The sequence below is a fragment of the Aulostomus chinensis genome, chromosome 22 (assembly GCF_037954235.1).
Source record: "Aulostomus chinensis isolate RoL2024-O1b breed Wild chromosome 22, RoL_Achi_v1.0, whole genome shotgun sequence".
Lineage (NCBI taxonomy): Eukaryota > Metazoa > Chordata > Actinopteri > Syngnathiformes > Aulostomidae > Aulostomus > Aulostomus chinensis.
Window position 1 is genome coordinate 9537033 of NC_141341.1, and position 286138 is coordinate 9823170.

Consider the following 286138-nt stretch of genomic DNA (forward strand, 5'->3'; position numbering starts at 1 on the left):
TCACTCTTCATTTAAAATTTTTTTTTTACTCGAACTATTTTTCAACACGAAGACTACTAGAATGGTGTATACAATTTATTCCATAAATATAATTAAGCAATACCAGACTATAAATGCTTCCCATTTCCAGTGAACAACTTAAATACTGACAGGAATCCTTACAAGTATTGAACTGAGCAGTTTTCAAAGTTTCTATTTTATTTCTTTGATAATTTCACGTTAGCGTTCTACTTTTGGGATTGTCAAGCAGTTTTTGTAACGTTAAGAATAGAAACCATTACCTGCAAAGTACCAATAAGTGCTAAAACTCCTAAGTAGTTGTGGTGAATTATAAAGAAATGCGGTAAAGTAGTAGTTTAAGATAGCATAAGAGAAATTGTCTCTTTGTGTTGTGAAAAAAATAAAAATAATTTCGTTCAAAGTAACAGTTGCATGTTAGTAAAATATAGTGAGAAGAACAAGTTTGGTATATGTGAGGTGACCTACAGGCAGGGTTAGTGTGAAAAGATTTAGTGTAACGAGTTAAGCAGCTTCTCTTCAATCATATTAAAACAAACACACACACACACACAAAAAAAAAAATCAAATATAAGAGGAAGTGCTGGAGTTAATCATGGCGCTGCTGATCTCCAGGAGTCTGTTAGGTAACTAAAGAATTAAACCGAAATCCTAAAGCGTCCCAGTCAGATGGTTTTACTGGTGCCAAACATGTCCTGGCAGAGACGCTCCTGTTACATGCTTTTGTTGACTGGATGTTCTGAAAAGTGAACCGAGAGACGAACGCAAGCGAACCTGCAGCGACAAACTGTCAACTGTTGGGAATAAGACATCATGTTGTATGTAGAACCACATAAGAAACAAATATAGATCATTAAAAGACATTCGCATCCCAAAAAATGATGAAAATGTCTTTTCCTTGTTTATTTACTTAATATTTATATATTATTACAAAATAAAAAAAATATGAAACAAAAAAAAGCTAACAAGTCTGCAATGATTTGAGAAGGAAAAGGAGAAAGCGAACAAACGGGGACTACAGTACTTGTTTTTTATATATATGTACAAGACAAGTTTATCCATTTACATTTTTTTTTTTAAAATGCACAGTACAAAAAGAAAAATAAATCACTGACAAAAAAAAAAAACCCATAGTACAATTCTGTCCATCATTATTCAATGCTGCAGGTTTCCTTATTAATGTAAGAGGGGGCAGGTGGTGGCAGGGAGGAGAGGTGGGCCGGCGGGGGGAGGGGAGGAGGGGCCTTGAAAACATATCAAACACACTGGAAGGCAGATTGGGTGTGTATTAGCCTCGAATCATTCTCTGCGTCGCTCGCTGAATAGGTGGGACCTTGATGCAACATAATTATAACTCATGGGAGCAATGACTGTACAGGTATTTTCTTTTTTTTTTTTTACATTATGAAAAATCTGTGCTAGGCAAAAAACAAAGCACAGTACACAACCACGGCCCCCGTGTGTACAAACATGCACGCAATCACATGACAAACACACTTTCCTCGCAGTCCAAGCCAGTGAGCTCACTTATATGTCTTTATATATAATATATCTATATTTAGTAAAAAATAAACTTCACAACTCTACCCTTTTAGAGAATTGTTTCTTCAAAACTTAAAAATGACATTAAAATGAAAAGATTTAACAGCAAATTGAGCAAATTAATATTTTGGTGTGGAAGTTCCCACTGAAATTAAGGAGTGTGGAATCGAGGGTGAGACATACAAAACCAGCCTTCCCCCCCTCCCACCCCCCCCCCCCCTCGGGTATTACTTCATTTCTCCCCATTAGCAAGAAAAAAAAAAAAGGAGAGGGGGGAAGAGAGACAACAACAACAACAGAAAGACCGTACAGGAAACGTTCATTTTTTTTTTTTTTTTTTAGAAAACAGTTCTATGTTACATAAAAGTGGAAGAAAAGGGGGTGGGTTGGTGGGGATCAACACAATACAAATTCCCAACACTCAATATGTCACCTCTTGATGGTGTATTTCTATAAGCATTTAGCTCCTCCTGACCTCCTGTCTCTAAGCCCCGCCCCTCCCACCCATTCATGCATGGTTACAGTGCTCGTTCTCTCGGCACAGCACCTCCCCTGACCGCGGTCAGAGCTGCAGGAGTGCTGGGCCAAGAGACTGGGGAGGGACTCTGCAGGAGCAAGAGGGACTGTATATGTGGAGACTGGTTGCGGAGGGAGTGCCGAGCCCCCTCTAAGCTTCTGTCAACGATGCGGGGCCCCCGACGGATGTTAGTTTGCCCCCCAGTTGTAGCTGTTGTATGCCGACTTGTTGATCTGAGATTTCTGTTGAATGGAGGCGTTCTGGCTGCGCTGTCCAGTGCCGCTCTGTGGAGAGAGGAGGGGTCCCGCTCTTTAAAACACTCAACAGCTCAGCGACACGTCGGGGCTAAACGCTCAATGATCTATCTGCTTTTCTGACGCTTGCCCGTTATTTCATGCACACACTGAATTACTGTAGACGAACTAAAAAGAGATCATGCAGACTTAACCCGACTTAGACAAAAGTCTGATTTAGCCGCTGACATGTAAACAGCACTTTCTAACTACCTAAACCTGAGCAAGGTCACAGTTGGAGGGAGCAATAATCAGATTAAGACACCTCCGCCTCTACCTGTCCATCCTGCTGCAGGTGGTGGTGCAAAATTTGAGAGTGGGGTTGTTGGTGCGGAGCCAGGATGTGCATGAAGGGTGCCGGGGCGTAGCCAGCAGCAGCCGGGGGGTTGATGGGTCCTCCGCTCCCCAGAGCCGAGGGAAGGCTGAAGGAAGCTGTTGGTGTGGCAGCGTGAAAACCCTGCTTCTCAAACGACTGCAGGAAGGAGGAGAGAGCAGGTTTGATCGATCCAAACCGGATTCAGCGAGTCACACAGCGACTCAACAACTCTGCTCAGCTACTCTAATTTCCTGTTGTGCTTTTCAGCAGTGGAGCAGTCCTCTCCTTGTTTCTGTCCTCATTCATTTATTTTTTTGTTTTGTCGTACATTTGAAAAAAAATTCTGCACACCAAATGGTCTCTAGGATCCAGATCTAGTTCATGTTGGTCCTTACAGATTCTGATTACTGACCCAAGCACACCAGACAGGGGTTGAAGTGAACCAGGGTTCAACTACAACCAGCCAGATTCTGGGGTTGTGAAAGCTCCCTTAGAATCTGTTAAAGACTTGTCAGAGACTTTAGTAAACTGCGACATTAAATCTGATGAGAAATGGACTTTTAAATGTTGATGCAAATGTTCCGTCTCTGCATATCAAGAACAGATGACTCTGTAACGTTCTGTACTCACCTGCGTCTTTGTGTAAACAGACCCAGAAATATCCGGGACCCCCGTGTTGCTTGATGTCACAGAAACTCCTGCAGAGACAAAAGAACCAGGAGGCCAAGTTAACCCCCAAAACTGAACTAAGCGAACTTGTAATCGGGACAACAAGGTATCAAGACCAACCACATGATTGTATATGAAGTCTTCAATGTACAGCAAGAGGAAGTCAAATATCTACAACACGGAACAACCGTCCTTTGATTCAAAGTACCGTAGTCAGAGAAATCAATCTGATCAGTTACAAGAGGGAAATGTCTGCTCATCTATGACGGCCTGCGTTCATAGATGCTTTCACCGCCATTTCCCATCAGTGAGGACATGAAGAGAAAGAGATGGAGGAATGAGATGAGGAGAGATGAGATGAGGAGAGATGGGGGGGGGGGGGGGGGGGGTCCAAGTGGCATTGTAGCAGCGCGTCAGTTCCAGTCAGCTACAGTAGTTTCAGTCTGACTGTATCTGGTCTTTGCTGCCGTGGTTGCTCTGGCACACGCCAAACCCCTACATCACCATGGAGATGCAGAGCAGGGGAAACTGGTGAGCACAAGATCAACACTTCAGATTTCATTACTTGTGGCATTTTCATGACAAAAAAATGCATCTAACCCACTACCCAGCGTCACAGCGCATGAAAAAGTGCAGAGAAGCCGATATAAACATCCTGCTTCCCGTAGCAGGCAGCAATTCTCCTCGGCTCCCATAGCATCCCCACTTCCTCTCACCGTCTTTCTTTAATGTCACAACTGGGTTGGTCACAATAACCAATTAAAACGTGTGCGCAATTGATCATGCCCTCCCCACGAGTCTGGACTGAGCTTGTAGACAGAGCGCTCCCAGTAGCCAGAGGAGGGCAGCAATACACCTTGGCTGCATCTAGTCTGCCAGAAATACAAAGAATCAGCGAAGAAGAAGCAGCTCTGTGGTTTTATTCAACAATGAGAGAAAGGCATGAACAAAGTAGTTCGGCCCGGTTATCACGTCCTGTGTGACGGTGACCTTGATGCAGAGATCTTCACATATCCTAATAGCCAAAGAGACCCAGAAATGTACTACCCTGACCCAGAGGAGGCCCATCCAGTGTTCTAAAACTGAGACCCGTACCCAATCAGAACCGCAAAATGAAGGACCAGGACCCGTCCGCGGCCCAGGTATTATATGGTGTGGCAGACCCTAACCTGAACCGTTGCGACAGCTATTTGCTACATTGCCATGATTCACAGAATCCTCCTGGTTCTGTTATTTTCCAACACCAAGGCAGATCCACGATGTCTTCAATCTTAAAAGTCCTCTATCTGTCCCGGTGACAGATGACAAGTGCGACCCCTTTTGAATCAGCTGTCTAACATAACACAATACAGCTTAAATTGCTGTTCTGAGATAGAAATATGATCTGCAATCCCAACCGTTTGCATTAGGAACACGCACATACACACACGCGCACACAGAGTCAATCAAAGCCGGGTCTTTTTCAGTCCAGAGCAGTCTACTTGCATATTACACATTACCACCTGCATGACAACCAGACCCAACCTGTTTCTGACGGAATCTTTGAATAGTAGAGTAAAGACCAGACCCCTCAGGTCATCAGGGACAGGTCTACTCAGCGTCCCCAGGGTCAGAACCAAGCAGGGTGAAGCTGCTTTCAGCTTCTGTGGTCCACACCTGTGGAACAAACTCCCTGAACATCTGAGGGGGGCACAAACTGTCAGCTCATTTAAATCAGGGCTGAAAACACTGCCGTTTACTGCAGCCTTCTTATAGTATTGATTTGGGATTGATCTGGGTGATTTGGTATTGATGGATTGATTTAATATTGATTTGTCTGCTGTCGAATTGATTTTTGAATGTTTTAATTCATGTTTTCGATTTTAAACTGATTCTAACTTTCCATTTCTCATTCACTCTGTAAAGCACTATGAATTGCCCTGTGTATGAATGGTGCTATACAAATAAATTTGCCTTTGCCTTTAAAGACCTGCCTGATCTGGGGTCTTCTGGTCCGGGGGGACCCTGTGAGGACCGCGACCTAGATGCTCTGTAGGTAACATTGACATTTTTTGATGTCAAACAGCACAATGAGACATGAGCTGATGTGTTCGATGAGTTACCAGCCATGATGACTTGGTGATTTTAGATGTGAGTCAACAAGAGGCCGTTGATGTGCTGATGTCAGCAGTGTCACCAAACAGCTGACGTGCGTTTGGGTGAACTGGTCCCACACTGCTGGATGGGTTTCAGTCTTTTAGCTCTAGCTGCTAACTCACAGCAGTTAGCATGGTGTGTATCCAAATGAACCCACAGACCAACATGTGAAACTAGTCAAAAACATTGTCTGTGGTTAAAGTTCAACCACTGGTGTTGCTGATTTCACCTAGACATGCATCGATGGCAATTTGTTTGACCGGCCAAATTTAAGGTCATTCTAGTTTTCTTGTTCAATAAATATAATCTGATTGAAAACAAACAAATTTAAAAACACATCAATATTACAATGCATCCAATATTTACATTAAATAATGTCCATTATAATTACAAAAAACCCCCACCAGGTTACAAACCTTCACCTAAAACTGAGGAAGTGTTTGTAACTTTTCTGATACCAGCGAACGCAGCACCCTTTGCTGGCTAATTTCGCACGTTCAGCAGGGTGATGATGTTGCTCGAACTTTGTAGTTGCCCACAATGAAACTCCCTCCCAGTGAAGGCGTGATGCCCACAGTTGAGGGAACAACATGCGATGTGATGGCTGCTGTAAAGGAAGCATGTGATCTCCTGGGAAGCCAGTTAGTAAAGTCGTGTACAAATTGTCATGGAAATGCCGCAACAACACAGGACTCCAATGATTATCAGAGCAGATATGCTACTGATCAGACCTTCACCAGGCAAATGGGACTGTATTACGGTACCAGCTGTAAAAGCTCCTCAAACACTCCATTCATGCAGGATTCTACAGCACGCCATTATTGTGATCAAGTGCAGTAAAAATTCGGTTGCCTGTTCTGTCCTGTTCCAACCTAAGCCACACAGAAAGATCCAGAGACCACAACTACCAGCAATGACAACATGAGTGAAGAGCAAGCAACACAGAGGGAAAGTGGGACAGCATCAACCACAGCAACTCATCCCATTTATGGCAGTCAAAACGCTTCTGTGCGCCATATTTTTGACCCGAGCACTGACCATTACCCAGCATAAGCATCTTGAGTATAAAAACCAGATTGTACACTGATGAGTTGTTCTGGAAGAGAACAGGGATCAGACAAGATGGCAGACAAGGCTGGAAGGGTATGCAAGCTGCACTGGACTGTCTACAAGCACATATAGTGTGACGGATCTACGCGGCACGACGGATCAGCAATGAGGCAAAGGATTGAGAGCAAAGAAGGGGTAGAAGGATGGTTGGTGACACAAGGAGGAAGACGGGAGGGACAGGTTTTTTTCTTTTTCTTTTTGGTTGTTTTAATTTGGCATGTGGCGGCACTCACCGACTCCAGGCCCGGTGACAGAGCTGGCTGGCTTGTTTTGTGCAGAAGCGGCAGCGGCCACGGCAGTGCCGTATCCGCCCTTACAGAAATCCCCACTCCCTGAAGCCTGGCCCACATCCTCATAGCCTGCAACAGTCAGACACACAGCCGCAGCCCACAGCGTTAGACACACCAGGCAGGGGGGCAGACCTGCCTCAGACAGTATTTGCAAACCACCAATGGCGTTTCTCTATCAGTGTACCGCACAGACAGGCTTTACTGAACTCTGACAACACAGTTGGTGTCAGGTCGTGTAGAATACATTTTGATGTCATCAGCTGAACTTCAACACCATATGCATTGTCCAATGCAGCAAAGCCTTCCCATCCGGTACAACCAGCAGCTAAGAATAAACACCATCCGCCATTTGCAAGTACTATTTGACCCAAGTCTGAGGGGAGGAGGTGGGGGAAGTGAGGGAGCAGGCAGGGTGTGTGTGGGAGGGGAAGTTGGAAAGTGAGCTTGAGTTGGGTGACGGCAGAAAGCAGCAGATGATGCAGCTAAAAACAAATAAGGTGTTCTCCCACGTGATGTGTACAAGGTGAAACATTTAAAGGGGACCTGATATGCATTCGCAGATCCATCCTTTATAGTCATAAAAATAACTTTCAATGTCAGATACTCCTGAGCTCAACACTCAAGACGCCCAAGACAAACTGGGATGCTGCTCCTCAACAGGCTTCAGGAAGTTGGTAAATCTGAATAAATTGATGGAAAGGGGCTTCAGAGAAGCAGACTAAAACACTGTTTCAGATGGAGGGTGAACTGCAATCAAGCACTCTACCATAAGGAAGTCCCAAAATTAAACCAGAGCATAAAAGGTCCCCTTTAAGAATGAAAATATAAACAGCATCAAAAAGAAAAAAAGAGTGACAAGTACATAAGAGAATGTAACTGAGAAAAATTAAAAATTGCTGAAAAAGAATCAGCACAAGGGGAATTCTTATTGGGAAATGTGGGAAGATGATGTGTTGGTGACGTGTGCAGGTGATGGGGGTGGGATGGTGAAACCCTGGGGCAACCTCCACTAACTGAAATGAGCGAAGCAAGCCATGGAAGACAGCGCAAGACTGACACGCTAACCCCGCTGTTACTGAAACTGCTTTAGTCAGATGCCACAGTTCAAGCCCCTCGATCCCAACCTGTTTCAAAGGTGGTCCCATATATTGTATCATGAAGAAAGCCATCGGATAAAAGCAACGTTGCTATTTAAAATACAGCTGAAATGTTGAGGCATGTTCCCCTGCATGTGCACACAAGCAGTGACAATAGTGTACAAGATGCATATTCTGACACGCGTGCACACACACACACGCGCGCACACACACACACACACCTGCTCATTTTTATTCATGCTCTTGGCCAATTTGCAATATAATGTAAGCATTTAGGTTGACAGTTCAACAGAGAATCAGCAGGTGAGAATGTTTCCTGAACCATTAAAGAACGGCCTTGACACACGAGTCCCATTTGTGTTTGCGTATGCTGCAGAGCTCCAATTTCAGATTCAATCCACACTGATGAGAAATCAAAGGGCTTTTTCTGAGAATCAGCAGCTGTTGGTATGCAGGTATATGGAGCAAGACCTACGTGAACCCTTGAAACAATGCTCTCGCGATATCTCTTACTGCCTCACCAGTGCTGTATCCATGGGAACCATAGCCACTAGCCTGCTGGAAGGGTGTGGCTGATGCATTCACGCCGACATTCACACCGTGCTGCTTTGACGAGGTAGGAGCCACCTGGAGGAAAACACAATAAAGAGTCAGGGGATATTCAAGTTTCAATATGAAAATGCTGGCTGATAAGGTTTAAATGGGAGCCTGAGGACACTCACTGGAAACACAGCAGGTCCGTACTGGAAAGTATTGGGCAGGCCTGGCATGCCAGTGTAGTATGGGAGGCTAGTGTAGCTGTACCCAGGAGGCAGCGCGGGGTTGAGGAAGGGCTGCTGAGTGGAGTGATGCGTCTGGGTCTGGTTCTGTTGCGTCTGAGCTAATGTGGTGGCGGGAGCTGGGGACGATGCATCTCCTCGACCGAATTTTGATAGGTCGCCTGCAAATACACAACACGTCAAAGCCCAGGGATCACAAGCAGTGATGACAAACTAGTTGCTGTCGTTTGTCTTCATGCACTCATATAGGTCCAAATTTAATTCATATATCATATATAGAGCATAATTTAAAGTTATTAAAAAGGTTGAAGTGTGTATTCATGGTGAACTTGAACTTCTCATCAATCTTATTACTGAGATGCAATTGTGTGCAGGAAAGTGTTTTTGAAGAACATTGTGATGTCACATTGAAGTTGACCTTTGACTTGAAGAGAACAATGTTTTGTGACATCACAGTGGCCTTGACCTTTGACCAAGAAAATCTAAATCAATTCATAAGGCAAGTTTTTGGTTTACCACAAGACCAACAAACTGTCTTTATTCTGTGAAAAGTGACATAATCCAACAGCGATGAGACACTGATGTCAGTCAATGTGAAAAACATCTTGAAAGACGAAAACAATTTTATAATCTGAGCACAACTTGTGAACATTTGTACCTTGTTTCTTTCTTTTCTTTTTTTTTGGGGGGGGACATTTCATCCTGAAATTGTGTTCATGGGTATGAAACGTGTAAAACCCGGAACATGAACATATCAACAGGTCTACCATCAGAAAACAATCCAGTGGCAGGATGTTGACAGGTTTCCAGGAACAATCTCGTCATTACCAAAGATGATGCCTTGTATTATATTAATATTAATACAGGATCACATCCCACACATGAATAAATGGCAGTATTCTTAGTCAATACCACGCCAGAGCGGCACTTATAAATGAGGATTAGATTCCTACAGGCATGTGGCCAATAGTACCCTGATTATTGAGGCCAATCTTTAAACACAGATAGCTGCACTGTCATCTGGCATGGCTCAGTTTCTTACAACAGCAATAAAATTCCTCCAGTAAATAAAGATTATCGTAAAAATTTTCCCCACAACACACGATCTCCTCAAGGAAACTGTGGGCACATAAAGCTCTTTCAACACACACACAGACACACACAGCTCAATATTTTCGTGCAAAGACAGACTTATTTATTCGCAGGATGCCTCACCGGAATATGGGTTGTTTGTCAGGCTGCCCTCCCTTCCAGTTAGTGCCGTTGTGGGAGTTGCAAAGGGGATGCTGTAATAATCCTGGGAACAGGCAAATCCAGAAAAACAATTTATAGCACATATAAAACGAAAATACTACTTCTGCAAAAACACCCTCATAGTTGGAGGAGCTGAGGCGTGTTGACAAATCACAACTCACCAGCGGTATTCTTGTCTGCAGCATCTGGAGGTCATCGTAGCCGTACACCTGAGGCTGACACAAACCCGAAGTTCTGTTAGACAACATGCTTAAGCACATATGAAAGCACGGATTGTATTAAAACTGCACTAACTTACAGGGTAGGCGTGCAGTAGTCCAGGGGCCATAATGTAGGGGTTGGGCAGTAGAGGGGGCACTCCAGGTGGCAGGTTTGGAGGTGCTTTCCCTGAAGGTGCAAAACCATGTAGAATGTAAAGAAACAAAACAAAACAAAAAAAACACACCGATTTGAAAACTGCATGCTTCAATATCTTAAACTTTTTGCAGAACTAATTTACCAACATGAGTGTCAGCATGCTGATTGGAAAATGGGTACAGGATGTTGAGTGAAACAACAATTACATAACCCCACTCATTATGTGGTGAAATTCCACTGTAATTCACACTGTATTGGCCAAACAAGAGTAACAACCAGGATCAATGAACGTTACTTTTAAATAATAGCTAGATTTAAATATATAGCAACTTTCAAGAAGGCCATGGACACTTTACAAATCAACAAACAGCAATTAGTAATCACCGCTGACCATGATTTTAAATGATCTTTGGAAAGACATTTAAAAACACGAATCATGCTGTTAGTCAGTGTCAGGATATGGACATTGAAAGTATTAAAGCACCGGCGTGAGGGTGACAGGGAACGATCAATATTTCTAATTTCCAACAATGTATAAGGAGATTGTTTATCACATGAATGGAATTTGGTTGACGTGTATGTTCTTATCCTACAATGGGTGAAGAGACTCGCTCTGCTGGATGAGGATCTCCATTTTAACCTCACTTGTTTAACTGACTGTGACATTGCCAACACACAAGCACACAAGAAGGTTGTCTTGCCGAAGAAGTCAGCGTGGCAATTAGAGTTTAATAACGCGGCATGCTTTTCTGCTCTGTTGCTTCGATAAGTAGTTTAAAAACAGAACTACAACAGGGCCATAAAGTACAACTTCAGTCATTAAAAAACACATCTTGCTATGCAACCCTAAAAAAATCGTGTGACGATGTTGCTGACGCATCAAATTGGCAGGGAGGTTTGGCAGATCCAACACGTGCTTCTAATTTCTCCCTAAACTGCATCAATTAATTACACAACTGCATGATACCCATGGCGGGGGGACAGGAGAAGAAAGCAAATCAAATGTGTGTGTGTGTGTGTGTACAGAGAGAAGGAAGAGAGAACGGTAAGTCAGAGTGATAGAAGCCTCACCAGTGACCAGGGAAGCAATGAGCTGCTAACAAATAAGAGGAGTCAAAATCAAATCAAAAGATTTGATTTGATAGATTTTGATTCCAAAGTGGAAATCCATCTAAACGTGTTTTAATTCAAACCACTGCAGTTCTGCTTTTTTTTTTCCTTTTTTTTTTCTCCCTTTCACCTGCTACCACTTGCAAATATTAATGGAAAAATAAGACACTCCCAAAGACAAAGCAGCTGCTTGATAACACAACAATAGCTGCAGGAGAATTTCAGAAATGACTAATTTGTGGTGCGTGATTTAGGCGGCTCCATGCCTGATGTTAAAGAGGAGTGAAGATCAAACATGTTCTTGCTTCTGTCTAACCTGAGGATGCTGCAGAGCTGCGAGTAGATAAGGAAGTAGCTGTGGAAGGAATGGTCGAAGCTGTGGTTGAGACTGAAACAGTGGCGGCTGGTGCACCTGGGGCACCCATGGAGGCAGCGTTTAGGCCCATGGCCAGACTGCTGACGGGGCCGAGGCCAGAGGGGGCTGAAACTGTGGCAGACCCCACGGCGGAGGCCTGGGGCGCCCCCAAGGACACCTGTGCTGCAGCGGCCGTGGAAGAAGAAGAAGGGACTGATGAAGATGCCACAGCTGATACAGAGGAAGGGAAGGAGGAAGAGTGCAGGCTCGAGTCACCGTCTACGCCAGGGTGCTGCAGAGATGGAAAGAAGAGAGAAAGATATGGTTAGTGCTAATGAGATTACATTTCCATTAGACTAAATAAACCTCTCTTCTGTCCATCTGCCATCACAGGAAACATCTTCAAACCCACTCAAAGACACTGAGGAGATTCTTTCCCCTGCAAACGCATGCACAAGTCACGAGTTTTATCTGATTGAAAACGACAAACATTTAGTTTGCTCACCGATAGGAATTTGGCAATTCGTTGACACATCAACTGAATTTTGACATGCTTTTTATGACAGTAAAAGTAGTTGTTGGCAATCTAGTCAGGTATGATCCTGGATCCAACAAAACAACAACACCTCCAGTGCAGCGATTTTGCCTTCAAATTCAAAAGACCAACAGTTGTTTATTCGGTTCTGGCTTTGAGATTCTTATTCTGAAATTCATGATCACATTTCTTGTTTGTGTTCTGTGCTGTATGTAACTCACCTGATCCTTCTCCTGATTTTACAGCTATAGCTCAGCTGTAGGACCCAATAGCAGGATTGACAAACTTGGACATCACTGATTTTTGGGTTTTGTGTGAAAAAGACTGACAACTGGATAAATGCCTCTAACAGGTCAACTAGCAAAATCTGGTATCATTAAAATTCCCCTTGTTGAACAGTCTTAGGAATGCTACAGAAAAGCACACATATAAAGAACTCACCAGTAAGCTTGAGTTGGATGTCCGGACTGAAGATGGGGCAAGGCTATTCTGTTGTGATGGGAGGGAGCTGTTGAAAGACAGATAGGGGAAAGGCTCTTTTCTTTAGTCACATCTCATTTAAAGGTCATTTTATTTTCTACTTTCTTAAATGTGTGTATGTATAAATCATCTCACTTGTTATGTTGGGGAGGTGGGATGGTGCTGGGCGGCAGGTCCTCACTGTGTCCTAGAGCGCTAAGGGATGCCTGATTGGATGTTGTCAACAAAGTGGCGGGACCTGAGCCACTGTCTGTCAAAGTGCCCAAACTAGTGACTGCTGCCGGCGTGATGGAATCAGAAGCGGGTTTGCCTGATACTGCAGAGCCTGCTGCAGCTGAGAGAAATGCAACATTTCAGTGTGGATGTGAAACAAGTCTCAACACTGCTTGGAAGAATTTAAAAGAGCTGTGTCAGACACTTACCTTCCACAGCTTGCGTTGCCTGTACTGAACTGAAGCCATTCTGTAAAACCAACAATGAAGGTGAGCTCACAGGTTTCTATGGCAACAGTCCATTGACAAGTTGAAGGGTGTAGGCTACTTGGAAACAGTTACCAAGAACCTTGTTGGATGTACATAACATTTTTGCCCCCACGTCAGATTTGGAGGCCGGAGTGCATTTCAATAACCAAACCCTAACAGAACAAGCAAGCTGGAAGAATGAGGGGAATACAAAACCTGTGTGTAGTCAAATTACACTTGAGATACGCGTGTCTAATTCAATACATGAGAAGTGGATCCTGACAGTTTCACATTCAGTAGTACAACATACGTAGCACTGGTACTGAATTTCCCTCTGGGATCAATAAAGTATGTATGTCTGTATGTATGTATGTCTCTCTCTCTCTCTCTCTCTCTCTCAGCCTGTTCTGTGAATCCATATTTCATTTGACTTTGATTGATGTGTATAAGCTTCTGCAATCAAGCTTTTTTGCAGTTTCACATTCACGCTTAGTGGCTTCTGTGTTAAAGTATCACATTCAGCTACCGGTCCACATAAAAAAACATAACAACAAATCAGGTTAAACTCTTCTAAGCTCTAAACCAACATTTAGACCTATTTAGACAGGAGTGATCCCATCACCAACAACAACTGCAAGTTTAAGTCTGAATTATTTTTGTTGGATGCTTATTGAAAATGTCTTATCATGCTCTTTTTTCGTGTAAATCTATTTAGCTCACCAACCAATCCATCTCTCTCTCCCTGCAATCAACTTAAACATCAAACTTGATGCCATTTCCTGAGTTATGTTACTGATCTGAATGAATGGATGTTATTTTGCATGATTTGACAAGAAAGGCAAATGTACTATTAGTACTGAAAATGCTACCTTGGCTAGTGATTAAATCCATCCATCCATTTTCTATACAGTTTATCCGTTAAGGGTTGCGGGTAGCAATTAAATGTTGTCTGGCTCTGACCTTCGGTAAATATATTTAATCTTTATAAATAAAGGTTTGGGTATCTTGAAGCTTACCTTGGGCTGCATGTCCTTCTGAGGGGAGGAGGAGACCGAGGGGGGGTAGCGCCGCGTCTGAGACGCTCTCTGATCGTACAGGTCCATCTGGCTGGAGTTGGAAAGAGCTGGAGTTGACTCACTGCAGATTGTGACGGTATCAACAAGACCAAGTTACAGAACTTTATAGTTGGTTCCTCAAGTTTGACCGATGAAAAACACGTTAAAAGAACCACTACAACAGGCAGCTGGTAAATATAGAAACACATTCGGGAACACCATCGGTTCCATTAGTACCAACCTGCTGGGGCTTGTGTAAAGACTGTTCTGAACCTGGTTGACTGGTGTCGTGGTGGAGGGGGCGGACTCATACTCTGGTAGCACTGGTTCTGACCCAAACTGCAGAGCTCCAAACTGAAGATTTAGGCCTGAGATGTCTGTTGAGCCCGGCATCTCCACCGCCATTGCTGGAATCTGTGGTAGATTAGGAGCCATTTAAGACGAAGCCAGAACTGAGTTTGTTCAAACTCAAATGATCCAGGAAACACCGATTTGAATACACTGACACAATTTAACATCACATTCGTTTAAAAATAACGTTCCAGCCAATAAATGATAAAAAAAAAATCAGTAGCATGACCTAATGGAGCTGCAACTCAACACCTCTTCCTTTCCAAGAGGTTTGAGGAAAATTTAGAGATGAACATTCTGTGAGTCTGAGGATTTTAAAGGACAGATGTGCACATTTGTGAGTTATACACACTGTACATCCACCATGTTAATTTACCTTTGTTGTGATGGAGGTTCTCTTCTTCTGCTGTTTGAGTTTATGTTGCTGCAAAGGCAGTGGACTGGAACCCTGGGCATCCGAGGAACTTGGGGAAACTTGCTGACCTAAAGATGGGACTGCCACCATTTTGGGAAGAGAAGAAGCAGGTGGTGGCACCGCATGGGGTAAGGCTGATGTTTGTTGGGGCAAGGGAGAAGCTGAAGAGACAGAGGATGAAGGAGGCAGGCCTTTGTCCTGCAGGAAAACATCCAACATGGACGACGTTGAGGTAGCAGCCTGGTAGGGCTGCCGCTTCGTAAAGGGTGCATGGACTGCAGACTCTGGTTGAGTCTTCATATCTGTACGACAGCAGAGTAAAAGAGACCATCGTCACGTAAAGTTTAAGTTAATTAGCAAATGTTACAAGTTGACTTGTTTTTTCGTTTAGGAAAAACAAAACCCAATTGAGACAATGAAGAACAGGGAAAGATGGGGCCATTTTTAGTAATGACCTTCAAGGAGGTTCTGTCTTCATTCTCCTTTATCTGCCTGTCAGCAGGATTAAGCAAAAACTACTGGGCCAATTTTTTTTGAGACTTCAGGGCGTTGAAGAATGAGTCGAGGAAGAACAATTACGTTGTGGGGCATATCTGGAGATTTTCATTAATTTTTCAAAAAAATATCACACAGACCTTGGCGGGAGTAAGTGGACTTCTTGCTAAAGGGGAGCTATTATGCTTTTTTTGTCATTTGCGACTTGGAAATGTTGCTATAATGTCAATATCATGTTTAACAACAACAAAGTGTCACATAATGAGGTCCATGCAGTTTGAAGCTAGCCCTGCACACTGTTTCAGCGGGCTTTGCATGCTGTGAGTTACTAGCTCCCCCCCATTTTCTCAGTGTCTAGGGTGTTTATTTAGGGTCAGTAATAAGACAACAAAAGGTTGTCAGTAAGTTCTCTGTTTTGTCTGAACTCCTGCACTGGCAACAAGAGGAGGTGGTGTGCGACAGTGCTCCCCAGCCTATCGGAAATCCGTGGTAATGGTGACCAATCACAGCAGAGTGGGCTTGGGTGGGAGGCGTCCATGGAAGGGGGGTAAAGGGGAGTGATAAATTACACTGACTGTTTTTGCTGGATGCAGAAAATACCAGGAATAGAGACCACGAGAGGAGCAACACACCCAAAGATTTCTCTGTGGTCAATACTGTTTAGCTGTTCTATAAGAGTCCAAAATCAATAAAAGACCCGAAAATGAGTATAATAGCTGATAAATTCCAGTGATAAATTGATCCATCTTACCATATTGTCCCAGAGAGGTGGCACTGGTGTCCCATGATGAAGGGCTTGTGTTGGGAGGTCCAGTCTGGGAGTGTTGAGCAGCCAGCTGAGCCAGTGCCTGGGCTGTTTTATACTGCTCCAGGAACTGGGAGCCAGTGGTCCCCGTGCTACCTCCTTTAGGCTCCCCAACATCCCCAAAACCCTTGCTCAGCATGCTGACCTATAATAGTAGAACATCATAATGGTTACCACAGTGCTGAGACTATACTTAGAATATAATAGCTTTAACTGTACAACATCAAGGGCTCATCATATAAAAGGTGTGAGATCATTCCTAGCAGGCAATGAAAGGCAGCATTCATGAATTAACTTTCTCTCACCATGTTGTGCTGAGTGTAAGGGGTGCTAGAGGATGTTTGGGAGAGTGGCACCCCTTGTTTGGAGTTGCTGAAAACCAGTGACTGGGACAAGGAAGGGGGCTGGGCAGCCTCCATGGGGGGGTTATCTGTCTCTGAGGAGGAGGATGGGGGAGTCTTCCCAAGGAGCACCGCAAGGTCAATCCTACAGAGCAGACACAGAAGTGGTTATGATAAGACAGCATTCACCTACCAGAGATATTGTGCAGTTTCATAAGAATGATGAAATGAAAAACACTTTGTGGGTTAAACCTTTTCAGCTTTTTATCCTTTAAAACTCAAAGTTGTGTTATTTTATCTTGGCACCCTGCAGCAAGAACCAGATTTAGTGGTTATGTTTATATGAATAAACATGTATGCCAGGCTGATCTACATTTTTTAACGTTGCTACCTACATTAGTGGATTGACAGTTATGGCTACAGTTGAACAAGAAAACAAGACTAGTATAATCCCTCTCTACTCCACTATTTAGTAGGGAGGAAAATTCAAGGTAATAAGTGACCCACCTCTGTCCTTTGGTGATGGTAACATTCTCCTGAGGCAGTGGGATGGATGCCACACTGGAAGCTGTGAATATCTTGGTCTCTGTTAGCTGCAGGGAAAGAGAACGTAGAAAATAGGAGGTTAGTTACATGGATATAATGGTAACAACTGAAAGGGATTCAGTCTCCCACAAACAAAATGGTTTCATGATGACAAAGTTAAACCTAGAAATACTCACATCCTCATTCCAGTCCTCAGTGCCCCACTCCTCTGTGGCAGTCCTCCAAGCTCCTACGCGTCAAAGAGAAGTCAGTTCAATACCATCATGATGGACGAAGCAGAGGTTAAAAAAGAAAGAGGACAGCATAAACACAAGAGTGGAGAGTTGTGGATGGACTTACCAGGAGCAGAATCAAACTTGGGTGGGTAATTTGTTCCCTCTCCTGCTGAGTATTCCAACCCTAGAAACAATGAGGTGAGGAGATCATGAAAGACCATGAGCAAACCTGAGCCAGCAGGGCCCACAGACATCTGGACACCATGATAGGGGAGGATACAGTTATGTCTGGGACTCGGATGTTGGTACACAGTGAGCAATAAAGCCATATGAAAAGAGGAGCACCTTCCCGGGGAAGCCTCTTTAAAGATGCTGAACATTATATTTATTTATTCATTTAGATGGTAAACAGATGTGTTATTGACCAGATTTCCTTATACTCAGTGGTAATAACTTACTCGCTCCTTCCTCCAGCTCCACGTTTCCTGTGTTGTTCCAGGTGCTGCCTCCTCCATAGTTCTCTTCAGTCTGGGCTGGCTCAGCATAGTCAGCAGGGTTGAATGTTCTAGGAAGAGCAGTGAGCCAACATGAGCTGAGAGCTGATGCTTTGAATTGTCTGTTTCCAAACTGCTGAAGCAATCATAACTAGTGTAAAGTCATCATCAAATTCCAACCTCCTACAAAAACCTACACAATGACCATGTGAAAAATATCTTGTTTGCAACTGTGTTTTATACATAACTTGAGTTTGTCACATGCAGAATTTATTATTTGCACACCAAAAAAAAAAGAGAGTAAATACCTTTCAATTTTCAAAAATATGATTCAAAATGGGCCTATTAAACAGTTCCTTCACACAATTTACAGAATTTGTGTGCCATGTAATCTGTCTGGATATGACATGACCTACACCAGGATATGAAATTCTGGTCATATCGCACAGTTCTATCAGAACCCCAGGAAATGTTGTAATCATAAAAGGCTTTTTAACTTCATATAAATGCTTCAAAGCAGAAAACAGGAAGAGCAAAGATATGTGACTGAAGTGAAGTCATTACAGGCTACCAGAGTTTGCACAGTGAAAGACATGCAAATAAGGCATACGCATCTAAATACTCTTGTTTATCCTCAACACATTTCATTGATCTCAAACTATCCACGTATGCTGACAAAATTACAGCTTGTGCAACGTAGCAACCTGATGCTGTACAGCACTCTCTTTTCAAAACCAAGCCAAGCAGCTGTCATTATTTGTCTCAGATTCTTCCTGTGCAAATCTTAATGACTTGTGTGAACGGATTTAAAATCAAATTTCAGAAAGGTCACGTCAATTCCATTTTCTTTTTATAGCACAAGGAGTATTACTTTGTTCTCTTAGTGTCTGCTGCTAAAACACTCTGTTGCGCACGGACCTCTCCTGCATAAACCATGATCTCTCTCTCTCACACACACACACACACACACACACACACACACACACACACACACACACACACACACACACACACACACACACACACACACACACACACACACACACACACACACACACAAAGTTGCGCACTCACCTCTCACCTTCTGCAATATCATTTCTGGGCCCCTTATCAATCTGGCTTTAGAGGAAACATAATGGCAACAATTCCAAAAAGCACAGTCAGTGAAAGTAAAGGATAAAACTTGTTTTAAATACCAGAGTCCACAGTAGCAATTCAAGCAAAATGTCTTTGCCTGGGCCATGCTGCTGCTACTTTTCAAAACACTACACCTGTCAGTCACTCTATAATGCTGGCCAAGTCAGAATGCTTTTAGTCATGATGGATTACACAAGCCAAGAAACCCAACAGATCAGATGTGGAGCCCACACAAGCAAACATGATGGAGGTTAAGCAAGAGTAGTAATCCTTTTCAATGGTCTCTTCTGGGCCTTTCATGATAATTGGGTTAACATATCATATAGGGTTTGGACATGCCATCAATACATTCTACTGACCTTGATATTGTTCATTGTGTTTACACATATATTGTTTACATCAGAAGGAATAACATTTCATTCAGTTGTGCTGCTTTTGTCTTGTCTGCTCTCTGTGTCTGAGTCTTTGTCATGAGACCTTCAAGCAGCTACACACAAACACAAACACACACACACGCCCCCACACCCACACTTAAAGATAGCTGAGGCTACAAGGAGGACAACTGCATAATTCTAAACATAGTTTGGACAAATACATTGAAATAACTTGTTTTTAAAGCCTCATTCCATTGGTCCCGTGTGGGAACATTTCAGCTTTTGGCCAAATGAGAGAGGAGAGCTGGTTTTCAGACCTGGCAAAAAACAAAACAAAACAAAAAAACGCAGTTGGAGATGAACCCAACTGATGATTGGCTGTGAAGGGTGCCTCTACTGGACAGTGACAGCACGAAACTGTGAATGCTCACAGTTTCATATGCTATACAGCCAAAAACTCAGCATGCAGCATATTTGTGACAGGCAGTACGAATTGCTGAAGAAAATATAAATCTCCCAAACCGGCACTCCTGCCATGAACAACAATGAGACTGTGAAGGAGATTAAACATCTCCTTTCACTCTGCCACTGAAGACATGTAATCAATCTCTAAAATGACACCGAACATGAGCTTGACCAAGGTTACATAACTGCTGACTCGATTCTGCAATTAAAGTCTGCAGAACCATACGGCTGACACTTGGAAAAGCTTTTCATTCTACTCAATCATTTTCATTTACGATTTTTCCCCCCAATCGTACATCTGCATGTTCTGAAGACTTAAAAGTGCACTGCTCTTTGAGAGGTGTACTTGCATTATAATGATTTTACATTTACAAATCTGTGGCATAAAACTGCCTCAAAATAACAATAACAACACTCATGGCAATTTAGAACAAATTATCATGCAGCTAAAGTAGTTCTCTTGACAGGCCTGGCACCTTTTGTCATACAGCTATTATGGAACAGACATTCAACCAAACTGTCAACGCTACCGCAAATACTTTTTCCACTACAGGAAAATCGCCATCTTTATTTCTTATTTGGTTTCTATTTTTTCAAAGAACTCGGGTGAATTATATCACTGTCTCACTGCACAACCTGTGTGTGACACAGGCAAACATGCTAATAAAGGCTGATTAATGCTGTTACCACAGAATAGATGATGAGTTATCTTTTTGTTTTTTTTATTCTTGCGCGTCACATTTAATGTTCTGAGTGCCATCATGAATCTGGAGGGAAGTGATCGGTACTGTCAAAATAACACCAGAGTGTAGCATCTTGAGCTTGTTTACAATCTTGTGAAGTGTGAAAAGTAAAGAGCAGCAAAGTTTGTGATGCATTTTTAGCTGTAGTCTTTTTTTTCTTCTTCTTCTTTTTAACTGAACGAGGACTCAACGTTGTTAAGAGTTTTGCTGCTTGAACATAGACAGGTTGAATTTGAGACAGATGACAAGAAGAGTATATTGTTGATAGCTGAGCACCCACTGCTCATCATGCGTGTCCAAGGTTGGAAGGCCACAAATAACTGCCGAATTTAACCAGGATTTGTGCTCCCATCAATGCCCATCAATGATCTGAGGCGAGCTGATAAATATCCATGTCTACTGCAGGGTCATCTGACCCATGACTGAATGCTGATTAAAGCTGCAGACACACCAGGGTATAAGTGGGCTTTCTGGCCAGTGGGAATGGGGCTTTATGCTGTGCTACAAGACTAAAAATAGCTGGACCCAAAATCAGTAAAAGTCCAGCTGATTAATCACTTGTATGGTACTAGACTACATCATGCATCAGCAATGTGTTGCTGCCTAGCCAGCCGGGTGTAAAAACACTTCAATGTTACTATAAATTGTAATAAAATGATGCATCTTAACTCAGGCAGAAATGAACAGGACACCCCCTGCTGAGTCACGTCCATTCATTTTTCTTAGGAACAAATTCAGTTTTTAAACAAAGCATGTTGTTGCTTTCCCTAAGATATGCAAGTCAGTATCTGCAACAAAAGCCATGAAAAAACACTTCATGCAATGAGTTTCTTTAGTTTTCACTTTGATTAATTCTCAGCTTCTAACCTCGCGTGTCTGATATTTTACCATTTATCAATAAGAAAGCCACTCAGCCTAGACCTCATTACAGAAACACACATACGCTGAATGAAAAGAATGGCAAGAGTGAAGCGGTCTATAAATGCAGAGATACATCACATCACACCTGCCTGCTCATCATCACTAGGCGGAAATGTGCCATGACATCTGAAGTGCTACTGAGATGCCATTCACTGGCACTAAAATGAGTCAAGAATGTTATCACTGTTCAGAACTTCCTCTGTTAAGAAGCCTACAAGTGAAACTGCTGGTATAAAAGCACCACCTCAGCAACCGCACACGCACGTGTGCGCGCGCGCGCACACACACACACACACACACACACACACACACACTACTGGGAAAACACAAACTGAATACAGCTGTAAACCCAGGACCAGAGAGCAGAGACTATCCTACTGACTGGGACTATCCAGATGTCTGTTAAAATAAGGTGATTCAACACTGCAATCTCTTAAAGAGATATTAGGCCCACACTTTTCCATTGAAATGGCTGACCCATGTCCTCCCTCCTTTGGATTAAGGCTAAACAATAGGCTTGGGTCCTGCTCTCTGGTGACCATGGCAACAGGTAACAGCGGAACAAAAGGCCCTCTGGTTTTAGGCAAGGCAGGTGTTCCCTTACCCCATGCCCTGTGCTGAAAATCTGCCTCCTCGCCGTCCAGATACTCCTGGGGAGACAACGGAAGATGATTTGAGATGCTTAGTTTGAAAATTAATACCAGACAGAGTCAAGAAATACTGGCATCCGTTAGAGTTAAAAAACAAAACCTGATCACCCAGTGCAATCAATATCTTCTACTTAAAGGATTACAGCCACTTACCGACAGTCCCTCTTCCTCTCCCCCGTCCCCTTCGGCCTCGCTCTGCACCTCTTCCGGCTACTCCAGCTTTTCCACCATCCAAGCCATTCTCCTGACCACGAACTGGAATTATGCAGCAAGAGTATGGCATTAGACATGAATGCTGCACTGACCGCTTGCAAAACAACAATTTAAGCTAAAATCTATGAGACAAATTTCAAAAGAAGTGGCATTTTGCATCAGCGACTAAACTCTTGCTGGCTGTCCCTGAGCTGCAGCCACAGAGCAGCTTAGAGGATGAGCGAAATCTGGACAAACAAAACAAATTCCACTATACAATCACGATTATATAGCCTGTTCAGTTGTATAGAGAAGCTAGCTTTGCCTGCACCTCAGGCTCTGGGAAAATGTGCTCTTAGTGCAGTATCCACGCTTATGCAAGTTTTCATATTCTGATTAACCAGACCACGGAAGTCAACCACAGACACACACTGATACCAGAAAGGTAATAATCAGCCTGTGTAAAAATGCAGACAGAGCAGAACTGGGACTCCTTCCAAAAGTAGCACATCCCCTGCCTTGTTCAGCAAATAAAATGTTAATACTTTAAGTGTTACTATACAAAACAGGTATTGAACATCTCGGTGACAATGTGGCGAAATACACACTCACACTCTCGTCCTCTGCTGGCTCCGCGACCCTTGCGCGGAGCTCCACCTCGACGACGTGCCACATCCTTCTCTCCTTTCTCCCTGTTCTCTTTTCCTTCTTCCCCAGTCTCTGCCTGGCTCGTCTCCTTCTGGCCAGAGACACCTTTCTTCTTCCCCACCATCTCCCACGAGTCCTGAGGGGAGAAATTAAAAAAATATATAAATAAATATTACACCTTTAATTGAGGCTCCTGCTGGGGCAGTAGACTTTGCACAGATTAACTTTGTACTGAATGTAACTGACAGCTATTTCATTCATAATGCATTTGTTGAAAGGCTTGTTTTCCCCTTCATGTGCCAGTGAAATATACTGAGGGAGGGGACAGAATGACCAACAAGAAAAGTACCAAAAACCTGTGAAAGAGAACTTCTTTATGACGCTTTTTACATACAATTTCAGAATAGTTGACCAAACGCTGTTAACTGTTAGGACTGTATCGTAGTAGCATAGCACTGATTTCACCAGAATCTGTCCCTCACAGCACTAAGCCCTCACACAAAGCCAATACTCACAGTGTCTGGGCTACCCTCCAGCAACACGTTAATGGCTCTGTTGACATCCCCGTTGCAATCGTGCAGCGCGATCATAGACTCATCCTGGTCCTTGCCTGTGATGTCAATAAGCTGCAAAAGCAGTAATGAGACAGAGGTGACAACTTGTTTGCTAACGCTCTTGATGTCTCATTTGTGTGTGTGTGTGTGTGTGTATGCATGTATGTATGTATATATCTATCTATCTATCTATCTATCTATCTATCTATCTATCTATCTATCTATCTATCTATCTATATATATATATATATAGATAGATAGATATAGATATGAAAGGCTTTTGACTAAGCTATTTCAAAATGCAAAGATAATGTACACTGCTGTTTTAGAAAACGAGTGTAGCGATAATCGATTCTGTGGAATATCAAATTTGATAATAGTGTCTGAGCTACCACGTTACTGGTTAAGCTCCAAAACATCATCGTACTGCTCACAGGGATTCAGAATCCATGCCATTTTATGTCCTATAAGAGTATGGCATAAAATGATCTTTTAAATTCTATTTCTTTTTTACTTGGTCAATAATGGAGGGCAAAGGGTGCTGTTTGTCAAGATAAACAATTCAAATTATAGCCACAGAGGATGGTAAAATAATGATCTGACCAGGTTGCTGCTCAGTAAACAAGCGCATCTGATAGCGTGGCGCTCAAGCAGCGTACTGACAGGTCATCAGTTAGGAAATCCTAAGATTCTTTTGGTAATTCAAGTCAAGCACATTGTAGTGGACTAAGAAGAAACTTGGCTCTGCTCTGATTTCATAACCAAGGAAGAAACTGGAGAGGATTGGGCCTGAAAACAAGGTGACGCCAAACACAGCTCAAGTGTTCCTTTCTTACATCATTAGCATAGCTAGAAAAACACTTCTTTCAGCTTTCTCCTCTACAATCAGATTTTAAGATTCTTTCTTGATACAATCCACCAATATTGGATCTGTCAATTTAGCTTTTAATGCTGTACCACTGTTGTCACTCACCTTAACATACCTTGCTAAAAACATTCACAGGGCTAAACACATTATGATAACTGTATATGCCAGTGTTATAACAGGTTCTGTTTTTTTTTTTGTTTTTTTTTTAAATTTCAGTGAAGCTATACAGAAAAAGCAGAGTGAGGATGAAGAGTTACAAAGAATGCACCTTCTCACCTGTTTGACCTTCTCTTCAAAGTCTGCATCATTGTGGTCTGAAATCATCTGGGCAAGTCGGATCTGCTCCGCGGTCGCCTGTTCCAAGCAGAGTGAAACGTCATCACAACAGAGCATATGATTAGCATGCTGGTAGAAACTGAGCCGGAAATGTAGCCATAAGATGGAAACAGCATGGAAACCCTCAACAGTTATGATACGGTACACAGGTCCTGAGCAGAGCGTAACCACATTAGTCAACACAGGCATGGGAGTTTAACTGGTCACGCTGAAGACCCCAGGACCCCCCCCCCTCCCCCCGCTCTTCCATACCAGGCATGATGAGGAGTTCATGTGTGCTTGCAGACTTGCTTGGTGCGACTTATTGTGATGTTCAAGCCCCACCAAAATAATAAACTGCCATAGCAGAGACGATGGTGAAAATAAACCAGGACCACTACTGCCTACTGAAGCCCCACTAGGCTGGTGAAAAATAACAGGTAGTGTTGTCAAAAATATGGATTTTTCAATACACAGTGAGTAATATTTGAACTGGTTTCAATAATCAGTGTTGATACAACTGGTACCAGCTGCACTTCCTTGCCCTCCTTTCTCTCTGACATTGACTGCGCGCGCACACGCACACACACACACCATTACAGTGCAGTGCCTACATAGCCCCGCTTCTTCTCACTCACAGTGCCTTCTTTCTGTAGTCACTTGTCTCATTCACACCAGCCACCCATTGTTAAGATTCTACGAAATTAACATTCATCAGATCATTTAATCATTTTTAGTGAGCCTGATCTAAAAATTACATTTCTCTTCTTTATTGTCGTCCAATTGCCTTATTGTTATCTTACAGTAAAAACCTTAAAAATACATTTTTAAAGCCACAATTTTGTGATTCCTGTGATGAGTTAAAGAATGCAACTTAAATAATTGAATTTCAAATATCCCTTTTAGTTGTACTTGTCAAAAAGTTTGAAATAGAACACCTGCTCCAACATGTTTGTACTAGTACAATTATTTTGGATAATTTTTAAATCAGCTATCCAACTTGATTCTTCTTTGGCCTTGATTGATGTTTTAGTAATTATTATTCTGAATAATCTATGTTGATTTCGGGAAACACAAAGTTTACAAACTTCCAAAATTACGGCCCTACTGGCAAGCTGAGTTGTCCATTTTTTCTAGATCCCAAGTTCTCTCTTCATCTGCATTTGTTTTACACTTCACACCTCCGTTTCTAGTGTTGCGACTTTCACCGCCTGATGTGAGTCAACCGTAGACGTGACTCATTAGTGGAGCAATGATAAACTGCAGGTCTTATTTGAACCCCAATTACAGACCTGCCCTTAGCCTAACCCAGAATTTTAGTGCCTAAACTGAACCAGACCTGAACCATTGCATTGACAGATCATAAAATCAATTTTAAATGCTGTTGAGAGTTTTTGGGAAGGCCCCGCCCCTGCCCAATCTGTTTATGCTTCAATATCAATACAACCTGCGCTTCCTGTCTGGCTCCCTACACAGACTGTATTGATTGTATGTATTATACTCCTATGTACATACAGACATCATACAAAAAGAAAACCTGATGCAAAGTGTTTAGGTGACAAACAAGGGAAAAATATAATGTACGACAGAGTGCACTGATTGATTCCAAACAGTTTGCTTGGTGGGCTCTACAAAGGCTGATGTCATGCTCCTTTTTTTTTTTTTCTTTTCTCGAAGCCTCCACCTTTGCTTGCTCGGGGTTGCAGCTGAAACATCAGCAGAAAATAATCCACTATTCTTACCACTGTCACCAGATTCTGGTGGATGCATTAAAAAACAACAACAATACAAATTTTGATCTTACTTTTCGACATTTCGCAACTATCTGTCCATCTTTGGTATTTTGACAGATTAACACTTGCTGGTAAGCTTTAGCTGCACTTGGAACTAACAGGACAAGCTCTCATCAACTTTAATCTTTCCTTCATCTGTCTCTTTACTGCTCACACACCTGTAAATCAGAGTAGAGGAGAGGCAAGAGAGCGAGATCATACATGAAAGCAAAGTAGGGACTCACACTGAGCTGGAACGAAACGTGCACATAAATTAGGTAATTGACCTATAATCCCCTGATGCTAAAGCCCAGCGGGACAACTTGCATTACACTGGTAGAAACAGTGGTGCTCTAAGCCAATTAATAAGCATTTATATCTAAACATAACATGTTACAAATGCTCTCAAAATTTGTTGGGAAGGAATGGTATCAGGACATTGACTGGGATTATCAGCCAGTGAGCAAGAGGTCAAAATGCTAAGTCTTTCCAGTGATGTGCTTTCTGGGAGGAAATCAACAGAGAAATGCCTATTTTGGCAAGACCCATCCCTGATGCAAATCATGGAGTATCTGGAATGTATGTCAGGCATGAAAGTGAGGGTACCTGAGGCCTCTGCTTGTGCTGTGTCTGGCTCTGTGTCTGGCCCTGTGTCTGCTCCCAGCTGCCCCGGGCTCGGTTTCCGCCCATGGACGTCATCATTTACAGTATATACAAATAACAGTATTTACAAAGGAATAACACCTGAGGAGAGAATGATAAGAGAGTCATTACACATGGCTGTGAGAAATGCATACCAAATGCATGTATAATACACTTGTTTTGAACTTCCCAAACTGTCTGATAGCTTGGTGCCAAGAGTGCATTGCGCTATGGTGGAAAAACTATCAGAGGTAACAAGACGACACAACCAGCTTTGTTTCTAGGGACGCCTGGAAAACGCTGAAATAGTGATTTTGAATCCAGTTCTAGGGCAATGCCTAATACCTAAGCTAACCGCGGGCGCAACCCGGGAAGCTGGAGTGCTATTGTACAGTGTGTGCTGCCACACACACCGACACATACACACAAGGCTTACAAGTGCGTAATGATTTATTTACTTAATCAAAATAAAGAGTGACGCTTTCTGTATGAACAGTTATGAGGATGCTGGGGAAACCACAAATGGGAAATGACAATGTGCAATCAAAAAGCTTAAAGACGGACCAAAAACAATACAGTCTTGACCATCGAATGAGACAATTTACAAAGCACACGTATAGTCAAAACATCCAACAACACCTCCTCAATAACAGACTACTGACAAGGCTATCGACAGCGACTGCTTAATCTTACATATGTTACGTAAAGCCTCATTCGGACTAACGTTAGCACACAAACAAGCCTACAGCCAGGGCCCGTCGAAAATATCCCATTCCACTAGCCAGCCACATGGCCCAAATGCTAGCCAACTAGCTAGTAATTATGGGGAAAGCGTCCAGCTTTGAGGTCTCGGTGGGCTTCCGCTTCTCATGGCTTCGCCTCATGGCGACAGGGCTAACTTTACAGTCGCTAACGCTAGCTAACCAGCTAACTTAGTAGCGAGTGACTGAGTATGTGGCGCTTAACCATTAGCTGAATTAGCATTATTGCCAATAACTTAATTAGCTAATCAACTACTGTCAAAGGGCAATGCCTCGGTGCTAGGCAATACAAACCAAAAACGCCCATGCCACTCCATTGCCACCGGTTGTCTGCTAACGAGTGCTAACCATGCTAAGTTACCAATCCGACGTCGTTTCTCATAGCAAGGCAACGTTAGCTAGTTAGCTACGTTAGCAACGTAGCAGCTTAAAGAACGAAACTATCACCTCCAACAGCCAAAACCTTTTCAGGCCCCGGCACAATCTGATGACCGAGTTCTCGACATCGAAAACATCGAGGCTAAAGATAGGCCTACAGGCCCCCAAAATGAAAATAAATGACACGATACTGACCAGAAACCCGGCTTAACACTTGAGACTGCTACACCACCGACCGACAAGTGGTCTAGTTATCCACCTTCTAGTCGGATTGAGGACAGAATATAATTCCTGGACCCCTAGTTGATACAACTAACTTGTGAATATAAAACGAACCGACTCGCTCACACAAAAAGCGAGAGACTGAATTTACCTGTTTCTTTTCCACTCTGACACCACGGAGAGCTGTGTCACGTGGTTTACAGGGCGCTTCGAGGAAACTGGACCCACAACATGTGATCGCATACTAATATAGCTTTATTTTATTAACCGAGCGGTGACATGTCACTTCGACTGATGCAAAACACAGATAACAATCGTCACAAGCAGAGAGCTACATGCTACATTACTGGTTCCTGCAATGTACCCTTTAAAACAATATGAAATTATGATATTACCATCAACATTGTGGTTTTTTTTTTACATTCAGAATTTAAAAAAACTAATTGAAAATTGTTCACATTACCGGTGAAAGAGAAGAAACATAAACATGAAGAGAAAGGGAAATAATAATAAAATGGAAATATATAGACTATGTACTGGCTATAACAATATATTACAAAAATAATACACAGCAATGAAACGCATTTATATACAAATCGGAGGACTGTTCAAGCAGCAGTATGTGTATAAACATACAATTTCATATGTGTGTGACTATGTGTGTGGGTGTGTGTAAAAAAGAAAATAGAGAGGATGGTTATGACCTCATAGTAATGATCCTGTCTATGTAGTATTTGAAAATGCCAACTCACTGAATAATTGAGAGATGTTACAGCAACACAGAGGATTACAATTAGGAAACTGGTAAAGTGAAATAATATGGTAAATATATTATACATTATATATACGTGTGTGTGTGTGTGTGTGTGTGTGTGTGTGTGTGTGTGTGTGTGTGTGTGATGCAATACATTTTACTATCTTGGCTTTTTTTTAGGATCAGTGGTGCAGTGGACAAAACAAACCTAATATAAATCCATCATGAGGATTGGAATATTACGTTATCATTTAATCACATAGGGAGACACTTTGTTTATTTTAAGAGGCTGTAATTTGTTGTTCCATGTTGCTTGAGTTCCACTCACTACTGCCCACAAGTATTAATGGAATAAGAATGTAATATTATATAAGATAAAAATCATTCTTCATTAGACGGACATTGCATGTATCGAATCAGCAAAGATGTCAGACATACAGCACAAGTATGTGGTAACACATTTTTGCGGAAGAACACAAGCAATTTAAGCATAAGGACGTGTACAAAAGTTGGAACAGTATAAACAAGGTTAGATACAAAATAGGAACATTATGTACAATGATAAGTGTATTCACAGTCAAATATTGCACAGGTGTAAAATCATAAACATACTCACAGCTGAATAGCTGGTGATGAAAACAGGCAGGCAAGTTAAATCATTACAACCATTTATGTTTCTTTAAACAGCTCTAGCTTTAACTGTCTAACGAAGTGAGTTGAAGCCGAATTATTATTTTTTTAAATGCACAAACTAGAAAAACCAGGATTTTTTTTTTGCGCATTCTTACCGCGTTATTACGGTAATTGAGAGCGTCGCAAAGCAGCTGTCGCACTCACAGCATCAGGCTAGCGTAGTCGGCAGCTATGCGCATTTTCCCATGCATGCACCATGTAGCTTAACTCTGAATATAGAGCAGTAACATTCCCAACATTCCTCAAAGCTACAAAGATTTATTTATTAATTTAATGTTTTTTTTTAATCAGCGCTGAAGTGAGCAGTCCTCATAAGTAGGAAACTGAGGGCTAGCCACTGAGCTAATATAGCATTAGCTAACTAAACAAGGATAAACAATTACATTTGGCTTCATCATGGCAGAGTCGTTATCGGGGGTGAACGTTGTTCTGGTTATGGCCTATGGCAGCTTGGTAAGTAACGCAGACCGGCACTATTATTTACTTTGATTTTAGAGTTATTGAATGATGATATTAAGAGTGCTGTCACGTTTGTTTACGTGCAGGTGTTTGTGCTGCTGTTCATCTTTGTCAAAAGACAAATTATGCGTTTTGCAATGAGATCCCGCCGGGGACCACATGCACCGATTGGTCACAATGCACCCAAGGTGAACAGAATCTTCTCTACTATTATCTTCATTTGAGTTCTCCTATCAGCCTAAATTCCTCTAGTTAAGTTTTTATTTACTTAATTTTCAGGGTTTCAGAGAAGACATCGACTCCCAATTGTCCAAAGTCCATGAGATCCGTTTTGAACCTCGGCTCCTGTCAGAAGAAGACGACAGGCTGAAGCAGTCATCACAAATCAGTCAGACACTTCCTCCTTGTTGCCATCTGAATGTCTTAAAAGAACACATTATAGTATATTATATTATATTATATTATATTATATTATATTATTATCTGTCTGTTTGTTTTACAGGTTGTTATAACTACCTGTATAGAATGAAAGCTCTGGATGCCATCAGGGACTCAGGTGAGACTTCTCAGTTTTGTACCATTTCATCCATCACTTCTCACATTCTTACATTGTGTGATGTAATTTACATTAAGTTCTGAGTTGATGGAGTTTTTGGTTTTTCTTGCTGTGACCTGTTATATATATCTCTTCATCTTCTCTGTGTTCCTTCACCTCAGGAATCCCTCTGCAGGAGATAAGCTGCAGTCCCAGTGCATTTACCGGACGTAACTTCCAGAGTTGGCTGCTCGAGCTGCGTAACTCTCACTCTCTGATCAAAAGCAGCCGCAGTGCCCTCATTGACCGCCTGCTTGAGGGCTACGACAGCGCTCGCCACGGGACTGGGGTGTGTACATGTGTCACTGACAATGGTGGATGATGAAAGGGGATTTAACATTGTAGATGGGTCTTTAGCTATATTAATGTCCATCCACTCTGTTTTAGGTCTTTGGAGAAGCCGAGTTTCTGGACTACCAGCAGGCTCTCAATGAACTAGCTGATGTGTAAGTGGACTTAAAAGTGTAAAATTGTTGGATTGATTGATTCGTTGTTGAAATGAAGCCTCCAAGGATAGAAAATCCATAGCAGAGTTTGCATCCAGCTTTAGAAAAAAACCCATTATGACATAAATTCAGGTGGTAGATGTGGTCAGGCCTTGACTCTAATCAGACGAGTGAAGTTTGGAAAAGATCTGACCATGTGGAGTCCAGTCACAACTGCTTTGAGTTCTCTGGTAAAACTCCAAATGGGCTGCCATGGTAACATTGTATAACAAAAATTAATAGTCTTGACAGTCACCAATCACCAACAATAGAATGGCAATCAAAAAAAGTTGGTAAAATAATTGATTATCATGTATAACCCTCTTCGCTTTCCCGCCACCTACAGTGTGAAGGCCTACTCCAGCTCCACCAGCCTGGACCAACACCACCAGTCGGCAGCCAAGGACCTGACGGGCTCTCCTGTCCGCAGCACTCCCTCCACCATCCAGGTCACCTACCTCCCCTCCACTGGCCAGCGCAGCAAGAGGCCCAAACACTTCCTGGAGCTGAAAAGTTTTAAAGACAACTACAACACACTTGAGAGCACCTTGTGAGAGACTGCGAGCAAAGACAGTTACGCATCCAAAGACTGACCGAGCACTACCAAGACCTTTCCTTAGTGTCTGAAACAAGTTTCCAGTCATTTCAAGGAGTTATTTCCATGTTTATTTTTATATAAACTGTAAAAGTCCAAATATTTTTTCCTCTTCATAGGCCTTTGTTCTTAATGGATTTTGAACTTATTAAGTAATGTGAGGACAAACATGATTGTAGCCCATTTGGCAAGTTTTTCATTGTCATTTTTGTAAATAGAAAAAGTAACGGCCTGTAGTAATTTTTATTTGTACAGAAATGTGTAAATGAATGTGTTTCATTATGTGTTTGTATAGATAGATATTTATATTGAATGTGATATTGTGTGATTTGTATTTAAATTAAGTATGCCCTTGGGGTTTGAGATAAAAACCTTCCAATTCATGTCTACATTTTTGTGCGTTACTCCTCCACTAGGTGGCAGCAGGACGTTGCCGGGAAACGGGAAGGCACAGGCAGAGTTTGGCTTGAAAAACTTGACACTGGTTTTTACTACAATTAAATAAAAACTTTTATTTAACACATTAATGATCAAAAACTGCACTTCAGTTTTTCTATCTACAGTGTTCACATTAAATACTACTAACATTCTTCCTAGATTACAGTGGACGTAGTGCCAAGGAGACAACAGTCTATACACACACTAGACATATGCATTTGTTTAGCTGCTTTCAATTGAAAAATGCATTGAGAGAGCACTTGGCAGCAGGGGTAACAACTGTATTCATGTTCTGAGCTATCTTCTACCTCGACACAATCTAAAAGCTACTTTCAGGGTAATAAAATGTTAAAAAGTCAGAGGTGTAATGTATAAAAGCATGATCACTCTTAATTCATGTTCTACCCACTCCACTGTCAGACTAATAGATTTGATTATATTTCAAAGTTGACACAGCTAAGTGCAGGTCTGCCTTTGGCAATGAGGTGCAAAGCATGGAGGAATTTGACCTCAGAACCTTAATGATTCTGCTTAAATCAGCTGTCTATGACAGTGATTCTCAACCTGGGGGTCAGGGTCCCCACAGAGGTTGTGGGATACTATCTGGGGGAATTTACTGAGTATGTGCTGAATGGAATTGATTTGTAAAGTGGAATAAACTAAACTACAACTAGTTCTTTAACAAGTCCTGTGAAACTAAATTATTTTATTTTAATAAGTTAAAAGGCCCAATGCCCTTTTTCTTACTTATTTCCCCCATTATTGTCTCATTGTGGTCTTTAGTCCAAACAATACACGTTTCCTGTGATGGTGCCATTATTAAAACAAATCCATTTAACACTGAAGCAAAAACTGAAGTTATTTTTCTGTCTGTGGGCAAAAAATTGCAGGGAGGTGGGCAATGGATACCAAATGGACTCTACTGGAGGGGGTCTGAGATAAAGAACCACCGGCCTATGGAGCAGTGCTCCAACATTCAACACAAAATTATCATTTTTGTGTCCAGAAGCCTTTTACAGTAACAACTGAGCAGTTTTGACCTGTTGGACCAGCTCAGATTCTCCCTCCCCCTTACTGCTGCTGCATCTCAGAAGCTGGCTGACAGAGAGCAGCACGAACCGCACGGATTGGCGTCTTTGTAAATCCCTCCTTGTTGGGAGCTGTGCCTCCGTCAGATTCCAGGGCAGTATTCTTTCCTTGTTTAGGTTCAGGTTGTAGACACGCAGGAAGCCAGATAGGGAAGCAGAGGCCTCAGACTATATGTGCTGTGTCACCATGAGGTCTGGTAAAACGCTGCAGACCTACTGCATGCTTTATACACTGCTGATTGATTGAATACATATTTACATCTTTGTCACTCTTGGTTCTTTTCTGGTTGTCACTCAATTCAGGATTTGATTTCGATGACTTTGATGAACGGAAGGGACTTGCTGGTGGATGTTGTTGGTGTGAGTGGTTTACTGTGAGCGAGAGACGACACAAGAGTTAATGTTGTAAACCTTAATGTGACACTTCACCTATAAAGCATGAACATTTTTTGTGACTCCAGAGTGCAGGATGAGCCAGCTAAATATATTTAGCATGAAGCTAATGGTGCCCCATCGCCAAAAACTACAAACAGTAAAACTGCCCAAAAAGGTTCATTGACTCTCAACTCATTAACTCTTAAGCAAATTGTCAGAGATGACCCCCATCTTCTTTCCCCATCCGCATCTTCAGTCATTCAATAACACTTGGATCTGAGCAAAAAACAAATTAACTGACTAGATACTTCAGCACCGGTGTGCTGAACTGGAAGGAGTGCAATTAGTTAGGACTACTGTTAGTCAGGGTTATCATTCGTTTTTAGCTCAAATTAAAGTGATTGTGGATTACTGAACATATGGATGGGTAAGGAAGAAGAGGATTATACGGATATGGCGGATTACGCAATTCAGAGGAAGCAAATGCACTTTTTTGGACAGTTTTGCTGTTGTCTGTAGTTGGAGGCTATGGAGTGTCATTAGCCTAAATCTAAATATATTCGTCGCTGGCTCTTTCTGCATTCTGGAGTCAAAAAAAAAAGTGATGCAGCTGTGGAAAAACATCTTCATGAGCTAAAGAAACCTACCGTACTTGAGTACTCCATACTTTTTGGTCAAGTTGATGCGAGAAGGGGAAGGCTCACCTGTAAATGACTTCTGGTTTGTTTTCATTGGATTTCAGGGGTGGAGGGTCCTGGCCTGCCAGGAAGTACTCCATATGGTCATGCATTTCTTTGTTCTGTGAACAAAATAGTGTTATAGACATTTACAAAGCAAGTAAAACAGCTTTGGAAACGCAAACTTTACATGAGGCTCCTGACCTCAGCTTCCAGGAAAGCCACCTTCTCCTCCAGATCCCTGATGACTCTGTCTCTCTCTTGTAGGATGGTACGGGAGTTCTGCAGCTGTTGGGAAAACAAATAAACAATGTGACACCCTCAAAAGAAAAAGCAGCTCCCTCCCTGACAGGAGCCGATGCTGCATCGCTTACTCATCCCATCTGAGTTTTGTTTCACCACACGTTTCGCTTGGCTCCAAAAATCAATAAAATTTGTATATTCGTCTCCCCTGTATCTAATTTCCTCATCAATGACTTCCTGACACAAGGAGTTTGTGTGTTGATACCTGTTCAATCATGTGTCGCATTTTCCTCTGTTGACATTTTAACATGTCGTCAAGGTGATGAATCTTTTCCTTCAGGATGGCCACCTCCTTCTCCAGCTCAGCACACCTGCAAGCACGCGTGCACACGCACACACACACACATGAGTACACACCAACAACCTCCATGTAACAGACAGAGATAAAACAGACCAGTCTTGGACCTTTGGCTCCTCACCTCTCCTCCTTCTCCTGCTGTCCCTCTCTGTTGGCTTTAAACTGCAGCAGCTCAGCCTCGCCTGCCACCATCTTGTCTTTAAGGAGGCCACTCTCAATCTCCATGCTTCCCAGTAGCCTCTGAAGCTCCTCCATCTGCTGACCTCGTTCCTCTGATTGCTCCTCCGCCTTCTGCAGTCGCTGTGACTGCTCAGCCAGTTGGACACGATACTCATTGGACTCCACCTGCCACAGGAGCCACAGACTGAGTTTTGCTGTGGGTTTTTCTAAGATGTTCAGAAATGTTACAGAATATAAACTAAATAAAATTGTTTTTGGTAAAATTGGCTTGCTGTGCCATCTACACACCTGATGAGACACCTCAGTTTCCCTCGTTAGTGCTAAATCTTTCATAGCTGTGTTGTGATGTTTGTGTTGGAATATTTGCTTATTGTGATTTGATCGTACCCAAACTACAACATTGTGATTTGCCAAGGGCAAGAAATGAAGACAAATCTGATAGTCACAGTCAAATTAGTCACAAAAACATGAAGAGCAGTGGCAGTTAAAAGTGGTTCAATGTCTAGTATTGTGGCACGCTAACTTAGTGAGATCATGTGACAGGAAACTGCTTCTCAGTTATTTTAGAAGCTTCAGATGCAGACAGCATCCTGACATGACCTGACAGATGTGCGGTGGAGCAAAGAACCAGACAGTAGAGGATCACAGGATGAGAGATGAAATCAAAAGATAACAGTGACAGATAATGAGGACGATTAAAGGAAGGAGAGCAGCAGGGGAGTGAGTCATAGCTGAGGACAGGAAACGTGTCATGTTACAGACCTGCAGCCTCTCCCTCTCCTCCTGATGCCTTTTCTCCATCTCCTTCAGCTGCGCATACAGGCGCTTGGTTTCCTCCCTGAGGCTCGCGCTCTCCTCCTGGTCATCCCCCGAGCAGAGAACACAAGCAGACAGAGAGTGACATGCTCAATTAGACCTAATCTGGCATGCTGCTTGAACCTGAGGACAAGGTACAATACAGATAACAGCTGAAATGGGTGAAACAGATAAAAGCAGCCATTTTTGATGTGTTTAAAATGTAGTTTGGTCTGGCCTGAAGCAGTTAACTCAGCAGTCAAACAGTCTGACATTTATTAAATTGCGCAGAGATAATCTTGCATCTTGAGGCTGTAGGTGACTGCCATACCTCACATTAAATGGAGGGCGGTGTAAAATGACCCTTGGTAACCTATATACTGCACAAAACACCACAGACTTCTTCAGTAGATAATAGTACTGTGCTACAGGAGATGTTACTGAGTCTCAAACAATGTATGGGAAAGAGAATATCAAGCTTCATATGTGTGTGTGTGTGTGTGTGTGTGTGTGTGTGTGTGTCCCTACTAGTCAGTGTGTGAGTGAGATCTTGTGTGTATGCTTTGCTTTTTTAATCAGCCTCTGAGAGCCTGGCACCACTTTTTATACAGCAGGCACTTGTCTGGTTTGACTGGGAAACAGCTGGAGGGGTGGATCATTTCCTCTTTTGAAAGTTATGTCAGTAATTTAAATACAAATCTGAATGCATTCAAATTAGATTCGGTTGAAATCGGCCTTGGCAGATACAATGAAGGCGTTTCTGGCAGTTCACTCATGAAATATGACATGACAAAAGCCACGAGTCCCACTCTTATGAAGATGTTAGGGGACGATGAAATGTGATAAGCTTACATGAGACTCTGACTCATTGAAGCCTGTGTTGCCATTGGTGACAGCTGATTGGTTTCTGGGCACGCTGACTCTGTAGCCATTGGCTGGATACTGAGGAAGAGAGAAGTAGCTGGTTAGTGGAGTTAGAGCTCTGTTTATTCCTCCCATTTCTTTCATACTACAGAAATGGTGCGAAGTGCTTAAGAAACTGCAATTTGAGAGTCAAATGAAGATCTGAATCATCCTGACAACACATGGAACAAAACTAGAACACAACGTGGTATGAAATACAAAAACAAATCCACAAATTCACACAAACACATTATAAAGAACAATACTGCATCAACAGAGTCCTTCTAGGCAAGTCTAGCCTCACAGCCATCTTGATAATGTCTCTGGACAGATACTTTCAAGCTAACAAGAGTAGGGAAAGAGACATTCCTTCTCCTTCAATGCTCAGTGGGACACTGGTACAGTTGTCCAGTGATACACAATTTTTAATAAGTTGTTTGAGACAGTTTGAGAGGGAAAGTAGGTTCTCATCTTGTTCTTTCGAAACATTTTTGTGCTGGCATTTCACATTTATTCCAACCGCTCCTTTCTGTCAGCACAACACTGTTGTGATCCTCAGTGGGATCAGTGCAACAACACAACGTTGGCTTGTTTCATACGTGTTCTTTGTGGCATTTTTCTATTCAGGATGTGGAAAGTGGTTTGTCGGCCATTCTACAATGTCCTGGTTTCAGTCATTTTGAACATTTCTCTCTAAATGTGATCAAGAATTTGTCTACTGGCTTTATTGTGCTGTACTAAGGAACCCAGGAAGATCAGTGGTGAGACAATGAAGTCTGTCTTATTGAAACCGAGCAAAATCACATCTAAGGTTATCTCATGACCCTTTACAAATAAAGTCTAGAACTACGGTCGCTAAATTAATTTAGTTTAAAGAGACCACAAACATTCCCAATGAGCAAGTACTTCTGCAACAGTGGTGATAATATTGTTTATGTTGCAGTGTGTTGAATACTGCATCAGGGCAGCAATTACTACACTTGTTATCCAAGATTTTTGCCAATTATTAAAATCTCAGAGGAATGACAATGATCTACTCCAAATCCACGGATTTACTTTAATGTTTTAAACCAGCTCACAGGTTCAACAGACTCAATAAGAAAAACTGCTGTAAATCACGTTTCTGTTGCTTGGTCAAATGATTATTTGTCTCATGGACACAGCACAACAGTAGAACAAGCCTGTTATGGTGTGTGTACCTTCTTGTTGTTGTTGTTGCTGCTACTTTGTCTGGCAGCCATCTGCTCTCTCAGAGTCTTCAGACAGTACCTCACCTGAGAATAACAAACACATCATGCTTTAAAAAAACTCACATGTAAGTTGGAGCGACATCACAAACACACACACGCTAATGTTATGCTGTTGAGTCATTGTCTGAATGTGAAGTTCGAATCCCCTCGTCACAAACTGACCTCTTGAATCTGCGACACCTCGTCTGTCAACATCTTTACGCTCTCTGCTCTCTTTGAACGGGATTCAAGGTAAACCTAATTGACACGCCAACGGTAGCATGTTAGACAACACAGCTCAGCTTGGCATGAAAGGGCTCAACATGCAACTACAGAAGCAAGTGTCACAGAAATAAGCTCACATACCTTGATGACTTCAACTTCCACGTCTGTGGGAGTGATGAATTCAAGTGTTTCTTTCTCTTCTTCTGGTTTCTGTGGCAGCACCACCGCAATGCTGCTCTCCTACAATCAGTAAACAAATGTTAAGCCAACATTCCAGTATGTAAATAAAAAATGTTTCGCTCTCTGATTTTGTACCTTGCGGTGCCACTCTGAGTTGTAGTCTGACTGATCCTGATCTTGTAGAGTGAGTCTAAGCCGCCTGCATCTGTCCTGAAGTGAAAGATGAGAAGATAAGAGCTGCATGAACAAGCAGCAATGACTATTATGAGCAGAACAAGAGTGGAGAGGAAACTCACCACTGAGAAAGAGGGCGGAACACGGGTGGGGCGGTGGGGGCCTGTTTGCCTCAAACTTCCTTTTACTAAAGTTCCTCCTCCATGGAAGCCTAACACTTACACTGCATTGCTTAGCAACCAACAATGAGGGGACATTTCCAACGCATCCAGCCTAGTCTGGTGGTTATGACCAAAACGCAACTCTAAAGTTACTGGAGGAATGAAACCAGTTTACCTAAAATATCATGGCAGGCTGAGTCACTCACCCAGCGTGGTCCCCCTTTCAAAAAAGTTTTGATCGTGTGTCATCTATTGCCATGACAACTTGGGGAAAAGTTTGGGTCAACAATCTTTGCAGAGAAGCAGATGATCTAGTCCACGTTCTAAGCCACGCTCTTTTCTTTTCTTTTCTGACACGTGTAAGAGAGGGAGAGAGAGAGAACAAGAAAGAGATGTATATTTTCTAGTGGAGTAAAGCTCTTACATAAGACTCACTCGTGATGGTAACACTGCATATTTCATTCATGTATTGTCATTTTATTTGAGTTGACACAGTTTTGAAGTATCTGTACTCCACTTGAATACATATATTTTAGGGGACTTTGTACTTTTATTCCACTTCATTTAAAGGGAAATATTGTAGTTTTTACTCCACTACATTTATGTGAAGCCATCAGATTACTTTTAAAAAGGATGATTTTTCAAAGAAAACATTGTAAAACCTGATGAAGATGATTTACATTCAAATCTGAAGCATGACAATTTCCAGTGCACAGAATCAGAGCAGCACTACATTAACATGACATTTAGCAGTCAGTGGTTAGAAGACTGAATGCTCCCAAGCACTGGAATAGACAAATACTATATATAATATATATAGCTTGGGAAGTTAAAAAAAAAAAATTTCAGATTTGCCTCCACATCTAAGGGAACCTTCCCACGCTCCACCCCTCCAGCAAGTTTTATGAACATTAACCTGGGGGGTTTTGCTTAATCCTACTGACAGACCAACACACAAACAGCTCGAAAAAGTAATAACACCTCAGACAAATCAGATAAAAGTAAACTCACTTTGATATCTTTTTTCTCTTTTTTTTAATGAGCACAACTCAACCTTTCCTAGAGGGGAACAAATACGTGAGTTAAACATGTATAGTCCTCCTTGGAACCACCCAGTTTACTAACTGGAGGTTTGGCTCAAGTCAAATAGAACTACTTTTGCTCTGAATGCACAAAGAAAACAAACCATTGAGCCCGCTGACAAATGAAATCCATTCCAACAGGTGTGTTACGTAAGACAGCTGTTAGGGTTCTTCATCTTATCACCAACCTAAATAATGCTTAATCCTTGACGCCATGTGGTGCACAGTTATGACTGTTATATTGTTACCGTTCATACTGGTCAGAATGACAACTCTTGTAAGCAGTTTGTTATGTTTGAGAGGTCGCAGAGGTCATCTGCGTTCTTAGCGTAAAGAATTTATCACTTCTGCCAGGTCAAGTGGTGTCGCCTTCATCAGCCTCATTCACTCCATTGGTGGGCGTTGGCGCTAAATCAGATCAACACAGCATAACTCAAATGCCCCTTTATAAATAATATAAATGAGAAAAATGCTCTGCTGATGTCCGAGCTGTAATAATCTTAAGATCTCGGAAAGTTGTAACATGTTTGTAACAGCTACAAGAAATGAGAGACGCTTGAAAGTTAGGTGTTGTTTTTCCACAGAATATATAAGTAAAATGTTTCCAGCGACATATTGACGGGGATGTAACTACTCTGCTATGACGAAGTCTGGCTTTTCAGTCTGAGGTATTTTTACAGGTTTCACAGACAGGTGTGAACCTTCCGTGCAACATATAATGCAAGAGAAACAGATGCTTTCCCCGGTCTTAAATCATGATCTGTGACATTTTACACTCACACCCCTAATAACAACTGCTTCCATATTCACTGAAGCAAAAAGCAAACTGACCCGTTAAAAAGAAGAAACAGTTCATGACACAAGGAACACGAAGACTCAGTGACAATATTCCAGTTATGCACTTGATAGATGTATTTATTCATACATCTTTAATTGCTACTCGTGAGAATGACTCCTGTGGCTACAGTGGAGGAATGATTAAGAGGCAGTTGCACATTCCCTACATACCACAATCTGTTGTCAAGTGTCGCAATAATAAGTTCAGTATGAGCATAATGTGATGACACCACATGCAAATCTATCACTCATTATCCAGGGAGAACAATCATATCCAGCACCACAATCGGAGTCAAATGTTTTGCAAATGTTCCCATTGGATTTTTTCCCCCCAAGCAAACATTCACCCACGCCTTTCCTGGGAAAAGTTCTTAACTTCATTTTGCTTCAACGCAACAACACAGCAGTGCATCATGTGGATACTCAATAAGTGGCCGTAAATTGAGATCAGTGTAGCTGAGTATTAAACCTCTGTGTAACAAAAAACAAGTGAAGTCTGTTTGTATTTTTCAATTGGTTCAGACATTAAACTTGAGGTCATAATGAAATGAGAAACATGCAGCACAACAGCATAGTTCTATCGTGGCGTTCAGCCTGATTCACTGCTGGTGAAGAAGGCTAAAGAGCTGAAAGAACAGAGAATGATACGATACATGTTCCAGTCTCAACTTTGGTATGATTGCTAAAACCCAGAAATAAGTCAGCATTGTTGACTGCCTGCTTCCCTCTTCTCAAAGTTAGCGAATGAGGGTCAAATACCAAAATAAAGGGTCTGTGTTTAACACAAAATAAAGACAGTTTCTACATTTAAAAAGAGGTCGGTATTTAACGATCTATTTTGAAGTTGTTCCATGTGTAACAAGTGGCTAAACTAAACTACAGAAGTTCTCAAGGACATAAACATGTCATTGCATCAAAAACAGAAGGAACGCAAAGCGAGAAGTGTTGATGTTGAAGTCACGAGTCTGCAGTTTGATTTCTTAATACCATAAGGTTAGCTTCGAATTTATAAAAAGCTTATCTTACTGAACAAAATGTGTTGGTCTCAAACTTCTTTTTTTTTAAACCACAAGAGCTAATTTTCTGCTTCCAAGAGAAAAGCTCATATGCTTTTGGCCTAGGGGAACCCTGGAGATGGTAACTTCCGGGTTGGCCTGTAAACAGACATCATCCCTGCTGCAAACTATTGAGCTTTAATGCTTGAATGCGTTGGTCTATGAAACACCCAGCTCATTGTTTTGAAGTGGAAAAAACCTGTTTGTGTATGCCCCTATGATACATAGAAATAAAAGGCTCTGTGAATGTGTGGAAACAATTCACAGTTTGGAAGTGTGCAAATAGAGGATGTCAACTTTAGTTAACATATTTGGTAAACGACATAAGCAACCAGTTTACATGTGAAAATCAGGCTAAATGTTTTAGCCTGAGTGACAGGTCTTCGTAACTGCAATGTCTGAAACCCATCATGGCTGAGGTGGTGATAGGTGAACCAACATTTCAGCCTTTGATGTGAGGGAGGGACAGCTTGAGGGCTTTTTCTTCCAAAGAAAGTAGGAGGACGGGACAGACACACCCTAAGAGGTGATTACTGTACACAGAGACATATTGTCCTTCCTGCACTGCAACACACGCTATGCCAGTGTTTCTTTGGCACCACCTCCATGCATACATGTGCATATCTTACATTTAGATGATACAAATGTTCAAAAATGCTTTCTTCCACTTAATACACTCCGGTATTCAGTATGTGCACATGAACACACGACTTAAGTATGTCAGGGTCATGAAAGCTTCCTCGTGCTGGTCCAAACAAGAAGAAGACGTCTGAGGGGATCGTTATGAAACACAAAGTTGCTGCATATTTTGCATTGTATGTGATGAAACTATTGGTGGTCCTCAGACATATGATAGTCTCTGTTATTAGGTTATATTCTGAGTAACAGGCACCACAGTGACGTCTATAAATGTGGCACTGTATTTTATGTTTTATTGCTTTAATAATACTTCGCAGCTCAGAGTGCTGTGGTTTGTTGGTATAGAGGTCAACATCACAAAAGCCACTGGCAGTAAATGATTATGGATGAAAGAGAAGTTGATTATAGCACTTTAGAAAAGGTGCTTATTAGGCATTCTTAGCAGCCAAATGGCCTGGGCTTGTGATCCCTCTCCAAGGTGCATTCTTCAGTGGTCCAGGCCCATCCAGCGACCAAATGAGCTACTGCTAATTGTTCTTAATACCTGATATAATTACCCTCTGCTTCGTGTATCAACAAGAAAAACACTGACTTCAGTCAGAAAATGCACGCAACAAGGAATATATAGATATTTTCTTGGTTGTGTGGTGGAGGTTACGCTGTAATTTCATATTATGCCTTATTCTTACAGATTCCTGCTTACTGAATCCTTCGAAATTTGGTTCAAGTTATAGAAATAGTTGTTAGTCAAAGCAAACAAAATAAGACCTTTTTCCTGAGCGACAGAAAGAATGCCTTTTGTATATTTTCCAATACAGAAGAGTGAAAATGTGCTACATGTTTCAATAATAAAAAAATACTAGTTACATAATAAATTTAAATAATGGGGTCATGTTACAAGTTAAGTTGACCTTTGAACTTTTGTGTAGTCTGCCGAGGTATAACATTACATAGTTAAATTTGATTTGATGAATTCAACTCAAAAAAACATAAATTAAGTTATAAAATGAATGTTTAGAAATGTAGTGAACTTTATCTTAAAATCAAATCAAATTAAAACGAATCAAATGCATGTCACGACATTAACATTAAAATTCTTCTTTCCAGTTATAGCTAACCTCAAGTTCACTCAAAGTTAAGTGGCGCCCTGATTTTCCAGCAGACATTGAGTACATATATATATATATATATAATATATATAATATATATATATATATATATATATATATATATGTACTTTGTTTTACATAATAATAAAGTTAATGCTCATTTCAATCGTTTGATTGATTTATTGAAAACAAATTTAAATTAAAAAAGCAGCAGCAGCAGTTGAGGGGTTCTGCTTCATTTGACCATAACGCTTCCTTTCTTAGGAATATTCAGATTGAGACAGATTCTCATGAAGTCAATAAGCTCAAAGGACAAAGCATCAGGTGACAACAACATGTTGCACATAATTCTGTGGAAACCTGGCAGCATACAATACAATATTGAGGAATTGTAATGACAACTGGTATCTGCATTCTATTCTGGTGATCATGGCGGTGCAAATAATCCCTTGACCAAAATGTTTTTACAGTAATTGCTCAAGACATTTAACCACGTTATCAAGTCAGCTGTATCTCAACACCAACACTTAGTTTTCATCAAACAAAAAGTATGGTGGTGGAACCAGCTCTATGATTTGTCGTCTATTATGAGCTGATGAAGCTGCTTAAGTAGAAGGAACAGTGACATAAAAACCACGAGTAAACAACAACAACAATCTGCCAGGTCCGCTCCTACGCTGAATGGTGCAGTGAGCCCTGATCACTGTCTTTCTCTTTTTTAAAGTCTTTACTGTCATTGTACGGACAAATGTCATCCTCTGCATTAAATAAGCCGTCCTCTACGGAGCTCATGGAGGGTCAAACCCAGGACCTTCTTAGCATGAGACAACTGTGCTAACCTTTGAGCCCCACAGCCCCACACGAAAGAGTTACTGAGACATCACATATGAGACCACCACCTCTACGGATGAGTGGGTAAAAAAATTTGAAAAAATTGAACTTCAAAGTAGAGAATAAAAGGAAGAAGGTACAGATAAGATAAGATAGAAGTATGACCAAAACTAGACCAGCTTGAATAATATAGCGGATCAGTGGATCAGATCATGTCTCTTTCCTCTGACTGCCGGGGATTCAAAATAAAAAGTAAATATTACATCAGACCTGCAGCCAATAGGATTTCATCAGTTACAAATACAGTTAGTGTCCAGCATGAGTGGTACTGATTGGAGGTGACCTCACTTTCTCACCTCGCCGTCCAGGCTACCAAAGCATCCTGGTATCAACCAATCAGAAATACACCAAACTCTGGCTATGAAACCACAATTTTGAGATGACATCACAGTCGGATTCCTGAAGAAATCTACAATGACAGAAGAAGCACCTTAGAGCACTGAATAAGCAGAAAATGTGATGTCACTTTTAACACGGTAGCTAAAATGTGACGTGAAGGTTCACACACAGTAGAGCACTATTTGCACTAACACCAGTACACTAATAACTGAGACCCGACAGTGTTCACAGCTAAGTGTGAACTCCATCTATCTTTGACTGCAGACAAAGGAGACATTTTATAACCCAGCGACACGACTACACAGGCTACAGATGATAAGAAAAGTAATTAACACTTAAAACAACATGATACCTTCACTTGCTGACATCAGCCACCTTTTCCCAGGACATCGATACACTCTATGCTTCTGAGTACCACCAGCGTGTGTCATCAGCACAAGAAGTGAATCACTTTTCCAAAGAGCAAACACCACCTGATAAACCGATACAGGTTTACAAAGGTTGCTTACTGTTTGTAAAACAGTTTTGATCCCCGAATAATATATGATTCCCCACAGTTTCAACAAAATTAACCTGTTTCTATTGTTCCTTGTCTGCTGTATGAATTATGCTAATTGTACTTAGACTGGTTTGCCATACCTTAACCAATGATACGGCCATTAAACTGTAATTCAATGAGAAGACTAAACTGCAACTCAAAGCAGCATTAAATGCAAACGCTTGACTTCTATCAACAAAGATTTCACTGATATCTACCTGGGCAGACAAAGCAGACGGGGGGCTGGTCCCGAGGATAATCAGGAGATGCGATCCAGACTGTCTCTGTGTGACTAAGTGCGTGGGAAGCCACGGCTGTCTTGCCTTACATGGCTGGGTGAAGCTCCAGCAGCTGCCCAACCCTTTTCCCTCCAGATTGTTCTCCAGTCAAATGACTACCAGAGCAAGTAGGTCTGTCGCTGTGAGCCTCCCCTGCAGGACACTAATGTTAAATACACAATAGAAAGAACTTAAAGGAACATTTACACCTTTCAGATTATTTTATGTTCACATGGACTGAGACATGAGGGGTGTATCTTCTTAAAGCTTGATACTCAGACTGATTTACTAAATAATTTTTTTCCATGAACACACCTCATTTAAAAAAAAAGGTGGCTAGCAGCTCTGATTAACCACAGCTATCCAAAATATTCACTGTCACTCAAAGTACTATCAGTATTAAAAAATATTTGTCCCTCACGGCATATGTAGTTTTGCTGAGCCTCCGCTTGTAGCTGGAGTGTTCATATCTGTTAACTGGAGAACTGGAGTAGTGCTGCACTGTTGCGTTCAAACATGAGGTGAATGAACATATAGTTCCGCTCTGACATCCTTCACTCTTGATCTCTTTCATGCAACTGTGCATCTGGAACCACTGCAGAAGAGTTTGAGTTAAAATGCAAATGCTAGCAGCTAGCATTACACTGACACCAAGTCACTCGCAGTCCCCCAAGTCTTGTTTTCCTTCTTCTCCTCTAAACTTCCTCTTCTTTTCACCTCTGATGGGATTTCTGGCTGAGGAATTCCAGGCTACCATCTAGTACCTGAAAGCAGTACTTCCACCGTGGTCAACTAAAGTTACAGAAACAGACCAAGAATGGAAGAAGGAAAATTCTCCTTATCATTAGTCAGTTTTTCAAATAAAATTCAAGTTAAAAATCATGGGTGTTGGGGGGGGCTTGGGACACTGGTTAGTGTGTGTTTTTAGTGCTGCTAATGTGTTGCTCTGCCGAGCAAACATAATAGGGTCTTCGCCAGAAGTACCTTCTGGCTCAGGCCCTAATAAATGGTATTTAATGTGCCTTTATGTGTGTAGCAATAGAACTAAGTCAAAATACTGCATTACAAGTTAAAGTACAGTATTAAAAGTACTATTCAACAAACTAGAGAAAGAGATATTTCCCTCTGAAATGTAGATTGGAAATATAAAGTAGCATTCAACTTAAAATACCTCCAAATTATAATACCCTGGAGCATAGCATTTTCATCAGTGTTAGCCCTCACCTTAATATTTTGATATAGCTGAGCTTGACTGGACACATTTGCTGTAATACAGAACTCAGTGTGGACAACAAGTGACCTGCAGATAAAACTGTGCAATAAGGAATGCTTCATTCATCTGCTACAAGGTGACACTGGTTGATCGCGGCACTGTGAGGAATGTGTGGCGTGGGTTATATAAGAGAGATTAATGAAGCAACTTTATATAACAGTCACTTGCCCAGTGAGACTCCGTGTGCAGTGTAAACAGAACTGTGCAAACAAAAGTCGAATGACACCTAGGACAAATATGTTCCACTTTGTGTGTGTGTGTGTGTGTGCAAATCCCCAAAGTTCTGTTTACCACAAAAATATTTTCCATAATTTGTTTTGCAAGACCAGTTACTCATAATAATACCTGCTGAATTTGCCAAGGAATCTGTGCTTTGTCTTTCAGTCCATTAGCAGGATTTGGTAAGGATGTACATGTTGGGCATAGTTTCTTTTTCTCTCAAACAACAGCAGAGATCATTTGTGCAGGTTTGTACTCAGCATCCTGTCATTTCTCAGGTTATGCCTGTATATTTCTCTTTGATTATCCTTGTCTTTTGCATGGTGCAACCATATAGTTTATCATTACTGTGACAGGTAAACCGTATAAGTACAATGCGCGCTTGGAAAAAGCAACCACTGTGAAAATCCAGCTAAGCTACTTTAATAATATCTTTGCACGCACCATTCCTGCACACTGTAAATGTTTTACAAGCAAGTTCTCACGCCATCTGAGAGGGATGAAAAAAGAGGCAGATAAAATCAAAATCAACACATTTCTCAAGACCCTGTAACACTGTTGCAGCAACATCACGACATCTGAAAACAGCCCTGAAGTCTCAGAGAACACAACACTCATACAGTCCTCCAGGGACTGGGAACTCTCCCCATTATGTACAAATCAGTTTCGAGCTCATGAGACGACACCGTGCCGATAACTTTTTTGAGCAATCTAACCTCGATGAATAATGTGTCTTGATTAGAATACCTTTCAAAAACTAGCAGGCACTTGAGTGAGCGCAGTCCCCTGCCAAGGAGATATGACCTCATCAGATGTGGTTCCAGATCAATTCCAAAATCTGTCTGATTCTTCCTCAACCAGAGTTCTAATCACCCAATAGAATTTCTTCAAAATACAAGCACACCTTTTGGAGTTATCCTGCGAGCTGACTAATTAAAAAAAAAAAAAAAAAAGCCTGTGATCACAAACACTGTTTCAATATCACTTGTTGATGCCTTAAGATGCCTTATTGCATCCGAGGTGAGACAAAAAATATCCAGCCAGCCCTCATTTTGCATTATTACTTCATCCAAAGAGGTTCTTATTATGGTGCTATTTATCTTTCTGTCTTTTAGCAGGATCAAGAAAAAACTAAGGGGCTGAATTTCCTGAAACCTGGTGAAATTGCATTCATGAAATGTTACATGTACCTTGACAAAGGCAATATATGTGTAATAGTTTACAACCCCTAACCTACTTGGTCTGCTCCAACATTTGAAGACATTAAAGTCGCCATCAAGAGAGAAGTAATTTCAGTCGAGTTTGTTCCATATCTTCTCAGGCAAACCACAAAAGTAAAACGGTCCCTTGTGTATTTATGGTGATTCCATATGTACAGAATGAAATTATCCTACAATTACAGCATGTGGAGATGCTGCTTGTTATATAAGCGAATTAGTTTTCTTGTTACCTTCTGCTGTGTAAACAGAACTTTAATTGTCACCTGAGTTCTTCCATACATCAGAGTGGTTTTAATGTGCTTACACGGAGCAGAAATACAGTCAAAAGCAGTGGTTACTCTCCCACAGCAGAACTTGTTGAGACATTCCCCAGATAAGTCATTAAAAACAAGCATGCCAAAATTGCCTATATTTATGTTTTATGCCCTCTAGTGGTCATAGTAAAAAAGATGGACCAGAGCAGTAAAAACAAGTGATGTCTATAGCAGAAAGGCAGCACCAAAATGAGGTCGGAGCGGGTCAAACCAACAACCTCCTCTAAAATTCCTCCTAATCAGACCCTAAGCGTAGTGTTGGCACATCATAAAAGGGAGTTTCTGAACTTCCTGTTTAAGATGTTTCCTTGCTCCAACATACCTGATTCATATGGGAGGAAACATCTGCAAAATATATCGTTAAGAATGAGCACGCCTCAAAGGAATTCTGGCTCCGTTTTCAACTTTAAATACCTGTCACTTAACTGAACGCATGCCACCTTTAAATATTACTGGAACTACATTATATTATAGCGCACATCAAACAGACGGCTCACACACATTGTCAAAGAAAATGTTGTTTGTTTGCCCCCAGGGGCAACTTGCATTCAACTGTTCACGCTTATGTAACACAACATGTCTTACTGACCCTCGTTTTGTTAAGAGGTCACACTGATTTCATTTTCCAAAAGAAGAAACATGTCACGCTTGAGGCTGCAACTACTGGTCATTTTTTTGTTATTATTTAATCTTCTGATTATTTGGACCATCGATTAACCTATGAAATGTCAATAAAATTTGGAGAAAAAAAAAAAGTTAATCAAAAATTTCACAGAGGTCAAAGTGGTATTTTTGCCCTGTCGAATCACCAAAAGAATCTACATTTTAAATCATTAAAAAAAAAATCACTTTTTTTTGGATTGCCATGACATTTCTATGCCATTGGGGATACTTTCATGACCACACACACAATGGCAAGCGAAGTGGTTTGACACCCCATGAACATGTACCGAAGTATATCAAGAGGAACCAAGAGATTTTTCTCACTCAATCTTTCAGTCACATATACTCGAATAAAAAGGAATAAGTGAAACAGATTTCCATGAATTTACATTTTCTAGTTTTTTTTTTTAATTTAAAAACAAAACAGAGTAAAAAAAAAAAAATTCCAGTATTACAAATGTTTATTTACATATTCCATGTCTTTTCCATGTCTTGACCAGATGGACTAAAACGATGAACAGAATCTTAGAAATTAAGCTCTTTTGATCGACTGATATATTAGTTGTTGCGGCTCAAGTCACATTAAACTATTATAGATAACTTTTGCTTAAACACGTGCCCTACAGTTACGTCAACGCCATATATCTTTACGTCACTTCACTACACTGTACATCTGCTTTTCCCCCTGTCCCCTTATTGTAATATTAAAGGTTTTATACATACACGAATGTATAATACACTTTTTTGTGCTGAGCAACTTTAAACATTCGCCATAAGACGTATATTGTAGCACAGTCCTGCTAACTAGCTCCTGAATTAGCCACATTTTAACACTAATTTTTAGCCGCTTGTCTACTGTACCGGTTAGTTTAGCAGCACCAGTTAATTAAGCTGGTCTTAATTGCCAAGCTAGCCTCGGTCAAGCTAGTTTTATTCATCACTCACAGTCGTCCTGCTGTCCTGGTCTCCATTTTCCACCGGTGTCACTCCACTGCTCATCTTCTTAGTGAAAAGTTTGAAGGAAGAAGAGAAAAAAAAAAAAGAAGACAAAGAAGGAAAGAAAAGGGAATGAGAAATTAGCCGTGGAGATAGAAATGTTTCCCTTTTGGACAGCCGGTAGAAGGTGAAGCTACATCCTCCTCTCACGAGCAACACAAAGGCAATGAAAGGGGAGACGCTCCCTCCGTCCAGGTGGTGCAGCCTGCAGCTCCTCCACACGCCTGCTGCACCTCCCTGACACGGAATGAGCTCGTAAATAAGAGCACACTTGCGTACTGTGTATGTTTTCCTGTGGTATTTGGCTCCCTCCAGGTTCATTTAAACTTCCCCATTCATGGCTTCGTTCATTCATAACATTTAGATTCATTCAACTTATTTCTACTGAGTTGAGTGTTCTGCTTACCTTCATACGTCAAGTCCTGGGATCGTTCAAATCATGTGTCGATTTTGATGTTTTGCTACTTTCCGTCATTGGTCAAATATGTATTGCATCTAAGTCTTTACACAGCAACAATTTTGACATGCCCTTGGAAGTTAAACTATGGAAGCCCAGGAAGGCCATACTTGTAATTACATTTTAAACGCTGTTATTTTTGCGATATTATTATATCTCATTGTCTTAAGCTCTCATTCAAGTCAATGAGTCACAGTCATTCCTGTGAGCCAGCACTCACACCAGGACCCTGACCAACCTTAATGGAACGGGTCCATTATTAATGATACTAATGAGAGAAACACTGGAGGACGTCTTCTGTGAAAAGCACGTGTTTGTGCCAGCAGCCCAAAAAGCAAACGTCCATGTATAGATCAGATCATTCCTGCCAGTCCAGAATGAATGTGACTGTAAATGCTGCTAATTAAAGACAGTAGGACCAACACAGGGTATGTAGGCTAATTTCTTCTAATGACATACAGGGATGAAGAGCGTGATATCTGACCTGAGAGACCTGGACGCCTCCATCTTGCAGACATTTGGTCTGAGTCCTACTGAACAGTATTTTATCCTCGGCAACCTGCCTGATCTTCTTCCAGAGTGATCCCATAAGCCCCCTCTCTACATCTGCATTTACCTCAATAAATATTATTCACCGTCTTCCCCATTTTCCAGGAATAGATGTGTAAATAACACATCAACATGAACAACCTTCAGTACGATCAGTGTTTCCTCGGTGGCTAATTCTGTGCCAGACCTGCAAATAGGATAGAGTCTGGCTTGATAACAGTCCTGTCACATGTCAGGTGGCTCTCTCACCTCTTACTTTTATCCAAGTAGGTGCACTCGTTTACCTTCAGAGGCGCACGGCTGGCACGTTTTGGGAATGAAGTCGGCTAATAAAGAACCAGAGAAAGTGTGTCCTACTTTCCACATTTGACAACGTTCTCGTGCAGGAACATTGCGATCTTTGCTGAATAATGGATCAAAACAGTGAGCAATAAGACATGCACTATAAAAGACAAAAGTATATGCGCAACATTTGGGAGTACAAACTGTATTTTCCTGTTGTTACTTGCTTCAGAAGTTTCAGAGAGGTGCGGTATGAAATGGAACGATCACAACCAGAACAACGATCACAAGCAGCGCTTCCGCTCTTTGACACGATCTCCTTTTTTGGATTCTTTTTCTAGATATAACTTTAATATCATTTTAAGAGTTCTTTGTTCCATGACTGACAATAGAAAATATGTACATATGTACAAATTTGTACACGTTGCGATTCATTCATTTACAAAGTGTATCTATTTTGTTGGAAGCGACTCTTGGGGTAGATACTGGTAAGAAGAAGAAGAAGAAGAAGAAGAAGAAAAAAGGCACAGTCTCTTTTTGAAAAGCCCTGTCCAAAGTAAACAAGGTTTTATTGATTACTAGATCAAATATTAATAGATCAGTAGTTGCATGTATACGCGAATTGTCAAGTTATCTAAATCAAGGACATTTTATTGCATAGGTGAATCATTCATGTTCATGCCAAGATGAGAGCGAGAAAAACAAACATGAGGGTTTTTTTGGGGGGTGGGGGGGGGGGTTCTAATGTTATCAATGACAATCTCCGGTTTCCTGGGAAGTCTTGAATTACGTCTGTGTAGGACAAAGGTGGTGGTGGTGGTGGTGGTGGTGCAGAGTGACTCGCAAGCAGCTGCTCCGTTGAGAAACGCGCACGTTGCACATTCATTCAAATCTGTCGCTGACTTTCTCAAGGCATTTTCATGTCACAGATACTTTGAGGACAGAAAATTACACGATGCTCTGTAAGGAACATACTCATTTGGCATCGTCACGGTTCTAAAAAGGGATATAATTAGACGTGTCTGGTCTTTTGTAACCATAGCGTTTAGAGCAATTCTTATAGATTTAAAAAAAAATTGAAATAATAAATAAGAGCAAAAAGAAAAGTCTGATCCAGAAAGAAGGGGAGGTGAGCTAAAGAGACAGACATGGAAGTTGGGTGGTGGTGGTGGTGAGGGGGTGTCATGATCACAGCTTGATGTCCTCAGTAATTACAGTAAACCAACAAAGGATTACAGACTCTCCGTCTCTCAGGGGGAAACTCATCCTGAGATTAAAGAAACACACTGAGCTGCAGAGGACGAGAACAGAGATTTGAGACGGAACCAAACGCTTTATTTTCAATTACTTTGCGTCCGAGGATGGTAGCTCTTTCTACACAGTATATATATATAATTCCTCCACAAATATGTCTTACGTGCACTTTCTGTAAAATTATATATATATATATATATATATATATATATATATATATATATATATATAAAATTAATATATAATATATAATATAATTAAGACATATTTGTGGAGGAATTTCCCTCAAGGATACAGATCTTTAACCTCTTAATGGTTGAGATCAACCGAGGCCACTGGGAGGAGTCCTAACGCAAGGCTAAACACATGTGACACGGTGTTGTGACGTGGTGTTTAAATTTAAATATTATGTAAGATCTTCCTTGGTTTACATGCGCCCTGTCAGGAAGAGAACCTTTAGATCTGTGGAGACCAGAATTGCTTTGTTTGCATTGTTCATTCACTTTCTCCTCGATATCAAAGATTCAACTGTCTACAGAAACGGAACCGGCTCACAGAGTTTCTTTCAAAGCATCACCTGACACATCATCTCTGGGATTATTTTGCTCCCGTCGTTTAATAGAATGTGTTGCAGAGTTTAAGTTTCAAGTAATGCATTTTGTCTCTTTTGAAGATGAAGCCTGCGATTTACTCTTTCTGATTTCCAAATACAATTCTGAGTTGTTGTATTTTTGTTTTTTTGAGCTTTTATTGCAGCTGGTGGTTCAAATGCGTAGCATTAAATCTGCTGAATAAGGAGTTGCCCATTCATTCATTCATACTTTATTGTAAACCTCAAACTTTATTGAGGTTTCTCTTACTTGTAAGGATGTCATGACCATATATAGACATGAAAAAGTGTACAACGCTCCTTAAAAGCATCGGAGAACCGAACAGGCTTTTAAAAAAAATTTTATTCTCTTTGTAAATGTGTGAACGTGCCGCAAAATCAACACATTCAGACATGTTCATGTAACCGATTACAGTGATTCATTTTGGGCTGCTCCAGTTTACATACGAGGCCAAGAAGATGTGCAGGATGCTGCATCTGTCTCATCCTGTAGCTGGAACAAACAGTAAATGGCTGATACTCAAAAAGGTGCACAAGCATCTACTGGGACTGGTGGATGAAATGAGGTCAGAGGTCACTGTGACAGGCACCCCGCTAACAGCAATGCAGTATACGAAGTTTCATGTCAACATGTTGAGAAAAACTCAAAAGGCTCGACACCGGTGTAGTTCTAACGGCGGGTCACTCTCCAGCACACAGACAAACAGCGCATGAGGTGAAACAGCTGGTACATTCACAGCAATTTTCTAGGTTCAGGCCTGCCCGTGATCGGCAACTCTCCTGAGGGAACACACACACAAAGCAGCTTGGAATGATGATCCGGCCCCACCCCTGTGATGAGATTATTCACGTGGCTACCAAACCTAATAGAGAGGACGTCCTAACAGAGATGACTATGTTCACTCTATCAGTTTATTCAGTAAACGCATGAACTTATCTGAGGTCAGAGTGGCTTCATGGTTCAAGAATGCACTAGGTTTTGGTGACCTTGAGCAAATCTACTATTCCGGAGGTCACCCAGACCTGGAACCACCTCATAAGGATCATCTCATAAAAAAGAAAATGCATTTCAATAGAATAACAAAACAAGCTTGAACACAGGATGACTTGCATTGCTCCCACAGCCCAGTCAAAAGGAAATTAAACCAAACTTTAAAATGTGTATTGCACTGTAATATTAAAGACAACCAGGGAGAAAAAAATACTATATACCTCTTTTTATTGTACACTCATTTCAAAATGTACTTAAAATATTTGTCAAAATTTGGGGAAGAGCTTCCAAAGCTCAACACCATGTGTTACCAGCCGCTTATTAAAAAATAGCGTTCAAACCGCCGCTTGTAGTTGTCTTAAATACACATTAAGAGGGTCATGATTAAAACATCAAGAATGTCATTAAGCGTTTGTAATCAACATTCAAAACAGCCAGGTATAATAAGGAAAAATGTGGAACGCTTCCAAATCTAAGCTAATGATTCTTCCAATAGGAATGTACAGAAGATGCAAGCACAGGCAAGCATGTGAAATACTATTAAAAAAAACAATACAGCAGCGGTGGCAGCGGCAGCATTTTAACAGAGCACATGCAGCAACAACATTAAGGGACAATTCATTTAAGGCATCTGAGTAAAAACGTGCACACGGACACAAATCAAAACACTATAATTTAGAAATACGCGTGTTCAAAAATGTGTAAGGTGAAGAGGAAACAGTGCTACCGATTGTGTGTGTATCTGATTGTCGCACGTATGTACAGCGAGTACAGTGTAGAACACAGGCGCTGTTTTAAATAACTGTCACATTTAAAGATTAAAAAAAAAAAAGATAAAACATCACATCACTTCCATTATACACACAAACACTTGCTGCTCTGGAAGATGTAACTTATCATGCACAAGCAAACAGATTAAAAACAACAGAACACGACAAAAAAAACAGAGGTTTTGGTTTAAAAGTGGCTTAAAATCTGGCATCGCTGGAATTTAAGTGTTAAATATTTCCCTATAGTATAAGCTCTGAATGTAAACCATGCTACCACAGTAGTAAATTCAGTCCACGCAACGAACATACGATTAAAATCCTTCTTGAACAAGAAATAAATCCTTGTATTTTTATGTAAAGTAACACCTCTTCTCTTCAACATAACAGAGAAACAAAATACCTCTTGACAGACTCAACATGAAAGAAGAAAAGCTATCCTAATCACAGCTGAAGGCTCAAAAATGCAATCTAATTACCAAGACAACCTGTCTCTGTCGGACCGCTGTGCTAAAAATAAAACCAGGAGCAACTGCAAGGCAAGTTTGTAGTGCATGGCAACCGAGTTCCTTGTGTAAGCCAGTCCATGATGCCCTGAGTTCCTTCCTCTGACTAACATTTTTGCGGTTATCTTCTTATCATCTAACAGTTGCTGCTCTGCATGTGGCTCTCGCTCAGGATGGAGGTGATGTGGTGGTCTTCGTCATCTGAGCTCAAAGTGGAAGAGCCCAGAGCTGCTCGATGGGACTGGTGCACCTTCCGCCTGAGAAAATACATCACAAATGAGAGCTCGACGAACACGAGTCCAGCTAAAGTGCCACCTACTAAGAGGAAGTTATACAGTGCTCATAAGGTATTGTTGAGAATGCGGTGAATATTTGAACTTTTTTCCTGTTGTTCCCTCCTTCTTCTTCCCTGTAATGACGCCAAACCAAGGCTGATGCAACACGAGAAGTTAAACCAGCAATCAGATGTTGGTAGGCAACGTAAGAGACCACCAAACTACCTGGGCACCCTAATCACGTCATTTACAATGCCATCGAGAAGTTAAAATATCCTATATCTTTTTGGTGAATGTAAAATTAAGCATGACATATCTGGAGTCCTACTTTAGCTCCGTCTCCAGTGCCGTAACTTTAGCCTGTAGCGCCTCCTGTAGCTCCTGCTGCTCCTCCAGGTCCCTGAGGACCTTCCTGCGTACTCCCTCCAGGCGCTCCACCTCACTCTCGCTCTCGTCCACCTGCCGTTTCAAAGCCTTCACACGCAGAGACAGCTGGAGACGGAAAGGGAGAGGCAAGGGGTTAAAGGGGAGCAAAGGTCACAGGTGAAGATATGGGCTGGGGGTGGGGTGGGGGGCAGAAGCCACACAGGCAGTGGTTTGTGGGGTTTGTACGGGGGCAGGTAGGGTGGGTGTACATGCTTTACAAAGGCAGAGGTGGCAGGGAGGTGATGGGGGGGTTAGGGAGTGTTCTAGTGACCATATGAGGGTGGGTTTGGGTTAGTACGTGTACGAGTTAGATTCAAAGCACTTAGCATCTGTTTCAACAGCAGGTCCAACAGTATCTACAGATAATTACAGCTCATTACAACTGCACAGTGTCAAAGTATTTGATGCTCATGATGAGAAGAGTAAACCTTACCAAGCTTTACCTTCTGCGCTTATTTACTTTCTTCTCAGTGCAGATAAAGCAGTTCTTAACACTCTTATATCTGCATCCTAAATAGCTTGTCACATAGCATTAGCTCAGCTTAGCATAAAGACTAAAAACAGATGGAAACAGAGAGCTTAGCTCACTCGAAAGGAAACCACCTACAGTACCAACTTTCCTCAAAGTAATATGGTTGATGGTTTAAAACAAAGATATAATGGCTTATTTTGTTAGCTTTTTACTGTTGGCACAAGTAGAGGATGGCACTATTTTACATCAGTAAATCCCACCAATAAAACGTCCAAGGCTGTATTTTGGAAGCAATTTGCACAGAAATCCTGATATTTACCTGATCTCTCTGCTCAACATGTTGGGTTCTCTCCTGGTCCAGCGTGGCGTTTAGGTCTTTCAGTTTTCTCTCTGTTCGTCTCTGAGAGGCCTGGATACTAGCCTTCTCCCTGAGGGCAGACAAATTAGAATAGAAAATCCTTACACCACTACCTTTAAAATTTCTGCTTCATCCAAAAGGAGGCAGTGTTTTCAGTGGTATTTTTCGGTCTGGAGGATTATGCAAAAACTAGGAGGCAGTGTTCTACCAAACTCAGTCATAGTCATAACAACTCATAGTTCTAGCAGGTTTGATAATGGGCCTGCAGTCGGTGATGATCCAGAGGAAGAAGAGCTTGATTACATCAATTTACAGAGATTCATTCTCACCTTTCCTCACTGTGCAGCCTCTCCTCCAACTCCTTCACTTTGCTCTCCAGTACAGCCAGTCCTGCCGGGGGCCGATTCTGTCCCTCCATGTCTGCCATACGTGACTTCATCTCCTTCATCTGAAAGGTGATATAGTGACATACTTAGAAAACCACTGATTTTATGGAAATTTTTCTTTATATCTGTGCGTGAATGTGTGTGTCTACCTGTCTCTCAAGCGCGCTCTTATCCATCTCCAGGTCATGTCTAGCCGAACGCTCCTGCATCAGCTCTGAACGAAGCTGGTCCACCTGAGAGGAGAAGGTAGAGAGAGAATTGTGAAAACAAAGGAGGTACATTAAAGCTCTTTTCAGACATATTTCTGTGAAAGTACTCTCAAATTCTTTTATGTAGGTGTTGCTTTTGTTGTAGTACCTGATCTCTGGTACGCGAGATGCGGTCGTTCAAAAGCTCCACGCTGCTCCTCTCCTCATCCAGCTCGATTTCCAGGGACTTTATTTTATCCTGCAAGCGCGCGCGCGCACACACACACACAATCAATGACATACTTAGTTTCTGGTTTATCAAGTGAAAGCTACATGATCCCTCACATGCCAACTCCCTCAGCCCATTTTTATTACCACTGCTGCCCTCTCCCTGGTGACACATAACTGCATTCCTGATTTAGTTCCTAACCATCTTTAGATTCTTCTCTCAGCGACCTTTGACCTTCTCCACCTTTGGGAGCCTCACCTCCAGGCCCCTGATCTCTCGTGCGCGGTCAGTGTGGGAGCTCTTCTCTGATTCCAGTTCACCGTCCAAGTGCTTGAGACGGTTGTTGAGGAGGTCTCTCTCCAACTGAGCGCTGTCTCGCTCCTCGCTGCACACCAGGAGCTCCTTCTTCAAACGGGAAACCTAAAATAAAGCACAGGGCATCTTTATGCATTCGGCTTTTGGGATCTAGATATCTGCCTCCATACTTCTTGACAAAGTTTTCTCTTTTCCTGTAGAGCCCTGCCACACTCAGAAACTTTCTAATAGACTTTCTCGTAATAGAGCCTGGCCTCTCATCCCAAATTTGCAACATCTAAGGTTTGCATTTCAGCAAGCATTTATCACATAGTTATACTTGTTCTGTATCTTTAATTAAAAGAACGCACAGAACAGAGACGCTGAATGTTCGACATTCTTTGCATTTCTCTCATATTCAGTGTGTTTTGCTCACCTCTTCCTGCTGGGCCTTGAGGCTATTCTGGGCCCTCTGAACCTCAGCCAGCCTGTCTTTGTTGTTTCGTTGGGCCTCCAGCAAATCCTTCCTCGAGCGCTCCCTGTACTCGTCCAGTTGTGTTTGGAGGGCAGCCACTGACTGACGTGAGTCTCCCATCATCGTCTCCATCTGACAGTGGAGGAGGTAGAAAGAGGTGAATCACAACATTTGTATTATCTGTAATCCTTAATCTCGCTCTTTAACACACCTCTTTGTTAATCTTCTCGAGCGCTCGGTCCAGCAACCTCTTCTGCTCCTCCAGGTCGCTCTTGCCCCTCCGTAGCGCTTCTCTCTCCAGGTCTCTCTCCTCCAGCCGGCGGGTCAGCTCATCCCTCTCCTTGTTCAGGCGGGTGACTCCTCTCTTTGTCTCCTCCAGCTGAGACTTCAGGGAACGGTTCTCATCCTCCAGGGCTTCCACGGCCTCGTCGGCCTCTGCGCTTCGGGGAGCACTTGAGTGCATCCTCTGGAAAAGGAAAGCAATAGTCTTGCTCGGCTCATATTTACATTCAATGGAAATCAATCACGGCATTTCCTCATGCAGGAAGCAAAGCCTGATGGCTATTTGTAACTCCTTTGTTATGGACACAATAAGAACAAATATCTGCATAAGAATATTTCATGAATTGGGCCCAATGTCTTTTTATGTGGCCAGTGTTAAGACTAGTTCTTTAATCTTTGCTAACAACATTTCAAACTACTGCTATACTCCCTCTTAACAGCCTTTTGCCTACACTCACTTTCCTATGAATACGCCTTTGACGCGATCGTTTACAAAAGTAATAAGATTATGTTTCTCTTACCAGGTTGCTGTCCCTACGCACATGTAGACAATGAGCATCAAAATTATCTTGAAGGGATTATGTTCAGAACGTACATTGGTTGAGTTTTCTAATTTAAAATAAAAACAGCGTGAGTATGTGGGAGGCTTTGTGTGAATCTTGTGCAGTTTTTGTAGCTCTCGTGGGTTTGTTTTTTGTTTTGGTTGTTGTTGTTTTTGTGTGCAGTACCATGCGAGCCAGCCTCTCCCGAAGGCGAGTGTTGGCTTCTTGGAGCTCCAGGTTGGTGCTGTGGTCCACCATCGTCCTTGCTGAGGAACCAGCTGATGCCTGCAGAGAAGCCAGGAGGGAGGGGTTAAGAACTTCATGCTCAGAAATCCTAAATGCAATCATGTCAAGTTTATTGTATATGTTAATTCAATTTCAATCATCAAGACGTGTTTTTTTTTTTTTTTTATTCTAACGCAAGCTAAATCGTTTATTTTCAACAGAATGCAGATGATGCTTCACCTCCTTCACTTTCTCCAATGCCTTTTCCAGCTCGGCCTTGTCTTTCTGTGCCTGCTCCTTCATCCGGCTGATCTCAGACAGAAGCTCGGCCTCCCGCTCTTCACTCGTTTTCTTCAGTGCTTCGAGTGCCTCGCGCGTCTCGTCTAACTCCCCCTTTTGTTTGTCCAGATCAATGCGAGCCTGATTCAGATCACCATGGCAACGCTGAAGCTCCTTGGGATAAGTAATCGGAGATGAATAATGTGTGCGAGTAAAAGGAATGCGCCAGGGTGCATAGAAGTGTGTTAATAGGAGTATGGGGCATGTGTGTGCGTGTGTGTTTGTGTGAGAAAAATGAATGAAAATGATCTAAGCTGCAGCCAACGGAAAACCCACGGCTGCACACACTGACAGATTACACAAAACATACAGTAAAACAGAGATGTCACCCACACAGTAAGCTAAATCTGCCTTCAGACTGACATGTGAATCACCTCTGCTAAGAAACTCTTATCATCAGACGCAGGCGTTTGTCTCTTCGTGGCGAGCAGTGAATCCTGAAAATGCTTCAGCTTGTTCTCGAATTCATCGTTCTCCAGACGAGATTTCAGCAACCTGGAAGAAGCAAGCAGATACACTTTGAAGATTGCTCTATATGCAACATATATGCACACACACACACACACACACACTGCAAGAGGATGAGCGTACATGCACACACTCCAAGATCGCAAAGACAAGCAAGATGCAGAGCACAGGGTGAAGGTACTGCTCTAAGCCATTAGAAAGTCACCGCATGCCTCATTCAGGAAATGATCTTAACGCACAAATTTGTTCTCATTTGAAGAAAGCAGATGTCAGGCGTGAAGGAGTCGGCCTCCTCTCTGTCAGACTGAACGAAGGACAAAAAAAGTCCTAGAAGGTTTAAGAACAGATTTGTGCACAAGAACGTTTATGGAAGGAGGCTCATTGATTTGAAGCTTAACATTAATTTGTGATACACCATTTATTCATTTAAAAGCGATGCTTTCTGGGAGAAATGTGTGTAAATTGATCAAATTGATAAAAAGCATACCAGCAAAAAAATAAACAAACAATAAAAACAACTAATAATAAATAACAAGACTGGTTATGACCAAGCCTGAGGGATGTGATTGGGTTTATTATCAGTGGATTTAAGTTAGTAAGAGCTCACCATTCTAATGATCAAAGCATCATCACAGACATCCACTCTGATATGTATGAGCTTCTCAACTTCATTTCACTTCACTTATTTCAAGGATGAATCTAAAGGCTAAATCTACCCAAACCAAACACGGTGAGATTTAATTTTCTCTCTCACATTTGTCTGCTGAAGTGCTTCCCGTTCCTGCTGAATGAAAAGTCAAGTGTAAGAGTGAAGGCATTCATAAAACCTTGGTATATTTACAGGCGTAAAGCAAAAAAAAGAAAAAAAAAAGTCTTCTTTAGTATCCTCATATGTTACATTTAATACAGAAGCTACGTTTTCGTGTGCAGTTTCGATTCTTTGAACTAAAAAGCAGCGAAAACATCAAATACAAAAGTGTGTTTGATGCTGGACCCAGGCTGGAAAATGATTCAAAGCACTGAACAGAAGCTGTGAGTCCATTTTTATAGAGAGAGTCTTGATGTATCTTCACTTTATCAGACTTCTTGAAAACAAACAGAACATAGTCATGCTTGTGCTCCGTGCCTGAGTGGTGTTTTTTTTTTTTTTAAGGACCCTTTGATGTTAGATACTGAAAAAGATACAGGAAGTAAAACTTATCAAGGCAGCGCCTTTTTAAATCCAAGCATCAAAATGAAGTCATTCAATGATCTGCGTGAAAAGTCTTTATGGTGTACATAGAGCCACATTTGCACTCTTCCAGAACAGGGTCAAATGCTTGGAGTGATGTTTCTTAAAGGAACATGACAACCTTTTGGGAAAGATGCTTATTTGCGATCGTCTCCAGGGCCACACAAGAAAATAGATTCTCTTACATTCTCACAGCTGGAACTACTTTCCTGACTAGGCGCAGTGATTTCAAAAGCCCCAGTACAACATCTTCAAAAAAAACAAAACTGTTGTTGACAACTAGAAGAGCAACTAGCGCTATCAGTCTCGGCCAACTTTGTAAGACCGGCAGACTGATGGCTTTTGACGAGGTATGCTAACACTTCCCATCCAGTGTCATTCATTGTGCTAAGCTAGCTAGCCTGCGTGGGTCTAGCCTTTGTGGGTCTCAGCTCAAGCTTTCCTGGCAAATGAACGTATTTCTCAAAAAGTTTAGCGTGTTCATTTAAGTTCATCTTGATCTATTTCCATGTGGCGAAATAAAAGGCACGATAACAAGATTGTGACTTGCAGACACTGACTCTTCTCTGGTGTCGTGCAGCTCCTGTGAGGTGGCCTCCAGCTGCATCCTCCACTGCTCCCCCTGATCTCTGCGACTGTCCAGCTCCTCCTCCAGGGCCAACATGGTAGTGTTCACCCTCTCCCTCTCCTCTTCAATCTGCTCCTGAGACTGAGACACCGCCACACACAGACACTGTAAGGTTTATATTTAGGAGGTATGGGAAAACACACATTTATTCCTTATCTTCAAATAGGAACCCTTCCCCTCATTATTGTCAAGCAGAGATTCATGCTCAAAAATAATTCCCCGCTAATTCCATCTCTTAAACAAGAAAAGATTCATCGCAAAGAAGAATTCAGCTTTAACTTCTCATAGAGATTCCTCAAAAATATCAGCGGGGATGGAACAGGATGTCACAAACAGTGATCGCACTACTTCAGTCGTCCTCTTGCCAAATAAATCTCCTCATCAGAAGCAGCTGTCAACCTTTCTGCGGCATGCTACATTTCTCCTGACACTGCTGCTACCGTTAGCCAGATCTACATGATCTATTCCTGCATATGTATACTTCAAATGTCATCGTCCTACAGTACTCCAAAAATAGTACACCGCTGCAAACTCTGCAATAGACATTCAACTGGAAAAGTTTTACGTGGCAATCACAAGAAGCCAAATTCTCTTTTCAGCACACAGGGCTCATCCTGACCTTGTGAGACCCCGATGGAATGAAACAGAATGACAGGACAAAGCCTGGGTGTGGATGAGGCGGATGCAACATGAAAGCCCAGTTTAATAATCCCCTTAATAATGCATTCTGGACTCACAACAGCCTGATAGGTGTAAGCTCACTGTTCTCCTCTGTGATGAACCATATCCGGCTCTTTCTATCGTAAAACTTCAGGACTCGACGTAATAAAGACAAAATTAATTCAGCAGATATTCGTCACGATTGCTTCACAGGACAAGAGGTCATACTTTCCTGCACGTCATCTGGATTTTAATTGAACTACTATTTTTAGGTTTTGTGATAAATGTGGCAAAAATTTAAATCAGTAAACTTTTTTGAATTTTGCAACTCTTAGGGATCCCTTGACCTCCAGCTGTGTTTTTTTTTTTTTTGGGGGGGGGGGGGGGGGGAGACCAGGAAAATGAAATCTGAGTTGCTCTCAATCACACAAATATCCACATAAGCATGATAGACAGAATTCGAAGGAGAAAAGACTGAAATGTAATCTTCTACTGGAGTTTTAAGCTTTAATTGGTAGGTAATCACCTTCCAGCGCTTCCTCGCTGGGATAAAAACTACACATCCCAGCACATTTGCCAGTGAAGCAGCATTTAAGGGTGTAAGATGATCTGCTTTGGGGTTTTCGTTTGGACAGTATTTTTGCCTTTACCACTGTGTGAAATTTTAACATTGGTGATGATACGTGCTCATCCAATGGCCTTCTATTCTAGTTTGCTCCGTAATATGCAGGCTCTTCCTTTCACGCTGAAAGAACATTATAGGTCTATTCTTTAATGTCCTTTCACGCTGAAAGGACATTAAAAGAAAGAAATTCTGGGTTTCCCGTGGGCTCTGATGTCAGAAACAAAGTGAGTAAAAGTGACTGACAGTGAGCCGGACTTCTGGGTTATTGGTGGAGTGATGAATCTTTGTCAAGAAAACCATAACTAGAGTTGTGGCTCGGCTTTTGTTTTCCTCCCTCCTCTCTCTCTGTGCTCAGGTGCATCAATTATTGATTATTATCCGTGATAAGAAGTCCCCTTCTTTCTTCTTTGCTCAGGTTAAAGGTGTTTTTGAGTGACTCCCATTGGCATTTAGAATCTGTAATTAAAAGGTAATCTCTTAGAAAAAAAAAATTGATCTGAATTTATGTAAAAGGGTAAAAGCAGAGTTGGACTCAACTAACAAAGAAGCTGATAGCAGTAAAGAGATCCCACATCTCACATCAGTCACCCTGCCAATTCTTATGATATCAAATTAATGAAGGGACAAATTTATTTAAGTTTTTCAATATTCTTGTGGTGTACCATCATCCATAATTGCATAAGACAGTTTTAAAAGTCCCTCAGGTTTTCTTTGTCTCAGCTGCCTGGTTTTTACCCCTTTCATCTTTGTTTTTAATGTTTTAATCAGTTTTTGCTAACAGGCTAAGTCTGAACTCTTAACTACGGAGCTACAGATGAATGCACTGAAAAAAAAAATCTTATTTTTCAGAATATGTTCAAAGAACCTCACACTTGTTAACATCCTGGAACTAGTTCAGCTTAGGTTTTTGGTAGAAATGGACTCATAATTCACTGGCTGGGAAGTTTGGAGTGTCATTATGTGAACAGTAAGAAAACTTGATGGGGTGGTTCACCTGTGTGACCTGCTCCATGGTTCTTCTCAGGTTCTCCATGTCCTCGCTATACTGCTCCCTCAGAGCCTCCATCTCTCTGTCATGGCACTCCACCTCCTCCTTCAGTGCCCCCTTCAAGGCCGTCAGCTCCCGCTCGCGCTGGTGTAGCATTTCTTCCTGCCGCTGACGTAACATGGCCGCTTCAGCCAAGTCTGCCTGCAGAGTCATCAAGTCCTGGGAGAGGAAATTCAGATAAAATCAGAATGACAAGTACAAACGCTGCCATGTTTCATACGGCGTGCGTGTCAGCACCATCTGCAGTGAGTCAGAGTGAGGGGAATTTTCGGAAACTCTCCTCAGCTCTTCCTGAAGCATGGCCAGTTGATCTTCCTGGAGGCGAAGACGAGACTCTGCCCCCACTCTGGCCATACGCTCCTCATCCAGTCTGCACACACAGACACAAACACGCACAATCAATATTGCAACAACAGACTCATTTACAAGCCGATCAATCAAGCACCAGTGACATGATGCTTTGACAACAAAAGCCACAGAAGCAATAACTAGGAGGCTTGTGTTGGATGTTAACTGCAAATCACACACACACACGCACACACATGTGCGTGTGTGTGTGTGTGATTTGTCCTTACTCATGTGTGTGTCCTTACTCATCATGGGCATGCTGAAGTTCTTTCTTAAGTTTACTGAGTCGCTCCTGAAGCTCGTCAAGGCTCCCCTTTTTCTGGTTCCCATCAGATACTCCTTTCTGTGCGCGCACACACACACACACACACACACACACACACACACACACACACACACACACACACAGTGTATGTGAGAGTGATACCAAAGGACAAAGAGTGAGCGCAAACACAGAGCGAGGGGGACAAGATACATTGTGTGTCACTGTCGACCTTGAAATACATGATTTTGTATTATCTTAAAAAGCCCTGCCTTGAATTCCTTGCCCTAGTTTCTGACTGTCAAAAATTGACGGTGTGTATGTGTGTGTGTGTGTGTGTGTGTGGGGGGGGGGGGGTTGGGGAAACTGGTCCTACCAGTGCACTATAAAATCATCAAAACAGATGAGATCTCGGCACGTACACAACTCTTTTCTGACACACTGCAGGGGAGAAGAGTCTGAGCTGAGACTTGTTTGTCGCCCACACCACTCCAGCATTTGTCAAGGCTCCATCTCCCTGAAAAGGAGGTATAAGCTTGCCCATGAAGCCGCTCTTATCTTCCTACACAGTCATTACAGGGACGCACACAGAGAAACAAAAGAGACCGACAATGCGAGGATCACGAGCAGTTCTCCTCCTCAGGGGACCTCACATTTCTGTTACCACTCGTCTTATCAGAGATGGATTACCCAGATACATTTTACAGAGGACTTTTTTTTGGTTTCCTTTTCATTTTTCTTCTTGTCAGCCTGCAGGACAGTTTGCAGATAATGATGTTGTGGGACATTTCAGTTTCTCTCCGTCCTCAAAGAGATAATTAACAGAAGATAACATAATTGAGGCTATGTATCAGCTCTTATATGCACTTGAATTACATCAGTTGTATCCTTATGTAAATTAATCATCTGGAGTAAGAGACACTCTCACCCTGCTAAATACATTTGCATGCTAATATACTGGAGAATTATATAATGCAAAGGAGATAAAAGCCTGGCTGATAATGATAGTCTGATTTGCTCTTGATGAACTGCAGACACTTTCAACCACATGAAGTTGCCTGGGTAACACTTGGACTGAAACAACAATAACCGATAACGCACCAGTCAAAACACACAACAGGCCCTTTGAGAGCCACAGACGTTACAGGTACAGAGGAAATGTCAACTAGGCTCCACAAAGCAAATAATTCTCTGTAATGCAAGTCTAACCACGTTATGTGAATTTGCACAGTGACACAAAGATCCGAGTTCAGATCAATATAGGAAGAAGACCCGGATGCAGGAAGGTTTAAAAACTCTGGAAGCCTGTTTCTGCAAATGAAAGAAATACATTTTGCTTTGATAATGAAAATATTGCATTGAGAAATCAAAAGCGTGAGATTAAAAAGTCAAACTGATGAAATAAATTAAAAAAAGAAAAGTATAGATGTCTAATATACGCCTATTCATGGACGTCCAATAGACGACTATTTCTGGACGTCCAATAGACGTCTAATGGACATCTTTACCTCTGCTCTATGTGCACCTTAGATGGAACATAGGCAGCGAGTATAAGTCCAGCGCCTGCATGTTTAAACCAGTGTTTCCAACTTAGTGATTTTATTGCTATATTTAGCCAGTTTTCAGACCCCTCTAGCGGCGAATTTTCAAAAAAGCAACTAGCAACAAGTCTAGCGACTTTTTGTGGTGTCATTAGAGACTTTGAGACTCTGACGTGAAAAGCACGTATCACCTACTCTTCTCAACGAGTAGCGTGTGCTGCTGTGAGCCTGTCCTCCGTCCCACAGCACTCACAGGTGGCCCAGTCCTCACGCGTCAAAGCAGTCCCTCCCAGATGCAGTCAGAGGAGACACGTGCACTCCTCAGCATCCAGACTGCAAATGAATTGCGCATCGTATTGTGAGCCAAATATTGTGTATCTTATCGTATCGCGAGATCAGTGTATCTCTACGGCCCTATTTGCACCCCCCCCCCCTTTATTGGTGGAAAATGGTATCTTCCTTGATCCAAACAGAAACAGGCTCCAGAGCAAAACCCACTGAGGGATCTAAAATCTGGTGAAACCACCACAAACACACCGGGTAGATGTGGTGGAGGACAGGTGTATATTTACTCATGGTGACGGTGATGACGATACCAATACGGTCTTTGTTTGGATAAGCGTTTTTGTGTACAGCACACATTCGTCTGATCCTGCCCTGGTCTTATAGACAAAAGCAATGTGTTTGTTTGGATGCAGAGGCCTCGAGCAAAGACATCAGAGTAAAACCCCTTCAACCCGCTGCCTGATGCATCTGCGGCTGCCTCAGTAGCTGCACCAAGCCTGAGACCACCAGTCAGCCACATCATTTACTCAGATGAACACTGTGGCTATCTGAGAAACACCAGAGTCTTTGTATCACCGGACCCAGCAGAGAATAATGCATCCCAGCAGGCGAGGTAACCCCCAGCTGGTACATGGTTTCCAGCCCATCTTAATTATTGATGCCTCTCAATAACTGCGCCCTGGACACGCCGGGCCCTCTGCAGCTTTCCTCCGCATTTGCATGGTTGCCAAGAGACAAGGGGTGCAAACAATCGACAAAGCAACCGTGGTCACAAACGCACCAGGGGAGAGTACATAATCAGGTGCATCATGTGGTATAAGGACATCTGTTTGCAGAGTCATGCAAAAGGTTGCAAATTTAATGGAAGTTTTTATTTCTTAATAAGGCGTCACTGATGCTCTCTCATCCCTTCATCACTGCATCTTTTGGTGTGGCAAAGGAAGATCCTTGGAGACCCAGTTAATGAAATAGTAACTCTATATTCTCAGAAGACGAGGGGCTGCAAACCATCTGTTAGCTCTGTTACACCAGCATCACACCGGACAATGCCACTCTCCAGCCCTATGTTTGACCAACAGGCTGAAGCAAATTAAAACAAGTGCATTGTGCATTTCTGACATGTTAATATTTTAGCACTCCTTCATTTATTCTTCTATACAACAGTTATGGAGGATTCTGTGACGTGATAAGCATTTGGATCAAATGGACCGTTGAATTAATTTCAAAAGCCAAATTTACAAATATAAATAAGGAAGCAATACGAGGTGAGAGTAGAACTTTAACACATCCCATCTTGTTGAGAAATGGCAGACAGCTCAGTAGAAGCTAGTAAGATCCTACACGCTGTTCCCAAAACCTTTTGCTTAGCGCTGGGGGTTCCCATCAATGTTTGTTACGGTTCTGTTCTTACTTTAAAGTAACACTCTTCGCGCGTGTGTGAGGATACTTCATATGTGTGTGATCTGGGGCTTGGAATGTTGTTGTACCTTTAAATTGCTGGTTGTCTCGTAGACAAGGTTGACCTTTCTTCTGAGGGATCCCTCCGTCTCACTGGTGCTGATGAGGAAACGGAGAAGAGAGGGTTTGATTGGATTGATTTCATGTTTCCTCAAACAATGACTCCAGCTATTCCCTGTCACGCCTGTCGTTTTAGTTACCCCTCTTTGAGAATGTTGAAAATAGCTTGCTTGACTCCAGCTTCCTCTGAGCCCGTGGCCCCTGTTTTTGGAGTCACGCTCTTCACAGGTAACTCCTGCAAAGACAAAGTCAGGAGAGTCAGGACTAAACAGAGACATGTAAATAGCTCATCAGCTCCACTTGCACTTACAGGCTTTTTTGCTACAACTTGAGGGGTGTCCTTGGCAACAAACTTCCCTGGTGACTTAAAGCTCAGCTTGGGGGCCTCTTGTGCCGTCACCTTGACAACAGGTGCAGCGCTCCGACCAAGGTTACTACTCACTGAGGTGGATGACGTCAATAAGCTGGAGGATGGGGGAAGAGGAGAAGCGTAGGGATTAATCGTAGGAGACGTGGGTGAAGGAAGGGAAACATCAAGCTCTTTTCTGGCGTCGAGGCTTCTTGATCTCCTGCGTTCGTCAAATCGGAGCCGCTGCCTTGCTCCGGTGCGGCCTCGACTCGTATGCGGGGCGCTGCCCGGCGTTCCACTGTTGAACTTGCTGATGAGCTTGTTGATGGGGGCCAGGGAGTTGGTGTCGATCGCTGGGACAGGCGTCTCCTCAGTCGATCCTGGAGGTTCAGGGAACGACTCTGTACTCTGTTTACTCCCACTGGTTCTTCCCAGAGCGCCAGTGAAGCCATTTTGTTTGACCCCTCTGGGCCCTGCACTGCTTAACTTCACAGGTTTCAGCCCAGCTTCATTATACTCTTCCCCGTTGGTCGATCCTGTAGTTTTCTCTGCATCGCTAGCTGCTGTTTTGAGCTGAGGTTCACTTTTAGACCTCTCCACCTGTCCTCTGCCGGTCCTGGCTTCCTCCTCTGCTTGACTTCCTGCTTGACCGTCCCCAGGTGGTCTTTTTAGAGGACTCCTAAAAATCTCCCCATCCTCTTCCTCTGCAGGAGAAACAGGGGAGTGGGATGTACTCACAGAAGCGCCATAGGGGTTAGTGAGTTCTGTAGGCTCTTTGCTTTTAGGGAGACTGTTGTAGGGTGAGGTGGGCCCGGGGCTGGGGGTCGGAGTGTTCAGCTGCACGCCATATGAGTCACCTTTCTCGCCATCTTTCAGGACCACATACGGCTGCCCAGAGATCCCCTGAACCCGTACTGCCACTCCATATTTACTAGAAGGAGGCACGGCATTGTTGTTTGCTCTGGGTTTATCGGTGTTACTGCCGCCTGTGTCATGGAGGTCTTTGATGAAGCGGATCTGAACTCCATAGTCCACAAGCGCCTTCCTGTCGGTGGAGAGAGCGCTCATGTCGACTTCCTGTTTTTGCGCAGGTGGCCTGAACAGAAGAACAGGAGACAGCAGAAATGCAAATCAGGAAAATCACTCACAGGAAATCTGGATGAACAACTTTATCCATTTGGTGCCGTTTCTACGCTTTAACACACACACACACACACACACACACACACACACACACACGCACACACACTACTTTTACCAAAATATTCATTGACTTGACAGGTGGAAGCTGCAACCTCACATCAATGATATATCTTGATAAAGCCGCCATCTTCTCTTGCAGCTCTGCAGGCTAAATCACTTCACAAGCAGAAATGTATTCACATCATGCCAAATATGCCACTAAGACGCCCTTTGTCCAGGTTGAGATCTACTTTTTTGATGCGCATGCTGCCTCTTGCTTCCATAGAAATGATGAAAAACTACTCAGTGGATGCTTTTATGTATTTAAACAGGTGGAAAACACAAAGACCTAGTGTGTAGGTGTGTAGGTGGACATGGCAGCGGTGGATTTATTTCCACTTCTGGTGGCCACAATAGATGAATGAAACATCTCGATTCTTACCTCCTCCAAGACGGCAATATGAGCCTTTTGTTAGTTTATCTGAGGCCGATTTTCACCAAACATTGCGGACGTGTGACGAAGAGGAACCCATTCCATTTCAGAGCAGATCAGTTTAACATTGTAGTGGGTTTGGCTGAGGTTTTTAGTCTCAAAGCTCCTGTACTGTCAGCAAGATTACTAATGGAGGAACGCGCTCTTTAATAAATAGTGAGGTCAGTTATATGAAGCAATTATTCTGTAGCTGTTTCTATTTAAACGGGGCTGCAATAGGGGTTGCAGCGCTATACTGTTTTCAAGATATACAGTTAAACTTGCTACAGAGTGCACCGGCTTAGCTAAAGTATTGAAACATATACAATCAACAGAGAAATTCCACCGAGGTCACGTTTTTTCCCCCCCTAATCTACCCTTATTTTCAAATTGGAAACTACACACACACACAGGAGAAAAAAAAAAGGTTTCCAGTTTCAATCATAATAGAGTGTTTGCTCAACTAGAAAGTCCTCTGTTCGTTTCTTGAGGCGTCACTGTCACTGATAATGATAAAAGATGTAAAACCGGATCCTGCAATACGGAAATCTCACCCTATTGCAACCTTGGCTGCAAGTAAGAATTATTTCTAAATGTAAAAAAAAAAAATTATACAAATATTTGTAGGTATATTTATTTTTTTGGTTGATCGTATTAACCATAAACACTAGTGATTAAGAGGTAGAAATGTGTGTATAATAGCCCAAACAGGATGCTAAATGCGATCAGTGACACGATTAGCAATATTAGAGGCGACGTTCATTTTTACATCATTATTCTCATGTTCACTGAAAAACCCATTCAAATGATAACGGTGTGATTTTCAGGCATATCTGATATCTGTTTTCTTATATATAATCTTATATGTCTGTAGAATACGATATGTAGGAAATCTCTGCAGCACTGCGATATTATATTCAAAATGGTATTTTGACATTAATGAACATTTGGCAGTCATGTGCTTCGTGCGATTTGAAAATTGCAGAAGGCCAGATTGCGATTTCCATTCCGTGCAGATTAATTGTGCAGCCCTAAATGGCAGGAAAATGACCCTAATGAAAAGAAAACATGTATATAAATGGAAAGAACTCTTAAAAATGAAATAAATTTTTTAAAAAAATACTGCCCTGAATGGTGTGTTCACGTTCTTTATGTACTAAAAACTCTAAAATATTAAGTTTGACAATCAGATACAAAAAATAAAAACGCAAGATCTTCTCTCTATTTGTTTTCCCGTTTTTTGCTTGATAAATTACAATGAAAAGTACTAAACGATCCAACTTATTGTTTCAGTTTAAAATTTGAACCCTTAAACGCTCTTAAACGGAGTTGGGTGATGAACACCATGAGATGGTGAATACTCCTCCTATTGTCCAGGCTCTGTGGAGCATTAAACACTAGGGGTTATGTCAGGAATGGGCCTCCCCTCCTCTCTCTCTCTCTCTCTCTCTCTCTCTCTCTCTCTCTCTCTCCCTCTCTCTGTGCCTTTGCCAGGGTCTCCACAGTCACCAGACTTCAGAGTCACTCAGGCGTAGACTGTTTACTTTGAGCCGTGCAGGCACACACATCAGCTCCAGTGTGTGTGTGTGTGTGTGTGTGTGCCCTGGCGCGCGCGCGTGCGTGCGTGCATGTGCGCACTCACGCACGCACGCACGCACGCACGCACACACACACACTCCATCTGGTAGGGTTTTTGGAAATGCTATAACACTTGTCTGCAGTCACATTATTAAATAACATGCAGTTAAGTGTTATTCCTCATGCATATGCTTCCCCATCACACTTCCTCCACGCCCACAGCGCCTCACAGGAATTCAGATGTAACCTACTCCAAACTGACCACTGGTTATAGTGTAACACACGGGCACCGCAGCCAGCAGCGAGGTTAGATTAGTGAATCAAAGTCAGCCTTTGTCTCCCCGAAAAACATTCTTAGGATTCCACTCGTTCCCTTTATACACTCAGCATCGCGCGTGGTTTGCATTTGTATAATAAGGACAGATTAAGGAGAAACTGAGAAGTGGGGCAACATCGACTGTAAAGCCTCCACAAGTTCTGAAAACTGTCCACACATCAGGAACCCAAACGTGAGGGGATCATTTGGAAATTCTCCTCTCACGACATGTAGAACAACTAAGCTGGAACATCAAAACAATGGCGGGTAAAAAGGGACGAGCAAAGAGAGGGTGCTCCCCCCCAGGTGTCAATACCTTCCTATAAGGCTCCACTGACCAGTTGCCGCCTGCCTGCTCGGGTACTACTGGTTCATCTTCTCTCATGCTCACTCTCTTGTCACAAGGAATGGCTGTGTCAACAGAGACAGGAATGTCACCAAACGGGATTATCTGCCATCCTCACCCTTGATCCTCACCCAGGCTCCTCTCACTCTCCTCCTCTGGCTCCGTTCCTGCACCCTGCTCTGCTCTGCCTGCCTCTCACCGTTTACTATCCCCCACAGTTCCTTGTGCCCTTGGGAGACGCATGTTACTTTGGTGTTAGAGCACGGAGTTGAAATGAATAATAATTAGTCAGGTAAACTGCAGGGGTCTTAATTAATACTGTCAGCAATTTTTAGGTCAGTAGGCAAAAACAAACAATGATTCCTTGGATTTTATGATGTGATTGATTATTTTCAGACAGATTCAAACCTATATCCATGATGACAATCATTATAGCTCCTGCTGGCTCACAAAGACAGGCAAAAATATACATCAAATATAATCAATACCAATCAGTTTGAGTTAAAAATATGGATCGTGACAGACTCATATTACATTACATTGAGTTTTTGATCCAGCGTAAACTAAGACGGTGTGGAATATTGATCAGTATTCCGCACCATCATTCCGATATCCGATCTGTAAATAACTTCAGTATCGGCACCGATTCCAATTCTCACGATCCGACATCCCATCAGTTGTGTCAAATTATCACGTTACAGTATGAAACAGATCCTCGACAAAAACAACTGCATTATATAAGAAATATGATGCCACTCACTCACGTGTGTACAAGTCACTGTGTATTTTTCTGTAAAAGGTGAGGCATCATAATACAGACACACTTTCCACTAAAAGTCAATAAATGATCACCCTAGAACATGACTCAGCTACTTGCTATGAAACACCAGCTAAGTCTGGTTGTTTGAGATTTGTACAGTACAAAGAAAAAGCCCCATTAGACAAACTATTCTTGTTGTTGTTGTTGTTGGTGGTGGTGGTGTGTGTGTGTGTGTGTGCGTGTGTGTGTACGTGCCTGCGTGCGTGGGGGGGGGGGGGGTTCCCTTGTGTAAAATAACAACAATATGGTAATAAAGTCCCTCATTAAATGTTTACCCAAACAGCTCAAAGTGAGCTTGAAGTGTGCCCCCGAGCACACATTTTAGGTCAGGGTTATTTCTGGTGCAATTTATTTCAAATATAGCAGAGAAAGAAAGAATAGAGAACAACAGCCTCAGCTGCTCCGGAGTTACCAGCCGTAGACCAACATCTCAGGGACTCCTGGGGGGTCTTCAAGGGCTGGAACTGATCTCCTTGACTCACAAACGAATATAATCCCATCAATAATGTATCCATAGGTGAAACACAGGTACTTCAGGTGGAGGAAGCCATGATAGTGTGCACCTGCCCGCTCTAAGGTTTTATTGCGTCACACCCACCTATCCGGTCAGTCAGTATCGGTGCGCGTCGAAACCAGCGGTCTTATTTACAAGAACCCGCGGGTCCACGAGCGCAAGCGTAAAATAAATAAACAACCGAAGCCGTCGCATCCAATTTGAAGCTTTTGCTTACTATAATAACCTCTCATATCCGCTTTACGCAACGCGTTCGGATCCAATTATAGACAGAAGCTGAGTGCGCACAGACCAGCCGCCTTTGGAAACGCGCATGAAAAGCGACCGACAAAAGACTCACCCCCCGGTGTCTGTCGGTCATTATAGCCGGCAGGGGAAGACAGGTGGCGAATCCAATCACAAAGCCACAGGTGTCCATGTCTGCTACCCAAAAAGCCCGCTCAGCAAAACCGTATTCTCAGACACTTTCTCCACTTTTACACTAAATCCCCCCAGGGTAGATAAACAGCTGGTAGCACCAGGCTTCTTCTCCTACCGCACCTGCACAGTTGATCCGAATCCGGGAACGTCCGTCCTGTTCTCCGAGCTGTGATCCGGTCCTCCTCCTCTTCCTCCTCCCCAGCTGCAGCAGCTCCGCGCAACCTCGAAGGGATGAGATGTTCCTCAATGAAGTGAGGGTATCGGGAAATTCTCCCCTCGCTACCAGTGCAACCTGTTGCCAGCACGTCGGATAGTAATTGTCCCGCCTCAAGAGCATTTTGATTGGTGGGAGGCTCCCCGGGAGAGGGGGGGCGTGGCGTGCCGCGTCCTCGCGTTTATCCTCCAGCTTTTTAACAGGAATCATCTCCTGCACAGCTGACGGACGACGACCGTCCAGCCAGGTTTAACACAGGACTCATACATCCTTCTCCTTGAAAATATTCATGCTTTTCCACGCCTGAGATAGTTTCAAGACAATTAATCAAAAATGTCTGTTTATCCTTGAAAATAAACAGAAAAAAGTCAAAAATTACCAGTTGACCTCAATGAAGCAATATACTTTACTTTTATGGTTCTTGTTAGGAAAATTTACAAGGTTTTCCCCAAATACTTGATTGTATTTATGTTTCAGAAACGTCTTGGGGCTGGAAAACGTTCTTTTCAAATTCCACGACTTCTCCCAACCATATAACGCAATAAATACACCGTGGCTGATCTAACCGTTAAATCCCAATTAACAAATAGAAGGAAAAAAAAATCTCCAGGCATGTTTCGAAGCTCCAAATTTTGACTTTTATGTTGGCTTAGCTTATGCTTAGTTGTTTTTCAAGAGGAAACTCGAGGAAAACGTGCAACATGTTTGCAGATTTTCTTTGTTATATACGGTTTAAGTGTAATCTGATAACCCTTGGTCTAACGAATCATGACGTTTGGGGACAGTTTTTCCCCACTGCTTTTCCTGACATTTCAGAACTGGAAGAAGTTAAAAACAACAACAACAAAAAAACTAAAAACATCTGCAGCACGGTGACAGAGCGCAATTTAGCCTCATTTCCATGTGAATGCATCTCTTTAAGGGAACTACCTAATCTGGATTAACCCCCTTTAATGTCCGGTGTTTAATTTTTCGTAATGTACTCAGTCCTGATCATGACATGTAACATACATCTGTTAAAAACCCATCTAACGTTTACGTCCAAATGTCATTTTTTAAAAAAGGTTTCGCTGTCATGTTGGATTTCAACCTTTGAGTTCAATAAGAAACCATAAATTAAAAAAAAAGAAGTTATGTTGTTCAGCTCAAAATCTAAAAATTTTGGCAAAAAGAAACAATTATTAACAATCTGTTTTAATACACTGATTTAAAAAAAACATTTAAAAAAAAAGAATAAAAACAAGACGTGGACGAGTACAAAAAAAAAAATCTGTCTTTACTTCAGAGTTCAGTACCTTTCCCTTCGCCGCCTGGTGTGAAACTCACGGGTTTCACCAGGAGGCGCCAGAGCAGAGCAAGAGCACAGCACAAATACCAGTACAAAATCAAAAAGGAACAGCTGAGATCAAGATGTAAGAAAGGCAACTCGGACATAGAGGAAAGAAAAATAAGGACAGAGAGAGAAGGAAGAGTAGTTATAAACACCTTATACCGTGACAGATGTGAAAAACGGGTCTTTCTTGCTCTTTAGTTATTTGGTCTACTTCAAGGCCTCTAGCAGCACAGAAGCCAGAGTATAAACATGAACAGATCAGTTACTGCATTGGTTCACATGCAACCCCCCCACTCCCCCCCCCCCTTTTTTTAACAATGAAAAAGGACTATGCACATCTGATATGACATTATGTCACTACTTGTTATGCCAACACCATCCAAAAGCACTGATTTCACGATTCATGTATTTGCAGAGATTTTTTTTTTTTTTTTTTAAAAAGGCTGACTTGAACGTACTGTATAAAAACGTCATTATGTATAGAACCAAGACACAAACGTTCACCTCAGTTTGTTCATTGGTTGCGGCGTGTTCACAGCTGATGGGAGTTCCAGGTACGTTTATTTTTGTTTATATTTACAATTCTTAAATCCTCTGATGTATGGATGAAAACCCAGCCTGGTCCTCCTTTGGATTAATCAGCACTGAGAACAAACAAACAAACAAACAAAAAAAATGAAACAATTACAGGGGTGAAGTGTGTGTGTGTGTGTGTTTGTGTGTGTCTGTGTACAGGTGTGGCTACTGTCAAACAACCTAACAAATTGAATTCTTTTTTTGCCCCCCCCCCCATTGATATTTCTGCTTCACAATACACTTGCTACTGAGACTTTACACAACATTATACTGATGGATTTGTTGCTTATCAAATTTTTTTTCATTTTTCTTTTTGTAATTAAAAAAAGATAAACAAATGAGGGGGAAGTGCTGGAACAAAGCGTTTTGATGACAAATAAAGCTGTGAATTATGACTAAAATCCAAGGCCCTTTAGATTTCCAGGCACTCATTATATATATCTATATAGTTTTTTCATTTTAAAGATATTTCATGTCAGTTTTAAATATGTAGCCATGATTATTTGAGAAGAAATAGACACTTTGACTGATTGAAGCAATACACTTTTAAGGGGAATAACTGAACTTCGTAGTGAATTATTCACCCGCCTAACGTGTGTGTGTGTGTGTGTGTGTGTGTGTGTGTATCTATGTGTATGTGTGCGTATTTAGGGTATCATCACACTCGTATGCATGAGTCAATCACAGTACGTCAGTGCGGGAGCGTCCATGCCAGTTAGTCACAAAGTGTGTGAGGTAGTGTGTTGGTGTCAGTGCTTTGCTGGTTGGCAGGCTAAATGTCTGAGGGACTGTCAGTTAACATTCATCATGATTGGACTCATATTAGAGGGGGATCGTTTGCCTCACTCAAAGTGCTATATATAAGCATGAATGTCAATGAGTGTGTTTCTCTGTGTCGTGGATGAGTAAAGGGCTAGTTGAGAGAAAGTTGGGCAAGTATGACACACGGGTCATTCAGTTCGATCAGAGCAAAGAATGTGTTGCATCTCCACGCTGCTACATTGTCCTCCACTCCTCAACTCTCGTTAGCTGCCACCAGCTGGCCTAATCCCTGGCGCACAAACACTGCCTGGATGTCCTTGGTCTTGATGCAGAAGTCACAGGCCCAAACAGCAGCGCTCTCCCGGGTCAGCAGCCCGTACGCTGGCTCAGTCAGGCCTGTGCAGTCACGGTGGAACCAGCGCTGGCACGATGCCTCGCACAGGATTGCGTCCTGATCATCATGCACCTCTGCCATACAGAGGCCACAAGGAAAGACCATACCAGGGCCTCCAAGCTTTCCAGGGCCAGAACCAGGCCCAGTTGATGGAGCAGAAGGGCCAGGGGGCAGGGGGGATTGGGTGTTGGGGGTGGAGGTGGCGTTAGAGGGGGGATTGGGGTTACTGCCAGGAGTATTACCTCCGTTGTTGTTGGTCATGTTGTTCTGACCTGAATTAGAGGCAGCATTCGACATGGGACCACCAGCACCTGGAGTGTTGTTCTGCTGGTTGTGAGAGGCGGAACCAGGGGCAGAATTTGGCGGGGTGGATTGCTGCTGCTGCTGGGCAGAGTTGGTGGAGTTGGCGGTGTTCGTGTTGCTTGGGGGTTGCAGCTGACTGGGTGGTGGATGCTGGGGTTGGCCTGATCCATTCAGGGGACCAGTTGGAGAGGAGTTGGGGTTAGGCTGTGGCGGTGCTGAGGGAGGCTGACCAGGTGTATTGGCATTGGGCTGCTGGACGTCAGGGTGGCCAGGGAAGTCTCCACCAGACTGTGGAGGGCCAGAGTTGGGAGGAGGACCAGGAGTGGTGTTATTAGGAGGGGGGCCATTAGGATTAAGGTTAAGCTGTTGCTGCTGCTGTTGCTGCTGCTGCTGTTGCTGAGGCCCAGGCGGTGCCCCTCCTCCCCCAAAGTTCTTTCCATCCTCATTGCCTGGTCCTGGCGGACTGGGACCAGGATAGGAGCCATCCTGTGAGGGAGGGAATTGTCCTTGAGGGGGCATACCTGGTAATCCACCCATCATGTTACCTCCAGGGCCACCACCCATCCCACTCATCATGTTCATCCCCTGACCAGGCCCCATGCCTCCCATGGGTGGCATAGGCCCGTGGGGGGGCCCTCTTGGCCCTCCACCACCAGGTAAAGGAGGGCTGTTGAATGGGTGTCCCCCCTGTCCGTGCTGCTGCTGTGGAGGAATACCAAACCGAGGGTGGGGCGGCCCTCCTCCTCCGGGACCTCCCATACCACCTGGAGACAACATGGGATTGAATCCTGACCCGGGGTGCATGGGGGGACTGAAGTTAGGCGGTATATTGAACTGAGAAGGACCACCTGGAGGGAACCCGCCCCCTCCTCCTCCTCCCCCACTGCCACCCCCACCACCTCCTGCAAAGCCAGGCATCCCTCCAAAACCTAGCTGGTGGTGAGGTCCAGCATTAGATGGAGGGCCAAAGGGTGGCCGCCGCCCAGGTTGCCCACCACCTGGTCCACCCGGGCCTCCCATGAAACCCATGCCTCCGCCCATTCTGCCTGCACCTCCATACCCACTTCCTCCTCCTGCACCTGGACTGGGAAGAAATGGAGCACCACCTGGTCCACCTGCCCCACTAGGTCGAGATGGAGGCCCAAAGTCATCATCGAATGGATTGGAGGCCACCAGGTGGTCCACCATGGGGGTGGGAGGGGGTGCAAACTCAGTCAGGTGGGAGAACCCCGCCGCCTGAATTTAAGAGGAACATACACAGAATACATGTTAGTGTCTCCGTTGTTTTAAAGCACTGCAACACACCAAGTGACCACTTAATTCACACAAGTTACCTGTGTTGTGGATTTCCTCGCCTTCTTCTTCTCCGGGCTCTTCATCTGTGAAGCTGAAATAGTCAAATACGAAGGAAAGGGGGAAATATAATATTATCCACAACACAAACAGACATCCATGCCTTCCACCAATCAAATCCAGCATGGCATTTGGATTGGCCAATAACCCTTAGTGACAGAGAGGAGCAGCTTTAGACCTAGGGCCTCTTTTTCCAAGTCCGACAGTTGAGATGGATTCAGTGATGGGACATAGACTGGCATGAGGACAAAATGCTGAACATCCAGGCGCTATCATCAAAGTTATGAAGCCTTGAATCGCATATGACCCAGGCAGACCAAATGACCCAGGCAAAAAAGGGAGAGAGACCGCAAACAGAGGCAGAAGAGGTAAGGTCAATGAGGGAGACAGGAGAAGACGAGGACATGAGAACGAGGAAACGGAGTTGAAGGTACATTGATAGCAAGATAGACATGAGCCCCGTTCACAGATCCACTCTGTGAGAAACAGCCACCACCGGAGACAATCGTGAAGTTTACATGTGGGGGAGGCGAGAAGGGATTTGCTAACAGCACCAGTGCAGCCCATTGCAGCGCAGTAATGGATGATTCCGATCTGATTGGGAGATGGGTGAAATTAATTCCTACCTTTGCTTCGTTTTCCTTGTCCCGCCAGTAGTCTCCCCGATTCGGCAGCCATTAGCTAATATGACTGTCGGTGAAGTGGCATATCACCGTTCATATGCAAGAAAAAAAGTTAAAAATGACGACGTCTTGAAGGCTTTGAGCGGCGTGGGTGGAATCAGCCTTCAGGTCATGTCAAAACGCTGAATTAGTTGTCACCACAGCAGTAACTGACACATAAGTTAGCTAAATTGTGTTATATCGCCGGCCCAGGTCTGCAAACGCTCCTTTCCAGCTGCAAATATTTCGCCGCGGTGTCTGTCACGCTGGGATTTGGTCACCAAATAAGCGTCAGGTAAACTGAGCTGCTTGACGTTACTTAACACAAGTTCGTCTCATTGCAAGGCATTTTTTCTCCTAGCTGAGTTGAACTGGTTGCTTGCTAAGTTACCAATCTTAGCAGCCAATACAAGCAAAAAAAAAAAAAAAGATCCCCCTCCCTCCTTTTTCTGAAATGATCAGTTACAGATGTGAAACGTTAGCTTAGCACTCGAGCAGCAAGCTAACGTAAGCTAGACAGGCTAACTGGCTAGCCACGTTACTTAATGTGGCTAGCTAGCAGCGCTGAGATTTCACCCAAAAGCCGTAACATTTATGATAGGTATTCGAAATTGTGATATATAGTTCTACATTAGATTCTGCAAGTGTGCATTCAGTGTAACGTATCACAGCATTTATGACAAGAAGTAACCGATCACGTCTTGAAAACTGTTGTTTACTATGCTAACATTAGCTTGCTAGCTAACGTTAGCATGCCACTGAAGATAACTAGCCATCTTGCAGACTGTCTTGGAAGCAAACTGTACCCTTTCTCCGTTGCTTGCTCTGCTGTCCTTTAAATTGAAACTCTCGGGTGTGTCATTGCCAGCAAACCGGTCCTCACACGGTGTATGCTTGTTGATCCACCATTCAACTATAATTCATTCAAAAACGCAAATTTTGCCATAATTATCATGGCCTTCTATCGCCACCGGACAAAGAGGGACAAGCTGAAGTATCGCACACGACGGAAGGTTACAACTCGTGGTATAATGGGGGTGTCCACAGGTAGCCTTCATTAATATTAAACGTATTTTTGAAACAGTACAAGTAATTAATCATACTTAATAAATCACACGTAAATAATCCTGATTTTTCAAATCCGAAAAGGAGCACAAATGTCTAGACGAGTGTTTTTACAATAAATGCTGGTAGGTTCTTACCTACCATTAGCACATATGGAGCAGCTCAGAACGGACCACTTTTCAACTATACCCTGTACAATTGCGGCAGAGCTAGTCCTTAATTAGACGCCTAATTAACAACAGTAACACCAGGCTCATGAAAAATACATCAAAAATAACCTTTATTTTCATCAAGATCCGTTTAGGTAGATCTATAAAATAAACACATACAATCACTGGGATACTTACACTTTATCTGCTGCTTCTTCTTTGCTCTGTTAAAGTACTATATTTTATTTCTATATTTTAGGCTTTGATACAGCAAATGCTTCATTATTCTAAAAAAAACAACAACCTAACAGTCGTGTTCTAGTCACTTTTGCCTGCCCAAGCTCACTAAGCTTTAACAGAGATTAGCTGAAATCTATATCCATCTGTCTATCTGTAGATAGATATAGATGTGTGTTTATGTATAGATATCTACATACATATATAGATAGATATAGATGTGTGTTTATGTATAAGATATCTACATTCATATATAGATAGATATAGATGTGTTTATGTATAGATATCCACATACATACATAGATATCTATAGATAGATATAAAGTATAAATTCCTTAAGCTTCCACTTGATGATTTTACATAGCATGCAGCAATACAGCAGATTTATCACATGAAGGAAGTTTAATGATACAGTCATCTTAATAACCAGACAAACAAGAGCGCCATAATGAGCTGCCTGCTTCATCTTACCTTCAGTCGGCCTTCTGGACAGAGTAGCAACCACACATAAAAGCAATAAAAACACCTTATTGGGATAGGAGAGGGTTAATTCTGCTCTTTACTGGACTAACAGAAAGGTAATAAAGGTAAACCTCTGTGTGTGTGTCTTTATTCTCTATAACATCGGACAATAGGAAAATCACACTGCTAAAACAAATGCAACACAATAAGCAGAAGTTTTATTGTTCCATTCTTTATTTGAACAACAGTAGATGTAGCCCAGCCCAGCACACAGAACAGGGGGATTTTTTTCCTGGAGCCCATCCTCTCATGTCTGGAGGTCCATGTTGGTCAGGGATGTCGGTGGAGATGCCATTAGAAGCTTCGTAGCAGGCTGTCCTCATGTCCTCCTGAATCCAGCCTGGGCCTGAGTGGAGAAGTTCTGCATGTCTTTTTACCACTCAACCTCAGGGTCATAATCGGAGTCCTCCTTAGCAGTGGCAGCGAGGGTGTAGATACGGTGCTGTAACCCTGAAGCCAGCTGCTCCACATCGTGAGGAACACCAGATACCAGGAAGACCTTGACCTCCTGGTCCTCTGCGTCCATGGCAGTAATCCTGACTCTCTTGGTGCCGTCCTTGTCCACCTTCATCTGGGGCCAAAGGGTGGTGTTCAACATCCACCCCCACAGGCTGCCATTGGCCCTGATCACCAGGCGGGACTGCTTTGTTCCACCTGTCCCCACCAGGTCATTTAGCCTCAGGGACCCTGGGCCTTTGTCCACCCACGACTGACCTGACTTATTGAAGACAAACAATTTGCACTGCATCTGCAAAATGTTGTCTTCTGATTCCTCTCCAGTTTGAACAGCGACCTCTTCTAGAGTGCTGGACTTCTGGGCCGTTGACTCTGTGAATGCTGTTGCAGACTCCAACAGAGTGGTTGTGGAAGCAGGGGCAGCTGGAACCTCTGTCTCAGCTTCACTGGAGGACTTGGTGAAACTCTGCCAGCTCCCAGATTTCGCCCAACCATCGGAACTGCTTGTTGTCAGCTGGTTGTGTGCAGAGAGGTACTGCACAAAATAGTTGGTGCTCTCTGGAGGCACACTGTCATCCGTTGATTCCTGTGTAGATTTTTCATCCATCTTGACTCTGTCTTCTATATCCTTGCCGAATACAAAAGAGTCATTGGTCTCCGTCTCTTTTCGGCTTCCGTCTGGGTCACCTCTTGAATTACCGTCCTGAGCAGGGGCAGCTGAAACCTCTGTCTCACCTTCACTGGAGGACTTCCAGTTAGTGAGACTCTGCCAGTCGCCAGACGTTGTCCAACCGCAGGAACTGCTTCCATTAAAGTCATTGTTGGCAGAGAGGTACTGCATGCAGTAGTTGCTGCATGGCACGCTGTCATCGGTTGACTCCTCTGTGCTGTGATCATCCTGCTTGGCTCGGTCTTTGATATTCTGACCGAACACAAACGACTGCTTGGTCTCCTCTACGTTTGGAGCTCCATCTTGGTCACCACTAGAGTTATTGTCCTCATGGTCACCATCGGTTTGAGTGGCTGTGCACTCGGTGTTGTCGCAGGAGGAAGTTCGAGGTGCCATCTTGATCACTGAAGAGCGGACAACACTGCAGCCCTGCTCCGTCCGTGTCTGACGGTTGCTTTGGGTGGCTGTGCACTCGGTGTCGTCGCAGGAAGAAGTTCGAGGCGCCATCTTGATCACTGAAGAGAGGACAACACTGCAGCCCTGCTCCGTCCGTGTCTAACGGTTGCTTTGGGTGGCTGTGCGCCAGTGTCGTCGCAGGAAGAATTTCAAGGTGCCATCTTGATCACTGAAGAGAGGACAACACTGCAGCCCTGCTCCGTTCGTGTCTGACGGTTGCTTTGGGTGGCTGTGCGCCAGTGTCATCGCAGGAGGAAGTTCGAGGTGCCATCTTGATCACTGAAGAGCGGACAACACTGCAGCCCTGCTCCGTCCGTGTCTGACGGTTGCTTTGGGTGGCTGTGCGCCGGTGTCGTCGCAGGAAGAAGTTCGAGGTGCCATCTTAATAACTGAAGAGCGGACAACACTGCAGCCCTGCTCCGTCCGTGTCTGACGGTTGCTTTGGGTGGCTGTGCGCCGGTGTCGTCGCAGGAAGAAGTTCGAGGTGCCATCTTAATAACTGAAGAGCGGACAACACTGCAGCCCTGCTCCGTCCGTGTCTGACGGTTGCTTTGGGTGGCTGTGCGCCGGTGTCGTCGCAGGAAGAAGTTCGAGGTGCCATCTTGATCACTGAAGAGCGGACAACACTGCAGCCCTGCTCCGTCCGTGTCTGACGGTTGCTTTGGGTGGCTGTGCGCCGGTGTCGTCGCAGGAAGAATTTCAAGGTGCCATCTTGATCACTGAAGAGCGGACAACACTGCAGCCCTGCTCCGTCCGTGTCTGACGGTTGCTTTGGGTGGCTGTGCGCCCGGTGTCGTCTCAGGAAGAAGTTCGAGGTGCCATCTTGATCACTGAAGGACGGACAACACTGCAGCCCTGCTCCGTCCGTGTCTGACGGTTGCTTTGGATGGCTGTGCGCCCGGTGTCATCGCAGGAAGAAGTTCGAGGTGCCATCTTGATCACTGAAGGACGGACAACACCGCAGACCTGCACCATCCCTGTCTTGACAAGGCCAGAACCCTCACTTGGAGCCTGGCAGACACTTGGAGGCACTGACACACAGTAAGGGAGAGGGTATGAGGAGTGCCTCGCTCTTTTAAGTGGAGGTGTATGAGTGTCCTCATCGGAGTCTTCTGACTCATCCCTCTTCCTTCTCCTGGCCAAAGTCCGATGTTCAGTCTCCTCGTTACACCAGTGATCGCCAGGCTCGGATGACTGGAAGTTACACCAGGGCAGGAATAGTGTGGTCCTCACTCTTTTTGCAGGGGGGTAAAATGTTCCCTCGTCTTCTGAATCCTCAGAATCCTCTCTTGGTCTTTTTCTGACCACAGTTTGAACAAAGGTTCCCCTCTCCATGTTACTGTCACACAGGTTCTGTCTTGGTTTGCAGAAATCCTGTTTTAAATGCTGCTTTGGTGTCTGATGACTTCGTGTGTTCATACTCTGGTGGAGCCGAGTTTCTTTATATGTTTGTAATTCACCCTTTAGATCAAACAGATGGTTAACATGAAACCACAGACATGGTAGACAGAACTCTGACACCAACTGAGCTCAGAACTCAGAATTTTGAGATCAGAGTCAAAGATGGAGGTCAGAACTTTGATGTCAAAGTCAGAGAGGCCCCAGTGTGGACACACACACACACACACACACACACACACACACACACACACACACACACACACACACACACACACACACACACACACACACACACACACAAATTGATGTTCCTCTGACTTTATCTTCTGCATACCAATTATTTAAAAGGCCTCGCTGGAGTAGAAGCAAATGCTAATATTTTCATGTTGTAGGGAACAGAAAGTTGTGATTAGAATCTGATCTATTTTTCCCTTGACCCCTCTTTTTAGTACAGACACCTGAGCATGTGACGCTGGACTGCACTCACGCTGTTCACCAACGTCGTATTTGCTGTTACATCAAAGGTGAGAACAAGCGTAAAAGGTTCAGATTTCACAATAAAGTTTATTTTTTAATTAACAGATGCATGTGAGTGATGCAAGCGAGAACGTTTCTATGCATAGAATCGTTAATAATCCACACATCCTTCATCTGACAGACAAACACAGGTGAGTCCTGGGTGGTAACGCTTCACGTCCACTCAGCAGACATCAGCATGTTACTCGACGCACAGTTAAGACACAGCAGGCAACAGCGGCGAGACGCGTGATTCAAGATGGCACATGGACAGCAAATCAAGAGGCAGGATGTTGGACAACCTGAAGGACCGGCTATCCACATTCCCTTCTTGCTGCAGAAAAAATGACTTCAAAACCAGAGAAGGTTCAGTGGTTGTCATTACTGGGGGTCCAACTGAAGTATGTCAATCATATACTTAGTCCGACTGCTCCTCAAGAGCCTTTTGATGTCAGTCAACTGATGGGAATTGGAGAGAAAAGATTCCCAGGAGCGACTGAATTACTTCAGTTCTGTTGGGCAGTGAAAGATGTCTCAATCACTCAGTACATCTCAGAGAGATGGTTTATTTTTTATTTTTGTTCTGAATTAACAATCAAGCTATGATACCTGATTGGTTCTGCTAACAGAAAAATCCTCTGTATGATGAAATATGTGATGTACTTACTACCTGAGTACTCCTGAGTACTCATGTATGAATCGTCCACATAAAAATGATAGATGCTTTATCACTCCAGCCTGCATCTCCTCAACACGCCAATGATGAAACGGCACAGTCAAGGGGTTTCTAAAACAAGTCTCCAGGAACACGGACAGTCCTTCCAAGTGCAGCTATGACGCAAAGATCCAGGATTCAACAATCATCATCAGTCTGTATTATACAGAAATGTTTCCTTCTACACAGATACATTATTAATATTAATGATAAATATTCATTTCTACAAATATTGGACCATTAAAGACAGTACTTGGTATATGACAGTTTTTTTTTAGTGGGTGAAGTAAAGCAAGATGGAAGCTTTTAACCTGACGCTCTGTCATGAACCAGGATTGTAGCACTGTGTTGCCCTGACATGCGTCTATACAACAGGCTGCCACTCATCTGACGACAGTATAGCAGCTGTTACTGTCTTCTTTGTGTCAGGTTTGGGGGTTGTGGATGGTGTGGGAGACCCAAATGCAGACAATTTTGGGCGGTGCACAAAAGAGGTTTATTGATGATGACGGGGAAACTTGAGACTGGACGACTGGAGACGGGGAGACTTGACGACTGGAGACGGGGAGACTTGTCGACTGGAGACGGGGCGTGAGGCTGGAGACGGGGCATGAGGCTGGAGACTTGACCGGTGACTGACGAACTTATGATAGACCATGAACGTGATTATACAAGACAGACACAGACACAGACACAGACATTTCCTGAAAATAAAAAATCTTCAGAATTTAAAGGAGCACTGCAACCGTTTTTGGAGAAATATCTGCCATCCTTCTCAGAGACAGACAAGGATATCAATAGACCTGTACCCTTTTCACACTGAAAAACGCTTGTCAACGCTGGTTTTTGGACCCACGTTTGCTCGGCATTTCAAGCTTCCAGAAGAACCGGGTCATAACTCCCGCTGTGACATAAACGTGCGACACAGAGAGGTAAACAAACGACAACGTGGACGTCGGCGAGTTGAATGTTAGCGTTGTCATTGCGTGCATTGCAATGTTGTCTCTTTTGCAAAGCATACAAACTCGGTGCAGATTGGAAAATGTCCGAGCGCTAATGCAGTGAAGAAGGATGGAGTTTTTGGTGAGTCTGGAAGGGAGCTGAAGAAGCCACAGGCAAAGTCTGACAGGCAGCAAAGTGAGAAAATCAGGATGCGACAGAAAGGTCGTGTGAAACCTGAGACGACACAGTTTGTCTTTTTCACACTGCAGGCAAACCGAGCCGCAAAACACCCGGGTCGGTTGGCGAGTTGGTCGACATGGGTCGAAATGTCAACACGACCCTTTCAGAGTGCCGAAAAAAATTATCCCGCGTCTTCTGAATCCTCAGACATAGTTTCATATTGTAGGGCACTGGTTCTCAAATGGGGGTACGTGGACGTACTCCAGGGGGTACGTGAACCTTTACAAAAATATACTATATATATTTTTAAAAAAGCAGTCATCCTAATAATAATTAAGTCTTGAGAAATAATTATATTAGAAAAAGTTTGATCAAATACAAATGTATGTTCATACACTGAATTTTATATTCAGTATTCAATTTTAATATCCTTAAAAAAAAATGGACTCTCCCAAAACCAAGTTAGTTTGACCCACTGATCCAGCATCACTCTCCAATAACCTGCCGTTGCCATGATGACGCACTGTAACGATGGAGATGTGGCTTAAAGCGCAGCAGCAATGCGGCGGCAAATGCAGAGAAACTAGTGAAAAAAGAAGGTGAAACCTGAGCTGACGAAGTACCGGAAGTAGGCACCCAAGGCACTGTGTTGTTGTTGGTTTTTTTGCGGGGAGCAACGCTAGCAAATCATTGCTATTAGTTGTTTAACTTGAATAAATCAGACACTGATGGCACACCACTGTACCTCTTTATTTTCTGCCAAAAATGTTTTGCGCGTGTCAGGGGGTACTTGTCCAAAAAATATTTTAAGGGGGGTTCATCACTGAAAAAAGTTTGAGAACCACTGCTTTAACTGATAGCCTACATAGATTTTAATGCATCTTCCTCCCTGCAGTCACTTTTTGGGGGCACATTTGAAACAATTTCCTCTTACTTTCCCACTTATTCGAAAGATATATCTTTTTTAGAGTTCATATTCACAATAAAAGATTTATTTGAAATGATTTAGACAGAAAATACTATTATTGCATAGTTACAGAATAACAAGCTAAATATGAAAATGCTACTTACACATATCACAATTATGCTTGTTCCAGCACATCAAAGTACTGGATTATAGCTCAATGGGATATAATTGTGTTGAGTTAAAACAAGAAACTCCAGCTCATAAAATGGTTATTCTATTATACAATTAAAAGCTTATCACCGCCCACCCGGTCGTGCCTCCCCCCCTCTGAACTTCAAACACCCCTCCCTTTACACTACAGGCGCAGTCAAGAGCGTCATCACGACTGGAGAGACCAACCAAGCCATCCTGGAAATGGGACCACAAATAAGAAGCTTGAAAAACTTTGCCTTCTTTCGGATCTACCCACTCCAACGGCACCTCTTCACCCAGAGGGAATGAGATGTCTGACGCTCTTAGCAAGGGTCCATTTTGCCAAACAGTTTATGAATCTGACAGATGGTAGGAATCAGCTGTTTACTCATCTTTGACTTTTAAAAAGGCATTTATGACATACTTTAATGTGAGGTGTGGAGACCAGTCTTCAAAGGCCTTCTCCTGGAATAAAGCAGCGGAAGTCTTTTGTTAGAGAGGCAGTGATTTCTAAAGGTGCGTCTCTGGGGCCCCGCTGGTGTATGGCGCTGAAAGGTGTCCGAGCAAGCAGAGGACTTTATTGGTTTCCCTCCCAGTTACCATGGCAAGGTGGTTCAAGGAGTTCCCCATCAATCTGAAGAATGGTACCGACAGAATACGCTCAGCTTCCGAATCAGGCTCTCAACCTAGAGCTAATAAAGCCGGACTGGTGGCCAGCATCGGTACCAAAACCACCGTCTCCAAAACGGGGCAACGCAAAAACTCTTCCTCTGACAGCCCAGGCGGCGGCGGAGGAGTTGGATCTCTTCTCCCAGGGAGAAACCGAAAGAACTCGGCCATTGAGCTAAGCAGAAGTGGTTCCCCGAAGGATGGGAAAGTCTGGGACAGCCTCCTGTCTGGGAAAAGTCGCAAGAACTCCAAAGTGGAGTCGGTGTTTGAAGAGCAGCACAAACCTGTGAAAAGCTCCGTGTCTGCCAACGCGTACATCAACCGGTTGATCAGGGTGGACAAACAGGACAAGAGTCCCAACTTTAACAGCGGTAACATCACCAGTTCAGTGGTACCAGGACCAGAAGCAGAGAAACCGGCTCAGTGCAAAACAGAAACAGTGAGTTTGTGTCAGTGGCAAAGTTTTTAAACTTAGAAAATTATTTTTGTTCACTTGTACACAAAATCGTTATGGAAACAGTTTGCTGTGATATTTGATTATAACAGTTGAAGAAAAACACTGTCATGTAAATGAAGTGGTTTTGTTACTTCGAGTCACAATACAGCAGGGCAGGTACATGGTGGAAAGTAACTCAGTACTTTCTGATCTTTATCCGACAGCTAAAATTAAACGAAAACATAACTTTTTTATTGTAAAACTTTTAATAGAATATGATGCTTGAAGTGACTGATTTACCTCAAACAACACTTTAGATACAAATACAACACTACAATACTGCCACTCAGATATAGTAGTATCAATACTGTAGATAATTCGAATATAGCTGCAGCTTCAGCATGAAGAGTGTCATTTTCATACTTTATTTTTGGAATTCATACTAGTATATTTTATGCTGTTCTACTTTTGCACATTCACTCATGAGTTTTACTTTTGATAATCTGAATGTGTCAGTCTATGACAAGTGACTCCTTTTTCCTAGTATTTGTCAAACCACATTTTTACCTGTTTGTGGGATGTAAAATTAAGACTAGCATAGTTTGTGGCACCTCCAGCAAAAGCAACGTGTGGTATCACTGGTAGCAAGAGTATAATCCAAAGCTTGAAAATGGATATTATTGTTTCTGTCTCTCCCTCCTCTTTGTCCCTGCCATCCATTGTTCCCACTCCTCCCTGTATGTCTTTCTATCTCCTCTTCCTCTCCGTTCCTCGTCCTCACACCCACCTTCCCCGCCATGAATACAAAGCTGCGGTCAGACATGGGGCCCTCTGCCGTCCTCTCCTGTCTGTACTGTGGTTCCCCTTCACCTCATCCCCGTCTTTCACTACATTCAGGCCCCCTGGTGAAGGCTATCATGTTTTAAAAAGCATGGTGTCATTTGACACTCCGGCGCAAACCCAGGTCCCCTCCAGCTGGGCTTTGAAACAAAAAAAAAAAAAATGAAGACAGGTAGAGAAGTGAGGGAGGGGGATAGTGGAGGGATGACGAGAAAAAAAGAGATAAAAGAGGAGGAATAAAATGGGAGTTTTATGTTTCAAAAACAGAGCAGAGCTCAGATTTATGTCCGCGGATGCTTCTGAATTTGAGTTATTTTCTTTAACTGTCAGTCATGATTTAACCTCATCATTTCCAAAGGATAAAGAATATAAAGTTATTTCGACATGATGAATGTGTAAGAGTGCTGCGTGTGTCTCGTGGTCTACACTGCGATGAAATCGAGTGTTTTTAAGTTTGTCAAACATCTGCTTCTTCATCCAAACATCACCCAATTCCAAAAAAAAGTCTTTGGCCGCGGATCGCTTCTGGACCTGACCGCAACTTTTCTTTTTTCCCACTTTACAGCCTGCTATTGTCTCCAAGACACAGTGGCTTGTAAAATAAACAAAGAATTATACGACCCTGATAAGATGACATGACAGTCAGGCTCGACTGGTGAGGTGGGAAGAGTTGCTGTTAACAGATTCTTCAGATGAGCTTGAAGGCGTAGAAAAGAAAAACATCAACCCATCTGACTTAATGAAGCATTTCTTGGGTTGAAAAGATTATGAATGAGTTTGTTTTTGTGCCTTTCATAAAATGTTGACTTGAATACAAATTCCTATTCGCCGTGGTCCAAAAAGACAATGAAAAATATGGACTACACAATGCTGTAGAAGCACTAATGAAATATTCTCTTTTTTTCTCGGTCTTTACATGATGTCGAGAGGCATTAACAAAGCCGTGTCCTCCTGTGTTCGCAGGTGATCATCCTGGAGGATTATGCCGACCCCTTCGATGCTCAGAAGACCAGAGAGCAAAGGGAGGCAGAGAGAGTTGGAGAGAACGACGGTTACATGGAGCCTTATGATGCTCAGCAGATGATTACCGGTAAGAACTCATGCTGTGATAGCGTCAGGTTTTATGGTAAAAGCCGTCAACTTCCAGTTAACGCCGGTGACAATCCCCACACCTGCTTTTTACTAAGGTGTGAAAGACGGGATTCACATTTCTGGTATTGCCAAGCTGAACGAGATTTGTTCCCCTAGTGCTCTCTGTACCCCATGGGGTTGCCACAGCAACTGTGCTGCGTTCGGACAATGGGTGCAGTTTCCTGTCCCTGCTTCCTCTTTCCTGTCTCTGTTTCCTGGTACTATTCACCAAAAAGGAAGTTGGACCTCTTTTCTCGGATGCTGCTCTGCGTAACCCCCCTATATGGACCTGCCGAGCCATTTATCAAAACTTCCCAGCTTCCAGGAAGACTGGTGGTCCATCGTCCAATCACATGTTTTCTCTCGACCTTTCATTCCATCATTCCATTGTTTTAACTCTAAGGGTTACACAATAGCCTGCCATGAATGTGAAAATGTTTTATTGTAGCCCTCTCCAGTAGAATTCTACTTCAATCTGTGCTTGTGCCACTTCCAGGCCTCCTCAGAACAGTTTGCAGAGGATGTGATGATGTGACTGAGTCAATGGACAAGGCTTAATCATACTTAGGAAGTAAGCAAGAAGATGATGTCACTGCGACTCACCAGAGGAGGCAGCACTTTTAGCACGAATACTCGATAAATATAAGTCACTGCATTAAAATCTTTAGCAGCAGTGAAACATTGTGTGACTCTGGACTGTAACTCGGTGCATTGCAATGTCCCTGATTTGCATTGGAGTGTTTTCATTGTCATCCACCTTTATTTTCGTATTCACCAATTTAAACATGCTTTGAGCAGCCAACACGATGGAATCAAAGAGCGAGAAAGAGTGAAATCCTGGAATAAGAGTGAATCTCAGACTGTGTAAAAGAACTGCTCTGACCTTTCCAGATCTGAGTAGTGATTTCATTATCTAAAAATAGAAGAATTGCATCACTGTTTCATAATCTCAATAATGTTTTTTTTTTTTGTTGTTGAAAATATTAGATAGTAGTGGATATTTCAGGGGCAGCATGGCTCAGAGGTAGAGTGGCCATCTCGCAACTGAAGGGTTGCTGGTTCGATCCTCACTTCCCCCGGAGACCGTTTCGAAGTATCCTTGAGCAAGATACTGAACACCTAATTGCACCTGAAGCCCCTGCGACGGACTGGTGACCCGCCCAGGGTGAACCCCGCCTCTCGCCCAATGTCAGCTGGGATAGGCTCCAGCCCCCCCGATAGTGGATGTTTCAGTTGCCTTTCAGATGATTTTATTATGATGCTGCGGTCTTGTAAAAAGAAGTTTTCTGCCTCTGGTATTTATCATTTATTAATCTTTTACTCTCTTCTTTCCTGTCTGTAAGAGATCCGACGTCGGGGATCCAAAGATTTGCTGAAAGTGTGTCTAATGATGGAGGGTAGTGAGGTCACAGTGGATGGCGGTCAGTCTACACCTGCACAGATTTACGATGTCCCGTACGAGGGAGGCGGAGAGAGTGACAAGGCAGTCGTCACTCGGCCAGAGCTGGACCTCCGTCCCTCCGTTGAGTATGAGCTTCCCTGGGAGTGGAAGAAGGAGCAGATCGTTAAGACTCTGTCAGGTACATCTCCTCAGCTGTCAGGGATCTTTGGGATATGGTTTAACTTGAAAAATGGTATATTATGTTCAGGCCTTTCACTGAAGAAAAGTTATAAAAGTTCAGTCCGAGTCTGTGCTTTTTAAAATAAATAGAAGTGAAAATACCACTGATTTGAGCCAGCTCTTATTGGCTGTGACTCTGCTGATCAACTCACCATGATGTGCCTCTGCATCGGATCAGTGAGGCGAACATGCGCCTGCATTCACATTTCTACTTTTATATGCTGCACAGACCAGCAGAATACTGAAAAACATCTTGCATGAAACATCAAAGCGCAGTCTTCTTATACTATATTTACTGGAATATTCGGCTCCCAGTTGTTTCTCAACATAAACCCTTATCTTCTCTCGCCACTCTTCATCCCGCAGCACACTTTGACAGCCCCGAACGCCCAGCCAAGGATGAGACGCCTCATCTCACTCTCGCTAGACAGCCGCAACATCAAGCGGCGCAGCATCAACACATGAGGCAGAAAAGTTGGACCCAGAAGATCCTGAGGTCCTCAACTCAGACCCTGGTATCTTCCACCACCGCCGCCGCCTCCACCACCGGGAGCAGCCCTGAGAGTGAGACCCGCTGGGTTGACCCCACTCTGCCCCTGGAGAAACAGAGGTAGGGAGGTGGAAGTAGGTTAAATGTGGAACTGTGGCAAACCAAAAATGATGAAAATAACAGAATCCCTCATACATCTGGAAGTCAGAGGGATTTTTGAATGTTTTCGGTTACGTGCCTGACATAAGGTGTATAGCACAAGTTTAAGGTCATTTAAAGTTTTCCTCTGTGACATTAAAAACATCAGCAAATACCGCACTTGTGGATTTCAAAGCTATGAGTCTTAAATGCTTTAATTGCTAAAAAGTGGCTGAACGAGAGCGCAGAGGTTGTTGTGGCATTAAAATCCAAAAAAAGAAGCTGCAGTGTCGCATAACGATAGTTTTGACCTTTAACATTTTTTTTTACACTTTAAATCATTTAAGTGGAGATTATTTGTCGAACAAAACGTGTGAGTCGTTTGTTAGTTAAGGAGCTTATTGCTATTGTAAATCCGACATAGAAATCCTGCTTGGTTTTGGTGGAGTTAATTCATGCTAACTTCCTGCTGGTCTACAAAAACACATCATCCCTGCTGCACTGTGGGGGGAAATCCAAAGTTATCAGTACGTACACTCACTTTGAATGATTGTTTCTCTCTCTCTCTCTTGCTCTTCTTTCAACATACTCCCTGATTTTTACTACACATGGGGTTGTGTTTAAACTGAGGCTCTGTCCCCCCCCCCCCCCCCCACTCATGTCATAGCTGGTACCATGGCTGTGTGACTCGCCAGGAGGCAGAGTTTCAGCTGCAGTCCTGTAAAGAGGCCAGCTTCCTGGTGAGGAACAGCGAATCAGACAACAGCAAGTACTCCATCGCCCTCAAGTGAGTGTAGTATGAAAGTGCACCTGTCTCGAGTTGATCAAATACTGTAATACAGGACCGATACAGATTGTAAACTATATTTGCTTCTCTTTCAACAGATGAAAGCCAACGATACACGTTTGTACTGCTAACGTCATGTTCTGTTACCTCATTTTGATAATATTACAACATATTAAATCACCTTTACCATCCTGCTGCCTTTTGAACACACACCAGTGCATCAAATATGTATTAATCCACTGCTGAAAATAACCTCCAACAAATGCTAAAATAAATACTGTTTACTCCTGTAAAGTTTGCTGCAGCACCACAGGGCCCCGCTGTCCTCAGACATTATTTAGTCGATCAAAAGAATGAATTTGCGTGGTCATGAATTTTACAAGGGTTTATGTTTTCGGTGGGAGTTGTCTGTGAATAAGCTTGAATGAATGAGATGGTCACAGTTGTTGAGTAACTGAAAGACAAATTACATTTCTTTGGTGCAGTATTACTTTAATGCATTAATCATCTGTTTCTAATGCTAAAAATAAGACTCATGTACAGTGCTAATTAAATCTTTGGCCTGTTCTTTCATGCTAATAAGCTTCTGGTAGGAAAAGTGGAAATAGATCTTTGGCTAGCGGCTAAACTGTTAATTCTCGTCTCTTTTTGTTGTCTCTGTGTGGTAGAACCAGTCAAGGCTGCGTTCACATCATTGTCGCTCAGACCAAAGAAAATGGCTACACCCTGGATCAGAGCAGCTGTGTGTTCCCCAGCATCCCAGAGGTGGTGCACCACTACTGCACCCAGCGGCTGCCTTTCAACGGTGCCGAACACATGACCCTGCTGCACCCAGTGCCTCGCATCCATTAGACCCCCCCCGCCCCCCCCCCCCCCCCCAATCTCCAGCTCACTTGGGTATACTGCATAAAAACAATATTGGGCCGGCATGGACAAAAAGCTTCTGGTCAGTGAAGCTTAACGGGTACTTCGATCGCTACGTCCTTTCCAGTCAGTTTTGTATTTGATGTGTGTATTTGATCATTTTTTATGTCATCATTTGAAAGATTTAGCAGCTCACTTCACGTCTGGAGGCTCTGGGTCTTCCGACTTTGATGTGCAGCTCATGCAAAACATCCAGGCTGCTGTTTTGCATGAGAACATGAGGAGGAGAAGCAATGCAAATGAGACGGCACTTTTATTGAATAAATGTGACTTGGAGTTGCATGGAGACAGAACTCGTATACGTAGATGTGATTTAAAAAAAAAAAATTTAATCAACTGCTGTTTTTGTTACTAAGTGAACTTTACGCTTGAGACCAAAAGTGAAACTCCTGCTGTCTTGGGCCCTCTGGTGGATGTGCTGTTACACTGCACCATGTTGCCAACAAAGAATTTTCTTCTTTTCGTCATAGTTGGCAAAAAAAAAAGAAAAGAAAAGAAAAGAAAAAAGAATACGCATGTAATTCCACCTATAAAGATAAAATATGAACAAAGGGGAGTTATTTTATCTTTATGCCTGCAGCAGATTTCTAATTTACGCTTTTGTCCTTTATTAGTTTCACCCCCCGGACTTAAACTGTGAAGTAGGGAGATGTTTCCACTGTGTTATCTGGACTGTGAAGACTGAGTGATTCATTCTGATGCAATGTGCTGGAAGGGCTAATGGCTTTACAATAGCTTTTCAGGACAAGAGCCGGACGTTACGTTACAATTCTTAATTCCAGCTCAGCAGCTTCATTTACTACAGTCTGTGAGATAAACCTGCAACTTATTACAATTTATCCTAAGGAAGCGGTAAATTAATATCGTCTGTCAAACTTTTATAGGTCTACAATGTGCAAGAACTTAATGACAAATACTGAGCTAATGGAAACCAGCATGTCCACTTTGTCTCTTTGACCTGTCCTGTGGCTGAGAGCTGAATGTCCTCTGGTGCTATGATATGGAGCCAAATTGAGACATGCAAATCATATTATATTCCCTGTGTGTATTCCAAATGTAACTCAAATATCTGAGATGATGCCTGAGCTCTGAACGAGATCCTATGCTGGGAATCTTGCCTGATCTTAGCCTCCAGGCCGATAATCAAGTATAGTATAATTAAGGTTAAATGTGTCTTACGTCTCTGGAGGCCTGCCATCGACGTGTCTCTTCAAGAGTTTAAATGAAGCAAGTTTGTAGTTATTGGCACATCCCTTTAAGTTACTAGAGGGGACACACCTGTTATAATTTGTTGTTTTTTTTGCCTTTTGATTTGTGGAGACCCGTTGTTCAGACGTTGTACAACAGATTATAATAAAAGGTCCTGAATCTCAATGCTGGAGATCCCCTGTGACTTTTCTCTCTGATCCCTATAAATCAACAACACAAACAACAAAATGCGAGGGTGTTTGTGTTGAGGATGTGTGTCCCGGGAGGGGATGATCAAAGCATCCCTGAAGAAGCAGCCTCCTTACAAGATGCTGGAATGACTGAATGAGGACATATTTGAGCATAATGAATCTTTAAATGCGAGTTCGGTAATTTGTCTGCGAGTTAGTTCTCTATTGCTAAAAGTGTGGGGGGGGGGGGGGGGGGGTTGATGGTTATCTCAGGGTAGTGGGGAAAGGTCTGGAGGGGAGATTAGGTTTAAGCCCGGATCAAGTTGGGGACAAACAGCTTACATACCTGCAGTGAGCACCCCAGCTGACTTGAGCAGATCGAAGTTAAATGCAGCACCGAAACAGACAAAGAGTAAGAGTAGTATCATTACACCCATGTCAAGGACACTTAATGTGAGCCATTGACACCATCCCTCTCTCCTTTTCTTACATACTGTTAGCTCCTCTCTTTTACCTTTCTCACCCTGTCTGTGTCATCCGAGGCTGATATCTGTCTCTCACGGAGGACACAGCTCGGACACTTGTTGGTGCTTAAATTCACGAGAGGAAATTTCCTCCCTCCAAAACCAGATAAAACTGCTTTGCGTTTTTTGTGCGTTTGCCCCATTTTGTTTGAGTCAGAGGACTTATGAGACATTTTTCTGTGCCAAATTCTTGTAAATAATATGTATCTTAACTCCTCCTGGCAATGTGGTGCAGCCATGAGGTCTCACCGCGGACTTCTATCAAGATGGATTTCATGAACCTGAGAAAAGCAGGCCTTCTCAACTTCTACCTATTAAAGCGAGAGAGAGAGAGAGAGAGAGAGAGAGAGAGAGAGAGAAGGCTACACCTGGAGAGGAACTAATCATCAGACGTTATATGATATATATGATATGATATATGATAGATGAGACAGAGCTACCTATGCTACCCGAATCCACCTCACTCTCACGCAATGGTTGCCCTTTTCAGGCACCACAGCCTGACGTGATGGCTACCTGACTACCTGATGGATGCTTGATATCTGCTCCATCTGCTCTGCTGGTAACCAAAGTCCTCCCGCTGCTCTTATCAGTTGCTTCTGGCTCGATGCCAGCGACATGCCCCGGCTTTGTGTTGCTCATGTTCTCCTCACACAGGCAGCGCTCGCCCTCTGGTTTGAATTGGCTCAGGTGTGTTTTCAGACACTATTTGAAGAATATCCCCAGGCCATGTTTGTCTCCGTATGGTTGAAAATGTCACATGACCGACAAATAACTTCTTCTGAGCATGAAAGACATCTGTGTCATTGTGGTTTATTAACAAATACACCTCAGCTTACATAGCTCTATACACTGTATATTACAAAAATTGCCCACAAAAAGTGGTAGAACAGGTTCTCCAGCAAGCGGAGGATTACCGGTTCAATTCTCAGCTTCTCTATGATGCTTGCAGCATAGGTGAATCAGAGACTTACGTTGAAGAGAAAAAGAGATGAGAAAAAAGCAAAAACACATAAATGGTTATTGGAAGATGTGCAGAAAGATCATTAAGACATTTGTGAGCCAGAATTGTCAAACCCAGAAAGAAGAATGGACAGACACGAAGCCCACTCATGTACAGAAACACTTGACACACGTGAGAGGACCTGAACATCATAAGTAACACTTATAGTAAACCTAATTCTGTATATATCCATACAACAATGGAATTAAGTAAAAATTTCAGATCCTACAGTAGAATTTAAATATTTCCAGTTGATACTGCGTCATACTTCCGCTCTACTACCTTTATTTATTCAGCAGGAGTGCCCTGATAACATTCACACACACCTGGAAGCTGCTCAGTATGGGCGATGGGTTAAGGGCCTTGCTCAAGGGTACCTCCACGGCATCTTGAAGTTTAAGATTTTGAACAGTAAAACACATGTATGAATCAATCGAAATGATGAGTTTTGGTTTGTGACTCCGACCGGAAGTTGGCTCTCCTTTTAAATGTCTGTGAGCTTTTAGTAACTCCCCCAAAGACACCATTTTATCTCTTGATTTCTTAGACTTTTGAAAAAAGAATTTGAGGCCACAACGTTTACATCTAATGTCATTTCTTTTCATTTTTCTATGGCATCTTTACTTCAATAATAGAGCTAAATACTTCATCCACTACTCCATACTGTTTAGCTATCTGACAGCACTGTGTTCCCCTTTGCCTGGTAAATAATTTGCCTTTTTTTGGCCGATGCACCTGCAGCGAGGAAACTCAGTGTTTGGCTTCGGTGGAGCTGTCACAGACAAATGTTGAACTTATCCATTATTGTCAGAGTGTTTTATTCTATTGTCATCCTCCTTTAGAAAACAGTTGAGTTATTGTTCCTCTGGAATTAGAAACAGGTAACCGAGGCTGATAACTGCCAAACCAGGTTGTTTGTTTGCCTTCAGGGTACAACAGGGTTAACAGACACAGACACCGGATGGAGTTGTTTACCTCTCTGCAGGCAGTACATGTCGAGCTCGAAGATTCAAACCATCCAATCAGAGGAAGCCCGATGGGAACCAAGTGGGTTTCGGAATGAAAGCAGAGAGGTTGACCCCGCCCATGAACACAGTTGACCTGGAGTCAGTTTACTAATATTGCTGAAGGTTCGAAGAATAGTTGGTTTATCTGATCAAGGAAAAGAAGCGGAGACGAGGAATCAGTGATTCAGATGCTCTGCATTTCCTCCTCTGTCATATTCTAAAACTGACGAGTGGCTGTAAAAGCTAAAGAGGTTGAGGAGACATGATTTACTGATTCGTGTTTGTGTGTGTGTGTGAGAGTGAATGAGTGTGTGTGTGTGAGAGAGAGAGAGAGAGAGACATTGAGGGACAGTAAGTGTGCTCACGGTCACAGCAACTTGAACATTCCTCTGTGATTATAGCAGCACTTTCCAAGTTACATTCTTGACTGCTGTACTCCATAAATTGGATTCACTCCCTGCATTTACTGCCTTTCCTCCATTCACAAACACACAAAAAGACACACATATACGCACACAGACACCCTTTATCTCCCCTCTCTCTCTCCCTCTCTTTAGTTGTCTCTCTTTTTGTCCTTCTCTCCTCTCTGTGTCTCTCTTTTGAAGAAGTTTTCCATACGGATCCAAGTCAAACATCTGGGTCAGCTTATATGTAGCCTAGTGGAACAAGACTTGCAGGATACTGTTGGCAGGATGTGAGCTGGAGCAGTTTACTCTGTGGGAATCCCCAATACACACACACACACACACACACACACACACACACACGCACGCACACACACACACACACACACACACACACACACACACACACACACACACAGTGTTTGCTGACATTGTTTCTCTGCTCCGTTCAACTTGATTTCCATGTGCAGCAATTCATGCCTGACATGTCCGTGAATATTTGCGTTGTATGAGGGATTTTTAAAACCAAACAGATGACTCTCGATAGTTGGTTAAATGCCACGTTTAATATTCTGAAGAATGCACGGGCCATTACCAAAAAGAAAAAAAGATTACAAAATAGGTGCAAGAAAGGGGAAAAAAATCACATTCTATTGCTCAACACTGAATACATACATTAATATGATGAACTGTAACTTAATATGTGTTCACAACTTATTCATGTGCAAGAAATGCTCAAACATCCCGCTGTGCATCCTTTAAACTTCCTTCTTTCCAGTGTCATTTTCAGAAGAAGAAGAAAAAATCAAAACTTTGGAACAGTTATGAAGTCACACACTGTTTTATGAAGACAGTGCAAAGAGCTCTGGAAGTGATGTGGCATGAAAACAGTAGTAGAGGGGAAACACTACTCCTGCTGAAGAAATGCCCTGTGTTCTGTGAACCAACCAGAAATCTGCTGGACCGACAAATCCCCCCCCCCCCCAGTCCCCCCTCAGCCCTGCTTTGACATGTGTTGTAGTGTTTAAAAATTGCATAAGACCAAAAAAATCCATTGCAACTCTCCTGATTTACAGTTCTTACCCCCTCCACCTCCTTTTCTTTCTCTTCTCCCCCTTTTCCAACCCCCGCCTCCACCCTCCCACCCCCGTCTCTTGCACTGACTCAATCTTTCTTCTCCGCCGACCCGCCGTCTTTTGGTTTTTCATCTGTTTTGAACTCCAGGAAGAAGTCATTGCAGGCGACCGTTAGGGCACCCATCAGAATGATGAACTCGGTGAAGTCCACCTCCCCGTCGTTGTTGGCGTCCAAGTCGTTCATCACCTTCTCGACTGCTTCATTATCCTTAGAGTTCTGTGAGCAGGGAACAGAGTTAAGAATGTGCTCTCTGTTATGTGTGTGTGGGCATACATCCATGAACAGGCCTGTCTGTACTCGTGAGTATGTGAGTGAGCGCATACCTTCACTTGTGTGTGTCAAGCATGCATACTTGCAAACTACATACATACACACGTACGCGCGTGCACACACACACACACACACACACACACACACACACACACACACACACACACATACTACACACTTTTCCCCCCTTACCCCTAAGTAACTCCCCAGCTCCTCTAGTAACATCTCCTTCAGTTCACCCCTGCTCAGCGTGTACTTGTCTCCTTCCTTCCCCGAATACTTGTGGAAGGTTTTTATGAGCATCTGCATGGCACTCTCCAGGTTGGAACTGGGCTCCTTGGACATGCTGGAAAAGGATAAGGTCAAAAGGTCAGACTCTGCTACAAAATGCCCGCTCCAGCCTTGTCAGCATGTGCGGCCACATAGCAACCAAGGGTGAAGCCACCAAAAAAAGTGATACATGGACAGGTAGACTTGAAGGAGCAGAGAGTAGTATAGTAATTTAAGTATTTGTGTGTGTGTGTGTGTGTGTGTGTGTGTGTGTGTGTGTGTGTGTGTGTGTGTGTGTGTGTGTGTGTGTGTGTGTGTGTGTGAGACCTTACTGGTTTTTACATGTCAGAGGATGTAAAGATGGAAGAAAGCTTTGGAAAAGCTTTCAAACAATCTTACACACATTGTGTCTGGCATCTTGGAGCTCCTGCTGCCGGGCTCGTGCAGAGACTGTGCGCACACAGACACAGATAAGTCAATGAGCTTGAGGGATAAAAAATTTCTCAGTGTGTAAAAATGCAAAACTCTTGTCACCTGAAATGCTGCATATTGAAAAGGAAAAGGTAAAGCAGTGTTCAGAACATTTGATCTGTTTATAATCCATGAGTTATCACCACGCGTGTAACGGTGGCATCAGTGACAAGTGGCTTCTGTCGGTTGATTGTGAACAAGCTCATCATTCAAAATGGAAACCAGAAGTGAAACATAAAACTTGTCTGGTAATCACATTCAGAAACTAAGTGGCTAAGTAACCTGAGGTGGCTGATGAGATGAGGGTAGTCGTTTCCTTCCACCTTCAGAAAGACCTCCAGACTAACACAACTTTTCTATGTAAACATAAACCATATCATATGCCCCCCCCCACACACACACACACGCACACACACACACACACACACACACACACACACACACACACACACACACTAACCCACCGATCTAGCGGAGCATCATTTATTAACTATGTTACAAAAGGGGACGCTGATGTCACCCGCTGGTTATTGCCTCTCATCATGCTGCAGAGCAGTGGACCGGAGAGGCCAGTGGACACCAAAGCAAGCTAAGTTGAAAATGTATAGGGGTCACCTGTCTCAGTGACTGACACAATACAATAGAAGGCCATGGAGACAAAAAATACCATCAGTAACACAATATCAAGTATGCTAATAATGCATACGCCAGCGTATGTAGGATGTAAATGTTAAAAGCAAGATAAAGAGTTCCTTGTCCTGCAGGTTGGGAGTCATATCGCTAGCTGGTATTAGTTGTCGTTCTATCATATATTTGATTTTGCGTTCAACAGTCAAACTTTCCATCCACATTTCACCGCACGGTTGATGTTGCTTTCACCTCAGCAGGAAGTCAAGTGTAACTGTAAGTGCTCAGCTGAGTGTCCTCTATCTAGCGCCCCAATGCTCCAGTTTGACTGCCATTTGCTGCACAGCCGATGAAATACTTCATCTTACTTCACTTGACAAGAAAACCTCCATCAGATACAGAGGAGAAAGTACATGGATGCTGTTGTGTCTTACCTGAGTGATGATGGAGGGCCTCCTTTGTCTGAGAAGAGGTGCAGGGGAAAGAGCCAAGGCAGAGATGGATAGGGAGAGAGTTTGCCAGTGGCTTAAATATCACCAGCCCCCCCCCCCCCCACCACACACACACACACCTCCACCACCCCCTTTCACCCAACTCTATCTTTCCCTTCTCTCTCTCTTTGCGGGTGTTTTCTCTCCCTTCCTCGCTCCTCTTTGCAAGCACAAAAACACGTGTGTGGTCATTTCTACAAGCTATTGTTTTTTTAGACACTTTGTCATTTTAAATTTGAATGCACATGTCTCGATCACTGCCGTTCATCGCTTGGGCCTTTTTCCTCTGTTGCTGCACTTTAACGATATATTTGCACAGCATGATTTTATTTTAAACATGCTATTCAAAAAAACTGCACATGATGGAACTATATACTTTAATAAATTCATACTAGGCTCATTTTGTGATCAAAAAACTATAAAGAAACTCTTAGACCTCCCTTTTACAGATTTTTTTTCGACTAAAACAAGTAAAACTAGTAATAATAATTGAATTGACTAAAATGCTTTTAAAACTTACGACATTTCGCCTAAGACTATACCTAACAATAACCATATTGACCAAAACCTCTAGTGGTTTAGTTGATTAAAAAAAAAAAAGAAAAAAAGATTAAAACTAACAATAATCAACTTACTCGCTGACTAGACTAAAACCTCAAGGGATTTCATCATCTAAAACAAGACAAAAATGAATAACTATCAAATGACCATAAACAATACCGATTTTTGTGAAAAGATTTAAAGTGAATTCAAAGCAGCTGCCCATAAAAACAGAGGAGACATATTAAGGCTCACAACTGGGGTCGATTTTCATTGACTAAATGAATCTGGAGTAAAACAGCATTTATTGATTAAAACTCACAGAAACATTTATTTCTTATTTTTGACTACGGCTGAAATGCTCAAACTATGATATCAACTTCAACCTCATTAAAAGAAAAACAAGATAAGGAAGGGTTAGGATGAAGGATAACTGACACTAAATTCACATTAATATGAAGCCAAAAACAACAACAACAACAACAACAAAAAATAGGTTGGTCACAGTTTTATTCAATATCAGCCATTAGACATGTTACAATGATGAAGCAAAAAACAAAACAAAAAAAACAAAACAAAACAAAAAAAACCCAAAATTATACAGCTGTTACAAAGGAAGTTGAAATACTAACATAGTGGAGTTTGCTGGACATGACAGTGGACTTGAATGGAGTCCAACTGCTAAACACACACACACCCTCTAGCACTTGGCAGGAAACAGTACATCAATGCACAATGATAGAAGTTTGCACAATATCCTGGGAATGGTCCCATAATCACAAACATTTTGACCCAATCAGACTCAAAGGAACAGCCATAGACTTGTATGTACACCAGGAGGACCCTCAACACAAGGTATTGTCTTCATCTGTGTGTCTCACCATGAATGAGACACATTGTGTGGCAATTAAAAAAAAAAAAAGAAAAGAAAAAAAACTGGCTGCAAACACTCCCTGCTGCAAATCTGCTGTGTTTCGTTCCAGCATGTTTGAAATCTACATGGGTTGGGTGGGGCTTACGCTATGGGACGGTAACATTACTGCCAGATTAAACACTTCAGCCTCTTTGAAAGTAGACTCAGCTCTCTGAGTCCACCTGCAATTCCCATTAGGCTGAAATAAAAGGATTTCCAGAGAATCTTTCACTGAGGTACCGTAAGTCCAGGAATCTATTGGTAGTGCAAGACACGTGAATTTAAAACATGTCTGTAAAGTAAATTTACATGTATCCAGTTTCTTTTTTTTTTATGAGAATTGAGATTTAAAAACAAAACAAATCAACACATTAATAAGGAAAACAGCCAAACAGCTATAAAAGTGACTGCAATGTGTTTAAAATGGCACCTGGCTTATTAGGAATAGCAACAAAATTTAAAAAAAACAGTGTGCAGTTTGCCAGTATTTATCAATTCATACACAAGATGCGAGGACACGAGGCCTACAGTATGTACATGTTGAACAGGATGCTCGCTGCAGACGGTGCAAGAGAGTGATATGTTACCAGTTGTTACAAGAAGTACCTTGATAAGAACATTATTTAGATATATAACAAGAATATAAAATTGTAATAATAAAGTCTAAATAGCCCAAAATGTCCACTAAGATTGTTAATCACCATTTGTCATGCAGGAAACAAGTAAGTATAAAGCCTGAGCAGAGTGTGTAAATGAGAGTATTTACGATGGGAGTGTCGCAGTGAGGCAGGGTGACCACATGACTCATCTTTATTTGTCTTGCCCGGTGTGCTGCTAAGCAGTGTGTGTAGTGCCAAGTGCTGCTAAGGTGCACATTAGATAAAGTGCCCGAAATGCGCCTTCAACACTACGCAGCTGGCCGACTACGATGCCGCAGGCTTGCAACACGAGCCATTTTCTCATGGCTGCATTATTGATGATGAGACAATTTACAAATCATTAAATTGTAATTAACAAATTGCATATAACGTGACAAAGAACTTTCAAGTGATCTCCATAGTGGTCCGAACAAGAAAGAGTGTTTAACATAAAAATTCAAGGCCATGTTGAACTTAAATAATGGCCACAATATTGGTAATACAATAATAACTAGAAAATATGTTTGATAGCATGCGGCGTTTGTGTGTATTAACCAGCGGTAAAGAGAGAGATCCATATTGATGGCTCAGTATTCTGCCCTGACGGCGACACCCTCCCCCGACACTACCAGCTTGTCTGATGGGCAGGAGCTCAGGGGCCCGGGATTGCTTTCATGCAATTGTTTGTGTCCCAGGGTGTGTAACCCATCAAACGTCTAATCCGGTAGTCTCCTAATGCTGGGGACTCAGGGATCCAGTTGCAGGTCAAACAGGGTCTTTAAACTGTATAAGGGTGTGACTAACAAACACGCAAGCCTGGGTACCTGTTAGTACCAGCAGATAACAGCAAGCAACAGTTTTAAAACCGGCTTCCACAACAAAAGGTCAAGTTTCTGCTTTTCGTGTGGAGCCCCCTCCTCTTTGCCGGGGGTCGCCACTCAGCAACTCATGCAACCTGACCATTGTAATGTGTGGAAGACACTTAAAAGCTGAATTGTGCCATAAAGTGATATGTCACACAATATATGTGTCCCCTAATATGAGTGTTTTGTCATCTTGTTCTTTTCATTTTATTCTAATCCAGGTGGATTTGGTTGCATGAACTCTCTTTCACCTGCTCCTCTCTTGGCCAGTCGATGGGACTATTTTGGGCTCCCCTTTGACCTCAAGGGTCCTTTGGTGTGGATTCCCTCCTTGACTCTTTTAATTATTTATCCTGGGGCCACACTTGATCCTCCAGTTCCATAACAGCTGATTATGAATGAAGAGAATATACAGTAGGTCCCAGATAAAGTGATAAGGTAATGCATAGCCGCAGCAAAACAATTTGTTTATTGTCATGCTAAATCAGCACCAAATAGTTAAAGTGTAAAAATGTTGATATGTTATTGACAGATTTCCATGCAAGCAATAGTTCAACAACCGTACAAAAGAGTAAACATAACAAAGTATGAAGTAAACTTTAATTAGTAAGCTGATCTAGGCTAGCTGTTTCCCTCCTGTTCCCAGATTTTAAGCTAAGCTAAGCTAACTGGCTACTGGGCGTAGCTTCATATTAATTGGAAACATATGAGCGCAATTTCTCATCTAAGATGTGGCAAGAAAGCGAATAAGCACATTTCCCAAAACTATTCCTTAAAGCCATTAGTACTTAGTAGGGTGGGGCAGCGTGACAAGAACTCATGGAGAAAAGAAAAACAAAAGCTGGGGGGAGGACGGGATACAAGCTAAACGCCTCGTCTCTTCCACTTTGGTCTTGTGTGTCGGCGTGCTGACAGAGGCGAATCATATTTTACTGTAAAGGTTTTCACAGGGATACTGCATGCACACGATAGTGAACTTCTGCATGCTGATCATGATGAGGTAAACGTGCTTTATAGTGGGATGCACATGCTGTCCATATAAACATAGTGGTACAGAGCAACAATTCTACTGTCATGTACACGCACAGGAATGGGGGTTCTTCCGAGCTGTAATGTTGGAACTTCTGCTGATATTTTTGTATTTCATGGTGAAAAAAATGTTTAGTGGCATACCAACTTGTTTTAGCAATGCTATGTTTTGTGTAGTGTTGAATGTAAGCGTTTAGTGTGACTTGAAAGAAGCAATGGATTGTCCCCTATGAGGTGGCCTCCTCCGTCTTCTTCTCCACCTCCCCCTCCTCGACCACCACTTCTGCTGCCATCTCCTCCGTAACTTCTACCACCTTTTCTGTTTCCTCCACCTTCACCTCCTCTTTCACTGCCACCTCCACGGTCGGTCCAACCACCTCTACTGCCGCTGCCGGTTTCTCCTCTTCTTCTTTAGCTGCTTCAGGCTGCGTCTCCCCCTCTGCCTTTTTTTCTGCCTTGACTTCTATCTTCCCACCTGCATTTGCTTCTATTTTGACTTCAGCAGGTGCCTCCACCTTCATGTTGTTATCAGCTTCTGGTTTGGGCTCAGTGTTTGCTTCTGGTTTCTCCTCCTCTTTGGCGCTTTGTGCCACCTGTCCGGAGGCAGCGTTCTGAGCGGGTTCCTGTTTGGAGACGGCACGCTGCTCACTGAGCGAGACTGCCAGGTAACCGACCAGCTTCATGTACTCCTCAAAGCCAACCTTGCCATCCTGGTTGGCGTCCAGCCCCTGGCCCATGTTGTTGACCGCCTCTTTGCTGTCGGTGTCCTGGAGCATGAGACAGTCAAGCATGATGATGAGCAGCCTGTAACCCTAGCTGGACTCTCACTGGTTATATCACCACACATGATTAGTAAATGACCCCTCGACTAGTGGCTCTATTTACATTATAAAGCAGATGAATGTCATTCTATCATATCAGATCACTTTTCCTATTCACCTACTGCATATTATGTAAAGTCCTGGCCTGTGCAAGTGTTGGTAACATTTCAAAGAGGTTCAATTAAGGTTTCCTAACCGACAGGATGTTGCTGAGCTGGCTCTTGACAAGGCTCTGGAACTCTTTCTTTCCTAGACTCTCCCTTCCCTTGGTGGACTTCAGGAAGACCTTCACCATGGTCTGAATGGCTGCCTCCATGACTCCTCTCTCTGGAAAAAGAGAGATGTTATAGAAGGATAGTCGGAGAGATGCATGCTGTAAAAGAGGAATTTCACAAAGCGAAGGGCACATTCAGTGGAAAATGAGACTGAGGACCTCCTCATGTCACCGCAGGACCTTTCGTTTCAGGTGTTGTCGAACTGCAAGAAGGGAGGGATGGTGACGCGAGATAGTGAGATGGAGTCTGATTGAGATGCACAATGGAAGTTCTGATCTTTGATAGGTTATCTGATCTACTGAAGCTGCTGAAGGTGCTGGGCTTCAGATTACCACGAGGTTGACCTACTGCCTGTCTGCTCTTCTATCTCTCACCCTGTCTCTCTTTTTCTTTCGAGCGCTCTCACCAGCCCCTCACTTTTTGTCCCACCCTCTCTTCATTCGCCTTCTACTGTCTCATCAGCTCTCCCCAGCCTTCCTCAAGCCTTCACACAAACGCGCACATACAGAAACCCAACCGCTACACTACTGGAACAATACTTCACTATACAAGTGTAGTTTGCCTTTCACAAAGACATTTTGTGCGTCCAGACTGCTGAAAGGGCCAGCCACGTATATTTAGCTTGAAGCTAATGGTGTCCGACAGCTAAGAAATGTTAAACTGTCAAAAAATGTGCATTTACAAACCCTCAAGCACATCACATTCGTTCAGGGTAGCGCCCGGCACAGCTGGCTGGAGGATTCGGCTGCACCAACTTGCTTGCACTCGTTCAAAGAACAGAAGTGTTGTAGTTTGTTATCAGCTCAAATCAAAGTGTTTGAGCTCTACTGAGTACATAGCTGGATAGAAAAGAGGTGGACTATACAGGACGATGTACTCGAGCATTTCTAAGATGTCATTTTTGAATAGTTTTGCTGTTGTTAGCCGTCAGTCATCAACCGTCAAGCTAAATATACATGGCGGGCTCTGTCTGCACTCTGGAGTCACCAAGAAGTAATGCAGTGAAGTAAAAAAAAACACTACATCAACATTTGAAAGTACATGAAAGGTAATACACACTTTTTGGGAGAATTATTATGTTAATAACCCCTAAATTACAACAAGTAGTATCGGGAGATGTTAAGCAACATGGATATCGTCATACATAACCGAAAGATGTTGCACAAAATGTAAACCATGCATGAAGGTGACACAACCTTGCAGGAATTCCATTCATTGCTGTTAGTGGAGATCACTTAGACAGGAATTTACAGGCCAACGCTGGGCTAGCTTGCCCCAAAGCAGTGAGAGAATGTGTTCAAGGCGAGTCGTACTTGTCTGTCAGTTTCAGTATTCAAAAACACCCTGAAAGACTTTTCAACACGACCCTCTTTCGCCTGTGTCAGCTGAGCGGCCATTTGTAGACAGCAAATTAATATCTCATTCAGTGGAGTGCATGTCACACGCCCAACATAAGCAACGGTCAATTAGGACGCATGGCTGTTAGGCTCATTATAGCGACTGAGAGCGGTGATGCTATAGCATTGGGACATTAACATCTAACATTTCACCAGACGGCTTCGGGAGTTTACTCGCTGACCCACTGATCTCTAACTGTCATTTTGGTGCTCTCACATGAAAGCACACACACACACACACACACACACACACACACACACACACACACACACACGTTAATAAGGAGCATCTGATTGGTATGAAAGAAAAAACTCAGCTCAACTTCTCTTATGAAATGTGTTTTAAGATACTTTTTCTGAGTTTTTTATGATATAAAGGGCATGTCATGCAGGAACTTTAGGGGACTTCTTCCTTGGTGACACACCCTCCTCAGCCTGAACATGCAGGGGCCTCCATAGTTCTCAGGGCGTCCTCTCCAAAAAAACAAAACAAAAAAACAACCAACTACCCAGCAAAAAAACGTCTCCTTCTATTCTTGGGCTGACATTTCTGTCCACTCTCCTATGAATTATTCAGCCAGGAACCTGTCCTAAGGTGGTTGCCTGCCTGGACACAGTCCCAACACGTGCCCAAATTATTTCAGCAAATGAATTCCAGGCTTGCATCACTCATCCCACGTCAGAGCTTCATCTAGTCCCACTCCCAGGGACAAACTAATCCGCGTTATTTGTTTTAAGAGGCCAAAAAACAACTGCACAAATAATTCAAGATACAGGCCTACAACCAGAGGTTTCCCGTTTCCCTCCAGAGCCCAAAGGAGATTGAGTGTTGCGTTTCCAAATGGGCGAATGTGATACGGTATGTGCGCAGAGTAATGACAATACTACCGCTCGTGTGGCATGAAATATTAACAGAGGAACAAGTTGGGTTGCGGCTCAATAGACGCGCAGCGGCTGTCTGTCGTCCAAATCCGGAGATATGTTTGAAAATAGACACACACACACACACACGCACACACATCTCACAGAGCAGCTGAACACCGATTTAAATTATTTAAACAGTTCCATAAACACCCACGCACATATTTGTCACATTGAGGGGCCTCTTTTAATTAGCGCACAAAATGATTTCTTTGCGGAAAAATGCACTTTTACACGCGACTCGTGCGGATGAATCAATTTAAAGCTATGTCACTTCCATGTTAAACAAAGTGTTTTTTTTTTAACTTTTGATCGACAACTTGACAAATGATCTGTATCAAACATCTGTCAATCGTAGAGAGAGAGAGAGAGAGAGAGAGAGAGAGAAAGCGCAAATGGTTAAACGCGACAGATAAAACCGTTAAAGTTCATAAAAGCAAATAAGATTGAAACTATGAACGTCACGCTTTTAGAAAAGTGCAGCTCCGAGGAGGAACGTCAGTCTCATTGATACCGTCAAACCGCCGAGTTTCATGGGACGGCTTCTGCGGGAGTTTATCGAAACGTGGCAAAACGATGAGCAAACACACCGCTTGAACGGAGGAGAAACCTCACAAGAGTCCAGAAAGACGCAGTCAACTCACCGTAAACAGTCTGCGGAACAAGAGACGTGTATAAATGTGCGCAAATGTGAATTTCGTCCCTCTTCTCCGCCTTTCTACGCTGCTTTGAGTTCACAGAACTTGCCAAACTAGTAGGACTGCAAAGTCTCTTCCGTGATTTTGGTTTTTTTTTTTTTTCTTTCCTTAAAACTTTTCCCCCTGACAAGTCAAAGGGCGTGTACCTGGAAGAGTGAGAGGGAGGATTATTGGAAGTGTGGACGAGCGCAGCTGGGAGTCCCAGCTGAGGGGAATGAAAGTATATCAAAACACTTAGACTCGGTTTTTGTTGGAATTATCTTTGGCTCATGTGCCGGCTGATTCGCGTCATGCGTGATTTACGCAGTTTCACGCCAGGCTTGTGTCTGAGCAGCGGCGTGAACAGGGGCGAGGAGAGGAGCGGGGAGGGTGGGCTGTTGCTCCGTCTACATAAGTCTCACTCTTTAAATGATGTCTCACTCATTTAAGTGTGGAGACGGAGATCGTTTGGGTTCTACGGAGAGAAAAAATAATAATAGTTCGTAGACATAGACGGAACTTTTTGTTTTTTTTTGAGGCCACAATAACTTCTTCCCCCCAATGACGCAGAATATAACTTTTTCACTCAATTAATTTGTGACTGCAAATGATATCTTGTTCCGATTTTTACAAAAAAGAATAAATACATCGAGGGACCAAGTCATTTCTTGTGGTCAAAATAGCTGAACTGATGGAAGTTCTAACTTGTGGCCTCAAATTATATATTTATCTCTGTCTATTTCCTCTCCAGGCCTCTGTGGTGTTCTAGGGAGCAGTTGTCACAAACATCTTTGAAGTCCTTCAGCCTGTTGCCAACAACAAAGATGAACTAATGGAACAAATATTACAATTACACATCTGTTTTCCAACAACACATTTATCTGCATTCTTCACAAGAGGAACTGACCGTCAGTGATGGCGATTTCCCTCTAATATTGTTCATTTGAGAGGGAGACAAATCAGTGGAATTACTTCAGGAATGTGCAGCAAGAGGTGAAACGATCTTTTTTCCTTTCTTTTTATGTCCTCCTAAGATGAAATCTCAGTGTCGGTGCTCCTTTCTCCGGAGATGAAAGTGTCCTCAGTCAGATGAGCCGACTGCTGCCAGACTTCTGGATAAACGGGTGCTATTTACTCGTTGTAACTTCTCAAAATCACACTGTCTTTTTTGTTGTTGTTGTTGTTGGAGGATGGAAGATTTATCGTATGAATGAAAAAAAAATTATTTGAAGTTACGGGATAAAGTTGCCACATGACATCACTGCTAATAACAAGAAAGTACTCTCAAAGTGGCCTTTCAAAAAACTTAAAAATAACTTGTATAGAAATAATCTCTATAATAGGAATGGACAACATGCTAATAAGAATCAAAACTACAGAAATAGAGTGAGAGAAGGGACTTTTTAGTCTCCCAGGAGACTCAACCCATGCTACGTAGCGTTGATTGATCTGGTTTGGGGATTATTAGAGGAGGAATTATGTCAGAATACCTGAATTAAGAGAATACTCGAGGACAGGACCAGCATGTGGGAGAATACTCTCAGTCATCCATGTCGCAGTGAGCATTGTGTTGTTTGCAAATGCTTCTTTTTTCGAAGACGCTTTTAAAGACGTTTCCCTTCTCATCCAAAAGGCCTCTTCAGTTCTCACTCGCTGGTGGTGAGTCTCAGGCTTTACTCTCTAGTTCAAGGTGTGTATTTGAACTACATTCATCATGTTACGTCTACATTGGGAAGTATTTCAAGGTGAAGTGTAGTGTCAGAGAGGAAGTGGCACTCGTGGCGCTGGAAGTGGCGAACCCTCACCCTGACTGAACTGAGAGGTGATGTAAATCCTTTTTTTTTTAAAGGGTTTTCAGTTGCGTCTTCAACTGAAATGAACTAAATATACAAGACACTCCTTGCACTGATTTGTTAAAATGGCCCCTAACCAGTATAGTGTATGTGAAACCAGTGTGCACACAGCTTCACTCAAATTGGCGCGCTTGCACATTCAGGCACTAACCCTGCTGATTCAACGGTCCCTTCGTCACTCCTCCCATGCTTCCACCTCGACGTGCGTAATTCGGATCCAAAGGTCACGTTTTCTTATCTGTTGAAAGATATATACTCAGAATAGGTAGGCAGCGCCTTTCCTCTCTCTCACAGAATTAAGAGAGGCCTAGAGGCAATGGAAGGGCTGCTGAGCCAGCCACCACACATAACTCTGTCTAGACGTCAGAGTGAACCCAGAGTGACCATCGTATCTTTCACTATAATACATGAAATTAAACTACAAATAAGCTTGATGTTGGACAAAAAAATCCCTCCCAAAAAAACAATGGGATTTATTTATCGAACAGGTCACACTGGTCAACAGAGTGTGTGTGTGTGTGTGTGTGTGTGTGTGTGTGTGTGCGTGTGTGTGTGTGTGTGTGAGGGAGAGAGAGCTGAAGCTCGATGGAACAAGGTACGGTCTGGATGGTGGAGCTGTGGATGCAGTAATGTATATGGGATTACAGGCCCCTAAATCAAGGCTGTAATACACTCAAATGTGGGTGGCTGGACATCATATAATGTGGTGAATGAATAACAGGAGCCAGAGTGTTGGTGGTTGAGGGCTCAACACAATGAAGCCTTTAATTTCAAGTTCCCTGCATTTCAACAAATGTTTCACTAAAGCGTTACACATGCGGCACTGGTGGAGTGATAGAGGAGCTCACATGTCTTTGGCTTTACAGGCGGACAGCTTAATTGAGTTGATTGGTGTGGCACAATCCTCTCCAAGCCACAGCGGCAGACGCGGCGTTCTTACGGGCCGAAGCCGCCTTGCTTGCTCGCCAGTTTTCCAATCAGCTGCCAGAACTCGGAGAAAGTCAGCTCGCCGTCGTTGTTCTCATCCAGCGAACCCATGAGCTGGTCGATGGCCCCGGGACTGCTGAAACTCTGTGGGTGATGAGAGAGGAGAGACCCTGATCGTGACAAGCTGTCAGTGGGGTGCAACATCATCTACTCTGCATGACTGTCCTGCCCCCTGTTGGCTGATAGTCGAGGTAAACAGATGCTACTCATTTGATTACAATCATTCAAGAGTCCTTCGAACAAAACACCCCCGAAACACCCATCTAAACTTTTCAAAGATTTTTTTTTGGGGGGGGGGGTGTGATATAGTGTATTGATCAAGCAGGTGTATAACAAGATTATCAATCAGTAACATTTTTTGTTAATAATTATCAAAAGCGAAAGAAGATAATTATTAATTAAAATTTAAACAGCAAATAATCATGTCATAATAAAGAATGAACAATAAATAAGTTGGTGGCGTTTCTCATTTTTTTTAAACACAATATATGGATCTCGATTGGTGTTTGATCATATTTTTTGTACTGTATCGATTGACTTTTAAAAGAATATGAAGGTATAGTGATGTCATCTTCTTCAGGCATTCAACTGATTTGAAAATAATCTGATGGATTCCACTTTTTGTACTCAGTCAGTCGATATGTACCTGCGTGTAGCGGTTTTGGCTGTGAAAAGTTTTAGAACACTTAGAAATCCAAGCAGTTCCAGGTAGTCGTCTTAAAAAGTGTTGAGATTATTTCGTTGAAACCCGAAATAAAGTAAATTCAATCCTCAATAGTCATACATTTGTATTTGTTTATATAAAAATACATTTTCCCAACAGTTATACAAGGGATGTTAAAGGATGATCATAGCTTATTCCTACATGTCTCAGCTTTTATTGATGGCTCACTAACCGTCTGAAGTGTTGGAGCAGACTGGTCGTACGCTGCCTATGCGGACCAGATTTGACCGTCCTATCGTGTAGCATCACGACCAGAAAAAGATCATGAATACAGAAAGTAGGACAGATTGTTTCGATAAGGCCCTCAGAGAAACCGCCGATAAAAACAAGATGTCAGGGAGGTCAGGAGTGTTTCAGAAACAAACAGAAAGAGCCGGTAAGACGTCTGGCAGGCACAACACAATCATAATACAGGATCAGCAGCTGAAAAAACAGCAGCTCCAAGCTACTTAACAGCGTTCAAGTCAGCAAGCGTCAGTTTCAGCTGAGACTCGGAGCTGCAGGTTTGACAGGTTGAGTGGCAGCAAGAAAGATGCTGATAACAGTTATCAGTAGGACGGGGATGATCGTCTGGACCGCAGAGGCATGTTCAACCAAGGCCTGACGCTACGTTTGGGCTCTTCTTTTGGACCTGATGTGACATCGGCATCCCTTTAAGAGTTCTTTATTGGTTTTTCTTTAAAAAAAAATCTAATGAACTGCAGGCTAAGAGGATGAGGCAGAGGAATAAAGGTTTTAATGGACAATTCTCTCAAGTATTTCAGAAACCCCTCAGGTTTTAGAAGGTTATTTGAGAAGATTTTGCAAAACGTTGTTGAAATTTCAAAAGATTTGAATGTACACTGTATTAAAGTCAAGCCCAGACCAGGTGGGAGACATGGTTCTCCTAATTTAAAATATGATGGAGTCTGAAAAGGAATTTTTGTCACCATAATGTGTCTGAATAGGAGTTTCAGTATTTCTCAAGAGGCCAAAGAAAGGTTAATAGTATCTAAAAATAATCTTCTGCGATGTACCTTGACGTAGTTGGGCAGCTGAGAGGTCACCAGGTTGTGGAACTCATCTTTGCTGAGGGTGCTGGAGGATCCGTCTTTCCCAGCGAACGTCTTGAACTGGGTGACCAGAGTGAGAATGGCAGCTTCCATGATGGTTCTGAGTCGAGGTTTTACCTGAAATTCAAATTAAGGGACGAATGAAAGAATCTTCTCTTGATCTTGAGGTTGAATCTGAAGTAATGGAAGCGCTGGTCTCGCCTGATGAGATGCTGCGTGGTGCAAGAATCCTCCTCCAATACATATATATATATATATACATATATACACGCCTCATCCCTTCTCACTGATGCAGAGATCAGCGGAAAACACTCCATCTGCCCTCTTCTCCCTTATCCCTTATCTAAAGAGCTGCTCTTATCTCAGCCTGATTTCCACTATAGTCTGCACACACACACACACACACACACACACACACACACACACACACACTACACTGAACACAAACACAAAACTGCTTTTCTGTCCTACAAACTCATCAAAACGACTGAAGGACTTACAGATTGCATCATCGTCAGGCTGCTGTAATCAAGCCACTGCATCATGCATGTCTAAGCAGTAATTAGTTTACACAAAACATGACTGCGATAAAACCACATCCAGTGACGAATAACTTGTGTTTTACAGATGCAAGATTTAAACGTATGTGGAATACCTGGAGAAAGATTAAATTTAGTATAAGCTGGACATTAAAATGATTTGTGTGGGTGTGGAGTATGGAACCACTAACTCCTAGAGAGAGAGAGAGAGAGAGAGAGAGAGAGAGAGAGAGAGAGAGAGAGGTGAAAAAGGATTGCTATATGCATGGTGACCTGCTAGAATTCAAAGAATGACAAGCTCTTGCCTCATAACAACATGCTCTTTTCCGTCATTGTTTAAATTCCACTTCATCCCAACGCCACACGTTAGGTTTGTGTTGTTTAAAAAGAGTGCTAGAGCTGCTCGGAGTTTTCAGTCTGGATGTAAATATTTCAAAGACGTGGTAGTAGATGCCTGTCAGGCCGACATTTCCCGCCGCACAGGAATTCACGCACATTTGGGAATCAACTTTATCAGTGCTGAAATGCTTGCTAGTGTAAGTCTGACGCACTGGAGATACTTTGATTGATATCATTTGATCATTCATCTTATATACTGTTGATAGAGAGCTGAGATCTATGTACAGGTCCAGATTCCATCCCCTAGATCGCACCGGACCATGAACCCAGTGTAATGGATCACCTCAGCAATCCACACATGCAGTTAAAACCTGGAATACATTTAAATGTAATGCACAAATTTATATTTGCTGTTCTTCTGTTTAAGTGTGGTCAACTACCGCTTCATAATGGAACCTTTAACATTGCAAATACAACTAGAGAGCTACTACAGCAGCAAGCGGCAATCAGATCTCAAATATCACTTCCTGTGTCCACCAGGGGGCGCTAGAGAACACGCACTCATTGCATTGTGTTGCCGTACGTCACATGAAAACAACACAGTGTTATTTTGCTGTAAATCTAATGTTTGTAGTGTCAGGCTAACTTCCTGGAACAGCTAGGTGGTGCTGTGACTGAACTTCAGGCTAAGACTCTCATTAAAAAAGGTCTGACCATGTGGAGCCCGGTTCCTACATTTTCCTCCTCTACGGCAAAATCCCAAAATTTCCCACCCGGACGCTCAAACGCCATTCGACGAAAATGCCTTCTCCACGTTGACTGATCCGTCCTTGGAATTAAAGAGTTCCTCTATGGCCCATACTACACTCCTCGACCAAGTAGAGAGATAATAAGGCTTTGTGCATGATGCCGCTGACTGGCAACAAACACCCCCCAGAAACATGACCTCCTTTCTGGCAGTAAAAGCGATAATAATCAATTAGGAAAAAAAAGACGTTTGGTTTCAGAATCATTATTAGATGAGAAGTGAAAAATGATTGATCAGTGCATTTCTTCTCAACTGAAAAATTAAGACACGGCTGGGCTATTTAATGGTGAAAAATTTATTGAACGTAACACTGACTTCCTAAAAGAGGACATAATCAATGAGGAGAGAAATGAGACGTCGAATGATCAATTACATGCACGTCTGAGCCGTAACGATCAGTAAGCACGGAGCCACACTGTTGTCCCACAAAGACAAAAACAGTTCTCAAATATTGACTCAACTCTCATTAAATGATGTCCAGGGCAGATCTGTTCCTTTAGATGAAGCTTTCCTTCAAACCCTTTGGTCTAAAAACTTTCAAAAAATAAAAAGTTCCTCTATATTAACAGCAGAGGAGAACAAAACTTAGTTTGACACTTCACGTGTAAACCCTAGAACATTCATTCTCTGTAAATTAGTGTAAACTTCCTCAGAATCATGCAGGACCAAATGAAATCAAACACCTCTGATCCACTCCAACATATTCTTTAGTCATAAAGGCACATAACGCATTTGCTGGCGAGCTTCATGTATGAAAACCAATAATATCATTCACATTCAGTGAGAATGGCCTGTGACATGTAGTGTACGTGTGTGTGGCTCATTAACAATAAAGAATAAAGTCGCAGTGTCGAGACAGAATAAATTAACATACTTCAAAGCTTCGTTCAACCACGGAAACTTGAGGACCAACAATCACAATCTGTCGCTTTTAACTTCACATCCACCAAAAAACTTCACTTCAAATATGACTAGAATAAAAAAAAAAAGAAAAGAAAAAAAACAAACAGAAAAAAAAACGAAACACAAATTTGTCTCAAAGAAGTACCCATCACTGGAAAGCAGCTTTGCAAATACCGTATGGATGTAACCCTTTGGTTGACTCATCAAGTGATAAACTTAAAAAGAAATGCAGCAGCAACAGATGACTACATGTATGCACATCAGTTTGCAGTAATTACCCAGATAGGAAAAATGAAAAAAACAAAACAAAACCAATAAAAAAAACAAAAAAAAACAAAATCCAAATCAACCCGAAAAAAATGGTTTGGCTGCTTATCTAATTTAGGTGACCAAAAAAAAAAAAAAAAAAAAAAAAAAAAAAATCCCGTTCATTAAACTGTACTTTGCTAACTTTGTCTGGACATCTGGGATGCCCAGTAAACGTGTTGCAGGTCCCTGTGACTACGTTATAAATACTTGTTAAAGGTGTAAGTTGTCTAAAAATGTGATCAAAGTGAAAATCTACTTGGTAAATATTTCAGAAAAGTGCTAAAGTGGTTTAGCAGTCATCGAATCAATTATGGCTATCACGTTGTTCTATTGCTTTTTCTTTAGCAGCACCAACCGACGCCTGGCAAACTGGTTCCGCGCTGTCATCTGACAACTGGGAGTCGGAGGATGAATGGTCTGTGAAATCTAGAAACCAAACGCTTTAGGGTTCTCAAACGAACACAGTGTTTCAAATCTTCCAAAGAGCCGCCAGCGCAAAACTGGTCGGACCTGATCCGATTCTGAGCACTGACAGAAGGGGGATCTGATCTTGTGGGATCCAACAGTTGCACCTGACTTGAGGCAAATGGGATCTGCAAAAAATATTCAAGCATATGTTTGAACCTGCTAGAGGAGGCAAGCTGTTCTCCCACACAGAAAAGTACTGAACTTAAGGTAGAGGTTCAACCCCCCTGGTGCTGCACACCAGAGTTTTGTTTTCTTTGTTTTTTTGATTGTTTGTTTTTTTTGCATTTTCCTTAAAACCCTGTTTTAGCGTGATCTGGATATGACGATGAGCTGCAACATGCACAGAGAAAAAACACAATATAGCCGAGGAAAATCCACACAACACATTATTGAAGGACTTTGCTTTAGGGGACCTGACAGAGGTAGGTAACAACATCTAAGTCCAAAATGACAAGAACAAGTCTAGCTTATAATTACAGACTCAGAGGGACACGTTTATGAGAGACACGAGCACTCTGTACCAGAAGCTTTTTCTACTACAATTACAGCTCTGAAGAGGGGAAGGTAGGCAAGAAATGTCCTATTAAACCACCGCTTGTGCTGCAACCCACTGTTGTATTTTCCCCTCTGGGTCTCTCCTTAGAATGTGGCGGCAAACTTCCACAGGGCCTCTCGCTCAAACTCCTCCATCTCCTCCTCCAGGGAGTCGTCGCCCTTCTGCCCGCCTTCCTCTAAAACGTCTACCATGTCCTCCAGGATGTCTGCCACGTCCTCAGCAAAGTCGCTGAAGAGAACCCTGTCGTGGATAAAAACGCCGTCCTCGAAGAACTCTGCGGTTAGCTTTCGGATCTTGTTCTTGTTCTCAGATGAAGAGCCCTCCAGCTTGCTCAGGTAGCCCTCCAGCAGCTCCTCAAACTCGGACAGCTCCACTGGGTAGAGCCCTTCCTTTGTGGCGCAGTCATCCACAGAGCTGCAGCCCACCTGGGGGCGGATGTTGCGTCTGAGCTTCTGCTCCTGGTCTCTCCAGAAGTCGTTGGTCTGGGGAGGTTTGCGGGACTGATGATGATGATGACGCTGCTGCTGCTGCTGCTGCTGCTGCTGATGATGATGATGGTGGTTGTGGGAATCCTTCCCGGGCCGACTGTGCCATGGTTTCTCCTTCCTCCTCTCTTCCCGGTCCATTCGGCGTTCGTCCTTCTTCCTCTCCCACTCGTCCTGGTGCTTCCTCCATGACTCCTTGTGGGACTTAAACTCCTTCTCTTTTCTCTCTTCTTTATCTCTCCATCCTCCCTCTTTACTCGGCTTCCACCCTTTCTCACCTCTCCAATCCTTCTTATCCTCTTTCTTCCAATGTTCCCTTTCATTGTTTTTGCCCTTGTTCCCTTTCCACTTGGACTCCTGTGGCTTCTTCTTCCCCCACCTCTCAACTTGCTCAGAAAGTTTCTTCTGGATCTCCTCTAAGCTATCCCTGACTCGCTTCCTGTCGCCGCCATCTTTCTTCATCCCTTGCAGCCTCTTCTTGCTCTCATCCAGAAGACCCTTCTGCCTCTGGAGTTCCTCCTTCAATTTGCCACCCTGGTCTGTGGTCTTCTCTAGCTCAGGTCCAGCTGAATTCTGGGTACCATCTTTATCACCAGGCTGAGTGGCTGAGCTTGAGGAGGCTGGGGGCTCTTCCTGATTTGCTGTAAAGGATACATACATGTTTTTGGAATTCACTGTTTGTTTGTTTTTAATTACAGTAAATGTCTATTTGCATTCTCAATAACATGCAAAAGCAGAACTAAACTTGCTGTTTTCATACCTGCGAGCTGGCTGAGTTCAGTCACCCGGGCCCTCAGGCTCTCTAGCTCTGTCTTTAGGTCAGGCAAAGACGACAGCTCCTCCTTGAGCTTTACATTTTCATTTTCCAGCTCTGCTTTTCCTTTCTCGTCACCACTGGCTGCGACTGCGCTCAGTGCTGCGTCAAGTTCTTCTTTCTGTGACTGAAAATGAAGAAACGGTGACCGATTAAACACGCCATCTATATATTCCAGCATATAAGAACATCATGGCAGGGTAAATTAGCATCACTTTGGCTGTATACTGACCTGTAGTTGAGCCTCTAGCTGAGCGATCTGCTGGTTTTCCTGTGTCAGTTTATCCAATAGCTCTTTCATATCCTGTGGATCACTGCTAAGCCAGTCCTGGATTGAAAATTGGCAAATGAGTAATACACATACTTTAGATAATTCCACTTATCTTTAAAGTTTTATTCCTATAATACTGTATAGGCAACACATGTGACACCAAGATAGTGGAGAGAAGTGACAGATGGGAGGAACAGACCTGGCTTTGTTCTCCATCACTCAGCTCCGAGGTGTCAAAGTCACCTGTCAAACCAGGGAACAACACATCTTTCATACGAGAAGAGACTCCCCCTTTATTGACACGTCGCTTCTGCTCCGTCTCACAACAGCATCAGATGCTTCTGTCGTCGAGTGCATTCTTTGAGCTCGTGAATTCGGAGAAATTCTTCCTGTAGCTTTCATCACACGCACACAGGATGTGTGATGCAGCACCCAACACATCCCAACAAAGATGAGGAGCATTACAGTACGAGCCAGAATAAAATGTATGCGATGCAGGAGCGAGGCCAGTTTAAGCGCTTTGACCTGCTACTGTGTGTGTTAGCTTGACAGCACCGAAGTGTTTACTGTCCTCTTAACGTTTCGCAGTGCACCTACCTATTCAGGTCAAGAGGAAGCCTGGTGACACAGCACAGCTCAGTCAACAAACTCTAAAAATAGATATCTATTGGTGGCTGAGGACAGCAAATGGATGATTAATTCCAAATCGGCATGACTACTGCTACTACTACCGTTATACAATAAATGAATGTTGTTTGTCAAAAGTTATCTTTATAATGTTGACAAATTAAATGAGTCTAAATGGCTGTAAACACCAGGAACTACGAAGAAAAACTCGGATTAGTCATAAGGCTTTGTTTATGGTGACGTTGAGCACGTGCCGCGAAGAGGAGGTGAGGATATAATGCCCTTTGTCCTCGGTGAGGTCAAAACAAAATTTCAGAGGCCTTGTCAGTTTAAAAGACAGTTACACAGCTTGTTTCAGGCAAAATTGTATTTCTGGCACTTTGTAGGTGCACAAACAGTGATTTAATTAGAACTCTGACAGCTGGGTGAGGAGAACGAGTGTGCATGATGAACAAGAGGGAGCTTGTGGATTCTGATCGAATGTCAGTGTTTCTATCATTAATCAAAGTGCTCTGAAAGTGATCCCAAAAAAAATCCTTCATCACTGTCTCTGTCCTCATAGCTTGACTTTGACTGACTTTTTAAACCATGTGTCGATAGTTAATATTATAGTTCTCGGTGTGGACGGCGTTTAAAGTTGTCAAATTTCCGATGCAGCAGCTGCAGCCATGTGGAGTTGAGTTGAGGACTCGACTTAAGGTAATACATATAAAAATCCTTTAAAATCCTAACATAATACCAGCAAGGTGTTAGTATAACTGATCAAAAGCAGGTCAGAGATGCAGAAGCGATGCAGCAGGGGTGTGAGAGCAACTCACCTGAGAGGAAGAGAGAACCTAAGAAGAGCAGGACCACAGCTCCCACGATGCATTTGTTCAAGGAGAACCACGGCTTTTCCTCCTTTTTCTCAGCCAGCTTGAACTCCAGCACGTCCTCCTCCTCTTCCTCATCTGAAGTTCTGAGTCTTGGGGCCTCAAAGGAGGGCACGTTCCTCCTCCTGAGTCCATCATCAAAGCTGCTCGAGTCCAAACTACCTGATGGCTCTGAGGGAGGTAAAATTAAAAATATAACAAAGATGAAGAAGAGGACTTGCAGCAGGAAGTCATCACATTTCACGATGTGTTCTTGTGACGGATGATAGTGAAACCACATGTACTCATCGTGGCCTCCAGTCTTTTCCACATATCACTTTGACATCTTTGGCTACAAAAGTGTCAGGAATGGAGTCATTTCCAAAAATCATAATCATCTCCCGGCAAACTGCCAACCACAACTTTTAATTGAATACTTGAAATGAGAAACAGAACAGCGTGTAACCAGTGTTTCAAAAATGCTTTACAAGACGTCTTTACTGCTCATGAAAATGGATGCACTTCCTCACTAAATTATAACAAGAGTCATTTCATGCATGGCAATTTCTCATTTTCTCAGCGGGGCGCTCGCCTGATTGTCATACCGATAAATCGCTTTCCAGCTGCTGGCATGACACAGATAAAGAACATGTTAAGCAATTCCCCCACATGAGAACTCTCATTTTCTGCTTCTGTCAACTACAGCTAACTACAAGTTAACATGAGCCACTTTGCTCCATCTTTCTCATGGCTGTGCTACCAACTGAGCAGAGCAGCTAGACCCTGAACCTCCTGACCCTGATTCATCGCGAAACCTTTAGAATCAGTTCCAAGCAGCATTCTTTAAAACACTGGTGCCATCTAGTGAACCAGCAGACATTTACACAAGTTTTGACCAGCACAACTGTGATCAAGGGTGCGTCTGTCAACAGAAAGTGGCACAGTGACCCGCCAAATGATGTTGATACGGTTGGTTCTAGAAAAAAAACATCTTACTTCCAACTTGGACTCAAGTTTTCAGGTTCTGAACCTCATTATTCTAAGTTGAAATACTCTGAATTGTTTGAAGATTTTTGGGCAAGAACGGAACAGAGCCAGAGCCAAACCATAGAGGAAGCAGTGATAATCTATGAGAGGATTTTATGAACTCATGTGTCAAGATGGGCCCTGCTTTATGTGATCTTGATAATCCACCATGCAGGGGGGCCCTTTGTCAAAGCCTAAACAATAACACAAAGTCATTACTGTGTCATAATCGGGCACACAAAGCTTTATTCAGAGGAAGAACAAAGGTGACACGAGCCCAAAGGTGGCCATGCAGGTCAGCACCGCTCTGACTTCAGCTCAGATACAACCGTTGTAGGACTGTTATTCCCGACAGCTGAGGAAAATATGCGCCCTTCCGATAGTATCTCATTTCTATTAAAAATGTTTGTACATTTGCAAAATCAGTCGTCTTTAGCTTTCTGTTGAATCTTCAAACCTGACTAATGGTTCAACACGAGGATGATGACTTCTGTCAGTGCTTTGGTACAAAGGAGGATGCTTCAACAGTTACTGGGATGAGGATTGAGATGGACCCGCATCTAAATAAACCAAAACCTGAAAAAAATTAATACGATTTGAGCTGACTAACAATACCAGTGAGACGAGTAGTTTATCAACATTAGTAAAAATAAATGATCCCTTAACATGGCTGCCTCTAGTGGCAACAAGGTAATAGAGATATTGGGAGAATGGTGTGATTGTTTTTTTTTTTTCCTCCAACAGAAGCTTAGAGCAGCTCCATTGCCTGACATCTTTTATGTAAGGTGCAATATTCAGGTCCAGTAATCGCATACCTTCCTCTTCTTCTTCCTCCTGGGTCACCATCTCAGACGGGTGCATCTCCTCCTTTTCCACAGCAGACTCCTCCACTGCCTCAGCTGAACCAACAGTCTCTGGTGTTAGAACATCTTCTATCTCCAGGCTTTCAGGGACAAGGTCTGGGGGTTCTGCTCGATCTTCAATGAAGTCCTCTTCAACGTGAGAGGGAGGATGAGCAGCTGTACGGGTCTCTGTGAGGACGGGAACCTCACATTCAGCAGTGAAAACAGGACTCTCCCCTTCAGGGTTAGCAAAGCCAACAACAGCGGGTGCGTCGAGCACTGGTTCTGCAGTGCTGGGGATCTCAGTCATGGATGGAGCAGGACTGGACTCCTCAGACTCAGCTGGGGGGAGTTCGACATCAGGGATATCAAGTGTAGCCCTGTAATCAATGTTGGTCACAAAGGGTATGGCGCCTAGATGCTCGTTGTCACTGGGTGAGCTGGTTACGATATCATGAATGATGGGAGGCTGACTCTCCAGGTCCAGGTCTAGATGTTCAAGGGGGTTAGGTGGGAGAGGACTTATCCGTGCTGGAATGGAGGGGATGGGACCCTCACTGGACTCTGGAGAGGTCTCTTGACAAACCTGGAAAAAGAATTTGTTACAACTCCAACTTATCTTGACTGCAATAAATATTATTCACAATAAAGATAAGTTTGTGAGATGAGATACAAACTACAACAAAGAGAAGATTAAAGACCCAAGAAACACCACAGGCAGTTGGAATAAGCAAGAGCACTGTTGAATGTCTAGTTCGCTTGAACAGAAGCAAACGGCTTTGGTGAAGTGTCTGACTTAAGGTTTGAAGTTAATACTAGAAATACAGCATCTTGGTTGTAAGTGCGCTTTGTGTGTGTGTGTGTGTGTGTGTGTGTGTGTGTGTGTGTGTTACAGTGACATACAACACTGTAGATGTGTGCCTATTTTAAACTTGACTCTATAGTTTTTATTGAACTAACCTGGTGGCCTTCCTCAGATAGGACCGTTTCTATTGGAATGTCACTTGGTTTCAACTCCATACCAGCTCCTGTCATATCAAGCACGACAACATATGCTGCATGTAACATACAATAACACACAACAGCTGCAATTTAACAGGGACTGAACTGTTACATGGATATTTCAAGTCTTGACTGTTAGTACCTGCCACCTCCTCAGACAGACTGGGGACGTCGCCCAGGCTCTCAGTGCCGTCGTCCACGGGCCCCAGATTCTCAACAGCAGCTTCCTATGTAGGAGGTAAGAAGATCCAAAGAGGTCAGACTCCAAACAGGAATTAACACCTAGAGTTAGTGTCACCGACCTTGACATTTACAGTGCACCCAGTGTAGGCCAACAAGCCTACAGCACACAGCTCGAGCAGAGCAACACGACCACAGTTCTAACGCGCCACTTTGTTGTCTCAAGAGGAGGGTATTTATAAAGTTACCCCTCAGATTTCTCCATTGAATTTTCAGGAATACTTGATCATGCTGGGTGGAAATGACTTTGACAACACTAAACTTTTATTCCACCAAATGCTTTACCTGCTGACATGACGCCATTCTGGAACCAATGCTGTGAAGATGTTGTGTTCAAGTGCATAATATTTTCTATGAAGGATGAGCGGTACAACAATCCGTCTTTTTTATACACTACCTAGTGATACCTGGTGCAATTGTATAACCACAAAAAGTCACTATTATGATTTTAAACAGAGTAATGTCATTTTAGTATGAAAACAAAACTGTTTTTGTATTTTCTTAAGCCAGTGTAACTTTGCATATATTACAAATTCCCATTTTAAGAGATATAGTTTGAAAACCATCAGTAATTGGTTCACTTTTTTCTTCCTAACAAGCAAGTACACTCATGAAGCCATTTGTTAACGATATGGCAATCAAAATATTATAATCACAATCTGACTGTTTTTGCAAATAACGCAGCACCAGTACTGAGGATCCCTATTATCTATATGCGCCAAACAAACGGGTAACTGAATCTAGCGATACCTGTAGAGAATTTTCAGGTTATTGCAATAACTAGTTTTCTCAAACAGACGAACAAGGGAAGAAAAACACCTGCAGTTGTCAAAACAAATAACCACCTATAGCTATGAATCATACGCTGCTACGTTCTATGAGCGCACATGGAAAGTGCATAAAACAAAAACACACAATTTGCATTCTAACTGGACCTGACTGGTAAATAATACCTGGGTTTTCTGCAAATATTCAGGTTGCAAGTGTGGACATGCCACCTTTTCCTGGTCCTGAGAGGAAAATAACAACTCTGCACCCATCATCTAGGCCTGTGGTTCCCAACCTGGGGCATCAGAGATCATTTTTGGGTGTTGCCTTATGGTCGTGTGAGATGGGAAACTAGTTAAGTTCTAACTAAGACCTGTTAGACTACGAAGCCAAACTATTTTAGGGGCGCGGCAGAACTAAAAAAAAGAATAAAAAAAGGTCGAGAACCCCTGATTTTGACACACAAGCAGAGTTTCCTGACTCGCTTGGTTCTCTTACCTCAGGGGAGAGGAGGGTCCAACTGTTGGTTGAGGAGCCACTGCTGCCTGTGCTGTTGCTGTTGTCCGACATCGCCCTCCTCAGGATCAACTTGGAACAGCAGGGGTCAGATTTCTAACACCCTGCAGACGACAAGAGACCTGTATGACACGTGTAGTAGCTTATATAGGATCAAGATTCGGACTTCAGCTTTATGAGACGTATAGGGTAAAGGGAGGGTATTATGTGAATGCAAATATCTGTACGAAAGAAAAAAAAACACAAAATCACGAATCGTGTCTAATTTTCCGCAGTATTTTTGATCCTCATTCACTAATTGACAATAACAGAAGTGCAGTGCAGATGCAGGTTGTAGCCTGACAAACAGAAATCAGGATAAAGACCAGACTGTCGTTAATACAGGTTATGTAACGATTTGGTGGCACCCATAGAGCTGCGCAGCTAAACAAAGAATTCAGCCAGTAGGAATAAACATTTCCTGCTTTTATTAATCTCTTTCCAGCCGTCTAGTCCGGCCCATCCATCCTTCCAATCTGCGTGGCAGCTAAATGACCAAAAATGGTCAAACCCCAGAAGCTAGCAGGTCATGATTAGTCACAGAAACGAGCAAACAAAGCTACACACTTACTTGTCCGTACAAGATGGGCGCTTAATGTCTGTCACCCACGTCTGTGAGGCGGAATTAAGATGGCAGGTGTGTTGTGGCAAACACATTCAATGTTCTCTTGTGATGGTAAACAAAGGATGGACGCCTGACTATTCCCACTCTGCCTCTTCCGCGTTCCCACTCACGTCCCGCTGAGCGCGAGAGCCCCCCCACACCTGCTACATTCAACCTGAACGAACAGACACACACACAAAAAGATGTTTATTTACCCCACTTAGATGCTCTCCAATCCGGGGTTGTTTTACTCCCTGCAACGTTTTCCTTTTTCTTTATTTTTTAAGCAAAGAACGACGCTTCCTCTCTTCCAGTGAACTTGGGAACTTTGGGAATTCCAGGCTGCGTCACGCCGGCGAGGACGCCCCTCCAATAGAATTTCAGCAGAAGCTACGCTAGGCCCGCCTCTCGAGCGCGTCTTGACCAATCAGATAGAAGTGTCGTGTCAGGACTGTGACGCACATCTATGCGCGATTGACGCCAGCAGGTGAAAGTGACAGGTGATGGACACGGATCCTGCTCCTGGTTTTAAGAATATAACTTCATGTGTAACCGTACCGAGACGCATGTGTGTACATGTATTTATACAGGAGGGAGACGTGGAGGACCAGCCGCGAGCTGACACGTCTGCGCGTCTATATTTGACTGAGGGGACTTACCAGTGGACAGCCCCTCCACACCAGTTGCTGCTGGGCAGACATGCATTTCATCATCTGGCTCGGGCTGCTTTTATTAAAGTACATTGAAGACAATTCGGTGCCGTTAACTGTGTAAATCTCTTGTCCGTTCAGACCCTTTACTTTGGGGAAATAAATACTGCATTCTAAAAATATATAAATAAAAGCAAAAGATGCATTCCAAATTTAACTTGGCTAAAAAAAAAGGAAAAATATTTTAATATTTCATGTATTATAGGATCACACGATTGGGCTGTTATTATTACTGTTACATTAACACATCAGTTAGAGGTACATTTCATAACACTGCAAGGAAAATTAACCCCAATTCATTATATGAAAATTGTATCCGATGAAGAAATGCAGTTGTGACCAGTAGTGTAAATAGAATTTAAATGGGATTACTTACGTAGAATATGCATATCTTAATATTATACCCTGATAATAAAGTAAAAGTAGCATGTGTACACTTGCAGTACACAGTGATACGTTTTTTAATGCTATCAGTTTACACAAGCCAATAAGAATTTTTTTAAACCCTAATATTTACAGGATTGTGAATCTGTCATCCCACTCAAATTCCTAATATTAAATGAATAAAACTGTTTTGTTATCAGTAACTGAACTTTTTAATGAACATCAAAATAGGAACAAAAATGTAAAAAAGCGGGCATCTTATTCTCTTATATTTCACTTTACTTACTGACCTCAGTGTCAGTAATAAACACAAATAACATATGTCGTCTTACCTTTTGTATATTTGACCAGTCCAACATTACAGCTCTGACTCAAGAAAATACTGTGAGGAGGACCATGTTTGTGTACAGACGTTCTTGTTCTCCCATGAGGATTAAGGCTCAGGATTATGGTAGTGAGTGATTAAGAAATCGAATTCAAATAATGACCTTTCCTTAAACAAAGTTATTGTTGAATTCTAGAATGTTCTGAAGGCATCACATTATTGTTCCTTTTTTGTATTACATCAAACTTGTCACAACAAATAAACACTTGAAATGTACTTCATATTAACATCACCAGAATGTAATCTAGGACGCTGATTATGTAACAACATAAAAGTATGTCATATTTGGATTATGCTGCAAGCAATCTACAGCTCATTACACTGTGTACTTGTAGCAGCCAATCGAGAGGCGCCGTGAGTCCTACGTCTATTGTCGGCGACACTGCAAATGACCAATCGTAAACGTGCTCCACGGTTCGATGAGCCAATGGGAAGAGGAGAGGAGTTTTTGAACGGTGAAAAGCGGGCTCGCAAACATTCGAGAGGGAAACAAAGACAGAGTGGACGTCCCGCTACCTTAGCTCGCTAACTATTGTTTTTATTGACTTTTCCTCACCAGGGTACCGTGGCAACCGTACAAGGTAACTTTTAGGTGTCATGTATCGAGTCACGCAACCGTGGAAGCATTCAGTGAGGCCTTTACATGTTGTAAAGTCAAGTAAATTTAGTTCGTGGCTAACTTGAGCGACGCTAGCCTAGCCGCTTTTGCTAGGCTAAGCTAATAAGTAAGACAAGCTCGCCTGTGTAGCTCGCGTTAATTTGCCTGACTTCTTATTTTAACTAATATTTCAACACTCTTTACCAGGGTCACATCATGTCTCACAAACAGATCTACTACTCGGATAAATATGATGATGATAAATACGAGTACAGGTGTGTATGGGTCATGTTTATTCGGCATATTATCTTAATATAACGAAACATAAGCTGATTTGGTCGGGAAAGCAAGACCATCATATCTGATGTGTTATTGGTAAAACTCGCCTTCTTGTTTACAGACACGTAATGCTACCTAAAGACATTGCAAAACGTGTTCCCAAGACCCATTTGATGTCTGAGACCGAGTGGAGGAACTTGGGGGTCCAGCAGAGCCAAGGATGGGTGCACTACATGATCCACCAGCCAGGTATCTCATCTGAAACAGTGACACTTGTTAGTTACCAAGCTGGTCTGAAAACAGTAAATCTCAAATATATTTGGTTTTATTCTGTTGACTACAAATAGTGTTTTTGACTTTATTGCTTTTGAAAGAAAGTGGATGTAATTGATTCAGTTAATTTTTTTAAGACGTCAGTTTTTACTTGTCCCTATACAAATGTGTTCATTATCTGTGATGTGATATATATATATATATATATATATATATATATATATATATATATATATATATATATATATATATATATATATGAAAGCTAGATTGTCAGTCATATAAATCTCAATTTATATAAATGTGTCATAACAAGAATGATGAGTCATAAATGCAACTGGTTAAGCACGCTCCTGCTCCACAGTTGGACATCTTAATAGTTAGCCATTCTACACCATGAAACTGCAGTTAATTACATACTTTTATCACTCCATTAATCAAAAAAATACTGCCACCTGCCAGAAGAATAAAAAAAAATATGTCCCAATGCCCAGCACGACTCGCGAAAAGATGAACAGCCATTCTTACTTTAGACTATTTAAATGGTGAAGTACTGTTTAGATTTTGAGCAATATGCTTATTCCCCACGAGACATCAGGGGGACAGCCTGTGGCCAAAGAGCTTCTTGTTCCAAAACCCTTAATTTATGAATAGTGAGGGGAAAAAAAGGCATTAAAAAAAAAAATTTAACTGCTAGATGGCATATCCTGGTTCCCTCCATATGTTTGTGCACTTGATGATTAAAGTTTTCGTGCTGTACTTGAGGAATTTCAGCTACAATTTCTGGACTACAAATTAGCTGTGATGTCACAAATCTCGCTCATATGTACATGTTAAACAGAATTGCATAAATAGAGTAAAGTAAGGAATAAGCCTCTAGAGGTCTTAACCTTTTGTCTGGGATTCAGATGATGAAAGCGTTCAAAGTAACACAGCATTTATTGCATCTTTTGGTGTGGGATTCAATGACGTTTCAGGCCACATTCCAACTTTAGTGTCCAGTTTATAAATTCAGCACTGGCTGACCTAAAGGCAAAAGGTGGATGAGTGTACATATTACTGAATGTGCAAACTCTTAATTACTTGGTTGTAAATAGCTGTTTTCCTATATTTGGCTCTGCTCTTTGTTGGCATTAGTAACATCTAACCTCTGAGGGGGATCCAACTCTGACAAAATATCAAGTCCAGCCAGCTCATCCCTCTTGGATCAAATGTCAACACAGTGTTTTAATGTCTGTAATAGTTTGGGATTTGTCTCAGCTGGCTGGAGGCCAGTGCCTTATTTCCTACTTCTTGGCTGGCGGGCTGCCACAGTGCCACTGTAAAAGTGTAAACTAACTGCTGTAGTTTAATCATGGGCAGGCTGAGGCATTTTGGAGAGTTTGGCATCTAACAGGACTGATGTGACATTTACGTGCTGCAGCTGAGCAACTAATTGAGTATTTAGACTGCAAACGGATGTAAGTAGCTGGGCTCTTTTCCCTGATGAGTGTTTGTTTGGTTCTGTTCAGCAAGCTGAGGTACAGGACAAGATTTGCATGTGTGTTAACTAAGGAGAAATAATGTGGGCGGTTCTTGAGCCTGGCTGGTGTTGGATAGCAGGCTGCTGTCTGCATGGAGCAGTGAAGGAGCTTTACTGAACCACAGTTTGATTTTATACAGGGTGTCTCTCCTACACGAATGAAAATCGTGTGAGACCTGGGACACAATCATGAAACCACAGAATTTAGAATATACTGTGTAGCAGGACAGTGTTGTCATATGTTGCATTTGCCCAAAACACGAGATGCCTTTTCACTCATACAGTGATTCAGTGTAACAGTGCTGGAAAGCTGGTGCAGACCAGTGGTAAATGTTTCATGGATTTTTGTGCTCAAGCATCAGTACAACTGTTGTCCATTAATAAATGATGGGATGATGTCAAAGAATCACATGAATGTTAGTATTGCCTACATTTTACTTGAATATGGTCCATCTATGCTTTTTTTTTTTTTTTTCATCTGACAGAGCCCCACATCCTGCTGTTCCGACGCCCCCTGCCGAACCCAAAGTCATAAGGCAGAGATTCTCTGGGTCCTTGGAAGATCACGCTGCTCAAGTGCCACAGAACAAGTCGTCTTAACCTGAGATCTTGCTGTCAGATTACCAGACTTGTGTGGTAGGTGACTTGTAATTTGGGCAGATCACTTTGGACCCGGGAAGGACTATCAGTTATGAACTGTGGTTGAGCGGAGTATATGTTGATGGGAAGGAGAGGGGGGAAAAAATCATCATCCCCTCATGAGGAAAAGACTTCAGTATGAATGAACAGCCCCACGCTGTTTGCCAGAAACCTTCAAATCTGCTTACTGTCCCTTTGACTTAACCGATCTGTCCAGCTGGCTGAACATGCTTGGATATTCCAGCTTTTTAGAACAATTATAAGATATGGGTGAGTGAAACTTGTTCAAACATTGAAGTATTTCTTACAGGGTGCGTTCTGGGTCACGTTCAGGTCAGAACACAAGCCAGATAGAAAAGTTGGATCCTAAATTGAATTGTCTCTGAAACATCAAACGGCAGTTTGAAGTGACATGTTGCTGCTCTGTTTAAATGACTGTAACTTGGCATTTAACAAATTTGTCATGTGCATGAAAAGCTGCATTCTGGTGATCCCTTTTCCATAAGAGCATATTGGCTTAAAAGACAAAGATCACATCGATGGGTCTGATTGTACCAGTGAGCTGCTCAGAATTTATGAATATGTTGCCATTTCTTAAATAAATGTAACCTTTTTAAAGCCTTATTAGTGTGGATGTGTGTTTTGACAGTATTTGGTATTTTCAACTACTGTACGACTACACAGTTTCCACCTGACACATTGGAATGCAACAGAATTGGGCGATAGCAGATGTGGCACTATAATGCTCTTATAGAACAAACCTGGATCGCTTTATCCTGATGTTTGGCCAAGTGCAATGATTTGGGAATCCTGTATTAATATTGCATTAAGGCACTTGTTTCATTAGCTTCTCTCTCCAGATGCACTGTTTCTCTTCATTCTGTCCTTTTTTTTTCTTCACTCTGTCCTTCAGTACCATTAACTGAGCTGCTGTGATGCCCTTTTGAAATTGTGTTGGTCTCCAAACTCGTGCCTTTATGTAAAAGTTTGCATTTGTCCAGCATAAATTATGGAGCTGTAGAGGTATTAAAATCAACACAGAGGCAAACCTGCTGCATATTAGTCTTTAATGAAATCTGAGTTGGATTCCTGTAGACTAGAATGTGATGTGGTTTAGCCTCGTTTGGTCGTGGGCCGGAACACCAGAATATTATTATACATGCTGCTGTAACATTCATATGCTCATTGTAGTGTGATGCTGCAAAATGGAGGCTTTTATTTCATGGTCATTTTACAGCTTCTCAGGCTTCACAAAGTCATGAAAGACCTGGAAAAGTCATGTTTTTGTTTTTTTTGTAAACGGTCATTTCCAGGTATGGAAAAGTTCTTTGATAAAGCCAAGAAATGTCCTGGTTAGTTGCCTCTAATGAGGTAAAGATGAAATCGTTTGTTGTATAAAAGACAAGGCTTTAGTCATTCTGAATGTGTTTCGTGTGTACAGATGTTTGAGAGAATGTAGGTAAAAGTCATGGAAATTTATCAGCAAAATGGGTCTTTTTTTTTTTTTTTTTTTTTAATGAGTCTTTCTCATCACACTGGTCAGTGGCGTGAATGAAATTCCCCAGGTTGCACCATGCCATTTTCTGTACTCCTTTTACTCCTCGCCATGTTTCTGTCTCGACTGTCAATTGTCAAATTATGGCAAAAATGCATCTCTCTGCTTAAGCAATATCTTGCGTAGGAAATGTGGTCGACACATCGGGAGGATCACTTACAGCCCTTCGACCTCCCGCCAGCCTGTTTTTTTATAGATAACGTTTGGAAACAAAATTCCATTAGCTGCCAGACTGCATGGTATGAGGCATCCGCACAAGACAAAGTCATCATTAGACCATCATGAATAAATTCACAAGGTTCAAGCTCCTGCTATACATAAAATATACCATGGGATGTCTGACTTGGACTTTTTTTTTTTTTCCCCCCCTTCCACATTGGAAAAACTAAAATGGTGAATTTAATGAAGTTTTGATGGCTACAGAAAATTCAATCATGCAACAAGGAATGTAAAGCTCCGTGTAACCTCTGCGGTACGTCTTTCTACATCTCTAACCAAACAGTAGAAACATTCATTATATCTGCTGTTTGTAGAAAAATGTCTTTCTCTTGAGGTCGTGGCCTCACTGTATTCACCGCTTCAGCAACACGCGTGTTGGCGATACCACTGCCATGTGCATGATGACCACGAGGAGGAAGGAGGAGTTGGGGCACATCACCTAAAATTCATGGGTCTAACACAGGAGTGGGCAACTATTTTGCCATGGAGGGCCGTGTGTATGCAGGTTTTCCTTCCAGCCAAACACTTTTAACAGGTGATTCCACTGATTAACACACCTTCAGCCACAGAAGAGTGTTAATCAGTGGAATCACCTGTTTAGTGTTTGGCTGGATGGAAAACCTGCATACACGCGGCCCTCCATGGCACATGGTTGCCCACCCCTGGTCTAACAGAATACATAGGAAGTGTACGAGGCTGCACACTCATACATGTGATTGACACCCAGTTTCTTGTTAGCATTTACGGGTAAATGTCTCAGAGTAAACTGTTGGGGGAGTGTGACGAGACTCGTGCACCTGCTCACTGCACCACTCTGGGTTATTGCTGCACGGAGGTAAACAGAAGTCAAAGCGTATTCTGTTTTGTAGCTTTACAAATGAAGTGCTGTCAAATAAACTTTGTCTCTTGATTTATTGGATTCAGTTCAGGCTTTTTGATAAATGTCTGGAATCATTCAAGTATAATTACAGCAACAAGCAAATTGTGTTTAAATTTAGCCTGCATCAGTTGCTTAGAGACCACAGGCCTTGGCGGACAGCTGCACATGTGAAGGCAACAAACCAGGTACAAGAAATACTTTTGATTTGGATGAGTCTCTATGTTACAAAGATTTGGGGATATTAGGTTCTCTGGAGCTTGAAGAATTGTTAGAGCACAGCCAATGTCAATGATATTCCTGAGAAATGAATTGGGGGGGGGGGGGGGGGGTGGCTCTACAATTTCTTCCAAAATAACTGATCTTCCTCAGTCGTGCTCCACCGCTCCAAACATTAGTGACAATCGAACAGTGACTTATCAGTGTAAATACAGAGGCGGGATATCTCTTCATTTACAGCTTCTCCTTCATTGCTCAAGAAATACATCAAGGACTGTGGTGGAGAGCTGTGCCACCGGAGCGACCTTCTAGTGTTCCCGAATGGAGGCTCTAACCACCAGGTTTATTCAAAATAAAGTGTTTTAATCACACCATTTGGCCTGAGGCAGCTGGAGAGCTTTTTGTATGCTGCTTGAGCTGTTAAAGGTTGAACATAAATCTGCTAAAAGCATCAACAGATTTTTGAGGGGGAACAGACGACTTCATCTGAAGAGACGTGTTTTTACCGCTCTTCTCGGACGATTTTTGACACGTCTCGATTCAATTTTTTAAAAAAATTGTCATTTTGTTTTGGATCCTGACCCCTGCTAGGAGAGAGATTTAAAATGTTCTTACATGTGTTGATTGAATGACGCCATCAAACAAAACAGACTTTCTTTGTTGTGAAACGGCACATTGGCATTGCCTAAGGCACAATGCTTCAAAAACCTAAATTGAACCCATTCACAAAACAAGTCCTCAGACAAACCAGGTAGTATTGAGCCAATAACACCGCCTCTGCTCTGAAGTACCACAAGTTTCCCTCAAGTGGACTGTGGAGGGCAGTACAACACAACCACCACGATGGAGGGGACCTGTGTGCATATTTGCTGCCACGAACACAGCTTCTAACCCTATATATTCATATTATTTTCCCTAATAAGCCTGAATCTGCCTCTGCTTCGTGCTCTTCACATTTGTAAACCACCTTCACTGTTTGCCCTTTTTTGTGTAACGTGTTGTGATCCTCCGAGCTAGCACATCTGTCTCCAGGGAGCAAACGGCTCAGACTGCTGTGGCTACACACCCACCGTGGGTAGTAACAACATAACTTGGGGAAACCATGAGTAATGGAGGAAAGAATATGGTCCGTGAATCAGAAAGTTTCAGACAATTTCTGGAAAATGTTGCCGAGGTAATCGTCAGGCCGGTCAGCAAACTGAGTCTCCCGCTGAGATCTAGAGATGTGTGGTGGGCAGAATGAGACATTTGAAGCCTTAAGGTGTTATAAAAAAAAAAAAAAAAAAAAGAAAGCTTTAGCATCTGCCAGGGGATCCATGAATCATGTTGAAAATTGGTTCCTGTGGGAAACTTTAAGGCAAATGATAACCTAAATCTGCTACTGTATTTACAGAATAGCTGGGGGCAGCAAAATGGCCCGATTTATAAAAGCAGGTGACCTTTACTGAAAATCAATTTTCTTAAGTTTATAAATGATAATATTGCTATCCTGATTTGTCATAGATTTATGAAATCCCCATCGTGTTCAGAGAATGATCGGCCCTCAGTGAGAATTGGGGGGGGGGGGGGGGGGGTGTTTGAATGACTGTCCAAGGATTCTTCAAGTAGCTTTTCTTTATTTTTTTCATTTTTTTCAAATATAAAGATGCTCCGTGACATGTCACATGAAAGCTAAGGAAAAGTAGCAAATCCCTACAACAGAAGCTGCAAGATGTCTGGTGCCATTGCATGAAAAATAAATGGAGCAAGTAATTGTTGGAAGTGGAAACATAAATATAATTTTTTCAGCTTTCGTTGAAATATGGACATTTTTGGACGCAAAAATAGTTGTATCACATTCTTGCAACCCACTGGAACTCATCCTGTTACTATAAGTTTAAAATACATACCGATCTGTCAGTTGGACAAAAAAAAAAAAAACGGTTGGAATCTATAGAATAAGGTAGCAACACCACGTCACCGTTGTATGCCTCTGCAATGTTTGCCTGCTCCAGAAATCTTGACCTTTTAATCGCCAAATTCTTTTCAGTTCATCTGAGAGTCTCTGTGGATGTCAGAGGGAGATATGGAGAGATTCCTTCAAGGTGTTCCAGTGACATCACGTTCGGGGCGTTTATATATGGAACTAAATTTGAAAAATGTGGAATAAAACCTAGAATGTGACAGAAATGTGTGAGTATGAACTGGAATATAATTGATAGCCTCGCCATCAAAGTGATAGCCTTCCTGCAATATTCCAATTTTGTTGAACTGCAGATTTACATTTTATTTATTTTTTCTAACAGTTGATCCTTCTTGTTCTTGTTGTGTTCCTCATTTTGTTTCACCGTCTGAATGAATCTGGCCCCTGGTTTGTTTCTGATTTACAAAGTGCAATCTATGTTTCCACTCATCATGTTCCCCTATTAACCTGCTTCTCACTTGGAGAATCAATGATCAGAAGATATACACTTACACTCACAGTAGCAGCTGAGAACTTCAGAATATTTACATCTCATAAAATTGTGCGGTTCTGTCACGCTTCTCGTTACTCCTCGTGACTTGTTTCCATGTACGGATGTCTGGTGACAGTAATTTTATATCAGATATATATGTACCCCCACGGTGATGGAAAGTTTTTTTACTTTGTCAGTTTCGACAGACGTGTGGAATATCTGGAACGCTTGATAGGCTGCTGAAGAGATGGCAAACTCCTGTTATTTAGCTCACTTGTAGCTTGTTAGCTTGTTTTTGCTAGCGCTGTCTCCACAGTATGAAATTTCAGAAGCTGAAAGTTTGTAATGGCTTCTTGAAAAATAGCAGTTGAAATACACTTACAGGTGATTGAAAGATTAGCCAATGTCATCTGTTGCATCTACATGTCTGGAGTATCCTCATGCTACAAAGATAGCTGCATGGCTATCATTGGTGTGTTAGCTTGCTTTAGCTAGCATGCTGACTCCAGTGTATCCAAATTCTGCAGCTAAAATTACATTTTTTTTCTCCAGTCTTCTTATATCAGACTAAAAATGAAGAGGAAAAGATAGAGCTTTGCAAACACTAAGGTTTCCATAGCAAATAAATGGACTTCTAAGTGTTTTAATAGCTTTAAGGTTCCCAAATGTCCAACTATGCAAACGAGCTATATGGAGTTACTGAAACCAGACGGACATATTTGGAAACGAGGTGTTAAAACAGCTCTGAAGTGTTATTAATTTAATTTAGCCAGGTGTATGAATAATTTAGAATCAAATGAAAAGCGGCGATAGGAAAATGTGACAAAAGATTACAGGGGGATGGAAGGTATTAAAAAGTACTTTTAAGAGGAGAGAAGCCAGGTGGGGAAATTTAAGAGTGAAAAGGAGGCAAGTCGCCCGCTAAACCAAACAGGGCACAATGGTGAGTCTTTACAGGAGCTGGTGAGAGAGAGAGAGAGAGAGAGATGAGTTTGGAAGAGAGATATAAAGAAGGTCAGACGGGGAGATGGAAAGTGCTCTGGTGAGAGAGGGTATTTATGAGTCGTCGGCACAGTGGGACGCCGGCTAAAAGGAAGCCGAGTTTAAGAGTGGGAGAGATGAGAGAGCTGCTGCTCAAAATATGGCGGATGGAACAATAGACTGTCCAGAGACTCATATTCTAAAAATGAATTTTAGATCAGCACAAAATAATTTATAAGACAAAGTATACAAAAAAATGGCAATTCAGTCTGAGGTTAATATTCTGTGAAAAAACAAATTGCCTGTGAGAAATTAATCTTTGAATAATACATGTTACAAAATGTATAATTTAGTTGATATGATTACCGATTCAACCCAGACAAGGAGATGGAAACATGACTTTTGGGGAAAAAGGTCAATTCCAGCCAAATTTTTGTGTCAAATTTTGAACAAGAAATCTCCGGAGACACTTTTACCTCCAGGTACAAGGCGTCTTTGATAAGGATGGGCTTTCAAATGAATTACAAGCCACGACAGCGGAAAGATGCTGTTTGTGTTTAAGCAGGATATTTAAGAAAGACGAAGATGAATGACGTCATGCTTGCATATGCCAGTAATGATGGAGAACCTCAACAGTGGTGGAGCTGATAGGTTCATTCAGGTTTTTTTGACTGTGCGGCACCACACACCCTCGCCTGAGGAAGGGCCTGCGGGGGGCTGTCAAGGTCCGGGGTGTGTTCCGTAACCAGTAACCTGAGTCCTAAAGGATCTTCAGTTTTCCTGCTACTTCTGGACGAGTCCGTGAAATCATTTTGATGGTACCCTGCATTTGAAGATTTTCATAATGCTACGTTCATATTCCGCGTAGCCTCCTTGGCAGAGACATTCACGATATGATGGCTTTCACGTTGCAAGTGGTTTGGGCCTTGTTGCAGCCAGTTAGAACCAAGGGTGTAGTCTCTCTCTTCCACTCTTAACATGACCTGTAAATCCCAGTAAGGGAACGCCACTCAGCCATCAATCATCTCCACAAACGCAAGTGAAACCTACTGTGAGGGCTTCCAACCTCAGCTCATCCACTTTCACTGAGCACGCCTCTTGATAAGAAGTCCTCTAATCAAGAGTTCGCCGATCTGGCATTGATCCGGTGTGAGGAGCGACTCTGGCGATGTTTGGATGCGGGCGAGTCGCCTTCTGGTCACTGGACTTGACGTCGTGCTTGTGCAGGAGTTGTTGTAAGTGTTGGCTTATTGAAAAGAATATTGAGATTTTGAGTGAGAGTTTCTCACAGCACACTGAGTCCAACAGTAGAAAAATCAGTAACGTGTGTCGATACGAGCAGCAGGGGTCAAACTTCCTGTCCCCTGTATTGTAAGCACAGTAAAACAGCGTTTCAGGGTGTCTTTAGTTTCCTCTCCATCATCCCCTCCAGAGGTAGCTTGCAGACTGACAGGAGAATCATCGGACGGTATTTTTGGATTACATTCTTAGACCGTATTCAAAGAGAATAAAGCTCGAAATGAAATCAGCCTTAAACGCTGTGTATTTTCAAGAGCTCTGCGAGAGTGGAGGTTATAAATCAATTTTAGGATCGACTGAGTGCTTTATCTTGATTTCCAACCTTGGCAGATCCTTCAGGGGTCTTTTATACATAAGTATATTTCTTGCGCTGGCGAGTCAGCGGTCGAAGCATCTGACTGCTCTTTTTATGTAGAACAAGGCGAATCAGTCTGGGCTGACTCAACCGCTCGCTCGCTATAAATGAGGCATATTTAACTGCACCTGTTGATGGGGACGCTGTGAACAAAATGGTGTGATTGTGTGTATGCATGGCGTATTGATCTGGCTGGAGGAGGGCTTGGGAGGACTTCCTCATGGCCTTGATGTGTGATATGCCGTCTGGACCTGGAGACTGCACTATTGATCAGCACGTCAAGTCTTAAGTAGCCTCTCCATTCAGGCCCCTTGGCGGCAACACACTTCCAAAATGATAGTAATCAATTGTAATGGTTAAATGACCCCACACAACTCAAATGTTATGAATTGCCTGGGCAGTGTGGATTTATCTTTGCGGATTATAGAGCACTGTCTGACATATTGACCACTTGTGAGGCTACTTATCCTCCCCCCGGATAGACACTGTGTCAAACTAGAGCTTAGTGTTTATGAACTATGCCCCCTGTGACTCTGTGATTGTTTACTCCTCCTCCCTCGCTGATGCTAAAGACCCTCTTTGCATGATAGATAGGCAATATATGAGCCACGAACCCCCTTTTCACTCCTCACTGTTGTAATCCAAACGCATTTGAGTGTGATGGTTGTCAAACGGTAGCGGGTAATCAGGCAAAAATGAATAATGCATCACAATATGTCTGGCTATCATCGTGTTGATTGTTGTCAGAATGAGCTAGAGCACTGTCGTTGAAAAGAAAAGACATATTTCTAGCCGTACATCCAGTGGCAAAATTGACATTTTTTTTTGCAACACACACACACACACATACACACACACCAAGTTATAAAAAGCAAGAAGTGTAGTTGTCAGTTTCTCAAGCTCGAGAGGAAAGAAGCAGTCAAGTCATCTATCACTCCACTTTGCCCCAGTAGTGTAGACACATTGACAAACAGTATAAGGCCGACAATTAAGATTGATGCAGGCGGAGAGACACACAGAACGCTGCGGACATAACAAAGCAGACCAAAACGCTGTCTTGTAATGAAAGCTCACACTCACAAACACACACTCGCGGACAACTGGGCTTGAATGATCAAGCGTGGATGTGAAATGTAGGGTGAGAGAGTGCACGTTGAAATGATGGTATCCGTCATCACACACTGAGAAAAAGAAGGAAAAAAAAGGCAAACGATTCGCAACAGTTTCTCCCTTTTGATTCATCGGAATCAGAAGTAAACGGTGGGGCGATTTGAGAGGATCATTACACAGAGAGAGAGGACGGCATTAGAGGGACTTCTCACATCAGCCGGAGTGACACAGACAGAGAGTGAAAAGAGCGAAAGTGTGAGAAACTAATTATAAAAATGACAGCGGCATTTAGCCACAGTTAAACAGCAGAGCTACAAGGTGGCAGGGCTGCAGAAAAGTCTGCTTTATTTACGCCGTAGCCGTTAGCCAGCTTGTGCAATAGTCCAGTGTGGTGCTTTTAGGAATGAAAGTGAATTGAACTCCAGCAGGAAGTCCATGGGGAAGGATCATATGAAGTGGCATGAATGTCCATGGGCATGCATAATACAAATAAAAAATGGAAATCTTCTCTGACAAGAGTGACATTTCGGTGCGGCTACTGCAGTTTTTCAGAGCGTTACATGATGACAAGCCCTCTCCATTGTTATCTGAGCGTTAATGCTTTTAGCCCCATTTTCTGAATTAGCTGTCATCTACCGTGGTCTGCTTCTCAATGCTTCTTTGGAGCTCAAATGACTGAATTAGGCCCTACCTTTAAAGATAATTGCTTAATTGGGGTCTTTTCATATGCTGTCGTTAGCTGAGGACCTGGGAAAAGCTCTGATAACGCTGTAATTATGCAGCTACGGCAGATATTTGTGGCAGAGCTGTGAAGAATAGGCTGACAGGCCATTCTCTCTACGTCCAGTTTCTCTTTCGTGGACGCAGCTCAAATTGCAGGGCCTCTTTCAATAGAAATACACAAGTGTTTTTATGTCAGGACCCATGAGCAGCTTTAGATACGGAATCAAGAGAGGCTGCAGGAGAAATCTTTTTTCCCTGTTTCACTGCCACGGTCTCCTGGTTGAAAGGTGGAGGAACACTGCTACGTCTTCTTCCTTCTGCCTCTTGGATACAAAGTGTCAGATCAAGTCTATTTGTGTAAGATGTTTTGGGAAGGAGCAAAACATACATGACAGCAGCTTTTACCTGAAGCTTTCTCTGAAGGCTTGGCTGTCAATATAAGTTGCCCAGAGAGAGCAGAGGAGAGTGGTTTTTTTTTTTTTGGGGGGGGGGGTACAGTTATGGTCTGAGGTAAATAACAGGAAGAGGTGGTTGAAGGGGGGGGGGGGGCAAGGAGGACTGGGTAGGAAAGGGGAGGAGGGGGGAGATTAGTTTTGCTCCGGTAACGACAGATCATAAAAACACGATGGGGAGAAAGAGGAGATGAAAAAGAGAGAAGGGGGGAGGATTAGTGCCACTTCAGGAATGACAGAACATGGGGGTGTGAGAGAAAGATGAGTGGGATGGGAGATGGGGGGGGGGGAATCCTGGGAGTTAAGTTAGGATTAGTTTTGCTTCAAGGACTGGGGATTGAATGGGGAAAGGGAGTTGTGGGATCTGGGTGGCGTCATGAAAACAAAACCTCTTATCAATCAATTGTTGACAAAGTGAGACCCAGAACAATCTCTCTCTCTCTCTGTGTCTCCACTCTGGGATGTGTCTATCAACTGGATGGCATGGACAGCACACTTGTAGAAGTACTGACGCAGTAGTAAGGAACTGCGGTCACGATTACATTTTTGCCTCGTGACCCTTTAAACCAAAGCCACAACACTTAGTAATGATTTTCAAATGAATCTCAACTTTTCAGAGACGGTGTTGCACGTGAGGACACAAGGTGAACTTTCAGGTGTGCATAAGTTGAATCTCGCAATCTTGGATAATCATATTAAGGCTGAAATTATGATAATACTTATTATATATGATAAATAATTTTAACCCACGGCAGAAGTTGCTGAGCCCTTGTCCCTGTGATTTTTTTTTCCTTTTCTTTTTTTTTCATCTCTGAATGTTTTAAGGACAAAGCAGAATGCGGCAGTGGGCTATGACTATCGCAGGAAGCCAAATAAGTACACATTTTTTGCACCCATTAACCTCCAAAACACACTTACTTTGACGAAAAGATTCCTGCTCCAAGTGTTTAACAACATTAAAAATCACGTCAAAAGGACATTTTGAAAAGACGTCGAAACCAAAGTGCATTTCGCAAAAAAGAAATTAAATTAAGATCAGCAGGAGTAACAATGGTGTTCAGCGCTGCCGCCTTTAGAGTGGATGAGCACTTGTGAGCGACCTTAAGAGCGGCTTCAAATTCATTATGACTTCAATCTTCCAAAACGACAAAGAACGCACTTATTAACCTTTTAACCAAAACCTCCCGGCTACGTACATTAAACACGTATATACATGTGTATAATCAAATATTGTGTTTTTACAGCATGGTTCAGGGTTGCTTCTGCATTGGTACTCAGCCTCCTGTCACTTCCACTGTAATTACAGTATATTAGTCCAAAGCTGGCGTGCAGCATATAAATGGAGTGAGCATCTTCAGCTGCTCCACTTTGGAAAAATTTCTTGTTTCTCCTTTTTTGAATTAGAAATGGCAGATTTGCTTGCGAGATATTTTTCCTTCATCGAGGCCATCGGGGGAGCTTTTAACATCGAAATAGTTCGGAACAGGATGTTTCTTCTTCTCTTCTGATAGTGGATTGGGACGGGGGAAGAATGAACATTTGTATTTTCTGACATTTTCTTCAAAGTCGTATACATGTAAGGGAGGAAAAAGATGACAAGGAAGACTGTTTCTCCCTGGTAATTACACTAATCTGCATAGCAGCCAACAACAACAAAAAAAAGAACCAATAGCCGTGTTTAATGGGAATAAACACCATGGCTGAAACACGTCTTTGACTAATCACATTTCTTGGGTGAATCCTGTGATATAGAAACATGGTCATGATGGATATCCTCTGTTTCTTTTCACCTACATTTACATGTCGGGAAAAGTGAGCGACGTGTTGCCAAACCAGGTGAATGTTTTTGTAAAGCTGCATATATTTCCTCTCTGCTGGGCCCTGACTGAAACGCAGCAGAGAGAAAGCAGGATGGCGGTGGGTAACCAGACTGTCCCATTAACAGGGTTGGCTGTCAGTGTGTGTAGGCAACAGTAGTTTCCAGCGATCGTAGTTAAAAAGGACCAGCACTGACAGATCTGGACATTCTCCTGAAGTGCACATGGGTGAGGTCACAGTGCGCACGGTTAACACTCGTGGAAGAGAATAACAAGTGCAGCGCTTTGTACAGATTGACTTGGAGGACTGTCCCAGTGTGAACATCAAACCTCAACCGTGACAAATAGGCAAAGAGGGCGAGGGATGGAGGGCCGGGCGAGAGTTGTGAAAAGAGGGAAGAACAAGTGAATTGATGGAACGAGGTTGCGAGGGAGGGCGGGGAAGAGAGAGAGCAGATGGAGAGAGGTGACAGTGCAGGGAAAGAGAGAAAGAAAGAGACAGTAAGAGGAGAAGGTTTGTGTTTAATTAGCTGCCCTGGAGAGAGTCTTGGTTGAGCCAAGGAGGAACATGGGATGCTCTCTAATTGGCCCTGCTCGGTGGAGAAGGAGGGAAGGAGGAAGGGAAAGAAAGAGATGAGACAGACACAACAGGGAGAAAGAGAAAACGGGAGGAATGACGAGACGTGTGTTTCCTGGGCTGCACGTCTGTATGAGCAGGCCTGAGTGTCTGGTTCTATCTCTTAATGTCGAGCCTCTGTGTAGGTGGAACTAAGTCTCATGCTACTGGTGAGAATCAAGCTAGTCAGTTGAAGCTGCTGCTGTAAGTCGACGGAGACAAGTCGAGTCATTGCTCAAGTCAAGAAAGTCACAAGTCAAACGGATTTCTGATGTACCTCAGTCCACCGAGTGTCTATTAAATATACAATATGTTTCAAAAAGGAAACGCACAACTGATCTGAAGGCCATGTCGTACCTTGTTGTGGGGGGGGGGGGGGGGGGGGTGTAGAATGGTTTGGGAGAACTTGACTGGCCGGTACAGAACTCTGACCTCAACCCCGCCCAACACCTCTGGGATGAACTGAACAGTTGACTGTGTGCTATCACCCAACGTCAGTGCCTGACCTCTCTTTGGAGGAATTATGAATAATTCTTTGACTGATGAAAGTGAATGTGAAGTATGTAATGCATAAAAAAGCCATCAAAATACATAACTCTCTAAAAATGATACACTCGCGTATCGACGTATTTCACAGTAATGTGTGTGAGTGCACTCTTGCTGTAGAGGGTCAAGGAGAAACTTGGTTGCCATGACACGCAACAACGAGGAGAGAAGAGAAAGCTCAGAGGATATGAATTAGGGAGCAGGAGAGATGGATGAGGGTAGAGGGGGGAGGCAGGAGAGAGACAGAGATGGATGGAGTGAAGAGTCAGGCTGTACAGGGGCAGAGCTACGGAAAGAGACAATTCACAGATGCACAGAAGAGATCTGGGAGTGGCTTTAGAGAAATGACAAGAAGTTTGGGATGGGGGGGATAATGAGGAAAGACAAAGAGGAAAGTGTGTGGGATTGTGTACGAAAGAGAGAGAGGAAGGAGATGGTGGGAAAAAAGGACAGTTTTTGAAGAGAGGAGGAAGACCCCAGCAGAGAGAATAGAGGAAAAAGAAACAAACAGCGCCTTGGCAAAGAGGGAGGGGAGGAGACGGGGCATGGGGGGGGGGGGGGGTGTTGTTGTCCTGCAACAAATCAGGCCGGCTCAGCACGTTCCTCTTCATCCAACCCATTTAAAATGGTGGCATTATTCTAACCATAGCCCCGATCGATACTTGTGACAGCATATTGGTGATCAATCAAAGTGCCAGGACAGAATTGATCATGCTCAGTCAAATGTGACATAAACAAGGCCTTACGATCAATACGATGTTAGTGTATTCAGTCTAAGACAAACACTCTGTATCTCAATTAACTGCTCATTGCACATCTGTATAGTTTGATAAAAAGGCGCATTTATGTATACTTGGACACGTCAGAGCTTTCACTGCTTTTGAACATTCTGAAAAGAGGAATGAACATCAGGCGCTTTACTTTTTGTTTCCCCTGTCATGAAAGAAAACATAAAAATGCTCACGTACAAGTCTAAAACATCGGCATCAGATTCATGACGTGAACGCCATACTGAGGAGACTTAAGTTAATAACACAGCAAATGGCGGCAAAACAATCAGCTAGTGGAGAGCCATGAGAGGTGCCTTAATTATAGGTAGGAGCTAATTATGCTAGATTGGAGTTATGCTTGCTGCACAAATGTCACCGTATAATGAGACAGAGTAGAGTCAGGGTCAGTCCGAGCTGCATTAGGCGATGGAACGCACACCTTGATGCTGAGGTCAGATTCAGACGCAGATTTAAAATCTTCATTACAGCTCTGATAATTGTGCAGCCCTTTGGATATAAATGAGGCTCTACGATCGATACCTCCACATTGGGTTCAGTCTAATGGAGAAAAAAGTGACGGTGATACATGGTTATAACCCTGCTGCCTCACATTAAGGATAACCCCTGCTAACCCCATGTACCCACTACACCTGCAATTAAACGATAATGCCTATGGGAGAGAAAGCGAGTGAGAGAGTGAGAGGGCCGCCGCTCAAAGCACAGATGCTTCTATCATAGCTAAATGATACTCTGCCTGACCTCAGGTATAGCTAGCTGCGGTGCTCTGGGAGCTCTCTGAGCTGTAATGCACCATTATGATATCGAACGGCCGATAGACCCCCACACACACACAAACCTCCAACCCCAATTGGCCTCCACACACACACACACACACACACACACACACACACACACACACACACACACACACACACACACACCTCTAATCCTCCTCCTTCTTCCACCATACCCTTCAATGCTTAGGCATTGAATAAGAGAGCGTTAGCATGATTTCCAGGAGTCGAAACCCCTGAGGAGAAAGCAGAATGGCTAAATTGACTAGACAAATTAGTCCAGTCCGGAAGAACTGGCTCATTAAGGTGTGTGATGAGATAACGAAGCGAGAGCAGACACAAATGTGCAAATAATACACACATGAATGTACCATGCAAGCTACACAAGGAGCAAACACGCACACGCACACACACACACACACACACACACACACACACACACACACACACACACACTTAACTGGTTAATCTCATGTAGATCGTCTTTTACTCAATCAAAATTTATTTATACAGCACATTTCAAACAAAACAAATTTCAAATGAAATTGCTTTTGACATGATTGACAAAAGGTAGGATATTGATAAATGAAATATATTCAATATGAAATAAGAAAAAATTAAAATTTGGTAGTGGGGGGGGGGGGGGCATGGCCCGAAGGTAGAGTGGCCATCTAGCAATCAAAGGGTTGCTGGTTAGATCCGCGCTTCCCATAATGACCATGTCCAAGTATCCTTGAGCAAGATAATGAACCCCTAATGTCTTCTGATGGCCCTGGGACGGACTGGCGACCCGTCCAGGGTGAACCCCGCCTCTCGCCCAATGTCCTCCTCCTTGACCATTAACGGATAAGTTGTATAGAAGATGGATGGATAAAAGTATATCATAAGTAAGTATAGTAAGAAAGTATATTATAATGTTAATAAAACAAAATAACACTTAAATGTCAGTAAAACAAATAAATAAAATAACTAAGAAAACCATAAAAAAGTAAAAAAGCCACCTTAAAAAGATTAGTTTGTAGCTTGTGTTCAATGAACAATGTGTCACTTGTCACATAGTAACAAACCTGACTGCGTGCCACTGCACCTCTGACGGGTTTTACTGTATCACTTAGCTCATTGTTTCTGGTTTTATGTCTCACAGCTGAACTCAGCATAATTTCTAGACACCGTTTGCGCTTGTAGTTTAGGTCTGATGAGTGGGTGCCACCTGTCCACTGCTAAATAGATGAAGTTACTGAGCAGATGGTGAACATAGTGGAGCATTTAGTACCTTGAAAACTCCCCAAAACAAACCAATAGATATTCAATTTCCGTTTGCCCTTGAGGCATTTACCCTTGCAGGTTATCTGAGCATGTTTTCTTATCTGCGGGATTTCTCCACCCTAATGATCTGCATAAATTATAATCTTTGTAAGATTTCTTTAATTCTTTGGGTGAAGTGACACTTTAAGGTGAAGAAAGTGGTGTCGATAATTACTCAGATAGATGCTTGGGGGTATCAAGGATGCCAAAATAGGAAGAATTGCGTGTTTCCTCCTGCCGAAGGCCTCCATCGCTTCATCGCTCCTTCACTCCTCAGGCCATCTCTCCATCACAGAGTGAGAGAGGGGAACAGACAGCATTGCCCCGAAACCAACAGAGCAGTGGAGCGAGCATAGGAGAGAAAGAAGGAAGGCAGAAAACAAAGGCAGTGAGGGTAGAAGAAGCAGAAGCAGGTGTGGAACAGAGCAGGAGAGCATGAGAGAGACACAAACGCCAGAGAAGTTGTCCTCCCCTCCGGTTCTCCTCCATCACCCTGCCTGTGTTTTCTCCATCCTTGTGACTCCCTTCATGGCCCTTTGGCTCCGTGACCCCTGTCCGCTGCCATTTCTCAGCCAGTCCCTGTCACTCTCCTCCCGGTCTCACATGCAACCCACACAGGAGGGTCGTCAGCGGAGCTTGAATCTCACACCACTGAAGACATAGCCGATCCTGTGACGGACTAAATGTGACAGTTGAGCTGCTGACCTTTGGTCCTGAGAGACAGCAGACAGAAACCAGCAGCTGCAGCAGCAGAGTCTGTGCACACATGGGTACATCATACATAGAGAAACAAAACCAAACACTTACACACACATTCTGATGCAACAATGAGTGTGAATGTGTGTGCAAACCTTGTGTAACTGATTAAAATCTAGCAAAAATATCATCTATCTGTGTTTGCAGTGTACCAGCGATGATGTGTTTTAACAGCGCAAACTCTTAACAGGAAAATATGAAGAATATAAGTAAGTGAGGTCAAAATAACCACCTACACAAGTTTATTATCAACTGCACTGAAAGAAGTATGTGTCCGGGAAAGCTAAGCTAATGGAACTGCTGGTAATCGCCACGTACTTCAGACTCAGTTTTTACCTAAATGGTTAACTCTTATGCTAACCCCCCCCCCCCCTTTTTTATATATTTTTTTTAGAAAATAACACAATTTTATGATTAATTGTTGATTTTGTTTTTTTCCTATTGAGCATCATATGAGCAATGTACCGTAGTTGGCACTGTTGAAAACTCGCTTCCCAGAGAGTTTTCTGTAAGATTTAAAAAAGACAAGAGATGGGGTGAGAAAATTTGAAAAAAGTACTTTTTATGCATAGGATTTGTATATTTATATACACTGCAGCCATTTTGAAGAGTCCCTTGGCTGGATTGGAGTTCTAAGATTTTCCTGTCACAGAAGCTATCGATAGAAATCAAGACTTCGGCAGACGTCGCTTCAGTCTCCATTGATTCTCCCTCCTCATCAAGTCACTCTCTTTCCCTCTATTTTGCCACCTTTTATTCTAACTACGCTTTATCTTCGTTGCCTCCATCTTTTCAAACGCTTCACTTCTGAGCGCAATTACGGTCTGGTTCATAATTGGGCTCATTATCGATTCTTTGGTGATGCACAAGTCTCCCTCGCTTTAGTCTTCTTCTCTTCTTCCTTATTTAAATAATAGCCCATGCCTTCTTTCTTCCCTTTGCTTATTTGCTTTCTTCATGCCTCAGAGGGGACCCAGTGCTCTTTTTCTCCCCTGCCTCCGTTCCTCCACCCTCACCACTTTCTTGCAGTGTTTATTGAAGCGGTTTCACAGCCGCTACACCCTGCGCTCACAGTGTAACACCCTTTCCCTCTCCATCACTTACGGACAAACTTTATATTTGTGCCTACATCTCTATGGCTCTGTGCTTCTCTCCAAGTCTTTTTTTCTTTAAAAATTTCCCTCCATTTCTTTATCCTTCCTTCTTCCTCCTGGCGCTCCCTACTTCTTTAGACACTCTGAGATTTAGAATGGCTCTAAAGACTTCACAGCCCCCCTCTGTCCTAGGAGCTTTTTTAGATCTGAGAGGAGCCAGCAGCAGAAAACTGGGCCAGATAGAAGCAGGCACGGGCAGGAGAAAATATATCTTTACACACAGACTGTCTCAGAGACACGCAATTGTTAAATAAAAAGAAGATCTTCCCAGGCAGTTGGTAATTATCAGAAGAGACTGATGGCAAGGCAAGGCAAGGCAATTTTATTTGTATAGCCCGTTTTCACAAACAGTTTGTCTCAAAGGGCCCTCGATGGGCAATTTAATAACCTGGAGAGGGCAGAGACTGTCGGATCCAGCTAATGTTTGAAAAGGCGGCGTTAAGACACTAATCCCATTCATCTCAAGTCCGATATTCATTTTTCTTGTGTTAATAATAGCTGCACAAGGACATGTGAGCACGTCAGTAGCCCTGTCATCTTTTAACTTTTAAAATGAGTTTGTAATGAAATTACATATATAGGCTAGCGTATCTCAAATACCTGCTGAGAATAATAACAATTAAGCCAAAGTTCTCAGAGAAAGTCTCCGCGTGGACACTAAACTCTTTCATCAGAGCTGCTGGACTGATATATGCAGTAGAACAGCATATTGTGAATTCAACTCATCCCCCGCCTCATGACCAGGAGCGTAAATAGAGAGTTCAGGTCGGGCCTGTGGGGGGGAGGGGCCAGAGTGAGAGGGCAGGTTGTCGACTTGCTTCGAAAAAGAACTGATTTCAGTATAATCAACGTCCAATGTTAAGCCTCCACTTTATCATTTGACGATCCAATATTAGTGAATTTATGGGGTGTGTATGGTGGACCGACGAGCTCAGCTGCATCACTGCAGTCACGTCTGACTAACAGAGACAGGAGAGGATGAGAATGTGTATAAAGTTGCCCGCCTGCAGACGACTCCCATCCCGACAGTAGCAGTGCAGCAGCACGTGCCATGTGGGCTAACGCTAATCTAAGATCATGGAAAACCAATTGTGATGGAAGTAAAGTTGAAGTTTTAGTAGGTTTACACAGCTAAAAGTGACTCGCCACCATTTTTGTCTCAGTATTTCAGCGGGTGCCGATAGTCTCTTTGACCTTACAGCGTTCCCAAGACCTTCTTGATGAACTGGAACAGGCCTAATGTGTGCATGTGTGCGCACCTCCTATAGTGACTAACATGCAGGGGACATGTCGTCACGACTTCACGCCACAGTTTATTACAGTTATAGCTACAAAGCACTTCGAGAACAGGTTGCTCTACCTAAGGAACTGTACGTGGATACAGAATATGAACATACATCATCAAAATCAGTTTCTAAATCTCTGATCAATGATCCAAACCATCTCTGCGAGCTGAGAACGCTTTCCTCTCATTACTATATGCGGCCTGAATGAATGTCATCATCATCATTCTCACAAAATAGGATTTCTGGATGAAGTTAAAACATTCTTTTTTTCATCCATTTCACATGAAATTTCTTGAAAAGAACATTGACAACAATAACTACATCCCGCCAATGATCTAGAACAGTCTCCAGAATCCAGGTTCTACAGTTTGATCTAAATCACCTCCAAAAGTTAATTTGGTGCTTTCTTTCCATCTGCCGATTCTTTAAAAAAAAAAATTTTTTTTTTTAGGTATCCTGCCAAGCAAGCAACCAACTGAAACAAATGGAAGCACGGTTCTGTCCAAAGCTAATTAAAACTTTAAATGTCTGTTTAATCCATACATGTTCGGTTTTGGCAACTTTTCTTCATTCCCTTTTGTAGGATTAGTGAAAAACTAGATTAGCTGTTCTCTCTCTTTGTGTAGCCTTCTTCATGTATTTGAGAGCATTACCATTGTTAGCAAGCAAATAAGCACATTTTTCATAATACTGAACTAATGATCCTGTAAAAATAAGCACCAGAGGAGCTTGTACTGCAGAACTGATACCATTTGGTGAAACAAGTCTGTCTCTGCCTCATGCTGCTGCTCATTTTGGCAACAGGACTTCTGGACTTCCTCTCGTGTTTTTTTCAACACTTCAATGAGATCGATTCAAATATTCGATCATACATTCATCTGTGACATCACATTTATGATGGCTGCTCATTACAACAAACCTCTGTGTGCTTCTGTTTCAACACCACCACCCACATCTACCCGCACACGCGCACACACACACACACACACACACACACACACACACACACACACACACACACACACACACACACACACACACACACCTCCACAGCCCATCCCCTACATCATTCACAGCCCCCTTTGACAGCTAGAACACTTTGTAGTTTTGTAGAAATGCTTGTGTTGTGTTCTGCGTTCCCCTCGCTCTCAACACTACTTTCCAGCCCTGCGAGTCTGGGGAACTGCGCCATCGATGACAGTAATATATTCTGGCCCTCCCCACAGGCCTCCATGGACCTGGCTCCCTTCCTCTTCCTTCCCTCCTGGGACCTCCTTGATGTTGTGGGAGCTGAGGCCTGTTGACTGCCTCCCCACCTATCCTTTTAGAATATGTGTCCTCCACTGTTGATTCGGTCTTTCTGCATTTATGAAGGGTTAATATTTTCTATCTGAGAGCTGGAAAACGGCATCAGAAAATCAGCAGCAAGAGACAGGAGATATCATCAAATAAATGCAGATTATGTGCTGTGCAGACAAATAATACCAAGATTACATTTCAGCTCCAAAAATTGGATTATAAGACAATGGCATCGTTTGGATTATGAAATATGGCACAAATTGGATCAGCCTTCTTTTACCAGATGATTAAATTTGTGTTTTGGCAAAAATAAACAACGTTTTTTTTTTCAATATCACCACCTGGATAGAACAATATGAATTGATTGAATGTTAAAGGACAACTTCACAAAAAAAAAGTGTGTTTTGCCTTCCAAGTACTCACACAGATGATAGATTGTCACACCTCTATGACTTCACAGTGAGTCCTGAATTTAGAAAGAGCTGGCCATGAATATTTAGTTTGTAGCTAACGCTGACTGAGGGCTAACAACAGTAAAACTGTCCAAAAAGGTATATTTCATAAACCCTCAATTGCATTGACTGGTATAATCCACATTTTGTCTTTAACAAAGCCATCATTAATCCAACAATTTGAAAACCAAAACTAGAACCATTTCAGTGCTTGTTCACAGCCGTGCCAAACTGGAAGTGTACCCCTGTAGCCACTTGTTAGCAGCCACCATTTTAGAGACCCATAAAAGTTTCTAATGCGGTATTTATTGATGTATTTTATGCTTTAGAACCAAACATTAAGATATCTTAAGTTAATGTTAACCACTGACCTTATATCAACCCATTCACACACACACACACACACACACACACACACACACACACACACACACACACACACACACACACACACAAACACACACACAAAAAAACCCCCCCGCAGACTTTAAGTCAAGGCAATCAGCAACTCATTTATTTCTAGGGTTTAGGACCCATTCTAATGCTTAAGCTTAAGAAAGTAATAACTTTATAACCACTTTTTCTTTTCCAGAAACCTGTCAATACTTCATAGTGTGGACACATCATAAAACATTGTTTTTCAAGATTGATTTCTATTCATTTTAGAAGAACTTCCAGAACTGGTTGTAAATTCAGTGGTACTTTATCCATAGTGGATCTGCACCTTCGGGCTCTGCTCTGTCTGAATGATTATCATGCCTGTGATAACAACTGATAATGGACATTTAATGAGCTGATATCATCTGAAAGGGGCTGGTGTGTGTTTTATCTACAGACCCAGTGACATTGAACGGTTTATAGCTTTAAACTGAGCCGTTACAATAACCTTCCCACCTAATTCTTTGTAATATTCTCCCAGAAATATATATCTCTACGTTCAAGGACTGTTGACACTCTCCCACATCGCTTTCAGCAAAGTCAAGATGGGATCTGGTTGCAGCTGGTTCTGACAGGAGCGACTGGCATTTCATTCAGGCGGGAAGACTTGGAGAAATAATGTGAACCTATTGTTTACAGGTACATGAATTCACCTGTCAATTAAATTTCCCAAATTCTCATTTTATAGAGCCTGGGTCTGTATCAGTCTCCAGTCATCTAACCCGGGTTCTCGCACCTTTTCTGTCAGGACGCAGATTGAGATTCAAATGCGAAGAGGAACTCATGAAAATACCAACAGGCCGCAATAAATTCACACCACAGCAAAAGAAATCTCATTTGTCAGGGTTGTGCTAAGTTCAGTTCACACGCACACGCCAAGAGTGACAACTATTATCAGGTGTTTAACATCACATCTCACTCTTATACTTGTTATCACACAACTCTAATTGTCACTCCTAGAAATACACTGCAGTATTAACATCAGCGTGTCACACATCCTAATAGACAAAACAACCTCTCGTGTTCCGGCTGCTCAGGTGAGACAGAAATATTCTCCAGAACATCTGAAATCATCGCCTATTGTTTTATATTAACCATCGTCATGGTTACATATTTCACTCACAGTTGCGGCACTTTTCATTGAGAGCATTTACCTGTTCTCATGCACATGCAGCATTCCTCTGCGGTGACACACACATTGATATTCACACTCATTAGTGAAGAGCTTGTCAGTGTCAGACACTGACGGTGAGAATGTATCCGCACATGCACAGCGGGGTGAGCCTCGGAGGAAAAACACGACAAAACAAAAACAAAACCACCGAGCTCAATGGAAAATGGAAAAGTAAGTCTACTTCATCCTTTTGACAGCCAGTCATGATGTTGACATGTGTGCTGCGACGTGATCAGCTGCCAGTGAGCGTCTCTGGTTACTGGCTGTAGCGTGTAAGCTCACAGATGGCCTTCGTTTATCCCTGTTTTTCAAAACAAAAGAAAGAAGAAAGAAAGAAAACGTCTTCGTCGAGAAGAGGAGGCAACAGAAGAGTGATGCTTTTTCTCTTCTTTTTTTCTTCTGTTTGGCCTCTGCTGGGTTCAATTATCACATTGAGACTCAGTCACTGTTCCTTCATCACTCACACACACACACACACACACACACACACACACACACACACACACACACACACACACACACACACACACACACACACATCAATGAGCTTATGAAGAAGAATGCATCCATTCATAGACACGGACACAATCACACACCTACAGTGAAACTTTACTCAGCTCTTGGTGTCATGAGTAAATCTGGCAGAGGTGGAACTTGGCAGAACATTTCCTCTGCAGCAAATAACGCTGAGAACTAATTACTTCATCTCTTCCACTCCTCATCCTTCTCCTCTCTGCTTTGTTTTTTTTTGTTTTTTTTTTTACATTTGCGCTCTTGTTCGCCCTCCTTCCTCTCGCCCTCCGCCTCGATCTGTCCCATCTTTGCCAATCTTTCACTTCCTTTCTCCACTTCTCTTCTGCCCCTCTTGGACATCATCTGCTTACCTGCACAGATGGTTCCAGTGACTCCTCCAGTCTTAATTATTCCGTCAATTACTGTGGGGAAAAAGTGCAATTAAACTGGACAGTTATTCTGTGCCTGTGGCTCCATATTTATTAGGGTTACACCTGATTTCAGGGGTTTACGAGTTTCTCAATGACATGCCACTTTTTTTTCTGTCTCCTCTAGGTGTGTGTGTGTGTGTGTGTGTGTGTGTGTGTGTGTGTGTGTGTGTGTGTGTTTGTGGGGGGGGGGGACACATCTTGAGGGAATTAACATAGTTTATTTCCCTAATCTTTTTCTCTGTAGGGATTCCTGCTAATGCATGAAATAGTATTGCGAGCATATGGTGTATAAACAATTCGATAACACACAGCAGTGTATCACATGTCTGTATTGCTTGTTACCGTGCAATCTAGTTGGAAATGTAAGAACTCCCTGTCAGATTTTGTTCATCTGCATTGATCTGTTTTGCTCATCTTGCACTCTCTCTCATTGCCGGCTTCCTAGCAAACCGCAGCGAGTATGTCATGCCACACGCGATGGCGCAATCAAACGCTCATGAGCAACATTGATCCAGTGGGTTTAAAGACATCCTTCGGGTGTCCCTCTGCTCTTCATTACAAGGCCTTAATCCTGACAGCAACAATCCACTCAGAGGGGTAGCATGGAGACAGTTGAATAACCTGCGTATGCGGTTAAAGCCCAAAGTAAACACTGCAGATGCAATGGGTGCAGGATGCTGACAGTTGGAGCTGTGTGTGAGGGCTAAAAAGAGGGAGAGATGGTTACAGTAGGAGTGATAAGTATAGGATGACAAGTGATAGGGCAATCCAGATTAGTTTCCGGGGTGATGACACCCACGGAGTGAGATAGACAGAGATTGTGAGAGAATGGGGAAGATGTGAAGAGGATGCTTGGCTGACGAGGAGTTAAAGCGTTGTGTGAGGAGTCAGAAGAGGAAGTTGAAGAAAATAGCCAATAAAAGGAGATAGAAGTGGGAGGAAGGCGAAGAAAGAGAAGGAATATGAGTGAAAGATTAATAGGGGGAAGACGGAGGTGGAGGATGGTGCTGGAAGAGGGTGAAGGGCCTGTGGCGCCACTCTAAGTCATCCTAACCAATGAGGACCTGGATGCTGAGAGGGCTTGTTCACAGCGGGCAGCTGCTAGCACATCATTCGAAAAGCTCTCTCTCTCTCTCTCGCTCTCTCTTTTTCTCTCTCTCTCTTACACACATACACTTCCCTCTTCTTCTCTGCTTCCTTTCGCTTAGATTGCATTTCACTTATCATTAATTTTTATCTTGTTGATTTTATTGTTAGTTGGTTAGTAGCTCAGTATAAATCTACAGTCTTGGCTTGTAAATGAGACCACAGTGGGAGTAATTTGGAGGGGAGGAGAAAAAGGGTGAATGAAATAAAAAAAAAATCCTCCTTCTCTTTCTCTCCATCTGTAGACTGGCAGTAAATGCACAGGGTTCCTCCCCCTCCTGCTCATTAATGAAAAGACGTGAAGCAAGCTGAGAGTAACACAAGACGATTTGTAATGTATTTCTCTCTGTCTTGAGGGAATTTCACATTTTAGGCTTTTATAAGTTAATGTTGAGGATCATTAAGCTGCTGACGGTAAACAGCATAGAAGAATGTAGCTGGAGAGTGAATGTATCATCAAGCTGACATATTCTCATCAGCGATGGTCTCATCACGATGATTGTCAGGTTGACAGCGATTCACTGTGGTGTCCAAACTATCATTCCATTGAAGTTCAACAGTGACAACAGAAGAAAACGCACCATGCTGATAATTCACAGTTAATGGGAAGCAAGAGGAACAACAGAGGGTCTTATCAGCTGCATGATGTAATGTTTACCAGCTTTTTAATTAATTATGAAAATTAGCCAAAGCAGTAGGCACACTGAGAAGTGAAATCAGATCTTTACGCTTATCGCAGCCCTGCAGCTCTCACAGTGTGCTATTTGAATGACATCTCATACGGAATACACACACACACACACACACACACACACACACACACACACACTCACACACACTCACACACAAACTAATGTATCTTTGCACACGCGTATCCACAGATGCACACTCACTCGCACATGGAAGCTCAAGCAGTTCACAATTTGACAATAATATATGCAAAACAACAACAACAACAACAACAACAACAACACACCAAACAAAGTGTCATTCACTGGAATAACGGTTTCTGAGGTCAGAGTAAAATCACATTTTGCCCTTTGATCCTTGCCTGATGTCAGAATACTCATTAAATTCATCTGCCAAAGGAGAGCGCGCTTGATCTATATTTGTAAGCATCGATCTGGAGGAAAGAGGTGAAGCAAATATGCACAGAGCAACACAAATAAACTATTACTCCACCGTAACTGACATGACATTTCCATGGTGTTAGTTTATTCAAAATACACATTTTCTTTGTGTAGCATCTCTGAACAGCAATCAGTTGCCTCAAGCATTTAATCCTCAAGGAGTTGTTTTTTTCACGATTCACGACAGCTGAGAATAAGTGTGCTGTATTTGAAATGTCTGTGTTTCATTTGTTTATCATTAAGTGTCCTGTAGCAGGGAATCTCCTCACTGTCAGGCTTTGATTACTCATCGCACCTAGTTGGTCCCTTCAGGATGGAAATGGGTAACAGGAGGAATGCAGTCGTCCACCTTGGATGAGAACCTGCCTCATTCCCATCCCAAACCCATCATCTCCAGGCGGATTAGGGAACAGGGTATTTTTGGAAAGGAGAGGGAGAGAGAGAGGGGAGACGCACTGCCAAGTTTTCTCCCTCCGGACTTGTGTGTAGAGAAGTAGTGCAAAAGAGATGCACGGACAAGATGGGAGGCTTTTCTCCCCATGCAATTTTGGATCAAAGCAGGAGAGTCGGGAGGCACGAGGTGTCCGTAGGGAGAGGCAGGATTAGCTGGATTAGCTCAAATGCACCAGGAGTAGAACTGGGCCCTCCTGGACAGAAAGGCTGGAGCTGGCAGCTGGGCCGCTGTGCAGGGGCCAGATGGACGGGGCCCAGCAGAGTCACCGAGGACTGGGTTCAGCATTGAGCCCGCAGCTACAATTTGTGTTTGTTTATCGATGATAGTACGGACAAGCTTCCTGCTGTCAGGTGCAATGAATTCTAGTTTGAGTCCATGAGTATGTCTTTTCTCAGCCGCGGCGCTTTAGAGCGCTACTGGAGTGTTATAAATTAAGTCCTCCAACTGCTGGGTTAAGTTTGTTCTGAGTCTCTGAAGCAAAACATTTTTAGCACGGTCTGGTTTAGTGCTGTCATTAAAATGCTCAGTTAGGAAATGGTTTGGGTTCAAATGAGCATTATTAAGGGAAGCCAACGCTCAGCGCTGGTCACATGACATTAACAGCTGTCACTGCGGTCTGCGGATTGAGAAGAAACACCGGAATGAATGACTGAATTATGGGAGATGGATGTAAGCTTTACGTGAACCAGTATTTGTTGGGTTGTTCAGTCTTGTGATATAGCATTCATGATACACTGGGGGTGCAACTTCGTCTTCTCTAGCACCAGACCCCCCCCCCCCCCCCATCTCCTTCCAATACATTAGATATATTTCTCTCCCTGGTATTTACAGTGCAGATGCTTTGTTGCAGACCCAATCCCCATACGTCTTCTACTGCGGCCTGCGCGCTTGCACACTCCTCAACTTAAGTACTGTATATCTATATGCATGTTGTGTGATATGGTCCCAGCATTCATCTTTCTGTATGTTGCCTCAAGGGTTCCCCGTGGAATAGATTTCCAGCACGGAATCTATCACGGAAATCACTGAAGAGAGAGAAAGGAAGAGAAGAAAATAGAGAGCAGCAAACGGGAAAAAACGAGCCGGGAGGAGATGGGAGGGGAACGACTAAACGACTAAGGTAGAAAGAGAGAAATGTGGAACAGTGAAGAAGGAGGCGGAGAAATTGCATGTTATTAGCCATGCCGGTGTCACGTTATAGCGCAGCAGAGTTTGTACGGCGGTGAGATAACGCTCACCTGAGGCCCAACGCCGCTGCCATCACTCACAAGGGCAGTCATGTGGCGAGACTAATGTTGCTGCGTCCACTGCTTGTGTAGCGGTGGACAAGTTAGCATGTTGGTGAGTGTGTAAATGAATGTAGAGCACTTGAAGGGCCTGAACTACAGAGGAGGCCTCAGCTGGTGTGTAGGGCTGCTCGTCCTGTGATTAATTCTCCAGCCTAGGTGGTGTCCACCGAGTCAAGCATTCACTGTTATTTATCTGCTCCCTGTTTAGTCCCTGGGAGAGCTCCCCTCCTGGTCTCCGGTGACATCGTGGGCTGCATGAGACTGCGGTGTTATTGTTGTTCACTGCTGCCCTATCTGCAGTCTTGTCAGGAAAGACAGAGGGAGCAAAGAAAATAAAGGTGTTGAAGGGGCAAGGTTTGGCTGAGCTTCATGCAGGCTTTCTAAAGAGAAGGCAAAGGAGTCTGCTCTCCTGTTAATAGAAACTGTCAGACATTTGAAAGTAGATTAAAATTTTTCCCTGGCCGTCTGAGTGGCTGGGATGGAAATTCGATGAAACAGTATATCACACGCTCCAGATGTTGTGTCAGAGGTGGCGTATATAGATTTCTTGCAGACATATTATTGAGATTTACTGTTGTAAGTAGGCTGATCTTGCACATAATCCCTCCCGTGCCTTCACGCTGTATTACATGATCTGCATCTCACGTGTACTGAGTGTTTTGAATGTGTGTTGCAGGGAGCCAAAGACACGGGAGATGAGGGCTGTTTGCTACAGCACATTAGAAAAACAGCGAGCCTCAATGATGAAAGAAAGACGACGTGCGCATTTACACACACATGCACGCATGAACGCCTCGTAATCACCACCACTTAGCTAAAAGGGTAATTGTACATAGTTGGGAAGAGGAAGCGCAGTGTTCAAATACTTCACTGTATGTGAAGCACGTACTGATACAGGAAAAATGACCTCTATGTTCCATGTTCAGCCTCACCTCTTTTTTGTCTTTACTCTGCCAACATTATCACCTACCTACTATAGTAAAGGTGGGCTGTAACTGCTTGTGATTTTACACAGTGAGGCTTAGAGCACCCTGGAAGCTGCTCACAGTAAAAGGGAAGGATGTAATCACTCCCCCAGCAGGATAAAACTACAGACCAATCACAGAATTATAGAGCCCTGGGGAGCATGACCTGCTTTTTGCTTGTGTTTAGAGAAAAGCCTTATGAGCGTCTCTCCATTTTTATCCCTCATCTGCAAGATTTTCCTCTAATTTTTTTGAATATTCCGAGCAACCTCCATTTTCCTTTTATTTTGATGCCCAGCCTCACCCACTGTTCTTCCTCTCTCCCTCCTTCTTTACTTTAATAACAAGTCTGATTCTGGTGATGCTGGTAAATGGTGGCCCAGTTTGTCCCGCTCCCCTCCCCTCTGCTCTCTCTAGTGAAATTACCAGTTGGTTACTATAGAGACGTGTTTATAAATGCAGTTTATGACTCCCTTCCTGCCCTTTCTCTCTCTGCATTTACCTCCTCATTTTCCACACCCATCTTCTTTCTAAGATGACATCTTTCTTCGCTTGCTCTCCTGTTTCGGTCTGCCTCGCAACTATCCCTTCCATCCAGTTCTTTTTTCTTTCTCTTTGTTGAAATCTCATTATTTTGTTAATTTCACTGCAGCCGCTGTCAACATGACTTGATATGCAAGTCTCATAGCACTGAATTAACACTTTGGTTACCTCATAAGGATGCAGTAACACAGGGTGTCCATCTTTGTGGGACTTTTCTTGATGATAATGCATTTTTTGTGGGTATAAGCTCTCTTTCTCTCTCTCTCTCTCTCTCTCTCTCTCTCTCTCTCTCCATATATATATATATATATATATATATATATATATATATATATATATATTTATGATTGTTTGTGAGGGCCTTCTACTTTTGTGACTGGAGTGATAATGTAAAGGAAATAAAAGCTGTGGGTTGTCTTCCTGCTCCCTCATGAAAGTCTAATGGAGAGCTGATTCATGCTTGAGTCTATCCAAGAAGACAATGGACATATAGGCGTCCCACTCCAAGCAAAGTGCTGCTGAGGCAACAGTTTTACTCCTACTGGGTTCAGGTGTGGTGGGGAGCTAATGCGCAACAACGGGTTACGCTTCATGTAATTATGTAATAACCAACCTACCCCCACGAGCTCCAGGCAAAACACTTGATTTTTTTTGAGAGAGAGCAGCTTGTTTAGAGACACATTTACTGGTCTTGTTGCAAGAGGGGAAAGTCATCATGTGGATTCAACTCTGCACAGCACAACGAATCTAAACGACATTAAATAAAGCTGACAGGGTAACTACTGATTGACAGCTTGGGTTGAGCAATAGAGACTAGCTGTGCTCAGGTAATTTTCGCAAAGTGCCACTCTCCTCTAAAGGAACAGAAAGGATTCGGATTCCTCCTCCTTCTGCTGTCTGTACGTCCAGCTTAATGCTGCATTCATCCTAGAAATATAACAAGAAGTCAGTGCGGTTCAGTTCTGTGTTGAAGGTGATGCACGATGGGCTCAAGCCTTGTGGAAGTGCGCCATAAGCTGTCAGTTTACAATGTTGTACAACCAATAGCATGTATTGTCTGTGTTGGTGGAAATGATGCTGCAGGATAGAAACAGGGAGGGAGATATGTGGTCTATCATGTACGAGGACGTTTGGGATTTTCTTGCAGGACTTGGTAGCTCGTCTTTTCTGACAGCACAGATAAACTTTTGGTTTGGCGCTTGGAAGTCGGTACTCAAGGGTTCTTTACTTTCTCTGCGGTAACAAAAATGTAAGTTCAAACTTCTCAACTCCCAGGCATGCTGCTAACGTTGGCTGTCATGGACAACTTCAGATACTGTTCATTCCTCAGGCTATTATTATTATTATTATTATTTTAGATATATTTTGTATTTGACCAAGTGTTTCCTCCTTCACTTCCTGAACTGGGCTGTTTAACTCTATTGTTCATGTCAAGGTGTGAAAAGTGAAACCACACTTGACATCGCTTTTGGCTTGACGTTACCTTGAGTGCGTGTTGACCTTGAATGTTTTGCAGTGGCGACATCACAGTATCAACATTTGACCCTGACTGACTTAACATGAAATGTTACTCTGTAGTACAGATGTAAACGTATAAATGGAAAACATGTAAAATTCAATAAAACGTTGTCTCAGCAAGCCAATAACCACGTCACGTCACATTTGCCACAGTAGCTGATCTTTTCTTTTCTCCTTTTTTGTGGTCAGTGCCAAGAAGAAAGATTCAGACTTCTGCTGTGAGGAAACCTTGGTTCAGTTGATCAGAACTTCCTTTTCATATGTTTAAGAATCGATGTCCCGATGCAACACCTGCTGGGGCATCTTTTCATTTCTTATTTATGGATTTGAGTTTTCTGCTCCTGTCTGAACTTGCCTGAGTTTAGCAGCACATTTACTCCAAATCTTTTTCCTCACTTTGTTTACTTCATGTGTCTCTTGGCGCAGTTGTGCAACGCGGTAAATGAAAACGAGTAAATTATTCCTTTCCAAAATCAAACACAACATAACTTGTGGCTGCACAGTAATTTAGTCTAATTAGACACTTGCGGGAAAAAAGTGGGCATTGTCTGCACGTTCTTCTCCTCTCTGGGCTGTAACCTAAAAATGTTCAATTGCTATGTTTTAGTCAGGGAAAACAATTAAAAGTAACGGTTAATCGTTGCAGATCAACTGGACGGACTCAGCTCCCAACCGGTTTACAGCAAGTCTTTACATTACAGATAGAAAACAGTAGAACAAAAACAAAGATACATTTTTACTTACCGCTTGCATCCTGTCACTACACCTTCAACCCTAGAAGCCATATTGTCACGGCACGGGGATGTCTGTCTGCCACCAGGGCTTGTTAGATTATACTGTATGAGACAGCAGGATGCACCACCATGACATCAATGACACGACATGTGTCACCCCTCTGCTGTCTCGCTGCCTTTAGAGTCGCTGTGTGAGGGATCCTCGCTGTGATTCTGCCCTCCTCTCCCTCTGTGGGCGCGATAAGGTGCAGTAATATATAAGAAACGACCTGGTGGCAACTCATCTCATATGATTTGTGTTGGAGCTCATAAAAACTCTCCAAGTGTAACTTTAAAAGAATGAAGTGAAGGGCCGTGTTGATTCGGCTCTGTGTCGCATTGCAGGGATCATAAATGCATTTAGAATCTGGCTGCGATGGCGTTTTTCTGCGAATCTCTTTCAGCGTTAATGACAGCCGTATAATGTTGTCATAAAATATGTAAGTGTCGAATATGTCTTATCCTGCAGCTGCATTGATGACACAGACCCCTACCTGGGTAACTCTCCTTCAGACTGGGAAGAAGTGGCGAGTCGTCTGATTCCCTCGACTTCCACGCCGCAACATCTCTGGAAATAAATAGCACATTTAATTAAAATGAAAATACTCTGCATTTCCGCGTTAATCCTCATTTATTTGCCTTAATTGAGCTTCCATTTGCTTTGCCAGTAGTTGCAGAAGTGTTATAATAAATAAGCCATTGTCTTGATGCCATGAAGCATTTAGTCGAGCAAATCCTAATACACTGTAGCACTTCACCTGCATAATCAGCAGGAAGGAAACTCCTCAATGTCATAAACTTCCACATGAAGCACTCACACACATAACCTCGCATGCACGCACACACACCCTGGCAATTTTTCTACAATAATTACATCCTTTTCATTTTGGAGACCCACCCCAACATTAATTATAACAGTCTAATGCAATCATAGCAAACTGTGTGTTGTATAATGTGCTGTGATAATGTTTCCTCACTCATTTATCTTTTTCTTTGCCAACATTTGGTTGCTTGGACAATTGATCTATTTGTCCCTGTGTTCCACCCTCTCCCTGTTGCTTATTAGTGTCATTTGATGGGGGATATCACTCTGACGGCACCCCTTTCCTTGCTCCATCTTTTCCACCTCATCTTCCAACTGTCCCGTTTTTTTCAATTTTTTTTTTTTAACTCCACCAAATGATGAAAAGCTACAGCTCTCTTTCTGCAGGGCTGGAATAATAATTTTTCCAAAGCAAGGATTTAATTGCAAGTTAAAAGTCCTCCTCTGAATCTTTCACTGCTCTTGAACCCTGCTCCTTTGTCTGTCACCAAGCGAGCATGGAAATAAACTCACGCTCTTTCTCTCTTTCTGTCTGCGTCTCTCTTTCTCATTAGCAAAGTTTTCTCTTCATTACCCTAATGCCACTATTCTGTCTCCTTCTTCTCCCTTTCAGAAAATGTAATTTAGCCTTTGGTTGTTGATGACTGTCCGTGTATTTGCCCGCATGTAAAATCACAAAGTGTGAAATTTCACCCTGGGCATATTTTCACCTCCCTCTTGGCTTCCTTGGACTCCTGTTGGGAGACAATGAATAATTCTGGGAGAGTGGTAAATTCAGTGTGAAAGAGAAGGCTGGGCTAATTTAAAAAAAAAAATCCTATCAATCTTTCACTCTGCCCCCCCGTCAAGTCTCCTCCAAATGTTACTTAATCTACTGTAATACAGCCAGCACAGTACTACACCTCCTGTAATCGAAACAGCATTTACGAGGGGCATCTGATTAGAGTTATTCTAGGGGCGTGGCGGATATATACTTGAGATATATATATATATATATATATATATATATATATATATATATAATCAAGTGGTATGGCCCTTCTCCTTGTGGCCTCAGGCAAAGCATCTGCACACATCTGCAGAGTGCACAGTATCCCCCGTTGCCTCGTTATCTTCTCCAAAGCTGCTTAGTGATTTATTTACCTGCTTACCACATGCCGCTCAGGCAAAAAGGACGAGAGGAATAAAAGGAGAGAAAATGGAGTCAGGGAGGGAGAGGACAGGTAATGAGAGGCAAGGGAGAGGGGAGAGAAAGGAGGCAATGAGCGAGAAAGAGTGTTCAGGTGATGATAACATGCTGACGATAAGAGGTGCAGGTGGAAAGGCACATTCAGTTGTCGTTTACAGAGTGACAGATCCAATGAAGGGCCAGGTGAGAAGAGGCAGGAGAAAATGAAAACAACATGACTGATGTGCAGTAAAACATTCAGCCTTAATTCTAATCAATAAAGATTTGATTCAAAAGAGTGAGGGAGAGAGGGAGAGGAAAAACTAAACGTTAAGGATGCCACTTCACATTAGTCTGGACCAGAGACTGTGTAAAAGAAGTGGACTTCGGTTCCACCTCTTTCCTTAATAGCCACAAGGGGGCGACTCCTTGGTTGAATAAAGAGAAAATGATCTCATTTGTCACTTGATTTATTTGCTCCGTAAACTTTTTAATGAATTTATGGTCTCATTTCAAGTCTTCTTCAATACAGAACAGTCTTCATTTAGTAAATTATGGTCCCATTTGGAGTAAATAGACAATGAAATAGAATGTGGCGATTGATGAGGTGCTGCTACTGAGGAGCAGGAGGCGCTTCATCACAGCACCACCCTCTTATTCTATCCAAATATGGGCAAGTCCAGGTCAAAAAACCACAACGGCAACAAAAAATTCAGAATTCAAGGCTTCAAACCAGGAGTCTACAAACCAGTAGTTTACAGCATGGCAGCCAAAAACCCTCTTTTATATATATATATATATATATTATACTTGTAAATCTATGTTGATTCATAGTCTCAACTTAAACATATCTTCAACTCCAGGTGTATAAAAGTACTTGTAATTCATGCATGCTGAACCAGGATTGGTTCATTATTCATGATGTCACAAATCCTTCTCTCAGATCCGCCTTCTGAAATCAGATTGTTAATGAGAACAATGCAAACAAGTGTGTGTGTGTGAGTGAGAGAGAGAGAGAGAGAGAGAGAGAGAGAGAGAGAGAGAGAGAGATCATCAGCAAACAACCCAGCAACTGTTAATGAGTTCTGAAAGTTGCGTGTAAATATGTGACATCATCTGTCCAACTGAGATGCAGCACCTCAGCTCAGAGGGAAAAACACACAACACAATAATGTCACGAGAAATAGTGCGTTCATGTGGTGTTCATCACTCATTATCAGAAAGCTGATGGTGATGAGCGAGCTTTTAATTCATCGATGCTCCAGGTTATGGTTACACGTCATCTGTCTCCTCTTTCATTCTCCGCATTATTTATCATGACAGGACATACAGTATCTCAGCTATGTCTGCATGTATATTCATACTTACATACCACACATACACACATCATAGCTTAACCCGTTCATTCATTGTGTTCATATGCTATGTTGGCTTTTGTTTACTGTGCACATGTCATAGTTCCATTCATCTTTATTTAGATGCACTTTGATCCTGTTTTCTGATTATGCTAAAAACTGCATCATGTTGGTACAAAAAATGAATGTGATTCGATGAAAATGCAGCATTATGTGAAGATTCCCATTCCGCTTTGGGGATTTAGACATTGTTTTAATTTGGATCCATCAGTTGCAATTGTGAAATAAATATCTGCTCTATTAGTTAATGACAAACATGTAATAATGACCAGTCTGTGTCCTCAACCATTATATCTCTATAACAAGTGGACTGGTTGGCAGCGAGTGCAGGCTTGCCAAGGTCATCCCTGGGATACTCAGAGATATCAGCAGCACTTTTATCCACAGCCAAGACTCACGCTGCTCCCTGGAGCTCTGCCTCTCCTCCCCATTGCCACCCCCTCTGTCCCCTCTGGATCTGCAGGCTTAGCGAACTCAACCGTGTAAGCACATCTCCCCCACCGCTGGAGCCAGCCTCCACCGGGGCCTTCGCTTGCTTTGCCACACAGCACGCACCAGGCATGCTCCGCCAGTTTCACTGGAAGCCAGACAGACGTTCATGGAGAAATCCCCCAGCAGCCACCCTCCTGTGCTCTCAGCCCTTTCCCAAACCAGTGTGGCAGTTTTACCCCAGAGGTTTGGTGCCAGTCATGTCACAGCCAAGCCCCAAACCATCTTGCTGCCACATTCCACTGATTCCAGTATGCTGCAGTTCAGGGAGAAAGGCCGTGTTCAGACTGATCAGGGTTTTCAGAGCTGGAGTGCTAAATGACCCTCTTAATGTCACTGGGGAGAAAAATGGGCAATCTCTCAATTTGGCATGAAGCGGCCCATGGCAGCAAGGCAAGAACTTGATAGAGTGTGGAGGTTTTAGGCGGTAGGAAACCTGGTGACCTTTCCCTGTTTTCTGACGCGCTGACTCGATTGCCCTTTTGAAAATGCTAATTCCAAATCGTTCTCAACAAAACAGGTCCTCCGAGAAGGCCCTCGGCTTGTCGAATAAAAGGGTGGAAGAAGACCACAAGCAGTGTGTGTTCAGAGGGCACGGTGTCAAGACTCAGGGTTAAAGATCTGTGTAATATGAAGCTGGTTGTTTTCTTTGTAGACTGACGCAGACTTTCTGGAAGAAGCTAAATAACTTCAAACACCCAATTAAGTTCATGCACAAAACAAAACTGAATGCTCTCTTGAAATGGAAACATCTGAGGGGCCAATTTCAACTTTTATGGAGATGTATTAAAGAAAGTGTGCAATTTACGATAAAGTCTTGATTCTCATCGCAACACCTGCCAGATCTTCCACGTGGCACATACTTTCTTGCAAAAAATATAAAAACAAATGTAGAGCAACGTAATTATTTGATTCATTTAACAAGCTGCAGAGGTGTGCAAGAGGCGATAGAAAGCATAATTATCTTAATGGAAGACTGAGATGCATGCCCTTTGTAACACAAGCACCTCTTCACAGGCAAATCAATAGCACACTCCGGCTGTGTCCTCAGCCCCGGAGTGATCACCTCCATCTCCGCTATCGAGCCCTGATGATCATAACAAGCTGCTTTGATGCAATTCACATCACCACAAATAATGAGGCATCCTCTATTGAGAGAATGCTATTTTCTTTTCCATCTCTCTCCCTTAGACAAGTTCAACGTTAGCTAAACAAGTTTCACTTCGAACCTCTCCAGGGTTTCGAATCCCGCTCATTACTTCCCTCCCTTTTCCCTCCTGTGGTAAGAGGGGCATGTTCCAAAAGATTAATTAACATTTGGAAAAATTAACCACGTCATGAGTAATTCCATCTGGGAATGTGAATGAGACTTAAATAGAGCAATGCTCAGCACGAGAAAAAAAAAATTTGAAATTTTAAAATGGCGTAAAGTAGGATATATTCTACAAAGATGGCTGCTGCACTTCCGGATAAAAACAGACGTAAAGCCATACAAAGTCCCTGTGGGCTTCTGTAACTCTGAATGAGACTGGTCAGCTGAGTGTCACTGGGCTATGAACAAGTAACACTGATTGTTTGGCTCATTACTCCTCCTCCTCACTGGACTGCTGACTAACAATAGTCCTCGAAGGCATTGCACTTGGCCCTTGTACAAGTGCTTAAAGCAGAATGGACTGTGTGGCTCACTTAAATAGCTCACCAGCTTGTGTCTCTGTGGCTCATGATTTAAATGGAGGCACACAGTCACATGGCTTGGGACTTCTAGTTGAGAAGTGACACTTGAGCGATAGAAACCTGTGACACCTTTAAACAAGATGTTGCATTGGGGTGACTGTGCAGTGAAACCAGTGCAGAGTTGCATTCTGGGAGCGCGATAAAATGCCAACAGTTTGAATTATACATGGATACAAAGGAAGACAATGTATAGTGAGGAATAACGGGAATAATCTGGAATAACTAATCAATAATCTGTTGCCTGAACAGATCTGGTGCTAGTAAACAATTAAATTTACAAGAATATGATTTCAAATAAGCCCCAATTTAAAAACAACAAGAACAACAACAATAAAACTCAAGATTACATTTTTTACTTCAAGACATAAGAAACTGTATCAACACTATCCAGAATGTAAAATGTTGCAGTTCCAGAAATACCAGCCAAAGAGTTACAGGAACATGGTTGCATGTTTTAGGAATATTGAAATAGAAGAGTGAAGAGTTGCCCCTAAAACACGCTACCATACTTTAAGATTGTTATTTTCTGGGAGCAGAAACAAATCTGCTGCTGTTTTAGAGTGATAGGGCATGAGCTGACGCAATAGCCGGATGGTTAGAGGCTTCACGCTGTACAGGTGCAAACGCCCTGAGCAGAGGTTCCTGGCTGCTGGAAACATTTGCAGCACATCATCCTCCTTACCTGCTCAGCCTCGTTCCTGTCTTTCTCCTCTACGGCTGTCAGAAAAACTTGAAATACCCTGAAATGTTGTTTTTTTTTTTTTTTTTAAAGAAGAATGACATGGCATATTTTGAAGAAGGTTATCACCGGATATTTTTTAAAATATTTTTGAGAATGTTATCCCTAGAAAAACTTCCGTCTGAAAAAATTACCAGAACATTTTTTTTTAGAACAAAAAAGAACCTTCTAACTGGGATGGTTGAGTCAGAGGGCTCCTACCACTGGAGAATTCTCATGGAAGCTGCAGCGTTTCTATGCTAATTAGACTAATTAAACAAATCTAGTGCTGGCTAACTTTTAAACCATCATGACGGTTCTAATGGTTCTTGTTCTCATGGTTGCACTGCGGTGCATGCTGATGTTGATGGCAAATCATTAAACCTCAAGATTTTTACCATCAAGATGATAAAAAGGTGCAGAAATGCTTTATTTTAGCTCAGCCATTGACCACAGTACTGTCAAAACACACACACACACACACACACACACACACACACAGAGCACGCGCACAGGCAGTTGGGCAATTATTCAAACAGCTAATTAGGTCAGTCAGCTCCTTCGGCCCTACAGGCGCAGGGCTGTGCAAGATGGTCGGGCCTGACACAGTGACCTCATGACGGCTTTCCTGGGCAACACTAGCTGAGATTGGTCTAAAGCCAAGGAATGAGTGACCCCAGCATCAGTTGGACTCATGATTGAAATCCTGAGCATCAAGAGCAGGCCATCTGGGCCTACTGCCATGTGTGGCTGTGATACTGTCTACTGTCACGAGCGCACACCATCACAAAAAAAGGTCCTTTGGAACCATGGAAAGGATTTTATTTTTCACCCAGCGGAAGATCGCTTGATTGGATTTTGGGAGGTGAACCCAAGATCACTTAAGGACATTTGTGGATTCAGACCTTCGTTACAAGTTGTGTCTGTTTGGTGCTAAAACATTTCACAGCCATCACTGAAAAATCTTGTCGATTTTGATTTCTTCAGGATCTGATGAAAAACATTTAGGGGAAATGTGTAGCTTTTGCTTTTTTTTGACTAATACAGCTTCTGATGCGGGTCCATGCTGTTCCCCATCTGTTGCCAACTGTCCAACAAGCAACTGTATCATCTATATTGAAATAACATTAGCTGGCCTGGGTTTACCATCAATATGTTTGCATCATGTTAGAAAACATCCATTTATTGTGTTAGGCCGACTAAAACTGGACTTTTAAAATACATGTTAGCGCAACCAAAAAGTCAGTCTTTTTAAATTTGGACTAACATGCTTACATAATGCAGTTTTGGATTGATTTACTTGCAACTGATGGATCTAAACTTTAGCCCCAGATTCAGCTGAGGTGCATTACTCTCCTCTGTTCCATAGATCCTGCTGCCGTAGTTGTCCTGGACAATCAGTGCCAAGTTGAGGAGGTATCGTCATGGCGAAAGCAATGCGTTTCCTGACAGACGAGGAGAATTGAAGAGTGTTGCGAAGTTGTTGACCTTTTTTTTTTCTTCAATAAACTGTGAATTTATGTCCACAAAGATGCCCAATGCAGTTTAGATTTGTTTGGTGTGTGGCACAAACGGTCAACCAAACTGAGACAGCAGTAGTCCAATGAAATGGCCTGAACCCACTGTGTCACTGGGTGCATAGTAATTTGATTAAACATAACTTTAGTGCACCGTGGGAGCATAATAATATCTCAGTATTGATGTATTTTCTGCTTAGCCTACCATGTAGATATGAAAATTAAATCCATTTTATGATTATAAAAAATAATAGAGATAAAAAAAATCTCAATATAAATGCGATTATCACACACCGACACCAAGAGGGCAACAGTCAATCAGGACGCTAATAATACTTGAGCCTGCAGTAACTTGGCTGGTGTGAAGTGGAGATTAATAACTAATAACAGGAAAGTAAAAATGATGCGGCATGTTGCTGATGGTATAGAAATAATCAAACTATTAGTTAGCAGCTTAATAATATGCACATATGAAGCCACTTTGTCATCATCCTCCATAATCAGCTTGTGTTCCTATTCCTTCACAATCTTTGAGCCGTCCCCATTCCCATATTTGAGGCCACATAATCCATGTTTTCTTCTTTCTTCCCAGAGAGCACATTCAGGGAAAGGTTGATGTCCATGCCAGGCCTTGCTCCGGTAGTGATTGTGACATTTCTCCTTCTCCCTCAGGGCCCCCGCCCGCCGCCCACCCCCTTCCTCTATACTCCCTCTCATCCAAAATGCTCCAATTCCTCAGGAGCAAAATCCTCTGCTCACAGAGAAAAAGGTCACATGCTCCATTATTTCAAAACAGACTTTTGACCTAACATTTACAGAGGAGGCAAAAAAAAATAAAATATCGGTCGATGTGAAGACAAGGCAGTTTAGTATGGCTGTATATTTTAGGATGAATAGATGAGGTAGCGTGTAAGGTCAGGGTGAACATAAGAGGATTTTCATACCTTAACTGATTTTGATAAACAGAAACCACAAACACGTTGACAGATTTCAACCGATTTTCAGCATTTGAGCTTGATTTATATTGTGGTCTACGCCATGGCCTGATCACATGACCTCTGCTGGAGAAGTCATTTAGTCAGCTTCTGTGTTGGCCTGGTTGTGTCCTGCTGCAATTACACCACCGAGACCCTAGTTGGCGGCGGGGCTTCTATGCAACAATACACTAAACCGCTTTTATCTCCAAAAAAACAAAAAAAAAGATTAAAAGACCACACTCTTGGCGCTCATCCTAAATAGCGTCATGTTGAGTCCAGGGACTTTGGATCTCACAGAAACAATTGGCATTAACTGGTTGTGCTTGTGTGTGCAGTGTTTTGCACATAAAAACAAAAGAAGGATGACATCGTAGGTGAGAAGATAGAATGAACATGGCTTATTTATTGAGCAGCGTGACCGGGAGGTGAGTTGGAAATAAAGATTTAGTGTTAGCGTCGTGCTAGCGGAATGCTACAATCTGCTCTATGCTAAGATCAACTGTTACCCAGTGGCTATTGCAGATTTCTGCACAATATTCCAACACTGTTCCTTTCACATGACAGGATATTAGCAATTCAAGATCAGGAGACGCTGATCCAATCAGGATCCTTTTGATTCATACCACAAATCAGCCAGATTATCCTCCAGGGTGCAGCCAGATTATCATTGAGTCCCTATAACTAGGCTAAGTGGTCACATGTCGATCTGGATGTTCCAGGTGCGTGTACTGTACAAGCTATTATGGCATATTTGCGTGTCATTTCTATGCTAATAATAACTGTTCTCCCTGTGCATTACAGAGCCTGTACATGCAGGATATAGCCAAGCCCTGAGGCTGAGAGGGCAATGACTAACGCTGGCTGACTAACACTGACTCTGATTCACTCTGCCAGTCACTTCTACCTCCATAGCTCTCCACTGGAGCTGTGGGTAAACACAGCAATGAGTTGAAAAGTGAATTCAGGGTATGGCATTAAGTTAGCGACGTGAGGGAAGCTGTGTTTACTGATGATGTCCTTGTTTCATCCAATTACTGATCATTAATGGATTTCAAAGATGCTCCCTCCATTTACCAGCAGACAGCAATGAGAAAGGATCGAGAGGAGAATGAGGCGAGGAGAGAAACATTCCTTTATGAATTCATTCAGATGCTAACCTAATTGCTTCCTCAATCGATGCTCATCTTGTGGTCAGTGGAGGCTGCTGATTTGAGCCAGGTTATTAACTCAGCTGCTTTGTGTTACAAAAAAACTTTCCCTCTGAGCTTCACTAAGAACAAACCCAAAATCACTCCAGCAGATATAGAACAGAGAGCAGTTTGTCTTTAAGCATACGATCAGGTCTGTCTATGAGATTCAAGTGTTGTTTTTGTTTCAGCTCAGTTATCAGTTTAAGCTGGCACTGGACATGGATGCGTATCAACCCGGAGGACCTTTCTGACCAGAGGAAATACGGTAATGTGATTGATGAGTCCAACACACTTAATCAAGTTCTTGAAACTAAACCTAAATCAGCATCAACCAATTCTGTGCCTCAAACTAATTTATTTCTTAATTGTGCCTGGACTGAACCATGTTCTGCGTGAACCCAACTAAATTTTTTTGTTTTTGTCTAAAGTTGTCCAGATATTTATTCTCCCTAAATTAAACCGAAAGTTTTTCTTCTTAAACCACAAGCTGTGTTGATGTTGTTGACACCTAGTTTGCTATTTATGTGGAATCCCATGAGCTCATTTTACAACATTATAGTTTTAATGTCTCATAAGTGCCATGCATGCTTTAAATGCTATAGTTTTGATACAAAGAATCTGGAAGTGAAGATATGAAACGCGACTTTGATTCAGAAATAGGTTTGCAGAAACTTCTGAGCCAGGGTTCTATTCTGGTTCGTCTGCTTTCAAAGACTTCTTTATGATTTATTTTGTGTATAAATGACCATGTGTCTCCTTTACATCTCTTTTTCCATGTAATAGAAGAGGTGAGGCTTCAACATCCTCCATTTTTTATGTGTTGTGAAAGCGTCACCTTGTAGGTCATCCATTGTCGAGACAGCCTTTACTCAAGCAACATTAAATGCAGTTGGACGTCTTTAATTCTTCGAAACCCTCTTGGAATTTTGTTGGTCGGTGCAAACACAAATGTCTTCCAGCGTTGTGTTTTGTCCTCCTGTCTCCTCTGTGCAGGGAAGAAATAATCCTCTTCCCTGTAACGGTCATGCTAATAATTTTCTTCTGCTTTTGTTTGCTCATCAGACGCATGCTGCCCTGCTCTTGTTTTTACTCTCCTCTCCTTAATATTTCATGCAACAGAAAGTGCATCTATTCTTGGCGATGCCCATGCCCTACCATCCCCTGACTGTCAAAACATAATTTTCTATCATTCGACACCCGTCCACCCTCTTAAGCCTTTATGTGCCTCCTTGTCTTCCAAGTAGAGGCCATCGTGTGCATCCAGCTGATCTAAGGTATACTGTACCTTTAGTTTACCCATCTTGCTGCTTTGATTAAGGGTTTACACTGAGCCTAAAGGAAATGTTTGCTCATGAGAGACTTTTGAGTGAGCCTGATGCGTTAGCATTTTGAAACTAATGATAAGAAGTGCTGTAAAGGCCAAAAGCTGTTTTACGTGATAGTTTGAACTGTCGTTTTATTCCAACCCTTTAGCCTGTAGGAAAGCCCCTATCTCAGTGTAAGATGCATTACCTTCAAAAACAACCAAATCAAAGATTCAACCTTTTCTCAAAAGTTGTTGTTACATTTGTTGATCAATTCTTTGAGCTGCTGTCGACCTTCACAAAAGTTGGCAAAAGTTGATAGTGAATTATGGGAAAATGTGTGTATCTTAGCATGTCATGATCTGTCAATGTTTATGGAATTTGGTGAGGCCACTATATCCAGCCGGGAGGACTTGCCCCTGGGATTGTTTTGGAGTTACATCCACTGTCTATCTGTGTTTTTTCACAGAAATAGCAATGCTAGCTCTCTTAAAATATATATAAGAAAAATCATTGATTCACACAAACTAAACTATGATGCACTACTAATTGTTATCCATCGAACTTTCGCTTCCTGTTTTATTTTGAAAGGTCTCTCATCCTTATGTTGGTGTTGAACTTCCTGTGTTTTTCCGCTCTTTTTCATGGCTTCATGTGAATCACCTGCGCCTTGTTTCACTCACCTGCTAGTCATCAGTCCCCCATTTGCCTAAAAGCGCAGTGTTTTTCCGGTTTAGTTGCCAGATTCTCATCATCTCTCAAGTGTGTATTCAAGCTATTTCCACCTCGTATTTGCTTGGCTGGTTTTTGACATTTCTTGGATATATTTTTTAAATTGTTTTTCTTCCCTTCATGGATTTTGCTGTCTTCCCCATGTAGAACCCCCCCACACCCCTCCCCTGAGCTTGTAAGTAAAGATTTTAATGTTATAAACGCTCCTCTGCATCTCAGTTTTGTACAGAAACTCTACATGTGGCGCAAAAAGTACTCACATTTGAAATGAGAACAAGGACCAGAGGTCAATCGGATGTGACTTAATCTACAGTTCATTTCATTCTCTCGACCGAACTGCTTTTTGATCGCCACGTTTCCTGTTCAGCCTCCGTTATAAAAGCATGAAGGATAAACTCAAATCTGGCTATTGTCCTACCTTTCATTCAGAGTCCTTATGCAGTATGAGATACATGGTGAAGCAGTTTTTCCTCCAACATTTTACTTTAACTCCCTCTACTTTAAAACATACCCGTTCTGTCTACTCCCACATTTTAAAACGGGCTTTTTACTTCAGTTTTGAGAGATTTAACAAGAGAAACAGATCAGAGTTTTGTTTAAGGTGGCAGGCAACTTGGTGGTTGGCTGAAGCCAACACTGCAGATGGATCAGGAAATATAATTAGATTTGCTTTATTTTGAAGAGCCTTTGCTACTTTTATTTGAGGAGTTTGGTTGAATCGGTACTACATTTACCCCACTTTTTTTTCGCGGGTATCGGTTCTTCGACTTTGGTATGGAATGTGAGCGCTCCCGTTGTTAGCGTACCGATGCTGCCCTGAGAAACTTGTCCTGTACAACTTTTGAGTTTTGCCAGGAGCATGACAGATTCAGTGACTAAACAAATGCCCTCTCAAAAAAAAAAAAGAGAGAATAAAACCTGGTACTTCACCAACCCTCGTCAGCTGCAAAGAATTCCTTCATCCCATCGTCCTTCATGCTTGGCACAAACGCACACACCCACATTCTTTCCCACAGTTCTGCGGCACTATGCCGCATAATGAAAGTTATTATACTTAATTTGACGTCGTCCTTTCTTTCTTTTTTTTTTTTTTAATCCTTGAGGATTTGACTCTGCATTTTTACATACCTGGTGTGAACATGCAAACTCACACACACCAGAGGAGTGGACAGCCACAACACACACACACACACACTTTAGTATGAACATTTAAAAAGCCTTTCCCTCACTTGCCCTTTGCCCCCAGGGGATCGAACCAGCGCCGTTGGGTACAAGGTTCTCTAAATGTTACATGCACCTAAAGTCTATAACAGTGTCGCTGTACGTTGAATGTTTGTGCGACTTGATGCTTCTGTGTAGGTTTGTACAGTGCTGAGAATATCTTGCTTTCTCACTGATTTATTATTCTTTCATTTTGAGCCACATTGAAATTATTTCATTAAGAAAACATGGCCTCTAATCCATGCCTGTTCATCCCGACCTCTGTTCTATTTAATTTCCATTTGCAACTCTCCATGGATTGTCCTTGCTGCTCCTCCAAGCCTCTGTCCTTTACGACCATTTGCCAAACACATGACCTGCTTCCCCAATGGCTGTCCTCTCATCCGAGCTTTCATTCTCCGGCGTTCCCTTTTCATCACAGACCGACACTGAGAAACATTGTTCTTGATTGCTTGGCAGATGCCATTATCCTGGGCTTATATCTTCACTATCACATTAGCCATTTGCACAGCTGGGTACTTACTGAAGCGAGGCAGGTTAAGCACCACACTCGAGGGGACAAAATGATGGAGGCCCACCTGCAGCTTAGGCCTGGGACTCTCCTCAGCACTGCACATTTAGAAACAAACTGTTGCCCTTTCTTCCATTTAGTTAATACTTTCATGCCCCCCCAACACGCGCGCGTGCGCACACACACACACACACACACACACACACTCAGTTTAGTCTTCTTTAACCTTCTCTACCTTTGTCTTGATTCATGCACTGTCACTTTTTTCTACTGTACCTCCAACCTCGATCTATCTGTGCCCCAAGGCTTCTGCTGTTTCTTCCTCTCTTTCTCACGTACTTTTCTGCCCCTCCCCCCCATCCCTCACTTAATCTCTTGTTCAGGTGTAGTGGATTTAACGCCATAGGGTGTTATATTTTCTCGTCCCTCCAGGTAAATCTCTTTGCGTTTGGACCTGTGGCGACAGAGGGGCCGAGCTGGTGCCTCCAGTTAGCTCTCTGCTAACTTGTGTAAATGTGGCTAAATAAGTGAATCATCTGACCACTCTTTTAGGGTTTCACCCAATATTATCAGACCTAATGGATCAAATCCTGATAGTAAAATGAGTCATTTTGCAAGGTTTTGTGACACCCAGAAGAGTAATCATAGAGTAGGCTGCAGCAGTAGCATTTATGGCCCAGAGCAGGCAAAGGAAGATGAGGGAGGCTGACACATGGGTGGCGGCGCAGAGAGGCAATTTTTACCTTCACACAGAGATGTTTGTCTCTCAGATTTCAGAAGGCTTCTGATGTGTTTTGCCACATACTTTATATTCAAACTTTGACATTTCACCAAATTAACCGATTATTCAAATAAACAGTTGTTTACCGACACCGCCACTGGACTTCAAACTCAATCAAGAGTCATTTTACCCAATTAACATTAAAGCTGAGATAAGTCCAAAATGAGATGTAGGGGAAAAGGAACAGATGGGAGGAGGAAATCAGAGATAGCACAAATAGAAGCCAAGAGGAAGAATAACTAAATCCCTCAGAGGATTAAAGCCACACTTCTTTTTTTTCTGGAGGAATATTGCTCACACAAGGAATTAAGTCAGTTAGGAAATCGATACGTGGTCAACAAAGATATATGAAAGTGTTGAGGCTGATTGATGATAAGTTATTGGAATAATAAACATACCCAGAGCTGTTCTTGAATTAATCAGTCAAGGTAGAACTGTAAGCTTCTGGTTTCTTGTCGGTGTTGTTGTAGCTGCTGCAGAGGCTGCAGGGGGCAATAAGCATACACAAGCAGTGCATCAGATGTAAGAACAAATGTCCTCAATAACTTATGACACTGAGAAGCTTCACTGTTCACTCACACATACACAAAGAACGCATCATAAATATGCATTTGAGGCCTCTGCTGCTTTTCAGCTGGTCCAGGAAACAAATGTCTCTCTCTATATTTTCATCTCACTTTCACTGGCACTGTGTGGTGGGTGCACACAGCAGGAAGCGAGAGATCATCAGTTTATGAGGAAATGGAGGAATATGTTCCTCATATCCAGCAGCACTTTCCTCCTGAGGGCCATGCGACAAACTGATGACAGCCTGAGTGGATAGAGGCAAGTTATCCAGTGGAGCCGCACAGATAGGTGATGGGACAGAGAGTGGAAGAGTTGAGGGCGGGGTGACACGATGGTACTTACTCTTTCATGCACCCCCTTTACTCCAGTCGCCACGGCAACATGCCTGGAGGGCACTCAAGAGAGGCATCATCACTGACAAAAACAACTGAGAGGCAGAGAGCGAGGGAGATCAAACGAGAGCAAACTAGCGTGCATGAATGAAACCTGGGAGAAGAAGAGAGCCGATCTGCAGCTGGCTGCTGCGGCTTCTCCTCCTCGCTGAAAGAAGTGTGAGTTTGACCTTCAGGGACTCGTCGGAGAAGCGTAATGAACATTCATTCATCATCTGAGGTCATTCTGATTAATGTTTGGATTGCTTAGTTTCACCAACAGCTTCTGAGTTTATGGGTGTGAATATCACTGATACACCCCCCCCCCCCCCAAAAAAAGAAGACACTATTATGAGATATGAAATTGGCAAAGTTAATCAAATGCTTAACATTTGGAATTAACTAAGCTATTAATACAGCAGGGCTGCCGGTGGGCTAGATAGAGTGGTTAAACCACCACCAGGAAATTAAACGGGTTAATTAAAGTCTCTAAATTTTCATACACTTGCCCTCGGACTGTATGTTTCACTGTTGGACACACAGTTAATCACCCACCCACACACCCACCCACACACCCACCCACACACGCGCACACACACGCGCACAAACACACGCACACACTTACACAAATGTTACTATGATGCATAGGATAGCCTTTGCCCATATTCTCATCATTCCATATCTTTATACCATGTATTTCTTTACCGAAGAGGGTCTGAAATTTCTAATCTCTCAAAAAAATGAACACCCAGTCAATAAAGTCCAGTACAGCCAGTCAGATAAATCTCACAAATCAGCCGCTTTTGATTTATCGACACGCATTGAGCCTCAGACAGTTATTCTGACAGATTACAGATCACAGTAAAGGAAACTCCTGCTTTACATAAACTAGATAACACTGCGAGGGTGAGCGCTTCTATGTGATTCTCTTCAGACATTTTCTCCCCGGCAACCAAAAAACATTGAGTTTCTGGATCAAAAACACAGTCCACACCATCTCTGGGAGCTCAGTATTTATCTGTTGAATAAAGCCCATCTCTTAAGTGAATTTCATCTACTTATGCTATTTTTTTTTATTCGCCATAATATAAAAAAATGGGTCCTGTACATTATAATCCAGAGTGATGTCTTTTCAACATTTTGCAAGGAATTTGATAGAAATTCATTTGACATGTCTAGGGAAAAATACCGCTGCTTCTACAACTCTGTCCTGGAATGGATGAGAACAGTCTGTAGGATCAGGGGCTTACCTTTTCATTCTGATCGCCTCAAGAAAAACAAATCATCATTGCTCCTTGTACTAGTACTAGTACCTGTATTTCCAGCAAATTGCAATAAAATCTATCTTTTAGTATTTGAGATGTCCTTCTCTACGCTTTGATTGGTTATTGAAGGGTTTTGTGGGAATGAAAATGAATCGTGAATTATATTCCGGCGCTTTTGCGGTCACCATACCCGCCCAGCTGTTGGACAGATGTGTCCCTTAATCAGATAACATGGTCTTACCCTTTGACATGGTGACTGTGCCAGATTAGGTGATTACAGAGTCATGAATTCCTGTTGAACCCTGGCCCATCACGTCTTTCTCAACCCGGGGTCGGGCTACTTGTTCAGGCTGCTATTCTTATTCTGCTATTAAACAGTTTGCCCACCATCATCAAAACACCAAATGGGGGGATATTATTTGGAGGATCATCCCACCAGTACAACTCCTGAGACTTGCTGAATAATGTATACGCCAAGAAGCACCGAAGTTGCAGGAGGCAAAACACATTACTAACACAATTTATTCTGGTTTTCTTGTAATGTGTCATGTCAGCTCCTATTTTTATTTTCTGCCAAGAAGGTTATATCTCTGAGCTGTTTGTCTGTTTGTCAGCGGGATTATGCAGAAAAAAAACCCCTACCTAGCTGATTTTCATGAAACTTGGTGGAGGTTTGGAGACGGCTGAAAGAGGAACCCATCATCATTTGGAACAGATCCAAATCACAGGGTGGATGCACAAATTAGTTTTCACATTCGTTAACATTGCAAAGCAGGGAATTGAATTGATGTAATGTTCCCAGGGTAGAGTGGGTGACATCACATCCTCAGTGGCAGACAGTCTCCTTACCAAAATTCTGTTAAATGCCCTCGCAGTCACAAATTTCTTTACTTTTTTTGTTGTTGTTGCTAGCGTTTGAAAAACTCACTGTCTTTCGCACAATGCAACCTTTTGCTTCATGAACCAACCGAGTGACTCGGTGACTCCAATAAGTGAAACCATGATTTTTCAGGAGGGCGACTTTTGAAAATCACCGTATTTCATTTATTTATGACGCTCCTGATAAATCATTTATTGCATGCACCAGTCTCCTGTCAGTCACCATATAAAAAAGGGAGTTGACTGCGGTCTTGGAGAAACAGGCAAGTTCCTTTTCTCGTGCAGTTAGCCTCACTATGCTGCGGTTTAACCCCTCGTCTACCCGGTTCTGTTGGAGTGGCCAATAACAACCCCTTCCCCATCTCGCCATCTTTCTCCAAACAATCCAGCAAACATTTTGAAAGCAGGCAAACGGAAGCTAGCTTAGCTTCTTGAAGTCAAATCAGCTACTTTGCTCATCCAATGAGGAGTGTGAGTGTTCAATGGAAGAACAGTGTTTTGTTCAAAGTGTGGATGTTCCATCTTTCTCCTTTTTGCTTCTTGAAGCCATGAAAACCCTTCAGGCATCCTTCCGTCTCTGATGGTAACTTGAACTGCTACGAGCAAATCCGTCACCAATGAATCAGCTGTAAATATTCTGATGAATATGGAACATATCATGTCATAGATTTATTTTGATGGGCGCAGATTAGGATTTGGTTAAACCGTCTATGAGCTGTTCAGATTGCTTCTCTGGTGTGTAGCAAACACGTGAACGGCATTTCTGTCAATTTAACTTCTATTTTAACGGCAGTTAATTTTTAAACGTATTGTTTCCTCATGATCTGCTTTGAGCGAAGAGCAGTCTACCGTGTCCATGAACACATCGTGCTGCTCTCACAGCAGTACGAGTACATAAGGTACAATGTGACAAACAGCAGGTGATAATACAGCAGGGCTCTGAAGTAGTGAAGAGATTTTTTTTTAAGGGCAGGGAGAAGAAAACATATATTTTCAGGCCACACAATATAACTTGTTCAGAAATATAAAACAAGTAAACTGAGAGAACAATTCATATCTCAAGGGCACAAATTAATTACATTACGGGAACAAATTACATTTTATGACCTCAAATATTTCTCTTAATCCCCACAAGTCTTTTCCTCTTTACTGCTGCTCCAGGTCTCCTCTAGTTATCCCAAATTATTATTCCTTGGGGGATATCAAATATTCTTCCACTGACATATCTAATAGCAGATGAGGATAGTAAAAGTTGGGTTAATCCTTGAGGAAATCCTAAACCCCGTCTCTGGTGAGCTACATGCGGTATTTTGAATGTGGCTTCTACGTACTCGCATTTCATCCTACTGTAAAACAAATTCACAACCTCACGAACACTCAGTCAAATGAATTTCATCCTATTGGAGTTTTTTGTTCTCCGCATTAATGAGTTTGACTGTGTGTGTCTGTGTGTGGGTGCATGTTGTGAGGGGGCGGGCAGCCGGGGAGAGACGGGCGGACATGTGCGTCGTCAGAGGGCGGGTTTGTGTGCGCAGCGTGTGGCTGCTGCTTGTGCCGCCGTGGAGGAGGAGGAGGAGGAGGATGCGAGGAGCAGGTACACACGTCCAGCTACGGAGCTCGGGGCGGCTTGCGTATCACTTTAACACCGTGTAAAGAACAGTGACCACTGCAGTCAGCTGAATGTGGAAGCCTTTTTTTTTTGCTTTTGCTTTTTTTTTTGTTGCCTTGTTCCTACTAACAGGTCCCTTTTGAATTCAAGATAATTGAAAGTGCGCGGCGGTCACTAAAGAAGAAGTGAAGATGCTCAGATGAGTCCGGTCGCGATGGGATTCCAGTTGAACAACACGTAACCACTCAGAAATCACCAACATTCAACCCGTTGTTAAGGCAACTGGGCACTTGACAAGGCGTGTTACACCGCCGGGATGTTGTGAACGAGACGTCGCCTGGGACAGACGGAAGGACCGGGGACGCAGAAGGAAGAGAGGGGCTCCAGGGCTGGACCAGCACCAGAGGGATTATGGCTCTCGCAACGTTTTCTCTCAGTCTCATCACGTTGGTGCTGACTAACTTGCCCCCTTCGAGAGCCAACAACCGGCATGCGGTGTACTGGAACAGCTCAAACCTCCTGTAAGTAGCAGCCGATGAACTTGTGTTGTTGATGCGCACCTGTGACGAGAACTTGTTTACAAGGCGGTGGGCAGCAGCTTTTTTTTTCTTCTTCTTTTCTTTTCCTGATCTCAAACCTGTGAAAGAGCACAGAAATATCCAGAGCACTATAAGTTATTTTAGCTTCGACCTCTGCTTTCCTTAAACACTTGCATCTTTTTCATCTCTCGACTATGTTCCAGCCTCCAGTTTCCAGTCGTTTCATCAGCTTTAATAATGCATCTGCACAGGCAAACAGTTTCAATCTCTCCAGCCTGCTCGCGGAGTGGTGACTATAAATACTTGATAGCTACCTCACATCTACCGCTGTACAATAATGACTAATTTAAGCAGCTGCTGTGTTTATTATCATTCTACCTGTCCCATATGCAGCACAAATACATAATTCACACAGCTCTAACTAACATAAATCTGCTATGTATGCACTCTCTCACTCTCTTTCTCTCACACACACACACACACACACTCACACATTAGAGTGTATCCTTGGACTTCCCACCACAGTGGGGTTGCTTACTTGAGGTAAGCTTCTTCAAGGCTCTCTCTCTCTCTCTCTCTCTCTCTCTCTCTCTCTCTCTCTCTCTCTCTACCTGTGAGCTATAAAGCCAGCTTGCTGTGGGGCAGAGATCGATGTGGATTCTACTGCCTTTGTCTTCTCATTAGCCAACAGTGAATCCATCTTTCTCACATTCTTTTATCTCCTCTCCTCACACAACCTACCCCCACCCCCCACACACACCTCCTCCTCCTCCTCCTCCTCCTCCTCCTCCTCCTCCGCCCTGCTCTATCTGTGTTCCTCCTCTGTCCATTTGTATTCACCTCAGACGCGGGTCTCTCCTATCGCCTCTCACTATCTCATACTCGCTTATTTTCTTTCCTCTCTTATTTTTCGACTGTGTCTCACCAGCCGGCCTGTCCCTCTCAATTCTCCTTTTTCTGCATCTCATTACCGTCCCCCATCTGCTCCTGGTCCCTCACTCACCTCCCCAGCTCTCAGCTCAGAGTACAAACACTGTGGATGATTAGAATTAGAAATTGTATGAAAGTCTTTTTTTTTTTTTATGTGGCTGTCGGATCATTCAAATATTTGAGGGTCTCCACAAGCCAAACGGCAAGAAAACCACTATTAAAGCTGATGGAAACAGTCAGTTTTTTTTTTTCTTTTTTCAAATTAATGTTCATGTGTGAATGCAGAGTCACAGGCAGAATTTGAGATTTATGACTACAGTTAATCCCATCAGTGTGACATGAATAGAGAAGGGCTACATTAACCGATACTTACTTGCAATCAAGCTCCGTAAAAGTGCACAGATTTTGAAGTGTCACATTCAGTATCATTCCTATCTATCAATTTTAATTAGTCTTTTCCGCAGTGAGGTACTGTGTATGTCTGAAATGATTTTCACAGCATGGATATTGTTGCTCTGTGAAGCCATTCATTACAGTGTTAGCACATTTTGTGGCTTTAAATTGACATTTATATGGTAAAATGACAAATATGTGCTCATGGTAATGAATTCAGTTTGCTGCATGTGTGTATGTGAGAGAGAGAGAGAGAGAGAGAGAGAGAGGGGGAGATGGAGAGAAGCAGGAAGAGAGGGTGAAGAAGTGCAGGTATGTGTGCTTGAATGTACAAAAACCTCTGTTTTCTCCAGAGTGAGATACAAATCTCTAAAATAATGCAAAAATTGACCCAGTTTGCAGGTAGCAGACAAATCCTCAGAGGTTATGGCAAGAATACTGATGGCCATCAAGATTCAAAAGGCCTTAGGCTTTGGGCCACTTTTCCAGCACTCTGTCTACATGTGTATGGACCTGGCTGAAGGCCTCACTTGTTTAATGATGCTGCTCCTTCTCTCATCCAGCTCTGGTTCTACATAGACACAAGCTCAGGAGGGAGCAGTGAGGAATCAAGGCCAGGGAAACCAGAGGCCTTTAGGGCCAAACTCTGTTTGAGGCCTTAATGTTTCACCCTGCAGCACTCAGTGCAGATGGTTACAGCCCAGCTGCAAGAAATAGGATCACTTAGAAGCTGAGCAGTTTGTGCCAGAGTCATGAAAAAGGCTTTTTATGATAACGCTCTGTTAGAAATGTCTTGCTCTGGCGTACTGAAACTCAAAGGGGGATTGTCACACAGTCGATACCCCAGTCCTACTTTGCTGTTTGATTTTTGCTCAAGGTTTCCGAGGTAAACAACATCAGGCGATTTAATATAACATTTTCCTCTGCCTCGGACAATTTGAAACGAGATGTCTCGATTATCATAACCTAAAGAAATAGCTCGGAGTTCTTTGATTACCGCCCAAGTCCGTCACCACCACACTACCCCCCATTAGGAAGACTTGCTCTCAGCTTCTGCTCGCAGCAGTGCGCCTGGCCAACTCGTTACAGATGTCCCTGCTAATGGCTGACTGAGGCAGGAAAAAAAACACACATGCAGGCCATTAAATCATCGCGCATCTGAGGCCATCTGCCAATTAGAGGGGGGAGATGTGGAACATCTTGAGAGCATGCGGGAGCAGCAGTGCACTGCGGTAGCCTCGCCTACCCACAAGCAGCGTTTCATGCTCTTGCCTCCTCCTCCCATCAGGTGTTTGGCCTCACTGGTTAGACAGGCCGCATCTCCATAATTGGGCACCCCGTGTCAGTATGATCAAAACAAGTGCACAGCTTTCATTCAATCTCCCACACCTTCCCTGACCTACAGTGTCACTACTCATGCTTACAGCAGATCACCGGAGCAAAAAGTCTTTGCACACCCATGAGAAGTAAATTGGAAACAGTTTTTAAATATGTGGCATATTTCTTTTTGCCAAATCGACTTTCTCTTCTTCCCTGTTCAGGCAAATGAATGTCTGGTCCTCAGTGAATGACAGCTCTGCATGCTTGATACTAGACATTACGACCCTGAATTGGCCCTGGAAGGTCTGTAAGGCTTCTAAACAACAGGAAAATCCTTGCTCACGATCCTTGCTCACGATCTGGTGTTACAAAAGAAATTATCACCTTGACAAATGGCTTCTTTTAGATTTGGAGGTACAGAAGCCTGGTGATCAGTGTCGAGGAGAGGTGCCATCTTCCTCAACAGGTTCATTAACTGTGTGGGTGTGTGCAGACCCAGCTAGATATGGAGGTGGTTCCCTGCAGGACACGAGAGAACCCTGACACCCTATTGGGAACAGCTTGTATGTATTTATTTAGCTGCAGTGGACAAAGGTAATGTTGCTGAGAAAAGAGGGAGGTAAAATAGTCATGGGTATTACTGACACAAAGAATTGGGCATTATGATGGAGGGATTGCGGCAGAGCAGAAGGAGGAAGCACTGGAACGGTCTTGTGCAGATCCGTCTTTCAGGAGAGAGGTTGATTGAGTTGGGGGTCTTGGACATATAGATCTAGACGCATAGAACATGGCTGCTGTTGTAGCAGCTGGTCCATGCTAATGCAGACACAGGCTGGGTCAATTCTGTGGACTAATGCTCAGAGACAATGACCAGCCATTCACCTTCCCCTGAGCATCCAGGAGACGGATCTGCTACCCGATTAGAGACACGTCCGTCTGCCTGCAGCTCCGTCTGTGGTCCATCCCTGCAATTTTTGCATACAAATGCATCTTATTCACTGGCATTCAGCGTGTTCTTTCATGTTCATTGTACCGCACAAGCTTCTCTAACAGCATTAGACCCTCTGATTGCAGATGCGACACTGATTGAAAAGCGCAAATTGACCATTTATACATTTTTGAATGAAACATCTCACTGAGAGAATGAAGTATTTTCCCCTCCGTCTATCAAAGCTGTTTGTAAACTGTATATATGAATGTTTTATTTTCTCCATCATGCTTCTTTTGTCCTAGGGTTGCACGATATGGAGCTTTCCTCAGCGGATACCAATAACTTGTCATGGCAGATGCAATCAATTAATTTTACATTTTAACAACAAGTATTTTCAAAAGATATTCCTCTTTTCCTTTGCATTAGGACTGTACTCGTCCTGGACTGAAAGTGTGATAGCATTCTATTATTCTTATTTTCATTGCAGAGCCCATGAAACTATGAATAGTGGGAGTTTTTTGGGGGGGGGGGCAGGTGGGGGGACTGTTTCAAATAAACAAGTTTTGCAAAGTCTGGAAAAGATGATGTGTAGTAAGGACATCTCTGCAGCAACTCAATATTTAATTCACAATCAGTATTCAACAAATATTGAACCTTCTTGTGATTTGAAAATTGCGGAAGGCTAAATTGTGTTTTGAGTCAAATTTGGCAGCCCTACTTTGCATTCGATAGATTCCTTTTCATATTAACGTCCTCAGAGCCAACAGGCCGACGTAGCTCTCGGTTGACTATCGAATGACGTTTGTCTGTCATAATACAGTTCTGAGGACATCATCAGCTGCTCTGTGTGTATTGATCATTCCAACTATAGGGTCATGGAGGCACATCTGTCTGATTGATCTGTGTTAGCATATGATGGGGAGACCACTCCGTTTTCACGTCCTACGCAGTTTTGTGTAGTTTCCGTCATTGTATTTGGCTGAGGACTCTGTTGTTGCACGCAGAGAAAAAAACCCAAAGATGCTGTATATCACGTGTGTCGGTGCAGTTCGTAGTCGTTGTAACATCTCCAGATGATGACAATTATAGCGATCACATCACAGTGTGTTGCCCAGTGTATTGCCCATTCAACTACACTCCTGTAGCTTTACACACCTGCTAACAATTCAATCTACTCTAAAAGATTTAGTTCATTCAGTGTTTTACAATGGCTGTACAGATGCTGGATAAGGATCAAATGTCTCAGGTGCAAGTACTTTGTTTGTAAAATCAAAACATAAATCCACCATTCTTTGGAATGGCCGTGTGTGTAAAACCTCTCTTTGTAGTCGTGTATAAAAAGCTGCGATCGCTCACCTTTCAAAAGCATTAACCCTGATTTGGAGTCATTTCTTACCCTGAGATGTAGTGAAAACTCTACCTTGAACCCACAAAGGAATCCTATCATTTACGTTTGCTTTGAAAAAGTGTGATATCATCTGCATACAAAGATATGGGAGGTTCATGACAACTAGCTGGTATACCTGAGATGCCTTTTGAGCTTTTATGGGCATAAGGGCTCAGTCCGTAGAGCTTGGGAACAATGGTTAGATCAATCTCAGGCAGTTTCCAGAAATCCCAAATTAACATGTAGCCCCTTTCTATCCTAGCAAAGGCTTGGTACTTAGCTATGACAAACACAGCTTTATCTCTGGAAGTAAGTTTTCAATAAAATGTATTCAGGATGTATTGAATAGAGATAAAAAGCCTGACCCACCTCTTATAAAATCCTATTAAATTCAGGAGAACCATTTGGTCCCAAGTCTCTTCCACTCTGCACCCCCTGAATGGCCTCTGATGACTCCTCTTTTGTTGGACTGCAGTCTAATTCCTAAATTGTAACCGATTCAAGAATGAATTTTGACTTAGTAAAGACTCATAAATCCCCTGCACTGCTGTCACCATGCCAGCAATTTGCCACATTGTTCTCCTTGATCATAGTATTATTTGAAGCCACATTAGCAACACTGTCTTTAGGTTGCTGGAACAAGACTTGTTTATGTCTGTAATTTGTGGGATGAAAAGGGCTTATATATTATGAGAGCTTAATACAATTAGTTGAACAGAAAGAAAGATAAATTTGCTGAAAGTTTAATGTGGCTTACACCCTTCTAGTTTGATCAAGGAGAAAAATGAATAACACTTGCAACTTGAGAGAAAGCAGTCGGACAGCTAAATGAATAAGATATTGAAACCTGCGATTGGCCTGACCTCAGTTGTCCATCCATCCATTTTCTATACCGCTTATCTGTTAAGGGGGCTGGGGGCCTGGAGCCTATCCCAGCAGACAGTGAGCGAGATACGGGGTTCACCTTGGATGGCTCGCCAGTCCGTCGCAGGGCCATCAGGAGCAATTAGGGGTTCAGTATCTTGCTCAAGGATACTTTGACATGGTCACCTGGGGAAGTGAGGATCGAACCAGCGACCCTTCATTTGCTAGACGGCCACTCTACCTCTGAGCCATGCCGCCTTGACCTCAGTTGTTGATTTAGAAAAGATATCATCCCCTTCACGTCTGATTTTGCCCAAATCCATGCCAAAAGACAACAGATTCCAATCTGCTCACGAGGGAATTAAATAATTATTTTGTACAGTTAACTACTATCTCTCCTTTAAACCTCCATCTCTGTCCTGACCACCATGCTGAAAGGATCTTTAATGGTTTATATGGATCCAAGAGTGGGTGTGGGGATCGATACATTTATATGGTAGGCGAATTTGAACGGACCCTGGTTGAACAAAAATACAACAAGGTTGCTCTCTGGGCAGGGAATCAATCATGGTGCATCATGTCCAAATGCATTTTTAATTTGATTTCACAGTGTCAGTAAATTGCCATGAAGTATTCAGAGCTCAGCACGGGAAGCTCACACATCAAGTATCGCCTTAGAACAGCATGCTTGAGAATTGATTATTACGGACTTGTCAGTCAGTGCACCGGGGTTCTTGCTCTGTGGAGTCCTGATCCATGTCTACATTAAACAAAGTCCTGACATAGCTGCAGCCGACCAACAGAAGACAACTGGGAAAAAAAAAACCACACACACACACACACACAAAACACCGGGCTGAGGATAGATAAAAGCAAAAATGTGCTGTAGTAAGTCTGAGACCTAACCAGTTACTGAAAAAGAAAAAGAGGCATTTGAATAAGTCTGTAAATTGTAAGTTTTCCTCTCCAAGATCAAAAGAACCCAGATCAGAACCACTTGACTGAGTCCAAGGTTAACGTAGAACATTTCACATTTGGTTTTTTTCCAGTTTTTATGGCTCATCTACATACAGTTTCACAACAAGCTGAGTAAAAACACATCTTTTGATTTTAAAGTTGTTATACTGGTGGAAAAAAAAAAATCTCTAAGCTTCTAGTCAAATGTTGGTGGTAATAATGTCAGGCTGAAAGAAAGGAACACAAATATGCAAATGTTCATTCTGGGGTGTTGCTTTAAATTGACTCTACAGTGCAGTGAAAGTGAATAATTCTGAAATTTGATACGCATCAGCCAAAGAGAAATAGTGAAAACTTCTTATTAAGCGTACACATCCAGTCTTCTTCATTATTACAGGGAATTGTCTGGTTCTGTGGACCGTTATAGCCTGCTTTTGCCCTCTGATGGGAGAGCGCCATGGGATCTTTTTAAGAGCTTTACCTGGTGAAAAAGAGTGTTACTTTTTTTGGAGGAGTCCAGAGAAAACCATAGTTAGGCTCCTTCATATGCCATCAAAATCCATTAGCAAGTTACCAAGTTTATAAAACTGCACTTAACTGGCAGCAGGAACCCACAGGAGATAGTCCTGATCCCAGACAGGTAGAACCAATTTCATACTCAATGATTTGAATGCAAATGCCTTCAACAAAGAAGGCTTTCCAGCTTTCACATGGTAGCTCCACAGTCCATCACACTGGGAGTCAGCACAGCAGTGCCCTTTACCCACTGGGAAATTACATTGCTGCAACGATGGAAATGGCTGCCATGTAGGAGAAAGATCAAAGCTTTTGATAGGTGGATGGTCACTGGCTGGAGTTTGATTATTTGGGAAATGGACCTTGTTACGCTACATGGCCCGGAAAATGATATGGCAGCCGCAGTTGGTCAAAATAATTTGTTTTCTTATTGAAGCAGAAGGCCTTGTCTGAGGTACAATTGAGGTGGTGTGCTGCACCAACCGGCGCTCTCCGAGTTATCAGTGTCCCTTCATAAAAAAGGCAGCGAGTGAGGACTCAGGTTTGTGCTCTGTCATATCTTGTTCTCTGTTCATTCCCTTCAGGTCTTGAGCCGTGACAGGTCTTCCCTCTAATGCTCTTGGGTGCTTAACAACAGCGGCGTTACGAGAAGTGGAAACTGTCCTCACAGCTTAGTGGATGATACGGCTCCACTTTTCCTCTCATACAAGGGCAATTGTGAATATGGGCTGCGTGATAATTAGGTATTCTGTTATAATTGAGATTTTTCCTATTGAAGATGTAATTATATGAAGGTCTGAGACCCTTTGGCAGCCGTTGTCTCTGTAATGAGAACATTTGAAGAAAATTGAAATCCCTCTCTAATGCTCTGTGCATCCAGAATGACTAAAAGTAATTTGACCCCTCAGCAGCAGCCGCCACCTCCCGTGGTTTAATGTATCCCTCTTATATTGTTAGAGGGAACATTTAAATCAGTACATCTTCAAGTGAAACTGTTCTATTACAAATATGATAGCAAAATCTTTAGAGCTTGAAATTATTATGTAAGTGGGTTGGACAGGAAGCGACCTACTGGCAAGAAATGAAAGTTATATTCTCGTGAGGAGGCTGCAGGGCTGTGCAGCTTAATTTTACTTTTTACAGATATTTGAATTCTGTTTGGCGAGGAAGGAATTTACCAAAGAATCCTTTTTTTTTTTTTTTGGAGAGAGAGAGCATGTAACTGTGTAAACTGTGTAACGTGCAAACAAAATCCAATTGCACAATTCATAGAAGTGAGGAAGAGGTGCCTCGCTCTTTTCTTTTCTCTGCATGTTTCTGTACCTTCATTATTTAATCAAGTCTCGTGATGGTCGGCATCAAAAATCTATTTGGAATTCCTTTGCCACCTTGATATGTAAATTCACTTATGGATAATACATGAGCTATGGCACATGCATAATCACATCTCTCTACTCACATGCGTTCATTTTTTACTTCCTGGTGCTCTTGCCGTTTGATTTATATGGACGACATGTGACTCATCTTGCACTATTGCCATTATTCATCAATGGGGAGGGGGTGTTCCTTTCCCCTGCCCTATCTCACTCTGGATCAGTCAGTGAGTGGGAGAGAAAGCTCCATGGAACAATATGTTATTTGCATTTGTTGCAGAATGAGGTGCAAGAAGGGGTGTTGCCCTACTTGTAATTACTAAATTAGAAAAATACACACTTGAGCCGTGCAGGAGTCTACCTTTTCACCATGCTCACCTCTGTCACTCCTCTGCTTATGAGTCACACCACAGGAATGTTTGGTTTCTTCAAGCCCAGGTACAATGGCGCTAGTGTCTGTACAGGAATGCATTTCTGAGGTGAAAGAGCATTGACAGATGGGAAATAACATCGAGAGAAATTTGACTGGAATGCATAACTTAAAGGTAACGTCAGCTGACGCCCTGATGGTTGTCTACACACTGGCGGAATAGTGATCTACATCAGCGGGGGTTTTTTTGTTTTTTTTTTGGTTAAATGCCTACGTCAAGGTCTGTGGTTCCCACTAGCTTAAGATATTATAACGTTTTGTTATATGGAATAAAGTACTTTCGTAAATACCATGCTTGTGAATTTTGTGAAAGTATTTTTAAAAGCGGCTGCAAACAAGCAGCTAAACGGGACTACAAACCGTATATTCAAGTCATGTGTCCGAGGCGTAGTTGGTGTGTAACTTTGGCTTTGTACTTCTAAGAATGGAATTTACGCTTCAGAAATCATAACTGGTATTCATTCGAGACGATGGTCATGAGTAAAATGTGTACACCTCCTAAACTTTGATTGCCACAAAGCTTTTTTTTGAGCAATGATCAGAAACCAGTGTGAATACATCCCAGTGCCAACTTCCAGGTGGGCCTACAAATATGTCACCCTTGCAGCACCCTATTGATGTATTTTGGAGGGGAAAAATGGGTAGAAGTGGAGAACATTGAAAGACACACCTCCTCCTATCTTAGCTTGCAAGTTAGCTAACGTGTCTTAGCTTGTGGACACATACGGGTGCTGCTTATGCAACCATGCATCATATATTTTTTTCCTGGGGGGGGATTTTGACCAAGAATGTCAAGGAAAAACAAAGGTTTTTTTTTTGTAGCTTTTAACATGTCTTTGGAAAGGTGAACACTGATCAAAGATTGGATCTAAAAGGGCTAAAAAGGCTTCTTGTTTTTGCTATTGTTTTTTGTTTTTTTGGTAAAAATCATATCATGTACTTTGTATGCACTCTCTGTGTTAGACAATGGTAACAACCACAGCATGGGAATGTGTCTAGACCAATGTAGTGTGTAAAACTGGGAGACGAAGATATGAGCCCAGATCTTCGCCATGCTGTGTGTGGGTGTATAGAATATCAATGTCCTGCTGTGGCCTCACAGTGTGTGTGTGTGTGTGTGTGTGAGATGGCTGCTATTAGGTGGCATTTAAGGTTTTCCTGTGTCATTGTCTCTCTGGGTCATTTGTATGTATGTGTGTGTGGGTGTGCGTGTGTGCTTGTTTGAATGATTGTTTCTGTCTCCTTGTCTTGGGCCTCTCTGTCTTTGTGTTCCCTTTCTGTTGGTTGTGTTTTGCCTCTCAGAGCAACGGCCCTCTCTGTCTTTCTGCCATGTTGTTTGAAGTGTTTTTGCTCAGCCTTCTGTTCCTGCTCCGCTCTCACCTTGTGTGGAGTCAATGGGAAGTCCCAGAAGACCGCTTCGCTCAACCGCATTGCTGTGCGTGGGAGGCGAGTGGGCACTGCAACGCCCAGTTACCTCCCTTTAATTTATCGCTCTATTGCGATTGAGAGTGAATCACAAATATTGTCTCATTATTTAGAAATGCTTTTGCTCACTGCTCATGTCTCTCCAGTACTGTGTGTAGGTAGGTGCAGCTGTTTTTTTTTCCTCCTCCTGCAGTGTTTTTTTTTTTTTTCCACCACAGCATTAAGTATACATACAGTAAGAGATAGATGGTTATGATAAATAGATTTGCTTTTGTAGCACTTGATTCTGTGCCACTTCCCGGGAGGAAGAAATGGGTAGAAAAAGTTAGCACAAAGAAAAAAACTGATGAGGAAGAAAGTATGGTTGGGGGAGGTAACAGAAAAACAGGAGATGGAGGTTGATACGAGGCAGTGCAGAGATGTAACGGCAGAGAGTGGAGCGGAAGAGATGAGGTGGCATAATATTTGTATGTAGAGGGGAGGAAGAGTCTATATGAGGAATATTAATGGCGTGTCAGGAAGTGGAGTATCTTTAAAGACCCCAACCTTTCCTCTGGTGCTCATGCGTAGCTCATCGGAACAGGAAGCTGCAGTACAACCAGGGAAATTGCAAAATAGGCACTGATGGCAAACGTTTCCTCACATATATTCATTACCAGATGTAGTGACAGCAGGAAACAAATTGTAATGGCCTCTAAAACTGAAAATATAATGACCAAGAGAGCTTTACGCCCTCAGTGTCACTTTTTTTTTTTTAAACTTTCTAGTTCAGCAGCATCTAAAAGCATTTGTTTGGCTCTGTAAAACATGTTTTTGGAGATGACTTGTTTGTTCTTCTCTCATTATCAAAATGTGTCCGCCTGGAGGCAGAGATCTGGCCTGCAACACCTGCTCGGCTCACTGATTTAGTTACAGCAAACATTGACTCTATCTATTGCTCTCCTTTACTCTCTTTTCAGCTGGTCTCATTCACTCCGTATCGCTGTCCTCCTCTATCTGCACTCAACACTCACTGATTTTTGAGTTTTTCACCGTGTCAGGAGTCTGAAAATCCTCCCAGCACCTGTCAGTGGTGTAATCTACAGTAAGAAGGAGAGCAGGTGGAGTTGATGGGATGTGTATTTCCTCTGTGCACATACATTTGCGTGAGAGAAGAGGAATCGATGGCAGAGGGAGGACAACGAGAGGGAAGGGATGCTTGTTTAACAAATGACGCAAGGACGGAAAACACCTCGAACGTTTACATAATGTTGTTTTGTTAGTCCGATTAAAATCAGACTCTTAAAACACATATAAACCTGTCACTACGACTGAAATCGGATTAAGGTGAATCTCTTAGTCCGGCGTTCTGCGCGTGTTCGGTGGATCCAGGTTCTGTGGTATTTAAGCTGGGATTCAAAGCGCAAACAGTTAAGTGGGTTACGGACACTAGAGCTGAAACGAGCTACTTCCAGTTAAAGAGCTTCAAGTGATTGACATTACAATCCATGACAAAGCTACGCTGTACTCCGATGCAATTATGGTGTCTAAAGAGACTGTAATCATACATGTCAAAACAAGTCCATTTCATTTTGCCAGATAGGACTCTTAAAACCTTTTATCAAACCTGGTATAACCTACCTCATATGGCTGTTTAAACTGCCCTCGCTGGTTGAGTTCCACCCTTTCCATTCGTCATCATCACATTATTAACTAACATTTAGGAAAATCCAATTTGACATTTGGGAATCAGTTCAGAATCGTATGTGACAACTCATTCTCATGAGAATTGATGTTTTGATCCAATCCCTAAATGACGGAGGGATGCGATGGGAGTACGGTGTTGTGGCAGGAAGAACAAGGGAGCAGGTTGTTATAGAGTTAAACAATGACGTGAAGAGAATATCATACACAGCCTGAGGTTGTTGTTTATGGTGGGAAAAGCAAGTGTGACACACAGCAACTGCAGAAGATGGATTCCCTCTGTGGAAATTGGTCTAATACCAGCAGGTTTATTCCCACGGAGCCTTGAGTGCCGTTAAAAACATTGTGGTTTGTGATTGAAAAAGAGAGAGACTGTAGATAATCAAATTCAAATCTCTGGCTGTTGTATTTTTCATTTGATGTGGAGTCATGTAAATTGGAATATCAAGCTTTCTAGCTTGCATTTCTGTCAACATAAATCCTTTCTAGAGAGAGAGAGAGAGAGAGAGAGAAAGAAGGGTGATTGCGGCGTTGTCACGAGGTTCTAATATCTCTGACAACTTCTGACTTGGCCTTTGCAATTCATAAAACAGGTTGTAATCCCTAATTAGCAGGCTTTAATTTCCCTAACGGGGATGAACTTTTGGTCAAATTAGAGGTTCCATTAAGTTTTGATTCTAACCTCCAGCGCCTGCTGTATAGCGCTAAATTAGTGCCAAGGAAACCATATCTCCAGCTAATGTGCAGCACCACGAAGATAACAGCATTTTCAAAAATGCCAGCGACATTAGTATTCTTGAATCGTGCTCTGTGTGTGTGTGTGTGTGTGTGTGTGTGAGAGAGGTCTCACTTTTTAAATCTATAAGAAATAATTTGCTGTTCGTCAGCAAAAACCTTGCCCCCCGCCCCCTCTCCCCCCCCCACCCACGCACACACACGGCTTCCTCTTCATTTGACAGTTCATCAGCAATCTATCATCATATGTATTATTTATGAGCAGAACTCAGTTAATTCTAAACACACAGCACACGTTTCTTTAGTTATTCAGTTATATTTCTCAGACTGGTGTGTCAGCGCCGTGCTGAACTGAGAGAGGGAGAGGGACACTGCTCACCCAGCTTCGGAAAATGATGCTTTTCTACTTAATGAGGACTTGTTTCCTCCCAGCGATGCCACTTCCACTCGAGCGGAGAGCCAGGGTGTGCTGCTCCTCCAGGCCCTGCTCAGTCCCTTGTATGCAAAAATCCATTTTTTCAATCAACCTTGTGGTTCATTCTGAGGCGTTCGATACAGGTCTGGCCTTCTGCAAGGTAATTTAGCCAGAATTCTTTTGACCTCCATAACCAGGTGGAATGACACTTTTAATCACTAACCTCCACACTGCGCTCACGCCATCTGATGAGATGGAGGGCGGAGCTGGCTGCATGCTCAGAAAAGCTATTAATTCCAGTGTAATGGCACTGATTGATTCATAGTATTGTTATTGTGACAAAAAAAAAAATCCGCAGCGTTACTTGCTGACTGTAAACAGGTATATTTACATCATTACGACGTCAACCCTCACCTGAAGAGCTCACTGATTCAACCAGGAGCTTCTTTAGACAGCCTTCAGTCATCGTATCTTTCGCTGCAGAGAAAAACCCAAATGACAGGAAGAGAATGAGTGCCAAGATGTGCCATATTTAACGTGTAAGATGCAGCTACATCGATTTAGACAGTATGTGTTGGTGAGAAGCCAGAGCTGATTCGTGGAGAAATTGATGCAGAGAGATAGACCTCAGTAACGTTTCATTTTTGGCATTCAAGAAACTGCCGTCGTAGTTACTTTGCCCTGTTTTCTCTCCCTATGAGAGTTTTAGTGCAAAATCCATTGTTCTGCACATAATGGAAGCACTCAGTGTTTTTTTTCTTTTTCAACAGCCTACATGCGTATTGATCAAGTGACCCCAAATGAGTACCGGCAGTTGGTACCAGATGGGAAGTTTAAGACACGCCTCTTTTCATTGCCTCTTATGCTTTGTATGACTAATTTCTAATTATAGCTTGACTCCATTTGGAGAAAGATTTCGAAAAGTTGCCGTGTGTAACACAGTCACAAATTCCACTCTCTTATAGCAGAATAGTCTTTTTCTACAAATTCGAATGGGACATGTAGTTATCAGTCCCTGAAAGAGACACTGCAAACATTTTCAACACTTTACATCAAGGTGCCCTTCAGCAAGGCAGTAAATGTCTAATTACTCCAGCGAGGCAGTTTAATGGCTCGTGGTACAGACCAGGTTTGTGTGTGTGTGTGTGTGTGTGTGTGTGTGTGTAACCTCGTCTACCCTGTGACTCTATACCTCTGCTGTAAAAGGGAGTGTGATCTGTGTAAACTGGCTACAGAAGAGTTAAAAAAAATATTTTCACCCAGCAGTCGATGTGACAGCTCTGAAATTGCAGGGAGGAGTTTCACCTGAATACACTCTCATTCTCTGAGATGCTTTCCTTACATATCCTCACCCACTTCAGCATGCAGTTACAGCAACAGACAACTTCATGCTGAGATGAAGCGTCAGTCTGTGTGCAGTAAGACGCCTGACCTCACACTTCCACACACAAACCCAAATGCCAGATCTTCTGCTTTTCCTCCATAAGCCCTGCGATTTGGATACGACACTGTAAATCCCCTTGAAGATACCACACACACACACACACACACACACACACTCACACACACACACTCACTCACTCACACACGGTTAGCATACGATCGCACTGCACGTCTTGGCAACACTTCACAATACGGGCGCATTAATAAGAGTTAATGCTTAGTTGACAGCCAGTGATGCTTAGTTAACCATTAGTTACCTGTAGTTAAGGGACTGTAATGTTTAGTTAACATTAACCATGCTTAGTTAACAGATAGTAATGCTTACTTAACCATTAATAATGCTATCTAACAGTCAGTAATGCTTAACCATCAGTTGTACTTAGTCAAGTTAGTAATGCTTACTTAACCATTAACAGCGAGTAATGCTTAGTTGACATTTGTCATTTTTAGGTGATGTTAGTACGGCTAGCAATGGTTAATTAAGTGTTATGAAAGCTAAGTTAATCACTAGTTAACTGTTGTGTCATTTTCTAATGTGACCATGTAAAGTTACAGCAAAGATGGATAGAAGAACTGAGGGGCGTGGGTTTTGGTTCTACCTCAAGGATGAATGTTCTGTATTTTACTTACTTTAAGAGTCACAGAGTATTGAAATTGTTAATATTCAATCTTATTTTTGTGTAAAACTAAATATTCAATTACAGTGATTATTGTACCTGTATTGTGATTTATTCTGTTTTAGACCAGATTCCTAACAAAGGAGTAATTATGATATCGTATGAACCATTGAAAGGAAATTGCTAATTCAATTTTCTGTGCTTTCTCTGCCAAATATATATTAATATCATCATAACACATTGATTAAAGTTTTGATTTTCTGAATACAAGTGAGTTTTCAGAGACGTGCTGTTACGGAATGACTAATTAACCAAAAAAGTCTTTGTCCGACCTCAATAACTGAATGTCTATCTCGTCAAGGAGGAAAGGGGCTGCACACACACACAGAAGCAAGGAAAGAAAAGCCAGCCATTCTGATTCCTCACTGTAAAGCCCTGCGGGTGTGGTCCACTCCTCCTGCGCCGGCTATTAGCACAGCCTATCATTGGTATTCATTTCCCGCTCCTAATTCCCCCACAGTATTTTTTCCCCTCTCACTTGACAGAGGACCGTGGGTTAAACGCCGGGGGGAGCGCTCCATCACGACTAGATCTGATCCAATTAAATACAGATTTAATCAGCCCCGCAAGTCTGCGAGTGAATACGCAATGTGATCAGGCTTGAGGTAACTGGAGGCCCAGCAGCGTTGGTTTCCATCCCTGGATTTGGGGGGGGGGGGGGGGGGGGGGGGGGGTTTGCTTCGCGGGTGAGGAGGAACCTTGATCCTATCTGACCTGTCAGTTGAGCAGATCCATATATCTGCAATCATGTTTAGTGTTCAGTTTTAGTAAACGGACAACATGTTCCAGCGGTTCTCCATCGTGTCGCCCTGACCTGCTGATGTAGTGTTGTGAGATGTTGAGGAGGCCACTGAAGCTCCTCTGGAAGATTTTCTGTTGATGCAAACACTCAATTAATAAATGATTTAGCGACTGGATTATTTCTAAGGCAGGCGGGGACAATCTGGAGGAGGTTAATCTGTTGTTACTGGCAGAGAAATGTTGCCTGTCTACCTCTAGCTGGGTGGAGAAACACCTACCTCTGCCAGCTAAGGAAGATTTTCCCTCCTTTCCTCCCAAATGGCTGCAGTCGCTGATTGTTGAAACCTTTTACTCTGCAGAGGAAGCAGTCCTGTCATATGAAGTACAGCTCCCCTGTGCCCCATCAAAGTCCACTGTAACTGCTGTGTCACCTTCAGAGTTCCAAGGCAGGATCGTACATGGGGAGCTGCTGCACAGCTTACTAATGAGAAGCCATTGTGAAACATTTTGTTTTTTTTTAAACTATATCCTGATGTCTGGGGTCATTTCAGTCACGACCTGATACTTAATTACAAATCCTGCTATTTAGCGCGAGGCGGTGGGTGCATGCCTGTCTCTCTACCATGAATAGATCCCTCTCTCCAGTGATGGAAAGAACATCTGTGTGTGTGCTCGTGAGCGTGTGGGTTTGTTATTCACTAGACTTCAAACTTGTGATGAGCACAAATCTGACTTTGGATTTGGAAATGCAGCTGATAATGTGATAATACAGGATATTTTTGTCACCTGAATATTTGTAATCCTATTTGGGAATAATGAGATGCCGCGTTAAGCGTGATGCTTACCTCTGATGTGACAATGAGCTCAATAGACGCAGTCACCACTCACAGCCTCCTTCCATAAGATTACATTGACAGTGAGTATGTAGACAGAAAATAAAACTTTCATCCGCTTACAATGACCTCCTTTAAAACTAATTGTTGATCTGATTACATTTGTTCCATCTTGAATGGTACAGTAATTGTAAAAAAAAAAAGAAATACAAACCCCACCTACTTCCTGGTTGCTATCCTCCCCCCCCCCCCCCCCAAAAAAAAAACAGACACAAGCTCCCTCTTTATACAGATTTTTTTCAAAGCGGTAATATTTTGCCCCTGCTTACAGATTGAGGGGCAGGTCGTTTGGTGTGGTAGCAGACGTAGTAACAATGCACAATCAGCATCCATGCAAAAGTGACGGACAAGGCGGCACCGTTGAGTTTTTACGTTTATACGTCTCTGATGTTGAATGAATGCTTTCTAATTTCACACGTTGGGGCAGCATTACACCAGGCTTGTTTGGTGATATACTGCTGAATCTCTGTGTTGAAGTGGCTACAGAAAATGAACATAGACAGATAATGAGGCCATAGCAGGGCTGGTATGGTTTTGAAAAACTCTGCCATTTTCATCCAAGACTATTCAATTTCAACAACGGGGTTGAAACGGTAAGCCAGACAATCTTTGGAAAAGTTTTAGAAATGTGCTTGACAAATACCTGAATGTTAGAGTACGTATGATTCTTTTAGGTTTACTTAAATGCATTTTCACGTTGTATCAAACCAAGTCGTTTTTTTTTTCTTTATTGGAATTAAATACACACGCTGACATTTCTATGTTTATTTTTCTTGTGTAAACTGCTGTATCTGAGAACGTACAGTCATGAAAATTCTCCTCAAAGGTGTTGAAAAGTCATGGAAACGTGTGAATCCTGCAGCTTGCCCCTTGGGGCCTCCTTGCTGAGGTGGTTATGGCCCTGTAATCACTTTCTGTCTTCGGTGGGTTTTGTGTGCAGTTACACTCGTGCTTCCAAGCCATCCAGCACACTATGTGATTACGATCCAATCACCCGAAATGCATTTTAATGTCACGTGTAAATGGGATAAAGGTCTAAAGTGGAACGTTTGAACAGACTGTAACCTCCAGCTCATTTATGTTGAGTGTACGTGTGAACTTGAAACACATAAAAAGTCTGACTTATCACGTTTAGTAGCAGTTTCTGGTGGAGACAGGCTGAACTTGAGTTGCTAGCTGATGTGAAAAGCAGCGAATCTGGCTGTCAGTCAAATGTGTAAGTACAGTAGGCATCGCCTGCCTCTGTTAGCCACATCCCACGCAGTACAAACTTCACACCGTGGCATTAAATACAGTTTAATGTCTGAACCAATTCCAAACCTGGCACATGGCCCTGGCTGCAGAATTCATCTGGTGTTTTTTCCTCATCCAGCATGCTAGTCATTTATCTTACTGCAAACAAGTTTTCCCATTTTCTGTGTCTTTATTGTTTACAAGGATGAATCAGATCGTAGCTGCATAGGTGTCATTGACATTCATAGCATTTGCTTTGTTGTTGAGGAACCACTGGGGACATGTGCTTTGAATTATTTGCGGTTATTCAGTAAGCTTATCTTCTTCCATTGTTTGGGGGAAAAAAAATAGGCAATTAATACAAAAATGACACTAGAAGATCACATAGTGTTTCCCAAGCAAAGGTCCAAGGAGGTGTAATTTGTTAATTACACTGTGAAATAATTGAAGTTTTTACTGTTTGTATTTCAGCCACATCCTTCCTCTGGGACGGCCATCTTTCTCTCTCCTCCACCTCAGATCAGTAGTCTTTAATTGGCTCTTGAGTTTGGAGGAAGACTCCCCTCACTTGTTATTTCCAGGTGTAAATGAGATGAGGAGAGAAAGGTTACCCGGAGCCCCACAAGACTGTGGAGTCCTTCAGGATGGTCTCTGCTCAGCCCTGCCGTCGTCTGATATCTCAAACAGAGCTGTGTTTGAAGTGCTCGGTTGGGTGCCTGCGATTTCTGCACCCGGGCGAGAGTGGCGGTGCTTGTTCAACTCTGGCAGCCCCTCTGTAGGTTCCTTCTTTTGTATTTGCATACCGAACAAACAGGAAATTGTGTTCATTTGTATGCAAATGTGTTTGTCCCCAAGGCTGGGATTTTGAATTAAAAGTTTTACCGTCCCATTAATTCCAAATTACACACAGGCACTGACATGGGCTCCTCTGCTCAGCACTGAGGTATCTGACTTGCCATCCAAACGCATCTCTGTCAGTTTAGGCTGTTTAGTTTGCCATCTGCGAAACAGAGTCAGAGTTTGGATTTAATCTGGTCTGCTGATTTGCAGATTGATCGTCTGCACCACGTTGCAATCTCCTCTTAATTATCTCCCAAAAATATGCAAAGATTTCGGTGTGATTGATATTCCGGGATACTGCTGGAGACAGACGCGCCGAGGCCTTGGAGTGGTTGACTGACAGGATGCGAGGAAGGTGGTGAATGAGAGGGAGTGGTGAAGGCCGTCCACCACGCACACCTCATCAGTCCCGCTCATTAAAATACATCTACAACCTTAGCGTGAATGCATGACCCCATCAGTGACGTGTGGCTCGTACGGCCTGATGCTGACAGTCAAGGTAATATGACAAATTAGCCACTACACAATGACTGCTCAACCGGGAGTTGACATAAAGGACACTGTCTTTATCGTCATAATGTTGCAGCTAAAGCGCTAAAATTGTATTAATTGAGCTGTTTAGCGTATTGATTAGATTGTTTCATTGGAATAAGTAAATTCTGTCTAGATAGATAGAAATAGATAAAATACTTAAGTGAGAAATGAATGAAGAGGTCTGCATGCTAGGAGTGAAGGAGAAGGATCGATGGATGTTTGATGGGAATTACACCCTTTTCAGCGGTGCTGTTTTCACCAGTATCAAATGGATTTTTATCAGCTTGTTTATTGTGTCTCCCTCGGAACAACAGCAACAAAAGAAGTGATGAAGGCATTTTATTAGAGGGATTATGAGTGGGGTCTACTTACATTTAGCTACATCTGCTCCTGCTGCGTCCTTGTGTTTGTGTGTTTTTAGTTTTACAGCTGAGGAAAGTTGTTGCATTTTTTTTTCTACTTTAAATTCAGTACACAAAGTTGAACATCAGCATCCATCAATGACTTTTTTTTTTTTTTTGCCGGTGAAAAATATTCCAGGTGCGGCTGTTCGGTCGGTTTCAGAAACCAGGACGACACAATGACACTTAAACTGCAGGACACCGGTGCTCCGTACAATAGAAGGTAATCACTCGATTAAATCTCCGTCAAAAATAAGTAAAAGAATTAAAAGTTTCAAAGGCTTAATGACCCTACGTGCATATCATCTGTAAAAAGTCAGGAAATTGTTGTACTGCTGCATTGAGCGGCTCTGTCAGTCTGAGAGAGATGATGAACAGGAAGCTTATTTCCCTCAAACATGATGATTTATGTTTGAAAGTAGTTTCATTTAGAAATGTTAATTGTAAAAAGAAAGGTAGGCGGCACCCTAGCACCCTCTATTGGCCACGGCTTTCATCATTTCTTGTAACAGAAGGTTAGGTTCCGTATCACATGATTTACTTCGATTTTATCCATTTCACTGCTCACTCACGAGACGTGTTTTCCCACATTTTTTTTGGAATTTTAACTTTTTGACCCACGAAGCAACTCCAATCCATCTCCTCTAAGATGAAACAAAATTTAAATTGGAGAATAAGAAAAAGACTGAAACAAAATGTCTTGTTTAAAAAAGAAAAAAAGAAAAAAAAGAAGGAGCACTTATCTCAACCAGAAGGGCAGGTGCTTGAACACCACCTGGGGTCTATCCGTGGACGTGCTTGGCATCAACGAATGAAATGATAAAGTATTACACACACATACACACACACACACACACACACACACAGTACAGCTTACAAATTAATTAATGCATGGAGAACATTTTGTCCACATGCAGACTTTTGGCAGACAGCTGATGTCTCTGTGTGATGAGCCAAAGGGGACACATCATTTTCACTCTCCAGTCAGAGAGCGATGGTGACCGTGAGCTGGGGTTGCCAGGTTTGGAGGAGAAAAAAAAGGAGGATTTAGCTTTGAATATTTTCAAAGGTTTTACCTGACCTGGGCAGAGCAGGTGCCTCAAGAGTAACAAGCAAACAGACCTACCCTACAATCAGTGTGTCACCACAAGAAAGGGGGATTTTTCCTTTTTTTTTTTTTTTTTTTTTGCCAGAGAACATAGTGAAACAAGGAAGAGAACATATTTCATCAGTAAATTACCTGGAACACTTCCTGTTGCTTGATTATAACAAACACACAACAATGAACAGTGCATAAGTGCTGCTAATACAGGCAATTCTTACATTCAACAATAAAACAATATTCAAGGGTTGCGTACTCCATGCAGGTGTTTACAAATTATAACAGGAAAAAAAAAATCAATGTGAAATTTATTGAGAACAGATGGAAGCAGAATTGTTTTGCACCTGAAAACACACCGGGCGCATTTCGGTTTTCATTAGCAGAACTGGCAACCACAGTCTCTGCTCAGCTCACATCACTCTGACTGCAAAATGGCTGTAACATCCTTCCCCTTGGTGAAATATCTTACATGCAACAATTACAATTTAATCAGCTTCTCCTATATTTAATATATGTCTAAAAACAGATTGCAAAATAACAGTTTGCGCCCCCCCCCCCCCCCCCCCCACCTGCATTTGTGGATTCATTATGATAAATATTTGAATCCATATGCTGGTATCCGTTCATTTTAGTAACGTGTGTGGAATAGATATGGGAATAGAATTGGGTCCAGGTAATTGGAGCATTTATGTGTGTGTGTGTGTGTGTGTGTGTGTGTTGCTTAGTCATGTTAACTGTTGCATCCTTCACTAGCTTCTGCTGCCTTTGTGTGTGTGTGTGTCAGTGCGCAGGCCTTGTAATAAGAATCGTTGATATGTTTGCACCTGGGCCACTGAAACTAATTACAGTTCGTTTACTGTAAGTAGTGGACAGGGTGAAATCTGAGTGTGTGTGATTTATGTTTCTAGCTTCTGTTCCAAAACACGCGTGGCGCTAATTATGATGCTTTATTCCGAGAGAAATGATTTGAAATTAAGGTTAACAATTTCATATCTATCTACTGTCCTTGGTTTGTCATTTACACGCATTTAAGTGAAAGCATGTGGAAAATAAGAACCTGCTGAAATCAATCTGGAGAGATAGAGAGAGAGGAGGAGTGAGAGAGCAAGAGAGAGAGAGAGAGAGCGAGTGACAGCTGATTAATAATGGTCAGAAGAAAAACCTTGATTGTGCCTGGAAACGCGCAGCTGATAGCCTTTGAATCTGTTGAACGGCTCTGTGACAAGCCTCTGTTCTGCCGCTATTGTTTTGTCCTTGAATGAACCATCAGAGAGCACAGTGTGGAGAGGATTCAATTCTGACTACGGCCACTCATAAAATCTAAGTATTGGAACAGGCTGTGCATTTAGAAGAACATGCAAGTAGCGAAATGACAAGGTCTGAGGTAGGAGAACACTCTGAATGTCTGTGGCCCTCAAAATATCCAACTGGGACTTTTTTTTCCCTTTTTTTTGAGGGCACATTTGACTTTGTCGGGTTTGAAGAATCACATTAGAAAAGCTTGATGGAAACAGCAAAATCCAGAAAAAAACTGCCTTAGGTGTTTTCCTTTTTCCTTTTTTTTGGAAGATTAAATGCGCAAAATGCGAGACGGAAATCTCTATTTTGAATGTGAAACTGTTTAACTCACCTGACTGACAAGCTGTTACCGCCGCCGCCGCCATCACAGACATCCCCAAGCGTCGTCTTCATCTCAGACAGCACGCGACTCACTTGTAGCTTTTTAATCACAACTTGCCCAGTCAAAGGCTCTACATTTGTCTCCAGTTCTCATGGATAGACGATGAGGTTATGTTGCCTATGCAGCCATCCTCTGGCAACATTTACGCCACCTGTTTAATCCCTCAAAACCAGTGGAAGGAAGGAAGTTGACGTGGCAAACAGAATTACTGGCAGCATCTGTGCCAAACAATGAGAAATATGTTTTATTGGCATCCGCAACTGAGTCACTCCACTTTCCTTTCATTTGTGCCGGTGATTATTTGCGTTGGTCACCAAGTGCCTATAGTTTCGTGTAGGCTTAAATGTCAGTGCTGAAAATTAATACTGATCAAATAATAACCTTTAAAAAAAATCTAAAGTCAGATGGAACTTTGTATTTGGAGAATGTATAATGAATAGACCGGTAATTATTTCATGGGTGTTCGATGGAGAGGAAAGCTGTGACATGAGGAAACCTGTAGTGTGGGTACCTGAAGGAAAATAGTTGGCAAAAAAAAAGGTTAAAGAAGCAGAGCAGGCACACAATGTACCAGTGCCATTATCACAGCCCCCAACTTGGACACCCTATCCACCTGTTATTGCGCTGAATTGAGGGAATTGAATTAGACTGACTTGTCTTCAAAGGCTCCTAGAATCAAGCTGCCAAAGCCTTTCTGCCTCTCTGCCCGAGAGCCGGCGAGGGTCAGCGGGGGAGGGGGGGGGGTGATGGTGAGTGGGCTACGAGAGGCAGTCACAGCCACTCAGAGACACCCTGGAGGGGGTGGGTGGGGGGGGGGGTGGGGGGGCGGCGGCGGCGACCACAGCTTGGCAGCTCCACTGGAGTCTGATAAGCTTTAATGGCACCGCCACAATGATTCACACCATGTGAGACACACACACACACACACACACACACACACACACACACACACACACGCGCGCGCGCGCGCGCGCGCGCACCTCGAGCAGGCCAGCTTGTGAGGAATAATTCCTGGACCCTGGATAAATTTGCAGTAGCAGGGAGTCTCTATTTACCAGTAATTGCATTTCTCTGCCCTCTTTCAGTCCTGCCTTCAAAAATGTTCTGTGCCTCAGGAAGTTGAAGGTGGCGAGGGAAAAGCAACAGAACATGTTGGCAGGCTCACATGGTGCTTGGCCACAAGTTGACAGCTTATAGGCCAATCTGTACTGTACATGAATACAGGCTGTGTACAGCACACAACCTGTCAGACGGACATGTTGTATCATATGCATTTGCTGGAAGCCTTTTCAACATGCAGAATGAGTGTATACGCTTGCTTAATTGATCCATTTACTGACCAGCAGAACTACGTCCTAGCAAATGAAGACGCTCTAACACGGCATCTGTATTCACTGCAGCTGCCTGTTGCTACAAATTATGATAAAGTGCTAAATATTTGCTGATATTTTTGTCTCCTGATGGAAGAAGCTTGGATTCTTGCTTTCAGCTCATTGAATAGAAATTCAGAAATTGATTAGAGGCAGTGAAGACCACCTTGGTTCATGTTGGGCTGCTCCTTAGCGCGTGTGAACGTCCAGTACCAATACTCAGAGCTGGAGCCTGAAGCGTGGATTTGTCTGACTTTCATAATACTGGTCGAAGGATTGTCAAATACTTTTTTTGAACCGTATTGCCACGACTGTATGGAAGTCAATTCTATCCCAACACCTGTTTGATGGAGTACCATGAAATTTTTCACTGAGAGAATTATGTCCCTTCGGGATGAATTGTAATAACAATGGTTACTGCTGAATATTTCCTCTGACACCATTGGCGATTCAAATTTTCAAAATTTCCCAATTGGTTTTTGATGAAATCCTAATAAAAACTAACTACAGCACATTCCAACTGCCTGTGTTGTACTTTACAGTGTGCTAAAATAGCTAACAGAGGAAAGTTGATGAGCTAAGGCAGGCCGAGCTGACACCGGACTACGTCCCCACATCGAACCTGTGCTTTTTTTTGATGTGCAAAAGCTCACCAACAACTACCGACAATTCGGCATGTGCGTGGCAACATGGTCAAATGAAAATGTTTCAGATAATAACCTCATGCACCTTTATGCTAAAAAAAAAAAAAATAAATAAATGCCACCCGGTGTTTAAAAATACAATACTACAACAACAGTCACACCTCAGCCATGATTGAGGGGGATTTTTACGGCAATGTTGTGGAAAGCAGCACCGTATTTCCCTCTATGTATCTGCTGCGCTGGTATTCCAGATCAGTGGGACCGTGAATCGAACTTGTTGAGTGTGTGGTTGAGTGAGTGTAAGATAGAGGCTCAGGCTGGGAAGAATGAGGTTTTCCACACGTCGGAGGGTGGGCTAAAGAACCACCGCAACCAAGTACCTGCTCTTATACACACAGCTTGGGTTGAGACACACTGAGAAACGCCACATGGACAAAAAAAATCAATAGACTGAAACTAAAATGAAATGTCAAAGTCTCAATGTAGTTTCTCATGTTTCACTCTCCTGAAGTGGAAAAAAGGATCTGTCCCTTGTTCGCAGGAAGTCACTACAATAATGTACTTAGCAGCTTTGTATGCACAGAATGACTGCTGTGCAGACTGCTAGCAAGTAGAACAGATTGCAGTATCACATATGACTCAAAATGTCCATCTGCCCCCATTATGTGTCTTTTTTCCCCCCTCTTTATGACTGCTTTCAGCATTTAAGTATGCTCACACGTTGCTTTGCTTCTGGGAGTTCTGTTTTTCCTGCACATGAACATGCAGGGGAAAGTACCTAAACACACACAAATGCAAGCAGCCCTGGTACAACAGGTAATTATTTGCAAAGAATGGAGCAAGTGCGTGGGGTGGAAATTGCATTGTGGGTTGGCTCGGCGGGACTGAAAGATGTCAATTCAAGAGGCTGCCATTTCTGCCTAGCCCTCTCCCATTGTTCTCTGTGGTGAATTGCAGGGGGCAGTGTCACTGTATTTACATGTCGCTGTTAGAACGTGGGTGTATTTGTTTGTCGCTGCCAGACAAGATGATTTGCCCCTCGCCGGAGAACACTGGCTGTGCATGAATCGCCGGTAAATGGGAACACGGGTTTAGCAATAATTCTACACCCCTCATGAGAGCGGCAGTGTGTGTGCAGAAAGCCTGTCGCCACCTGTCATAACCCTCAAAACAGCAGGTTGGGCGGAAAAAAACACCTGCCTGTCAAAACTCTTTTCTCTTTCTAATTGTTCCACGCACATTCATAGAATTACTGCTTTAATTCTGCTGTATAATCACGGCTCATTGTTCCCTCTCATTGTTTCCTTGCTCAATTTATTAGTTTGAATTCATATTCTGGCAACACATATGTTTTTGTTTTTGTTTTTGTCATGCCAACAAAGCCATTTGTGCTGAAGACAGTTGCATTTAATTTGATTTAAGGAGCCAAAAGAAGAGGAGGGTAAGACAGGGATGGAGGAGTGAAGATGCGCCTGCGGACATAAGGAGAAAAGACAGCATGCAAATTGAAGATTAAAGGGCGTCCACACATGAACGATAACTCTAACAGTAGTTAATGATAACTAGGAGGGGTTTGGTCAAGTACGACCCCTGGAAATGTGCCAATGACATGTACCAAATGTCCTGCAGAGAAGGGAAACACAATTTTTAAAAAATTTCAAGGGGACGCTGTTGAGGCTTTGTTGCACACCTTCGCGCAGACACATAAAATATGCATTATTTCTCCAGGCCTGAGGCTACGAGCATGTTTACACTTTCAAAATTCATTTCGGACATCATGTACTCTGTGCAGCAGTCGAGTTGCAGTTGTTTTGGGGAAAGTACATATTAAAAAGTTATTGCTGCTATACATTAGATGGAGAAATCAAAAGAAAAATGGAGGGTTACGGGGTCACAACATTATGAGAGGAGTTAGGAGAATCCAATCCCGGTGATCATTAAAGAATACTTAAGCAATACAAAATTAAGTGGCCTCATCAAGTGTAAGATGAGGCCTAATTTTCCACATTGTATTAAATGTTCTGATAAGAGGACTTACTACTCACCCTGTGACGTGTTTCTACTGCTGACTTCCTGCAGTCTTCCTCAGTAGGATCGACTGATTATGTTCCTGCCGTTCGTCAAATCGCTCTGAAAGTCTGGACTTTACCACCTACTCGCGTTGGAATGATTTCTTTTTCAACTACATATTTATATTTATTGTTTTAGTTATTGTTCTCTGTGTAGACTGACCTTTGTTTTATTTTAATAATTCTACCTGGCTGCAGAGATCCTGTGTTGCTGAAAATATTGAACAGAAAATGATGGATTATTCATTTAAAATAACACAATAACCAAAAGAAGTACGTTGTTGTTGTTTTTTAATTCACAAAGCAGCTGCTACATATGGTTCTTTTTGTAGAGATGTGGGGGGGGGGGTAAGAACAATGTGGCTGTATCGCTTGTGCTTCAGCCTCATGAGATGTATGTGATAATCTCAGGTCGAAGCCATACACTTATCTAGTGAGATTAAGCTCCAGGATCCTGTAATCCTAGATAGAATCTCCTATTGATTGCAGCTACAACAAAGATAATGTTACAGTTCCAAAAATGCTAATGGCTGCAGGGTATTTTCTTAGCTATAAACATTGAATTGCTTTATTCATTGCGATGATAGAATGAATTTTGCTCCAAAAAAAGAACACCATTGTAAGAGTTGCACAATGTGTGTTACACAATGGAAGTTTTATTTCCAGCAATGCAGTTTGAAGAATACATGTTGGTTGCTGTTTTAGTGCGGTTCCTGTTTTGTCAAGTGTGACACTCTGCAGACTGGAACATGTCCAGCTGTGGCGCTTGGTACTTGGGTGGCTCCGGGCCCTTTGGCCAACATGTAGTGATTCCCAGGGGCTGAGACAGAGAGGATCCTGATCGAACTGGTTTTACACTGGGGTTGTCAGAGGTGTCCTAACTTCCTCACAAATCAATACGGGCCTTAAAGCGTGGCCAGACGGCTGAAGCTGTCTTCTTATTTCCTCTCGACTCTGACTCTGTCCACGTTTCTCATCAGTAATGACTGAGCAGTTTGAATTGAGCCAAACGCCCCTGTGGACCAGAGAACACTGACTCATGTTGTTCGCACACATTAATAATGCATTGTAGCATGTAACACTGGATAATTAACTCTGCTGCTAAATACAAGCTCGGTCCAAAGTGCTATTTTGCCAGGATGCTGTTTGCAGAGTGAGAAAGCACAGAGTGATGACGAAGCTGTTCTTTGTTGTCAATGATTATCAGCTTTACACTTGTATTTGTTTTTTTTCTTCTTTTGTTTTTTTCTTCATCATGTCAACAAGAAACGCTAAAATTAGATGGATATTTATCAGCTTTTTAGTTGCGAGTCTGACAGCACTTTTTTCTGTTCCTCGACCTCACAATATTCACTGAGTGTTGCATTATGTGCGCTGCGTCTTGGTTAGTGTGAAAGCAGAGCGGAGTCAAGTGATGGATGAGCTCGTCTACAACAAATTAAGTGGTAAAAATACCAGATGTTCTCTGGTTCCGACTTCTTAAGGATGAGAATTTGTCGCTTTTCAACGTCCTGTGTGATAGTAGAATGAATATTTTTGGGTTCGGGATTACTGGTTGGGAAAAAAATAGCTTTTTGAGGACGTCTGCTAAGCGCTCAGACATATTGTGACATTTTTCACTTAGCGCTTGCTGGAGTTTTCAGCTGTACGGTTGCTCTCAAATGAAGGCAGTTTGCCAGAACAAAAACAGCGTTTCTCTTAAAAAAAACAAAAACTAATGGGCCTCCTCTTTTCTGAGTGTGCCATATTTTCACCTTCATTAGGCAAGATGAGGCAATTTTTAGTTTGTATATAGCACGTATCCAAGCAGTGACAGCTTTAAGTGATTTAGAGAATACACAAAGATAGGAAAAAACTATAAAAGAAACCCATAAATGCAAGGAAGCGGATCAAAAACAATATAAATGTACAACTAGATGTGCGTTAATCTCCACTGAGGATGTTACGTGGATAGTAACATTCTGTAGTGTCATCAAAATCCCTTCAGAGTCGTCGGGTAGAATAAGATAACCCATCCTTAATATCATCAAGATTATTTCTGTTGTTCTTTCAACCATTTCTCATGGACTCAATACCAATAATAGCATCATGCTCCCAATGGATTCTTCAGCAACGACTTTTTTCGTGGTAATTCGAACATATGAAAAACAAATCCCAACCATCCAAAATGTTGTGGTGCAATGCCCCTCTGCTCAAGACCTGGTGAGCCTCGCCTGGCTTTCAGGATCAACTGCGCAGTACCTTCACCAAGGTGATCCCGTGTCATCAGATCCTCATCTTGAACTAATTCAGAAACCAACTGAATCGCTTCTCAATTTAAGTTCTATCCACACCTCCAAATTTCTCCAAAATCCATCCTGAAGTTTTTGATTTATTCTGCTCACAGACAAGTCAACGTCAGTGATGACAAATGAATTAAAAGGGATTTAAAATAGAACTTCATCCAAATGAATTCCTCACTGAAATGGGTTTCTTTGTTTCCATCATGACAGCAACTCCTCATTTTCTTCTACTTTCTCGTTATACAACATGTTTCCTCCTCTGTATTGGCTTTCTGATACACGGCACGTGGGACTCTGTTGTTGTTTGTCACAGCTGCGTTACAGTTGTTGTCTCCTTGTCCTGAGATCTGGCGTCTCCTTCCGTGCCCTGTTGCCTTCAACTTCACACCGACCGGCCCGTTTCACTCACCAGACACTACAAATAGAGTGATTCTGATTGTGATTTGCTCTCTGCCAGCCTTGATCTAACCAATGTAACAATCTTATTAATCACTTAAGTGTAATTGGAGTCATTTGAGGTTTTATGCTTCAATCAGCCATGCTTCAGTCGCCTCCTTCCCCTCCTTCCTCGCACTCCTTCTCCATCCCCAGTGGTTCCGGTCCACTGCTCTTCCTCCATCGCACAGGCTCTTTATTGACTGTTGAGTATAAGGCGGTGTTAAACCAGCATCAGTGTAATAGGGGGCATTAGCCCTTTGAACTGCCCTTAATCTGACTGTGATAAACTCACATTTAGTTTGGTGGCAGAGGCTTTTCTCTGAGCTCATAGAGGTTTGCAGAAGGGTATCTGAAGGCGTGTGTTAAGATTTCAGAGGAGGGCTGGCGCCTGCATTAATGTGCATTGTAATGTGGATAGCATAAACAGTGCAAAGCCTGTCAAAAGCTCTCTTCTGCCGTGCTCCGTACTAGAGCAGTGCCGGAGTCTCGCCTTTAATTGGAATGTAATTGGAGAAGCATCATTGATCATGAATCACATTCGGCTTCTTCTCCCTGAACTCAGGGCTGCTCTGTTTTCCACTGACTGACTGCCCCCCCACCCCACCCCACCCCTCATGTACCTCCTCCTCTGCCCGTAAGGAGAACGTCAGTCATGTGCAGTGGAGCGCTGCCGAAGAACAAGGCCCCCTACTGGGTCCAGAGCATGTGGGTCAATGTGCGTCTGGGGCACAAACCACAAGAAACAGAAGAAAAGTGGAAGGAAAGGGGATAGAGGAGAGAACAGAGGAGATTAGGAGGGGAAAAAGGGTGGGGGTGAAGAGACGGAGCGCACATGGTGGAATCATTTATAATAGCCTATGCGCTCGGTTGCGCGATTTCATTCAGCTTTTAGTTAAGTGAGATTTGTTTTGTTTTGCCTTTGTTGTTTGGAATGCTCCAAGAAGTCAATTTGTTGGCTCATTTGTCAAACGCTGGACTGCGTCAGTGGCATCTCAGCGGTGTCATGGAGCGGAGAAAAGCTCTGGCACTCAGCTGGAGTGTAGATAGGAATCGGGCTGGTGGATTGCCTATGTACAATTTTAAATGTGGACTAGAAAATGGAAACTAAGGGCACTGGCAGAGCACCTCTGGCCCAAATTGATTCTTAAGGGGAACTGGGCAGTATTAGAGAAGAGGTGGGAGGGAGGGAGGTGAAGGGGGAAAGAGAGATTGAGAGAGAGAGAGATTGCAAGATCCTGTTTGAAGAGAGAAGGGCTGCAAAAATAAAATGTTTACAATGTTTACACAGCAAAAATCACAGATAAAAAAAATTGTAACCTCACTTAAAAAAGTATCTTTAATAGTGGCGACATTGTAGAGGTGTTGTCGTGTCTTGGTCTCATAACTGCCTTTTCACCTCCTCGGTCTGGTCTCGCAATTGAAAGTAATTTTACTCAACCTTGAACTGGTCTCAGATCAGAGGGGTGTGGGTTGGACTTGTAATGTTTTCATCAGTGTCAATGACAAATGTGTCCATTGTCAGACTGTAAAAATAATTACATACATTAATAAATGAAGAGAAAAAAATAATCACAGAAACATGAGCAGTCAGGGACTGCAAACCTCCTCTGAGGCTCCATTAATTAATTCACCAAACTGCATTTGTTCCCACTGATAGAAACTACAAACTGATGCAGAACATGGAGGCCGTCAAGTTTATTAGGGAGAAAAAAAAAACTAGGCCAATATGAAAAGGAGAAGAAGATTACAACGATAGCAGTTTTCTTGGCTGATTCTGATTTCTGTCTGATCACTTTGACCTGTTTATTCTGATTTTTGGCGAATTAAATATGAAATCCTTTCTAAGACATTTAGCAGAGCTGAAAAGATAAAGCAATATTTTTGTATCTTTGCTTCAATTAATTTGATTCAAATATCTTCCATTCTAATGATTACAAAAATAATTTGGTTACAAACCAACCAAGACCAGTGCAGTGTAACTGACTTACCCTGTTACTTACTTTTAGGATGCATTTAGAGTAGCAGCAGGTGCTTGCTGGTGCTGCTCTTGCTAGCTTTACCTTTAGCCTCTTTTGTTTCGCTAGTCCCTTCATACTGGGCTTTTGAAACGGGGCAGTGTTAAGTTTCTGAATTAGTCTGCTGTTACGAACATTTTCGCGATTTTTACTTGGCTGCTCATGTCGGACTTACAAAGTTGATTCACTTAACATATGAGTTTCCTTCAGTTATGAGGAGTTGCCACAGAATAGCCATGTTGGCATGTTAGCACTTAACTGTCTGTGTTGGTGTGTGCTGGACGTGGACCACTGTGCTGTCCTTGCTTGTTGATGTCATCGGACATAACCTGAGACCGATCAGCAGCTCGCTCGTCATAACTGTCTTTTGTCATCCTCAACTGGAACTCGTGAGCTTGGGTTTTACGACACGGGGAGTCGTGTACACCACCACCACGCTGATGAGCTGGTGCATCTTTTATTTCTTTAGGAATTCGTCTAAAAGATGCAGGCGTTAGATTTGTATTAGTGGATAGAAAGTTGTCTGGAATCCGTCAAAACTGAACCTCTGAATCAATGAATGAATAATTCACTGACACACGGGTCACCTACACGTTTCCACAAGAATTTTGCATCATTGCAATAAAAAGCAAATACATTGTTTTGTGTTTATTTTAGAAACAATGCAAAAATAGGCTTTTGATTTGAAAAGTTTTTTTTTTTTTTGAACTGCCTGTAGGGAGCTAGAGGTGCCAACCTGTCCCAGCCTCCCCTAATGAAATGCAAACCAACAGGGGTGAGGCTAAAAGCTAATTAAAATAAATCCATGGTCTAGAAAATAATAATTGGTCCTTGTGACAGTGTTTGTTTCTGCTCAGCCAAAGCCTGTCTCATCTAGACAGAAATGTCACCACAAAGTTTAAGAACCTTCAACAGAACTTTCTCTAGATCGATGGTTCTCAACTTTTTGAGTCATGATGCTAAATATATCTGAATTATGCGGACTTGGTTGGAAACTTCCTTGTAAATTTTGAGAAAAGAAATGAAGTTCATTCTCGACCTCGGTAGACAAAATCGAAGCGCGCTTAGCAACAAAATACTGCAGTGTGTTTTGGTTTAGGAACCAAAAAGTAAGTGTCATTCTTTTTGTTACTGACTTTACTTTGGAGCTATTAACTCTATTTGACTACAAGAAAAAGACTCCTCCTGGTGTTGATGTGTTAGATACTTATTAAAATATGAAAAATGTTTGTTATTTTGTGCAATATAGGTGATTTTCGATGCAGGCTTCCTGTGTAATATCATAGCCTGTGTTTTCATTAAAATGTTTCTGCTCTTTTGAGGAGGAAGGGAGGAAAAGGAAGGAGAGAGAGAGAGAGACAGCGAGAAAGAGAGACAGAGAGAGCGAGCGAGAGAGAAGCTCATTGTGCTAGAAACTAGAGCAGGGTCAGGAATCCTTCTTCAATATTTATGAAACATAAAGAGTGACATAAAAGCGTGATCAAATGGAGAGAGATGAATGTGGGAGAGGTCAATGATTACTGACGAGAGGGTGAACGCTGATGTCAGGTTGCGGTATTAGAGAAAACAAGAGCAAACAACAAACCAACACCAAGCAATCAAACAGACAAACAAAAAGAAGGAATGAGGATCAAATGAAGAATGAGGAAATGAAGAGGGGGAGGCAAGGAGAGAGGCCAGAGGGAGAGTCAGGGCGAAAAGTCAGGGAGGGAGGGAGGGAGGGAGGAAACGAGGGAGGGGGGAGCTGTTGTTTTAAGATCAGTACGGATGAGTGCATCTCCCCTCCCCAGGGAGGAGGCCCATCGGCTCTCTATGTCTGTCACTCCACACGTTTATGCCTCGCTCTGAGGGAGAGGTAAAGGGCGCCGTGTCAGTGCTCTGTGTGTGTGTGTGTGTGTGTGTGTGTGTGTGTGTGTGTTTGGTGGCTCTTATGAAAATGGGGAGGGAGAATTCAGAAATAATCATGCAATGTCAACACAAGCAGCTCTGTTCTTCTCCTGCGTTGTAATGATGTTTAATGTCCTTCGACAACCGCTGCCTCCTCTGTTAGCTACTTGTTAGCGACCGCCATCATACGACATTCAAATCATGTGGTATTTACTGATGTATTTTGTGCTGTAGAACAAAGTTCTTCCTGCTGCTGATTTATTAAACAGTGAGGAGAAATAACAAACTTTCACATGGCTCCTGTCATTGACTTTTGAAGTTGTTAACTTGCATCAATCAATCCTATTCCTTTGTCTTTGTATTTTTTAGTTCGATCAGCATTGAAGCAACTTCTCCTGCTCCTGTGGCGTGGAGTCCAAAAATATTCTGAAGTCATTGCTGCGACGAGGATATTAATTATGCCATGATTAATTGCACATTACACTTACATAGCGTTGGTTTTTGCAGAACAATCATTGTGGCTGTAGACCTTCAAAATAAATACTTATAAAATTCCACAAGCTGAACAGAAGAGAACAGAGTTTTTCTTAAATGCAGCTGTTCCAAAAGTGACTTTGATGCAGTAATGACGGTAATTGCGATTAGTCGCGTTCCACTTTCTCCACTGAATTATAAAATCATCGACTAATGAAATTACGGGACTCTCCGTGTCTGTGTGAAAGAAGGAAGAAGACGTGGCTGTCGTTAAATTAAGCAATATTACACCTGAGGTTCGCCTTTCCTGTCGTCATTGTCGTGCGGGTGGTGCGGCCCGGAACAAGACGCTCGTAATTCAACTGTTACTATGTGGTATCACGGTTACCGAAGTATTGTGGTACAGTTTGTTCTCAAAATGAAACAACTTTTATATGTACGTGTTATATTTGTTTTCCTGGAAATAAATGTTGATGTGGAAATCAAGTGGACTGGCCCTTAGTGACGCCCGAGCAACAGAGACGATATTAATCCCTCTTCAGCCACCTTGAATAAAGACCCTCACACGCAAACGCTAAGAGATATTCACTGATAAAAAAACAACAACCCTCAATCGATAGATTTATGCGCTCGCCTACTTTTTAGCTGTAAACCGAAGAGAAAATAGTTTATGGGGACTCTGGGTAATGAATCAGCGAAGAAGAGTTCAGATTCTCTGGCGTGTGAGTGATTGTTTTGCACTTCTTACAGTCTCAAGAGTTCAATTCTCCCGGTAAAGGGTCTGTTTAGTTTCACCCACAAATCAGTTCAAAATGACGACTCAAATGTCTGCTCTGGGTTTTACTGCTGATCCCCGCAAACACAAACTAAACACGCTAGCAAAGCAGCCCAACATAAACACACTCGAAAGAAGTGTGTAATTATAAATGTGATAAGGCATTTTTCATTTGGGCACAGCTTGGTGTGCTGCTGCTGATTCAAACACTTTTTTAAATGGCTTGTTGACGGCTCAGATTGCGTGGGAGGAACTACCTGGTGTCACATCCAGAGTACATTGAATTTTGTTATTGGACTATTTGGAGTTTGTTCATGGTTTTGGTAACAGTGAAGGTTTATCTCAACCATTCAGAATCCGCTGTTAGGTACCAACAGACATTTGAGGTGTTGATTCTGCGCCTGTTGTTGTGACTGTAGCTTGAAACGTGGGAAGGATCTCAGCTCTACAGCGTTACGTGGCGTGAGAATAACAGTTGTGTACCAAGCATGGTGAGCCGCCAGCCTGCCCGAAGGCCCTTGGAATTTTATGAATGCATTAAAAAACGTCAAAGGAAATAAATGTCACTACCGGTTTTATGGCCTCTTTTTACTCCCGCCAAGGTCGAGGAGGTAATGTTGTCCATGGCGTCGGTTTGTTTGACTGTTAGCAGGATTATGCAAAATCTAAGAGGCTGAATATCACCAAACTCGGTGGAGGGTTGCAGCGTCAGCCTGGGAAGAACCTGTTACATTCTGGCGGGGAATTTTTTATTTTTTTGTTGGCTGAGTTAGTCTTAGACAATCATGACCTGCATGACTGACTGTCTTCTCAGGCATGAAATTCACGGCCAGTTTTCATCAAACCTGGTTGACGGGAGAAGCAAGGGTGGGAACTCATGGGAATTACATTTTGGGGCGGAGTCTTTTTTTTAAAACAGGGATGCACAATATTATGGGAGCATCTTTAACAACAGTATTGGACATCTGCAAAACAAATTCTAAAATCTTTATTTATTCAAACTTTCCTGGCTCCATGCAGTGTTCAGACTGACCTTCTAGTAATAAACTGGCTGATATTTAATTAATTGCCCGTAACAGTCAAATATTTTTGGAGGCTGATTTTTTTTTCTTTCCAAACACAAACAATAATATTCACCTTGACATATAATTAACACTAAAACACAACTCTGTTTCACTGTGATAACATAAATTGCAACATGCCAAATCATCAATTTTGGTGGGAATAATTGCATCGGGATTGTAACTCAGAGGCAGCCGCCCCACGAGCTCCTGCAGACAAACTTATCATTGTTTTTGCAGGAAGGTAGACCTGTCACCCTGAGTGTGTGTTTCGCCCGGTTGCCATGAAGGTTATCAGGCCAGCACACCAACTAGACTAGAGGTGGTTGGGGGGGGGGGGGGCGGAGCAGGCTCCCCACAGGTTAGGAGGCATAAGTATGCAGCACCATTTAAGTGCTTATTTTCACCTGTGTGTGGTTGTGTGTCTGTCCACGTGCGTCTCTGTGAGTGTTGATGTGTGGGTGCGTGTACTCGGGAGTGTGCGCCGGACCTCCCAGCAGGAGCAGCCAAAGTGCCTTCCTCTAATGTCATCCTGTGGCCGTCCTCCAGCTAAAAGCCAGCGGCTTGCTCTCCTCTACACTCCTCCCTCAATGTCACCTTTCCTCCCTCCACTTTTTACTCTCTCCTCATCTAACACCTCCTCCTCCCCCCAACCCTCCCTCTCCCTCTCTCACCCCCCTCTCTCTGTTTGTCATTTTTCATCATCTGTCCATGTTTGCTAATCTCCGTCCTTTCTCTGCTCTCCGTCTCAATTCATCATCTCTTCTTGGGTCTTGTGCTGAAGGTTACTGAGTCGCCGATAGAGAGAAGACGCGGAATAGACGATCATAAAGACTGACAGGAAGGGAGGGAGGGGGGTTATCCTCTTATCTCTCTCTCTTCTTCCCTCTGTCTTTCTTCCACAGCTTTCATTTTCCATCTCTTCATCCCTTTCTTTTCCTCTCTTCGTTCACTCTTTTTCTGCCTCTCCTGATCTCTAACCTTCCATCTCCTTCCTCCTGTCATTGCCACTCTGACACCGTTCACCTCTCTCTCCCTCTTCTCGTCCTGCTGATCGCTCCGAACTGACAGCCGTCACTTTCAGACAGACACTTCACAGAAACGGCGTGTCTGTGTGTGCGTGCTTGTGTGTGTGTGTGTGTGTGTGTGTGTGTGTGTGTGTGTGTGTGTGTGCGTGCGCAGGTGACAGGTTGTGCCTCATGTGATGTGAGGATTGTTAGTGTGACCCATGAATGCAAGAGGTCGACTCTAACCCTGCGTTTGCGGCGTTGCTCTGACCAGCATGTGTTTACAGTTTGACTTATACATGTTTTGTATGGTCGGTTCATTTCAAACACACACTCACATGTGCACACACACACACACGCGCGCACACACACACGCACAGTGCCTCGTATATTAGGCTGTTGGGGTATTCTATCATATAAGGTCACTTTCAGAGCTCTTGTGTGTGTGGCTACACAGGCCGGCTGCATTAGGCCCAGGAATCATGGCCGAGCGGCCTGCCGCTCTCTATCTGAAATTCTGATCACTACTCACAGTCATTATTATTCCGTCTGTGCTCCTGCTGGCAGCCTGCACAACGGCTAAGCTTTGCACTAAAGTTTGGTTAAACCTGGAAGGCCAAAGCCCATTTCAAAACACCCACATTTGTATTACACATTGATAAACACAATCTGGTTACTCTCTGGCCCCAATCTGCTTCCTCCTTTCCTCTCTCCTCCTTTCGATCTCCCCTCACCTTGGCCTGCACCGCCGCCACTTTGAAACAATGTTTTTTCTTCCCACTAGCTATTTATGCATTATGCATCTTTTCTTAATAATCTCTCCTCTCATCTTTCAATTTTCCCTCCTTTGCCGCCCTCTGTCTCTGCTTCCCTTTCTTCTGCCTCACTAAAAGCGATTCACCTCTTTGCTATCTCCATGCCTGGGCGCAGTTCCCCCCTATTCTTATCTTCGCCTACATATTCCTTCATCTCTTCTTTTCCTGTCCTTCTTCTCTATCTTTCTGCCCAGCTACCTCCTTCTCTGTGCCCTCTATCCCCCAGCTTTGCCCATCTCCCTCTCCGTCCTCCTGCCCCGGCTCAAATTAAACCAGCGGCAGCATGTGCCGGGGCCTGACAACGTCCCCCACCACCGCTCAGCCACACAGACCCAAGACACAGACCTTGAAAAACAAGATAAAGTACATCAAAACTTCAATGGGTTCACGGCTCCATGGGCAGTGTATATTTTTGGATACCATTTCACATTTCTGCACTCTCCTCCTCACCGTGCTCCACCCAGTCTGCCCCCCCCCCCGCCCCCATGTGTGCTTAGCTTCTCTTCCCCTCTTTGCCACACAGACATTGCCGCAGTCTTGACAGTGAGGAGAGTCTGCAGTGATTACCAGTGATTAAAGTGCCTAACGAGTCCCCTTTTATTCTGGTGTGTGTGTGTGTGTGTGTGTGTGTGTGTGTGTGGGTGGGTGGTTGGGATGTAACAGTATGTGTGTGTGTTTCAACATATAATGTCCAGCTGTGAATGCCTCCCACTTGAGGTGTGTTTAATGAGATGGAATGTAGGCATATATTTGTATACGTGTGTGTGTGTGTGGGTGTGTGGTTAGTGTATACAGTATTTATGAAACACACAATTTAATTCAGCTGCCTGTTTTACAGGGAATTAAATTTTTTGTGCCACGTGGACCATTTAACCCACATATCTTCACCGCAGGAGTCAAATCACCTGCAGCGTCATTCAGCTTCCAATCATGTGACCAGTCCAATCATTGTACTTCAAAGACACATTTATTCACTTTCCATTATTTTAGCCAGATGTGATTTTCTTTGTCCATGTTTGCATGCTGGATACCGGCACCGCTACCTGAATTGCAGCTCTGGCTGTGATTTTACTGTACTTTTTTGGTTCTTTTGGTAGAATAATAAAAGAATGACTTCAGTTAGAACTAGAAAGCACTCAGAGAGCTCAAACCTCTGCCAAGGAGGTGACGTGAATATGAACACAATATCATTCAAATCTGTTTTTCCCTCAGTTTTCTTCCTAACTGCCAGAAGTGGATCTTCTGGCTCTCGAATACTTTCAAGGTGATTTCAGGAAGGCGAACATTCTTCTTTCAACAATTTCACACTGCCACAAGGAATCTGACTGAAATTCAGCTATGACATGTCATGACAAAATACCTCCACTAGCTCTAACCTTCCAGTGGCCTCCAACTGTCTTGAGGGTCCGGAATCTACAATGAGATCCAGAACAAGCTAAGTCACTTGTTCCTTTTCATACCAACTATTTCCCCTGAAACTTAATCAAAATATGTCCATCGGTTTTTGAGACATCCTGCTAACAATCCAGTAAACCGGCACATGCTGGTCATCGCGTGACCTCCAAGCGTACTGCCTCTTGCACGGTAACTTTTTCAGATATTTTGTGTTTTTCACCAGGTGTTTTGTGGAATTAGATGTGTTGCCGTGGTCAGACGTGCCTGCAGGTACTAACATATGGTTCTGATGATTAAAAGTGAATCGGTCCTTAGTTGTGCTGATGTCATTCTCCGGATACCTTTAGAAGTACCGACCATATATATACACATTGTTCTCTGTTGAATTAGGGCTGATAAATGTGTCTGTTTTAATGATGAAGGGAAAAAGATGAAAAGTGTAAAGGCTCACGTACAATGATGAAGCCCAACTGGTGATCAATCAGTGCAGCTTTATAGGTACCGTTATCAGTATCCATAATCACAAATGCAGTAGAATGCAGTTACCTTGCAGTGTAAAACTAATCAAGCATGAGAAACAGTCAGCGGTGTTACTTTTTGTAATTACAACCTGCTTGGATTCATTCGAAAAACTTGGTTAACACAAATTTGCTGAACAGAACTTGATACAGTCATATCATTAATGCAATTTAGCTCCGGGCTGCCAAATTGTATTGATTTTTTTTCAACACGCTCCTGTAGTTGGCTGCTTAAACAGATAGCAAATATGAATTTCAAACAGGGCGTTATAGTCAGAGGATATTTAAACAAAAGCTGACGATTTGCATGAGCTGCATGACCCAGGTGTTTTCTATGAGCAGAGTAGCTGGAGCAGTAAAGCTGCAGGCTGAGTGAGCCTCTGAGGCACACAGATTCACATCCGACATGGCTGCCTGAGCCATAAGAACAACTCCATGAATTATGAAAGGTCACAAGCCCATCGCAGGGCTGCTCTGAGAGTGCAAGAAATGGAGGGAGAGATAACTCCACGTTGTAGATGGAAAGAAAGATAGTGTGGAGTGAAGCAAAGTGGAAGAGTATAAAACTGAGAGAGAGGGGGAGAGAGTTGCGCTGGCACACAGGGAGATAAAGTATGCATGTGTAGTGGAGTGAGAAGGTCTTTGTTTTGGAGAGAGGAAGAAAGGGTGTTTGTGTGAATTGGTGTTTGTAGGTAAAACGGAAGCGCCATCGTTCCTAAATCTAAGCAGCTGCGTGAAGAATCTCTAACTAGGTGTCAGATTTTGGGCTCATCACTGGACAAAGTTGTCACACAGACATAACATAGACCACACATGCTTTGTTCCAGCCTCTTCAAACACTTTCCACTGCGGAGGTGTGACAGCACAGTAGGCGGAGATGTGCTGCCCACCATTTTCAAACCCCAGAAAACAAGCGAAGACAGAGAGAGAGATGGGGGATTTTTTTTTTTCCATTTTTTCGCACCAATTATCTAATGTGTGATCTGAGTGCCCGGCTGCTTGTCATGCGCAGTCCTGGGTTTATTCTGTCTTTCTAGTAATCTTTTGGCTTGTGCTGAGCCAGTGTCACAGCAGTGAACTCTAAGACAAGGCAATTCCATTACGAGGTGGCATTCATTAATAGCCCCAGCCAGATGCTGCACATTTGATTCGTCAGTGTAATGTATTGTTCCTCATCATAGAGTTGTTCCAGAAAGAGCTTTTCTGTATTCAGCAGGAGGCTTTATGTCCACTGAGATAGCAGGTGGATTTCCTTGTGTGGTGTAACAAACCCCCTCCCTCCTAGTCCTCCTCATCCCTCGCTCTGCTCCAGGTCGATCTCCGTGAAGCCTCATCTGAGCCTGCTCAGTATTCAAGGCTCTCAACTGTCCACTCAAATCTTCTCTCAGTCTATTGGAAGTGATTACGCAGAGAACAAAACAGTACAAACATGTAGCATCGCAGCCTCACGCACCCAGACTCCCTCTCCCTCCACTACTGTCTGCACACAGAACAGCAGATGTGCTGTTAGGAAAAACTGCCCCGAAGAAATTAACATGCTGTAAGATGTGTGTTGACTCGCCGAGGTTTTTTTTCTTGTTGTTGTTTTTTTATTGCACTGAACGTTTTCAGAATGCAGCCCTTTTTATCTGCTCGGTTACATAAATTCATATATGTGGCAGCAACCTTCACAATCCATAGCTGGGTGGGGGGGGGGGGGGGGAGCAGGGATCATGTGGAAGAAAACACAAAAGGACTTAGAAGGAGAGAAAAAAAAATGAACAAGAGAGGCGGAACTGCACAGGTGACACACAGGATGCAAAGAATATAGCCAGTCAATTATTTGTACCTCGGGAGCAGCTTTGAACAGGCGACGCCTTCTAATGCATCTACCTGAGTAGAAGTCTCTGTCTGTCCTGCACGGGCCCTTATCAGAGCTCTCTGGTGGAACGTGTAAATAATTACTCCATGTCCACTCCGCCGTCTGAGCTGCAGGGCTGTTTGCCCAAAGAAAAGCGGATATATTTTAAAAGGTTATTTTAAGAAAGTGGGTGAATCATTTATGGCGGCCTGCTAGTGTCGGGAGTATACGAGGATATCTAGCTGTGAGATGAGAGGAGATGATGTCATGTGCTTATGCGCCACGCGTAAGTTAATTGTGTTTAGTCTCAGCCATCAGGGAGCGCGCTCACTTTGCTTTGAGGTTTCCCGTATCATCTTAAAAGTGCGTGAGTGTGTGTTTGGCGGGATTTAAGGGGAGGGGCCTGCGTACGAACATGAAACCCTACAGTTGCCTTGGCCTGGACATAAAAGGAGACTTTGGCATCTATTAGGGTGGCACAGCCTGGTCCAAAGCTGACTCAGAACTAGTCTCCTTCATCTTTCCTTCTTCTTCTCCCCTTCTCTCTCTCCTGTCTTTGTTCTCTTTCCTCTCCTTCCCTCTCACCGACAGAGAGATATGTGTGCTAGGCCAGACGAGGGGCTTAAAGGTTTTTGAAAGTGAACACCCTACTGTGGTTGACTTCTTGTGAGTGGAGCTGAGCCTTCCAAATTCTGAACTTCAAAGCTTCTATACTGCACTTTTTATGAAGAAAATAGACTCTTGGCTCATGAGACGCTCTATATGGATTTACTGTAGTGTTCTATGTACATTTTCTCACGTCTTGTGGTTATTTTTGGCAGGAGTGAAAGACCAGCTCTGCTCTGAATCAGTGCGATGTCTCGTACAGCACTGATGGTTGCAGTAGAAAGACAAATCACTCCTCCTGGTGGATGACGAGCAGGTCCAGGCGGCGGCAGCACCGCTGATATACGACAGCAAAGCTCGATGGGAGGAAATGTGTGTGTCCACAGCGGGATGAAGGTGTGTGGATACAGGATTTCAGAAGTCCTCCTTCCCTCTGCACACAGACTTTATCTAAAGATTATAGATTATGAACAGTGAGAGACATTAATGTCGATGAGACCGGTAGTAACATTTCCTTGGTCTCCTCCTGATTCACTGCTTATCAGGGCTAACTACCGTGTTCTTTGTCAGCGTGTTTTCAAGCGTGTTTATTGGTCAAAGCCAATACAAAGAAGAAAAAAAAGAAGAAGCTGATAACCATTTGATTCAAACACAGTGTCGAACCGAAACAGCCTGTTATAACAGAACATCTTGTGATAGCTTCGAAATAATTTCTCCGGAGGCGTTATTTTTCAGCAGGTGTCTCTTATAAGCTGCTCAACAACTGAACCCCCCGCCTCTTTTTAAAAAAATCACCCTGTTGCACCAAAACAGACTGAAGTGATAAAAACCTTTTGATTTGTAGAAATCTACAAATAAACTGACACCGTGGATGCATTTACTGAACGCAGGGAGGTTTTGCTGACCTGCTGAGATCTCCATCCCCTCCCGTGACCACATTATGCTTTAACAACAAATGCGACGTGCCAGAGAGACCGACCGCCCCTGTGACTGCATCGCTAGGTTGTCTGACACCGACCGATGCAGCTGAGCCATACTGTATATGAGCTTTGACCTAGATTCATTTGTTGTACGTCTTTCGTGTGCTGTGTGTGTATGATTGCGAAGCCTCCTGGTCTTGTCCTGAGTGTCTCCTCTGCTCTGTCAGTGGTCAGACAGTTGGGGATATAGGCGAGATAAGCACTTTGCTTTTGGACACAACCGCGGCCGGCCAGCGGGAGTTGCCTGGCACCCTCGCTGAGGACGTGCACTGTGGAGAATTCTTGATGAGCACTTCTTTTGTCCCTGTTTGCTATGTGACGCTCTGGCTCTCTCAGAGACGTCTCGCTCCCCGTATGTCCGGAGGTAACACCCTTTACGTCGCTGGTTTCTTACAAAGAAACTAGAAATTGCCGTGTTCTCACAGGTCTTCCGGTTTGTGTGTGACAAAAAACAACAACAAAAACAAAAGCCAGCGAGAACTTTCATTCTCCAGCCTCATACGGCCTCTCGCCTGCCAATTTACTCACACCTGAAGTAGGAGTGTAGAAATGGAGGAGTTTAACTGACCCCTTATATGAAATTAACAGCTTCAGCTTCATTTTAACCGCCCCAACAATTTTGTTCCCTTTCCTTTGGACCAGATTGTAGCAGTGTGTTCATTTCCGTCTACACTTCCAGGTATTATGGCAGATTCATATCAAAATGTCTGGAAAAGGCAGGTCAGCAAAAGACGTCACACCGACAGCTTTGAGCCATTATGGTCATCATTACTTCATCATTGCCATGCAAGTCATACCAATATATCTACATAGATATCTATATATATCTATATATATATATATATATATAAACAAAAGAACAATATATGGAAATATGTACATATATATGATTTATCTTCATCCTGCATGTGTCTTAAATACAGGCTCCATCTGCACAGCCATTTTTCTTCCACTTTGAAAAAGAGCCTGACTCAACCAACCTTGAACATGTTTGCTTTGTAGATATGAACCTTTTTACAACACAAAAAGATCCACCGTTTGTTTATACATTCCTGTTCCCATAATGCATCAGGCACAGTACTGTATAAAGTTATCATTTTGTGAATGACCATCATCAACGCAGTGGATTTTATTTTCTAAACAACAGACAGAAGACGACGTCCTCACTTTGAAAGATCACCGAGAAGCAACTTAAATGTTTTGATGCATCGCTCGGTCGATCTCTCTCGGCTTCGTTTTGTTTGACTGTTTTCTCTGTTCTCTTTGATTTTGTGAACTTGCAATCTCTGGTTCCTCTTCCTCCATCTGTGTCATTAATTTTGAATTAGTCACACTCATAACCAGACTTGTTTGTGTTTTGTATTTCATGCTCTATACTGACTTTGGGTGCAGGCTTCTCCTTGCACAGTGCTCTCATTTGCACACGGCGCCATATTCATCAGCCCGCGGATGCATAAAATTTATTTTTGAGTTTTATTGGAGTCACCTACACACACTTGTGGACACATACGGCGGCCTTGTGGGAGCTTTCAATTATCTACACATCATTGCGGGACCTTTCGCAGGTACGACTGACAGAATTGTCCTACAAAGAGGATAAAAAGTGACCGAGAGGTTGAAGTAGTTTGAGTGTGAGATTATGAATGAGAAGCGGAGAGCAAGAGAGCAGATGTGAGCGATGAAGTGAGGTACAATTAGCGTTTCGCCCTGAGAAAGATGGACCTTGTTATCTTGTCAGAGAATGTAGTCTCACCAAGAACTCAGCAGGATTGATCTTCTCTCCGTCACGACGAGAGAAGCCGGGATTCCCATTTTCTTGAAATGTTTTTGGTTTTATGCGCGATTCTGCTTTGGATCATTATAACCTGATGGGATTATTTGACACTAGAGACTATTTTAGCCATTCCAGTTAAATTAAACTAAATCATCGCCGTTAAAATCTGAGACTTAATTACTGGTAAGACATCCTGCTGCCAGTCTAAGTTGCCGCATCCATGCCAGGAACCAATTATCTACAGAAAAAACAAACATTCCCAAGGGTTCCTTGGAAACATTCCATCGCAATAAAAGTTAAAAATAAATAAATAAATAAAATAAAGATGCCTGGTAGCCACAGTTTAATAATAAACCGTGTCATTGATATTTCTATTTGATATTTCAACCTCCTCTGCGGGTGCCTTGTGCAACCTAATCCACACAGATTAATCAATGAAATTTATACCTTTTCAAATTTTCTCTTGAAGGAGTCGGTTTGGCAGCGGCCCATAATGCTCTGGGAGTGATTTAATCAGATGTTCAAGCCGTGGAAATGGTGTTATTATGCTGATCTTGATTGGTTTTGTTTTACTCTCTGTAATTCAAGCTGGCATCCACACTGAGCGAACAAGCTACTCATTTGAGAAAGGCCGTTGTTTCTCAGCCTTTTCCTTAATTCCTAATTAACTGTGTTAAACAGTAATTTCTGATAATCCATTAGGCTGTAAAACAAAACCAAAAAAAAAAAGCAATGTATCGTCATGAATAGGAGCAATAAGCAAGTTGTCTGAAAGTTCTTTCAGATGCAAGACGCCATGGAAGCGCGTCACAAACACCCCAGCAAAAATACTAGAATTTAAATCACGTGATTCACCCTGATTGATCACATGACGTTATTGTGGTTAACTTCTGAATGGATTCACAGGACTGCTGCTGTTAAGACACACGGCTCTCAGTTTGGGTTTGACTGCTCAGCCATGCAGGCGTCAGTCTGTGGCTGCACTCAAACAGCACGGAGTGAGCAAACGAGTGCAGATGGAAAGGGAATTGTTAATATAAAGAGAAAAATCAATGCTCGACTGGGGCATTTTTAAGTCTGACTAAAAAAAGAGAAGTTCCATTCAATCTTTTTTTCCCCCTCGGTCTTTTTCTAAAGATGACTCATTAAAGTAAAATAAAGATAAACGACAGGGGGTGCGGGGCTGAGTCCGGAGCGTGACTAAAAAGTGACGTACATGTAGAACATGCACATCAAGGCCTAAATTAGAATTCTTTTACCTTCGAGCAGCGCGTTCTGATCGGTGATGGATGTTTGTCAGGTTCATTTACAACACCTGTTCAGTCTAGCCTTGCGTGGTGGTGTGTGTTTTGTGGTATTTCTCTTCACTTCAAGGAAGTATTAGCCAGGGTTTTAATTGATAGAGATATCAAACTGTGGGCTTTACATTCTTTAAACCCCTATGGTTTTATAGAAATGAGGATGTCCGTTCTGATGTATGTTAGAATTGTGCATATATTTTTCCGGTCGTTATCATTGTCCTGTATCTCGGTGTTTCCGCTCTTAAAGAGACCAAATGTTAGTATGCAAATCATGAATAAACAGATATTTTGAATTAACTTGACGCACACGTTGCTTTGAATGCTGAATTGCCAAATGGTGCTAAATGATTGAGCTGTTTCAGCTGGTCTAATCATCCAGTAATTAGTACTTCTTCTTCTTTTATCCTCTTTAATGTAATTATCTCTAACAATAAGGTTTAGTTTTCTTTGTTTGTGCTCACTGGTGCTCCTTGATTTTGGACCGTTGGTTGGACAGTCAGTCATTTGAAACGCTCTGCGGCGTTGAACCAGCAGCCAAAACCAGACTCATCCTTGCAGCGTGTCTTCCAACAGACTCCTGAGTTCCCTCTGTAAATTCAGAGTTTTATTTCTCTCCTCAGTCAGATAAATTTGCCTCGGTTAAGTCGGCTCATACTTTACATTTCTGAATGGGTCCCTCGAGCTCCCCTCTATATCACTAAAGGCATGCCCAGAGCAAGACCGGGGGAGAGGGAGACCCCACACTACTCAAGTGCAGGGTGGAACAGCGAGCTGACAGAACGTCCTTCAACTGAAACATCCATTTTTCCGCCACAGTGTCGTCAGGAAAACGTCCACACAAGCTGCTGGGAGCCATTCTATAGCTGAGCCTGCAGTCTCACCTCCTCCTGAGAGAAGAGAAAAGAAATATCACTTATAGGAGATGAATAAAATATCAGCTCAAAGCTGAAATCCTTGAATTTCTGCTTGCCAACAGTGCTGCAAATACCACTGAGCATTTAACTTAACATTTGGGAAGTTGTTTCGCTAACTGTCGGTGTGATTCAGTGGAAATGTCACGACCTGGAAACATCCGCACAAATGTAGCAATTACTGAAGTGATTAATACGTTTTAGGCGTTGACATTTCTCAGGCGCGGGGGAGAGAATCCTGCAAGTTCCCTCCCTGAGGTGATTCACGTCAGAGGAAAGAAAAGCTGACCTGTGATTGGCTGGATTTGCTTTTCCCGCCTCTAATGTAATTGTCATGAAAATTGAATTGCTGCGTGTGAGTTATAACCTTGGTAGAACTACAGTGAGAGGTCAAAAGATGCAGCTTCAGAGGTCAGAGATTCTTGAAATAAATAGTGGCAAATGTGTTTGAGCTTTTGGAATGAAAGACAGAATGTAAAATGACATTCCAGAAAATAAAGGAACGGGTGAATTAGAATTTTGAAGTTCCTCAACTTTTCTGAAGCCAGGGAGGTACAGAGGTGGATGGGGAGGAGCACGATGGATGTCTCCCTGAGGTCTCATAGCAGGGGAGACTTGCAGCGTTTTCCTACTCAGCACTTGTTTCTCCCTCAGTCCTCACATTTTGGATCGAAACACTGTAAACCGGCCCGTTAATTGCAGCGTTAACTCAATCAGTGATGACTCACAGGAGATATTGCTTTAGTTTGCGTGCTTGTGCGCACTTGAATGCATGTCTGCGCATGTGCACGTGCACGAGTAATGAGTTTAGGTGCTGAGTTAGAGAGAAAAAAACAGCAGAGGCCAGCTGGTTTCTGCCGGGGGACTCGATTGGATGAGTCTTGGCGGTGGAAAACAGACAACTGGTAAATGGCATTTAAATCACACAATTTGGCTTCAATGGTGGTTTATCCTCCTGACGAGGCTGATGGTGATTACTGTACCTGGGGGGTGTTCTTGAGGTCGTTAATGACAACGCCATGCTGATCTCATCGTTACTGAGGACGCGTTCACACCAGCGGCAGTTCAGAGGTCTAGATTTTATCAACAGTGCTGCATGATAATACATATTTTTTAATATGTTGTATTCATCTGATTGCTCGTATCAGCCTGGTTTTGATTGAGTCATGTCATCTTCCCTCATCACCTGTTGCTCATGATGAGGAAACACTGTAGTGTATGTGTATACATATATACAGTATATAAGTATATATACAGTATATATATATATATATATATATATATATATATATATATATATATATATATATATATATAGTCCTTTTTTAAATGTCAGATGTTTTATAACTTTTTCGAACTGCTTACATGTGTTTTTCAGTACATATAAAATGTGATCCATCCATTTTCTACCACTTATCCTGTTAAGGGTGGTGGGGGGGCTGGAGCTTTTGTCGTGAGGTGGGGTTCACCCTGGACAGGTCACCAGTCCATCGCAGGGCCAACACATAGAGACAGACAACCATTCACACTCACAGTCACACCTACAGTCAATTTAGAGTATCAATCAGCCTCGTCCCCTCTTGATGTCTTTGGACTGTGGGAGGAAGCTGGAGTACCAGAGAGAACCCACACAGGAACAGGGAGAACATGGAGACTCCACACAGAAAGATCCAGTGCTGGAGCCGGGGCTCGAACCTGGAACCTTCCTGCTGTGAGGCCACAGTGCTGACCACTGCACCACTGCCCCCAGACGTTAGGTAACTTGATTAACTAGTGGATCAGTGTAAGATAAGAACCTGGCCACTTCAAATAAAATCATACACACTTCAACATTGGCAGCTTCCATCTGGGGATGCCATCTTATTTGCAGATCAGTCGATGGTAGTGGAGGCCAGTAGCAGCTGATATATCAGTGCTCTCCTGTACTTTTGATTATTTACTATCCGTGGAAAGAATGTCATGTGTTTTAAAGCAGCTTTCAGCAGTAATACCTCGCTGGAAACCACAGGTGTAGTTTGTTGTTGTTGTTGTTGTTGTTGTTGTTGTTGTCAGGAGCTATAGCTGTCTTTATTCTGTCAAAAGCAACAGTATGTCTCTCCCAGCCGTTTCATGGATTTTCGAATACAGTTGTGGCCTGTGGCAGTAACTTAGGCCGACCTGCAGCAGAACAAACAGCAGTAAGTTTAAGAATTTCCTCTGTGGGTTTAGACGGTCAATAACCACTCATGTCAGGAGGAAAAAAATAAAACAACCTCTACGCTAGGATTATTTTCTTGGAAAGTCTGCAAGCTCTCGTGCTTTTGCCTTCACAGATATAATCTGAGAAATATTACTTTACAGCACAATGATCTGTTTTAGTTCAGTTGAGCAAAACAAAACAAAAAAAAATAATGGCATCGCTCGTGGAAATTGAAGGAAATATGTTCTGATAAGCTTTCATATTTCTCTAAATTTCTGTTATTTACATATGATTATTCACAGTCTAGTTTGGTTTGTCTTCAGCTGGAACGTTCTCAGTGTTTGCAGGAGATTCTCTGTTTTCTCCGCTGCGTTCTTTTAAGTGCTTTGGCGTTGCTGCCATGCCATTGTTATTTATTGAAACTGGCAATATTCTCCAGACTCTTTTTAGCACAGATGTGAAAGGTGCAGTGGTGCTATCTTTGTCTTCTCTCTCTCTCTCTCTCTCTGTCTCTCTCTCTCTCCCGCCACTCTCTCTCCCTCTCTCTCTCTCTCCCGCCACTCCCCCCCCCCCTCTCTCCCTCCCTGCTATCTGTCTGCCCTGGCAGTCCTCCCCAGTTTGTGCAGCCTGTACTAACTAGCTGCACACTCCCACTCATGAAGGAAAATCATGATGAGACAGCAAATCCGCTGCAAAGACAATGCGCAGTGGAAGGAGAGAACAGAGAGTTGGAATGGAGGGAAAAGAGAGAGAATGAGAGCCATCATTCTTTTTTTATGCACCTTTTCCACATATATGTTCATCCCGGGGGAGCACTATGTCTCTGTCTGGACCTTTTGCCTCCCTTTCTCTCCTTTCTCTTTGTTGTCATCATTCAAGGCATTTTCCTCCCTCGCCCACCGCTCTCCTATCCTCCCCCCTTAAGTTATTAAATCTCTCACCCCCTTCCTCCGTTCCTCTTCTTTCCTCCATCCATTCCCCTCTGCCCTGCAACCTCTCTGTCTTGTGTCACTAAGTGGACTGCTTATATAACGCCGTACACCTTGAGGGACTCCCCGGCCTCCTCCCACCCGACCAGCCTGCTCTCCTCACTCCACCCTTTTAGTCTCCCTGCTCTGTTTTCCTTCTGCACCACCCTAACATTTCTACTTCTCAATTTACCTCCGCGTCCTCCTCCACATTTCTCCTCTTCCTTCCCGTGCCATCACCGTGGTGACAAATGTTCTCACATCAATGAGTGCAGCTGCTGTTGATGGATCAGTAAATAGTAACAATCATATTATTTAGGACTGAGATTATTAGTCAGAGCAGAAAGCTGAACACATCTTTTCACATCATCTTTTCAATGTAGCTTTCAATTAAAATGTGACCAGTGACACAGGAATGATGATCCTGACTTATACTGTGAACTGCAGTATCAGTCCAAATAATCATGATATGATGTTTTAAATATATTTTTCAGTCCTAAAAATCAATATTTCTATTTTTATAAGCTAGGATTTTACAATAAGTAAAAAAAAATGTGGAAAACCCACATTTAAAACCACTGACTCTTGCTCATCATGTTAATGCCTTCACTTTAATATTTCTGGATATTTAAAATACAGTTTGTCAGGGAACTATTAGGACAGTGTGTGAAACAATTGTTCAATAATCATAATCCAGGTAAACGTTTTACATTTTAATTTGAAATCATATTGCCAAGCCGCACCTGCACCTCGTCTCTGGAAAAATATATTTACAAGATGTTTTGCCCGAATGGCGGCGTTTACTAGCCCTGTTACTTCCAGTCAGCGCAGTTATCAATGAAATCCATTCTTCTCTGCTCCAAAACGGTCCAACACAGGGAGTTTTGCTGTGCTGTCCATCCCCAGCTACCGTTAGTGTGTCAAAGAAGAAGTGGGACGGGGCTCGCAGAAATAGCAGTATCAATATGTGTCTGTATTTACATCATCTCATCCATCCAGTATCAAGGTTGTACTTTGGAGGGGAGCTTGTCAGAGTAGCTGCAGCTCATCAGCAGCTGACGTTCATCCACATTCGTCCCTCTGGTCTAGACTAGAGTTAGCTGATGAGCTAGCTGCACTGTCTCACAGTCACAGTCTTTCTCCTCACGCTACCTTACATTCAGCTCTCGCCGTTCTCTCGCCGACATTATTTCTCAATGACTGTGTCAGCCTCTGACTTTCTACACGCCTCTCACATCCAGGATATTCCTCATGTTTTCATATTTAACCCACCCTTTTCCTCCCACTTTCATCTCAGGTCTATCTACTTACCGTTTTCTCTTTCTCACACCCATTGTAGCTCTTTATCTATCCCTACCCCTCCACTCTTCCCGTACCCCTCCTCTAAATATAGTCCCTTTGAAGCGTAGCTGTGTCTCCTCCCGCAACACTGCGAGACAAAAGTCTGTCATCTCACATCTGAGCAGCCGGGAAGGAGAGCGGAGATAAGATTGATGGCCCAAAAAGAACACTGGTTAAGAGAACTGATATTCATCTGCCTCAGCATGTGTGTAATCTTAAATGAAGAGAGAGAGGAGATGGAGAACAGGAACGAAGGTTCCCAAAAAAGAGAGCAGTCGTTACGAGAAAGATAGATAGTGAAGGAGGTGTGATGAAATTTCAGTGCCTCGTTTTGTGATTAAATAATAATCTCTCTGGGGGCTTGACCTAGTAACGTATGTACATGTGCAGATGTTTGTGTATCCCTGTGTGTGAGCGTGCGCACAGATCCAGTGACACACACTGAAGCGTTGATGCAAATGTGGGCTGGTGAAGAAGATGTGAGAGAAAGAAAGAAGAAGAGAACAGTGAGGAAGGAAGGGAGGGTTCTCCTCCAAACATAATGCAGCACAATACCTCCACCTACTGATGCAAAAGGGTCATTACAGCTCCAGTTGGTGCAGGTTACACATCAGTGCAAGCGAGGACAATTCCCCTCTCGTCAGCTCACCTGCAGGAGCCCGTCTAATGACTTTGTCTAATTACAGGCTGTGTCATCGACATAATAAGTATTCGTAGTATTATAAACAGTCAAGATCACAGCGTGGCGGCTGAATGCCAAATCATACCCCATCATCTCCTCCTGGTTGGCCATCGGGGGAGTTTTGACTCAGACACAGCGTTGCTATGCCACCGTCGATCAGCAGCGGCTACCAGGGTGCTCGGTCCATCATATGTACCCTGTTGCAGGCCGCCTCCCCTGTGGCCACATTGTACATCGCCACTGACAGGCTCAGCTTCTGCTTCAATGCCTGGCCTGTAGCGAGCTCGGGGTGGGAAGACAGGAGTGCCAATTATCATCACAAGGCAGAATGTGGTGAAAATCTGTGTTTTCTTCATATCCACAGGGAGCAGAGATGTGATACTTCATCTCTCAAGGAAAGAGGGTGCAGAGGGTTGTTGGTTTGGTCGCTGTTTTTTTTGTGTTACCGCTGATGATAAAAGGCTGGTCAACATGGCAGCAAAGAACTTTAAAGGGTTTGAACCATATTTTAAGTAGTTTATTGAATAAAAATGTCAAAAATACGGTTTAAATGTGAGGACTTTTCCTTTTTTATGTCAATGTCATATCTGTGGGTTTGAGGCTGGTTGTTGCTGTAAAATCAAATAATCTGCGGCTGCAATGTTTGGTACTATCTAGGAATTTATCTCTGTTTTCTGTTTGTTAAACAAGTGAACAAACTGATTAATTGTCAATATGTTACAAGCATTTCATCTTTTCAATTATTTGCTTTCTTTCTGAGAGTTGAATGAGAAGATCAATGATTTAAATCAGGAAGAATCTTAGCTCAACATTAAAACCTGGAAGGAAATAGCTAGCTACAGCTTCTAAAGCTCAACGCTCTGTGTGCTGAGTTTGACTGAATCAGAATAAAGTCTCCTCTGGCTGCTTAGCAACCTCGAGATGAAGACATCAAGTGTCAAATTATTCCTTTAATTGATAATGAAATTAATTAATTAGTTGCTGCTCTACTTACTCATCTACTCATTGTTTTATCTTCCCACCTCTCCTCTGTCTGTGTTCCTGCAGGCTACGGAGGGAGGGATACACAGTGCAGGTCAGTGTCAACGACTACCTGGACATCTACTGCCCGCACTACAACACCAGCCTGCGGGGGACACTAGAGCGCACCGTTGCTGAGCAGTACATCCTTTACATGGTCAGTTACCTTGGTTACCGTACCTGCAACCCTCAGCTGGGCTTCAAGCGCTGGGAATGCAACCGGCCACATGCACCTCATGCACCCATCAAGTTTTCGGAGAAGTTCCAGCGATACAGCGCCTTCTCGCTGGGCTACGAGTTCAACGTGGGCCAGGAGTACTACTATATCTGTGAGTCAGGCCTTGTTCACTTCAACGGGGGAGAGACGAGCCTCCGGGCTCAGCTTGTCCAATATTTTGATGTCAGATTTTAATGAAGAGCTTCTCTTCTGCTGCCATATGTATTGACAGCAGGGAGGTTTGCTAATCGAAGCTGAAGTTCAACCCAGGACAGAGGGCTGGGCTTTACTCAGCTGATTGGCCTGCAGAGGGCACAAGGTTGACATGCTGTGTTTGTTTTCTTCCCTGCTTTAGCCACGCCCACCCATCACCACGGCCACAGCTGCCTGAGACTGAGGGTCTACGTCTGCTGCTCCACCGGTGAGACCCAACACTTGAGTCATGTCTCTATAGGTCACTCCTTTGAACCCATTTCCTCTCTTTTTGGTCATCTTTCTTCTTTCTCTTGATTTCTCTTTGAAACGCTCAGAAACAAAGACAAAGAGGAAAAACTCAGATCTGATAGTCTTGTCTCCATGAGAGAGGGAGGCTTGCTGATGTTTTGATGATCTCTTCCCTCGAAGCGGCTCTTTGAGAGTGATGGTTTAATGTTATTCTCCGTCTCAGTGCTGTTACAGTAATGTGCTCCCTCTCTCTCTCTCTCTCCCCCTCCCTCTCTCTCTCTCTCTCTCTCTCTCTCTCTCCCTGAGTGACACGCTGTTGTGAAGAAATACAAAAGATACCCAAGAAAATTCAGCTGTTTCTAGCATCCGTCTCTATCACTGCTTCCCACTCTCCTCCAGCTCTCTTGACCCCCCCCCCTCCATTTCTATCTCATCTTCTGTCTCTCTGGCGCTCTGATGCTCGCTGCTCCTCTCTATTGTGCGTATTTTATTTTTACCCTGCTAGCCTGCTCACTCCACTGCAGGCCTTTGATCAGCAAGCCCCCGTGCTGAAAGCCCCCCCAACCCTCACCCCCACCCCTCCTCTAACCTTGTCAGCACTAATACATCCCACACTCAGGCCAATGTCAGCCCCTGTGTACACATCACCTTAACACTCCCTCTCCCTCCGTCCTGCCACCCCCACCACAGTGTCATGCCTAATCTATCGATGTGTCTACCGTGCCTCCATTTGCTTCTGTGTGTTTGTTTGTGTGCATCTGTGTGTGTCCTGTTGTATATCTTCTATTGTTTTCCTAATGTGTGTATGTGCATGAATGGCTATGTGTGCATCGGTGCATTTAGCCAGTTTACGATCCTCAACCTTTTTCTCAGCAAGGTCATTTGAACAGCTCGCCTGCCTCCTGATCCTTGTCATTCTCGCCGCGTGTCTCCCATTTTAACTTTCAAGATAAGAAAGAACTCTAAATATTGACAACATGTGCTGTGCGTCTGAGAGAAGCTGCCAGCGCGTTGATTACAACCAGCTTCTATTTGAATTTGCGCGCCGGCTAATATCTCTGTGAGATGAGATGAGAGGAAACCCGCACATCATTCATTCATGCATCATTTGACAACAGACTTAGTGTGATGTCATAATGTAATAGTGTATTCCCTTCACTGGTTTTAATTGTTTATATGTCGATACAAACATCTGGATTCACTGTGTCGGTAGAAACTCAATGACCTGTGTCAGGCTGCTTATGTATTTATAGAACTCTTTTTGATTTGACGGTTCCTAAAAATGCACATCGTACCTTTTATTGTTATTTTAAGGAGTTGTTTTCTCCCTGTGTCATTGTGTGTCTCTCAGTCTCCCAGGCAGACGATGACTCCAGTCAGACCTCTCCCGACTACACAGTCAGGCCAAACATCAAAATACACAACCTTGGTGAGTGACTCTGCTTCTGCCTCTGAACTGCCGGTCAATATTTGGCTGTGGCTGAACAAGTTTGATCTGTGTACCAATCGTTGTGGGATGGAACCAACCATTTGTTCAGTTGCGATTCTATTGTTATAAACGGAAATCCACAGGCCAAAAGCTGGTTGATGACTAAGACCGGTATTTTTCCTTTCTTCGGAGTTCTGCAATCTGGGTATGACCATGAACGCCAGTGACTCATCAGTGTTAACATGTACTTACATCCTACATGCTGGGGACTATATTTACATTATGTAAATATTTTATTTGGACAATCCTGTGTCCACAGGCATCTTTGTAAGAAAGCAAATATGTATGCAAACAAATTAATCCACTTAATGCGTCCCAGAACAGCCTTTATATCCGTTATGCAGCATTTATCACAGCTCGTATTTTCATAGTTTTGGTCGTTATTCATGGCACAATTTGCACAACATTGTTTTTTTCACAGATATCTGATCTTAGCTGATGTTTACCGATGCCAATATATTCATTTGGTACATACTGGAAATATTGTTGATTTAAATAAGAAATGTTTCTTCTTCGTGGCCCTAATATATTATCATAAATTTGTCACTTATCATGCATTCTCTATTTATAGGGAATATTATAAACACCAAAGAATCACTGACGTCAACGTGTTCTCATGAAACGTGATATCTTACACAAAGGTATGCATAGTTACGCAGTTGACCTCAAATCAAATGAATATAATAGATTTAGGCCCGAGTCCTCTTGGTCAGACTTGACGTTATGTCAGTAACGCGTTAAAATATAAATAAATAGATGTAAATGGCAGCAAATGTCCAGACCTCTCCTTCCTCACGATTTCGTGGCTTGTATACGACCTCTGGGACATTATATTTCGTAGGTAAGTGTAGGGAGAGCGGATGAGAACCGTCTGCTGACATACTGGCTTCATGTTACCTGCAGCCGTAAAGATGACTCCGGTGAGTTACACACCGTTGTCCACAAATGTTACGTTTGGGACTGAGAGGTCACTACTGTTGGATCAGTACTTGGTATCATGCTAAGCTGAAGCATCATATTCAGTATCAACAGTGGAAAAGTAGGATCGCCGGAGCCCTTCAAGGATTTTCAGACTTGTCATAGCAGGAAAATCGCAGGTGTGAGTAATAACACAGATGATGGCTGCGTTCCATGTAAACCGAGCCAGTGAGCCGGGGTGCACGTAGATGGCCTGCAGCCATAATTCCTGTCATGAACTCTATTGCTGCTTTTCCTTGTCTGACATGTTGAGATTTCACAAGTCAGATGTGGAAAGAAACAGGAGGAGTACTTTTTAGTTTTCATCACATTTAGTCATCTTGTTTTCTGTAGGTCATGTTTTATTTGACTAACTGTCTGATTATTTTCTGTTGATATTAGACAAAGAAAAACCGGGACTATTGTAGTTTAGTTTTAGTTGATGAAAACTGACCTCGAGCCTTAATGTGTCTCTTTGGATTTTGATTTTGTTTGAGACAAAAATTCTGATTTTGACTTTTTTTTGTAAGAAGAGAAGGCATCGTTTTAGTCTCGTCTGAGTCTGTGACGTCTTTGTCAGTCTCTTCTTCTCTCAAGTTTGATTATTGCTAGTTTTAGTTGATCAATGCCAATTACAGAAAGAGAACCAAAAGGACTATGTGTTATCTGTTCATGACTGTAGTTCTGTTTAAATGCATTCGCGCCTTCAAAACTACAGGCAAAACTGTAAACACAAGTTATTAAAAAAATTCCCATTCTCCTTTGGTGTTATTTAAGTGCATACTAGAAATTGACTATGTCCCTGAAGACTGAACACACACACAGACAGACACAGACACACGCACACACACACACACACACAGGTAAAACCTTCCTTTTTTTTCCTTTGCGCACAATCCACAAGGTCAGTGAAGGTCTTGCAAGCAATGAGAGGCTGGTGTTTACCTAAGGAGAATGCATGTCAGCAAGAGAGTCAATTGCGCAGCTGAGTGGTCACATAAAACCTCTATTTTTCTTTCTCTTTTTCCATCCCCATCTCAAACAAAAGCCTCTTGCCGGGAATCATTTAGTGCGCTTGTTTCAGCGAGCTGTAGGCAGACTGTGACGAGGGCTAAGAGAGTGTGACCTGCCTGACATGGAGAGTGAGACCAGTGAAAAGAGCTCTTGAGCCATCAGCAACAAGTACCTTCAGAGAGGGTGAGAAGGTAGAAAAGAGACAAGGTAGAAGAGGATGGAAAACGGAGAGAGAGAGAGAGAGAGAGTGGATTGAGATATATAGACTAGACGGATAAAAAAAACAGGAAGTAGGCAGCGAAAGAAAAATGTAGCTGGAGAAAGAGAGAAAACGCTTGACAGAAAGAGGGGGAGAGATAAGGCAGACAGAGAGAGAGAGAGAGAGAGAAACTGGGGTGTAAAGAAATAAAACCAGAGGGGGGACAAGGAGGGGGTGCTGGGAGAAGGGGCAGAGAAAGAAAGCAAAGCTCAGTGGTGGGTGAATTGCTCAGCAGTAACTCAGGCTGGAGCTGGAGCTTACGTAGAATTTAATATAAAAAACACACACACTGGCACGGAATCATAAAAAATCATAGCCTCTAGCATTGTGATGCATTTTGCTGAATACATTTGAAGGCATAACAAAATCAGGACACGCAGATTTATGCACGCGCGCGCACACATGCGCACGCACGCATGCACACACACACACAATTGAAAACAACTCGTACCCCTAACGGCCTTGCTGACCGCTGGACACCCACTCTCTGACTCACCCTCAGGACCAGACCAGCCCACGGACTGGCGCAGTGTAGCATCAACAAATCTGCTCCTCTCTTTCTCCACATATGTTCTGACTTGCTTTCGTATTCCGCTCCTTTGCTTTTTTGCTACCTTTTCATGCCTTAACACATTTTCTTTTCGTACACATACAATTTTTTTTCTTTTTTTCCCCATTTGGACTGTGATTCTTGTCTGTAATCGTGCTTATCACATTAATTGCTGATGTCTGGGAATAGTCCAATAGATTGAAATACCGGCAGCTATTTGATCAAACGCATTTTTTAAATTAAACCCCCAGGTTTAGCAAAGGTGAATGAAAACCTCAGCTGTATGTTCTAAATCAGTTTTTTTTCACATTGGTTGTTTTTTTTTTTTGTTTTTAATTAAAAATGGTTGAAAGTTGCACAAATAATCCGGCAAACCTGGCCCTTCATTTGACATGTTTCAATTATCGCAACAAAAGCCACCCACACATGAGCATCCCCGGCCCTGTAGGACTTGCAGTCATTTGCAAAACAAGACGCTTCTACCTTTCACACTCTGCATGTAAGTTCTGTTTTGCAATTCAATTAGTTATGGTAGAGCTTCTTATTGCAAACTGCTTATTTCCACAAATGTGCTACAATAATTCAACATCAGTCTTGCTGCTTCCTTCGTGAATTAATCATAACATTCTGGGGGAATTGCAGCCAACCAAGTTTAATATACTCTGTGCATTCTTAAATCTGTGACATTAAACTTCCCTCCTATATTGAATGCCTGCAGCAGTGGTGGAGGATGAAATGCTGAAGTATAAATTAGTTGGTGGGCCAGAAGAGGAAACAGATTATTTTAATATGCATCAATACACATTGGCAGCCTTGAGTCATCTCTTCCAAATTGTTATATGCAGATCTTCTCAGTATCAGTCAGGAAGTCAAGTGCAGCATTATACACCATCAGACTGTCCACTTAATCTTGTTTCAAACCACGTTCGAACAGTTTTTTTTTCCGCTTACAATGCAGCTGCGAAGTGAGAAGTTTCTGTTTTGGAAAGGTTCTACTTCCCAGTAAAGAACGTTCAGACATAACATGCAATAAATCTTTTCCGTGTCTCTTGCCAGGAAACGGAAAAGCGGCAAACAAGGAGGTCAATATTTCAACTGATGTCTGTAAGGCTTGCTGCCTTTTAAATGGAACTCGTGACTCATGTTTATGACAGTAAAAGTCGTGCGCAAGTGTGAACTCTTCCGAAGTCATAAAATAAACCCTTCTCATGAACGTAGTAAACGGAACCTCATTTGATGGCAACATTACAGTATTGACATGGCTAACGCTATTTAGCTGCTATCCAGAAGGCCAATCTTACATTAGCCACATACACAAAAAGAATAGCTCCAGAGAAGTTTAAAGAAGTAAGATCGGTTTTTATTTCATATCACAACAACCTGCTTCAATTAACAGACTTAAAAACCTAGCAAACCAAAGCTAACATTGCCAGTGCTTTGTACAGTTGCATCGATCCACCAGTTGCACTGTGGCTAATAGCATTCTTCTGGTTGTGCCTTATTGCCACGAATGTATGACCCTGCTATTACAGTAATTAAGGTACACGGTGAAGGCGTCTACTTGAACAGAGAGTATGCAAGGTGAAGACCCCCGCTGACCTGTAGAGCTATTACGTACGGAGCGTGTCCATGGCCTCGTGTTGTTTACTGCTAGTCTGCCTTCAGCATGGCGTACTTGGCACAAGGATTTATCAGACCAGACAACCTTTTCCCACTTATCGACAGTCTCGAGCTGATGTTTCTTATCTCACTGTAAACGCCTTGGGCGGTTTGTGGCGGACAGGAAAGCTACTCTGCATGCTGTTGTTATACCTCATACAGACACATCGGATTGTGGGCTCTGAAATTGATTGCTGTATCCCACAATTGTACTGTGATGTGAGGTGTGGTGCTGTGGACTTTTGATAACTTGTTATGGCCCGAGGCAGCCGACGTCCCCCACATTCATCTTCCAAGGGCAGCCTCCTGAAATAGCAAGGGTTTGAAGAGGTGCATATTCTGCACCTTTGTGATTGTTAAAGCGCCCACAAACAAGTTGGATCACTTGGGTTCACATGCGAAGCAACTGTGGAAAGTGAGATTTTGTTGCTTGTGCTTGTTTATGTAAAAGTAAAGAAGAGTCCACTCCGTTTGCAGAAGCAGATCGTCCTTTCCTCTGATCGCTGAGATTAGGTTTCACCTCTAAACCTGTCCGATGAACTCCGGCGGCATGAAAACCCTGCTGGGACATGTGGGCTCCCCCTGAGGGCAAACCTACCTTCACCGGCTGATGTCTGTTTGAGTTCACCCTGGCACACCGCCGTGCAAATGTCAGTGTCGCGTGTCACCGCCGCAGACAGATGCCCTGTGTTCAAGAAAGAACAACTATGACGTGAGTCAGGGTTGTAGGCAAACAGAGTGAACCAGCGTGGCCGGATGGTCTACTGTCAGACAGAGGGCAAAAACAAAATTCCGTACATTCGTCAAACATCACCTGTCGTGTCTTTGTGACGGTTATCTATTATCACCTCCTGTGTTGCCACTAGAGGCCAATTATTCTCAATTATACGTGACTAGACTTTAACGTCAGACAGAAATAATATTTCAAAGACATCTCGCCTCTTTAATTTGATTTATTTTCTGTAGGAACCGCCTTCCGGAAAAACATTGATTATGTAGTTGACTTGAATCTTTGTGCGCTGGGACGTTATAATGACAGTAAGTCAGAGGAAAGAAAAAACAATGGACAAGATTTTAAGCAAAATTTGAGCAACAACTCCTATGTATACTATTAAATCTCTCTCATGTCACTTATATGTAAATATTTTCCTCATGGGACAATGTACTTCAGACAGCATGTCATTTTTAAAACCCTCCCCGTCATCTGTGTGTTTATTTTATTTATTTTTTATTGACGTCAGTAGGAAATTGCAGTTTTGCTTCATAGCAGACAGGTTTTTGTTTTTTTTCCACACAGCAGCCAAACCAGGTTGTCCTAAGAAAAACATCTCAGCTCTTTCTTCGTCACGCGGCAACCATCTACGTTTAATCTTAAACATTATACCTAGACGGCGCATAATGGCTCGTTGTAATCTACTTTTTTTTAACCAAATGTTTCTAAACGTGTTCTCCCAGTCGTTCCCCTCAGGCTAATGTTCCGTTGTGTCTAATCAATGACGAGGCCGTAGTAATTTGGTTTGATTGAAATCCCTGGAGGATAAAAACATCATTAGTGTGAAAAGAGGAATATATGGGGGGGGGGGGGGTAACAAAAGTGCATTTAATTTTTCATCCCATGGGTGGGGGAGGGGGGTGGTTATATGTCGTGGTGCTGATGATAATTGGTGGTTTGTTGATAATTGCATCATGTCTCTTTCTCTGCATTTGAAGCAGCATTTGCATGCATCACACATCTTCCGTAGGTTGATGAATTGATAATGTAGTAATGGATTGTTTCCCTACACTCTTGCATTCTCCCTTTTCAAACTTTGTCTTTTTTTTGCTCTGTCTCCCTGCAGATGAATTTAACCCTGAAGTTCCCAAACTGGAGAAAAGCGTGAGTGGCAGCAGCCCATCACGTGACCGCCTTCTTCTCACCGTGGCAATGCTGCTCTTTTCCGCCGTCCTTTTTTCCTAGCGATTGTCACCTTGAGTGGCACTTCATGCATAGCTGGACCGCCTTGTCCAAAGGGCTTCGTATCCAGTTTTTGATGTGAAAGCTGGCAGAGAGAAACCGCTCCCCAACCCACACCACCACCACCACCCCCCCCCCCCCCACCCCAAGTAGACGTGGAACTTAACCACAATCAAAAAAAAAAAACCAACAAAAAAAAAAACACAAAGAAAGAAAAATATTTGGAGGAAAAAAAAGGAGAGGCCTTTTTTGCTATCATATTTATCGGTGTGTTTGACACTCCCATCTGTTGTTGGACATCATCGTCATATGGATACCACAGTGTTTTATGAAGGTGTGTGTGTTTGCCACAACATGGAGATGGCAACCATAACCCTTACTGAGAATCAGACTCGCTGCTCTTGTGCCTGGCAGCCAGTTGGCAGGTAAGAAAATGAGTTTTTAATGAGTTGGATGCCACACTACTGTAGCATGGATACAAAATCACCGGGAGGAATTTTAAAATGTATCATTCTGGAACTTTGAAGAAGGTGGCAAACTTCACAGGAGTGGACCAAACGGGCTGATGGATTGAATTCAATGTAGTAAATAGCAGGCTGGACTCGGCTAAACAGGATATTTATGTAATCGGCGAGGACTGATGCCACTGTCAAGGACATTGAGGAATGTTTTGGTGTGCAGAAGCTGCTGGTAATAGAAAGTGTTCTTTAAGAAAAGGGAAGAGACTCTGTGAGGATATCCACAGGCCTTTCAAGAATCCATTTTCCCCCAGACATCAAAAAGACCCATGGCTCTGTGATAGGTACAGATGTGAAGCCTGTGTTTCTTAGAGGATAGCGAGTGCCCTCTTAGAACTAGTCCCTTTGTCTGCATTTCCTGCCTCCACACTGTAACAACCCTAAGAAAAAGACAGCCCCTGGATTTGTAATTTGATGGCACTTAGACGTGGTAGTCTACGGTAGATGTGTGTGTGTGTGTATTTTTTTTTCTTTTCCTCCCCCGATGCATTTACCTGCAGCACCCCGCATAGATTTTTCCAGATGTCGAAACTTTCTCCTCGCAGTAAACAGCATCAGTGTCATTCTAAACACCAACAAATCTACTAAATCTCGGAGGTTCCGTCTCAGTCCCAGACGACGCCCGTCTTTTCCTCCCGTTTCTTAAGGTTGCCCGGCCAGTGAGCGCTGATGGCCGGTACAGCAGTAGGAGTCACAGTAAAAATGACCCATATAGTCGCCAGTGAGCGACAGGTGCCTGAGGAGAATTTATGCTTTGAGTATCAAAGTAACGCTGCCGCCATTTTGTTAAGAAACAACAACAACAACAAAAAAACTCACAAAAAAAAAGGAAACACGTGTGAATGTGCAATTAAAGAGAAGTTCACTTTTTTATATTGTTATACAGGATAACGTAGGCTGGCATTAATCAGAATATTGCGCTTTTTTAATTTATTTGTATTTATTTTAACATTGAATGAATATTTATTTAAATAATTTATTAGCGTCCATTTGTAGGCCTTTGCTGAAGAAGCTCTTGTGCCATTTTCTGAATTTTTTTGTCAAAACTGTGGATTTTTACTGCAGCATTTGCTCGTGTAGATAAAGTCAAGATAATAATTCAGCCTGACAAGACGAGGGTATTGGTTATGACTCATCAGTGGGGACGTACACTCGGTAACCCTACGCTCATGTATCAGTTCCTGCTAACCAGATAACGTTGCTGAAGAGCTTGTCATAAACCAACTGTGAACACACCCACGGAGTCCATGTTGACGGAAGGGCGGCATTCCCAGGTGCTGCACTTGCAAAACGAAGGCGTCTGCATTGTAATGTATATTTATAGTACAAGCCAGTGAAGGAATGTGTGTGTGTGTGTGTGTGTGTGTGTGTGTGTGCGCGCGCGCACAAGTGAGGCTTCATCTGCCTGCTTTAATATGTGTGTGTGTGTGTCTGCGTGGGAGCGAGACAGAGAATAAACATATGTGTGCACAGATGTGTGCGTATGTATGTAGAATGTGTTTGTCCGCGCTTTCGAGTATGTGGCACTTAGAAATTTCGTACCTGTTAAGGAGTCGTTTGTAGGATCTGAATATGCAAGCGTGTTTGAGAGAATGTGCTCTTCTGTAATGTTAGCTACAGGGTTCGGGATTGGGGCGAGGGGGGGGGGGTGGTGGTGGGGGGGGTTGAAAAGCATTTACTAATGTTGAAGACATCCACAAGATGTGTTTACCTTTGACAAGAATGAGTAAAAAGAAACTGTAAATTGAACCAAGAATGATTAAAACAATGCCAATTAAAATCCTTTTTGCAAATTTATGTTGGCGTTTTTATTAAAAGGTGCACGCATCGCCTTTTGAATTCACTTCCATTTGTTTCACTCGTTCTCTACTTTTTCGCATTTTTTCAGAGGGCAGGCCAGACAGCGCTCGTGCTGCTCAACCCTTTCTCACACGGCCCATCCTTGCAGAGCCTCGCCTCCTCTGCCATAAAACATAATGACAGCACGGGGGGAAAGTCACGGCTCCTCATCTCCCACTCCATCCATTTTCTCTCCCTCTCCCTCTTAAAAAAAAAAGAAAAAAAGAAAACACCTGCAAACCATTCACGTCTCCACAAATCTGTCTCTCTGTGTCGCTCTCTTTTCCCTTAGCCTGTCAGCTTCTGTCTGATCTTCTAGCAGACAACAGAGAGAAGCTGACAATAGGGAGGGACAAGCCTCAGATGCACTAATGTCCATGTCAAAAGGGACAGAGGTGGCAGATAAGATTTTGTCTTTGATGTTACACATCAGGCCTGAAATTACATGAAAGAAAAAAAAAAGAGGCTTAAAACAGATTCTGCTGTTGGCTGTCGTCTCGTGCTTCTCACTCCGAGATCTGGGTCAAAGAGTATTTAAGTGATGCGTGTATGCGTGTGCGCGTGCCTGCTATCGAGGGGGAGCTGCCAACAAACGCTTACCATTAATTTAATATACTTTGTACGTTTTACAATTTGCTTGACACAATGTGAGTCATACTTAACCGACAACCGAGTGATCACGTCCATCACTGTCGGTTTCGCCGCTGCTGTGAGAGAGCTGCGTCTGATGCTGTCTGACGTTTGTGCGTTTTTAGCTGACAGACTGATAATTGCAGAATATTACACTTGGTCTTAGCTTACAGACACTCGCCTACTTATGGGTTTGGACTTGCACATAAACGTTTTGACACCAATGAACAGTGGAAGGGTTTTAACTTCTGCTCCAGGGCCTTAAATGACAACTTGAACTATCATTTTTCTTCTTCTTTTTTTTTTTGTGTATTTGGAAGTCAAGGTGTCTGTGGCTGGTTATGTAAGGGTATTTACACCTTCAATTCCTGTCTGAAAAAGCTTTTTCTTCATCTCTTTTTTTTTTGTTTATGCCCAAATAAAACATTAATTGATCTGCTTACCGTTCAAATGAGAGGATCAGGAGTGTTGCTGGCGGATTAAAAAGCTTTCCCTCAGTAACCGTGGCCGAGCTTCTCTCACTGTGTACTATCAAACATGTGCTGTGTCCAGAGTATGAAGACGTCATTTGCTAAAGGAGATGACCTCTTCTCTGTTTGAAGGCGTATTATCGTTTTCAGAGTCATTTACTGTGAGATAAGCCATCTGCGGCATTGCCTGGCCTGTGTGTCTAAGAAGAATTCCCCTGACAAGCTGCACCGTCTGGCCCCACCAACGAAACAGATGCCTGCTCCTAAGAGAACTTGTTATAGCTCACAGAGACAATCAGAGAAATTATAAAGGCTTCTGGCTCCAAAATGATCTAAATTAAAAAGTCTTTTTTTTTTTAAATTGTAATGGTTGTTTTCACTTCAAGCATGAGAAAGCCAAGCGAGTCACTGATAGGTGTTCACATGAATCATGAGCCGTTCGGCGTTGCTCAAGTTCCTCTGTGATTTCAACAGATAAGTGGAGAACCCAGTCATGGAACTGGAACTAATGGAACATCTCTGTAATCAATGACAACCTGAAGGAGGAGCAGAACCACAAATGTGCAGGATTTTTGTTTTTTGTTTTTTTGCTACAATGTATGACAATGTTGACATGAAACACATCCGTGCTCGGTTTGATTGTAGCCTTTTTACCCTGCCATTCTGTGTGTGTGTGTGTGTGTGTGGGGGGGGGGGGGTGTATGTCTGTGAACATTTTTAACTGTTTTGTAAATTCTCCTTCCTTATTTGTATCATCAGTGAATCATCCGGGAAGACTTCCCTACTACTGTTTTCTATGGATTCCTGTGGCTGTTTTAGCTAAAAATAAGATGACATATTGCTGCCAGGTGCATGTATGCAAACAGCAGATATTTTGAATGTTTCTCTCGTGTGTGTGTGTATGTGTGTGTGTGTCTGTTTGTGTAAGCGGCCAAGCATTTTTCCACCCATAGGTGTCGCCAAAGTTTTCTTTCACTCCGGTTGTGGCGGTGAAGCTGCATGCATGCAGGACATCTGACAAACATTACGCAACAGATTTACTGTAAGTACGTCTGCATGTTGGATAAAGATCACGTTCATAAAACAACAATGCAGCTGATAATGGCAGCACTGCCGTGGTGTGTATTGTGTGTAGCAGACTTTGTAATCTGGTCTAAACGGGTCTGAATTCAGAGCCTGAGCGTTACTCAAGCAGTATCTGAACCTGTGCGGCGTCAGAGTTGCCCATGTTCCTTTGATTCCAGTGGATCAGCTTTATCAGGAGGAGGAAGTTAAATCAAAAATAAATCAGATCTTATAAAAGCAGCCGCATGGCAAAACTTCATAGAACATTGGCTGTTATGTAACTGCTGAAAAAGACTTCTAACCTATGGCTAGAAGATTTTCTCAACCCTTCAGGATTATATTAGGGCAAGGTTGGTGGCTATTTCTGTTTTATGCCCAAAATCTATTTATATATATGTTCTCATCTTAATCATTTGGGGCAGTTTTTTTCTCTCTCTTTCCTCTTTTTTCACTCTTGACAGATGTACAGACAGAATGTTCTTTTTTATAGTTCACACGAACCATACGGAACTGTCAGAAATGTTTGATGAAGCAGCTGATTCTGTTAGTCTGATGGAAAAACTCCATGATCCTCAACACTGCGAATACGACGCTCCGCGGTAGCAGTGTGGCTGTTAAGGAATACGTGCTGGGTACATTCTGGTAAATTATTAATGCTCTTGTCTGCGAAATGTTGTTTATCTTTCCATGACCGCTGTAGGGGACTGATTTCACTTGAAATGATCACCCAATAAACTGTTTTTTTTTGCCTCTCAAGCACTCACAACCGGGTCTCTTTAGAGCTCACAGCATCGCTTCTCTGTGACTCCAGAATGCAGTAAGAGCCAGCCACGTGTATTTAACTTGGAGCTAACGGCGCCTCACAGCCACCGATTATGAACAAGGCGAGTGTGTGTGAGTTGTTCACACTCGGCGCCACTGTGAATGAATGCTGAACCGGATTATAGTTTAGTTGAATCAGTGTTGGATCATTGAGTGGACGGTTGGATTAAGACCACCTAGATTAATCTGGACGATGCAGTTTAAGAGTTTGTGAATTGATGATTTTTTTTTGCTTGTAGTTGGTGAGTATGGGGCGCTGTTAGCTTCAAGCTAAATATAAGTGGTTGGTGACACAAAGATGTGATGGGGAAAAAAAATCCTTTTTGGGAGGTCAAGTAATTTGTGACTAGTCGAAAGAGAAAATACACTTTTTGAGTGATTCATTCCATTTCGTTTTCCCCCTGCAGTGCTCAGTGGATGCTCTTCTGAAATATAAATCTTTCCTTCTTGTAAGCAACGCTCTCCTTGAGATGGATATTTACATGAAAAGTTAGAGAGACTGAATCAATTCTGTTTGTTGAACAAGGACAAACATCAGTGGTGAAACATTCAGGGAAGAATGAAAGAAAGAAAAAGAAGAGAAAAATCCAGAGGAGTAGAGATACCACACTCCAAAATACTCCTCTATTTCCTGTTTTCACCCGTTTCTGTTTTTCTCTGTTGACAAGATTACCTGCTACTCTGATTATTCTGATGGAATTTGGCGGAGGGGTGAAGCATGAGCCGGAGAAGAACGCTTTAGAGCTGATGCAATTCATGGAGTGGAAGTTGTATTGGAAATACAAATCATTTTTTACTTTTGTATTGCGAGACATTTGGGCGGATGGAGTGTGTGACATCATACGCAGAATGGATGAAGGTATAATTGCGTAAAACGTGTCCTCACAGCCGCTATTGTCACTCTTCACACTTTTTAAAAAAAAAATTTTTTGCCGGACAGTCAAACGTGTTTCGCGTGAAGTAGTTTTCCAAGCGTAAAAATACTGGCCGTTCTGCTCCGTGACCCAGCAACTCACAGAACGAACGTCCAGCTTGTCTCATCCAATCAGATCAGCTGATTAGACTGATTCTCTGTTGTGTGCGGTGTTCGCCTTCAACATTTAACGAACATTAAAATTTTTTTTTAAAAATATACATGTAATGATTTGCAATACTCCAGCCAAGCACATAAAACAAAGGCATAGTTCCTAAATCGACACGTAGTGATTTGTTGTTGCTGTGAGGTTGACAGGCGACCAGGAAGTCACTCTGCCCAGTTAGAAGAGTGGATCGATCTTACCCTCTAGTTCTCAGTAAGAAAGGGACTAATGTCACACTATTTCTTGACCATACATTCAGTTATTGTGTGAATTTACAATCTATTCCATCAGTCCCCTGAATGCTACACCATAACGTGACTGTCCGCGCTGCTCACCAGGTGCATGTCCCCTGCTCTGAGAGTATCCTTATGGGACACATTTTCACGGGAGTTTGGATTTAACTTGACACTCTTCCAGCTTCAGGTCACTGTGAGTCAACTCTTCCCATCTGCAGATGGAGTCTAACCCAGGTGGGCGTTTGTGCGGGGGTTTGAGAAGAGGAAAAGAGACATTTTGGGATCGAAAAATGACATCATTTAGACCCCTGGGAAATACGATGCCAAGTCCAGCGACAAAGATCCTTGAATGAGGAGGAAAGACGACGTGACATTTTACTGATCGTGGTAATGCATCAGCTGCTGATTGGATATGTGCAGCCATCAGGTCCGTGGAGCTGACATGCAATCTTATTAATAGTCCCCCTTTTGAGCTGATAATTGGCGCTAGGAGCGACTCCTAAAATCTAAATGTGTTATTTCAAAGCAAGAACAATGTAGCTTCCTTGTATGCACAAAACACACCCATTGAAAAGTCTAAATTAAATGAAAACCACTAATTCTAAAATGACGGCCGCACTTTCTTGGACATGTTGTTAAGAGAGGCAGGAAAATGTGAATGTTAATTAGAACAAAGTTAAGCCTCCAAGAGGGGCTTTGCTTTTGCGCGTATTAATTTGGGCTCTCGCCAATCCTCCCCAGATCAGTTGACTAATGTGTTGACAAGTGGAGGAAAGTTATCGCACAATATCAAACAGACCACATTTGCCGTCTGAAGCAGCCTCCAGTGTTGGCAGTAACAGCATGTGTGTGAAAATGTTGTGAATATTAAAGAAGGCAGGATATGACAGAAACCCTGGGCTGTGAGATGTGGAGGGAGGCATGAGACTCTAACAGGCCTTGGACTTCATTTCTGGATCCACACGTGAACACACGAGCATTGTCAACCTCATATAAATGTCATTTCTGGAGCTGTTTTCTGTTAAAGTGGCTAAAGCTTCTTACCACCCCACATTTGCACTCTTTCTTTGCAGAGTATTTGAATGGATTTGAGATTAATTGCAGCTTTACTTGCCTACATTCAACATGTTTTTTTTTTTTTTTAAAGCAGATTACATGTTTGGAAACTCTAGGAAATAAATGAATTTGTCATCAAATGAAAACCAACATCATGACAGATTCCCATCATGTGATAGTTTTTGCCGGACCAGAGTGACCGGCTTTCGTTAGAATGCAAACTCACTTATGCGAATCCAGATTGATTTTAGAGAGTTTGAAAAGCCAATATATATATATATATAAGTAACGTGATAATCTAATTCAAATCATATTTTACAGCAGCGTCTCAGTTTTGGCGCTTCAATAGGATTTTGAAGTGTCTTTAGTGTCATTCACAACCCTTGCCTTCATGTCTGGACGCAAAAAATCTGATCTCAAAACTTGCAAATAACCAGGTGGACCAAAAAAATAAAAGATGGTATTGGAGATTGTCACGATACCTGTCTTTTGTTTCCTGTTTTACTTTGTAGTCATGTCCTGTCTTCCTGTGCTGCTCCCTGTGATTACCTCATGTGTCTCACCTGGCTGATTGCACCACCTGAGTCTCGTTTTCCCTCTTGTATTTAACCTCTGTGTTTCCCCCTTGTGTTCGTCGGATCATTGTTGTGTCGTGATGTTTCTACCTCCAGCCTCCAGCCTCCAGCCTCCAGCCTCCAGCCTCCAGCCTCCAGCCTCCAGCCTCCAGCCTCCAGCCTCCAGCCTCCAGCCTCCAGCCTCCAGCCTCCTTAATAAACCTCTTTGTGCACCCTCCTTCCCTTGTCTGCATTTGGGTCCACTTCCCCGCACCACAACCTCAAACCCCTGACAGAGATGAAAGCTGATTGGAAATATCAGATTTGCCCGCCGCGTGAACGAGGCCTAACGGCGTGAATGTATCTAAACACACGCAAGGTGTTGCTCGCGACTTGCTGGTAGTTTACTACAACGCAAAATGTCAAGATGGCGCCACAAGTCAAAACTCAGAAAGTGAGGACACTCACGACAAAGAATCAGAAGGACTGGTATGAACTGAATCTCCCCAGTGAAACCATTACTGTACGAACCTGTTACTAAGCTATCACAAACCTACTTCCATTGCAATTAAATTTTACTGCTAAATGTTCCACAGTTTTGTCTATTTATATATCAGTGTTCTTCTTCATGTTATCCACAATATGAGAGGGTTTAACTACAGCTCGACCCCACCTGACCCGAGCCGAAGTGAGCCAGTGGAACCACACCCTTAGTTTCCACTACTTTTGTTCTTTCCCTTCCCTCCAGCCTTGTTCAAAATATTTCCCTCTGCTTTCTCACTTCCTTCTTAAATTTCTCTACGTTTCACCTTATTGTCCATTTGTTTCATCTCTCTATGATCAGGTTACATTTCCTCTCACCCCTCTTGACCCTCATCCTCATTTTAGACCATTGCACCTTCTCTCAAGCCTCAGCACTTGTTCCCGCATCACCCCTCTCCTCCAGCTCTTCCTCTCCCTCCAGATTTAACTGTAATCCCTCATTTCTGGTTGCTACATCTGCATAGCACTCAACAGCTGGCTACCTACTCACACAAACAACCATGGACTCTGTGTGTGTGTGGATGAGTGCATGTGCCCACACTTTGGGCATCTGGTCAAAACTTAAGCCCAGGAATAACTAATGCCTGCTTCCCAAAAAAATGTCATGACAGAGTATTTCTGTCACACTGGGCGATTTAGGATGTTGCAGACCGACACACGGAAGAATCAAAGGAAAGAGATACAAATGTTTACAATTTTATAGAAAGCTGCAAAGACAGTAAATCTTCTCCGGTTTGTCAACAAGCCTTAAAAGGGAAATCCAGTCCAAAGAGGATGTATTTATTACCAGGAAGTAGGATTCTCGCTTTTTGATATATGACCCGAAGCTCTCTTTCAAACTGTAAACAAATTGTTGAGCTTCTCCATCCATAGACAACTTTGTAATAGTGAGAGGTCGTAAGAGATTACCAGACTCATCACAGTTACAATTCCTCCTGAGGGGGACGTGTAAGAAATGTCATGGCTATTTATCCTAATGGGATTTGGTATTTCACTCAGAACCGTGTGAACCTGGTGACAGAGGCAAAGATGCATCCTCTGGGAACCATCAATATCCGTTGTGCAATTCATCCGTGAGCGCTTTTGAGGTATTTCTCTTGGTTGCGTTAAATATGTGACCTGCAGGAAGGCTCTTGAGTCATTCGGTGACGTCCCCTGGGAACGGTGAATATGGACTAAATTACACTGCGGTCCATCTAATAGCGGGCCGAGCGGCCTACAGACCTGCCGCTGCTGAGGCTACCTCACGCAATTAAGATGGGATCCTATACAAAAATCAGCTGAATTGCTTGAGATCATGTTGGATGGATACCTCATGGGGTTTTTTCCTCTTGATTGACATTGGGTTTTTTTTTTATCTTAACTAATTAAGGAAATTACCTCCTCGACTCCAACAGACTGATAAGAAATCCCAAAAGGATGAACAGCGATTTTTGTTTTAAACATGTCGTAACTTCACAACAGTATTTTGTGTGTGAGTGTGTGTCAAATCCGTTTTACTTCTGTCTGCTTCACATGTCAAAAGGTGTCTTGACTCACTTCCCTCAGGGGATATTTTCCCCAAATGTCATACTGACAAACGCATTTCACAAAGGTCTTTCAATCCCCACCCCCTCTCGATTTCACTGTGTTTGATGGAAAGTTGGACAGACATGTTATGTGGTCATCCAAAATGACAACGGGGCCTATGGAAACTGATTTCATGAAAACATTCAAGATTCTTTAAACAATCGGAGTTTATACACGCTCAGCGTTTTCATCGGGTTTCATCAACAGTTCTGCATTGTGTTAAACAGGAAGAGGTTTCCTACTCTGCAGTAAATAAGTCTTTGTGGCTACAGCCCAACACCCGGTGACAGCACACAAGACGCACGAGCACCATTTTACACCAGCAGCCTGCAAAGTGTTAATGATAGATGAGATGTTAACAGAGTGGAGCAAAGATAGCTCATTGCTGGAGCGATGAAAAACATGCATATTTAGCATTCAGGGCAGATCGGGATAAGATGAGACCCTTTTTACATGACTGTAAAATAAGAGCGCATCCCCCCCCCCCCCCCCCCCCAATAGCTGTAATTATATATACCTCAAGCGACTGTGTTTTAATTGGAGTTAAACCTCTGTGATGGTTGTAGAATAACGGCTAATAACGGGCTACTATGGCACGGCTTGCCTCAAGAACGGGGGTCAGTTAAATTTTGCCACCATCAAACATGTTGAACTTTGTGCTATGAACCTTGTGCCGTTCTACCGCTCAACTTTCCCGTCATCGCTGGCACATTTCACTGCACAACATCCACGTTGAATGAACTTGAACTTTAAGCTTTGATCCATAATTATGCTCAATTAATAACCTTGTTTTGAATCTCACACTCGCTCAAATTAACTTGTTATAATGTCCAAATCTTGATACAAGATAGAGAACATATGAAACGTGATCGCTGGAGAGGAATTGAGAAATCTGAAGTGCAGCTTGTGGTCACATGACTATCCTGATTCCTTGTTATCCATCTAGTTATCTCAACTGGCACATCCTCCCCTGTTAGTCAGCTGTTTTAAGGATCTTTTTTACAGTGCGCCCAGCAGAACATGAAGCCTCACTATTTGCAGTGTGTAAAGGCTGTGTTGCATATGTCTTACTTACAGCTGAGTGTTTTCTCCAGTTGGCAGCACATATTTATGGGAAATCCAACATGACGTGAACGCAGCATGACTCTTGGTAGACTTCCAGCAGAGGTCCGGCCTTTAACAAGCGGCACCTGTGCCTAATCAAAGCCCTGCTTTTACAAGTGTGAGTTTCAGTAAACACTGAGGGAGGCTGCGATTCATACCCGGGATGACTCCGACTTTACACCCACAACTGTGGCACATGTGGTGTGTTCCATTTGATAAACTCTTCCAAACCCAACCACGGTGTATACCAGGAGGCTTATATATTAAGAAGCTAACCAATAAACTCAACACAGGTTGTTGGGTTTTTTTTAAACGATCATCCCTCTCCCATTGACATCATAAGTGATATCAGAGTGTTTGGAAAAATGGATCAAAGCCAACATTCTCTCTACTCAGGAAATTCAGCAAATTAATGAAGATAGAAAACACTGGTTTGGAGTCATGGTAACTCGCTGGCCTGTGAACCGTCTATAACTTCCCTCTACAATATTTACCACATTTGGCCGGCTTGGTTTTACAGACAGGATTCCGCAAGAAGACGCGGGTAAAATGAAGATTGTTTTCTTTATGACGTTTCCTCTCTGCCTTCTCTATGAAATCATACAAATTTGCAATACATGTTGGTATGTGTCTAGATGATGCAGTACCAGATGGCAAAAAAAAAAAGATTGATTCAAAAACCGTGTGTCATTTGGTATTAAGCTGTAAAAACAATGCCCCCCCACCCCACCCAACCCCACCCGACATTCTGTGGGTCCATGTTTGCTCCATGTGTACATAGAAACTTCCACATTAGCTTTTGTATCATATGTCAACGTCATCGCCGCATTAATAATGAGAATGTGAATGAAATACGCCCTAAAACACAGTGCTGTGTCTTCATCAGCTTGCTTACATTATTCATCATTGGCTCCCTCAGACTTCTGTGATCGGTGGTTTGGCTGCCACAGAAATATTTTATAAAAATGGAAGGATGATATTGCATCGTAGGAAGGAGCGTCCAACTATCCTCCCCCCAGCCTGTGCGTTCGCCTTGGTCAGCACCCCTCCTGTACTGGTGTTTGCTCCTCCTCTCTCTTTTCCTGCAATGTCCGAAAATACCTCAGAGCTCTGGTTAGGGGTCTGGTTGGGGTTAGACGCACAAAACAAATGTTTTGGTTGAAGGAGAGGAAGACATGTTATGCTTGGATTGTATGAAGTTACAACTTGCTAAGAGAAGTGTCTTTATATTTGAGCCACGGTCATTTCATAGAACTGAGGTGTCAAGAGGCTCACATGTATTTGGAGTTTGAGCCACATGACGAGAGAAAATCTAAAGAAAGGAGGAGCCTTGCCTGCTACGATGCGACCACAGATGGGTGGGTGGATGTTGATACCTCCACTTTTCAAGGATGGCCCCAAGTCGTCCTTGGTTTCCTGGATACACAGTGATGGAAAATTGTCCAGAGATACATTTGAATCTGGCACAATAAGTGTGATTCTTTAAGCAAGTTATGTCATAGATTTTGAGTGGACGTTGCAACTTGTACATGTGTTTCCTTTCACTGAAGACAATCGCAGCTAACTGATTAATTTCACTGAAGCCGCAGAGTGAAAGCAACTTTTCAGCATATCTCCAAAGTAATTTTCAAGATAAATGCCAGTTGCACTTTTAATTAAAGTTCTGTCGATCTCTTAATAGATCAGATTTTATTTCACTCTCATGAAGGATGCTAATGATTTTTTGACTATTTCTTATCTATTAAATTTCAACGTGCTTTAAATAAAAGGGACTGCTCACAAAATGCATGAGACTTCCAGGGTTCATTTCCACTTAAATGACCCAGAACAAATCTCACTCCCTCTGTGGCATCGAGTCTCCGAATGGGCACGAGAGTCGGCGCTGACAGGCTCTGATGACTTCCAGCCACAGCCTCAATTTCTCCCGCTCCGACTAATGCTGCTATCCCCAGCTGCACCCTATTAACCAGAGCTTGAAACCTGTTTTTTTTTTTTTTTAATGAAAGCTTGGATATATAGAGAGGGATGAAAAGACCTTGGATAGCCTTTTATCCATAATCAAATCACCTTTTATAAGGGAAGTTTGCAGTTTTGACCTCTGCCCAGACATGCATGGGGCTTAAACTCTCTTGATGTGCTATGAAATATCATTGATTTTCCTGAGTGGGATCAAATAGAGGTGAAACGTACAGTACACACACACACACACACACACATACACACACACACACTCACACACACAAACGTGCAACTATGTGATGCTCAAAATCTTTAAATGGATTTTGAAATTAAGTAGATGCAGAAAACGTGGGGTCTTATTTAAGCTAGTCGAGTGTGTGTGTTTGTGCACATATATGCTCAGGGCCATACTTACTCAACAGAATGGAAACAAGTCAGAACACGGCTATACATGGTTCACCTGGCAGAGCGGTTGCACAACCCCGGTGCTTGTTTAAAAAAAAAAAAAAAAACACATCTCCATGAAACAGAATTAAATAACACTGACTTGCCCTCTGGTTATTTGTGTTATTCATCTGACATCATTTTCACCTAATTTGTTTTTTGTATTAGCAAGTGTTGGTTGCAGACTACTCCCTTCAGAGGGTGTGGTGGTGCGTGTAGATTATTAGCCTTTTAAGGTGAAGTGCTCCCACTTATCAGCCGGCGCACAGATGCAGATGATGCCTTCAAGTGAGGTCGTGTTTAATGCGTCGGTGTCGTTTGGAGGACTCACTTATGTTTTAATTCCACAATTCCAAAAGTGGAAATGATCTGAGATGAAGTTCATAGGTTGCAAGTGCCGGTGGAAGTCGCTTTGCAGATTTTTAAATCTTTCTTGTTATGTCTCAATGAAGGATTAATTCTTTTCTGCACAAGTATTTTTTATTTAATATTGTGTCGGTTAATATGAAACATCAAGTATCATCTAAGTGCTTCTTTTTGTGAAATTCTACTTGTTGCAAATACATTAATTTTACAAATTAGAGGCAAAAACACTGTTCATTTGCATGATATTGGAACTGGGCTTTGATATTTAGCTCCTGTTTAATAGGTTGAAATCCATATCGTGTAATACAGGAGACAGAATTTCTGGCATATGACCTCCACATTCAACACGGGTTGAGGTTACGAACTTTTGGGGGGGGGGTAAATCTGCCCCCTACAGGAAGCCCACCAACATTCCCAAACCTTTGTGAAAAGGTTTGTATGTTTAACTCATCTTTTTTTATCACTCGCTGAGTGTTTTCGTGTAGTTAAGAGACACTTTTTTTTTTTCTCTTCCACCTCGGTCTGTGCAGGCTCCTCAAACAGGCCCGGAGGAAAAGACCCCAAGGCCACTAATGGATAGAACACCAATGTTGAGAACAGTTTGTCCAGTCATGTTCTCTACCAAGGTCCCTCTTACATCAGCCTGTTTGAATGGCACCGGAGCCCTTCGCTGCATGTTAACACCCTTTTGTCGCCTTTCCTACTGGTTTCTGCTATCCCTATCAAACTGAAGTGGAAATGCCAAAAAATGAGTTCGAAATCTACCGCTATGAGAATTAAACAAGACGAGATTATCTTTGGACATCAAAACCTATTTAGTCTGCATATCCCTGATAGTAAACTACAGCACTGAGTTGGTTTTGTGTTGAAAAAATGCTAATCAGTGATGCCAAAAAGAAGATAACACCAGAGTATTCACCTTTCTAGTCTCCCCTAGAGTGAGAGCGGCAATGACATAAATCAAACTGTCTGATGCTTAAACTGTGACCTCACGTTTTAGCTAGAAACCAGCAGCAGGCAGAAGTTTCGTGACCTATCACAGTTGTTTGAGAGCATATAATCTGGTTCAGTCACCCAAACCTTGTGACAATGAAATACTGGTCCAAAACCGAGTCATTTCAGTCGATTATCATCAAAAATTATGTTCATAGAGGAAGTAAATTCTAAAAGGGTGTGGTAGAAATGTGAGCTGCTGCAGACCAATTGCAGTCATCTCCACAGTGTCGCTGCAGTCAGCTCTACATCACCACGGTTCCACCTCTTTCATGAGCACACATCAATAATTTTGCCACTTTCATATACTTTCTCATCTCGCTCCAGACCTTTTCTAGTGCACTGCTGTGAAATCGCCAAACCATTAATATCAGATCACCGGCAAGGATGGTCTATCAAAGATTCACAGGCCCACTGGCCCACTGGCCAACATGGACACTCCCATTAATCCTTCGCTAATACGATTTTTTTACTGGAACAGTAAAATTTGCCAATAGCAATGGCACGATTTAGAGCAGCAGACTGGGCTGAGCCCTTCATATCTCTGAGATGAACATAGCTTACTGCACATGCACTAATGCCCCCCTCAAGCCTATTGGAGCATCCAAATGAGGGCACATCATCCCAGATAGTATCCATATGTATCGGCCCACCGAGAGGTCCGGGAGGCTGCGAACAGACCATCCAGCTGTTGTACCAGTTGTGTGGTAAACAGTGAGGATTAGCCCCTGCTCTAAAGCTAGGAGATAATGATTTGTAATGGCCCCTGGGGTCAAAGGTCGATTGCATGTGTCCTGTCTGTGGGTAGCATAATACGCTCCCTGTATCGTGTGTATTCTGAAACAGAAAGACTTGTGGTCCTGGTTGGCGCCTCAACATCCGCCGTCACGTGACAGCTGCCATTTTGGAAGCACTGAAATGTAAATAATAAATAAGGAGCAGACACATACAAACACCCACCCACCCCATACACACACACACACACACACACACATATGTGTATGTGTGTGTGCGTGTGTTTGTATATATATATGTATATATACATATATATGTGTGTGTGTGTGTGTATATATATATATATATATATATATATATATATATATATATGTGTGTGTGTGTGTGTGTGTGTGTGTGTGTGTGTGTTTGAATATAGCAGCTCAGTCCGTTATCATCAACTAATAAATGTGACCTCATGTCCCCTCAAAGAAGTGAATACAGCTGCACAGTATTTACATAGCAGAGGGATGTCTCACAGTAGGAGCAGTAGCCGAGGTGATTGGATGTGTTCTATCCAGTCCTGAGCTCTCCAGAATTTGTACAGCGATATGATGAAAGCATCCTGGTTCTGTAAATACAAAACAATAAAGGAATGCTTTGATATTGAAAGGAGAATGTAAATTTGAATATTTTCTTAAATTAAGTTCTCTGGTACTTCATCTCTCTCAAAAAAAAATTGACTGAGAAACTTTCTCTTTCAGTGGAATAATATTTGTCCGGGACTTTTTGTACCTTGACCAAAGTACTGGAGTTGTATGCTTTATCCACCACTGCTTCAAGATAACATTGCTAACTGACCACATCTTGATCATGAAGCGATAGCAAGAGGTGGCTGTTAGCTTAGCGCTGCACCAGTATCGCATTAAAAAGATGAAATCGTGCATTCCAAACTATCTTGGCAAGCTGCAGGGCTAAACCTCAGACTCCTGCGTTTAACAGGAAACCACACGAATGTAAAATATTTGTTTAGCTTAAATACACTAGAAAGGTTTTACAGAGGCACATTGCATTGCTTGTTTGTGTCACCTATTTCAGTCCAAAGATGGATACCTTGTATATATAGTTTATATTTGTTTCTAGTAAAGACATAATATCACTTTTCACACACTCACTTGCCTGCGTGAAGCAATTATTTACTGGTTTGCTTTGCCTTTGACTCACTACTATTTCAAGGATTTTTCTCAATAATCTGTTTATCTGAAACCAGTCTGATAGGAGCCATCACGGCTCACATCAAATGTAAGGTTATGTGGTGTAATCTCTTTGGTTTATCTACGTATCTAAAATCCAATCCTTTTTGTTGTCATCTGTAACTGTGTTTGTGCCGCACAGCTGCTGCTGCTGCTTCTGAGTTAGCTTTGTGTTTATAGACCTAGAAAGACTATCAGCAGTAGTGACCAGTTTAAGCAAATGAATGGAACCCAAATTCAGATCATGTTTGTTTGCAAACAGCACAGGAAAAGACGACTTCAGCAGCGATGACACATGGAGGAACCGACTGCTGTCTCTGTCATGTCCAGTCTTTTTTTTTTTTTTTAACTGAAAACAGGTTGGACAGACAGGACTCGTCTTGCTCTCCTCCCGCACAAACAGCGTTCCCTGCACAAACATGTCTATTTTTAAAGGGTCTCCTTCTTCCCCAAGGAGACAGCGAGTGAACTTGCATATTCATGACAGGTGCAAGTTTTGTCATGTTATAACAAAAGACAGGGAGGCATGTACCCAGTAACCTTTTGCTCGGGAATCGCTAAAGGGTTCTACACGCCAGCAGATCTGAGCTCACCATGCATAGTGCAAAGAGGATGCACCGGAGGCCATGCAGAAGATACAGCTCTGCAATAATAGATGCATGTTGCCGGCAGGAGAATGCGGCCTGTATAAAAGTGATAGTTGAAAGCCAAGCTGTTCTAGGGGGGCAGATCCATAATGTAGGAATCCCAAGGGGCAGCACCTGCCTGCTTATACAGGCAAGAACACACTTTTTTTTCTCTCTCTCTCCCCCCCAGCATGCTTACACACACACAGCATGCAGGGCCAATGAAGGCTGTTGCTGTGGATGGTGTGAGGTGCAGAGTGGGGCCCCTCTTGGGCAAAGGGTCTTTGTTCCTCTTTTCATGGGTTCTGCTTCCCTCTGATGATGGGCCCATTGTCCATGCTTCCAGTGGACCTGCGCCATTCAGGTCCTCTGATAAAGCCCCCTTTCACAAAACTGAGGCAGGGGAAGAAGGAGTGAAAGAGGAGAGAGAGGCAGTGATGGGAGTGTGGAAAGGCAAAGGAGATGGGAAGGAGAAATGGGAGATTTAGTGGCAGAGAGGGTTAAAGGCAAGAAAGAAAGGAGAGAGTTCTGGAAGGGTGAGCAAGACAGGTGAGAGTTTTAAAGGCTGGACTTTAAAAAAAAATCATCACAGTGTGAGAAGGCAAAGAACAAAAGAACAACTGGATCGGAGTGGAGAATTTCAAGGTGGATAAAGGGGGCTCCTCATCTGCTGATCTGAGATTAGCCATCAGGCGAACAGAAGCTCTTGTCTCTCCACTTGTTTCCAGCCTGTTAGATCACACACTGTGCAGTCAAAGCCAGCATATATTCAGTGTACTGCACTGCTTTCCACCTCCTGAGAATAAAACGGCACTTGATGAGCAGAAGCTATACTTTTTGTACTTTAAAGACAGCTTTGCGCCACCCTTAATGACAGCTAACATCAGCGCCCAAACCGCAATACTCATGGCTGCATTTCAGCAAAAGACTGCTTACGTAATTATGCAGATTTATTTATTTATTGTGTGTAACCATGCGACTGAACCAAACACTCTTTTATTTTGCTCAGAGAGTCAAGGGAGGAGGAGGAAGAGCGGTGACCGCTGTTGCTGTCATGCAGAGCCGGAGGGGATGCTGCTGAGAATGTCACACAGTGTTGGGTCATACCGGCAGGGCTTGGCCTTGAGGCAGCCTCGCCGCTTCTCTCCTCCACAGGATTAGAGGGGTGACTGGCGAGCACTAATCATGGTCATGCGTTTTTCACTTGCTCTCTACACAGAGAAAATGCGCAAACAGAGAGCAGTCAGGAGTGGTAAACATTAGCCAAGCGCTACAGGAAGACATGGAGCAAGGCCACAGGCCATAGAAGGACAAGGAGAGAGTGAGACAGCTGGTCGCCTCGGATGGTTAATGATCCAGCGGCCTTTCGCTCTGACTAGAAAGCAAGACACCAGAAATAAAAGACTTGACTCACAGAGCAAGAGAGAGATATTAAAGCAGATTAGCCTCCATGATTTAAAGGGACTTTTCACCCAACGAGATCTTTATACCAAGAAGTCCATTAATCTACCCTGAAAAATCTCTTCTATTAATAGCATCCCAAATGATGAGATGTGTCAAACAGATTCAAAGTACTATTTCAGGCTAAAACCTCATGACGTGATGCTCTGCAGCAGAGGGGGTCATCATAACATAATCTGCACTGAGTCTGTCCAGAAGGCTCCATGTCAGAGCGCAACGGCTTGAACTAAAACGTAACACGTAAATGCAAATGTCTCGGAGTATAAACGCCTAAAATGCAATAAAGGAATCCTCTGAGCTAACAACGCTGTGTGTGTCGACAAGATGAAATCTGCGAGATGCTCTTGCACATGGTGCACAAAATAAATCAAAGCGGATGACTCCCTTTGACAACTTGAGCGCTCTCATTTGGACTCTTTAAAGATAAAACCACATCTGTGAGAGAAAACTAACAAATTGCCTTGCAAAGTCCTCATCAGCTCAAAGCAGCCTGATGTGTCACGGTATTTAAGATCAAATTGTGAAACAGAGAACTTTCCAAATATTCTGTGATGATTACAAAGCACAGCCAAAAGCCTGTGACAGCGCATTAGTGTGCCAAAGCAATGAGCTATTTCCGAGGTGCATCACCCATACAGTTTGAATTTTCATTCTGTCATTTTAATCCCAAACCCATTAAATGTCTCACAGATGTGTGTGTGTGTGTGTGTGTGTGTGTGTGTGGGGGGGGGGGTCCATTCAGAGGCCCTCATAGATTTAACAGGTATCAGGAATGAAATGAATTAATTATGTGAGCAAGAACAACATTTGCATACATCTCTGCACATGCGGTGCGTCACACGTTGTTTAGGAGTGGGCCCATGTGTTTTGTGACGTCACAAAACCTCTCTGACTTCTGTCTTTAATCTTTATTAATCTTTGGTGTTTAATCTGTTTGGTCTCCCACTGTGCTGACATCACCACATACTCTAGATCAGGGGTCGGCAACCTCAAACACTCAAGGAGCCGTTTGGACCTGATAACCACAGAAAAGAAAAAATCGGAAGCCACAAAACCCTTTTGACATCTAAAATGAAGATAACACTGCATATATCAGTTTTGTTACTGTTATGAAATCAGTGAACTGCTTCAGAGAAAAAGAAATTTTATTTCTACATTCAACAAAAAAGGTTCTTCAGAAACTTTTCTTTTCTTGGATTTATCCATGGTTGGGCTACCGGGAAGTGAAAAGTTCAATAAACTGCGTGCCGACGGGTGTCGCTGATCCGCAATTGTAACGATTATTTTGAGTTTCAAGAAACTGAAAGCGTTTTATTTTGATGCCCCAAGATCACCTTAATCTTCAAATTTAGAATTAAAAAAAAAAAACAACCGACGAATTAAAATAAAATAAATTTAAATCAAATACTCATTCAGGCTGCACGTCTGGGGGCAGTGGTGCAGTGGTCAGCACTGTCGCCTCACAGCAAGAAGGTTCCAGGTTCGAGCCCCGGCTCCAGCACAGGATCTTTCTGTGTGAGTCTCCATGTTCTCCCTGTTCCTGTGTGGGTTCTCTCTGGTACTCCAGCTTCCTCCCACAGTCCAAAGACATCAAGAGGGGACGAGGCTGATTGATACTCTAAATTGACCGTAGGTGTGGCTGTGAGTGTGAATGGTTGTCTGTCTGTATGTGTTGGTCCTGGGATGGACTGGTGTCCAGGGTGAACCCCGCCTCTCGCCCGTTGATGCTGGGATAGGCTCCAGCCCCCCCACGACCCTTAATAAGCGGAAGACAATGGATGGATACTCATTTACTTCCCAAAACCACAGGGAGCCGCAGCCGATGGATGAAAGAGCCGCGGGTTACCAACCCCTGCTCTAGATACATGGTCCAGGTCATGCCAGGTCCCTAACACAGGCTGAAGTGGCAACTTTACTTTGGAGCCCTCGTGTCCCGATCATTAAGGAAAGTGTCTGCCCCCCCCAGTAGGGGTTGCCCTCCCCTCCAGGTCCCACTCACGGAAGGACTTTGAGCCAATCTTTTCATGACAACGATCTTCTGTAAGAGAAAATTAAAGATCTTTAAATTATTTTCTTGCAGAAAATTGAACCAAGCCCTTCATTGCCTGCCTCAGCTGCAACAAGGTGGCCCCCTTTACTTTGGCCGGGGGACAAAAGGGGTGAAGGGAGCAGGGCACTGCAGCTGGGGGCCTCGCCCTATGCTGAAGTTGACGATATCTGATGCTTGTTTTAAACTTTTGTGAAAGAAAGGTGTGAAACATTCGGAATCGAGAGGTGGTGCGCACGTGTATGGTGGCAAACTGACAACACTGGCAAAACTTTTTATCCTTGAATTTCTTGGTTCATGCTAAATATGTGGGGAGGAAACAACCTGGTGCTGTCAGACAAACACACTGCTGGTTCTACGTACTGTTGGTGACAGTTGGTCATTTGACATGGCTGCTCTAGGGGAACTGGAAAGCTGAAACCAGTCACAGCTTAGTTCCTACCAGCACCTCAGGACCTCACTGAGATGGTCAGGTGTCGGTGTCAAGGTGCCTGCTCGTCACAGAGATCTTTCAGAAAAGCTTTGTCTAAGCAGATCAGCAGAAAAGTCATTCTGATCCTGTAAAAATGCGAGATAGTCACCCTGAAATGTGTCATTCTACATCGATTAATTGAAAAATTCAGCACCGCTCGGATTCCTTGTAGATCCCATCACTGCAACCTCGATTCTAGGTCATCTAGATGGATTGACATTCATAAACTAGAGTTTAGAGGTCATTATTTTTGGAAAAATCCAAGATGGCTGCCATACTGACAACAGAGAAAATGGAATTTAACATTTTCTCATTTGTTGAAGTCTTCAAGAAGATATAATTTTTTTTAGAATCCACCCCCCCCCCAAAAAAAAACAACTGTACAAATTTACTCAAGGAACCTGACTGATATAGATAGAGCTTGAATAAAACTGACAAAACTGCCTGTGACTCAGATAAAATACATTTTGTGAATGGAGGGGGGGGGGGGGGGGGTGTTGCAGATCCATAGGTTTGGACAGTAATTACAGGCAAGCTGGAGGGGGAGACAGGAAGCGCTGAAACTGAGTGGCGATAAAGCCGCAGGGAGGATATGTTTATAGAGGAGACATGGATGTGTTCAGGACTTCCATCCGCACAGCAACAGGCAATGGGACAAAACAACAGTGAGAAAAAACAAGAAATGAGGAGGGGAGGAGAGGACATAGATGAGGAGATAGAACGAGAAGAAGAGCTCGCTTCAGTTTGACCTCCTGAAACTTAGGGCTAATCATGGTGCTTGGATTTCAATTAAATCATGTACGACAGAAGGATTTGTGTGATTTGAGCAGGAGAGGTGTAGTGAGAGATGGGGGAAGTTAAGGAGGCAGAGGACGGAGCAGGAGGGGTAGGTTAAGTACAAATTTGGAACACACACAAGCCAACCGCATGCTGAAAGACTGTAATTTGGATTTCCCAGAATAGCCAGTAAACGAGGGAGAGAGAAGGGACGGAATAACATAAACTCTTTAGCAGCACGCAACACGTACAACAACAACACACTCTCCAGACAGTCATCATGTCACACACGACACACACACACACACACACACACACACACACACTTGCAGGGCAGTTTACAGAGATACTCTTTTACGTAAACAGGGAAATACACCTTAACATGACCATGAACAGAAACAAAGGTGCGTCTTTTCTCTCTGATGAGAACATTAAAGGAAAAGTTCAACATTTTGGGATGTAAATCCTTTTCTTGGGCTGAATTCAGGCCAATCTGACAGCTTGTCTCATTAAGTCATCGGGGTCGGTGGGTTTTTGCTGCCTGGGTTAAGAGTCGTGGTGCAGACAACTTTTTGTCAAATGCAACCGGATGTCATGCTGCCAATTAAGTAAGCTGAAGATTAGACTGTTAGACGCCCAGGGAGGAAGAAGAGTTTACCCTGGAACATTCTGCTTTGTACTGCCACCATGTCTGGTAAGAAACAAGGAGTAAAAAGATGTAACTAGGCGTGCAATGGCGTTATATCACTGCAAAGGTTGGGATTACACCCACAAGCGTAGTGACACGCCCTCACAACCGCCGCAGCGCCTGGTTTCTATGAATCCAGCCGTAGTTAAGAAAATCGGTAAACCTCTCATATCCAGGGTGATCTCACAGAAAATATATGTGACCACAACCTCTCAGTGCTTCGCGTAGCGGTGGTGATGACACGTAATGTGTTAAAATTCGCAGCGGGAGACGGGTCTTCAAGTCCCGTTATGTTTCACAATTCCAACCCAATGTTTTTTGTGTGTGTGTGTGTGCCAAAACCTAACCAGATGTGACACATCATTATTTTCTAAAAATGAATTTCATTTCAAGAAGCTGTTGTATTTGAACGGTAATAAAATAATGACTAGAAAAAATTGAAAAAAGGGAAAAAAACAACACGATCATATCCAAAGTAAACGTCTCTGCCTGGCAGCATCTTTGAAGCTCGTGAACAAATAGATCTGTTTAATCTCTTCAAAAACATGCAAAAACAACATGTTATGGTTTTGTGGGTAGGATTATTTCTTGGCTGATGATTTCTTTCCAAGAACTTGTTGTTTTTGATTTTTTTTTTTTATTATAGTACAAAACCTCGCTGTTATACTTCCCCTCGCCCACACACAGAAAAATACACCCAGTTTTAAATCTTAGGCTAAGATAACTCTTCATATTTACTGTACAAACACAAGAGTGGAGTCAAACTTCCCATGTAACTTCCCTCAAGAATCCAAATTTTCTTTCCCAGAAAATCAAACCATTCACTCAATGTAGTTCTTTTCTGTTTGGAACACTCATGAAATAGAATCATTCAATTAGAGTGCCTGGGTATGGAGGTCTGCACTAACTTGTTGAGATTTGGGAAGTGTGTGTGTGTGTTTGTGTGTGTGTGTTTTGACTTTTCTGCAAGCCTCTACCTATGGTTACCCAACACCTTCCTCTGTAAAAAGCCACTGATGTATTTATAGAGAACCAGAACTCAGACGAGCAGCACAGCCCTTTATCGTCGATCTCCTGGTCATTGCTGTTCTTCTCGAACATAAATCAGTTTCTATAACCAATCACGGCACTTCTACAAGTAACTAATACTTCTTATACTTCCTTAAACAGCTGAAAGCAATAATCTCATCAGCAGTAGTCCCATTGTGGCTGATTTATGACTTTGCATTAAACACTTCAAAAGAGGCCTTGCGAAGGGCCGAGCGTAGCGAGCTCCAGATATGCATCTCCGAGGAGGTAACGTCCTCATCAAGGTACTCTCAGCAGTCAGTTGTGCAGACAATGCACAGGCATGAGCAGCAGCTGCCTATCAAACTTGCCGAAATACGCATGCATCGAGCGTAACTGGACACAGATGCTGTGAAATCTCGGCAGGATCTGGCTCGCCGTCCGGAGTAGCAACAGCACAGAGCACAGAAAGATATAAACAAAGTGTCATTCATCAGACAGCAAAATCAATCCCGATATATCAACTTGTACTGTAGCTGTTTCGCTTTGGATCTTTACTCCTTTATCATCTATCATGGAGGGAGCTGGCAGAGCAGGATTTTCCTCCAAAACCTAACTGGTTTCAATTCATGGTCTGGTGAGGGAAAAAAATCTAGAACCTAAAAAAAAAAAACCCATAAAAATGTTCTTTTCTTTCTTTAAACGTGTTTTTTTTTTCCAAATCATCTTTAACTGCCTTTATTTTTTAGACAATAGTTATTTTAACAGGAGCTTTACATGTACATTGTTTTACCTCAGTTGCCAAATTTTGAGCCTTTGACACAATAGGTAAGTTCGTGATAATCCTTCTTTTTGTCTATTTTGGGGGTTTATTTTCTTCGGTTATACAGATGATGTGTATCAAAGATTATTACTGTCTAACGTCATCACAGTAATACTGTTGAAAAATGCTTAATAGCCGATTTTAGCTCCCCCGAATCGTAATCGCCAGCACCGTTTCTTACATACCATAGGTTTACTGTCTGTTTTTTGTCCTTTACTGTTAGTTAAAGTAAGTTCAGAGCTATTAGAAGTCGTAGACTGCTCTCCTCCACTATTTCTGTCCTTCTATCTCCTGCATAAACTCCAGTCAGGTCACCTCACGATGTCCTCTGATTGTTGTGTTAGCACAGCCTGAAACTGCAAGCTACTGTCATGTGTTTCACAACTCCTTACAGGCAAATGTACTGTGATTACGCACATTTTTTTTCTCTGGAATTTATTATATCCAACTTTGCCACTGATTCTACCGTTACTGTGGGCAAAGTATTGTGGTTTTATCGTGTCGTGACTTACTGTATGATTTTCGTCGAAGGTTAACGTGATATTTACCGTAGGAAGGATGTCGTCTCCATAAATATGACCAATTAAGACCAATGTTAAATTTTCTCTTCAATATTATCCGTTCTCTATTGACAGATATATTCACTTCCTGCTCACGGTCACTGCCTCCACTGGACAACAGCGTTTTAATTTAGTTCCACCTTGTCTGATTTATTGTACATTAACATCTAATCACCAGTTTGGACAGCGAATGGAAAGAGTGAACAAAGCTCTTGGCAACTGTGGCTACGCCGTTAGCCCTCCGCAGCACGTTCTGTCTCAGCAGGTCAAGCGGAAGAACTAGGTCAGCCGTTGATTTAAAGTGGGTCACGTTGGCCTATTGCTGACGGCTCTTGGGCCAGCCAATGTGGGTATTAAGTGTATGCTGTCCTCATTAACAAACAATAATTTTCCCTGCAGGATTGTCATCCCATGATCCAACTTGATGACTTAACCTAAGTGTCATTTTGATGGTTAAAATCAAAGACTTGCTCAAGGATGGAGAGAGATTAAGTTTCGTAGACATTTTTAGATTTGAGGCATTCAGCAAAAGCTATTACACTTGAATACGCTTAAATTCCTGGCCCATCAAAATGATCTGCAAGCTAATATCTTTCACTTAAGGTGTTCAGCATGAAAGATGTACCTAAATAACTATTCAGAAGGGATCTCAGTATTTCTAATGGATCGTTTACATCAATTCCTTTCATTTGCATACAGAATATTCTCTGAGTTGTGCAATATATATTTCATTTGCCAGAAACAAGTTAGAGAATAGCCTTGATAAATAGACATATTGGCTTTCTTGCAAAGTTGCATGCAAATTATGACATTCGTCCCATATCTGTGGAGTAAATACCAAGGTTGGTTAGTGAAGCGTGCAACACATAGCCGTACGAGCTGTTGTTAGCCACATAAGTGTACTCTTGTCATGTGTTTGATTTTTTTTGTTGACATTTTTACATATTTACTTGTAAATATTAATTTGTATGGAGGAGAGAGCTACTTCAGGCCACAAAGTCAAGCTGGGCTTGTGAGCCTGCTGCCTCAGCTGATGATCAGCTGTGTCAAACCCGCCCGCTTCAGCTGGCGACCCACTTATCTCCCTCTATGCTTTCAGTGGGATCAGCTGACACCTTACTTAGCGCTGCATGATTACGTTTTTACAGTTGATAGTAAATATCCCCTTTTTATTTTGATAAAAATCAATTTCTTTCATGGTCTTTTCAGACCCAGTCAATTTATTATTTTTCTGCAAAATCTTGTGAGATGCAAAACATGACATGTTGTCAAAAAACAAGATTTTTCCACCGGTGTACTAGCCAGTGAATCAAAATTCTAAAAAAATAATACATTCAGTAACATCATAAAAATGAGTTTTGGAGTCTGTCTAAGGCCAGTTCATACAATAATAGTAAAAAAAAAAGGTGAATATTTACCAATAAAATAAGGTCATTTCGTGCAGCTTTGTACTCTCTCTGATACATACACTGTATATATTGTTTGTTTTGTTTGCCTTTGTCCAGCCTGCCGCCTGGTTTTAGCTATATGTAGATTCTGTGTAGTAGAACAATGAGAAAACCAGAGTCAAATTCTTTGTACATGTACGCATACTTGGCCAGTGAAGCTAATTCTGTCATATCTCTCTGCGAGCTACAAATAAAATGTTGAGATATTTCATCAGCCCAGTTTCTGGAGGAATATCTGAAATGACTATCTGGACAGCATCTGCCTTGAGCTGTCATCAGTTTGCCTCGTAGTTCAATATTTTCTTTCCCGTGCAGGCTGTTGTCCAACACCATTAATGAGTGACTTCAACCGCTGAAGAACGTCATACTTCCTGTGGGAGAGTATTCACTTGCTTTAACACATTTGTGATTTTATTGGCTGGGAGTGTGTGTTGTTACCGCAGCGTTCTTCTTCTCTGCGTTCTCTGGAAGAAAAAAAAAAAGCTGTTTGGAGAGCAAGTCACTGCAGCCCATCAGAGAAAACCAGTATCACCACCAGCCATGTGTTATTATGTGTTCCCTGAGCCTCCCTGTCACAAAGGCTGCAGCTGTCCTTCGTGGTGTCTCCTGCTTTTGAAAGAGATTCAACACATCTGTGATTTTCCTCCTTCATTAGTAAAATAACCCGAAGGTAGCACAGCAGGACTAAACCACAGAGATAAGCCAGTTATGGCTTCCCTTCCAGGATTAGATTTGATTTGAGATTAAATTTCTTACTAGCGGTAAACAAGCTGGAGGGCGTACTTGACATCAGTGTTGTCATGACAAGTCCTGGAGATGCATTTGATGGCAGGGTTTTACACATGCGTGAGGCATCATCAGCCAGAATCGATGATGACTGCCCATTTGCCATGATGGCAGAAACGGTGAGTGCCCCAATGCTCGATGGTATTGGCTCTCTGTTAGTCATTTAGGCAAGTTTCATCGCTCATTCAGCCGGGTTGACATTTACTGAAATGGTTGCTGAGGACATCTTGTTTCCATGTAGGACAAAATTCTCCATATTTAGAACTGACCACATGATTTTTCTGTGAATGCACTGACATTTTGTCCCTCATAGACAACCAATTATTTCTCATCCCAAGGTCATTTCACCCTTTATTACAGGAAAAAAAAGTTATTTTGGCAAGCCCTGAAACAGGCTCGGATATGAATAAATCATCCTAATAGTGCACGCTGACAGTCAGGATCTTTTAGTGGCTTTCATGCTGCTTTGAGCCAAATGTCCAGGCTAATTATATTTGATCCAGGGATCTCCTCATCACACGTTTCTCTGCTCCTTGAAAAACAGCGACCAGATCTCGATGAGAGATTGCTGTCATCGTGCTGAATGTGCTCAGGTGTGTTTGTTCAGCCTGCAGATGAGCTGCAAGCCAAAAACATGCCCATCAGATGTACTCACATGCAGCCTGATCACACGAAAGGTGCTCAAATGTTCATGCACAAGCCTGTACTGACTCACACGAGCGCGCGCGCGCACACACACACACACAGAGTTTGTCAATGCATGATTTCTCACAAGCCCCCCTTTTTTCATAAACTCTCATGATGAAGTTTCAAACATCCCCTGCTGACTTTTAAGCTGGTTGAAATTCCAAACCATCATGAAAGAATATCTTATACTTTTCAAGATACTTCATCTTTGGATTTTTCTGCAGAACAGCTATTTTTCTATAATGCGAAAGCCCATTTCCATCAGTTAAAGAAAAAATACATGAGATTAAAAATTGGCCTCGGCGATAGAAACGTTCAAGTACTAAATAGTAAAAAGTCAAAATTATCAGATAAAAACTCCTAAATAGGAGATAAAACCATCACATTTTATCCTCATTTTAACTTCTTTGCATAATTTTTCATCGTGAAGAATATCAATTTTCTCTTTGGCTTGCATACAATCATTTCCATTCTGTTTTGTGCTTAAGGGTTGTTTATGTCTGTTCCAGTCCTTCGTGCTCCAAATGATTGCACACACATGCACACAAAACACTCTCCCCAAACCGAAATTGACAAATTGAATTAAAGCAGTTTTTGGAACACTTGTTTCTGTTGATTGTACTTTTGCTGACACACCACCACCTTCGATTGCGAGACCCTTCAATATGATCACTGTGTTCTCTCTGTGATGTCTGTGAAGTGTTTAAAGGGCTTTACAAATGGAAAAGAAAAAAAACAAACACCCAGCCAGTGGGGTCCTGTGTGCAGAAAAGAAAACAAATTTAATCAAAGGCTCGTTCATGAAATGTTCGAAATTGCCCGCTTTATTTTTCAAACTAAATATGGACTCTAATATCATCCAAGGAACTGTAGTTTTTGTTTTGTCTCCTAGTGACGCCCTCATTGCACATTGTTGAGTATAAACCCAACCATTTTGTCCCGACCCATGACTGTATTTAGATAAGTTGGTTTTCAGCCTTTTGTGGTCTTTTCAGTTTTGTATTACACTGTGAGGGTTTTGTTCGAGCATTTGTAATGCGGTCAGCACTCACACGAGAGTCATGTCCACTAGAGGGTGGGTGATGTTTCAGAGTGTGTAAACTTTGCACGATTTGTTGTGTTTGCCGTTCTGTCCATAATGAATTCATCTCCACATTCCTAAGTGTATGTTGTTGGGTTGTTTTTTTCTGCTGCTGCTGCTGCTGCTGTTGTTGTTGTTGTTGTTGTTTTTTTTTTAAGTTCTACGAATCTTTCCTTCTCTCATAAATTTCCAGCTACATGTGTTGGTCTATTTGTATTTGGTGAAACTTGGGAATGGCCAGCGTCTGGACATAACCAGACAGACAGACGGACGACCATGCCAAAATTTGACCAAGAGAGAGGAAGACAACATTAAAAAACAGTGGCAGACAAGAGGAGGAAGAGGCAGGGAGAACTTGGATGGTGGTAAAAGTGGAGGGAGACAGGGGCCCCTGACCTGACCACACTGACACACTCGGGCCTCTCTCTCCTTGCCAGCTGTGCATTGTGGTCAACTGTAAAAGGACACACTCACACACACATATACTTATCTACTCATGCTGGCGATGAGGACATACTTGGCCTGTGCACATATGTGTGTGTGTTTGTGTGAGTGTGTTCGAGTGTGTGTTTGAATGTGACAACCTATCCATGCATGCTAAAAAGAGTGCAAAATGCTACCAAAAATCCAACCGTCTGTGTTTGTTTTCCTTCCAGCCTTGGTGTTCATGTCCCTGAACCTGTATGCACATCTGTGTGTGTATACATATATTTACACGTCTGCTGGGGAGTACTGGTGCTCATTTCCATCTGTTTTTCTTGCTGAGCAGCCTGAACGGCCAGGGTATGGGTGTGTAGTGTGTCCCCATGCAGCACTCCATTGTCTCTTCAGCCCGTCTCCTCGTGTGTCACGTCTGCGAACCATTAGCAACGTTGTGCGCAAACGGAGTAATTATGAGTAAGTGCTCAAAGGTGCAACAGTTGGAACCTGCACTCCACCCCCTACCCCCACCCCCAAAAAAGATCTTTTTCCCACAATCCTTTGCCACATTCTGAGGCCACTGTTCCCACCACTGGAGCCTGACTGTTGCCCAACGTGCACGTCTCCGCAAATAGAAATGGTGCCGCTAACAGGCGATGTGGGCACCCTGTGTTTTCAGAGCGGGCCTCGGCGAGTGCTGACTGGCTCTCTGAGGGGTTATTTTTACCTTGTGTGGAGTTCCGTTGGACTGGCAGGAGAGCGAGGTGCAGGAAATGCAGCATGGTCAAAGAGTCAAGGAGGGGAAAGTTCCCTCTTAACACAGCAGTTTGTCTCGTCTGTGTATCATTCTGCGTGAGTGTGTGTGTGTGTCGTCCACATGCTTACGAGCATGTGTATCTGTGGTTGAGTGTGTACATTACACTGTAACCAAATGCGGGTGGGCTTTTACAGTATGCGTGCTCACTGTTTAGGCGAGGAGAACCATCCATGTGTTTGTTTGTTGGAGTGTTGTTGTCTCCCCATTTCTAGGAAACGGGCCATCCTTGGCAAAGACGGCAGCCAACAAATCTGCTGTAACCTCTGCAACCCCCCACCCACCCACCACCACCACCACCACCTCCACCCTTCCTCACTCTTCAGGAGAGAAGCGGGGAATCAATACTCCACAATCTGGGGGAGTCAGCGTGCCAGCGTTTGTAAGCTGAGGTTTGGGCATGGAACATCAGTCGGATACATGCAGGCATACAAACAATTACAGATAAACACTCAAGCCTGCGCACGCACATACTGCACACACATGTTCATGTTGGATGCGGGGACTTCCCATTTGGGCTCATGGCATCTTAGCAACACCAAGTGCAAAGTGGTACACAGCGGAGGGAAAACGGAATGGAAAAACCAGCTGAGGTCAGTTTTTGGAGACAAACCCTTGTTGAGTGAGCAAAGTAAAAACCTGAAATATGTGCCTTAATCGCTGTCCTCGCTCTGCCCTCCAGCAATACGTGCTACTGCCTGAGTCAAACAAAGGACGAAGAGGGAAATCAGTACAAACATATTTGCATACGCTCACAGTTTACTCTTGAGCGAGTGCAAATGTTGTGTGGAAAATGGATCCAAATAATCATAGGTGCAGTCTAATTAAGATAACGCTTTTTCCCTTTGTTTCTAATCAGTTACACATATAAACAAATCTGCTTGCTATGCATAGATTTTATGGATAAACACACTGAGTCACACACACACACACGCACTACCAAACGTAAACCCACCATAAATTACAGTCATCCCATCTGGGAGCATTAAGAAGCTGTTAATGAATAGGGTGCTGGAGCAGCAGCCACAAGTGGAGCGAGGCAGCTGGAGGAACGAGGGCAGGGGGGACGAGGGGTGGGTAGCATCTGGGCAGCAGATATGTGTGTAGTCATGTAAAAGAGGTTGCGGTAACAGTGCACGTCTTGGGGGAGGAGAGGAATCAAAAGATCTGTTCCGAAGCCAGTGCTCTCTGTGACCTGCCTCGTAGAAATGCACTGCACAATGCACCTAATGCAAATAATAACATTAATCTTCATCATTAAGTTTCTTTTTAAAACATTTCACCAGAAGGTCACACGTGACTGCTTACATTTTAACTTGAAACACTATTTCCAAGATCAAAAAGCCAGATTAACATCTCACAAACTCCCTGTACAGAAATGGGCTGCAGGGAAAGGGCAGGCAGCTCCGTCCCAGACTAATGACTGCACCTTATCTATGGAGGTGTTGGAGGAGGTGTGGCACCAGAAGGGCCAGTTATCTTAAGTGACCTTTTATTACCCTCCGCCCTTTCACAATGCCTCCATTGGCTGGCCTTCAAAGTGGACACATGGGCAATAGACGGAGCAGAAGTGTGCCTCTGAAGGAGACAAAAGACACCACCTGTATGCTAATGCATCGTGAGGCTCTCAGAGAGGGCAGCGCTGCAGAAGGATGAAGTGTGCCGCTCTTTTGGAGAAGCCCTGGGGCTGTAAAACGGAGGCAGAGGAGGCCAAAAATTGATTTTGGCCCCTCTTTTTTTTTTCTTGAAGAAGTTGCAAAGAAAGGAACAAGGGAAAAAATCTGAAGTGTGCCACTTTATAGGGGAGAGGGTGCTGTAAAATTGATTTTCTCCTTCTTTAAGGCTACAAAGGAGAGAGACAATAAGCAGCATGTGGATGAGTTACTATAGGATGGCGTTGAGGAGAGAAGAAAGGGCATCAGCAGTAAAATTCATCTCCAATCTTTGTGTTAAGTAATGAGAAAGAGAGAGTGTGGTGGAGTGTGCCACTTTAGATGGGAGGTGGGGGGGGGGTGCGTCGGTGGAGAGAGATAGCTGTAAAATTCATTTTCCCTTCCACTCTTTAAGTAATAGAAGTCACTGAGAGGGAATGTGGTGCTTTTGTCAACAAGCAGAGGGAGAGAAATAGGGCAATAAAATTCATTTCCTCAGTCCCTATTCTGTATTTTCTTAGGAAAGAGACATGTGAGCAGTGGAGTGTGCCGTGGCAGAGGGTCGCCTGTTCAAATGGAAAAAAAGAAGACGAAGAAGCGAGGTCAGAGGCTGTAAAAGTCTTCTGTTATTCCCTCAAGTAATAAGGCAGAATGGTAGCATGTGCCTGTTGTGAATGGAGGGTGGAGTAATTGCCATTAAGCAGATTTTTTAGCAAGGAGCACTTAGCTTGAGCTGTGGACCACACATGCGCCGCTGATTCATAAGCAGACTCACCTTAACACATCGTCAGCACGCACTCAGGCGCACCATTGGTGTCAGCTGGATTTACCACTATCTCTTTGTTACCCTTCACTTTTTTTTCACACTATCCTCTTTCAGCTGCAAAGCCTGGAGCCATCTATTTACCACACTGCGTCTCAGTGTGTATACATTCAGTCCTCTATTTTTCACACTATTTACTGCTGGCTGCAAAGCCTCAAACCACCTTTGATTATATAATGCATGGGTTTTTTTCCCTCTCTCTCTTTCACACTCTCAGCAAATTGCAAAAAGCGATTTCACAGCGGGACGCTAGCTGTTGAGCGAATGTGCATGTAGAGTATAACTTCTTGTTAGCAGCGGTGTCACTTCCTGTTGCCGTAAACATGACAGGATGGCACTATTCTGGGCATGACAACTGCGTCCTCCCCCCTCGAGGTTCCCCGGCGTATATCAGCGCTCCAAAGGTCTGGGTACTTTGGACAGATCACTTCCCCGCGGGACACAAAACAACGTCTGTCACTCTCTTTTCAAAACATTTATGAACAAACATCTTTAGCATCTTTGAGATTGACAGTGTGAGGACGTGCTGTTCTCTCTCAAATATGTTGACTAGTCTGAGATCCGGTGCATCTTGCCTACAAGTTCTCCTAAAATACAAACATGGATCTGCAAACACTGCAGCTTCCCCTCCTTGGGAGAAAGGAACTCAGCTGGCCTGTGTGAGATTCTATGATTGTAATGTTGCGCTGGGTTGTTTACCAAGCGATATGCTTTTGCTCTTGCTTTCACTTTAATTTTGTATGTGGTGTAATGATGCAGTTTGGCTTTGGTGCTGTATGTTAGGGGATTCAGGCTGAGCCCCCTGATACACTCCCAGGCTGTTGCGTTGTTGTGTCAAGGAAAAGCAGGGGATGGTAAACAGAGCCTCTGGGTGGTCCCCTTTCTCTGGACTCGAACTGTAAAGTCCGCTGACAGCAGAAGAGCTCTTTCCTTTCAGCACAACCTGCGTTGCTGCTCTCCTCGTCTTTCTATTCTGTGGCTTGTTTGTGGCTGCTGGAGTCTATGGACCTGCCCTCATACATATTGAAGGGGCTTTTGAGGAATCCACCAGTGTGCAGCTCTTTCATCCAGCCTACTCTTCTCTTGCTATTTACATTTGAGTGTCAATCTCTCCCTCTTTTTCTCACTACTTCTGTCTGTATCTGTCCTTAAAAAAAAAAAGTACTTTTGCATTTCGCTATTCAATTTCAGGTTTTTCTCACTCTCGTCCACCTGCCCACTTCGGTGCAAGCCCCCTCTTTTTTTCTCACACCCTTTAGCTTCCAAATGTTCTCTGCCTCAATTTTTTTTAGCTTTTGTTTTTTGATTCTTGTGAGCCTCACTAACTCACACTCCTCTGCAGCTTTGGGTTTCTCTCAAAAGTTTATTTCAGTATACTACATTTGTAGCTTCCTCGCTCCCTCCTTAAAAATCTCCAAATTATACCTTCTATTCATCTTTATAAAGCACGCTGTGGAGTATTTCTCATCCCTGCTGCTGCTCTCTCCAGTAAACACAGTAATAATCTCGTCCTGCTTTCTAAATCATACTTATACCTCTCCTCACTTCCTCTTTACTATCTTGTTCCACCTCCCTAACCCTACTCTCATATTCTGCCTCTTTGTGTCTCTATCTTATGCCTCATCTGAACATTTTCTTACATCCTGTGCTTTTCCTCTCTCCTCCTGTCCTTCTTGTTTGTTTCCTGTCTATTTCTATCTTTCTCTCACTGCCCCCTCTTTCATTTGGCATCCATCTCTCCTTCCGCTTCTCTTTTGCCACTCACTTTCGCCTCACATGTATTTATGTTTACATGTTGGATTTACACTTTTATTTTAAAAAGGCTTCCTCCCCCTATATTTTCTCATCTTTATTAAAAAAAAAACAACTTCTTGGGTTGTTTCTCTCCTCTCGTGTTGAATGTAATGTTTTGCACAATCCAGAGCCTGAGAGGGATGGATGCTCTCCATCCGTTCTGCGCTGCTTTCCTAAATTACTCTGCATTCCCCAAGAGAGAGTGCTCTATTGTTCATTTGTTTGTCTATGAGTCACCTGAACTGTCTCGGGCTCCAATTACAGGATTTTGACAGTCGAAAGCAAATGATGCATCGTTCCTCTAAAATTTCAAATTGCCTCAGGAAGGAGCCATGATTACAGGTCAGTAGTTAGCGTGTTTGCTAATTACTCTGCATCATTTCTCCATGACATGTTTATTTTTGTCTAATGGTGCATCCCTCCCTTGCTCCCGTTCTCTTGTATCCTCTGTTTTGCATATCGTCCCCTCTTAAGAACATCTTTTTTAAGCCCTTCACTCTCATCGCACACGCCTCCTCACTTTTTGCTTTCATTATTGGTCTTCCACTCTTGTTATCTAACATTGTGTTTGCATTTCTCCCCAATCCGCCTCCTCCTCATACGCCTCCTTCTCAGCTGCTCTTTGTCTCTCAGTTTGGCTCGTACGGTGGATATGCAGCCATACATATTTGTGTGTCTGTGTGTGGGTGCATTCGTATGTGTGTGTGTGTGTGTGTGTGTGTGTGTGTGTGTGTGTGTGTGTGTGTGTGTGTGTGTGTGTGTGTCTGTGTGTGGCTGCTGCACTATCAGCAAGGACACTCACTGAGATGTCATCTCAATAGTCTCACCTGGACTCCATTTTCCCAGCCAACACACAGATCATTGGTTATGGCTTCACATCATCAAGCACCTCTTTGTTTACCTCTGATAATTAACCACGGCTAATTAAGAGCCAGCCACTTAACATTTAAAATCTTTACACTTTGCTGTAACGCTCCAGCTACTCACTGATTATCTTTGTTTTGCTTTAAAATTGCTTCACCTAATCATTAACTCAACCTTGTTTTCTATTGCCTCAGGAAAGTCAAAGAAAGACGAACATTTGTGTCAGCACATGCACAACAAACGCCATGGACAAACTTGTTCTTGACAGACAACCCATATTTACAAAGTCTATTTCATAAGAGAAGCCAGACCTGTCCTGTGCAATGCTAATTACAGGAAACACTTCGTTTCCATTGTTTTACATAGGAAGAGCTCATCACAACAACTCCTGCAGAGGAGCAACATTGACTCACAATGGAGGACACACACCAAGGAGGCCCAGAGTAGTGATGCGGAGGGGACCGAGCATTGCTCGGCGGCTCTGCAGTTCCCACTGTTCAGTATGTAAATAGATGGCTGAGTGTTGTTTAGGGACGGGACCATGATGACAGTCCATCATCAAATCCCTCATTTGTATTCACTGTGAAGGGACCAAACACTTCTCATGTAATGGTCATGTTGGAGAGCAAGGAAGAGGCAGCAAACTTCATTAGATGACAAGAGGGCAGCTCATAGTGCATCTACATGTTTGTATGGTGGCCATGAGGTGGAAATCCCACGAAAAATAGACTGAGAAAGTGTTCAACCTGTCAGCCATGATCATGGTTCATTTCAGGTACCAAACATCTCCGGTAGAAGCTGTTGTTGAGATTTCAGATTTGTCATTTTCTCTGATGTTAATTAGACTTGCAATTTGCCATTGGGTTTTTTTTTTTCTGATATGGTTTATTTTTTGCCTCTGTGTTATGCTATTAATGCTGTTCTCCAACTTTGCAACTTGGATTTCTTTGCTGTTATTTTCCTATTTGTTGTTGATTTTTTCCTTTTTTTTTTTTTTTTTGATTCGCCGTTTTGTTGTCATTTGTCGTTCTGATTTGAACATTACGGCTGCCTTAATTTTCCTGTACATGACCAGAAACAAACAAACACAAGGTTATTCAGTTGTTATTGAGCAGCGTGTAGGTCGCTCCTGTGCAGAGGTGCATTGTGTATTTGTGTAGTTTATCTTTTCGGGATCACGGAAAGTGCAACCCTGTGACATCATCTAATTACCTTGGTTGATATGGTTGAAAAAAACAAATTATGGACAGTCAAGTTCCCATGCCTACATGAAACAGTTTTCCCTATCATCTCATTTTCATGCCGCAGAAGAGGCTCACTGCAAATTCCGTCAGGATTTGAGGTGAATAGGGTTGTGTTTATGTGTGTGTGTGCGCCCACGTTGATGTCTATGCAGACATCGCAGGCCTGCAGAGGTCCACGCATGTGTGTTTGTGCGTCCGTCTGTCTGTCTGTGAAAATATATCAGGGCAGAGCTTCAGTTTTGTTCCACTTCATCTTTCTGTTTACCCATTGAGTTTTGTAGGTTTGTGTGAAATTAAAGGTCTACTCATTTGGCTCCTGATAGAGTTTTGACATAAATATGCAGCCTGGTGAAAGCTTTTCCACGATTGCAATGCAAATAACAATTATGTTTGCAGTCCCTCTCACCCTCTTATCTTCTCACCGAGCCAGGAAAAAAACAATTGGACTCTAAAAAATTGATCCACCAGGATGAGCGCTCTTCATGAATATAAAACACACTATTTGAGATGACCTGCTTGACACAGAGTAGCACACAATTACCGTGTTTATGTGCCTTTCTGCATTTGGGTCTCAAATGCTTTGTCACTTTGGAAACTGTGAATACTAAGAGCAACTGAGCAAGACATATAGTGCCTGTAATGTAAATGTCAGAAAGTATAAAATATGCCTGACAATAAGGCAGTGTTTTGTTAGATATAGGCAATAAACTAAATTAATCAGTGCAGGACAGATGCCAGTTTTAATTGTCGGGGAACCTGACGCATTATTTGTCTTGAAACTAACAGATGTGATAAAGAACTTTCTCAGATTTGATATATTTTCCTCATATAACCCATCCAAGGTAGATGAGATTAATCACAACCTTAGATGACTCATCCCAGAGCTGCGTCGAGCCTCACGTAGTGTAAGAACACTCCTCCTTTCCTGTGGATTAATAAACCCTTCAGATTATGTGTTGTGTTCTGGTTAGGTACGTGTTCCCTGCAGTCTTTCACAGCCTTTTCAAATAGCGATTCATCCTTGAATCTTATCCGTGTCATGAAATTGAATCAATCTTCTTAAATCCTTGCAATTATTATTTTTTTCATTAGTATTATCGTGTATGGTTACCCCTCTTTTCACTTAGGCCTATTTTCGCTTTTATTGTTTGGTGTGATGCCTTTGAAAAGCTGTTATGCTGCCAAGCAGGCATAGCAAATAAAGTGCCATGTCAAGCAGAAGCAGGTTTGAAAACCCCCTCTGGCAGAAGCTCACTAGGCTGAAAAAAGCTGCTTGCAGTCCAGATTATCCATGTCAATGGAACAGAAAATGAGAATCGGGATTTGCAATGTATCTGACAGCACGGAGGTTATATTCTTCCAGTTAATGGCACAATCGTCATTCTTCCACATTTCTACGGCTACATTTACTCAAGGATGTCACAGATTTGAGAATTTATATTTACAAATGCTCAGAATTCACACGTGTTTACATGAACTTCTCTCTTTACGCAAAGAAACCTCTTTGTTATTCCAGTGTGGACAAACAAAAAACAAAAAAAAACCAACTGCGTTGCCATCTAAAGCAATCACTCATTAGTTAATCCTGCTGTTGTGACATATCAGTGCTATCATTGTGTCAGAGAGCTGTTTATTCTGCTCTGAGCTATTCTTAGGTTGCATGCTTTCGTCTTGTTTGATTGGGTTCCATCATATTGTCAAACGTCGTGTTTTTTTTTTTTTTGGTCTATTTCCTCTAGACAGACAGGAACGTCTGGAAGTAACACTCATAACAGAAATTACTCAAATACATGAGAGAAGTCCAACTCTTTCATCTATTTCAGTACAGTCATTGCAATTCCAGTAACTTAGACATATTCAACACCATTCAGATGATGAAGTAATGGTTAAGAAAATGGGAAAATGATGTATTTGTGTGTAATATCCATATTTTAATTCATAATTTACATTACACTCGCATAAAAAAACTTAGTGAACAGTGAGTTTGGTGAAGGAATGATATCTGCACCCGTTTGAGAAGGTCCACATTAAAATCATCCTTATGCAAATGAAGTACATGTACTAAAAATGTCTCTATGCCATCACTGTCCACAGCCTGTTGGACAACAAACTTGAATTTTAATCAGTATATTTAATATGTTAATTTACAGATGATGTAAAGTTCGATATGTTAAATTAAGGGATTATATTCACGAGATTTATCATTTTATATTTAAAAGGAACAGTAAATATTAAAGGGAACTGATATGTATTGACATTTAAAACCCTGATCTGCTTTTCTATTATGATTAATCTGTAAAGGATGACAAATACAAGAACATATAAAAACTATAAAAGAGGTTGTGTTACTTTATTAGACTTTTACATAATGATGTTTACCTCGCAAGATATTCATTTTGGGTATACATCTTGTATTTGCTTCAGGTGATGCATATTTTATTTTATTTTATGAATGATGTTCTTGCTAGCCATAGTAAAT

At 42.8% G+C, this 286138-nt stretch overlaps 13 protein-coding genes and 2 long non-coding RNA genes across 34 annotated transcripts; 5 read left to right on the top strand and 10 right to left on the bottom strand.

The window, feature by feature from the left end:
• Positions 1–1034: 1034 nt before the first annotated feature.
• On the bottom strand, positions 1035–28881 carry ubap2l (ubiquitin associated protein 2-like). Of its 5 annotated transcripts, none has more exons than XM_086194235.1 (29): positions 28830–28881; positions 27282–27419; positions 24865–24942; positions 23682–23792; positions 23131–23302; positions 22480–22581; positions 22281–22326; positions 18001–18107; positions 17667–17726; positions 17504–17556; positions 17289–17374; positions 16746–16926; positions 16387–16585; positions 15102–15442; positions 14616–14788; positions 14336–14426; positions 13281–13320; positions 12994–13192; positions 12820–12886; positions 11805–12135; positions 10320–10408; positions 10183–10236; positions 9983–10064; positions 8711–8928; positions 8510–8615; positions 6835–6960; positions 3317–3384; positions 2648–2842; positions 1035–2361 (listed from the first exon to the last, which is right to left on the bottom strand). In XM_086194235.1, the coding sequence occupies exons 2-29, from the start codon at positions 27375–27377 to the stop codon at positions 2266–2268; spliced, it is 3567 nt and encodes a 1188-aa protein (XP_086050361.1). In that variant the 5' UTR covers positions 27378–27419; positions 28830–28881; the 3' UTR covers positions 1035–2265. The 5 variants fall into 5 exon arrangements, with proteins under 5 accessions (XP_086050361.1, XP_086050358.1, XP_086050359.1 ...); XM_086194232.1 differs by having other exon boundaries at positions 14336–14456; XM_086194233.1 differs by lacking the exon at positions 28830–28881 and adding an exon at positions 28652–28808 and having other exon boundaries at positions 14336–14456.
• A 1386-nt stretch (positions 28882–30267) lies between these two features.
• On the top strand, positions 30268–33255 carry LOC147240670 (lipid transport auxiliary protein 1-like). Its single transcript, XM_086194241.1, has 7 exons — positions 30268–30578; positions 30671–30772; positions 30864–30972; positions 31087–31135; positions 31297–31468; positions 31567–31625; positions 32011–33255. The coding sequence occupies exons 1-7, from the start codon at positions 30522–30524 to the stop codon at positions 32216–32218; spliced, it is 756 nt and encodes a 251-aa protein (XP_086050367.1). The 5' UTR covers positions 30268–30521; the 3' UTR covers positions 32219–33255.
• On the bottom strand, positions 32571–51920 carry tuft1b (tuftelin 1b). Of its 4 annotated transcripts, none has more exons than XM_086194239.1 (13): positions 51145–51255; positions 50688–50741; positions 39086–39160; positions 38912–39010; positions 38729–38803; positions 38516–38590; positions 37266–37355; positions 36381–36476; positions 35560–35783; positions 35346–35451; positions 35042–35125; positions 34865–34959; positions 32571–34157 (listed from the first exon to the last, which is right to left on the bottom strand). In XM_086194239.1, exons 1-13 carry the CDS (start codon positions 51148–51150, stop codon positions 34085–34087), a joined length of 1152 nt encoding a protein of 383 aa, XP_086050365.1. In that variant the 5' UTR covers positions 51151–51255; the 3' UTR covers positions 32571–34084. The 4 variants fall into 4 exon arrangements, with proteins under 4 accessions (XP_086050365.1, XP_086050364.1, XP_086050363.1 ...); XM_086194238.1 differs by having other exon boundaries at positions 50688–50744; positions 51145–51217; XM_086194237.1 differs by lacking the exon at positions 51145–51255 and adding an exon at positions 51680–51920 and having other exon boundaries at positions 32727–34157.
• Positions 46040–48669, bottom strand: LOC147240672 (uncharacterized). Its single transcript, XR_015111365.1, has 4 exons — positions 48293–48669; positions 47278–47353; positions 46475–46845; positions 46040–46206 (listed from the first exon to the last, which is right to left on the bottom strand). It is a non-coding gene; the product is annotated as an uncharacterized LOC147240672 (long non-coding RNA).
• Positions 51921–54221: 2301 nt separating the features above from the next.
• Positions 54222–75581, bottom strand: cgnb (cingulin b). Of its 6 annotated transcripts, none has more exons than XM_086193672.1 (21): positions 75377–75581; positions 69570–70704; positions 69400–69494; positions 69229–69298; positions 65899–65996; positions 65543–65675; positions 65252–65464; positions 62905–63053; positions 61868–61897; positions 61020–61140; positions 60547–60759; positions 60268–60366; positions 59469–59723; positions 59219–59389; positions 58747–58908; positions 58429–58518; positions 58221–58304; positions 58015–58133; positions 57647–57755; positions 56758–56921; positions 54222–56411 (listed from the first exon to the last, which is right to left on the bottom strand). In XM_086193672.1, exons 2-21 carry the CDS (start codon positions 70674–70676, stop codon positions 56291–56293), a joined length of 3603 nt encoding a protein of 1200 aa, XP_086049798.1. In that variant the 5' UTR covers positions 70677–70704; positions 75377–75581; the 3' UTR covers positions 54222–56290. The 6 variants fall into 6 exon arrangements, with proteins under 6 accessions (XP_086049798.1, XP_086049800.1, XP_086049795.1 ...); XM_086193674.1 differs by lacking the exon at positions 75377–75581 and adding an exon at positions 74921–75074; XM_086193669.1 differs by lacking the exon at positions 75377–75581 and adding an exon at positions 74735–74854 and having other exon boundaries at positions 61868–61894.
• Positions 75582–76725: 1144 nt separating this feature from the next.
• Positions 76726–81887, bottom strand: pygo2 (pygopus homolog 2 (Drosophila)). 3 transcript variants are annotated; one of them, XM_086194038.1, is made up of 4 exons: positions 81660–81887; positions 80818–80881; positions 80173–80225; positions 76726–80074 (listed from the first exon to the last, which is right to left on the bottom strand). In XM_086194038.1, the coding sequence occupies exons 2-4, from the start codon at positions 80867–80869 to the stop codon at positions 78395–78397; spliced, it is 1785 nt and encodes a 594-aa protein (XP_086050164.1). In that variant the 5' UTR covers positions 80870–80881; positions 81660–81887; the 3' UTR covers positions 76726–78394. The 3 variants fall into 3 exon arrangements, with proteins under 3 accessions (XP_086050164.1, XP_086050163.1, XP_086050165.1); XM_086194037.1 differs by having other exon boundaries at positions 80818–80976; XM_086194039.1 differs by lacking the exon at positions 80818–80881.
• LOC147240675 (uncharacterized) lies at positions 80979–86716 on the top strand. The gene is made up of 3 exons (XR_015111330.1): positions 80979–81148; positions 86259–86333; positions 86468–86716. It is a non-coding gene; the product is annotated as an uncharacterized LOC147240675 (long non-coding RNA).
• Positions 82802–85807, bottom strand: LOC147240676 (ran-binding protein 3-like). Its single transcript, XM_086194190.1, has one exon. It carries the CDS (start codon positions 84457–84459, stop codon positions 83200–83202), a length of 1260 nt encoding a protein of 419 aa, XP_086050316.1. The 5' UTR covers positions 84460–85807; the 3' UTR covers positions 82802–83199.
• A 2729-nt stretch (positions 86717–89445) lies between the features above and the next one.
• On the top strand, positions 89446–96823 carry LOC147240677 (SH2 domain-containing adapter protein E-like). The gene is made up of 6 exons (XM_086193709.1): positions 89446–90369; positions 92170–92296; positions 93681–93917; positions 94325–94568; positions 95254–95373; positions 96042–96823. The coding sequence occupies exons 1-6, from the start codon at positions 89863–89865 to the stop codon at positions 96223–96225; spliced, it is 1419 nt and encodes a 472-aa protein (XP_086049835.1). The 5' UTR covers positions 89446–89862; the 3' UTR covers positions 96226–96823.
• A 4953-nt stretch (positions 96824–101776) lies between these two features.
• s100s (S100 calcium binding protein S) lies at positions 101777–103855 on the bottom strand. Of its 2 annotated transcripts, XM_086193710.1 has the most exons (4): positions 103824–103855; positions 102695–102741; positions 102214–102367; positions 101777–101967 (listed from the first exon to the last, which is right to left on the bottom strand). In XM_086193710.1, exons 2-4 carry the CDS (start codon positions 102706–102708, stop codon positions 101779–101781), a joined length of 357 nt encoding a protein of 118 aa, XP_086049836.1. In that variant the 5' UTR covers positions 102709–102741; positions 103824–103855; the 3' UTR covers positions 101777–101778. The 2 variants fall into 2 exon arrangements, with proteins under 2 accessions (XP_086049836.1, XP_086049837.1); XM_086193711.1 differs by lacking the exon at positions 103824–103855 and having other exon boundaries at positions 102691–102738.
• Positions 103856–105649: 1794 nt separating this feature from the next.
• On the bottom strand, positions 105650–112118 carry s100u (S100 calcium binding protein U). 2 transcript variants are annotated; one of them, XM_086193949.1, is made up of 3 exons: positions 111922–112118; positions 108881–109011; positions 105650–108630 (listed from the first exon to the last, which is right to left on the bottom strand). In XM_086193949.1, the coding sequence occupies exons 2-3, from the start codon at positions 108998–109000 to the stop codon at positions 108091–108093; spliced, it is 660 nt and encodes a 219-aa protein (XP_086050075.1). In that variant the 5' UTR covers positions 109001–109011; positions 111922–112118; the 3' UTR covers positions 105650–108090. The 2 variants fall into 2 exon arrangements, with proteins under 2 accessions (XP_086050075.1, XP_086050076.1); XM_086193950.1 differs by lacking the exon at positions 111922–112118 and adding an exon at positions 111792–111870.
• Positions 112119–114525: 2407 nt separating this feature from the next.
• On the bottom strand, positions 114526–116804 carry s100a11 (S100 calcium binding protein A11). The gene is made up of 2 exons (XM_086193224.1): positions 116535–116804; positions 114526–114878 (listed from the first exon to the last, which is right to left on the bottom strand). The coding sequence occupies exons 1-2, from the start codon at positions 116661–116663 to the stop codon at positions 114744–114746; spliced, it is 264 nt and encodes an 87-aa protein (XP_086049350.1). The 5' UTR covers positions 116664–116804; the 3' UTR covers positions 114526–114743.
• Positions 116805–118516: 1712 nt separating this feature from the next.
• On the bottom strand, positions 118517–130231 carry pbxip1a (pre-B-cell leukemia homeobox interacting protein 1a). Of its 3 annotated transcripts, XM_086193829.1 has the most exons (11): positions 130004–130231; positions 128545–128752; positions 127917–128038; positions 126553–126637; positions 126369–126436; positions 125382–125994; positions 123508–123732; positions 122262–122305; positions 122024–122119; positions 121738–121918; positions 118517–121618 (listed from the first exon to the last, which is right to left on the bottom strand). In XM_086193829.1, the coding sequence occupies exons 3-11, from the start codon at positions 127986–127988 to the stop codon at positions 120576–120578; spliced, it is 2427 nt and encodes an 808-aa protein (XP_086049955.1). In that variant the 5' UTR covers positions 127989–128038; positions 128545–128752; positions 130004–130231; the 3' UTR covers positions 118517–120575. The 3 variants fall into 3 exon arrangements, with proteins under 3 accessions (XP_086049955.1, XP_086049957.1, XP_086049956.1); XM_086193831.1 differs by lacking the exon at positions 128545–128752; XM_086193830.1 differs by lacking the exons at positions 128545–128752; positions 130004–130231 and adding an exon at positions 128793–129969.
• Positions 130232–130482: 251 nt separating this feature from the next.
• On the top strand, positions 130483–136055 carry cks1b (CDC28 protein kinase regulatory subunit 1B). Its single transcript, XM_086192762.1, has 4 exons — positions 130483–130637; positions 130862–130929; positions 131055–131182; positions 133214–136055. Exons 2-4 carry the CDS (start codon positions 130871–130873, stop codon positions 133261–133263), a joined length of 237 nt encoding a protein of 78 aa, XP_086048888.1. The 5' UTR covers positions 130483–130637; positions 130862–130870; the 3' UTR covers positions 133264–136055.
• Positions 136056–176868: 40813 nt separating this feature from the next.
• efna3a (ephrin-A3a) lies at positions 176869–248519 on the top strand. Of its 2 annotated transcripts, XM_086192773.1 has the most exons (6): positions 176869–177003; positions 184183–184553; positions 237855–238156; positions 238400–238465; positions 239840–239917; positions 246255–248519. In XM_086192773.1, exons 2-6 carry the CDS (start codon positions 184444–184446, stop codon positions 246371–246373), a joined length of 675 nt encoding a protein of 224 aa, XP_086048899.1. In that variant the 5' UTR covers positions 176869–177003; positions 184183–184443; the 3' UTR covers positions 246374–248519. The 2 variants fall into 2 exon arrangements, with proteins under 2 accessions (XP_086048899.1, XP_086048898.1); XM_086192772.1 differs by lacking the exon at positions 176869–177003 and having other exon boundaries at positions 183873–184553.
• Positions 248520–286138: the final 37619 nt, after the last annotated feature.

What these genes read in the sequence shown, in the direction of transcription:
- cks1b (XM_086192762.1), top strand. Translation starts at nt 130,871, where the DNA reads ATGTCTCACAAACAGATCTACTACTCGGATAAATATGATGATGATAAA. An exon ending in GATGATAAATACGAGTACAG is followed by an intron (nt 130,930 to 131,054) that starts GTGTGTATGGGT and finishes TCTTGTTTACAG; the next exon opens with ACACGTAATGCTACCTAAAG. An exon ending in CTACATGATCCACCAGCCAG is followed by an intron (nt 131,183 to 133,213) that starts GTATCTCATCTG and finishes TTCATCTGACAG; the next exon opens with AGCCCCACATCCTGCTGTTC.
- tuft1b (XM_086194237.1), bottom strand. Translation starts at nt 51,784, where the DNA reads ATGGGATCACTCTGGAAGAAGATCAGGCAGGTTGCCGAGGATAAAATA. An exon ending in ACCAGGACAGCAGGACGACT is followed by an intron (nt 39,161 to 50,687) that starts GTGAGTGATGAA and finishes CTTTCACTTCAG; the next exon opens with GACAGATGCAGGCGGCTTAG. An exon ending in GCAACAACAACAACAAGAAG is followed by an intron (nt 37,356 to 38,515) that starts GTACACACACCA and finishes TCTCTTCCTCAG; the next exon opens with TATCCAGCCAATGGCTACAG.
- cgnb (XM_086193668.1), bottom strand. An exon ending in AAGCACTTCAGCAGACAAAT is followed by an intron (nt 61,141 to 61,867) that starts GTGAGAGAGAAA and finishes TGCTTCTTCCAG; the next exon opens with GTTGCTGAAATCTCGTCTGG. An exon ending in ATGTTGAGCAGAGAGATCAG is followed by an intron (nt 56,922 to 57,646) that starts GTAAATATCAGG and finishes TTCCGTCTCCAG; the next exon opens with CTGTCTCTGCGTGTGAAGGC.
- ubap2l (XM_086194232.1), bottom strand. Translation starts at nt 27,377, where the DNA reads ATGATGACGTCCATGGGCGGAAACCGAGCCCGGGGCAGCTGGGAGCAG. An exon ending in AGCCAGCAGAGGACGAGAGT is followed by an intron (nt 22,582 to 23,130) that starts GTGAGTGTGTAT and finishes GCATAATTCCAG; the next exon opens with TTCGTGGTCAGGAGAATGGC. An exon ending in CACCTCTCTGGGACAATATG is followed by an intron (nt 15,443 to 16,386) that starts GTAAGATGGATC and finishes GCTGTCGTACAG; the next exon opens with ATATGAAGACTCAACCAGAG.
- LOC147240676 (XM_086194190.1), bottom strand. Translation starts at nt 84,459, where the DNA reads ATGGCGCCTCGAACTTCTTCCTGCGACGACACCGAGTGCACAGCCACC.
- s100a11 (XM_086193224.1), bottom strand. Translation starts at nt 116,663, where the DNA reads ATGGAAGCTGCCATTCTCACTCTGGTCACCCAGTTCAAGACGTTCGCT. An exon ending in AGCTGCCCAACTACGTCAAG is followed by an intron (nt 114,879 to 116,534) that starts GTACATCGCAGA and finishes CATCACCCACAG; the next exon opens with AGTTTCAGCAGTCCCGGGGC.
- efna3a (XM_086192773.1), top strand. Translation starts at nt 184,444, where the DNA reads ATGGCTCTCGCAACGTTTTCTCTCAGTCTCATCACGTTGGTGCTGACT. An exon ending in CTACGTCTGCTGCTCCACCG is followed by an intron (nt 238,466 to 239,839) that starts GTGAGACCCAAC and finishes TGTGTCTCTCAG; the next exon opens with TCTCCCAGGCAGACGATGAC. An exon ending in CATCAAAATACACAACCTTG is followed by an intron (nt 239,918 to 246,254) that starts GTGAGTGACTCT and finishes GTCTCCCTGCAG; the next exon opens with ATGAATTTAACCCTGAAGTT.
- pygo2 (XM_086194038.1), bottom strand. Translation starts at nt 80,869, where the DNA reads ATGGCTGCCGAATCGGGGAGACTACTGGCGGGACAAGGAAAACGAAGC. An exon ending in ACAAGGAAAACGAAGCAAAG is followed by an intron (nt 80,226 to 80,817) that starts GTAGGAATTAAT and finishes TGACTATTTCAG; the next exon opens with CTTCACAGATGAAGAGCCCG. An exon ending in CGAGGAAATCCACAACACAG is followed by an intron (nt 80,075 to 80,172) that starts GTAACTTGTGTG and finishes TCTTAAATTCAG; the next exon opens with GCGGCGGGGTTCTCCCACCT.
- LOC147240677 (XM_086193709.1), top strand. Translation starts at nt 89,863, where the DNA reads ATGGCAAGGTGGTTCAAGGAGTTCCCCATCAATCTGAAGAATGGTACC. An exon ending in TGCTCAGCAGATGATTACCG is followed by an intron (nt 92,297 to 93,680) that starts GTAAGAACTCAT and finishes CCTGTCTGTAAG; the next exon opens with AGATCCGACGTCGGGGATCC. An exon ending in AAGTACTCCATCGCCCTCAA is followed by an intron (nt 95,374 to 96,041) that starts GTGAGTGTAGTA and finishes TCTGTGTGGTAG; the next exon opens with AACCAGTCAAGGCTGCGTTC.
- LOC147240670 (XM_086194241.1), top strand. Translation starts at nt 30,522, where the DNA reads ATGGCAGAGTCGTTATCGGGGGTGAACGTTGTTCTGGTTATGGCCTAT. An exon ending in TTATGGCCTATGGCAGCTTG is followed by an intron (nt 30,579 to 30,670) that starts GTAAGTAACGCA and finishes GTTTACGTGCAG; the next exon opens with GTGTTTGTGCTGCTGTTCAT. An exon ending in GCTCTGGATGCCATCAGGGA is followed by an intron (nt 31,136 to 31,296) that starts CTCAGGTGAGAC and finishes GTGTTCCTTCAC; the next exon opens with CTCAGGAATCCCTCTGCAGG.
- s100s (XM_086193710.1), bottom strand. An exon ending in AGCTGGGGAGTTACTTAGGG is followed by an intron (nt 101,968 to 102,213) that starts GTAAGGGGGGAA and finishes CCCTGCTCACAG; the next exon opens with AACTCTAAGGATAATGAAGC.
- s100u (XM_086193949.1), bottom strand. Translation starts at nt 109,000, where the DNA reads ATGGAGGCAGCCATTCAGACCATGGTGAAGGTCTTCCTGAAGTCCACC. An exon ending in AGCTCAGCAACATCCTGTCG is followed by an intron (nt 108,631 to 108,880) that starts GTTAGGAAACCT and finishes CTCATGCTCCAG; the next exon opens with GACACCGACAGCAAAGAGGC.
- pbxip1a (XM_086193831.1), bottom strand. Translation starts at nt 127,988, where the DNA reads ATGTCGGACAACAGCAACAGCACAGGCAGCAGTGGCTCCTCAACCAAC. An exon ending in TCTGTCTGAGGAGGTGGCAG is followed by an intron (nt 126,437 to 126,552) that starts GTACTAACAGTC and finishes TTGATATGACAG; the next exon opens with GAGCTGGTATGGAGTTGAAA. An exon ending in AGCTAGAGGCTCAACTACAG is followed by an intron (nt 121,919 to 122,023) that starts GTCAGTATACAG and finishes CTTCATTTTCAG; the next exon opens with TCACAGAAAGAAGAACTTGA.